This window comes from Myxocyprinus asiaticus, chromosome 16 (genome assembly GCF_019703515.2).
Source record: "Myxocyprinus asiaticus isolate MX2 ecotype Aquarium Trade chromosome 16, UBuf_Myxa_2, whole genome shotgun sequence".
Lineage (NCBI taxonomy): Eukaryota > Metazoa > Chordata > Actinopteri > Cypriniformes > Catostomidae > Myxocyprinus > Myxocyprinus asiaticus.
The window spans coordinates 41,691,065-41,955,112 of NC_059359.1; the positions used below are offsets into that span (position 1 = coordinate 41,691,065).

The window sequence follows — 264,048 nt, forward strand, 5'->3', positions numbered from 1 at the left end:
TGCCCCACCCAAATTATATTTCTAAAGAATAAACATATTAAAAACTGACCACATTTGAATGATTTACATTTTAAACAGCAGTATGTTAAATTGTTGTTGTTTCATCATTATGTCGAGTTATCATTTAGAAAATTAAAATATTTTACGTTTTTTAATTTTGTGTAAAAATAATTGCCTGTTATTCCAAATTATGATCAAATCAAAAAACATGTATTAAAACTTGCAACTGATATTACTTACAGTTCATCACAGTAGAGAGTACTGCATTGGGGGATAAAGTTTACTGCGCAGTGTGCTCTGTTCTACACTGTACATTGTTTAATGAAGTAGATGATCAACGCATAGTTCAGAAATACTCAGTTGTATTTTAGCACTCCTATGGTATTCTGCCATTTTTTACTGAAATAAATGTTCCTCATTTAATAAAAATGCTGTACAAAACTTAGTGACTTTTTCTCCATTTGCCATCTGAACATAAAAAAAGAAAATAAAAAAATGTCTAAGTGGTCGTAAAAATAATAATAAAAATAAATAAAATAAATAAATAAGTAAATAAACGACACCTTTGGAATTTGAAAATGAATGGGACAGACCAAAAAACAGAGCAATTTTTTATCCGTCAGACTCAAATGCAATCAATAAAACAATGCAGAAAAAACAGACATAAATTGCAAAGTGAGACTCTAAAACACCCTCAGTGAAAAATATACACACCCACTCACACGCAAATACCCATAACCACACACAAAAATGAACTGGTGAGACTATAACACAGAGCTTTTTATTTTTTTACATTTATCAAAAAAAAAAAAAAAACACAAAATCAATCACAATGACAAACACACACACACAGAAATCAAGGGGTGAGAAGGTAACACACACACACACAATGCAGAACACAGACACAGACACACACACACACACACACACACACACACACAGAACCAGGGCATCAATAAGTTGAGCTCTACAGCCATCTTTTGGTCATTGTTGGCATTACAAGTCATCTGTTGTTTTCCAGATGATGACAGCAATGACACACACACACACACACACACACACACACACACATACACACACACACATGTTGCAAATAACATTTTTATTATAGAAAGTTTGAAATTGCAAAATGTTTACTCTGATTCTTCTGTATTATACTCATAATTGAATTTTCTGAATTTTGCGGTTAATTTCTGTTTCTTGATGTTCATTTTCTTGACATTATTAAGCATTTACTTTGAGTTTTAAAATTTTAATGTGTGAAATAAATTATTGGAAGTAAAATCATGCATATTGTGTCTTCTCTTTGTAACACCATGGTCAGGTTTGATTGCAAGCATAATGACATTAACTGCAAAACATGACACTTCAAATCAAATGTAAAATGATATACTTTGACATAATAGTCAAAATAATAAGAGTTTGATAATGTCTAAATATATATCCAAATACACATCTTGTGATAAAATATAAAATTAGGTTACAACAAGCTATCAGACTACACAGTAGGTGGCTACAGACATCTACTGGCGGTTACTGGCATGATGTGGTTTTCAAGTCATGTTATTTATATTTCGTTCACCAGATGGCAGCAATTTGCCTCCAATTTATGTCACATTCTCATATTTTCTTCAACTTTCAACTTATAGAAGTGTAGGTTCTGAATTTTATTTTATACTTATTTTTTTCAAAAATGTGCTTATTTGTATATGCAAATTAATGGTAAAATTGAGAAATTTACATGTAAATAAGAGCAAAATAGCATAAAATCCCAAAAGAAATGCATAATTTTATTGTTCTTCAGGGAAGAAGAAATGGTTTCATTATCATCATAAAAAAAAAAAAAAAAAGGTTACACATCTGAACTTTCCGGAATGCTAATACTAAAGGGAGGTGCCATAGCCTTTGACTAAAACAATGTGTTCCTTTCCCTCTTGTATTGGACAATACATTTAAAGTTAACAATTCCTCAGTTCATAAAAAGCATTAAGTACTTTGACCAGAGAAAAATGATTCTTATAAAGTTATAATTTACCATTTTTCTTTTTTGTGGTTAATATTATTGTGATTATGGATGATGAATAAATGATAAACCTCTGAAAAACTGGAAATGATCTTTCTAAAATATATTTATTTACACTTGAATATAGTGTTATCCTTAAAAACGTATTCTCTTTTACCAGTATCTCTCTCTCAGTCTCTAAAAACCAGTTAATATTTAGTATTTCATACATCTTTTACTTATATAATCTTTCGTATATTGGTAATAATTAAAACCTATTCTTCATCTTTTTAGAACACTATATAGCAAGTTAGTAAAACATGCAAAAAAATATTTTACATATACAACATAAAAAAAGTCAAGTACTTTTAAAAAACAGGACAATACAAAAAAAGTAAAGAAATGAAAATTAGGCAACATATGACAAATCCCAAAATGCAGTTTTGGCACAGAAAATTAAAAAATTAAAGAGAAAATGAAACTGCCATACACTAAATGAACCTAAATACATTGTCAATGATGCAATCTGTATTCATATGTATAATTAAAAACAAAAAGTGTAATCTTTAGAAGCAATGTAATACAAGGGGTATCTATTTCTAATGCATTATGTTTCTTATATAAAAACACCATCATTTAGGGGATGGAAATAATATGGGAAGTAGAACATAGGTATTCTACATAAAATGTCCACATTAAGGTCAATTTAATGGATCCAATTCATTTGATGTTTTGAATTATTTGCTGTGTGCATGTTAAGTCCCACGTCCAACTCCCAGTTGATGTGAATGACAAAATAGGAGCAATCCACCAAAGTGGTAGTTCCTGGTATGATATCCAAGGCAAACTTCAAGGTAGCCCTAGCCTCTAGTGTCATCATGCAAATGGCAGATACAATAGAAGAAAGGAGGAAAGCCACAGTGAAGATCTATAAACAACAAAAAATACACTATGAAGCAACAAAAGAGAAAAAAGCCAACATAACAGTGAATGAAGGGAAACAAAAATATACTTGGTATCAAACATAAATGTGTAAAATTAAAAAAATATATATATCAGAGAAGTCACAAATGTGAATGTATATTACACCACCTGAATGTCTGAGGATGCCAGCTGCTGATGAGCATCATTCATGTCATAATCAAACACCAAATGTGCAGCATCATCAAGTTGTCCACAACTAATATCTGATGACCTCTGTCGAAAAATATGAGACATTGAACAAACTATAAATGTCACAAGCACAAATATTATATGGCTTAAAGGTGCACTCAATAATATTTTGTCAATGTTTCGATGGCCAATAGGGCAGTCATCTTGGACTTATCTAGCGGTGGTGTAGATGCAGCATCACACAAAGACAAAAATGTTTAGTTAATGGTGACATTGTAGCAATGAACTTTTTGCAGTTAGCCATGATTAATTTCTTAATCATGTGAAAAGTGTCTGATAAACGTTTGTTTGGGGGGTTGAATGCAGTTTACATGACATCTCTGAAAAAAAAAAAAAAAAAAAAACTGGAATAAAGTGTTTTCTTAAGTGCATGTAAACGGGGTCAGTAACTATTCATATGTGTAAAACTTTTTAATAGAGCAAAAATACTGTGTGCACCTTTAAAGCTGTTTAAAAATTGAAATATTACAGTCAGCTCATTAAAACTGAATACATTTCTTCCTGATATTCCAAAAGGCACAGTTGTAAAACAGTGTAGAAAAAGATGAGGCAATAAAGAGGACCTTGAAAAAGAAAACAGGAAACAGCGGCAATAAATGTAAATTTAGTTAAACTTACAAGTACTACAAGTTATCCAGATCTGTCCAGAAGGTATGAGAGAGGGACACCTGAGACATCCAAAATCTTCTTTGGACAACACACCAGTTGGGGACTGACAGTTAATATGGGCTTCAAGAACTCTTTACAGGGCAGTCAGGAGCAATGAGTGGTTTTGCGAAGGACGTGGGAGATATATTGGATCCAGTAAATGACAAATTAACTTATGTAACAGAAGCTCCAGTTTCAGGGGACATATGTATTGGCTGGTTACACTAGTTGTTCTTTCCTCCTTTAGTGTTTGTGTATAAGTTTAGTGTTTTGTTTTACATTCTATAAAACCAGCCGCAACTATGCTATGATGACTAACAGTCTCTTAATACGCTTGTCTGTCAAATCTATACAAATATGCAAAAATAAAACCATACATCTGCACTCTGTTAATCTAATAAACATTTTTTGTCGAACTGGGTATTTTTTTTCTGGTACATTAACTTGAAACCCAATTATAAAAAGAATTTTCTAAAATAATATGTAGAAATATGTAGAATAGGCTTTAATTAATATTTAATACAATCTAGTCAGTATTTGATAAAAAAAATAAAAAATAAAAATAAAAAAAATCCAAAATGCTGAATGTAACTAGCAGTATTCTAGATTTTCCTGTAATCAGATGTTGTACTCAAGTATAAAAATAAGAAAAGAAAAAGTTCACTCTCAAAATACACAAAACATCTATATGAACTAAAACAACCTAAATTAGATAACTAAGGCTAACCAGGTAATTTATCATTCTTAAGCATCCAAACTACATAAAATGGGAAAGTAACTTGTCCCCAGAAAAAGACACTGGTAGTTTTTGGAATGCATTTTCCTATAGTAAAAACATGCAAAGCAGAATAAAGTAATTATATTTTCTCTAATTAATATACTGTATTTTGTAACTGTAGTGGGTAGAGTCAGGGCTGATATGAAAGCCCTTTGTTTGAAATCTGTTGGACCACATGTGGCAGGTCCATTTTGGGGTCCAGCTTTAAAATCTACGGCTGTAACTGGAGGAAGTGTAGGAGGATGAGGAGACGTTCATGGTCAATCCAGAACCAGTGGCATCAATGCTACCTCTTCTTGATCCTGACCTAGAGCCTGTCCTGGACCCAGACCTTGAGCCAGATGCAGATGCAGCACCACTGACATTGTAGGGACTGTAGAGACCTTTACTGGACATTGATGAAGCTTCTAGAAGTCTAAGGCCAGTTCCTTCCTCAACCATACTTCTATCCATGGCATCTTTGTAGGATATCTTCAGTTTGGTTTTAGGACAGGTAAGGTATTTAGTGTAAGCACTTACATCTCTTAGCTTTTGGGCTGTACGGCCATCAATAGTAGCTTTCCTGATTGCCTCCTCTAGAGAGATTCGTCCCTCAGCCTCTGGCTCAATAAGACCACCAGTGAGGTACTGCACCTCCAAGAAACGCTGCCCTGCCTCATAATAAAGCCAGCCTTTCTTGAGGGCCTGGGCAGCAGACATTTTCACTTTAGTTCGAGGATCATCAAATCCATGGAAAGCTTTTTGGGCTAAGTTCAGTCTGTCTACCATTATCTTATCCACAAGCCCTTTCTCAGTTGCTTCAGCAACTGAGAATTTCTCTCCAGTAGTTGGGTCTATTATGCCACCAGTGCAAGCCTGTGCTTCTAACAGTCTCTGGCCACTTATGGAATCCACTAAGTTCCTATGCATGGCTTCTGTGATTGAAACTTTTTCTAGGCTGTCTGTATCAAGGATTCCAGCCACAGGACCAGTCTCCTCAGTTGGATCATTCCATACAGTTGCAGGAGTTTTGATCGAAGGTATAGGGCTCATTGGATAAGAGGAGGTGGATCCAAAGGAAGAGGATCGAGAACGGAAACCACCCATGTTTCCAGATAACATATCAGCAAATTCTGTGATGGCAAGGGTGCCAGAGCGGTACTGGTCAAGTGCAGTCTGGTCAATAAGGCCTCTCGAAATAGCATCATCAATGTCATACTGTCGACCTGATCTTCTGTCAATGATAATGGACTTTTCTACTTCATCTGCTAATGTCATTGTGATTTCTTCCCATTCGCACTCTTGCTCTGAAAGTTCAAGGTATGTCTGATGGTCAATTAGCCCTTTGCGGTAGGCTTCATACACAGACATCTCTTTACCTGAATCAGGATCTACGATGACAACCCTGCGTTTGCGGACAGAGGATTTGGAGGAAGTCTTTTTCTCACGCTTCTTCTCCTTAAGAAGCAAGAGCACAAGACCTGTGTCTGGGTCTACAATGCACCTCTCCATCAGTTGCAGGTAGGTAAGATTCTCCTCTGTGTTTGGGTCAAAAAATCCCTTGGTGTCATCTGATGGGTCACTGAGGATCTCATTCATCTCCTCATCGAAAAATCCTCGGTTGTAGGCCACTTCAACTGGCAAACGGTGACTTTCCTCTGGGTCAATGATTCCTCCAGTGGCAATCTGAGCCTCAAGAAGACGAATTCCATGGTCTCTCAAAATAAGGCCCTTTTTCATAGCCTGGAACAGCGAGATTGTTTTGCCTGTATAAGGATCCCTGTAGCCAGTCACAGCCCTCTCGGCAGACAGGAGCTTGTCTTTGAACTCTGGGCCAACAATTCCCATCCTAACAGCTTCGTATACAGTTAACTTGAGGTTTTTGATAGGGTCAATGATATAACCTGTGGCTGCTTGAGCTTCCAGCAATTCAAAAGCAGTACCTGGCCTGATCATGTTCTTTTTCATAGCTTGGTAGATGGAAAGACGGTCTTTTGTAGACTCTACATACACCCCAGCAATACAGCTTGAGCCCTCAATATATTTCTGCAATCTACTGCTCACTTCCTCCACTGTTAATAGTCCTTCTTTCAGTAGATTGACTGTTTGTTCATCAATGATTTTTGAGCGGAACAACTCTTCCAAAGTAATTTCTTTTCTTAGACCTTTGAACAGCAGCCTTCTGTCTCCTAGAGACAACAGATATAGTCCATCTTTGTCAATCTTGCATCTTTTAAGAAGCTGAGCATATGAGACCATCTCATCAGTTAGTGGGTCGACATATCCTTTAACCTCATCCAACAGCTTTTCATTTGCCTCTTTGTTAATGTATCCACGTTGTGTGGCAGTGTCTATTGGCAGGTGGAAGTTAAATTCTGGATCAATAATACCACCTGTAGCTGCTTGAGCTTCTAGTAGCCTTAAGGCATAGTCCTCAGGGACAAGGTCCTTTTTCATTGCCTGGAAAAGGGAGATAACTTTTCCACTGTATGGATCCTTCAATCCAGTGACTGCTCTCTCTGCTGACAGAAGCTTATCATGAATTTCTGGGCCGACCACACCTTTACGCACTGCTTCATCCACTGTGAGCATCTCATTCTTAATGGGATCAATGATGAATCCAGTGGCTGCTTGGGCCTCTAGGAGACCAGTTGCAATGTCTGGCTTCATTAACCCTCTCTTCATTGCTTGATAAATGCTGATCTTGGAATTTGAATCAGTCAACACTCCAGAAACACTGCCAGTTCCATACAAGTATTTCTTAACACTCTGCATCTCCATAACATCACGCATAGTCTTTTTCTCTTTCTTCAACAGATTGTAGGTCTCAAGGTCAATGATGCGGGCATTATATAGATCTTCTATTGTGATTAGGCGTCTTCTTATGCTGTCACTCTGGATGTTTCCCTCTTTTACAATTTCTATCTGCTCTAGAATCTCAATTATAATAATTATCATGCGTTCCTTTGTTATATTTCCAGAGCGATATTCATCTAGAAGCTGAGTCCTTTGCTCCTCAGGTAGCAGATTTGAGTTCATGACATCCCAGAGGGACATAGAGCCATGACCTTCAATGGGTAGATCCACCTGGGTAGTGGATAGATCACTTTGGGTTTGTTCTTCACTGTAAAGGTAAGTCTTCTCCACAACTGTTGGGGCCTGTGGTTTAGAGAGTTTTAACAGATGTAATCCTGTATCAGGGTCTGTCATACACTTGTCTTTCAACAGTTTGTATGATATGTTCTCATCACTTGCAGGGTCAGAGAAGTACTTGCTTTCAGCAATACTGCTGGCCAGCTGTTTGCTAAAATATCCCAGCTGAATTGCAGTATCAACAGGAATGCGATGACTGTTTACTGGATCAATAATTCCACCTGTTGCCAACTGTGCCTCTAAGAGTGGCATGGCATGTTCCTTGAGGATAAGGTCTTTCTCCATGGCTTGGTATAATGAGATCTTATTACCTGTGAATGGGTCCTTGTATCCAGTGACAGCTTTTTCAGCAGAGAGAAGTTTCTCATGAAGCTCCGGACCAACGAGGCCTGCTTTAACAGCATCATCCACAGTTAGAAACTCCTTTCTTGATGGATCCACAATGAAACCTGTGGCAGCTTGAATTTCAAGCAAGGCAGTACCTGTGTTTTGTTGGAGGAATTTCTTTCTCATTGCTTGGTAGATGCTAACTTTCTCTTTTGTAGGTTCAAGGTAAACTCCAGCAATGCTTTCAGAGCCTTGGAGATACTTGTTGATGGAGATGTTTTTGCTGACCTCTTTTGGAGTTGTTTTACCTTGTTCCAGCAAATCATATGTAGATTTGTCAATTATTTTAGAGTCAAACAATGACTTGGCTGGAACGGGAGCCCTGAGCCCCTTAAAGCAATGCTCTTCTTGTTTCTTGGCTTCTTTCTCATAGACAGTTGTAATCAAAATCTTTGTAATCTTCTCAATTGTTGTTTTCCCAGATCTGTATCGCCTTATTAAGTCAAGCCTCTGCTCCTCAGTGAGGTAGTCAGAGTTGATGAGCTCCCATATGGTAACTTTTCTCCCTTTGAAAGGTCCACTCTGAAGTTCAACAGTTGCCTGAGTCATTGTATCTTTGGTTTGAGCCTCAGTGTACTTCAGCTCCTCCTTGGCATTGATGGCTTGCTCAGACAAAGGCAAAAGCTGAAGGCCCGTCTTTTTGTCAGTAACACATATTTTATAAAGCTGCAGATAAGTGACATATTCCTGTGAATTAGGGTCAAAGTATCCTTTAACATCATCACTTAAACTGGTCAAAGTTTTGTGTGTTACATCATCAAAACAGCCCCTCATGCAGGCAATGTCATGTGGAATACGATGGCTTTGAACAGGATCAATGATGCCTCCTGTTGCCAGCTGTGCATCAAGGAGTCGAATCCCCTGGTCTTTTGTGATCAGATCCTTCTTCATTGCCTCAAACAGAGAAATAGTTTTTGCAGTGTAAGGATCTTTGTAGCCTGTGACGGCTCTCTCTGCAGATAGTAGTTTTTCATGAAGCTCTGGACCAACAACACCTGCTTTGACAGCCTCATCTACTGTAAGTTTTTGGTTTTTGACAGGATCTACAACATATCCTGTGGCAGCTTGTGCTTCCAAGAGATTAAGAGCAGGCCCAGGTCTCATCATGTCCCTTTTCATGGCATCATAAAAGGACATTGTTTGTTGGGTTGAGTCAATAATTACTCCTGCAATACAGTTATTGCCCTTCAAAGCTTTGTGCACATTCTCCATCTCAGCCACTTCCTTTATGGCCAGCTGTCCTCTTTGCAACTTGTTATAGACATCTTTGTCAATAACTCTGCATTCAAGTAGTTTTGTGGCTGGAACAGGGGCTCTCAAGCCATCAAAGGCAAGTTCGTTCTTTTTCTCTTTTTCTTCTGCCACAGTTAGAACAATTCTGATGATTTTTTCAACTGTAATATTTCCTGTTTTGTACTGACGGATAAGATCTTTTCTCTGGTTCTCAGTGAAGTACTCAGAGTTTATTATCTCCCAGATGGTAACAGTCTTTCCTTTAAACCTGCCAAATGGCACAGATACTGTTGTCTTGTCAAACACTTCCTTTGTTTCCTCATCAGTGAATGTTCTGGCATTTAGAGCAGCCTCCTCTGAGATGGGCAAAAGAAGTATCCCTGTTTCTGGATCAGTGGTGCACCTTTCCATTAACTGGTGGTATGTGAGATTTTCTTGGGTGTTTGGATCATAGAAGCCCTTTACATCTTCAGAAGGTTTTTGTAGAATTGTATTGGTGGCTGCATCAAACTGACCCTGCTTATAGGCTGTTTCAACTGGCACACGATGACTGTTGACTGGATCGATAATGCCACCTGTTGCTATCTGAGCCTCAAGCAATCTGATGGCATGATCCTCCCCAATGAGACCCTTCTTCATGGCTTCAAAGAGGGAGATCTTTGCTTCTGTGTATGGATCCTTGAATCCAGTGACAGCTCTCTCTGCAGACAGCATTTTGTTGTGAAGTTCAGGCCCAATTAGACCCTCTTTAACTGCTTCATTGACAGATAGTTTCTTATTTTTAATAGGGTCAATTATGTATCCAGAGGCTGCCTGTGCTTCCAGCAGCACTTGGCCTGTCCCAGGAGCAATCTTTTTCTCCTTGACGGCTTGATAGATAGGCATTTTTTTATTTGGATGAACAAGCAAGCCACCAATGCAGTTCTTGCCTTTAAGAATCATTTTAAGTTTTTCTATCTTGCTGAGTTCTTGGACTGTGGTGTCACCTCTCTGGAGCTTATCATAATCCATTTTGCTTAAAAGTCCTATGTCAAAAAGTCTGCTTGCAGGCACCTTCTCACGAATGCCATCAAAAGATAATGCAGGGACACCAGGTTTACTGTCAACATCATCACAAATACTCTGACCATTGAGGACTTTGTTGCATTCAGTCTTGATCTGAATCTCCAGTTTTTGAGCAACCTCCAGCTGCTGAAGTTTCTCACGCAGTCTTTGGTTTTCCTCTGCAAGCATTCTCTCTTGTTCAAGCTTTTTCCTCTCAAGGTCTTGCATCTCTTTTTGTTTGTTGAGCATCTCTTGTTCAGCCTCTTTTTGTTTCTTCAGAGCGACATCCATAGTGGCCTGAAGTTTCAACTTTTCATCCTCCATCTGTTTTCTTTGATGCTCCTGCTCATCTTTTAAGGCTTTTGACTTTTTGACCTCCTCTTCAAATTGGCTCTCTAACCTTTTCTTTTCATCCTCAATTTGTTTTTCTTTCTTCAACAGCATCTCTTTTTCTGACATGAATGTCTGCTGGAGAATTGTTTTCTCCTGTTTAATTTGCTCTTGCTGAGCATTCACCATCTATAAAAAAAGAGAGTTAAAACAATGCTGATGAAAATAAACACATTCAGACAAACCATTTTCAATGACACAAGTAAATATCTCATTTAAAATGAATGAGAGTGGAGACTGATTTGAAATTAATAGTACAAAAGGAATTAACAGATATATTTCAAAAGAATCTGAAAGTGGCAAGTGAAGGGTTTTCTTGACAAGGTAATTAAAGCAATGTTAGTTTTCAGAAAGGAGGTTAACAATAAAATAAGCAGCAAATGTATACCATCTTTGACACAATACCTCTTTGGACTTTTTCTGTAACTCTTCAGCCTCTTTTTTCAATTTTGCCTTCTCATTCTCAAGATCAGCAATGGCTTTGCGTAAATCATCTGCCTCTTTGTTACTGCTCAACCTCTGTATTTCCAAATTTTCAACAACTTTCATTTTCTCTTTGGTGGAAAGCTCAGTCTCATGAAGCCGGGCACAAATCTCAACTGCCTGCTTCTTGAATTTCTTGGCTTCCTCTTCAGCTCTGGACTGGGCATCACTGAGCTGGGACACCTGAAGTCTAAGTTTCTCTGCCTCAGCTGTTATCTCCAACTGTCTCCTGCGCTCAGCCTCTAATGATTTTTGGAAGCCCTCAGTTTCCTCTTCAAGCCGTTGCTGCATCAGTTGTTTGTCTTCAAGCAGCTTTTGAGCTTGCTCTTGAGCAAGGTCTTTTTGTCTCTGTAGCATTTCTGCCTCTGCTCTAAGCTTAGATGCCTCCTGAATAGCTTGCATCTTTTCTTTAAGCATCTTTTCAGCAAGTGCTCTTTGTTCAGCAAGGTCAGTCTCTGCAATATGCCTCAAGCGAGCAGCCTCCTGGGACTCAATGCTGAGTCTGGCAGCCTCTTCAGCTAGCTTTTTCATGTTCTCAGCCTCCTCAGCTAAGAACTTTTGAGTATTATCCTTGTCCTTCTGAATAAGACGCTGGTTTTCCTTTTCAATTCTGAGTTTGAGTTTAAGAAGCTCCTCCATTTGAATCTTGACTTTGAACAATTCATCCTCTACTTGGGCCTTCTGTTTAACAGCGTCACTGACCTCATCCTTCAGGCGATAGAGCTCCTCATCCAGGAGAGTCTTCTGTTTGTCTGTCTCATCTAAGCGCAGTTTCACTTTAGCAAGCTCTTGCTCAACCTGAGATTTCTGCTTAAGTGTCTGCTCTGCAAGTTTCTTGTGTCTAGCCATCTCATCATCAGCCAGCTGTTTCTGTTTCAGTGCCGCTGCCTCAGCTTGGGCTCGTTTTTCTGCCTCTAGCTCTGCCTCTTTTCTGAGCCTCTCAGCATCCTCCTGGGCTCTGGCCTGATTGGCTGCCTCAAATTCGGCAGCCTGTCGCTGACGCTCTGCATCTTCTGCTTGTTGGCGTAGTAGGGCAGCTTCACTCTCTGCTTTTTTTTTGGCCTTTTCTGCTTCTTGTGCAAGCTTTTTAGCTTTCTCAAATTCCTCCTTGAGCTTTTTGTGCACAAAGCTATCCTCTTTCTGCTGAAAAAGAACGCTTTGTACTTGCTGCTCAGCTGTAATCGCTTTCTCAGCAGCCTCTTTGGCAACAAGTATTTGCCTCTCAGCCTCTTTATCAGCATCTTCTTTCTGCTTTCTGGCCTCATCGGCTTTCTTTTTTAGACGCTCCACTTCTTCTTGAGCAGCCTGGCACTGTCGAGCTGCTTCCTGTTCTGCGGCAGTAATCTTTTTCAATTTTTCTTCAGCCTCCCTTCTCCTGTTCTCTTCCTCAAGGGCAAGCTTGCGGAGCTTCTCAGCTTCCTCCTCAGCTTGTAGTTTGCTTTGTTGGGTTTCCTCAGCAATATTTTTAAGTTTATTCAGTTCAAGCTCCAAATCAAGTTTGCCAGATGAAGCCTTCTCGAAGTTAAGTTTCAAGATACGAATCTCCTCTTCAACTATTCGTTTCTGTTTCAGAGAATCATCAACAATTGATTTCTGTCTTTCTAATTCCATTTCGGAGGTCTTCTTGAGTTGGTCTATCTTCTGCTCAATGTCTTGCTTGTGCTGGCTTGCCTGATCTTCAAGAGCTTTTCTCTGGTAAGCTTCATCCTCAGCATTCCTTCGAAGGCGTTCGTTTTCTGCCTCTTTTGCTTTAAGTGCTATTTCTGCTTCGGTTTTCAAGCGAGTAGCCTCATTGATGGCAGCGAGTTTCTCTTTGAGAATTCTCTCTGCTTCTGTTCTCTGTCTCGTAGCTTCCTCCTCAGCCACTTGCCTCTGCCTTTTTGCCTCTTCAGCAATGGCACGGAGCTTAGCTGCTTCATCAGCAAGATCCCTCAGTTTAGCAGCTTCAGCTTCCATGAGTTGTTTACTCTTTTCAGTGTTAGACATGCTATCCTTTTCGGCCTTAGATTTCAGTTGCAAAAGTATGTCCATTTCACTTCTAACTTTAGAAAGCTCATCTTCAAGCTGCTTCCGCTGTTGCTCTGCAGCACTGACCTCATTCTTAAGACGGTACAGTTCATCATCAAGCAGGGATCTCTGCTGCTCTGCATGTTCAAAATCAGCTCTTAAGCGGATCAGCTCATGTTCTGCAGAAAGCTTCTGTTGTGCTGTGCTCTCTGCCAGCTTCCTCTGCCGCTCTAGCTCTTGTTCAGCCATGTCTTTCTGTTTTAGGGCAGACTCCTCAGCTTTTGCCCGTTTTTTGGTCTCACGCTCAGCATCTTCTTTCTGTTTTTCAGCCTCTTCCTGTGCAAGAGACTTTCTGTGGGCCTCTTCCTCTGCCTGTAGCCTCAGACGAAGGGCTTCATTTGCTTTTTGCCTCCATTTTTCAAGCTCTTTCTCAGCCTCCTCCCTTGCCTTGTCTGCTTGTTCCTGTTGTTTTTTTAGCCGTTCTGCCTCCTCCTGCAGTTGAATGACAGTACCGTGCTTCTCTCGAAGTGACTCCTCAAGTTTGGATGTCTTCTCAACAAAGGAAATACGCTTGCTCTGCAGCTCAGCCGAGGCACTTTTCTGAGCTGCATCTTGAGCAAGCTTGATTTGCCTGTCTTTCTCAATCTCTGCCTGTTTCATGTGTCTTTCTGCCTCCTCTGCCTGCATCTTAACTTTCTCAAGGTCATCCAGGGCTTTTTGCTTCAGCCTAGCAGCCTCTCTCTCTGCTTCAGACTTAAGCTTTAACTCCTCTTCTGCCATCCGCTTCTTCTGGGTCTCCTCGTGAACCTGCTTGCGGAGTTTTTCGGCCTCCTCCTGAGCAGCTTTGCGAAGTCTCTCTGCTTCTGCAGCTTTGTCCCTAAGCTGCCTCAGCTCTTCCTCCGCAGTTGACTTCTGCTTCACTGTGGTTTCCAACTGAAGTCTGATAATGCGGATCTCCTCCTCTATTTTGGTCCGGCTTTGCAGAGCCTCCTCCACTTGATGACTCTTTGATTTGATCTGTTGTTCCGAGAGGTTTTTGAGCTCATGTAGCTCCTGCTTGATATTGTGTTTCTGCCTTTCAGCATCCACTGCAACAATCTCTCGTTTGCTAACCTCCTCTTGCATCATGAGTTTGAGTTCCTGGGCCTCTTGCTCTGCTTTGGCAATGGCCTTGGCATGAGCTTCAGCTAGCTGCTTCTGTTTCTCTAACTCTGCCTGCATCTCAGCCATTTTTTTCCTCTCTTCCTCTTTATGTTTCTCAGCAGCTTTCTGTATTAGTGGAAGTAAATGGTAAAGAAAATTATGATTAGGATCAAGCATGACAGGCTGTTAAGTGTTATGGTTATTGTTTAGCTTAAAGAAAGACAGGTTTAGATGCATACATAACAGATGGTGTTAAGATATATTAATAGTAAAACCTTCCAAAGTAAAATATCCAATTATTTGGGTTATGGTCACATGATATAATTAATGTATCAAGACAAAAGACATCGCTTCAAAACACAACACTCCATAGTCTCACTACATGCGATGGAGTAGTTCCATCATGAAAAACATTTGCTGCATTCCAATTAGAAAAAACTATTCCAATGTTGCTCAGATAGCAAGACAAATACAGTATATTAGCCTGATAGTATACAATCAAAATGATGTTGCTATAAACTAACAATTAAAGGTGATCTGTGTTTTTTTAGATGGCAAGATTCATGTGCGGAGACAACTATAAGTAAGCCATTCATAGGCTGAGTCCCCAGAAAAGTGTAAACACTGCGGTTCTTTTGCGCAATCAGAATATTAGGCATCATTCACTAACCGTGCGTGTGCACATATTTGTGTGTGAAATCAGCGTACGAATGTTTTCACAAATATATCATGATTCATCAAGAAGTTAGCACTAAAATGTATTCAAAATGTATCAAAAAAATTAGGACCAACGGAAACTACACGTTCGAAAAAAATCACATACTCCCGGTGTCCTTATAAACATGGAATAAACATGTAATTATTGAAATTATTCACACTATATATACAGTATATATATATATATATATATACAGTATATATATATATATATATATATATATATATATATATATATATATATATATATATATATATATATATATTTATTTATATGCTGTATACTGTATATACATACACACACAAACACAGACACACGTTCAAATTAGTATTATTATATATACTATAGTCTTATTTCAAAGTAACAAAAATAATGTGTGTTATAGCTCAAGCTGGGTTCTACTTAGTAACACAAACGCTCTCATTAAAATGCTGTTGGAAGTGCTTGGACACACACAGTCTAAACCTGTGAACAATGAGGCACAGATAAATGGTCCTGAACAAACAGCGCCCCAAGCACGTCTTCAGTTCATCCAACATCTACAGTATTTGGTACATGTTATAAAATCATTCTAAATTGTAATGCAGTACTGCGCAATTATAGTGTGATGTTTTTTGGCCATTTGCTTTGGTGGCATCTTTCACTACACATTTACAACTGTACAAATACAGTGGTGCTGAAAGCCCTTATATGGAGATGGTTTGGGCGTGTTTTATGCAAATTACTAACATTGTGCATGCGCTACTTCATTTAGAATTATTTGGATTGATAAACATTAGAACCAGGGTAAGAACACATTTATATGTGTACACACCTGCTGTGAATCAGGCGTAATTGTTTTGTGAAAACTTGTCCTGTGCGTATAAGTATGCAAAATCCATGCAATTATTATTGAATGAGGCCCATTGATTTGTGAGCATCTTGATCAGCCCTACACAGGAACATTGGCTCAACCACTGGCACGAGTTTGATGTGGGACTACCTGACTACCTCTTTAGACCAATGGAAGACGGTGACAGTGTTTGGAAAACCAGTTTAATAATTTCTGTTTGGTGATTCTAGTGGCACAGAAATCACACACTTCACCTTTAATACAAACTTTAAGTGTATTAAAAAATCACTTCATTCTAAGGATATGCCATTGTTAAGAGAGAACAACAGTCATTTATTTGGTGGCCTGACCAAACAGTGAGAAGAACAAGAATGAAATAGCAATAGTACAAGCAAATACTCAACAGTTAGTTATGGAAAGTAAGCAGTAATAATAGTCAGTTATGGAAAATAAGCTGTAGTTTAAAGCAATGATTCAGGTAGACAAGCCTCCACCACGATCAAAGTAAGAGGTGAGGTTGCAAATAACTTAATTTATATAGATAGATAGACAGACAGACAGACAGACAGACAGACAGACAGACAGATAGATAGATAGATAGATAGATAGATAGATAGATAGTGCATTCAGGAAGTATTCAGACCCATTCATTTTTTTCACATTTTGTTATGTTGCAGCCTTATGCTAAAATGCTTTTAAATTATAAATTTTTTCACATTAATCTACACTCTATACCCCATAATGACAAAGCAAAAACCAGATTTTTGATAACTTTGCAAATGTATTAAAAATAAAAAACTGAAATATCACATTGACATAAGTATTCAGACCCTTAACTCAGTACTAAGTTGAAGCACTTTTGGCAGTGATTACAGCCTCAAGTCTTTTTGGGTATGATGCGACAAGCTTTCCAAACCTGGATTTGGGGATTTTCTGCCATTCTTTTCTGCAGATCCTCTCGAGCTCTGTCAGGTTGAATGGGGACTGTCAGTGGACAGCCATTTTCAGGTCTCTCCAGAGATGTTCGATTGGGTTCAAGTCCGGCCTCTGACTGGGCCACTCAAGGACATTCACAGAGTTGTCCCTAAGCCACTCTTGCGTTGTCTTGGCTGTGTACTTAGGGTCATTGTCCTGTTGGAAGGTGAACCTTTGGCCCTATTTGAGGTTCTGAGTGCTCTGGACAAGGTATTCATTAAGGATATCTTTGTATTTTGCTGTGCTCAGCTTTCCTTAAAACCTGACCAATCCCCCAGTCCCTGACGCTGAAAAACACCCCCACAGCATGATGCTGCCACCACCATGCTTCATCCTTGGGATAGTATTGCTGATGATGAGCGGTGCCTGGTTTCCTCCAGACATGACGATTGAAATTGAGGCCAAACAGTTCAATCTTTGTTTCAGACCAGATAATCTTGTTTCTCACAGTCTGAGAGTCCTTTAGGTGCTTTTTTGTGTCTTGCACTGAGGAGATACTTCAGTCTGGCTACTCTGCCATAAAGCCCAGATCGGTGGAGTGTTGCAGTGATGGTTGTCCTTCTGCAAGTTTCTCCCATCTCCACACATGATCTCTGGAGCTCAACCAGAGTGACCATCGGGTTCTTGGTCACCTCTCTTACCAAGGCCCTTCTCCCCCGATTGTTTTGTTTGGCTGGGCGGACAGCTCTAGGAAGAGTCTTGGTTGTTCCAAACTTCTTCCATTTAAGAATTATGGAGGCCACTGTGCTCTTGGGAAACTTCAATGCAGCCAAAAATTATTTGTATGTGATTTGACACAATCCTGTCTCTGAGCTCTGCAGGCATTTCCTTGGACCTCATGGCTTGGTTTTTGCTCTGATATGCATTTTCAGCTGTGAGACCTTATATAGACAGGTGTGTGTCTTTCCAAATCATGTCCAATCAATTGAATTTGCCACATGTGGACTCCAATCAAAGTGTAGAAACATCTCAAAGATGATCCAGAGAAATGGGATGCACCTGAGCTAAATTTCAAGTGTCATAGCAAAGTGTCTGAATACTTATGTCAATGTGATATTTCAGTTTTTTTCTCTTTAATACATTTTCAAAGTTATCAAAAAAATCTTTTTTTGCTTTATCATTATGTGGTATGGAGTGTAGATTGATGTGAATTTTTTTTTAAAGCATTTTAGCATAAGGCTGCAACATTACTAAATGAAATGCGGGTTGGTGCTGTTTTGGTGGTACGAGGGGGACCTACACAATATTAGGCAGGTGGTTTTAATGTTGTGGCTGATCAGTGTATATAAGCAGTAGGAGTCTGATTCTCAAAGATTTGCACACACATATACTGAATATCCTGTATATATTAAAATAATGATCATGAATTATGTAATTATGTAATGTCAATCTTATATATTAAAATAAACTCAAATTTTATCTTTGCTTTACATAATTCAGTGATGTAACGTAAAATTAATTAATTAAAAATAAATTTCTACTACTCCAATATAAAACTAAAACAACTTTAACCTTATGTAGTATGGAGACAATTTAAGTTCAGCAGTCAAAGAAGTCAATTAAGTAAATCGGTTGTCATTAGCTATGAGAATCAGAAAACTACAGAGAACAAAGCTACAATCACATTTAAGGAGAAAGACTAAATCATATAAGTTTGAAGATGAGGGGAAATGCAGAATATTAATGGAGACCGATACTGGAATATGGATATGGAAATACTAGATCACAGTGAAAAGTTTTACCTCTTTAGAGCCCAAATAGTTCAAGCAATCATCAAGACAAAGCACTGGCAAGCAGTTAAGAGAAGCAAAGAAATCAAGGGTTAGGGTTTGATAGACATATGAGAGAAGTATATAGGTAAAGTGAGCCTCATTCAAATTGCTTTCCCCAATGTGTATTGGACACTTCCTGATTTAATATGTTCTGCTCTGTTAATATACTTCTAAATCCTGTACCTCAACCAAAAAAGTTGCTGGTATATTCTTTCAACGAATGTTGGCTATTAAATTAGTGTTTAATATAGTGTATATATATATCAATTCAAATAATTTATCTGCATATTAAACATTAAAAGCGGTTTAATTACAGATTTGTTAAATAAATTAATTTGTGTGGAAAATGACATTTTAGAATTTCATACTATAAATTTAAAAAAAGAATTTAAAACAAATGGCTATTTCTAAATGTGCAATATAAAAACGAATTCTTACGAATTTAAAATGGTTACCTATGATGATTGCATATATTTGTATTTAATTTATGTTTTATTCAAGACAATTAGGCAAGGGCATTAAATAATATTTGATCAAAGTGTTTCCACTTTTCCAAGTAGGAAAATTCTGTCAAGCTCCTCTTGTTACCTAGTTTTTAAATGCTTGCAGCTTGTTTCAAAATTGCAGTAATTGAGTAAATGTCTTGTCAACCATACATTAGTATATGTGAGTAAATGTTTATTTGATAAGTGGTGGGTTGGTTAATGTTAGTGTGTTGGATTAGTTTGGTATGATTAGGGACCCTTGATGATGTTACGCACCTCCTCGTTCTCTAGGCGACCCTGTGTGTCAGTGATGAACTTGATGTATTGACTGGTCAGGGTCATTAGTTCACTATAACGAGTTCTCAGAGTTACATACTAGGAGGAAAAAACACAACATTTTCACTTTGAAAGATTATCATTCAAATGATATCAGCTTCTAGATTCAATGGATAGGATTTACTGTTTTACAAAAAAAAAAAAACTTGTGGATTTCAAATTATAAAAAAGGAAAGGTATGAAAATGACATACTATAAGTGTAAATTATTAAATAATGTACTTGTAAAAAATACTGCTGGAATGATCTAAGATCTATGACAATTTTATAACCTCCTGAATGATGTTGTCTGAGGCAGACTCCATCTTCGTTTTCTTCAAAGGAGATGTCAAAGGTTCTACCTGAGCTTTATAGGCAACCAACTGCAGTTCATAATCCTGGAAAAAAATAAAGACTGATCAAAACAAAGACTGATCAAAACAAAACAAAACCACAAATGTATGCAACTCTGTGAAACGGTCAGTCTTACCTTAATGGAATCAATGTAAGCTTTGGCATATTTCTGACACTCATCAACTTTCTCTTTGTTTTTCTCAATCTCTTCTAGAAGTTTCTGTGGAAAAAGAAAAAGGAAAAAGCATGTTATACTTCATTCATACTTCTTACTTCTATTTCAAGGAATGAAAAATGTATAATATTGAAGTCCTTCAGTACTTTTTCCTGAGCTAATTGTTCTTTCAGTGTCTTGCTGTCAAAAATCGGCACTGCCTGGATCTTCTCCTGCCGCTGTTTGGCATCTGCGATCCAGCGGATAAGCCAGTCGTAGCTCTCACAGTAGTAGCCTTGGTGACGGCCCAACTGCTCCAGCTCACGTTGACGCAGGTTGATCTGAGCGAAGACTCCACGCCAGCGGTCCTGCAGGCTGCCCAGCAGCTGTCTGTAGTGGTCCAGTTCAGCATCCCTCTCAGTGTGAATCTGAGCCATACGCTGGCTGACAGCTGTGGCCATGGCCAGCTCTCTCTCCATACCATCAAACCTTGGCTGCTGGGTTTCTGCCTCAGCTCGCATTTTCTATAAAGGAGAAGGAAATAAACAAGTTTGCTGTTGAATCCCAAAATAAATTGAATTGAATATAAAACTACATAATAAACACAGGAATATAATTTTAAAACTAAATTCTGCAGTTTAAAGGAGGCTATATGGTCATCGCTGACAGTTACATATTGAATGCAGAACATCCCATCAATGTCAAATTTCAATTCAACAATTTTTTAAATTTTAACTATATTTCCTACAAAGAAAAATGTTTACACAAAACAAAAATAGTTAGCACATCAAAGGCCTACATTTTTAAAAGTTTGAAAGACATCTGTACCAAAGCTGTTGTCTCTGAGTTAATTATTTAGGTTACATACTTACTTAATTTAGAATAAACCCTAACCAGAATGTTTGAGGAATATCAGTCCAGTGCTGCCATGCAAGCACTCTAAATATCTGTGATCAAATGTCCTAAAACATGCAAAGCCTCTGCCAAAGTATTTTCAATAAATGGAAAATCAAATATGCTGGGCCATAACCAGCATAGACAATGAGAGTGACATGCCCAACCAATATTAAGATCAGAAGTTAGTCTGTATGGGTTTTTCAATGGCAGATTCTTAAACTTTACAATTTGGTCACCCCCAATGCTAGGTTAATTCTTTTTTTTATGACATAAAAAGTAAAAAACAAAGTAAAATAATCAAAAAAAATGAATGATTGTATTGTAAGAAAAGTATGTGACCCTTTGGAATTAGCTGGTTTTCTGCATTCATTGGATACAAAATGTGCATCTCATCTTCCTCAAAGTCACAATTAAAGACAATAATAATCTTTCATGTCTTTATTGAACACATCCTATTAAACATTCACAGTGCTGTGGAAAATGTAAGTGAACCCTTGGATTTAATAACTGGTCAATCCACCTTTGGCAGCAATAACCTCAACCAAGCCTTTCCAGGTGGCTGCGGATTAGACCTGAAGAGCATTCAGAAGGAATTTGCCGTATTCTTAGGATGTCTGGTGTGAACGGCTCTCTTGAGGTCATTCCACAGCATCTCTATTGGGTTAATGTCTGGGCTCTGACTGGGCCAATCCAAAAGGTGGATTTTCTTTTTTTGAAGCCATTCTGTAGTGGATTTCCTTCGATGTTTAGGGTCATTGTCCTGCTGCATCACCCAACTTCTACTGAGCTTCAGCTGGCACACAGCCACCCTGACATTATCCTGTAGGATATCTTGTTAAACTTGGGAATTCATTTTTCTCTCGATGATGGCAAGCGGTCCAGGCCCGAAAGCAGCCCTAAATCATGATGCTCCCTCCATCGTACTTCACCGTTGGGATGATGTTTTCATGTTGGTATGTGGTGCCCTTTTTACACCATCCGTAGTGCTGCGTAATCTTCCCAAAAAATTAAACCTTAGTTTCATCAGTCCACAAAACATTTTCCCAGTAGCATTGTGAAGTGTCAAGGTGGTCTTTGGCAACTTCAGGTGTGCAGCAATTTTTCTTTGGAAAGCAGCGGCTTCCTCCCTGGTGTCCTGCCATAGACACCATGCCTGTTTAATGTTTTCTGTATAGTAGACTCATGAACAGAGATGTTAACCAGTTCCAATGATTCCTACAAGTCTTTAGCTGTCACTCTAGGGTTCCTTTTTACCTCACTGAGCATTCTGCGGTTTGCCCTTTGAGTTACAGTATCTTGGCTGAACGGCTACTTCTAGGGAGAGTAGTCACAGTACTAAATCATCTCCATTTATAGACTATCTGTCAAAATATATAAAAAGCAACAATTCTTGATCGTAGGTCTTCTGAGATCTCTTTTTTGCAAGGCATGGTCCACATCATATTCTTTTTATAATTCAAAGTAGCTTACACCCACACCTCCAATCTCGTTTCATTAATTGGATGCCAGGTTTGCCAAGTCCCGACTCTAATTAGCGTTTGTTGATGTCATTAGCCTAGGGGTTTACATACTTTTGAATACTACTCTGTGAATGTTTGAATGATGTATTCACTATGTACAAGAACAATACAATAATTTGTGTGTTATTAGTTAAAATAGATTGTGTTTGTTCATTATTGTAACTTAGATAAAGGTCAAACCGGATTTTAAGACAAATTTATACATACATGCAGGTAATTCCAAAGGGTTCACATACTTTTTCTTGCCACTGTAACTATTTACCCAGTGAACACTAAATATTACATCCCAAATTACCTTGAGCTCAGAACAGTAGTTCTCGACATCCTGGACATTTGTAGGAACCGTGTGAACATCACGCAGGCGATTCTCATATTTCTTCAGAACCTCTTCTGCCCCTTGTGTGTTCTGGATCACAACTTCTATTGTCTTAAGCCTACAAAGGACACAAATTCTTGATCTGATCTTAGGTCTAATTAAAGTTTATTTGTAGAGGATAAATCAAACACAAAACATAAATGAAAAGTAGTGTCCTTGACACTGCCATTCTGAATAGTTTATCTGTTATGCTAAAGACACAAAAACAGCATGGATGAAATTGAGCTTTACTTCTCGAGATACACAGAGGACAAGTTGTAGGTTTGGTCCATCTTCTGCAGGGTGATGTCCAGCTCTGAACGCAGGACTGGAGTACTGGACTGCTCTGGAGAGGCCATGAGCTCCTCAGCTTTCTGAGACACTTTATTTACATTCTTCTTGATTCCTTCAAGCTCTATGTGAACTTTCTGTTGGAAACAGCAACACACACTCTCAGAAGCTCTGATAAATTTGAGTGAATCTCATGAAGAACATTTCTGATTTCAGTCCAAAGTTTTAAGTAAATAAATACATTGTATATTTCTTAATTTTTTCTTTTGATTTTGGGGTGAAATTACTTGGTTATGTTATTGACAGGCTTTGTGAAATATCACAAATATGATTTTAAAACATTATTTCAGCTGCGCAATATTTATTATTAAGTGGATAAGACAAATACATATAAAAAAGGGGGAGGGAAGATAGTGAGTTTTCAGTCGTACCTTCTGTTCAGCAGTCTTCTGGATGCAGTCTTTGAGTGGATCTTTTTCCACAGGTTGTCGGATACGGGCCACTGTGCGAGACTCACAGTCTTCTATCTGCAGACGCAAGTCTCTGATCTGAGTGATGTATGTCTTACATATCGACTCATCCTGTTCACCTGTGAAAAGAAGAGAATTGTTACTACCAATTTTTCTCAACAATACAAGAGGGAAGCAACAGTTTATCACTGCCGAAGGGAGCCGTCCATTTATCTGTGCGCTGCAGCCAACATTCATGTCACTTTGGTCACACACACACACACACAATCCATTAAGTGATAGTGGGTGAATCTCATGAAAACATGGCCAGGTCACATGTCCCCACAAAATCAAAGGAGAAAAATAAGAAATGCTATTTTGCATAATAAAAATTAATCCTTGCTTTAAGAACATTAACCCTGACCATATTACTGTAATGCGACTCAACATTTAATTTTTGAGTTGTAATTTCTATTATTTTCAATGGTGATTCTCATTACAGTAATACAGTAAGTTTAAAGTTAATAAAATTCAAAGCAATGATTTTCTTTATTTAATTAGCATAAATTTAAGGCAGTAAAAAATACTAACATGATGTAGAAATACTTTACAATTTAAACATATTACTTTTTTCACATTATAGTAATGCAAATTAGATTTTTTGGGGTTTACAGTAATGACTGAAAAAAGGCTTCATTTTCTTTAAGCAAAATATATTTTCTTATAATTTATTTTGTTCTTGGGGTAAAATATGACAGATTCTCCCTAGTAGCACATATGATACATCAAAACTACATATAAACATTCCACACTGACACCAGAGTCTAAATTACATCAGCAGTCGACTCAGGATGTGTGTTTTTCCTCGGTATTGTTGAGAGGTATACCAAAAATCAGGCACAAAAGATAAATGAAAAATCTCTTAAAAATGATGATAGATGTAATAAAAACATTACAAAGGCTACTAATAAACATAAATAAACAAAAGAAAAAAACGTGCACATTCTGCAGAGATGAGTAGTTAGCTAAAGCGCAGAAAACAAACGTCGACCTAAGCAGACAAAGTGAGCTAAAGTTTTTCCTTTTTTAAAGCAGCTCATCCATGATGACAAATTTTTGCTCATCACCACCTGCAGAGCATCACTTTATGACTCACCCTGTGTTCTGAAAACTGCTCCTGTAATGTGAATTAAACAGTTACCCAACATCTGTTAAAATATCAGCCTCGATTTTAAAAGGCTTTCATGCTACCTGGTATGAACAATGGGCTTCGTCGGGGTTGGGCGTATATGTGTTGCAGGGGTAAAGCCTGTACCTTTCTCCAGAGTGCGGAGCAGGTTGTCAAAATGCTGTGTGGTCTCCTTGTAGTCCCTCTCGATCTGCATGTGATAGTTTGAATCAAAGAGTTTTGAGTCTTTACTGTCTTTGAGGAAGTCTTGATAATGAAGCTGCAGGTTCCTCAAAATCAGTTTGTACTCGTCCATTTTCATCGTCTTGAACTGAAACGTAATTGTATCAAATACAAATCATGAACAATCAGGACAAACATACAAGTCTTGCATTGATGTTCATTATTTTTATATTTGCATCTTCAAATATAAAACTTCAAACTTTCATCTTCAAACTTAATCTTCAAAATTGTTCCAAGTCAAATAATTTCCACACTTTAATGTGGGCCCTTGAGGGACCTGTTATTCAATCAAACAACTGTTTTATGTACTGTTTGAAGTGACTGTTTCCTATATATAACTTAGCCATTGCAAACTTACAAGAACGTTATTGAGGTATGCTTATTAAGCAGTATTAAAGGAGTTCCCATGTATGCAGGACACTTGCTTTCCCTTCACTGTCTTGTCAAACTCATCCATTAAAAATAATAATAATAAATATAGCTGCAAGCAGCAATAACAGGGCCAAGCACACCAATGGCAAATATTTTGATTGAATTTTAAATTTTGGTGATAATTTGAAGCAGAGTTGTAAAAAAAAACATTAGTTTAATGACTTATAGTGTAATACAAATGCTTTTAATTTTTGACCAATAGGTGATTTGTTATTGTGATGGCTTGGTCACAATGCCACATATGAAGTTTCATGTCAATACACCAAAGCGTTTATGAGATACAGCCTCAGATCCTTATTGGCATCTTGCTATATAACTAATTTATGCATTATACAAGAACAGTTTGGTCAATAAATAAAAAATTATTACTTTTTGTCATAAGTGTCCCTATATGATACACTGCAAATTTTGTGCAAATTGGATGTACAGCCTAAGAGGAGTTTCAAAAAGTAGGTTTCCATTGAAATTTGAAATGGTGTACAGGAAGTATAGCCAACTATGGCAAATTGGGTATCATTCGACTGCATATGCCCCAAGCATAAAGCAACCAGTCTCGTGATTTTAGGCCAAACTATTCAGAAGTTATAAACAAAAAATAGCAATTTTTCATGTTTCTTCACCACAAGGTGGCACTGTACCCTCACATCATGCTTGTGATAACAGAACATTTTGTGTGAATCAGACATACGGTCTAGGAGGAGTTTTAAAAAAACATTTGTTTTTTGGGAACATTTAAAATGGTGGGAAATCTAGTGGGCAGAGCTTAAAAAATGTAACTAATTGGGACTAGGCATGACCTAAGGAATCGGAGGGAAAAAATATGTTTCTAGGACTTACGGTTCAAAAGTTATAGGCAAAAACATAAATTATACTTTGACTGTTGGTGGCGCTAGAGGGTTTAAGTTACAGACCCCAAATCAGACCCCTATCAGTGTGCCACATTTCACCATTTTCCTACATACGGTTCCTTGTGCTGCCTAGACTTCAAAAGTGGAAGCAGAATAACAAGAAAACTAACAGAAACAATAAATGCCTCAGCACCTTTGGTGCTTGGCCCCTAATTAATAAAATGTTAGTTTTGTAATGAAATTCATATGTAGGCACAATTGATATTTGTTTACAAAACTAATACACAAGCATAAGCCTTTAGATCAAAAGGTTTTAAGATCATGAGAAACATAAATTCAGTCAAGTGTGTCCAATCATTTGACTGGTATTTCACAAGCAAATACATTTTAATTATCAATTTGTTAAATTGATGGCTCAATCATTCACTCTCAGATGTATCTAATTATGTAATGAATCAGGCAGGGAATGTACCATAGTGATGTTCCATGAGCGGATGAGCTGGATGTCTTTCATCAGGTATTGCCAGGACAGTAGACTTCTCAAGTCAGTGTGCAGTCTCTGCCATAGAAGCAGTATCTGCTGATGACCTGCCTCCAGACTGTGAAAAACATCAACATTCAATGCATTTTAGGTCATATTATCACTACTGGATAAAAATAAATACCTTAAGGAAATAGAAATATCCTTAAACATGTATGACTTTTTTCCAAACCCTAGTGAGCTGCCTAACTAAAAACATCATTTTAAGGCATTATCATCATTGCTCCCAGTCACAATGCAAAGACTGTTCCAAAAGTAAGTATCAAAATGATGCTGCCTTTTAAGATACCTTATTTTTATGGATTGCTCTTCTTTTTTATTGCTATTTTGTCAATGGTCTGGCTACGTGAGACTTTCATTTACCTGGACACACTCTCGACAGCCTCTTTGTTGACGGGTGGCACCAGGAAGCAGACAGACGGTACTGTGGCCTCATTACCTGAACGGTTTAGAACCTTCCACATATACGGCTGAGAGTTATTGATGAGCGCACACTCATCACCCTTGTGCATCGTGATCTATTATGAGATAAAGATTATAAGCATACAGCACAAAGCTTAGGGTACCTGAGTGATTAACAGTGAACATGGCTGTGTCTACCTCCATCTGTTTGAAGTCGCACACTGCCTGGATGGGCAGTTTGCCTTTGAAGGGGGTAGTGGGGTCCCGTGGCTTCAGCTGGATGATGGTTTTGGCTCTCTTGTTTAGGCCAGCGATATGAGTCTTAACCTCGTTCAGCTGCTCTCTCTCCTCCTGTGAGAAAACAGTTTGGTAAACTAAAAGCTAATCTCAGCATCAGGCAGCACACCTACAAAGTGCTTGATGAGAGTTTTCTTAGAATGAAAAGTTCCAATCAGATTGTCTGGCTTTATGCAGTTTCAGGGAGTTAGGATGAACCGGATTTACCAGTGTGCTGAAAACACAAAATCGTGTTTACGCTCAGTTCAAAACATCTGATAAAGAGCGCATCATCTGGAAAGCATCTTGTTTTAAATATTGTGTACAAACATCTGATATACATCTTAGATTCACATCTGGCTTGCACATTCAGATTAACATCCAACTGGGAAAGTTTATGGGCAAACACTCTAAAAATACATCTTCCAGATGAAAACGAACACATCAAAAAAGAGTTCTTGTTGACATTTGTGAGGCTTCTGGCATTGAATCTTAAAAATGGCAAAGTTCAGGCATGAAACTCTGAATAGCACAAGCTGATAGGTTCTTTGAACTTGTTATCTGTTAGCCAATCAGCTTGCTCACATATGATATGTCAAGCCAGTTGGCTCACACGTTGTAAGATGTTAGGCCATTTGATGTGTAAATGGTTAGCCAATCAACTTGCGTATTCTCTCTTTGCCTAACATTTAAATTTTCTCAGTTAGCAAGTAAGCTGGTTTCACTGCTGTGCGCTGCGAGAGTTTTCTCTGAAACCCTTCTCCTCCTTAAATCCACTTGTCTTAGGGTTATTACTTATATCAGATTTTATATTTAACTGCCTCAAAACATCCACCTCTTATATAAGTGAATGGTTCTTGGCTAGAATAACCTTCTGTGTGGACTTTATGCTGACTCAGGTACCTTCAGGGCATAAAACCAATTACACATACCAAGTTTTGTACTGATGCATCAATGCATTTGTAAAATACAGCATTTTATGACAAAATCCAAACAAATTCTGGCGCCATACATGGGGTGTCATTCGAATCTCTATACATCAAGGAATCTAAAGAGACCAGCCTCAGTATTTTAGGTATTGAGCTTTAGTACTCTAAAGTCATGGTTGTGATAATATACACCAAGTTTTGTTTCAATATGCCAAAGCGTAGCCAAGACATAGCTTCACAACATCTTTGGCATGCTGACCGTCGTCACCTTTCGTTGAAGAATTATATGAGAATGGTTTGGTCTATCAAAAAGCTTTTTATATATATATATATATATATATATATATATATATATATATATATATATATTTTTTTTTTTTTTTGTGTGTGTGTCCATAGATTACACAAGCAAAATTATATGCAATTTGGACATACGGCCTAGGAGGAGTTTGAAAAAGTATGTTCAAAATGGCAGACAATCTGGAAAGAAATTAAATCCACTCTGCATTACGCAGGCGAGGGAGACAAGCCGGTGCCCTGGTCAAACTCTGACGGCACGGATTTCGAACAGCGCTGCAGAGTATTCACTTAGCAAATCTCCGCTCTCTTCCTAACAAAACGGATGAACTACATCTCCTCACCTGCACAAACAAGGACTTTTCAACCTCTGCTGCCTTGTGCTTCACAGAAACCTGGCTGAGTGAAGCCACTCCGGACAGTGCGTTACATCTGCCGGGCTTTCAGCTGTTCAGAGCGGATCGCATCGCGGAGTTAACAGGGAAAACGAGAGGCGGTGGAACATGCTTTTATATCAGTGAAAGTTGGTGTACAGATGTAACAACATTAAAGAGGATGTGCTGTCCTAATCTGGAAGCACTCTTTATTAACTGTAAGCCTTTCTACTCACCGCAGGAGTTTTCCTCGTTTATTCTGGTGAGTGTGTATATCGCGCCAAACGCGTGTTTGAATGCCGCGCTGCAACAGCTGGCTGATCAAATCACAGACATGGAACAACAATACCCGGACTCAGTTATTATTATTCTTGGGGATTTTAACAAAGCAAATCTCACACGTGAACTGCCCAAATACAAACAGCACATCACATGCCCCACCAGAGACAGGAACATACTGGATCACTGCTACACAACAATAAAGGGTGCATATTGCTCTGTCCCTAGAGCAGCTTTGGGACTCTCTGATCACTGTCTGGTTCATCTTCTTCCAACCTACAGGCAGAAATTAAAATCAACCAAGCCAGTAGTAAGGACTGTAAAGAGATGGACCAATGAAGCAGAGCGGGAATTACAAGCCTGCTTCGATTGCACAGATTGGAGTGTTTTTGAGGCTGCAGCCACAGACCTGGACGAGCTCACAGATACTGTTACATCATATACCAGTTTCTGTGAGGATATGTGCATTCCTACTAGGACTTATTTAAAGTTCAACAATGACAAACCGTGGTTTACAGCAGAGCTCAGGCAGCTTCGTCAGGCCAAAGAGGATGCTTACAGGGGTGGGATTAAAGTCCTGTACAATCAGGCCAGGAACACACTGAACAGGGAAATCAGAGTGACTAAAAGAAGATACTCTGAGAAGCTGAAAAACAAGTTTTCAGCTAACGACTCTGCATCAGTGTGGAGTGAAATGAAACAACTCACAAATTACAAGACTCCTACCCCCAACCCTGTGGTGGACCAACAACTGGCTGACGACCTGAATGTGTTCTACTGCAGATTTGAAAGGCCCAATCTCACACCCCACACCCACTCTGACCTTCACTTCACACAAACACCAACACCTCCTGCAACCCCCCTCCTCCCCCTCCTGCTACTCAAGCTGCACTTAAGATCTGTGAAGATGATGTGAGCCGCGTCTTTCGGAAACAAAATACGAGGAAGGCTTCAGGCCCAGATGGCATCTCACCAGCGTGTCTTCAATCCTGTGCTAACCAGCTGGCCCCCATCTTCACACAGATCTTCAATAGATCACTGGAGCAGTGTGAAGTCCCATGCTGCTTCAAATGCTCAATCATTATTCCTGTTCCAAAGAAACCAAAAATCACAGGACTTAATGACTACAGACCTGTCGCCCTGAAGTCTGTGGTCATGAAATCATTTGAGAGACTGGTGTTGGCCCACCTGAAGGACATCACTGGACCCTTTCTAGATCCCCTTCAATTTGCTTACCGAGCAAACAGGTCTGTGGATGATGCAGTCAACATAGGATTGCATCATATCTTGCAACATCTGGACAGTCCAGGGCATATGCAAGGATCCTTTTTGTGGACTTCAGTTTGGCTTTCATCCCAGCTATACTCCAGAATAAATTACACCAACTTTCTGTTCCCATGTCTATCTGTCAGTGGATTACCAGCTTTCTGACGGACAGGCAGCAGCTTGTGAGACAGGGGAAACTCATTTGTAGCACCTGTACAATCAGCACTGGTGCCCCCCAGGGATGTGTGCTCTCCCCACTACTCTTTTCCCTCTACACCAATGACTGCATCGCCAAGGACCCCTCTGTCAAGCTCCTGAAGTTTGCAGATGACACCTCTGTCATTGGCCTCATCTGAGATGATGATGAGTCTGCATACAGAAGGGAGATTGAACAGCTGACTGTCTGGTGCAGTCAAAACAACCTTGAGCTGAACACGCTCAAAACGGTGGAGATCATGGTGGACTTTAGGAGAAACACCCCAACACTGACCTCCCTCACCATTCTAAACAGCACTGTGGCAGCAGTGGAGTCATTCAGGTTCCTGGGCACTACCATCACACAGGACCTGAAGTGGGAGACCCACATTGACTCCATTGTGAAAAAGGCCCAGCAGAGGTTGTACTTCCTTCGCCAACTGAGGAAATTCAACTTGCCACAGGCGCTGCTGATACAGTTTTACTCAGCAGTCATTGAATCTGTCCTCTGCACTTCAATAACTGTCTGGTTTGTTTCAGCTACGAAATCAGACATCAGAAGACTACGAAGGACAGTTCGGACTGCTGAGAGGATTATTGGTTGCCCCCTGCACCCCCTTCAAGAACAATACACTTCCAGAGTGAGGAAAAAGGCTGGAAAAATCACTCTGGACCCCAGTCACCCTGCCCACTACCTTTTTGAACTGTTGCCTTCTGGCCGACGCTTCAGAGCTCTGAGCACCAGAACCATCAGGCACAGGAATTTCGGCGCATCTGGACTCAAGATGCCGCCGAGTATGGCTGCTGCGTTGCGAGCTCCGACACAACATGGTAGTGTTTTGTTTGTTTTGTTTACAATTCTTATGTTTTTTGTCTTGGATGTTGTCTGCCTTATTGTCTATGACAGACAAACACTTTTGGACATTGGATCAGCAATTACACACCGTAAACCGGACTTCAAATTCCTCAATGCCAACCCGCTGTTTACAAACACACCAGTGGAGCCCTTTGTCTGGGCTGCCCGGCCGCAGAAACGCAAAAGGAAAAGGGAAAAAGCCAGCGTTCTCATCAGAGTAAGACGCCGCGCAAATCGACCCCCGCTACCCAGTATTCTACCGGCAAATGTTCAGTCTCTGGATAACAAGCTCTGCGAGCTGAAAGCACGGATCTCTTTCCAACGAGGGACGAGGGACTGCTGCATTATCTGCCTAACAGAAATTCAGACTCAGCCATTGAACCCGCGGGGTTCTCCGTGTGCTGAGCGGACAGAGTGAAAGACCTCTCAGGTAAAAGCAGAGGTGGTGGTGTATGTTTTATGATCAACAAATCCTGGTGTGATCAGAGGAACGTACATTCTATCAAGTCTTTCTGCTCTCCTGATCTGGAATTTCTCACGCTTCTGTGTCGACCATTCTGGCTACCGAGGGAATTCACAGCGGTCATTATCACTGCTGTGTACATCCCGCCACAAGCCGACACAGACCGGGCACTCAAGGTACTGTACGGGATTATAAGCAAACAGGAAACCACGCACCCTGAGGCCGCGTTCATTGTGACCGGGGACTTTAACAATGCCAGTTTCAAATCAGTCGCACCAAAATACCACCAACACATCAGTTTCAACACACGAGGGGACCGGGTTTTGGACCATTGCTACTCTCCCTTCCGGGATGGCTACAAATCCCTCCCCCGCCCACCATTTGGCAAATCGGACCACTCTTCCATTCTGCTTTTGCCCGCTTACAGGCAGAAACTGAAACAGGAAGCACCCACCCTCAGAACAATCCAGTGCTGGTCGGACCAATCAGACTCTACGCTACAAGACTGTTTTGATCACGCGGACTGGGAGATGTTCCGGTCCGCCTCTGATGACGACATCAAGCTTTACGCTGATAGCGTAACGTGTTTCATCAGAAAGTGCGTAGAGGATGTCATTCCGACCAAAACAATACGGATCTATCTGAACCAGAAGCCATGGATTAATAGCGATGTTTGCGCGGCACTTAATGTGCGGACCTCCGCTTTTAATTCTGGGAATGCGGAGGAGCATAAACAAGCCAGTTATGCTGTTATCAGAACAGCAAAACATCAGTACAGGAACAAGATTGGAGGACAGTTTAACACCACCAACTCTAGAAGCATGTGGCAGGGAATTAATATCATCACAGACTTCAACGTGAATAAAAACTCTGCCGTGAACACTGCTGCCTCTCTCCCGGATCAGCTAAATACTTTTTATGCTCGTTTTGAGGGAAATAACACCGCCCTCGCGGAGAGAGCTCTCCCGGCCGAAGCTACAGAGGTTAGTTCACTCTCTGTCTCTGTAGCGTATGTAACCCGGTCCTTCCGACGGGTGAATATCCGCAAAGCCACGGGTCCAGACGGCATTCCGGGCCGCGTCATCAGAGCGTGTGCGAACCAACTGGCTGGTGTTTTTGTATACATTTTCAACCTTCCCTCTCTTTGTCTGTAGACCCCCACATGCTTCAAAACATCCACCATTGTGCCTGTTCCAAAGCAATCCAAAATCACTTGCTTAAATGACTGGCTGAATTTGTATTTGCACTGTACATAACAGATTGTATTAGATGTGCACTTCCCATGTGTATGTGTGTATGTATGTATGCGTGTGTCTGTACGTATGTGTATAATTAGTTTTTATTTTTTATTTGAAAAAATAAACAGCTTGCTGCTGTTTTTGTATTGTTTTTGTATTGTTGTACACTGGAAGCTCCTGTCACCAAGACAAATTCCTTGTATGTGTAAGAATACTTGGCAATAAAGCTGATTCTGATTCTGATTCATTAGCCATGGGATCAGAAGAAAAATGAATTTTGTTTCTAGGCTTTACGGTTCAAAACATATCAGCATAAACATGAGTGCAACTTTGAACTGTTGGTGACACTAGAGAGTTAGAGATAGAGACCCCAAATTTGCTATGGAATATTTTCAGACTGTCCTCCATCAGTGCGCCAAATTTCTTAATCTGGTTCCACTAGACTTCACTTACGACAGTGTCCTGGAGCAAGTCCTCCAATCGTGTGGCAGTGGTGGTGCGGTCACACATGTACTTCTTCTTCATGGTGTCCTGCATCTTCTTCATCCTCTCCTCAGCCTCTTTCACATCATTAAAGAACTATGAGTGAAACAGATGAGGAACAGTTAAAATAGTGAAAATGATCTGAAAACTGCTTATACTTCAAGGCTATGCAGTACCTGGAAGTATGCAGTGTTCTCCCTGAGATGCGTTTCGACACAACAGCATACTTGGAGGATCCAGCTCCACTGGGTCTGCAGAGCTGCCATGAAGGCCTGAGGAACATAGATACAAGATGTATTTAACATATACAACATGTCTATGATATCTTAATAAAGTAATGGAACCAGTGCAGTTCAGTCTGTACCTCAACAGTCTTCTTGCCTGGATGGCCGTCTTTGATGAGTCTGTCTCCAGTGGCCTGGATGTCGCTGACTTTTTTCTCCCGAAACTCCAGCTCTCTCATGAGTCCCTGAGGAATTAATTAGATCATGAAGAACACTCCAGTGCTCTTTGTGTGAAGCTGTAAAACATTCTCCATTTACATCTTGATCCAACTGAAATGACTAGACACGCATCTCACAACATTATTCAACCATGTTAGCCAAGTAGAACATGTTCCTCAATCAACATTCTTTGTTGGTCCTTGATGAAACATGTCAAATCATATCCCTAACCCTTACCATAATCTACACCAAAAATCAGAGGGTAATTAGAGAATGTTTGAGACACTTTTTGAAAACAGTCATTATTTTTGCAACTCCATTTTGTAATGCTAGTGGCACAGCGATTCTAGTTCCAATTCCTCTTAACGATTCCGGTTCCTTAATGGTTCCGTTAACAATTCTTTTAGTAATTTTGAGGAATAAATATTTGGAAATAACAAATGCAAATCTTGAGTAGATTCAAAAGAACCAACTCATAAGAGTAATTTGTTCGGAAATGGGCTGCACTGGTCGCGCTGTATTGTATGTTTCACTCTTTAAAATCAAAAGAACTGACTCATAAGTCACCAAGACCACTATACTATCAATATGTCATACCCACATTAACATGCAAAATCTTTCAGAGAGTTATCATGTCTAAAATATATTGAAGAGTTTTGTTTGAGACACTGTATATCCCAATTTGATCTTAGGGTTATATCAGATTTGTTGGGTCAGACATCCTGTTGGGTCAGACATCCTCCTCTTATATAAGTGGGTGGTTCTTGGCCAGAATAAGCTGCAATGTGGACTTTATGCTGACTTGGGTACCTTACGGGCATGAAGACGATGACACATAACAAGTTTCGTATTGATGCATCATGCGTTTTTAAAATACAGCATTTTATGACAAAATTCAAAATGGCTGATGACATGATTTACATGGGGTATCATTCGAACCTCTATACCTCAAGGAATGTAAAGAGATCAGCCTCATATATTTAGGTATTGAGCGTTGGTACTCTAAGAGCATGGTTGTAATAATACACATCAAGATTTGTTTCAACATGCCACAATGTAGCATTTTACGGCAAAACTCAAAATGGCTGACACCATGCATGGGGTATCATATGATTCTGTATGCCTCAAGGAATCACTGATTGTGCAGTATGTTTTGCCATGTAGATTCAAAAGAACCGGCTCATAAAAGCCAGTTCAGGAATCAGGCTACTCTGGTTGAGCTGTATGCTTCGCTTTGTAGATTCATCTGAATAAGAACCGGTTTACGGTTCCCAACCCTACTAATCATGAGAGTGAACAACAGTGATGCCACACTTACCGAGTAGTTCTCTTTCTTTGCAGTCATGTTGGTGTTGCGTTCACTCCAGTCGTAATTGACTTCCTCTTCCTCTTTGTCATTAAGCCACATCAGTTCTTTAGTGGCAGTATTGACAAAGGTGTACAGCTGGTCGAGATGTCTCAAACGTGACTTGGAAGAGTTCTAAAGTGTAACGAAACAAATGCTGAAACTCTCCACTTCTACAGACTTCATGATTGTTAAGAGTTACTGATTCTAACATTTACCAGCAGTTTGGTGTAATACAGGTCCAGTTTGCCCAGATATTCTCTGTATGTGCCTTTACTAACATGTGAGAGCTGATTCTGAAATACAGACAAACATAGAGACATCACAACACAGCAATCATTTTATTATATATAGTGACAGAGCAATTTTAAAAGGTATTTGCTCATTTCGAGATTAACACATTGGCCATATTAAATATTAAATAACTGTGCACATATTCTTTTTTTCTTTTAGATATGTACAATATGTGCAAATATTCTATAGTGAATTTGGCCACAACAAGCATTTGGATACTTAAAAATCTATGACTTTCATAGCATTAGATTACAAAATATCAAACAAGTGTCATCTGCAAACAAATGCTGCTTGAGCTTTTCTTAACATTTTGGCAGTGATTTTTAGTGGATGTGTGAAGTCAGTTCCCCTCTAGTTCACACAGGTGTCCTTTCAGAGTAACCACATGTGTAGTTCATCATATTAACTACGGACATGTTCCACTGACGTCTGACAACCACAAAGTGTCCAAATATTTTTTCAACTTCACTTTGAACAGTACATCCATTGTTTTATCATGTCAAACTTAACACACTTTTTAGTGAAATGTTGCATGAAAAGTGTGCTTGGGCTACCTTTCCTTAAAATATCATGTATCTAATACAATGACATCCATACATTTTATATGAGGCTTCAGTGTCCAAATACATTTTGGTGCCACTATCCTGAATCTTGGAATTATTTCTAAGAAATATAATTTTTTTTCGTATTTGACCTCATCTGCTCGTGCTCGTTCAATCTTAGCCTTGAAGTCCTCAATGGTTTGGTGAAGACCTCTGTGACTGCCCAGCTGAGACTCTACAGAAGGAAGGTCAATGCCCCACTCTGCTGTCTCAATCCTACGCTGGTTCTCCTCCACCCAAGCTAACAGGTCCTGTGCATAGCGGAGAGTGACCTCATCCAGCTCGGGCCGTACATGCTGCGCAGGCTTCTGGGAGACTTGTGTGATGGAGATCTGAGTAGCTGCAGTGGCACTGGGCTTGAGCCTCAGATTGTACTCAGTGCGCAAGTTCACCAAACGCTCATGCAAACGGTAAACCCTAAGGGAAAGAAGGTCAAGAGTCATTCTGCTGCCTTTATTTAAAGATGTTAGCTCTTTAAACAATTAGTTTGCTTCAGAACTTTTCCAAAGACAACAAATCAGGAGGACGTTTTCCACCCCTGCTGAAAAGACCAGCATACATTGTCATCAGTATAGTCTGTGTTTGTGCTTCAGATCTCCAGCATTACCTCATCCAGTTTTTGGTGTTATTCCTCTACCTCTTTAGTACTCCTCAACTTTTCTCTTATAATTAATGTAACAAAAAGAAAATTCAAAAACAAAACAAATTCTCATCATTTACTCACCCTAATGCCATCCCAGGTGTGTATGACTTTCTTTCTTCAGCAGAACACATTTGAAGAAAAATAGAAAAATATCATAGCTCAGAAGATCCTTAAAATGCAATTGGATGGTGATCTGACCTTTGAAGCTCCAAAAAGAACAGGCAGTCAGCATAACCTTCATCCATACGACTTCTAAAGTGAAACGATCCCTTTTGCTGTGAAAATGATCATCATTTAAGTACTTTTTAACTATAAATCATCGCTTCCGGTCAACAGAAGTACACGCATGTGACGTAATCGCGTTGGCATGCTCACGCGAGATCAGATACATGTGCGACACACCCAGAAGAGCAGCGCTGTTGAGTAGGAGGAATGCTGTACAGAAGCTCTGTTGGTGTTGGTTTAGATCTGTATTTGTTTGTTTACTCACAATGGTGCATTTGTGTGCTCATCCTGGATGTCTCAACCGAGAGACAATCGTGAGATTACATCCGAACATGCCAACGCGAATACGTCACATGAGAGACCATGTGAACTCCTCCCTCTTGTGAATGCGTATACTGAAGCGATGATTTATAGTTAAAAAGTGCTTAAATATTGATCTTTTTCACAGCAAAAGTGATCGTTTTGCTTTAAAAGACATTCATTTAACCAGTGGAGTCATATGGATAAAATTTATGCTGACTGTCTTTTCTTTTTGGAGCTTCAAATGTCAGATCACCATCCACTTGCATTTTAAGGACCTACTGAGCTAAGATATTTTTCTATTTTTCTTTAAATGTGTTCTGATGAAGAAAGAAAGTCATACACACCTGTGATATCGTGAGGGTGAGTAAATGATGAGAGAATTTGAATTTTTAGGTGAACTATCCCTTTGATTACCAAAAGTGTATAGGGTCGTTAGTGACCCGAGATTTGTATTAGTGTCACAAAATAAATTTGCGCTACCATAAATCATATTTTTATGATTATTTCATATCTGTAAGTTTACTCTCACAGGATATCTATTTCTTTGTTTATTACAAGACAAATGAGTCCTATATTCATACAAATTAGTACTATATCGTGTAGATTTTCTGTGCAGCAACGGTGAATTATCAGTATCCCATATGTATGTTCATATACATATTATACATGCTATTTGTTACTGAAAGTTGTTGAGCAGTCTATTTACATTTGACATTGCTATTTGAAGAAGAAGCAATGTGGAAGTAACTATAGCAAGTGTAACACATGAACAGTATGATATGGCTATTGACATTTGGGTTTACTACTGAAATTCTGTAAGTTGTACATCTGTTTAGACTCAAAAAAGTACCTGAGAAAATACAGATGTGTATTTATGTGGAGCTTATGTGTTATGTGTATCTCAATATGTGTTTGACAGATGTTACGGCTCATAAAATTTCAGCGTGGAAGCAACGAATCCTGTTTTATAATTTGTTGCATTATCTCTTTGATAAATTAAAAATAATTTGTGATAGATATATACATCCTGGGCCGCTAAAGACCCAAGGTATGTAAAAATGTCTGGTGAAACACCCATGCATTTCATGGTTAACCAGCTTCACCAGTGTGTGAAGTTTTGCTGGTCTCACCTGCGATACATCTGCTCTGCCTGCAGGTGTCGCCCATCCTTGAGAAGCTGAACATCATTAAAGAGGAGACGGATCATTCCATCTGCTTTATCCAGATCCCTTTCCACCTCAACTGTGTGCTGGGCTGGTTTCCTGGCAGTCAGGAGTCGAATGTCCTGCAACAAGAGCGACAACACCATTCACAATGTTTAACAAACACAGTTGTGTTGGTCTACACAGGCTTGATCACATTTGATGTAAAAAGGCAAGAGGTTATCACCGTCTGCAGCAGGGTCTCAACCTGGTTGAGCTGTTTCTCACACGTGCCTGAATCCATCTGCACTTTACTCACAATCTGCTGGAGACATTGTAACCTGGAAGAGATTGGAGCAAAATACACCGAATAAAAACAGTCGGTCAATGTTGAGGTTTCAATGGACATTTGTATCACTGTTGCTCATGAGAAGTTTATAATAATTTAAACTTAAACTGAGATATTGTTAGCAATAAATTACATTTCAATGATAATAAAACCATGTACATTTAAAAACAATGTTTTTGTGTTCCCTGAATCAAACCCACGGCATTGACATTGTTAGCACCATGCCCTATCAGCTAAGCTACATTAGCATTAAACTAAAAACACTCTGGCTCTACAATTAAAGACATTATTGCATGGCTCTATGGAAACGTGATTCTGGTCAATTGTGACATACTGTGGACAGATATTTTTGTATAATTAAACTGTATAATTGACTGTATAAAGCAGAATAATGTGCAGTCAGATAGACATTTTTGCAATTTAAACAGAAACAAACATCTGACACAAACCGGAGGTGGAATTCAGTCATTTCTGGAGACTCTGTGGTCTCTTTCTTCAAACATAACAACGCAATTTCAACTCAAATTATTTTTTTCCATTTAATTCCATGTAACAAGCATACAATGTTCAGTCAGATGGTCATTCTCGCAAAATAAACCCTGTCACAATAATACAATGACCACTCTTTCTGGGTTTATTTTGCAATAATGACTGCTGACTGTAGATTATCCCTAACAGAACCATTTTTGAGAAAAATCATAGCCTAACACAAATTGAGAGAAAAATTATGAGACAAATATCTTGAAAAGCAACACAAGCCAATATGTGGCAAGAAACTCACAATTCTCCAGGATGAAGCAAATACTCTAAACGATAGGGGTCTGTTACAAAAGCCATTATTTAGAGTCCAACAGCACTTAAATCTTTCCCCAACATGTAGATTAAAACATGTTTTTTCTGTTATAATCCTACCACTGGACTTGGACAGAACAAACCACATCCAGGAAAAAGCCAAGTTGTTGTGGCACTTGGTCAGCCATTCCACAGTGCTGTCCATAAAAAGAAACTGTGTGCTGCAAATTACTCCAGAATGAGGACAACATTGTCTTGTGACAGGGGATGTGCCCTGTCCTCAACAACTCTACACAAACATTTATGATAACTGTTTTGGTTTATTTTATCTTCTTCAAAACATAATCATGTCATTAATTCACATCCCTCATTTCATTGTGTATTTTTCCCCACTACAGTCCACCTATAAAGTTTGTCAAAGTAATTTAGTTTTTTATGACCACTTTCCATTCTGGCGGAAATTTCCATTTCTATTTTCCATTTTTGTGGAGGCTTTTATTTTGAAGCCCTTTCCGTTTCTGTATGTTTTTGATGGTAGCTTCACACTTCAGGAAAAGCAAGTTGCTGCGTGACCCAGTGTGATTATTAAACTGCAAAAGACTGCTATTTCATTAAATAAACATGTAGTCTGTATGTGCTGCGTGCTATATAGTGAATTAGCACTCTGCTCGCTGTCATCTGTTACAAACAGGGCATGCAATGCTCATGATGGTGTTTTAGAGCTCCTTGGTATGAGTAGCCGGCTTCACATTTACATTCAAACATTCTTAAAACAAGATATATTTACGTTGAAGCTTGCAGCAAATACAAACTATAAACAGAATTTATCTCATTTTATTGCAGCCTGAGTGTGAACTTGAGGGGAAATGACTTCATATATCCACTAAAAATCACCTTGACACCAGTTAGTTAAAAGTTATTACAGAAATGGCTCAGAAAATTGAAACTAGTTCTGACAAAAGCTCTAGCATCATTTCTTTGCAGATGCCACTTGGTTTGATATTTTGTTACCTGATGCAAAGACACTGAGAGGACTGAAAAAGGCAGACAATTGTCATTCTCAGGCAACTCTCAGTAGTCTCGAATGTCCTATGTAAACTCTTCGTTATGTGTTAAGGGGTTGAGGTAATGTCAGGTTTCAGACTGGTAAAGATAACTGAGTGTTCTATTCTAGTAAGGCCATGTAATTTCATTACACGCTCATTCTATTCTCAACATCTTACTGACAACAAAGTGAGAGGGTTCCTCTTCGAGCTAAAGGCCTGTGTTTTTAGGTGTGCTATGGTCTTAAAAACAACTAAATCTCATACCTCTCAAACTCTATTCTGAGAAGTCTCTCCCTCTCTAGAATGGCCACATGGAGTCGCCCCCATTCCTTCTCAACATCAATGGGGTGGTAACTAGGAGGCACCTTAATCTGACCAGCATGAACTGCACTCTGTGGAGAAATTTAGTGTTAGAAACACATTTAAGACAAAAAACCATATTATGGCACAAGTGATATTTTAATTATATAAAATCAGTTTGGTGAATTTGAATGATTTACCGCTCATGTCTCAAGTTGTTTACAAGATCAAACAGATGAATTGTGACATCAAATCTTGTGTACAAACCTCAAAGGACTGGTAGAGGTGTTTGGAGCGGACCTTATCTGACTCTTTGGGGGGCAGCTCTGTCTCTTTGAACTTTAGAAACTGATGCCACAGAATCTACAACATAAAAGACAGTAAATAAGTAAATAAACACACATACATAGATATCTAACATGATGTTAAGGCTGAAACATACTCTATGCAAATGTGTCAGATCACATTTCATAACACAACACAACTACGTGTTACATTCTCAACGTTGCCACAAGGGGTGCTTTAGCAAAATTTGTGTGAACTGTCCGCTTCTGCGGTGAGTTTTCTTTAGACTCAACTACTGTCATGGTGGAGCAACAGTTTGAAGAGAATATTGCTGAGCAAGTACTGTAAGTTAAAGTCAATATATTTATGGCAACTTACCAAAATAATAACACATCCAGTTTAATGGCACAGATATTTGTTGGTAACTCTATTGCCCCCTTGAGTACTGAGGATTTTTACCACCACAGTAATGCAAGGATGCACGTTAAGTATGTTCAAACAGACTGCATTGGCACACCACAGAACCAAGAGCTCTCAAACTATGTGTGAAACTATGTGCGTCCTGTTATATATATATATATGTGTCTGTTGGGTTTAAAGTACTAAACATTTCAGTGGCAGAGAACAATTTAACCTTTCTCTCTGAAGCGTGTTCTTTAAAACAGTTCAGAAAGCACTGCGAACATTCATTGTGTACCTAACAACTTTATTATCCATCTAGCAAAGAGTGGCATGACTGTGGATTCTTTTCCAAAGCAGGTAAAATAAATACCTGTCCTCAGACCAAGATGATTTTCCTATATCTGCCCCACCCTGAAGGGACAGAGCCATACAAACTCAAACAAAGAAGTTCAAAGACAGAAAGCCTGAACTTTCTGTTGTGGTGTCATATGACATGACTCATCCAATCCAAAGAATAATTTCTTCCAGTAACATGCGATCAGATCAGTAGGATATATGTTATTCACAGTGTTGGGGAAGCTACTTTGAAACTGTAATCTGCAAAGCTAAAAGCTACTCCAGCTATGCTTTTTTAAAAAGTAGTTAGCTACACTACAAAACAAAGTATCTAACTACATTTTAATTATACAACTATCATATGATATGATTTATTTCTGCAATCAGAGCAGTATTTATGGCAAAAAATACAAAAAATAAAAGTGACAGCAATAAACTTGAACGGATAAATCTAATAAAAGTAGAAGCCACCTGCCTAATATTGTGTAGGTCCCCTTCGTGCCACCCAAACAGCACCAACCTGCATCTCAGAATAGCATTCTGGGATACTATTCTTCTCACCACAATTGTACAGAGCGGTTATCTGAGTTACCATAGACTTTGTCAGTTCGAACCAGTCTGGTCATTCTCTGTTGACCTCTCTCATCAACAAGGTGTTTCCATCCACCGAACTGCCGCTCACTGGATGTTTTTTGTTTTTGTCACCATTCTGAGTAAATTCTAGAGACTGTTGTGTGTGAAAATCCCAGGAGATCAGCAGTTACAGAAATACTCAAACCAGCCCATCTGGCACATTAATCATCCATGCGATTATCTAATAAGCCAATCGTGTGGCAGCATTGCGGTGCATAAAATCATGCTGATACGGGTCAGGAGCTTCAGTTAATGTTCACATCAACCATCAGAATGGGGAAAAAATGTGATCTCAATGATTTGGACCGTGGCATGATTGTTGGTGCCAGATGGGCTGTTTTAATGTTGTGGCTGATCAATGTATAAATGACTCCAAAATGTAGTGATGAATAAGAGCATGGACCGAGAGAGGACCGTTTAGGAGAGTGTGTTTAACTATTTCCCGTTTGCTTAGCTGTAAAGCTCCGTGTGCAATACAATGTGACATAGAAAACAGTATTTTGTGATGCTACACTGCTATTTGTTGGAAAAAGTAGCTTGGTTCTGGAAAAGATACACTATTCTGACAAAAGCTAAGCTACTGTAACGCTAGCGTCACTCTATTTTAGTTACTCTCTCTTTACATGACTGTAAACAAGTTACCCACCCTCATGTAAAGATCAGCTTAGACCAGCATTCATTTCCATGCTGTTTCAGGACAGTTTATATGTTTGTTACTGGTCTAGATGCTGGTGGGGACACCAACACACTAGCATCTCATTCCAAAACACAACATACTGTATACTGGTGACCATATATTCTGGTCTTTTTAGAAAGGCAGAAAATTCTAGACAATGTGCATCTTACAGCACAACAGACAATAAGAATGCATTTCATTCAATAACTGGATACAAAAGGTGTTACTACTAGCAACCCATATAACAACACAACACAACAGCAGACTTCAGATTAGCTTTCCTCACCTCAATCTCCTCATAGCTGCCGGGAAACTTCCTCTCCTCAAAGATGATGACATGATGTCTAATCCACTGCAGTAGAATGGTGATCAGATTGTAGTATTCCTGCCAGCGCAGTTCCAGCTCCTACAGTCCGAGAGCACAAACAACATCTCAGAGAAGAAAAGGAGAACTCTTTTGCCCCTGTGCTAACTCACTAAGTCACTTACCACACTCACTCAATTAGGTGTCGACAAACTTGCTTTGTCTGATAAGAACACATGAAGGGAATGAGAAAGGTAAGGAGTCCAAATACAAGAACAGCAAATGTAGGAGTGGCTATAATTATTTTTTAGCATTTAGTTTATTGCACAGCTCATATAGATTACATAGTTCTCTTTCAAGGTATTGAGACATAATAGATGCTGATGGTGTGAACGACAAAAGTGATAAAATACATCTGACAACAGCTGGATTAAGTTACGTAAAGGTTTTTGGCAGCTGTTGTCTGGTGAGATTCAGATCACACGAAATCTATTACTTCTCAAGTTTATATTAAGCATCCTTCTAAAGAGCGTAAACATGGAGGTGAAATAAAAGCTTTAATCTGTCCTGACACTATCCTGTAACCAGGATGAGGGTCAAAGAAAGTCTTAAATGTACCATATTTGAATGCACATGAACACAAATGAGATTTGAGAGGTATGGGAATTTTCACGGAATTTGACAAGTCTTATGATAAGTTGTAATAATTAGTATGAGATGGCAAAATCGTAAGAAATCATACAAATTGACTCGTACAAAAACGGATGACTTCTACTCACAGAAAAAATAAATGAACCAAACAATGTTATTACCATTTTTTCTAAATTTAACCCCAAATCTAACCCTGACCCCTAACCTAACCCCTAATCTAACCCTCACCTAACAATGATTTTAATAGAAAAATTACAGAAGAATGACCGTGTACCACGGAAGAAAGAAAACACTGGGGTTTGGAATGCAACAAGGGAAGCACATTAAAGGCTACTGACATATATCAGTATAGTGATTTGTATTGCATAAATAAATATGGAACGAGTAACCAAATTTGTTCACTGACATTTCCTTTTCTAAAACTAAAGTGTTGGACAGGAGATTAGCTAAAATTTGATGCCTGTTTTGTATCACTTTAAAATTCTGTTTGGTTGGTCTCTATGGGAATAAAAGTCATACTTTTTCGTACAAGCCAGAATATCTTTCGATTTTCGATCTCATACACATTGTTTTGAGTTGTCATTAGACTATTTAGGAATATCCATAAAAATTCTGGTCTGTGTTTTAGAGTTTGTTGTGAATGTCAAGCTTGTGTGCTACAGTATATTCCAAGTCATTGCTAAAAATCTTCCCATCTGCCATAGCTCTCAAATGTCAGTTGCATTTCTGCAAATTCAAATTTGCCGCATAATGGACGCTACGAAACATGCAACCCAATTGCATTTGCTATTAGTGATGTAAAACCAGACACAATGCATCTTGGCATGCTGTATCTGATCGAGCATGAAAGCACATGCATGCAGAAGTGTGGAAGACATTTAATTAATAACTTAAATACCGGTCTGCTCCTGGAACAGCGCTACTGTATGGCTTCAGATGACTTGAAATATAGCGCACGAGTCACATGGACTACTTTTATGGAGCTTGACAGTCTCAGTCCCCATTCACTTTTATTGTATGAAAAAGAGGAGCATGAACATTCTGTTTTTCCTTTAGTGTTCCACAAAAGAAAGAAAGCCATACAGGTTGTGAATGATATGAGGGTAAATGATGACAGAATTTTCATATTTGGGTGAACTATCCCTTTAAGATATCTTTGTTTGCAAGAGTTCAGCGAAAAGGGCATGAAAACAGTGCCAAGTGAAGACACATTGTTATTGTCAGAAAGAATGGATGATGCTATTTAGCAATGGTGTGGGAATGGGATAAGTCAATACGGAAAGTCTAAAGGAGACTCATTCATTAGAAATGCTTCATTCATTTTATTAGATTTTGTTCTAAGCCTTATTGACCGACATATGAAGTGCTGACTGCCTGAGTGGGTAACTGGACTAAAGAGTGGCGTGTGAAGAAATGCATCATGCTCATTTTAATAAAATGATGAGGGAAAAACTCACATTGGCTTTGACACCATCCTGGACATCAGGAACACGTGGCATAGCATCATAAAGGGAGGACACATATGTGATAATTGACTTCTCGTCAGGGTGAGGCACGTCCACATCTGAAAGCATATGATATGAACATTAATCAGCATTCATGAATAGTTGTTTACATGAAGAACATCCATAACAAAGTATGAGCTGGTCAATAGAGTATAACAGTACCCGCCCACTTTTTTAGTGGCTTTGGCTCCGGAAGTATTATTTCCAATTCATTTTCTCCATAGGGATTTAAAATGTCTTTTTTTTCCAATAAACAGATCTAAGCTATGAACCAACCCAACCAGCTCCAAGATAAATCATAACATTACAAATGTTGATTTGAAGAAAAAACTATTTACAAATCAATACATTTTATTTTTTTACTTTTTTTGCAAAACTGTGTTCTTAAATTATTTTATGAGGTCATGAACCCATCATTCATCCGATTAAGGATGCTGATTGGCATAATTAAATAAGAAACGTTGGAGCAATCTAAAACTATTGACTTATAGTAATTGATAATAAGTATTAATTACCATATATTTAAAGCCAATTGCAAAATATTCAAATATAAAGAAATATATAAGTTGTTTGAGAGTGTAGGGAGACTGTCTTTATTGCGTCATTCACAATGCTTTATTGGAGCGGGCGGTCAATTTACCGCCATTTTCCATTTCCATGGTAATCGTGACTTTTCAGGAATATGGGTAGTGTAGTTTAAAAAAAAAACCTCAGAGCTAGCTAAAGTTCACCTGACAGAGCTTTACTCAGTCTTACCTTCTGGATCAAGCAGTCGTGTGACTCCAAGTTCTTGCTCTGCTACAGTAAACGCCTGCTCCAGGTTCTCCAGGTTGGTCTGGTGGTACACCTTTGTCATGTCGATGAGCCTGGGCCTGAGGAAACAGAAAAACAATGTTATGAGGGCCGGTTAGTATGAAAAAAATGCAAGAGAAAGAGTGTACAACACTTGATCACTCAACCCAATCCATTGATGTATACTGATTCTGTATTTTATTTCTTGTACTATGAAATAAAATCATAAAATCAAATGAATCATGGAATTACTGTATGACAGATTAAACAAATGGTGGCTCATGACAGTCAACTGATTCAAAATGTACAGGATAAAATAAGTACAGTCATAGTTCAATATTAGAATGAGGGTCAAAATTAGTTCAGAGGCCCAAGTACTGTATACAACAATAAATACTTTTCTTAATCAGTGTTTTTGTCTTGTTTTCAAATAAAAAAAAATCTAAACATCCTTAAAACAAGACATATTTTAGCAAGTTTTAAATATTAAGCAAAACTGTGTAAGATAAGACTTATTTTCAGAGAATCTTTACTCATACATCATACATCATTGATAAATGGTTTTAAGCATAAAGTGCACTAAATTGTGTTAGATTTATGATTAAAACAAGGATACAATTTACCAGTTGGGTTAGAAAAATAAACTGGTAACACTTGTCACAACATGGTTCTATTCATTAACATTAGTTAATGCATTAGCTATCATGAACTAATAATACTTTTTACAACATTTAATCATCTTGGTTTATGTTAATTTATCAAAATACTAGTTCACTATTGCATTAACTTATGTTAACAAATACTGTACAACCTACCAATAAGCTTAATTGAAGATATATTTTCTGAAAACAGAAAACTTGCTTCTCAAGTAAATTTATCTTGTTTTAAAGATATTTATACTGGAAAACAAGACAAACATATTGATTAAGAAAATTATATTTTTACAGGGTAAAGTGACCACCTGCTCCATAAATCCCAAATAACATCTGTGTCCTCAGGGATGAAGTTATAACTGACATGCCATGAATACTTAGAGAAAGGAGGGACGGTGAACGTCATAACGCGAATCACCTCTACACACGTATACAGTACCAAATAGATCCTATAATTTCCAAACCTTTAGATTCTACAGAACTACATCTACAGAGTGTTAGAAATGAACTTGAGCAAGCACACCCTGTCAGCTCATTGACATGTATTGTAGAAGGTATGACAAAGTATTCTCCAGTGTAGTATGGAGAATCTGCCATCATGGTCAGATCTTCTGTCCTGAATTCTTCATGGAACTGCCTTAGATCTCTCTCTGGTAAATAGTTAGCCGAGCTCCAGCCTGTCCCATTTCCTGTCTGAAAGTCCTCAATGGAGTGAGCACCTGCACTATAGGAGCCCCTGCCAGAGTCCAGAGAGCTTTCGGATGGGATATCCTCACAAAGCATGACCACCCGGTCCTCCATATCACTCACAGAACCCACAGTATTGCTAGAACCCCTCCGACGCTTCTTGAAGGACAAACGTCTCTTCATATTGAGTAGCATTGTGCCTGATGGCAGTTTACCTTTAAAATACTGCTTCCACAATACAATATTTGTTGAATTCTCAAATATCAATATCTCCTTTCCATGGAAGTTTTGATATTAGTTACTCTTCTCCTGTTTATCAAATCCATTTTGTCCAGGGGAGCGCCAAAAAGTACGTTAAACTTGAGTTGAAGTTGTCATTCAGTGTTGTGCATGTGGTGCTTGCAAAAGCCTCTTCGCCTTTTCTGAAAGGCAGAAACTCTGACAACTCCTATGGATGTTCCAGGCTGACAAAAGCATCTAACTCTCCCACTGGAGCTTAGCAGGGTCAGTGGGGCGTTCCCAAGCTTTGCAGGTACATGTCAGTGTTTCAGGAAATGTGCCCTGCGGTGAGGTGAGTCTCTCAGCTCATAATGACACGCCTCACTGTGTTTCTTTTCGACTCATGCTGTAAAATGACCTTCATTGAATGCTTCTTTTTAAAACTTATTTCTTACTCAAAACCTTCCAGCCCTCTTTTGTGCAAGCCTCTGTATATGTGGCACACCCTCATTGCAGGTAAACTGCTTTCATTTGGCATAGATCTGTGTGGCATGAGAAGACAGTTGTTTCCCTTTTTTTTTTTTCTTCTTTTTTTTTCAGTTCATTTGTTCCATTGAATAATTGTTTTTTCAACAGTATGCCAATGTTCAAATTCACTTCCTGTACATATTATTACAATTCTTGTTGTTTCAAACACATATATCTTTCAATTTGTTCTTCAGTGCAATACAAAAAGACATTTTGCAGAATTTACAAGCTGCTCTTGTCCATACAATGAACCTGCAGTGACCACATGCTGTAAAGGCCCCGATATACCTCATACAAAATCGAAGAATGAATGGGTGTGATGTCATTTAGAACTAAATCTGGCTAAAAGGAAGGTGTTTTTGTGTTCGTTTCGGTGGTTCGTAACAGCTCGCCTAGGCAAACATTTAGGAAAACTTCTTACCGGTTGCTAAACATTTTCTTACTGCCATTGGTCCACGTCATCGGTAGGTGTGACCTGGAGCTCCACCTACCTTGAGGCCGACAACTTATTCTGTTTATGTTGTTCAGTTAGTTAAGATCAGTCAACATGAAAACACCGCCGTGAAGTTATTAGCGAGCTGGTGCATATTTACCAACATTTGTACAATCGTTTGCATAGAAACATTTTCCAAGACCATGTCATGCAATATTTTTTGTTTAATTAGTCTACAAAATGAATCAAATCTACTCAAATACTCTTAAGTGCCCATTCACTCTTTTGTTTTATGAGCTGCCTCACTCATATGCCATCTGCAGTGAAAGCCATTCACACATCTGCCCAAAGTACCGGTTAGCCTATCATCATTCTTTTGTCTATATTCTGAACACTCTTTTATTCACCAATCTTTGCAGTTGTATCAGTGTCATCATAAATTACAATAACAGCATGTAACTGGCACATACTATGGCCACGTATAGCGTGTTAGCGCATTAGCGTCATGAATTTTGAATGTAAACAAGGCAAATTGTGCATTTTCCACTGCATATATATTCCTTAAAATCATCACCGAGTGGATTAAAAAAAGCATCTTTTACTGATCTAGTGTGAATTCTACTCAAAGAATGAGGCATAAAGCCACTGGTAACACATTTTAATGTCACATTAGTTAAGGTTTAACGTAGTGTTCCCATATTTAAATGTACTTCTAAACACCTCCCACAGCGTTGTGGCGGGTGTCTGAATGTTTACGAACAGTACACCATTGCTCGGCTCTTTCGAACTTCTTTTTACCCCTGAATGAAGAATGAAAAATAACTTCTCTGGAAGTCTATCGAGGCCTTAAAGTTGCAAAATGGACAAACAGCACCATAGGAGGGGTCCATATGGCTTGTGCTTTATGTGTGGAACAGATCAGAAATAAAGTCGAAATAAAGCTACAGTGGAGGGGACGATTTTCAGTAAATCAACTATAAGCAATATAGCCCTCAAGTCATAAATACTACATTTATGACACTTTTAATATGATTTGTCAGCTTTTGGTCACTTTATGCTTTCACTATATGGAAAACAGCAGCTTAGAATTTCTTAATAAGTTATCTTTTTTTGTTCCACAGTAGAAAGCAAGTCATATTGTATGAGTTTGGAGCAACATGAGGGTGAGTAAATGATGTCAGAAAATTTCATTTTTGACTGAACTATTCCTTTAGACTGATCATACATTTTGTAACTCAAGGCTGATGAGATTCTAGAAGACTTTAAGTGAGATGCCAGTAAAAACTGTCAGTTATGTGCACAACTCTGATTTGATAAGCGCTCAGGGCAATTATCTCTGCGAAAATATGTTCTGAATTCAGGTAAGAACTTTTTACTCCTTGGCATCAAAGACAAGTTTGATCAAGAGTGAAGCTCAAAGTTGAGACAGATAAGTCCCTTGTTAACAAATTGCTATATTTCAACGTCATCTGATACCTTTCAAATGAGCAGTCATTGTGAGTGACTGTAGGACCCTATGAATGGTCACTTAAACTTCAAGAAACAAATCCTGCAAAAAATATTCATTATTAGATTATTTACCATAGTTTCAAAATTGTTTGGATACTTAAGCCACACTTACAATGTGTGCATGTCTTTGCATTATAAAACAAAATATCAAAACAAATGCCACTTATTAGAATAAGTCACAATCAAAGCACTTAAGAGCATCTTGTGTACTTTACAAGCAGCCTTGTTAACAGTTTACTTACTTGTGTTTGTGTATAACAGCGTTGAAGAGTTTTCCGTCCCTCCAGCTAGTGGTGAAGTTATCACAGCGGATGCCATGGTAACCATCCACCATTCGCTGAGACCAGAGGAGCAGCTTTTCCTTTGCCGACATGTCATCTGACTGACCGTTCACCTGGATATCTGAAATCTGTCAGAGTTTATGGATTTAGTGACATGTAATAGAAGTGTAGACAGATTCAGCGTTTTTTATGGTATCAAATCAATAAATAATGGGAGGGGTTAATTTCTCATGCATGCATTTAAGAGATGGTCTTTGAAAAGAAATTCCAGGCATGCACTACAGTACAAGCATATCAAAATGTTCCACCGAATCCCATTCACCTCCTGGCTCTGAGACCCTTCATTCCACACAACTGCTTTTTGAGAATATAGGTAGGGAAACATGGCACTGCATGGAAGGGGTTTACCACTAGTGTTGGGAAAGTTATACTTTGAAACTGTAGCTAAATGTAAGTAGTTAAACTACAGTAAAACTATTCTTTCAATTACACGATTTAATTTAATTAAACAATCAACAGTATTTATCTGACACAACAGTGACAATTTCAGTTAGGATGACTGCATCACACTTGAAAACATCCATCTTTCTTTACCTTAAATATAACAAATAAAGCAAGAAAAGACCCTAATTTTTAGTATTTACCTAAATTTGTATTTTGCACAAAACAATCTGACATACTGTAAAAAATAGCAATGCAGTACTTTGTACTGCTACTTTTTTAGAAAGAAAACAAAAATACTAAACTATTTTGAAAACGAATGTCACGCTAATGATAAATGCAGTGAAGTTAGTAGTGCCGCTACTTTTAGTTACTCTGCAACATGTTTTAAAACTGATATTTAAAATGACATAAATATGATATATAGACCATCTAACAATCATTTAATAATGTTTAATGTTAAAGGGATAGTTCACCCAAAAATGAGAATTCTCTCATCATTTACTCACCTTCATGCCATCCCAGATGTGTATGACTTTCTTTCTTCAGCAGAACACAAATGAAGATTTTTAGAAGAATATCTCAGCTCTGTAGGTCCATACAATGCAAGTGAATGGTGGACAGAACTTTGAAGGTCCAAAAAGCACATATAGGAAGTATTAAATTTATCCATAAGACTCCAGTGGTTTAATACATATCTTCAGAAGCGATATGATAGATGTGGATCAGAAACAGATCAATATTTAAGTCTTTTTTTATTATAAATTCTCCTTCCTGCCAAGTAGGTGGCGATAAGCATGAAAATGTGAATTGCCAAAAATAAAAGAAGAATGTGAAAGTGAAAGTGGAGAGTTATAGTAAAAAAGGACTTAAATATATATCTGTTTCTCACCCACACTTATCATATCGCTTCTGAAGACATGTATTAAACCACTGGAGTCTTATGGATTACTTTTATACTTCCTATATGTGCTTTCTGGAGCTTCAAAGTTCTGGCCACCATTCACTTGCATTGTATGGACCTACAGAGCTGAGATATTCTTCTAAAAATCTTCATTTGTGTTCTGCTGAAGAAAGAAAGTCATACACATCTGGGATGGCATGAAGGTGAGTAAATGATGAGAGAATTCTCATTTTTGGGTGAACTATCCCTTTAATCAGGCTAAAAGAGGTTGCAAAACCTTAAGAATCTTAAAGTAAGGGGTTGGCAACATCTTAACGCTGAAACATACTCTACGCAAATATGTAAACGCAGATGCATTTACAAAATGTACAAAATGTGTCAGACCACAATTCGTAACACAACGCAAGTATGCATTGAATTCTCAACGTTGCCACAAGGGGTGCTATAGCGTGATTAGTGTGAACTGTCCGCTTTCTAGTCAACAACTGTCATGGCGGAGCAACAGTTTGAAGAGAATATTGCTGAGCAAGTAAATTAAAGTCAATAGATATAACAATTTACCAGAATAATAGCACATCCAGTTATATAGAAGCAGCATAATGGTTGAATTTGTGTCCGTCTCATAGCAAAACTGTAGTAGCAGCTGTAATGTACTGTATTGTGCAAAGAATTTTTGTTTGTCTATTTAATTGTTTGTCATGTCTTAAGCTTTTGAAGTGGAATAAATCAGGGTGTGGTTTTAACTGAACACCTTGGAAAACAGATTCACGTAAATTAGGTCTTAAGAAATTAGTCTGGACATTAGATTATGAAATTAGATTACATCAGAGAATCTAAATTCTTCATGGTGCCAAAGACATTGAACAGATCCGTTTTCTTAGAATCAAACAAGCTGTCTGCTTCATTTGAAGGTACTAAGACCATTGTGGTTTGTTGAATCTTGATGAATTTTCAGAATTACACCAATGATTGATTGAGCCAGGTTGCCAAATATAATTGGTAACACTTTACAATAAGGTTCCAATTGTTAACATTAGTTAATGCATTAGGTATCATGTACAAACAATTAACAATATATTTTTCATCATTTATTAATCTTTGTTAATGTTAGTTAATAAAAATATGTTAGTTCATAGTGCATTAACTAATGTTAACTAATACAACTTTTGATTTTAAAAATGTATATGTTGAAATTAACATGAACTAAGATTAATAAATGCTTATTAAGTACTGTTCATTGTTAGTTCATGTTAACTAATGCTAACAAATGGAACCTTATTGTAAAGTGTTACCATATAATTTGTTAAATGACAAACACGTTTGATTGCACAAGGCACATGATGGTTTGAAGAAAAACAAAAAAGCTAATCTTCGACCCCATTGGTGTTTGATTGTAAGGTACAGTGGTCCCAAAAAGTATCTTTTTAATGACACTTTTTGACACTTCAGCCACACTTAAAATGTATGAATGTCACTGCAGTCAGTACAAAATATCAAACCACTTGGTTTGATGTACTGTATAATGTAAAGAAACATACATTTTAAGTGAGGCTGAAGTGTCTAAATATTGTTTGAGGACACTGAATATAATCGATATGACCCAAGACACCCAAAGACAGAAATGATTGGCCAGACTGATTTGGAGTCCAGGAGAAGGAGGTAAATGGTAAACTGGGAACTCGACACTGACAGAATGGGAGACCTGGAAGTGGAGAATGATGGTCCATATTAGACCCAGTGTCAGCTTGGGGTTTCCATCTGCAATGTCATCATTCCTGATATTCACCAGCTTGACCTGTGAAAAGCAGAGAGGAACAACATGCCATATTTGGTGATTTTTTGTTTTTATTTGGGGAGATTGTCTCATAAAACATCTTGCTATAAAAATGACTTTTTCAGTCTTCGAAGGAATAGATCACCTAAAATTCAAATTCAAATTAAATCCAAACCTGCATGACTTTTTCTTTTTCCATGAAACACAAAAGGAATAATGTTGAACAATGGGCGCTCTTTCCATACAATGAAAGTGAATGGGGACTCTGGCTGTCGAGTGCCAAAATAACAAAAAAGCACAATAAATGTATCAGAAAAGTAGCCCATGTGACGTGCACTTTATTCCAAGTCTTCTGAAGCCATACAATGTTTTGTGTGAGGAACAGACTGAAATGGTAGTTGTTATTCACTTTTAACCTTCCCCTCCGCCGAAGCTCTGAAGAAGACTACAATGGTCACATGGACAACAAAATGGTGCATTGACGCCAGACGCCACTGGTTCTCACGTGTCTTATAACCAAACGTTATAACCAAAAGGGATTTTTTTTCAGTTAAAAATGAATTTTCGGTCTGTTCCTCACACAAAGCACACATAACATAAATCTTCAGAAGATTTGGAATATAGCACACGAGTCATACGGACTACTTTTTTGGTGTTTTTTTTTTTTTCTTCCATTTTTTAGCTTGACAGCCCCAGTCCCCATTCATTTTCATTATAAGCAAAAGAGTAACCAGAATATTTTTCAAAAATTCACCTTTTGAGTTGCACGTCAATGCATAGAGAGCATTTTTGTGTCTTACCTGCCGGTGTCTGAGGAAGTCCAGTGCTATCTGTACATTCTGAAGTTTATGAAATCGCATGCGTCCTCTCTCACGAGGCTGTGGAGAGACACAGAGGGACATTAAGACATGTATTAGGTAAAGAAGGACACATTGAGGTGAGCCCTTGAGTGCCCAGAGAAGGTGGTAGTGAAGGAAGACATAAACAACAAAAGTAACGTGGAGGACATATGGAGCTAATATAAATGACTATCATAAGCATTGATATCATGAAGACATTAAGTCTAAATGACGGACATAAAAGTGATGATCTTTTGGTCTCAGGGATGTCATCTGGTTTAACATTGTGGATAAATGCTAACAGACTACCGACTGTATGTTCTGTATTACGGAGATCAACCCAACTGTTTAGATGGGTAGAACTGTTAGAACCGAACACTTTATAGATCTAAACATTTCACTCACCAATGACACAGCAAGAGTTTTCAAATGCAGTCTTGAACTGAATAGGTATAGCTTGCACAAACATTTCCGTACAGCCCCAATAACCCATTGTAGACATACTGCTCCAAACTAAATTTATATTACATTTATATGACAGTCAGTGTAGTTACGGCACATCCGAAGGAATCCGTTTCTAGACACCATTTGCCATATTGCTCACACACCCAAAATATGATCACAAGGTTCAGATAGAAGATGTTATAAATAGAAACAGCATCAAAGTCATGCCCAAGCTAAACTGATTAAGTGGTCAATGAAAGAGCTCGGCTACTTGATATTCATTCATTATGTTATTCTTAATAGTAAAACGGCAAAATAACAGTCCCTAACTTTAAAAAATAAGCATGCATTTATTAACTAATTTCAGAGAAGACAGCCATAGTTTTATATAAGAACAGAACTCTTAAATCATATGTGTCTCATAAAATTAACCTGCCAAATTGCTCAGTAATATTTTTGTTTATTTCATCAGCTGAGATAACACACATTGCCCTTGACTCCTAGCATTATATAGTCCTTCTTCAAGGAATAGTTCACCCAAAAATGAAAATTCTGTCATTATTTAGTCACCCTCATGTCATTTCAAATGTGTATGAACACAACAGGAGAATTTTGAAGAATCTCCACACGGCACTGTTCCATATGTCAACAGTTCATAGTGACCATGTATGTCAAGCTCCAAAAAAGAACAAAAAACACCATAAAAAAAATATGACTATTTCCTATATATTCAAAGTCTTCTGAAGCCATACGAGAGCTTTGTGTGAGGAAAAGGCCAACATTTTTCTTGATATTCCCTGAAAATATACCCTTAAATTCAGCTCTCAGATTCATTATCCATTTTACATATTAGAACTGGAGCATCGTATTTGGTCATGACATGTGTGCGAACCAGTTTTGCCATCAAAACCACTTTTGAAACATGAACATGTCTGCACATAAGATTTCAAAGCAGAGAGGGGAGGATTATCAGTGAATAACAACTTAATTTTTAATAGTAACAATTTTTTCCTCACACATAGCTATCGTATGACTTCAGAAGACTTGGAATATACTTTTTTTTTTTTCTTTTCAGAGCTTGACAGCTCCTTCAATCTCACCTTATGTATACCAAAAAATAAAAAATAAAATATTAACAGCATATTGGTTTGGAATGACATGAAGGCGAGTAAACAATGACAGAGTTCTAACTTTTGTGGTTAACTATTCTTTAAAATCACTGAAACTTATACAGCACTCTTTGAGTAGGAAGCAAATGAAAAACAAGGCTGCGACAAGACCGGCGGAAGTGACATCATGCACAGGCCAGCCACAGTGAGTGACTCATGCCAATGAAGCATCTACATGTGAAACCCACTCACCAACCGTACACTCCGCACAATGGCCTTCTCCCTCGGCTTGACCCAGAAAGAGAAGCGCAAAAAGAGCAGACACAATTCAAAGGGCAAAGGTCAGCAAAGAGATGATGGGTCAGGTTCAAAGGAATATGGAATGATAGCGGGGTTCCCACACCTTGTTTTGACCAAAATATTTCAATGACTTTACCATTAACTTTATCAAGTAATCACATCGGAATGGTAAAGACTTTTAAACATCATGTTATAGAAATTGCCCTCACAAAGAGCAATTTCTAGCCAATTAAATATTGTAGAGCTTAGCATAACTAGAAAAAATTTAGAATGGGAACCGTGGGAACCCTGTGATAGGCAGAAGGAAGATGCCACACAGTTTCAAGCGAAAAATTCAAGTTATGAGGTTAATGTCTCAGAAATATCATGGGATGATGTCAGGGTAGAGTTGCCTGGAAAATCTAAACCCAGTGTTTTGGGTGTGATTCAACAAAAACAAGTTTATATAGTTGTTATAATTCAAATCTTTTGACTCTGAAGAAGTATCCCAAGGCATTAACCATGAATATGGCTGGGTGTACAGGACTCTGTTGACCTGGAGGTCTAAATGAAAACTTTGGATTTGTTTGAAGGCTATGGGGAAGGTTGAACGTTGGAAGGTGGAGTTGGAGAGGTTGGAATCAGAATGGGATTAGTGATATGTCTTCTTTTGATTGGCCGTTTTGGCTGTGCTTTTTAGTGGAAGCAAGGTACTGTACAAAGAAGTCAGTAAGAGACTGTCAGTGAAACTCACCAGCGTCTCTCCGGAGAGCACCTCCAGCAGGGAGATCAGGTTATGTCCATCTCGGAGATCTTCATACAGGTCATTCACATGACGCTGAGTCTGAGGGTGAAGAGAAAACAAGGGTACATTTTTGATAACTATCACTTCAAAAATCACATCATCCCCTCTGGAAAATCAACCAAGCTGGTTCAGCCTGTGACCAGCTTTTAAGACCAGTTGAAACTTATTGCTGGTAACCAGTATAAGGAATGTTTTGGGAAATTTCATGCTAGTTTTGGCTGGAAACTCATAATTTTTACACTTGTCAAGCTGGACATAAGGGTAAAGTATGGTCACTGAATCCTGCCATAGAATAAACAAATAAAAGAGGTAATTCTGACTTTATATTTCACAGTTATGTTTGCAACTATAGTTTATATCATGCGATTGCGACTTTATTTCTCACAGTTGCGAATTTATATCTCGGAATTGCAAATTAATTTGAAATAATGTTGAAGCAAAGATATAAACTCAATATTACAACTTTATTTCTCACAGTTGCAACTTTACTTTTCCAAATTGCAATTTTATATCTCGCATTTGCAAAATAACATTGCAATAAAAATATAAACTCACAATTGCAACTTTTTTCTCAGAATTGCTACTTTATATCTCATAATTGCGAAATAATGTTGAAATAAAGACATAAACTCAAAACCGCAACTATTTCACCCAATTGCGAGTTTATATCATGCGATTGCGACTTAACTGTATATATCAAGCAATTGCGACTTTTGTATCTTGGAATTGCAATATACTGTGGTTATTTTAAAGTGAAGTTTAAATAAAAATATGAACTCAAAAATTGCAATTTGTAACTTTGTATCTCGCAATTGCTAAATAAAGTTATTTATTTCCAAATAAAGTTGAAATAAAGATATATACTAAAAGTTGCAACTTTATTTCTCACATTTGCTACTTTATATCTCATAATTGTAAAATAATGTTGAAATGAAGATATAAACTCACAACTGCGACTATTTCTCAAAATTTCGAGTTTATATCATGCGATTGTGACTTTATATCATTCACGCACATCCGATAAAGTTACAATTGTAAGAAATAAAGTCAGAATTGTGAGAATTAAAATCTGAATTACTTTTTTACATTGTTTTATTCCCTAGCGGGATCAAGGCACCATACTGTAGGCAAGTATTTAATGAAAGAAATGTTTAATTATTGGACATCTTGGAATATAGGTTGGTCCAAACTGGACTAAGCTGTTTTTTGGAGGAGGGATACTACTTCTAAATACAAAGTACATTCATGTCTTCTTTAGGAGGGGAAACAACAATGAATTTAAAGTGATTAATTCCTGCTTTGCTTAGCGATAAGAGGACGGGGCAATGCAGTGCTCCAGGCAGAACAGCAGGCCACCTGCCCCACGTCAAAAAAAAATCTTTGACAGATGATTTACAGGCTGGAAGAGTCTAAATTACATTCTAAAGCTTTCTTTTGAATTCCATCAGATTATACAGTGCACTTACAGATACTGTATAAACATTCACTGGATCAGAAATATGCTTGAATAATAAAAATATACATATTTCTTTAGACTACAGACTGGGCTTACTCTGGTATTTACCATGCATTGATGCAAAAGAGTAAACTCTTTATAGCAATGCTTTTGGCTACTATTCCTCCACAAAGGAATAGGTTACACAAAAATGAAAACTCATTATTTACTCATTATCACCCTTGTTTCAAACACAAATGGTGTTTTATCCCCCTGTAGAACACCAAAGCAGAACTGTTGTTGTATAAAAAAGAGCTGTGACAAGAGTTTTCAGAAATTCTCCTTTTGTGTTCCATGGAAAAAAAAATAACAGGTAGCAAAGGGGTTTGGAATGACACAAGGGTGGGTAAATAATGATAGATTTTTCATTTCTGGGTGAACTATTCTAAGCAATACCTACTGTACCTTCTTCATTCTTCCAAATGTTAGCAATATTGCTTCATAAAATCACAAGTCACTTGATGTCATTGCTCATATGGGAGTGACAACTTGTGTGCCAAATACAGAACAGATGGTTGTGAGTGATTTGGATTTCTTTTGCTGCATTGCCGATTAAAACTAAATTGTAACAATAAACCATTTTCTAAGGCTCCAGTTGTGAGCATTAGTGCACATTCTTCACAATGACAGCGAAAGAAATGGTCAGGTATAATGCCTGAAGGAGCACATACAAGTGAGATAACAGGGTTTGCTTGGACATGTGGGCAGATGGAACCTACCTCCGCTCTCCAGTGCTGATGGACGAATGAGGGATGAGAGGAAAAGAGAGAGAGATCACAGCAATGGAAGACATGAAAGTGAGGAGAGAAGAGGAGAGAGATGAATGGAGTTATATTGATTAGAGATGAAAGAAAGAAGAGAATTGTTGAATAATGAAGGATGGCGTTAAGATTATTAAGATGATTTTAAAAATGTGCCACTTAAACTAACTTAGTTATTAGACATAAACATTTAAAGGGATAGTTCACCCAAAAATGAAAAATCTCTCATCATTTACTCACCCACATGCCATCCCAGATGTGTACGACTTTATTTCTTCAGCAGAACACAAACAAAGATTTTTAGAAAACTATCTCAGCTCTGTTGGTCCTTATAATGCAAGTGAATTGTGACCAGAACTTTGAAGCTCCAAAAGTCACATAAAGGAAACATAAAAGTAATCCATAAGACTGCAGTGGTTAAATCCATATATTCAGAAACAATATGAGGTGTGGGTGAGAAACAGATCAATATTTAAGTCCTTCTTTACTATAAATCTTCACTTTCAATTTCACATTCTGAAATTTTATTCCACAATTTTTAATTTTATAGTAAAAAAGATTTAAATATTGATCTGTTTCTCACGCAAAGTGGTTGCATCGTGGCAGAAGACATATATTAAACCACTGAAGTCGTATGGATTACTTTTAGGCTGCCTTTATGTGATTTTTGGAGCTTCAAAGTTCTGGCCACCATTCACTTGCATTATATGGACCTACAGAGCTGAGATATTCTTCTAAAAATCTTAATTTGTGTTCTGCAGAAAAAAGAATGTCATGGGTAAATGATGAGAGAATTTTCATTTCTGGGTGAACTATCCCTTAAACAAAGAATTTATTCTGCTTACATTTAACTTTTTCATCCTTCATGGAAATCTTATTTTAACTTAATTCAATTAATATTTGTAGTTAAAATTTAAACTTGCACTGAACATGAATAAAAATGTTCAAGATATCATACAAACCTGTAGTATTTTTAGAATTAAATTCAGAACTTTGTTAATTTGTTACTGTTAAATTTGTTAACTTAATTACAAAGCAACTGTAAACACAGTGTAACTGTTTTTATTTATTTATTTATTTATTATATATATATATATATATATATATATATATATATATATATATATATATATATATATATATATATATAGCTGCTGTTTGAAACAGAGGACAAGGAATGGGTTAAAGCTACTTCTGTTTAAATATGAGCCAAACTGGCTTTACTTCTGAAGTTCAGCACACTTTAATCAAATACAGCAGCAAACAAATGACTGAATAAAACCTCTTTTCTTTTAAACAAACATCTATTCATCATCCAACTTAAATGAAAGTGAAATGTCAAATTTAAGCGAGGCAAATAATCAGAGGTCATATTTCACCACTAGAGGTCACGGTTGATGCATAAAACTCCAGTTACTTTGAAAACCCTCTAATAACAGTACCTCAACACAAGTAAAAGTCAGTTTAGGGATTGCAATGAATTGTATCATAATGAATGTCATGTGTTGCAGAACACCAATACTGACCTAACCAATATTTGGGTGTATTTTATCATAATGTCTCATCTTTGATGCCCATATTTGGCCATTTGCCATCTTTTCCTCACAATAATCAGCTCAGTCGGCACAGAGCAATAGTGTTAAAGTCATGAGAGCTACTTAACAACTGATGACAGCTACAAATGCAACGCAAACTGAGTGCTCAGTGTTGTGTATGTTTTACCTTCTGTGACTGCTGGTCAAGGTTAAACTCATAAGGAGATTTGTTTGGATTAAATGTACACACTCGCCAGAGTAGGATGTAGTCAGATTCTTATAGAACATGAACTTATTTTTGAATAACTGAAAACACCACAATGTTTTTTCCTCAACTGAAATTTTAGTTTTCTTATACAGTAGTCCTTGAAAATAATAAACATATTTGGCTTGTTGACCGAAATAGATTGGGTTAGATGAATATGCTTATTCCCAGTGTTGGAAATAATCCAATTACTAAGTAATTAGTTACTTTAGTCAAAAAGTAGTGTAATGCATTACATTTTAAATTCTTGTAATCAGATTGCAGTTACTGACTTTCAATTAATTTAATTACTTTTAAGTACATTATAGGTAGGGATGTGCAGCAAAGCCATTATCTGTATCTGTATCTGTTACTATAACAAAATTATCTGTAACTGTATCTGTATTCGGATAGATTCAGATGTGGGTGTGGTTTAAACAGGAAGTGCATCAAAACTAATTTTAAGATGTAACTCTCTTACATTTAGGCTATAGCTTCTGTATATAAAGTATGCCTCAGATAAGCCTATTTAAATATAATTCTTATTCTTATTATATTTTTATTCTTATTCTTATTATTTAATTATAGTATTGATATTCTTTATTTTTTCTCACCAGATGAAGCTGAATATATAGGCTACATAAACTGTGGAATATGTTGTTAACTGTGTTTTCTCCTGGTATTTCAGACATTAATATCTGCTGAAACAACATTTTCCTTTATGTCTGTGCAGTGTGCAAGTAACAATGTTATTCTGGAGGCAGATAATTACCATAATGTGGATATAAATGTGGTCAACTTACAGTCAAACTCCACTATAAAATCCTCCCTTAATGGTTAGGAATTACATATCGTGCTCAGCAGGGCTGGAATAGTAATCTGACATACTGGGCATTTTCCCGGTGGGCCGACGCACTTTGGGGCCATCGGGAGAACCGGGACTAAGCTGAAATGAGCCGCCGCGTTATGCAGAACGGGCCACGAAACGGCGCTGCGATATGCCGAAGGGGGCAGCTCAACAATTTTTGGGCCAGTTTCTATGTAAAATCCCGGGCCGATTTCTCTTCCCAGTCCACCCCTGATGCTCAGGTTGGTTTATAAATCCTTACGTGTGAATTGTGTGAAATATTTGTTGTTAATGTGATCAGACATTTCAAACAGACATTTCAAGAAGTGGAAAATGTGTATGATATAATTAATACTCTTTACAAGCACACAATTAATGGAGACTGCAAATGAAGTCGAGAATGCGGTCATCCGATCTGAACTTAAAATCACCATGTGCATTTTCATTCATAAGGTTTACACTGTGGTAATAATGGCTTCACAGACTCATCATTGTTTTGTAATTTTCTATATGTTTATTTAAAATATTGCTTTATGCCTGTGCTCATTGGATGATCAGTCTTCCGAATATTTTTTCTGTTATTCGGATGAATCCGTTATTCATTTCGGAGTCATTATTCGTGCCTTTCCGAAAAAGGTATTCGGCTTCGGGCGCATCCCTAATTATAGGGTTATGCTTCGTCTAATATATTATTTATGTAGAAAACATTATTAATGGCCCCGTAATTAGTCATTTTGAAGAAGCAGATTTTATTACAGGTAAAATAAATAATAATTATAAATGAGATAAAGTAAATGTCAATACAAATAATTTTGTTTTATACTGAACTACAGCACTGCAGTTCAACCATTTCATGTATTTGTTCAACCATTTTTCCATGTGTTGTTTATTGTCCTATATTGTTATAAAAATGTTATATTACTATTTTTATAGTAGTTTACTTACTGTAATATTTTCTTTACCTGTAATAATATCTGCAAAATAAAGTCTGCTGCAGACATACACGTTTAGATGCTATCTCTCTTTTTATAAGTTCTGGATATTTTAATTATTATTATTATTATTATTAATTTATTTATTTGAGTGTTTTTCTTTTCCAAACAACAAAAATGATTGAATATTTCTTGCATTTTCCCCATTGAAATGACTGGGTAAATATGGTTACCAGGATTTGTTTTCATGCTAAGCCAGTTTTGTAGCCTACTAAACTGAGAAATATTTTCTTATTAATTTTCAGTTCTTTTTTATTTTTACTTGGAGAAGTTATCACCATTCTCAATGCCTCCCCTGATATGCTTGACTACACTTCAACTTTGGGACTAGCACAAGCTTCTCCATGATAACACTGGTTTTGTTTATGCATGTATCAAGGATAAAAGGTTTTAAAAAAAGGCCACAGCATTGAGCATAGGATGTCAGTAAATGTTAATGGTAGACTGCAGGTGAGCAGACATCTAACCACAGCCAAGCATCTGTGTTGCACATGTGCTGCAAAATTAATCAGATGTTCTTGGCATGCAGGTTTATCTTATATCATGTCTTTTGTATTGCCTATTTTTTTTTTTTTTTTGTGCCTCTCCCAGGGTAAACAAGCTTGATTGATTTGTAAGAGTGCAGATGTTAATAACCTTCAGTCTTGTTTGTTCTATGATACGTCTTTTTTTACTCCTGGGAGTGGTATGAGAAGAGTTTTTCATTTTTGTTCTCTAATGAGAAAGTCCAGACTGAATTATTTGTCTAAATACTGTCTTTTTAGACTAGACAATAATAAATGAGCTGTTTGAAGATGTCATTCTGAGGTGTGCGAGAAGAAAGGGTTTTTGAACTACTCACTGAGAGGATCATTTGATATGTTTTGGGGAAAGCACATTTAAATCTAAACAAACTGTTTAGCTGGTATTTGTTTTGTCTTGAGAGGGGACACAACATAAGCATTGAACCCTAACGCCTCATCCTAACTAGGCACAACATGTCAAGTTTCAAGCATCAAGTAATTTGTCTGTCCTTATGGCAAGTGAAATACTAAACGAAATGATGAAATCACAGCCAATAAGAACACATATACATGATCAGCCACAACATTAAAACAACCTGCCTAATATTGTGTAGGTCCCCCTCGTGCTGCTAAAACAGCGTCAACCTGCATCTCAGAATAGCATTCTGAGATTATATTCTTCTCACCACAATTGAACAGAGCGGTTATCTAATTTACCGTAGACTTTGTCAGTTTGAACCAGTCTGGCCATTTTCTGTTGACCTCTCTCATCAACAAGGCATTTCCATCCACAGAACTGCCACTCACTGGATGTGTTTTGTTTTTGGCATCATTCGGAGTAAATTCTAGAGACTGTTATGTGTGAAAATCAGTTACAGAAATACTCAAACCAGCCCATCTGGCACCAACAATCATGCCATGGTCCAAATCACTGAGATCAAATTTTTTCCCCATTCTGATGGTTGATGTGAACATTAACTGAAGCTCCTGACCCATATCTGCGTGATTTTATGCACTGCACTGCTGCCACACGATTGGCTGATTAGATAATCGCATGGATCATTGTTGGTGCAAGACGGGCTGGTTTGAGTATTTCTGTAACTGCTGATCTCCTGGGATTTTCACACAGAACAGTCTATATTAGAGTATCTATATAGAGTATGGTGCCAAAAAAACAAAACAAAACAAAAAAAAAACATCCAGTGAGGGGCAGTTCTGTAGATAGAAATGCCTTGTTGATGCGAGAGATCAACAGAGAATGTCCAGACTGGTTCGAACTGACATAGTCTATGGTAACTCAGATAACCACTCTGTACAATTGTGGTGAGAAGAATATAATCTCAGAATGCTATTCTGAGATGCAGGTTGACGCTGTTTTAGCAGCACGAGGGGGACCTACACAATATTAGGCAGGTGGTTTTAATGTTGTGGCTGATCGGTGTATATAGCTATGTGAAGTGAGATTTTGGACCAGTGAGATTTCACTGTGGGTGGAGCTACACAGCTCACTGCCACATAAATAGAAACCAAGTGACAGACAAAATGCACGACAGTGCTGACATGCACGATAGGTTAGGACAAAAACTCGTCATTATCATGGAGGAGGTGTGAATTATTGCTTGACACTTGTCGCATTGCACCTGGTCAGGCCACAATGTAAAACGTAAAAAATGATTACTGTTTGTTCTTTAGAAAGATATCCTAAATATTCATGTTATACATGGTATAAAAGCTGAGATGAAGTTCAGGACTTTTTCAAACAGAAGTAATGTTCAGCCCAGCAGCAGACAATGTCTCTTAAAGACCCTCAGTACTCTATTTTCTAAACTGGGTTGGCAACTGAAAGGTTGCATGTTCAAACCCTTTAAGTATAACTATAACTAATTCATGAACTACAACTATAACTAGTTGCAAAATGAAAACATCCAAAACACTTTGTCCCAAGTGATTCTGGGCCAATTAGAAGTGTGATTTAAGTTGTAAGGATTATTATTCAGAGGCATTAAATGATCATAAGGACATGTAATGGAGTAGCAGGATAAGAACACAAGCACTAGACATTTGAACGTGCAAAATTTATGATTTTTTAAACAAATAATCAAGATTTATTTACCTTTATTAGGTGTTTGTTCACCCATTTTGTAAAAGTCTTTTTCTGCACTCTGTCCCGTTCATCTGTGAAAGATAAAAAAAAAGAACATTTATACATTTCAACATGTTTTAAAACAACACATTTTTAAAACACTTTCTCCTATCCCAGCTTAATTTGCACAAGTAAGCCATTTTCAGATTTCAGGTTTAAAGCCTCCCTGAAAGGTGGCTCTGTGGCTTTCAAACCATTGCTCTGTTAGTTTGAGCATCCTGACCAGCCCGGCACAGCATCTAATAAGAAACCATGGTTTTGGAAACTTGTTTCAAAAATTATTTTTTCTATTCCATGTGGTAATGGCACAGAAATTACTCACTTCACCTTTTAAGTTTCACCCAAGGAAAACTGTCCATTTTTTCTCATTTGATATAACTTTAATCATAAACACAGTCATATAAAATCCCAATCGCTAATGCCGAATAAAGGAACAGCAAAACTACATATGATTGAGTTCTAGATTAGAACTTCAGGGCCCTGTCAGTTTATGCTCTCATTCAACCAGACTACAACATTTTGTGCCAAAAATCACAGTTCTTTGGGTAGTAATGCCTCCTTCCAAACTATTAACACAGAGCAACTCTGAGGCACACCCATCTGAGAAAGATGATCTCTTGGTAAAGATGGAGAATTATGACCGCAGGAGATGTCTAGACAGCTCCATTGTCAAACAAAGACTGAGCTCAGGTTTGGAGAGATGAAAACGTTATGTTAGTCATGCTGGCATGACTAATTTAATACTAAAGACACACCTGCAGCATGCAGACTCATGTTCCTTCAGCAGTCTCAAACACAGGAAATATTATCTCATACAAAATGTAGACAATGTGCATTTGTCATCAGTTTTACAATGACTGAACAACATTACATGTAAAACACTGCAATTTTATTGCGTTCAGAAAAAGGTTACAATTTGCAAAAATGTTAAATGTTCAAAGTACAAGAGTACAGACAATTTAGATATTTTTTACTAAATTAATAAAAAATAAAACTGTTGGCATTAACATTTTGTTGACACTTTCTTTAATAAAAAACAAAACAACAACTCTGTTCCCAAGTTGCACAATCACTTCATTAGGGTCAACCTACAGACAGCTCCACAGAATTTGAGTATACAGTATATACACTTATGTCTGACAGCATCTCTTTAAAGACTAAGGAATTGCATGATCTATACAGCTACAAAAAGTACTGCGCTATTAAGAGGTAGATTCTACGGTCTGTTGAGACCAAACCTGAACCTATAGTCATCGGGGCTAATAAGTGTCACTCTTATTTGTTATTGAAAACCAATACTGCCTTAAAGGTGCACTCAGTAACATTTGTCTTTGTGTTATCTTGGACTTACACTGACACCTAGCGGCTTGGATGCAGCATCATTTAAATTCAATAGTTTTCAATTTCAGATGTCATTGTAGAAATGTAGTATTCACAGTCAGTCATGATTACTTTAATCAATGAGTGAAAGTGTAATATAACAGGAAGGTTACTGAGATTAAGCGAGTAGTATTCGGCTGGTCATGTGATTCTAACATGGCAGCCCCCATGTGCGGACCCTCTCCATGTAGAATGAAACAGCTTTTATAAGGTTACTGAATATGACTGGAGTCTTCATTTTAATGTGAGTAGTCATGATTTCCTACATATATTGCAAAATTACAATTCATGTCTTTAGGAGTTAAACTTTTTTAATGAGGAACAATTACTGAGTGCACCTTTAACAAAGATTAATAAATGCTGTAAACAATATATGTCATATATGCAATATATGAATGTAAAGATGACGTCGTGAATTTGTACATTTGGAATTGATTGAATTCAATTTTGAGACTAAGTTGCAGTTACATTGCTAATAAGTCATGAAATTACCAAACTTTATGAATAAATTGCATAACTGGTCCATTCGGGTTTAGTTGAGAACATTAAGAGAACATTAAGCCAATGATGTGAATTAGTAGATATTGTCTCTTGGTATGTTTGGAATTGGAAGAAATTATGAGCCTGTGACATTGCATTTATGTTGCAAATTAGTAAGTCATGAAATTACATAAATGTACAAATAAATTGAGTAATGATATGCTGTTGTGAATTAGTAAATTTGGAACTGATTGAATTAAATTTTGTTTTTGAAATCTAGCAGGGAACATTAGGAGAATATAAAGATGTTGTTGTCAGTTGATCAAAAGTTTGGTTTTGATAAGTTGGTTTTGATCTCATTTGCTTTTATGACACTATCGATTAGGTTTAGGTTAAAGATTTAGGGGTAAGGAGGAAGGTTTTGTGGATTTAAAACTTGATAGAGCATTAACCTTAAAAACATCATCTGTTTAGGAGAAAATTCACTTTTAGCGTCACACAGTGGATATTTTACCTAGGAACATCCGCGATACGTGTAATGAACCACGAAATATCATTTGTAACTTTGTAAAAGATCTTTTCAAAAGTAACAATTTCCTTGAGGAATTAAAACCAGCATAATCCAATAAAATATGCTTCAGAGACAGTGGACTCTGGCATGCTGACTACCACCCCTGGAGTCATGAGTTTGAATCCAGGGTGTGTTGAGTGACTTCAGCCAGGTCTCCTAAGCAACCAAACTGGCCCAGTTGCTAGGGACAGTAGAGTCACATGAGTTAACCTCCTCGTGGTCATGATTAGTGGTTCTCGCTCTCAATGGGACACATGGTAAGTTGTGCGTGGATCGCGGACAGTAGCATGTAAAAGTATTTTTTGCAAAAATACATACATTTCACACATTTTGCAAGTTCCACATGTGGAGTCTCGGCGGTATCATGCACAACGAGCCACGTGATAAGATGCGTGGATTGACGGTCTCAGAAGCAGAGGCAACTGAGACTTGTCCTCTGCCAACTGGATTGAGGTGAGTAACCACACCACCACGAGGACCTACTAAGTAGTGGGAATTGGGCATTCCAAATTGGGAGAAAAGGGGATAAAAAAACAAAAACAAATGTGTTAGCCTGGAGTGGCCTATTAGGCAGCGAGTATAAATTATCTTGTCCCAGTGATCACTGAAGTGGGAAGATGTAGGAGTAAATCACATAACTGTTCTGTCATGTGTTCTGTCATAAATACCATCCCTACACTAAAGCATCATGTGTATCATGCTTTGAGGATGCTACTTTGCAACAAAGAACTGGACATTTTTAAAAGTAGAAGCCAAAATGGATGGAGATTAACCTCAAAACTTCCTGAAGAAAAACATGCTGCAAAGTCACATTTAAAATACACTTCATTATCAAACAGGAATATGACTCAAAACATCCAACAAAAGCCAAATTGGAATGGCTTAAACACTAAACACATAACATTCAGGAGTGTCCAACCAAAACCCAACACCTCAAACGTTAGTTGCATGACGTGTTCTCCAATGGTTCCAATTCAGATAGACAGTGAGCAATTTGGTCAAATACAAAGGAAAATGAAAGCATAATACTTTTAAATCCCTTTGTGAATGGATAAAAGCTTATTCAGCAGGTACTGCATATGATTGAAACATGTTTGTCGAACAATAGCAAGTAGAGTCCTTTAAAACACGCCCAGTGATTTACAGCAGAAGTGTTGAGTGTACAGCTGACTCAAGCCCGCAAAGACTCACCCGCAGGCCAGACTTCTCTTTCTCTGCTGGGTGGAGTAATATGTGAATGTTGTGAAATAATAACATTACCATGGCGATTATCCATGGTAAGATCCCTGGCAAACCTTAACTGCCACCGTTCAACATAAGACTTCTTTTTAAGTGGTTGAGAGGTTATTGTGGGTGATGATGAATTATCATGACCACATTTTTGTGGGTGTGCCCCTTTAAGACCCCAAACGGGCAATTGGAGTCATCAGCAGACCATGGCCCTTTGACCTCTGTTTATTGTCTTCTATCAGTATCATCTCACAGGTACTGTACAATGTTACAGTGCTCATGTTTAAACCAACTCCCTTGTGATTAATTGTACAAGGGTGATTCTCATGAAACCTGTTAAGAAAATGTCCTAGTCCTATTGTATTCCAAAATCAAAAGAATCAAATAAGACATTTTGTTATTTCATTTAGAAAATGAAGCTTATTTAAGGGCCACTAAGATTTTTACATTGTGACATTATTTTCTTGACAGTAGGCACATTATATATATATAAAGTCTTATGTTGAATGGTGGCAGTTAAGGTTTGCTGGGGATCTTACCATGGATAATCGCCACGGTAATGTTATTATTTCACAACATTACATATATATATATATATACACATACGTTACAGTTACCGTAACAGTAATTTTTTTATTTGCCAACATGAAAAGATGTCAATGAATTCAAAAATATACATTATTTAGCCACAAATGCATGTCTCTGGTTTGCTAATGTTTGCTCACCAAAGGCTCATGGTGACACATGGGCCAATCAGGTGAGATGGCTTAAAAGCTAGTATTTCTAAATCAAAATCCTGGAGCACAAGAGCTTTTATAGTGTAAATCACTGACAAGAAAAAAGGTTAGGTAGCCACTCTGAGAAAATTTTGATCAAAAAAAAAAAAAAAACACTATAGCGCAAAATAGATAGGAAACATTTAAGATAATGCACGATTTCTAGGTCACTAATCAAATGTAAGCAAATTTGTGCCTTTGTTGGCCTTGTTAACTTGCTTCCATTGAAGTACACAAGATGCTCTTTGAAACATTACACTGATCATCAGGTTTTGCACAAATTTGTGGAGCTTGAATACATGCTGTCCTTTAAGCAAAATAGGGAACATACCAAATACTAAGAAATGCATGTTGATTTTTCAATTCAACAATACACTTAAAGCTGGCTATATAATTTGCAATGTAACATTTTGTATAGTAAAAAATGCAAAACAAGCTTTTGAAGCTGAAGAACAAATAGGAACACATCTAGCCCATGAATCAATGACCATTCATTTTTTTTTAAACTGCATCTGTGAAGAAAAATATTCATTCACTAATAATACAGTAACTACAAATAGGACTGAATTCTGCAGAGAGGAAAATCTTGACACTAGTAGGTGTATTTGAGAACCCTCCAAAGTACCTTTCCTGCCATCCATGGCTTTGAGCATCCCCTGATAGAGCAAGTCATCTGATGGCAGTCTGTCTCTCTCCCAACTGTCTGTTGTGTACTCCCTCACTCTCTGTTGAGAAGTCATCTTACTTCTGTTATGCTTAAAGCAAAATATGAACTTCTGTCCTTAAACCAACACCAAACGATGTTCTTTACAAGTTCCTTTTCCTTACGTTGGTAGTCCTCACTTTTCCAAGAAGAAATATGTTCCAATTAAGACATAGGACCTAAGGGTTCTCTTTCTGTTTGTTCCTCTCTTTATTTCGGTTTAATTCCTGTTAACTTTCTGTACTCTACCTTCTGTAAATGTTGTCTGTATAGGCAACAGGTTCAGGACCTGTTCTAATGTTGTTCTGACTCAGTAAGACATGGTGGTTGGAGGACATTGTGGGCTGCGTTCGGCCCCGCCTCTTTCCCTGAATTGTCATGTTGGTGGAGGTGAGGCAGGAAGTGGGGGTGGAATCGGGGTAAGTGAGTGGGAAGGTGTGTCCGACAGCATGCCTGATCTAGAAACCCACACCCTCTCCAAATAGCCACACTAAACACATTTGACACATCTCAGTAGAATCAAGCCACAGGAAACGGAAAATGATGGAGTTGTGCAACTTCTTAGAGAAGTAAATGAGTGTGTGTACAATGTGTAACTGGTCTTAACGGCAAATAAAGGTCCAGGAGTTGCATATAACCACTGCATAATCACACTCTTAAACTGCTCATGCCAAAAACCAGTAAACCAAACACACACACATAAGCACACATCACTTTAATGATTAACCACCAGTAACATACCTGAGCAGTTGGCAAGTATGACTAACTGAGTGTCTGTGCTGCCAACAAGGTAGGGTGAGGCTATCTGAGGATGGGCCGCTCAGGTCTATGCACGCCTACAAGAATAACATTATCGAGTGTATACCAACCCCAGTAAAATACATAACCAGAGGCTTGCAAAATGAAGGACTAGAAAATTCCTTCATTTTACATGAAACATTTGTGTATTTGTTTGCATCTCTTCACGTGTATGTGTGTTATATCATTAAAGAGCATGGAGGTATGGGTCATTGTAAATTGTGAAAAACTTAAAGGAATATTCCGGGTTCAATCCAAGTTAAGCTCAATCAACAGCAGTTGGATAATGTTGGTAATGTTGAAAATAGTTTCAACTCATCCCTCGTTTAGTTAAAAAGAAGCAAAAATCTAGATTACAGTGTGGCAATGAAAGTGTATGGGGCCAGTCCATAAATATTAAAATAGTAATAATACAAATATTAAAAAATATAGCCACAAGATACCCCGGGGTCATCACTCTGACACACACAACAGTGATTCTGTGTCAAAGATCAAGTGATGGAGAGAGGACCTATTAATCATATTTTTGTAAAAAAACAAACCCACATGGGACGCTGGAGTGAAGCATCAGTGTCTCCCCGGCACTGTGTAGCCCTTCCGTCTCACCGGACAATTTGGATAAAGTATCATTTACGTGTTCAGTGCCAAGCAGCGTTAAAAGCAAACCATGGCATTCTATGCAAGCAAGCGCTTTCCATGTGGAGTTCAAAATGGCGCAAATCATGTCAGTGCAGCTTCAAGATTGCTGTAGTAAAGTGGATAACCATGATTAATATTGTGGAGGAGGAGATTTTAAGAGATTTATTGCCAATTGCAATGAATACTCAACCTATGGGACTTATTCTTTCAATTAGTCAACCTCCCACTTAGACTTTGGAAAACGTTTAATGTTACCTGAATAGGTGCTATTTTAGTGCATTTCTATCTTTATACTGTGGAATACTTTGTTAATAAAACATTATTGTTACATATTGTTTTCTTTTCTAAGAAGGAACTAAATGCATTTTGACAGGTAATGAAGTATATATAGTGTCAAATGTAAGTACTTTCAAAATCTGTGATTAATCGTGATTAACCATGAAAAATTATGCAATTATTTGCGATATAATATTTTAATCGACTGACAGCACTTGTGTTAACATAATTTTAGTGTAATGAAATGACTTACTAACCTTTCTTGTGTAAAGTAATATCCAATATTACAACTTCTTTGCCATGATGATAACACCGGTAAACCCTATAAACAATCATCATGTAGAACAGAGATTTTATTAAACTAAAATCATGTTCACATGATTAATATTTACATCTTGTGTCTATAATTTTGAAACAGTGTGTATTTAAATGTTTATGGACAATTATTTTATTTTATTTTTTTTTTTTTGGTAATCAACATTTTGCCACAAATGCTGTTGATTGAGCTTAACTTGTATTGAACTGTGAAAACATTCCTTTAACTGGATAACATTGAAAGTTTTTCTTTTAAAAATCAATTTGTCACACCGCAGGACCATATACAATAAAGTAGTAAAGGTAAAAAGCCAGTTAAAAATGGTGAAAAACCTAAGAAATAGCGACCATATAAGGCCCTCGGAATAATTCATACCAAATCGAAGAACCAACGGGTGTGACATCACAAATCTGGTCAAAACAAAGGTGTTTTGTGTTTGTTTCGGTTGTTCGTAACAGCTTGCCAGCACAAAATTTCAGGAAAACTTTGTAACGGCTGCTAAACACCTTCTTACTGCCACTGGTCCATGTCATTGGTAGGTGTGACCTGGAGCTCCACCTACTTTGAGGCAGACAACTAATTCCAGTTATGTTGTTAAGTCAAAATAAACATCACTGTGCAGGGTTATTAGTGAGCTGGTGCAAATTTTTCTACACATGTATAATCGTTTAGACGCATTTTTTTCACACCCAGACAAATTGATTGCACAATCTGATATCTGCTCTATGCAACTGCATTTGTTTTTGTTCCTGACTGGGCAACTGTCCACTGTCCATATGATTGTCGATATGATTGTTATGTTACTGTTCTTAATCGTGAAGCGTCCTTGAGCTCTGGAAAGGTGCTATATAAATTAAACATATTATTATTATTATTATTTAAGACCATGCCGTCTTTATTTATTAGTCTACAAAAGGAACCAAATCTACTTAAATACTCCCATTCACTCTGTTGTTTGACATGCTGCTTCACCAAAGACCCTTTCAAGGCAAGTCTGTCCACTCGGCAGCCATCTTGGGAATGCTCCCATGCAGCTAATTCTATGGATACAAACGGCATGAAAGTGTAGCTCATACAGTATCTACTTTAATAGGGAAAGACCGAAATCTCAAAAAGGTTGGTCAAGATTACGATCAAAGAACATATTTCAAATCAGCAGCAAACTCTGACAACAATGGCATCATAAAATGTGCTTCTTTAGCTTAATTCACGCTAAAGAAATGCTATTTTTCAGGCTGATTTAGCTAATGCGCATGCACGTTCTTGAGTTGACTAACAGGCAGCGTTGGGCAAGCTACTCATAAAATGTAGCTAGCTAAGCAACCAACTACGCAACAAAAAAATTAGTTAAGCTAAGTTGAAAGCTACACTTCAGAGAAAGTAGCAAGTTATACTACAAACTACATGCCAAAAGTAGCTTGCTACATTTAAGCTCCTAGTTTTTTTTTAACCAGATGCTCAGAACATACTGTCATAGACAAAGCAGCTAAAATACTTCCTCACATGATGTTTATCAAAGCCATGGTACAGCAAACAGCATAGTACAGTATAGTACAATACACTATACATGTATACAGTATAGTGCTATATAAAATGTATGTGCATGAAAAAGAAACATGTACACACATACAGTATTAATACATGCTACCCATACAAACCCATGTGTTCAATATGCAAAATTACTATTTTTACATTTTATTTTTAATATTTATACTACAAACTTATTTGAACATAATTTCCTTTGTACATTCCTGTATAAAAACTTGTACATATAAATTACTATTCATCTTATTCTGTAATTATGTGTTGAGCTGTTGTATTTCTGTATGTACTGGAAGCTTCTGTTCAGAGGCCAAATTCCTTGTGTGTTTGTGAGCACATCTGGGTAAAAACACTCTAATCTCTGATGGCATCAGATGGTAATACCATGGTACTTTAATAAACAACTACCATATTTATGTACTGTTCTGTATTTACATGCACGGTGCTTCAAAGTACTTCAAAACTTCGATCCATGATTACCATATTCACATATCATTTTATTTCCATGGTGTTTCAAAGTACTGCAAAGAACCAAAGTACATGAGATAAAGATGAACATGGAGATGAAAATATGGGTAAGCACAGGACTTTCGCAATCCTGCATCATAAACTTCAAAAAAGCTTTTCATTTGAAACTTGTTCAGGCTTGAAGGTGAGTACTGCAGTCTGAACTTGACAGCATCTCTTTGTATTTGACTGAGAGTTTATTTTACGATATCTAACACTTCCTCAGCAGATATAGAAGATAGAGCCTTAATACTTGTATGTCCCATGTTTGTGTTGATACAGGTAAAGGTATTAAGGCGTGGCAGAACAACTCCCAGCCATTTTTTTAAAGCTGAACCCAGTGAACACAGTCATGACATCTCAGAATAATTCGTACAAGATGGCAAAATCGTAAAATATCATATGACTTGCTCATACAAATAGGTTTAACTTTGTTAGACCAGCCAATCAACAAACAGCATTTCAAACTGATACAATACAGGCATAACATTTTTCGCTAGCCTCCTATCTAGCACTTCATTTTAAGAAAGGAAACATCAGTGAACAAATTTTGTTGCTCATTCCATATTTACTTATGCAATACAAATGACTGATGCATGTCAATAACCTAAGCTTCCCTCGTCATGGTCCAAACCCTGATGTTTTCTTTTTTCTGTGGGACATAAAAGTTATTTTCCTATTAAAATCATGGCTAGGTTTAGGTTTAGGTTTAGGTTAGGTTTAGGTTTAGGGCAAGGGGTACTTTTAGGGGGCTTTCACAATGGGCACGTTTGCTGCGGTCCGATTCCGAGTGCATTTGTTCCCGGTGCCCCCCGCAGCTTTGGTCTGGTTTCACACTCACTTGATTCTATCGAACTCCGGTCCATTTGCGTTCCTCTTACAACTATCTTTGGTGGAAGTTATCCAGTCCCTTGCCAGCATGCATCATGCTCAACATCAGGCCCTGCTTGAGCTCTGCCAGGACAAGGATTGCCGATTCCAGGAGGTGCCCCATGCTCAAGCAGAGGACCGGCAGGCAATCCGGAGCTTACGGCACTGGGAGAAAGCCCCGGCCATGACCCCGGATACAGCAGCCCCCATACCTCCAGTCGCCCTCATGAAAATAGGGGCAGAAGATGATCCGGAGGCATTCCTATACCTGTTCGAGAGGACGGCAGAGATCTGGAGCTGACCACACGCTCAGTGGCAAGTGGGTTCCCAGGAGGCGTGGAAATGTACCGCCGAAGCCGGCTCCCCATTTATGTGGGTTTTCCCTGCCGCCGGTGCCCTCGATGTCTCTTCGCTCTTCCCCTCAGGTGGTCGAACCCGCTGACACAGGTGCGGGTGTAATGCCTGGGCCGGCCTGCTGGAGTTGCAGAGAACCCGGGCATTTCCGGGACCAATGCCCAGTAATGGAGCTGGGAACATTGGTCCAGGTCCCCGACACTCCACGGGCTGCCCCCGATCAAGCCGGAGCATACAGAATACTGGTGAGTGTCAAGGGGAGTACACATAAAGCCTTGGTGGATACTGGCTGCAATCAGACCACTATACACAAATGTTTGGTTCAAGACGAGGCTTTGGGCAGAGGTAAAAAGATGAGGGTGAGGTGTGTGCATGGGGATATTCACAATTATCCTGTAGTGACACTCATTATTGAATTTCGGGGGCAAAAGCATAGAGTGGAGGCTGCAGTTAGTTCCCCTCACCCATCCACTAATTTTGGGAACTAATTGGCCAGAATTTCAAACCCTATTAAAGGGACTATGTGTGGATGGGTCCTGTGAGGAAATTATTAGATGTGAGATGTGTGATGCCTTGGCAGGGGAGGCAGTACCGGGGTGGTCTTCGTCAGCTCCATGTCAGGATGATGTAAGGGAGGGGGAGGCTTTGGACCCTCACGTCCTTAGAGGAATTCCCGAGGGTGATTACCCTCTGGAGCAGTTAAGAGATGAAACCCTTAGGCATGCCTTTGACCAAGTACGTTTTTGATGGTCTACAGCTCCAGCCAAACGCTGCACTTTCATATTTGTATTTTTCAATTGTCAAAGATCGGTTTTATCGAGTGACACAGGACACTCATACAAAATAGGATGCAACTCAATTGTTACTACAGCAGAGCCATCAGGAAATGTTTTTCCAGCGTCAAATCCTGTGGGAAGCTTGGCTGTAGGGAATTTCAGTACGTTCTTGATCTTGGAGCAAAACTCCATACTTTGGGTCAACTAAGCAATAATTTGCTCCAAGCTCAGGAACGTCAAAGCCAACTGTATGATAGGGGCACTCGACTACACGCATTTGCACCGGGAGACAAAGTGCTTGTATTACCCCCAACATCGAGCTCTAAATTACTCGCCAATTGGCAAGGGCCCTTCGAGGTCACACGGCGAGTGGGAGATCTCGATTATGAGGTAAAATGAACAGATCACATCAAATATACCACCTCAACCTCCTGAAATTATGGCGGGAGGCAGTCCTTGTGACATTGGCAACAGTGGTTCCAGAGAGGGTGGAGCTCAGACCGGAGGTGAACTTAAAAGCCAATCATGTCACCCTGGTCGCTTGTGGGGTCCACCTCTCACCGTCTCAAGTCACAGAGGTTGCCATATTGCAAAAAGAATTTGCAGACATGTTCTCGCCTCTGCCTGGTCGTACAAACCTCATACAGCACCACATCAAAACTACGCCTGGGGTAGTGGTACATAGCCATCCCTACCGGCTTCCCGAGCACAAGAAAAAAGTAGTTTGGGAAGAATTATATAGATATAATTATATATTAGATATATTATATAGATATAATGCTCGATATGGGAGTAATAGAAGAATCCCACAGTGATTGGTCCAGCCCAGTCGTTTTAGTCCCTAAGAGCAATGGGTCAGTACAGTTCTGTGTGGGTTATAGGAAAGTCAATGCAGTGTCTAAATTTGACACATACCCAATGCCTCATATTGATGAGTTGCTCGATTGGTTCGGCAACGCTCGCTTTTACTCAACAATGGATTTGACAATGAGTTACTGGCAGATCCCCTTAACACCAAAGTCTCGTGAAAAAACAAACTTATCCACACCGTTTGGCTTACACCAATTTGTGACACTTCCGTTCGGTTTGTTCGGGGCCACGGCTACGTTTCAGCACCTTATGGACCAAGTCCTCAGACCGCACTCATCTTACACCACTGCCTATCTGGATGACATTATTATTTACATTCACAATAGGCAGTGGCACATGCAGTATCTGAGGGCTGTTCTGAGGTCACTGCGATGAGTGGGACGAGTGGGACTCACGGCAAACCCCAAGAAGTGTGGGACATAATGTTTTAGAACATGGTACTGTAGCTGGTTTCTAGCTTGTCCAAGCTACCGATTAGCTGGTCCAAACTGGTCTTTAGCTGGTTCAAACTTGGAGACCATCTTGGACCAGCTACCAGCTGGTCATACCATCTGAAGGTGGTCCAGCTGGTTTTTGGAACATGGTAGCTGGTCGACCAGCTACGAATCAGCTTGAGCTAGCACATGACCTGTTTGGACCATCTCCCATGTTCCCAAACATAGATAACAGCTTAAGCTGAATTTTCCTGCAGGGGAATGTTATTGATTTTCGCTAGTTCTGCTCAGACGATATGGGTTAAAAGTCAGATATTTAATGAGCCCGCCAGCACAGGTCAACTGTGAAGTGAGATATGAGGTGTCTGACTACAGAACAGCGACTCTCTACAGGAGAAGTTCAAGGATGTGGAAACCTGACAGCCTTATAATACACTGTCAGAAAGTGAAATCAAATCAAAAACTCGACCAATATCAAAATTCACAAATGTATGAATTGCTGAAATATAACACACATAAACAACCAAAATCCCATTTGTAATACAGGCATAGCTAGGAATGCAGAGAAGTAATAAAATAATAATAATAATAATAAAATTGACAGATAAAGTTGAAGGTTGTGTACAAAGATAATGAGAGCGATGCTATAATATGGTAACGCCTCACATTCCTGGGCAAGGCGTAACCACACCACATTAACCATGAAAGAGCCTCCCAATCCCATCCACACAACTCTCTCCCTCTGGCCCTTTTTTCATGTGAGAGCGTGTAGAGTGATGACTGCCATGCACAAAGAGAGAGAGAGAGAGAGAGAGAGAGAGAGAGAGGGGGGGGTGGAGAGAGAGAGGGGAATGTGTCAGTAATTTAGAATCAGTAAGTCTGCTTTGATCGCACCTGAACTACAGCAGATCTCGACACACCCAGTCCTTCACAACATGAATAAACAGAGTTCTGTGTTCTAGCCAACCTGGTCTAATAGAACCAAGTTACTATACTTAAATTTTTCTAAACTGATTTTTACGTGGCTTGTTGTATGTATCGTGTCAGTCTCCTGGTGAAATGAACACTAGAGGTGCAACAAAAACAGTGACTTTTATTAACTTTCACACAACTCACGAGTAAAACGGTAGGTTGTCGGTTCATAAACACTTACTCTTCACCCTGTTCCTCACACAATGCTATCTTAAGACATCTAAACACTTTTACTATAGTTCATGACTTGTAGGGCCATACATTTTAACCTTTGCATTACATAATCAACTACATTTACAAGCTTGCTCAAGTGTGATCAAACTTTGCGGTAGCTCAACTGGTAGTGTTGCACTTGCGATGCAAAGGACCAGGGTATGAGTCCAAGCACGGGAGTCAACATGGATACAGTTGCTTCAGCAATTGGGTTCTTCATGTAACATTTGCTTTTCATGACACTATCAGTTAGGTTTAGGTTTAAGGTTTAGGGTAGGGAGGTCAGTTTTGTTAAAAACTCGATAGACCATTAACCTTAAAAACATAATCTTTTTGAGAGAACATTTATCACTACACAGTGGACATCAGACCTTCGAAATAACATAATATGTGTAATGAGCCACGTAACATTTTGCAACAATGTCGCCACAGTCACATCATTTTCATGAGATCGGGCTGATTTTTTTCCAATCATTTTCTTCATTGAGATTTGTAAAAATATATATTTACAAAAGACTTTTAAGCCATAAATCAAACCAGCCAGATCTGAGATAAATTACATTACAAACTTTGATTTGAAACAAAAAATTATTTGAAAATGAATTATGAGACTACTCATCCCATGAAGCATCATGAATGATGCAATAAATAAATAAATAAATAAATAAATAAATAAATAAATAAATAAATTCTTTGATTGTAAGAGCAAAATATATCACATTAATTGCAAAATATTCAGATTTATACAAATATATAAGTAGTTTGAGAGTGTAGGGAAAACAATTACATCGTTTGTAATGCTTCATGGGAGTGGGTGGTCACTGCTGAGCACTTTTGCTTCAATTTTCTTTTCTATTGTAACTGCAACTTCTCTGATTGGTGGATCTCTCTTCGGGATTATGGGTAGTGTGGTTCTTCACTCTGAATTCTGCTATTAAACAATAATGTTTTTTTAATGAAGCTGAAACCACCCTGATTTGTAACTTCTACAGAAGCCTATTTCATCGATTAACAACCCTGAGAGGTCACGGTAGGTCTATTCTGAAAGGTTTATACATTATCTGTAAGAATGTATTCCTCTATTGAGAAAGTGAATGGGATTTTTAACTTCAGAACCCAGTGGTTGTGTCCTATTGAATAGTGAGAAGACGTCATTGGGTTATGTTATGCGGTTTCCATTCTCATGATTTTGAGAGCCAGGGAATGCATCATCATGCATTAATATCCATGCTTACTATCTAAACCCAGGAATCAAGTTATGATGTGATAGTCAGCACTGGATTAGGGGAAATCTTAGTTTACCTTGAAATTCACAACAGAACATCAACAGCAGCAGCTGAGATCTAAAATAATGTATTAAACGGACAGCATGGAAAACACATTGACCTGCCAAGCAGTTCTGCCAACTCATTCGTAGGTCTTTCTTGAAGATGAAGACAAGCAAAGCAAAATGTAATAAATAAATGTCTCCCTCTTCTGGCCAAAAATCTAGTTTTGGCAAGTTCCACTACCTTTTCCTTACGTGTATACTGTATAATCAAGCATCCATACTATCTCCTTAGACAAACAGAACTCCCTATTAATTGCCAGTGGTTTTGGAATTAAATGTTCAATGGGCATGTTGTTCAAGGACATATTGTATGGGTGTGGTGTTTGGTGTCGTTGACATGATTTCTCATTTTGACTGCATTGCCTTAGTGACACAATAACATGATTACATCTGAGATGCTGATGGTACAGAGATCGGCTCTGGTAACGATGGAAATCTGAGATCAGTTGCCCAAACACACAGCAGCCATGGCAGCGAAAGAGAAGAACACACACTTACTCATGTCTGTATTTATAGTGTAAACGTAAGACTGACTCTCTGTCCACATGAGGACTTCCTGGTTATTATGACTTCTGATAGAGGGGAAGTTACTTCACAAAACCAAAGTCTACATACAGCGAGATTATCTCATTTCTAAATCCCCCCTCCAATCATGCACATTTTTGCACATTTTCACATGGATAATTACCTGTTTGCCATTACTAGTCTTATAAACTGGATACGTGTGTATATATGTGTGGCTATGTGAATTTCCTAAGCATTTTGTCATCAAATCCTTATTATATAATCTTTATTCTTTGTTGCTTTATTTTTTGAGAATACTGAAACAAATACCAAACTACAGTAGGTTATTATGCCAATTAAGCAGTATGTTTGGAGTCAGTGTTTTTGTGTCAAACATGAAACATCATTTTAACATTAGATGGCGACAAAACTCAATATCCATAAAGAAATGTGCTTAAATTGTAAATTGAAGATGCTGTTAGTACTGAAAAAGATGCCTTGAGAAGTAACAGCAAAGAAACAGCAGAAAAGCCAATTGGTCACACTTTACATGAATGTTCCCTTTGTTAAGGGTTTATAAAGAGACTCAATGACAAATGTGCCATTTACAATGCATTATAAATCACTGACATGTTGTTATAGCAACATTTAGAGACTTTCATGCAATAGTGAGCCAGTTTACCTCACATGTTATATATGTTTAATAACACTTTTCATTAGTGACCTATGAAAATTTACCTAAATGTAAAGTGACACTTATGAAGAATTTATTAAGGACTTGTCAACAAGCCTATGTACATAAAGTTCAGTATGGTTTAATAGTCATCAGGCTTTATTATATGGTATATGCTGTGAATAAGCATGAAGAGCTGAAAAGTGTTTTTGCAGAGGACTTTATGTAACTAGGACTAGGAAAGTTGGGACAGCACTCGGGGTGACAAGGAAAGTTACAACACCAGCGAACTGTAGCAGAATGACATAATCCCTCCATTTAATCTCAATATAATAGTCTATTTTGGTGCATTATGTCATAAATCATGAATTCATTAATCATGAATATAATCTTATGTTGTTTATTAATATAAATATGAATAAGTGTATTTATTAAGCATTCATAACATGTAAGTTAAAATGATGACTATTTGGCAAGTATTTAAGTCACCATTTTTATTCATGTTGCATGCATTTCAATGATTTATAATAAATTTGTAAATGACTTATTAGTCATTAATGAACCCCTTTATGAACTCTTTATAACAAATGGAACATTAAAGTGTTACTAGCCAATTTTTCTTTTAAAAAAATCAAAACACTAGAAACTAGATTCAGAATTTTTTCAGCGTCTGAATCGGCTTCTGTTTTCACAGATTTTTTCACAACTGCCAATTTATGTATGATTACATCACTACACAGTCATAAACTTTGCTGTAAAAGGCACAAAAAGTTAAACCATGTTTAAATACCAACTTAAAAAGCAATAAAAACTCACAAAGATTCAAAGCACCTCTTCAACACAAATTATTTGTGTGAACTCACAAGCACCATGGATACAGTACATTAATTTACAGTGCATTCAGAAAGTATTCAAACCCCTTAATTTTTTTCACATTTTGATATGTTGCAGCTTAATACTAAAATGCTTTAAATTCTTATTATTTTTTCACATCAATCTACACTCCATATCCCATAATGACAAAGCAAAAAACAAAACACATTTTTGATAACTTTGCAAATTTATTAAAAAGAAAAACTAAAATATCACATTTACATACATATTCAGACCCTTTGCTATGACACTTATAATTTAGCTCAGGTGCAACCCATTTCTCTGGACAATCTTTGAGATATTTCTACACTTTGATTGGAGTCCACCTGTGGCAAATTCAATTGATTGGACATGATTTGGAAAGACACACACCTGTCTATATAAGGTCTCGCAGATGAAAATGCATATCAGAGCAAATACCAAGCCATGAGGTCAAAGAAACTGCCTGCGGAGCTCAGAGACAGGATTGTTTCGATGCACAGATCTGGGGAAGGTTCCCAAGAGCACAGTGGCCTCTATAATTCTTAATGGAAGAAGTTTGGAACAACCAGGACTCTTCCTAGAGCTGTCCGCCCAGCCAAACTGAGCAATCAGGGTAGAAGGGCCTTGGTAAGAGAGGTGAACAAGAACCAATAGTCACTCTGGTTGAGCTCCAGAGATCATGTGTGGAGGTGGGAGAAACTTGCAGAAGGACAACCATCACTGCAACACTCCACCAATCTGGGCTTTATGGCAGAGTAGCCAGACAGAAGTATCTCCTCAGTGCAAGACACAAAAAAGCACCTAAAGGACTCTCAGACTGTGAGAAACAAGATTATCTGGTCTGAAACAAAGATTGAACTGTTTGGCCTCAATTTCAATCGTCATGTCTGGAGGAAACCAGGCACCACTCATCAAATCCAGGTGTGCAAAGCTTGTTGCATCATACACAAAAATATTTGAGGCTGTAATCACTGCCAAAGGTGCTTCAACTAAGTACTGAGTTAAGGGTCTGAATACTTATGTCAGTGTGATATTTCAGTTTTTTCTTTTTAATAAATTTGCAAAGTTATCAAAAATCTGGTTTTTGCTTTGTCATTATGGGGTATGGAGTGTAGATTGATGTGAATTTATTATTATTATTTTATTTTTTTAAAGCATGTTAGCACAAGGCTGCAACATAACAATATGTGAGAAAAAAAAGAAGGGGTCTGAACACTTTCTGAATGCACTGTATACATCCTTCCAGTCCAATATGTTAAATAATTGGTTATGATTAAATTTAAGTAAAACATGTGATTCTGCATATTTTAAGGTGTTGATGTGTGCAGTCAGAGCGCATATCATATTGCATAATTAACTTCTATTTGTTTTGATTTCATTTGCAATTCAAAGTTGTGAATTAAAGCCATGCTACAGCATTTAAAAGCCTTCTGATGTATTCACACATCCCTTGCTTCTTTAAAGGGTCCTGAAAGCCCAAAACAAATATTTTTGAGATGCGAACAGATAAGTACAAGTTGCACATCACTGTATACAATGATAGCAATCATTATGTTAATTGTCAAGGAGAAAGTGTTTTTTTTTGTTTTGTTTTTTTTTTTTTCATTTTACTGAGTCATTTCGTTATTCCGGTTTCAAATCGAAAGTTGAAGCAATGTCACAAAAATGAGGTATATGTGTAAACTCCGAGTTATGATTGTTAGGACATCACACATGTACTGGGCGTCACTAGATTCTGAGCATTTCTCCACATTATTTACGAGAAGGAACGCTTCCATCCAATTACAGTGCTGCCTCACGCATGAGCTGGCATTACAGCCACAGCAAAGAATTAAAACTCATGGACGTAACCGCTGTTCCGCAGCCATGAGACTTCAATAGCACTCGTGGAATAGACATGAGAGCGGACTTTTACACTAAACACTGTGATCAGATCGAAATCAATACACCAAACGCACTGCAGTCCGTAACCAGTGCAAGCATTTCTTGGCCTAGTCACACTCAAAACACACTGTTAATGAGGGAAGGCTATGAGCGCTGATTCTGTCACTTATTCTCCATGTGTCAGATAATGGACATCATAAGACTGAAATCAAATGTAAGAACTGTACACAGTCCATAACTGCACCGAAGCGAGCAAGTTTGTTGGCCGGCCGCTGTCAGGTTCCAAACATGAAGCAGTGGTGTATTCCAAGTGTATTTGGGGAGGCTTTTCTGCCAGTCATGTCTTCTCGCCATGTGTCTGTTCATAAACAGGATAACACAACGGCTTGTTCAAAAACAGAAGACAATGATGAAAACTGAAAACTCAAAGTTGTCAACTCTTTTTCAATCTTTTGATATACTGTATATATGTTTATTAATATTTGATAGGGCAACATAAATGCAGATGGACACACAAAGGGTACAGTTCATATACAAGTATGTTGGCTACTTCACAGAGAACAAGGTAGAGTAGGGTCTGGGGTTGCTACAATTGGTCAAGTGTAGGCTCAGCAATGTTATACTGCAATAAAATGAAGTCAGCTGAGTATCTGAATGTACTGAATGACCAGGTTATCCCATAATGGATTTTTTCTTCCCTGACGGCACAGGCATATTCCAGGAAGACAATGCCAAGATTCATCGGGCTAAAATTGTGAAAGAGTGGTTCAGGAGGGGGGCCTGGGTATCTCAGCGAGTATTGACGCTGACTACCACCCCTGGAGTCACAAGTTCGAATCCAGGGCATGCTGAGTGACTCTAGACAGGTCTCCTATGCAACCAAATTGGCCCGGTTGCTAGGGAGGGTAGAGTCACATGGGGTAACCTCCTTGTGGTCACTTTAATGTGTGTTTCTCGCTTTTGGTGGGGCACGTGGTGAGTTGTGCACGGATGACGCGGAGAATAGCGTGGGCCTCCACATGCTATGTCTCTGTGGTAATGCGCTCAACAAGCCACGTGATAAGATGCGCAGATTTACAGTCTCAGACGTGGAGGCAACTGAGATTGCTCGAAACAAAGCAAGCAAGTGCACGAAAGAGGAGGGGAAGAACTGTCATCCAGGGCAGTGTCACTGACAGAGGCCACCTGCCAACTGCTTACAGAGGTCAACTCTGTCACAAGAACATCATGGATCATTCCCAAGAACTGCTCCTTATTTACAGCCACTGTGAAACGGGACAGAAACACTCAGGCCTGAAAACCCCCTTTAAGTGACTCTTGACCCCATCTTGCCATGAATATATGCACCATTAAGAAGATTCAGGTTCAAAGAAGTGTCCAACTCCTTGTTCATACCTAAATACAAAGTGTTATTACAGTATTTTTATGGAGACATGAAAAGTGATGTAACAACTTGTATGCGAGCATCAGTTTGTTTGGAAATGTATCCATTTCCATCCAAACCTGTGAGCTAATCTGAGAGCTACAATACATTTTTCTACTGCATAAACACCTCTAACATTTTACTGGGTGAAAGATGTCATGCATAGCTCTAATCGGACATGTTTCAGAGGTGAGTATGAAGGTGTGAATGGAAGTATGCTTGAATGTGACCTTGCTAAATACTTCACAAGCCATCTTTCCATCAGTCACATTAACATTTGAGAGGTTGCAGACCTCTATAGCGAACAATAACAACAACAGGTCAGTCACTCCAAACATGCCACCCCAACTCTTTCAGTATCTCACTGTGAAACTGGAAACATGCTCTGGAATATAATTTTAATTGTTTTTAACTCTGAGAGACCCATTGTAGCAGACTTGCAACATTTGTTTACAGCAATTAAACACTAACTATTTAAAAAAAATTACAAATAGAATATATATTCTATATCTTATTCCCATCTTAGGCACCAGAACCACTGGTCTGGCCCAATCATTGTGGGATTCTTGTATTACCCCCATATCGAGCATGGCCTTTAATTCTCCCGTACTACCTGTTTCTTCTGTTCAGGTAAGCGGTAGGGATGACTACATACCACTACCCCTGGGGTTGTCTCAGTGTGGTGTTTTATGAGATTAGTGCGGTCAGGGAGAGGCAAGAACACGTAAAAGAAATTATTTTGCAACCTGACAAGAGAAGGTGGTCTCCACAAGGAACCGGGGTAAAGTGATTGGCTTTTAGATTCACCTCCGGTCCGAGCTCCTCCCTCTCCGGAACTACCGTCGCCAAGGATACGGGGACCACCTCTCTCCATGGTTTTAGTAGGTTGAGGTGGTAAATCTGACATGCCCCGCCCCTATCCGTATGCACTACCTCAAAGCCGACTTCCCCAACTCGCCGTGTGACCTCAAAGGGCCCTTGCCTTTTTGCGAGTAATTTCAAGCTCGATGTGGGGAGAAATACAAGTACTTTATCTCCCGGTGCAAATTCCCATAGTCAAGCTCCCCTGTTATACAGCTGTGACTGACATTCTTGTGCCTGTAGCAAATTCTCCTGTGATAATCACCCCAGTGTGTGGAGTTTTGCTCTCAGGTCAAGAATGTATTGAATTTCATTTTTGCTCTGTGAAGTTCCCTCCTCCCAATTTTCCTTCATGACGTCTAACACGCCACGGGGCTTACGCCCATATATCAATTCAAATGGGGAAAACCCCTGGGAGGCTTGCGGGACCTCTCGCACTGCAAATAACAGGGGTTCTAGCTACTTATCCCAGTTCTGAGCATCTTTGTGCACGAACTTACGAATCATATTTTTTAAGGTCTTATTAAATTGTTCAACCAAGCCATCTGTTTGTGAATGGTACATGCTTGTCTGAATCGATTTAATACCCAATAATTCATACAGCTTTCATAGTGTAGCAGTGCCCTGATCAGTGAGGATTTCTTTAGGAGTCCCCACTCGGGAGATTATTCTGAAGAGTGCCTCCGCAACACTATGTGCTGAGATGTTGCGCAGAGGTACTGCTTCTGGATATCAAGTTGTGTAATCCACCAGAACTAACACAAAGGGATGCCCATGTGCTGTCCATTCTAATTGCCCCATGAGGTCCATGCCCATTCGTTCAAAGGGGACCTCAATCAACGGGATGGGTCACAATGGCGCTTTTCGAGTGGCCGGCGGCTTCACCAGCTGATATTCATGGCATGCTGTATGCCACCGGTGAACATCCCCATGAATGCCTGACCAATAGGCTATGAGACGGCTTAGTGTTTTCCCCTGCCCCAAGTGACCTGCCATTGGATTATAATGAGCCACCTGGAATAACATTTCCTGATGGCTCTTTGGTACCAACAACTGGGTTGTATTTTAATTTTTCCTAGCATCTTGTGTCACTCTATACAACCAATCTTTTATCATTTAAAAATATGGGTATGCGAGTGCGATGCCTGCCTGAAGATGACATCAATCACTATCACCTGGTCAAATACGTGCTTCAGGGTTTCGTCTCGCAACTGCTCTAATGGGAAATCGTCTATCGGGAATTCCCTAAGGGCAGGAGAGGATGACACCTCCCCTTCCCCGGCATCAGCCTGATGTGGAGCAGAAGCAGACGGCCCAGGCCACGCCTCCCTAGCCATTTCAGACAGACTCACTTTGCAGGATGGACTTCTTCAACAACGCGTAGTCCAGGAGGTCAGCCGGTCAGCAGCAGCAGAAGATGCACCCCACTTGCAGCCCCATCTTTGTGAGCAACACGTGAGGGTTCGCTGCTGCTAGGGAAAGGGTGGCGGTCACCCCCTCCTGGAGTGCTAGGCTCCACAGTACCCGCCGGTCATCCTCCTGGGCCTGAAGGAGCACCTCAAAACGCTGCTGATGCTCCATGCATAGGTCCAGGAGGGCCTAGTGTTGGGCCTGGTGGATGCTGGCCAAGGAGCTGAAGACACTCTCCAGCGGCGACAACAGTGTATCCTTCTTCCTCAAATCCTGGGTTTCGGCACCAGTGCAACATTTCAATGGAATGAGGAAGCGGAAATTGTGACTCCAACTCAATAATGTATCTTTTTATTAATACACAAAACAATAAAAACGTTCGCATAAGGCGTAACGGATAAGCTTCAATCTATTGTTGTGGGCCGGGCAATCAACACACACACAGCATCTCACACTGCGAACACAGAAACAAGCAATTACCAGCAATTCATCTCAGGTGAGAACCCTTACCGCTTACTCTCTTTCCAGATGAACGCTCGACCAGGCCCTCGCCTCCACAACATACACTCACCAGCCACTTTATTAGGTACACCTTTACATCTACTTATTCATGCAATTATCTAATCAGCCAATCGTGTGGCAGCAGTGCAATGTATAAAATAATGCAGATATGGGTCAGGAGCTTTAGTTAATGTTAATGTGGCAGCGAGGGTGTGGTCAAGCATCTGTCCGGAGAGAGAGAAAGTGATAAGGGCGCTTGCACCTGAGCTAGATTAAGTGCAACAACTTCACAGCAGAAGGGAAGGAGAACACAGGGAAGCAGGTTTTCCAGGCTCAGGTAAGACTTTTAATTGGCCACTTCAGTGCTTTACAACTTCACAAACTCATCAGCTTTCACAGGCACGTAGTTACTTAAACACATCAGCTTCACAAATACAACAGAATGAACGTAACAGCTTCAGGAGCACTGTGGCCTTCCTTGTGCCAAACTCTCTCTGTCCTCTGCTGGTGGTGTGGCTGCTTATATGCCGCTCTCCCCATGCTCTCTGGAATTAGAGACAGGTGTTACACATAATCTAGCTCAGGTGCAAGCGCCCTTACCGCTTTCTCTCTCTCCGGACGGACGCTTGACCACGCCCCCGCTGCCATAGTTAACATCAACCATCAGAATAGGGAAAAAATTTGATCTCAGTGATTTCGACAGTGGCATAATAGTTGGTGCCAGACAGGCTGGTTTGAGCATTTCTGTAACTGCTGATCTCCTGGGTTTTCATGTGCAACAGTCTTAACTTCTTAGCTTACTTTTCATTTTTACATGTATTTATTTATTTGAGTGTGCAGAAATCACTGCAGCATTTGATAAATTTTTACTTTTAACTTTAATTTTGGTAGATGGAAATGTGATGCAATATAAATGGTATAAATATAAGAGGGTCAAATGTTATTTTGGAAATGTGATACAAGGGAAATCTTGTAAATATGGCAAGGTAAAAGGTTATTTTGGTTCTAAAAAAGAATAAACAAAGAAGAGGATGACTACTATACACTCAAAAAATAACTGTTTGGCTGAATTTGATTCAGTTATGGACAGTGGTTCCAAATGTTTGAAATTAGTTTCATGTAAAAATCTCAAATTAAACTATTTTAGCGATATGATAGCTAGTGACAGGAAATGTCAGCATGCTAAACACATGCTGGTGTGAAGCACTACTGAGTGCAACTTGGTCACGATGCTACTGTATGATTAGCACAGCAATTGCTCAATGGATAAAACAACATGTAAAATACTCAAAATATATTGGTCCTCAACCTAGGCTCAAGCTCCACTCTTCACCATGATGTTAACCCCCAAAACTCCAACATAACATAAATTCTTCTAAATGTCAACCTAACAGAACATTAAATGCAAACAAGTCTCTATTTTATATTCATCTTGCACAAAGACACATTAAATAACACTTAATTTAAGTTCCCTTGGTTACATGATTTTTGAGTAATATGAACATGGAATGAATGATTAAAACATTGATAGTGAAAGTTCATTTTTTGAGTGTATGATCAGCTAATTTGCAACTTACTAAGCAAAATAAATCAAATAACCACTTAATTCTGCCATATCTATTTCTATTTTGCACAAATGTATGACCTGCAATCACTGCTGCATGCTGTATCATTGTGCATTTGATCAATTAATATTGGCTTGGCTTGACCTCATTAAATAATTTTTGTAAACAGAATTGTGATGAAAGGGAAAGACATAAATATGGCCAGGTCAAATTCTGGTGCAAAACAAAGAATAAACAGATAAAAACATGAAATAATCAGCTCTATGCAACCTTACAAAAACATCATTAATCCACAAGCCACTGCCCTTTCTCATTATCTGACATACTCCATCAGGGGAATAAAAGGGTTAAATTCACTGCACCACAAAGGCAACACGAGTGTGTCCCGGAGATGGAGGGTAACTCCAGCCATTTAACAAAATATGCCCAGTGCAAGGTCTCACGACCAAACGTGAAGTTAAAGGGAAATTAACTCTCTTTACTTTCCTTTTGAAGAGAGTTTCCTCCACTATTTTATCTGGTTGTCATGTCTACATTCCTTCTTTATTCATTGTCACAACCCTTCCCATGTTCTCTTACCTGTTCTACAGCTGAATACAGACCTGCAGCAGACTAAACTGTAAAATCTCATAGTATTATAGTTGCAGCAAATTACTGATGCTTAATGGCATTTTTATGCCATGTTGCTCATAACAGTTGTCAGTTAATGGCGCTATTTTGCTGCAGTTGTTTTTGACAACCGCTTCTGCTCGGTGTCATTCTCAATAAAGTTCATTTGGTATCTTTGGAGTGCAGGGTTTTGGAAAGAGGGGGTGTGGCAAATCAATCGGCTCAGCTTGTGGAAAATCTAGAAAGGCTAACATCGCTTACAGCAAATTTAAATAGTGCAGTTAACTAAGGTAAATGAAAACAACCTTATAGTAAAGTGTAACCAATAAATTTGAAAATAGACAATTCATGATATATTCTCTAAGGCCACATCCACACTAATATGTTTTAGTTTGAAAAAGCATTAATTTAGCTTCTTTTTTTTTTACACCTCTCACTCACACTAGAACGGCATTGTCCTCCACTGTAACCAGAGCATTTTGAAAACACTCTTCATTACTTTAGAAAATGATAACTTCTGGAAACTGAAACGGATTAGTTGGAAGGTGGCCTAAAACAAGTCTTACTATCTTAAATTAGTTTCTCATGTAAATGTATCTTGTTTTAAGAATATGTAGATATATTTACTGTAAAACAAGACAATTATTTATTTATTTATTTTTTGCACATTTTCTGTTTCTGTCAATAATTGTTTTTCAACACAAAGTGAACAGGTTTAAATATGGCATAGAATTTCAATTAATTTGTATTAAACAGACAACCCCCTAAAACTATTTTCTTGAACATTTTACCATCTCTATCGAAGTCTGCAGCTTCTGTCTGGTTTGGAATTAAAAGACATAACCAGTTTCTAAAGAAAAACTAGTTAAGGGCAGATTAAAGACAGACAGGAATTTAATCAATCCAAAATAATGATGAATGTTATCATTAGCTCTTTAAAACCTTCATTTTCAAGACAATTTAAAGACAATGTGTCTTCAAACACACAAAAGTTCATATCTAATCCTGTGTTTAAAGAAATATTCTGGGTTCAGTTGAACAAAATTAAAAATTAACCATATTTACTTTCAGTATACATATTCCTAGTCTTATTGTGAAGGATTCACTGGTGCACGTTATTCCAAAGAAGAAAGTTTGTCTTCATACTATTTTATTACAAATTTAATAAATTGTCTGCCTCTGAATCAACTTTTCATTTTAGGTGACATCACCACTTTCTCTTATTTTTCTTGCCCTCCTCTCCAACGACTCCATTCTGGTATGTACATCCACTTGGGTTGTGAATGCCATTTTATGATGACTTTAAGCTCCATGGACAGCATCTGTTACATGCTGTTGAATACCACAGACAATAATTAAGACTAGTACAGTATGTTAACAAAAACAAAGAGCAAATTGGTGTTATGCGACATTTCCTCCAATGTACCGACAGCCACTTAAACACCAGACGCTTTCTGTTATAACAAAGCCAGAAAAGCCTGCTTCATGCCCGAAACAGGTGGGAGCATTTTTACCACTCTCATAAATAGCACAGATACGGGACACTTTACATTCCCAAAAAGACAGAGAGAATTTCCTTCCGAAACCCAACTCTCGTCCTCTTTTTCTACCCACCCACAAAGCTTTGTCATGATATAACCATCAGTCAGACCCCGTCAACGTTAACACCTCCAGGTATCTGGAGGATGAAGACTGGTAACACCACATCAAACGTGGGGCAACAAAAAATAAATACATAACCCAACATGCACCATGTATCACACTTAATTCAAGTGTGAACAGGTGTAGATATGGAATAGAATTTCAAACCTGTCTGAAAGTTGAAGCATCTGTGTACTGTATGCTAATACAAAGCTCTTCCCCTTTGACCTCGACCAAAACAACATTTCACATGCCAAACAAACACACAGAAAAAGACACACTCTTGCTTCGCTGACCTACCAGGTATGATCTTCATGAAGTTTGTGAAAAACAAAAGGTGGACAACCAGAGCAGGAACAGGGCAAATAAAGAAAAAGTGTCTGTTTGTTTGGTGAGCTCTGTCCCCTTCTTATTTTTGACGGCCCATGCCTACTGTTTGGATTTGTCAGCCCTGCTCCCCGGTGGCATTGCAATTAGGTGGGCGGAGACAGATGGGGGCCGGGGTGGGGATCGGGGTGGTGGGGTGAAAGGGAAGGGTACAGGAGTTTCTGTGGATATAAATATCAAGCAGGGCAAGCAGCTCATGCTGGCATAGTTAGAAACTGATGAAACTCTCATGGCCTCTTTCTGGCTTCAGAGGACCTGACTGTATGATCCTGGATGATGATATTGCATCACAGATCTCTCGGCTTTGTCTTGCCTCTCTGTTTGCCGTCCCTACTGCTGGCAGACACCAAAACGCCAGTTTATATGGAACTATTGGCATGAACTGGCAAAATGAAAACAATCAAATTCTTTTCATTTATATATGGAATGTGGTAGTGGGATGCCTAGCATGGCTATGAATCTCAGCCTCCCTCTTCTGCCATATCGTGAGTCTTTAGAGACCTCCCATGGAGCCAGACTTATGCTAAATATGGTATAGTTTTACATAGCAATGGATTGAAATTAGCACATGGCATTGCGAATTATGTGTTGACAGAGTGTCAATTTTATTTTTCCCCTCTTGTTTACAGCACTCATGGCTGTGCTTAATGGGATGTTTGAAGGCATCTAATTTGCAGCACTTGGCATGGTTCACAACTATGTTGAATATAAGATGAGCATTGACTGATCAGCACTAGTAATCAGTGCCAGTTTAATCTTACTTCAGCTAGGTTGTTAAATACATTATAAATAGGAGTACACAGCAATGGGTCAGCTTTCCTATTACATTACCAAACACTGAAATTAATAATCTCTATTTAACACTTAGCTATTTAGCAATTAAGTTTTCACACATGTGGGTCAAAAATGACCCAGCATCTAGTTTTTAAGACATAATTTTTTTTCTTTCTTTTTTTTTTTTCCCTCCCATTTTCTCCCCAATTTGTAATGCCCAATTCCCAATGCGCTCTAAGTCCTCATAGTGGTGTAGTGACTATCCGGGTGGCAGAGGATGGATCTCAGTTGCCTCTGTGTCAATCCACGCATCTTATCACGTGGCTTGTTGAGCATGTTACCGTGGAGACATAGCGCGTGTGGAGGATCCACGCTATTCTCCGCGGCATCCATGCACAACTCACCACGTGTCCCACTGAGAGCGAGATCTACATTATAGCGACCACGAGGAGGTTACCCCATGTGACTCTACCCTCCCTAGCAACCGTGCCAATTTGGTTGCTTAGGGGACCGGGCTGGAGTCACTCAGCACGCCCTGGATTTGAACTTGTGACTCCAGGGGTGGTAGTCAGCATCATTACTCACTGAGCTACCCAGGCCCCCAACATAATTTTTTACATGAATTTGATATTCTTATAAGTACATTACATTATACCCATTAGGGATTTTAATGATTCAATTAGTAATCAATTAATTATCGTTAATAATCCGATCAATTAAGCTTATCGATCATTAATTAATCAATTTCAGAAAAAAATGCATTTAGTAATTATGCCAGCAGACATTGAAAAAAAATTCTATACAGTCAGCTGTCGCTAGAGGGCGCACTGCCGCTTTCACGCCGCATATCACGTCTTGTCTGCAACACAGAAGAAAAACCTCACAGACCTCACATCCTCTCTTGTAAAGACAAAGTGGGCTCAATATAATCAGTGTTGGAGTGTTTCTCTATAATTGAACTTTCTGTTTTCTGATAGTGTGTTAAAGTACAACATGACAAAAAGCACTGCTGGTCTCATTGTTTCGTCCCAACCAAGCGGAGTTTCCATCGAAATGTTTAGCATTTTTTAAGCACATTTCTAAAAATTCAACAACAGAAAATTTTAATTATTGTAGATTTCCATCCACTATGTCATGCACATTATCTTAAGGGAACTGCCTTGTCATGATGGAGCAGCTTAATGATCTCTTTGCTTAGTCACATCAAGCTATCGCACACCCATAGCATGTACACAAATGGTGAAAACACGTCATCGTTTTGAGAATAACTGTTTCTATCACCTTAATCTGCATTTTAACTATTGTGAAACTCTAGAAAATCCACCTCCTCCTCCTAGCGTATAAAATTTTAAGCAGATTTTGAGAGTTTATTCGCATGCCAAGCGTTTCCATTCAGGATTTCATATGTGCAATTATTGTGTTTATTTTGCAATGACCGACTAACTGTACATTATCCCTTACATATTATTCACTGTTGCAAATGTATTCATGTATTTTCAAGATTTTAAAATTTGTTTGAGACAGCACATGATCAATGAGTGTATTTACATACACACCAATATGCTAATAACTACCAAAAATCAGTTTATATATAAAAATAAAAAAATCAAACAATGCAAGAAAACCAGGTTTACATGAGATTTAAAATCATCGGGTAATTCTCTGTTTTTGACGTCATAACACAGACATTCATGTGCACAACACTTGCGCACATTGGATAAGCCAGTAAAAATGCCATTAAAGGTGTGTACACACAATGTAAAATTAGGCTTTGGGCAAAAATGTATAGGTGTCGATTCTCTCTTGCTTAAACCATTCCCTGATAGCACATGTACATCACCTAGACATTTATTTGATATGTGTGCTTACATCTGGAAGGCATATTTTAGTAGATTGCTTGTTAATATAATATGTCTATAATATATTTCCTCTCAAATGTAAAAAAAGACATTCAGCAGATTTCTTTGAGACGTTTATAATTTAGAATGTTTGTAAATCTGCTCTTTTTAAGATGTTTAGCAGATGTTAATAATTAAAATGCAATGCTTTCCAGATGAAACGCTTTTAAACAGACATCTCGGAGATGTACTGTACGTGTGCTATCTGGATATACTCAAAAATCAAGAGTTCATGGCAAGTTTGTGGTAAATTTGTATCAGTACTGGCTATCTGGGTATAGCACACGTACATCTCCGAGATTTCTGTTTAAAAGCATTTAATCTGGAAAGCATCGCATTCTAATTATTAACATCTGCTAAACATCTTAAAAAGAGCAGATTTACAAACATTCTAAATTACAAACGTCTCAAAGAAATCTGCTGAATGTCTTTTTTACAACCAAGAGGAAACGTAATTATTTTAACATGCAAATGAGCTTTGTGGCAAATTTACAGCAAATTGTCCATTGTTGCCAAAGGTTTACTGTAGGTTCACCACTACTGGTGAAGAGCTGCAAAGTTCTGGCAAATATTTGCAGCCAATCACAAGCTCATTTGCATGTGAAAATAATCATGCAAATGTGCTCAATGTTTGCTGATGGCTACAGCTAGTGGTGTTCTGCTTATGAAAAAAAAAGTTTTTTTGAACGCATTTTTTTATGTGAACTAATCCTTTTTCACTTCCATTGATTTGGTCGTAAATTATTAATTTAAAAACATGACTGAAACAATGATATAATTACTCACTCATAAAACAGAATATTTATCTGGCATAAAGATAATCTGCAGAAATGGTTTTGAACGAATCAGTGAATAAATTTGCAAGAATATTTTTGGTGAATGGATTCAAAAGACTCAAATCACCAGGATTAATCAAAATCCACTAGCTCCCACTACATGGTTATAATCCTACCAGGTGTCAGAGTAGCTCAACTAGTCATGCCTGCTAAATGTAACGCAATACACACCAAACAATCAGACATATTTACCTCAAGATTTACCACTACAAAAAGTTTCCCTACATACATGTAGGAACTGAAGGAACAGTTACATAAGTATAGCATAAAACTACAGAAACCAAATTAACTGACTTCTTTGTTGGTTCATTTCTGTGAAGTCACAACACCAGCCATTGATACATTGTGTCGGACTAGACTTCTTAAAGGTCAGATTGATCTGGCTCTAAATTCGACACTAAATGACTCACACACTGCCCCACAATCATGTGGCATTGAAAACATCAGAGAGGCTCTGTCGCAACATCACAAACATGCAGGAATTTATGGAGGAGGATACAAAAAAACAAGAACAAAGAGCATACTGACACAACACACGTTTGACTGAACTGAATAAAATGCTACAAAACATCTCAAACTAAACCATTCCTAAACTATTGCATTCAGGGCATAACAGATGGAGAATAGGTTCCAGGCACCATAAATAATCTCATTCCTTGTGTGCTATTAAAAACAAAATTGACAGAGCACCTGTTGTTTCAGCTAAAGGTGATTTAAAGGCAGTGGCTCTTGTCATATAGGTAGCTCATTAAAGATACAGTAGGGGGCAGCAGAAAATTATGATGCATGCATCTCTCAAGCACAGCTGACTTGAGTTTGTGTGTTGTTGGAGTTTGTGACATCTAAGCATAATAAAATATAAAGTATGCTTCCTCTTTAAATCTGTTAGTGTTTGCATGGAATATGGGAATTGTGACTTACCAAAACAGAAAACACTAAAACAGAAGGCTAATTGTCTTAGGATATTTCCCATGTGAGACACCTAGTAAACACCCCAGTATGTGTCAAATTTGACTACTTCCTGGTACTACTTAAAACCCTCATGCCTCTCGTGACTACGCCAAATGTCTTATAATTTCGCCTGACAGGCTTTATTAGCAGATTCATTAGCAGATTGCTTTGATATACAAAATGCCAATGCAAATCAGTGCTAATCAGCATATATATTTACAGTAATTACATTTATTTGCCTCTTAAGCTTCACCAAACAAAACTGTAAAAATAATGATAAATAAACAGATTTCCTGAACACGTCCCACGTCTGCCATTTTGACAAATGGCACAAGCATGGCTGGTCGGGATGCTCAAACAAACAAAGCACAACAGATAGCACCAAAAGAGTGTTTACACCTTTCGAATCAACCTACAACTGGCTTACTTACAGTTGTTTCTACATATTAGACATGGGCTGCAGAAAGTTGTTTAAATTGAAAAAAATGACATACACCTTTTAACTTTTAGGTTCATACATTTATAAACTGCCATGACAGCTTTTTTATCACTTATCTTCAACTGAAAATGTATAGAATAGAGAATTGGAGCAAACTCTAGCTTTTTTGTAGCATGAGGGGTTGTGGGCAAAAATGCATGATTGTACACTTTGAAAATTCAATGTAATTAGCATACCATCCAGAAATTTTCCTCATACTGTTTCCAGCACACTGTGATTTGGGATACACTAAATATTATCTTGTATACTAAACAGTATGGATAGAATGTGAATTGGGATGCAGCCACTGAGTTCTTATATGATTCAGTATCTTTCTCATTTTGTATCTAATAACACCTGAAACACAATACACCTGAAATGCACACAAACAAACCAGCACGCATTCCAGAGCTTCATATTGCACAATCTGGTGGAGATTGAGTGAAGGGAGAAAGTGGTGGATTTTGGGATGAAAAACCTTATCTGTGTTATGCCCCATTACATATTACAAAAAGCAGACACACGACTAGCTAATAGCTGACCACTGGAAACCAGAGACAAGGGAGAACTAACCACAGGAAATAACCAAAAAACATGTGCTTCCTGCAACAGTGACACAGATTCATGATAGCACAGCACTAGTGTTGTTGTTTCATGAATCTCAAAGACTAAGAAGGTTTTTTCAACATAGAGAACAGGATTAGCATTTGGCTATGTTTGGCAGCAGGGAGGGAGAAACTGACTCCAAACATTGTTGTCCTGTCAGAAACGTGCTGCTTAACTGCCTATAACCACCAGTCTGGTATTCCCCTTCAAGACGAATAAAACCCCAAAATCACAAGCTAGCCAGTCACAATATGTTGAATAAAAAGTGTGGTTTTGAAACCTTCCACACATAATTTGATGGTATGGGTGTGGATCTGTTGTGAATCACACTAAGAAGTTAATTTCAAAAATGTTTGTGGAAAGAAACAGTTACAAACATGGCAATCTGAATAAATATCCATCCAAAAAACAATTTGATAGAGTTAAAAGTTAGTATTTCAGATGTGCATTACTGCATAGACAACAAATGTATTATGGAAAAAGTTCCATGAGTGTTTATACAGCTCACCTCTTTTTACTAGCTAATGTGAATTTAAACCACAACAATATCACTTGAATATGCTGCAGAGCATGCGAACTTCTCTTCACACTAACAACACTACTGCCTGTAAAATAAAAATAAAAAACCTATTTATTGAGTTTATGTCAGTAAATATAGAGCTCAGGCACATTGCATATAAAGTTACATGTCTCTCAAGCATGCCCAGTGCAGCTATTCTGACACCACAGCAGTCACCTTGAACCTCCCACACAGCAAGTAATGATGGTAACTGGAGTAGTACTACTGACTTCAAAAGCACACGAGCGAAAGAGAGTAAGATAGAACTGTAAAGCTCTTGTACCTTCAGTGAAGTTGGGGAAGGTCTTTGACTCTGGCTCTTGCAGTGAATGATCCCAACTTGTCTCTTCGTCAGTACCCTGCAGAAAGCCACGCTCTTTGGCCAATTCCTCCAAGACATCATAGTCTAAATCATCTCCTACAATCTCTGGCAGTGGGGATGCAACAGGTTGGCCTGCACCAGGACTGGCAATCTGTTGCACTTCAACCACTTCCTCCACCACAACAATCTTTTTCCGCATGGCGTCGTCGTTGGGCTGCTTTTGCACGTCGCAGGTGATCTCGTCAGCAGGAAGAGGGCCAGTGATGACAGGCTGTGCAGTGGCCTTGCTATCCGAGAGCCCTCTCTGCCTCTCTTTACTCTGCTGTGTATCAGCAGCGGCTGCGTGTTGTGCAATGCTGGGAGGTTCCCCTTGCTCAGGGAGGGGGCTGGACTGGGCTGAGGCTGCTGCTGCTGACACTGAAGCTGCTGGTGCTTCCCACCGTCTCTGTGTGAAGGAAGTTTTTCCTTGCGGAACCTCTCGTTTTTCAGCCAAAGGCTGAACAAGCTCCACCTCCCATTTGTGTGCTGGGGACTCACTCTGTACAGCTGTTGGTTGCATGCTTTCTGCAGTGTGCATTCCTTCAGGGAATGTCTTCGCAGAATCATGTGTTGCAGCTTGCTCGGGGGCTTTCACCTTAAGGAAGTCAACCTTAAAAGCATCCTGGGCAGCCATCTTTACCTCTGCTGCTTTTGCCTCAACCACAAGTGGAACTTGTTTTAAAACAGAAGTTTTGTTTGCAGATTTCTTTTTCATCTTTCCTTTTAAAGGCTTTGAGGCATCCTCTATATCTCTGTCCTTTTCAGTTTTCATCTCTGCAACAGGTTCCTCATTCAGTTTTGCTGATGATGGCTTTTGTTGAACAGAATCGATCAGTTTGTGTGTCGCTGTTGTAGACTCCAATTTCATTACAGCTAATTCAAATACTTCTGAAGTCTTCACAGTGTCAGCTGTGTTTATCTTTGCATCATAACCTGTAGATGGGGCTTGAGATACAATGGTGGGTTCAGGCTTGTGACCTTTAACCTCTGCCTTGACCTCAGCAGTAGAAATAGCATGAGTCTCCACCTTTTCATTAACTTTTAATGGCATAGTTTCATGATCCTTGGATGCTTTTTGAGCTCCCTCAGCCTTTTGGGAACCAGGTGCTCTCTGTTGCTCCTTAAAAATTTGAACAGAAGCAGGTACTGTGGGCAGTCTTGCTGTGGAGGCTGAATCACTGTACCTCTGCTTTACAGAAAGCTCAGGGGTGTGTTGTGACACATTAACCTCTGATTTCTTATCAATGTTTATTTCCAAATCTTTTTTCTTTGACAGAGGCAGCATTGATGATTCAAGAGACATCTGAGTGTTAATGGAGGTATTTGGCTCAGCTGCATGAATAGTTGGCTCATGTTTTGGTGAAATTGAGGTCTCTATTGTAATGGCTGCTTTTTCATTCTTGATTGGATGTTTGTGTACATTTTTGGTCATTGTGGTTTTCTTTTTTCTCCCCACGTTTGATTTTGTTGGAGAAGGATGAAGAGCATCCATATCGGTTTTGCTGTCACCTGTTACTGTAGATGTTGTTTCCTGAGAAACCTCGAAAAACACATCTTCCTTATGCTTTTCTTTGACAGATTCAGCTGAGCCAGAAAATACTGCAGTTGTCTCCATTGTTGATGAAACAGTTGGCATTTCCTGCACATTTTTTGTCACAAGGCTTTTCTGTGTTTTCTCCACCTTCGGTTTTGAGGAAGTAGGAAAAAGAGCATCCTTAGCCATTTTGCTATCGCCAGTCACTGTGGATGTGGTTTCCTCAGAGACCTTGATACACATATCTTCTACAACTTTGTCTTTAACTGCTTCAGTACTCACTGTTGACAAAACAGGTTGCACAGTTTCGGTCACAAAGGTTTTCTCCACCTTCAGTTTTGATGGAGTAGGACAAGGAACATCCTTAGCTGCTTTGCTATTACCTGTTACTGTGGATGTATTTTCCTGAGAGACCTTGATACATACATCTTTTGTGGCCTTTTCTTTGCCTGCTTCAGTTGGTACAGATGACACAGAGGATTCCACTACTATTGTTGCCACTGTTGATGAAAGAGTTGGCACATCCTGCAAATTTTTGGTCACAAGGTTTTTCTGTGTTTTCTCCACCTTCGGTTTAGAGGGAGTAGGATGAGCAGCATCCTTAGCCATTTTGGCAGTTACTGTGGATGTTGTTTCCAGAGAAGCTTTGATATGCACATCTTCTGTGACCTTATCCTTGGTCATTGCAGATTTTTGTGTTTTCTCCACTTTTTGTTTCGATGGAATTGGCTGAAAAGCATCCTTAGTCACTTTGCTACCACCTATTACTGCAGATGTTGTTTCCTGACAGACTTTGACAAACACATTTTCTATGGCCTTTCCCTTGGTCATTGTGGTTTTAGGTGTTTTCTCCACCTTTGGTGTTGAAGGAGTAGGACGATGAGCATCCTTAGCTATTTTGCTGTTGGCAGCGACTGTGGATGTGGTTGCCTGAGAGACCTCGACAAACACTTCTTCCTTGGGCTTTTCTTTAACTTCTTCATTAGGGACAGAGAACATGGAAGATTCCACTGCTATTGCCCTCTCTGTTGACGAACTGGTTGGCATATCCAAGCTGATGTTAACCTTTTTTGTTTTCTGAAGCAGTGTTGATGTGGTGCATTCCAAGGGTTCCATTTCTATAATTTGTTCCTGTTTAAATGGCTTAGCATGGTTAGTTTCAAAAGGAGACATATGAGAAACTGTATCCATAGCAAACTTCCTCCTAACAATCGATTCCATTCCTTTGGTGTAACCACGAGTATCTGAAAGCATGGGCTGTTCCTTTGATTCCCATGATTCTTTAGGTTTGACTTGACTGCTAGCCATTTGACGACCTCTAAATCGCGGTGTTCTCTCATTGGATTCAATAATTTCCGACTCATCAGTGCTCATCATTTTGCGGCGGTACCCCTGCCGATCCAGCAAAGCCTCTTGGTTTTCTGCACTCATCCTTCCTGGCTTGGGGACATAAGAAGTTGGACCCTGAATAGCTTGTACCTGGGCTGCCCTATGGGCGATGGCCAGAGTGGCAGCTGGGCGTCGCACTCTCTGTAGTGGAGTGGGCACGATCTCCGCTGGCAAATGCAGGTAATCACGCAAGTAAACAATCCCTGTGTTAGTAAGGTACCAGTAGAAGTGCCTCCATGTAAAGGTTTCCCTGACATATCCCTTGGACTTCAGTGATCCCATGGCTCTGATCACCTGCAGGTTGTCCACACCAGGAATCTCAGGATGCTTGGTTTGGGGCCGTTTATCTTTCTTGGCAACCATGACACCATCCCGAAAAAGATGCTCATAGATGGCCCTCAGGTTACCAAGGGGCATTACCATTCCAGCAACCATTATGCTTCCTTAGTGAGTCTTACAGCGTCTGAGTTAACAGGAACAGGTACTCCAAAGAAGAACACCGGATGACCTCACTCCTCAGGGTCCTGTGGCAGAGCCTGCTGCCACGAGCTACCAATTCAATCAAGAAGGAAGCTAAAAATAAATATAACCTACTATTTTATGCTTGTCCGCTGTTGTTTAGCTTATTTCCCTCCTAATCAAGAGAGTTACTTCTTTCTTCTCAAACTTTCTCAGAAGCAAAAGAAAAACTTAGAGAAGGAAAACTGCTCCCTTCTGTTCTCAGCCTTCCTCCTAAGTGAACATAGCAGACTGGCAGAGCTGCATTGAGAGGGGGTGTGTGTAAGAGGGAGAAAGAGATTGAGTACTGTGATCCAGGCAGCTCCTCCCACCTTAGTCAAGCAAGGAAGAAACTGTTAGAATCAAATAACCCAGTCGGCAGAGTCTAAACAGTTGTGACTGGATTGTAGGTCACGCTTGCAAAGATAATGACCAAAAGTACTGGAAGCCAAAAATAGGTCTCTAAAAATGTTACCAAGAATTGTCTGTTCAGCGCACCTATGTCACACTGAAGCATATGTACAGCAATGTCTATGAAGAACCAACAATAGCAGTGCCCATCACATATTACACACCTGTTGAACACAATCTTATCAGTGGAGAGAGCAAATTGGTCAATAAAAATATGGGTTTAGAAAAAGGAGACACCCTTCACATATGTCCTCCAATAGATGAAAGACACAGTTACTAACACCCACCTTAGGCAAGCAGAGTTTAAACATTTCATATTGTGTGACAAGACACACCTTTTGCCGTACAGGCACATGAATGCCTCAAATAATTCCTCAAAAATCTTTATTTCAGGAATGCTTTTTTACGTTTGGTTATTTAACCACATTCTACAGTACATGCAAACAGGAGTGACAGCAACCCATTTTGATTAGAGATCAACTTATTGGCATGGTACAGAAGATATGAACATGAATTACATATAACTGATAACTCAAAGCTGATACTGCAGAGAAAGAGATAACTTTGTGAAAGTGAAAAGATTTGACCGAAAAGAAGCATAGTGTCATCTCTTGATGTCAGTATTGTAATAATACAAACAAACATTCACATAGAAATATTCTCATAGCAATCATACTGTAGATATAAGAACTAAGAATAAGCAAGCAGAAAACATAAAGGTTAATGTTTAGCTTATACTGACCTGAGGCTAATTTAAAATACACTGAACTAGTGGCCAGTTCAGGTTTTGCATCCAATATGTGCAGATATCAATGTAATACACTTCTTTAACAGTAAGCGCAAACATGTGCAGAACCAATACAGCAGAACAAAAATATGAACATTAATGTTTTGCTCATGTAAAATGCACTGATTTACTAACTGGTTGTTGATACACTTCCTTGACAATTCAATTCATTTTTATTCTGGAAATGAGTCATTTGCAGAGGAAAAGAAGATAAAATACTGAGAGCATTACAGCAAGCACATTTTACAAGCACTGTTGGCAGTACAGTGACATGATGCAACAGTCTGAAAGAACCAATGTGGAATTCATTTAGGGCTCTATATTTCTCGATATAGCTGCTGAATTTTAGTTTCCTATGAGAGTGTCCACTAAATAAAGAAATGTGGTTTGCTGCTAACCTTTCAAGGGAACCAAGATCATGGTGTGTGTGATATAAGAGGGAGAGAAAGACAGGGACAGACACAGACAGATGCAGATACAGTGAGCAGAAACTGAGACGGGTAGAGTTCCACTAATTGTCTATGATCCCCTCTTCTGGAAAAACTGAGTAGATACTTTTTAATGCCCACTGCAATTACCAATTTTCAGAGTATACTGTATCTGTAGTGATAGGAAAAAGTAGTAGGCAATTTCATGTGCTCCATCTCAAACCTCAAACAGCCGTTTACAAATGTTTTTGTTTTTTTTAATCACCATGGAAACAGACAGTGTGTAAGTTCCGGGAACGTCAAATATCCTCTTTCACAGGGCTCCAACACCATGAAAATAACTTCTGGGCAGCTGTGCAGGACACCTCACATCTGTTATAATTTTTTTTGTTTGTTTTGTAATATACGTCATTGCTTGTAATAAATATTATCATAATACTTAATAATTTTAATAACGTGGATTCTTGCACTAGAAGTGGTATTGAGTCTCTTTAAATGAAGCAATAATGATTCTTTCTTTCTTTCTTTCTTTCTTTCTTTCTTTCTCTCTCTCTATATATATTGTATATGTATATACTAGTAGTATACATTTTTTATTACATTATATATATACTATATAATTAATATCTACTTTTTTATTATATCTACATTATTATATTTATATACTATAGACAATTAATTATACTATTTTATATCTATATACTGTATCTTTCTTTTTCTTTCTATCTCTTTCTTTCTTTCTTATATATAACTTATTATGTTTATATATATTAGTGGTATACATATTAAATATACTGTGTATATACTGTAGATCGTCCTTTATATATATGAAGTATTACATTTATACTGCACTGTATATTCTATTAGTATACAATATAATATTTTAGTGTACAATATCTTCTATCTTTTTCTTTGTGTTTTTATTATTTTCTTTTCTCTCTTCCCTTGATTTATTTGCTGGACAACACACCCCAGAGAGCCCACTTTCAGTCTGAAAGGTTCTGACCAAGCTTAACCAGAAAAAAAAAAAAAAAAAAAAAAAAAAAACGGTTTTAAAAACAATTCAGAGTACAAAAGGAAGGGTGGACTCATTGTATTACAACACAAAATGGTATGCATTTCTAATCTCCACAAGCCATGTATCCAGGTGTATGTACACAAAATGTTCAAATGAGTCACTTGATACTAAATGGAGTTACTTACAGGAAACAGGAAATACCTTGAGACATATTACACAAAATGTCTATTGTCTACATATGAAAAGTTAATAATATGAACAAAACACAGGGTAACTAAATCTGGAAAAAATAAACAGTAACCTATACTAAGATTTTCCAAGAAAAAGAAATTTCTTCATAATTATTAAGCTGAAATGATTCACTGATCATATTTGTTCACACAATTACAGTGATTTGTTCCTGAATTACTCTAATGTCAATCACTTAAGGTGCTTAGAGCTCACTTGTAACTAGCCCGTTGTAAAATGTGTAGCAACACAAAAAAGAACAAATAAGAGGTCATCTAATCTGATTTAGTCAAGAACCTAGCTCTTCATTTGGATAATTTCAGCTCTTTTTATGTGTGCCCAGTTTGCCCAGAATAGACGTTAAGGTTTGGACCTCTGCCCACTGTAAAGTGTTGCCTTCCCCCTTTAGACAGCTGACAAATGTCGACATGCTCTAGAGGTCAGTTTTGCATGTGTCCATGGCAACAGAGGGACTCCACCAGGTGGAATATAATTAAGGAGGATCTGGCTAGAACATACAGTACATAGATTAAATTTCATTCAAACCTCCACACGACTTCATCCAATTCACCATCAGGCCTCAGATGCAAATCTTTTTAAGATGCAAATTCTGGCGAGACCAAAAAACTAAATGGTATCACATATTAATGACAGTTGCGTAAAACAGATGAGTGCCACATGAGTATTTGTCACTCCAAAGCTTCAGATGTGTTGTCCTTGCTCCATGGATCTAAACTAGAACAAAGTGCAACAGATGCTTGTCTGTGATTCATATTCAGAACATTTGAGGAAATCCAAACTGTTTCATATATGCAAATCAGTGTGAGCACACAGAATGGGCCTCTACTGTTAAGGGTGCAGCCTCTCTAAAGTACACACTACACCCTATACATACTATACAGCTGTTCTGCCCATTATTTGCTAACATTTGAAAGCCACACATAGGCATTGTGTTAGCCTCTCTCAAAGTACAAGAAACATAATAATAGATGTCAAAACTATTGCAGCTCACGAGCCATGATGAGAAAGGACATTTTGTGGATCATCTGGTTTGCATTTGCAGCATCACGCTGAGTAGTCCCGCCCACTGTGAAATCTCATTGGTCCAGAAATATTTTCTGATTGGCTGACATTGTCTCATGTTTAGCAGCAGTTTTGCATTCAGTGTGCATGTATAATATGCTTGAAAAGTGTTGCATCATACCTAGTTAGGACATGGAGTTGTTAAAGTAAGGAATTTAGCTAGATGCTAACGCATACATGCAAAGCAACCTGATCTTATAGAATCTTGTTACTATACCAACATTTTTACAAAATAATTTTTACATGGCTTGTTGTATATATCGCAACAGTTTCACCAGAGAAGTATATTGTAGGGTGTAGTTGACATTTGCGGATTTTGATGGGATGCAGTCAATACATTCAGACTTTAAAACATTCAGGCTCTCACCTCATGGCTGGTGACTATGCTGACCCTTTATTTGGGGACAGAGCTTCAGCTGTCAGAAGCCCCAATATCACCTCTAGCCTACAGCACCTGTTCACACCGCGAGGAAACTGGATCTCCTGTTCTCAGTTGATCAGGATCCATATATGGATGGAATCAATGAGGTCTATTATACCTGGACAGAGCTATCCTTTAGTGTTCCTATTCATCTCAATGGCAATTGCTTGGCTGGCGCATTCAGTCCTGAACGTTCACAACTTGCTTGCTGCCATATGACTAATTACTCTGATTGACACCACAAGAATACACTTCACTAGCGACTATCCTGAGCTGTGACTTCAGTGGCAGCAGACAGGAAAAAATAAAAGTCCATGTCAAGGTTTTAACCTACCGATCCATCAAGCTGTTGCCAAAAATGTATTTAGTCAGAATACGAAAAATATGATAATTTATGATCTTAAGAGATCCAAAACTGACTTAAGTGAGGCAAAACTCTTATCTGGTTCTGCAGCTTATCACATGATCTTGAGGATGTAAACATCGCTGGCAACTCTCTCCACAAATGTGTTTGTGTTGAACCAACTCCAACATAATAAAACAACTGAGGTCAAGCAATCCTTATCGTGCAGTCTTTCAATTTCCTGTTATATTTATACTCCTAGTCTGTAACACCCAAAACAGCCAATCACACAGTCAATTGGTGCTAAATGAGGCTCATAGTACTGTAGATATACAGTATGTGTATTCAAGAGTCTCTAGTACCTGCTCTAATTGACATCCAAGTGACCAAAAGACCTCTTTCCATTTCAGATTTACCAGCATTACAGTGTTTACCATATTATAAGGTTTACCGCCGTTACATTGCCATGAACGACAAAGTTGTAATATATAGATATACCTTAACACAGATGAGGTTAAGTGATTTTATTACACTAAAATTATGTTTACGTCCTGTGGCTATACTTTTGAATCAGTGAGTATTTTAACACTGATGGACTGCATTTCCATTTTTAGTGCCTATAACCACGATTTTTACTTCTTTTTTAAATAAACGTGGGACAAGCCAAAATTATTATTATTATTTTTTTTTTTATTTTTTTTTTTGGTAATCCACATTATGCCACAAATCGAACTGTCTATTGAGCTTAATTTGTAATGAATCAGTGAATGAGAGAACAAAGAATAGTCTTGGTAATTTTTCACCCCAATATCAAAAAGAAGGAAAGAATTGATATTTTGCACCAAGACAAATATACTGTACCTGTTTTGTGACTGTTATGATTTTGTGAACTGTGGCATTATTTTCATGACAATTTCCACCAAACATACTCATTACTAAATTAGAAGAGAAAAAAAAAATCATTTGCATTATTGTAATATAGTAATGAAACTCATCCTGTCCAAGAAAAATTATTTGTCTTATTAAAATCAGAATACATTTAATTCAGTCCAACAATGCCAACTACTATTGTATACTTGATTGTACTTTAAAAATTGTACTGTTGTCATTTTCCTAATGCAAAACATAATTTCTTAATTTGTTCTTTTGGTGTTAAAATATGAACCTGAAATTTTGTGACTGATGTTTGTGTAAGATTTACACAAACATACTTTGTAACTACGCCTGTAACTACTGAAAATGTCCTTTTGTTAAAAGCATGTTTAACTAGCACCCAAGGCTTTGAGATGCAAGAGGGCGTGAGCAAATGTGATTAACCTCAGACTTAACCAAGAGATGATGCAGCAAAATCTAGCCATAACTGGACAAGGCTGCTCTAGGCATGCACAGCAAGTGGGCAAGCTTCTTTCTGAACAGCACAACGAAGCTAGTGCAAAGACAGGATCATTTTTTTCCAGCACAACAAAAAGAATGAAGAGCTCTGCACATTCCTGACATTATTTCTCAGATAAACAGATTATAATTGACATGAAAAATCAAGCCAGAAAGCTTTGAGAAATGTGAGCATAGCCTTCATACTCTTCGATAGAGAGGGCATGAGCCTACAGGACTATGAGCAAGGAGAAAGAACCAGTAAATGGGAGGAGTTCTAATCGATTTTCCTGCCAAATCAGAGCCAAGCCAGCAAAGAATCATTTCCAAGGTGTAGGTAATAAATATTTTTGAGATCTCAGGTCTCAAGCTTTTCACAAAACCATTGCTTATTCTGAAAAACTCTTTAGTTGAAACCTATTAAGCAAGACACTTTCTTAACAAAGTGAATGAATATATAGTATTAGCAAGCGTAGTCAAGTGCCTTTACAAGTCAGACTGTTCTCACTGTGAATTCGGCAACCGTACACAAATGTTTTGTTGCTGAAATCGATCTGTGCTTACCGAAATTCAAATCACTGCCACCTACTGTTGTTAAACATACAGTATGTCTTTTCTTGTGAGGGCAGAGCAAGGACGCAAGGAAAGGAAATGAGGATGCACAATTTTAGAAATGAGACACACCCCCAGTTTCCTGGTAGAAATGTCCATTGGGTGGTGGCAAAAGTTGTATTTGTAGTTGTAAATGATAGTAATACCGTGAACATGAATGATTATTTTATTAACTCTAGACCCTAATCCTAACCCCAACCCTAAACCTAACCGTCAATGGAGTAAAAACCTCTGAATTGTGTTTAACATTTTTTATGTGAATACGATTACTTCCTGGTTTCCATGGGACCAGAACCTGAGTCTCGGAAGTTGAATTAGTAGCGCTAGAAGGAAATGCGTTCAGACTTGATTGATGCAGGAATGTCTGATGGCTATGGCGCTCGTCACTAATTTGGCTGAATAGGGTTAATTTCACGGTACAAGAACTTACGGGGGGGAATTCACTAAGAATGAATTCTGCACAATAAATGCCCTATTTATTAGCATACGTGCTCTGCGCTGGTTTAGCGCCCCATTTACTAAAGGGATTATTCAGATCAGGAAAAGTGTGTGCAGAACGCAATTTGCACGGGCAAATCCATTTTGTGGCCCAATTCTAAGCACTATATAGCCGCAGACCACCAGATTTGACACACCCTGCCGGGACTGTGCACCATCACTGGGATTCAGGCACTTAAATCATATATTAAACATGCCAAATGTGCGCTTCTGGATATGTCAGGTCATAACAATCTTCTTTTAAATAATAGCACAATCTAAGGGTACGTTTACACAACAACGATGTACTAAAAACGGAAAAGTTTTCACGTACAGACGACAACATTTTCAAAACGATCCCCGTTCACACGGATCCGCAAAAATGACTAAAATGCTGTATTATGCATTCCAGGGCATTATTTGGTGATGTCACTTTGTAAAGAAACACTACGCGCCTGCGCACTTTAGCATTCTTCCACAAAGCGGTGAATACAACAATGAAGATGGCGATCGCAGGTCGTAGTAGTGATGCAGTAAATCTACACTTTGCTGGAGAAGCGTCAATAAACTCAAAATCTTGAGCAGCACAAACACAGTCCTGTAGTCCGCCATTGTAGTTTTGAATGTCTTGTGCGATGTTTACTCGCGCGCATGCCTATAGTCTGAACACGTAATACGTGTGTGCATGAAGTCATCGTTTTCAGAAATTCACGTTTTTGTATGATTACATGGAGATGATAACGGCATTGTTTTCAAAAACTTGCACTTTGAAACCTGTTTCCAAAAGTTTGCGTTTTCAGGCCCCAAAACGCTGTTGTCGTGTAAACGAACAGCCAAAACGCATAAAAAGTTTTCCGTTTTTAGTTGAAAACGTTGTTGTGTAAACAGCCCCTAAATTGCAGCAGGCAGTTTTTGTGAATAAAGTGCAATCTACAGTGAACCTAATGCACATAGAATTTAGGCGTGTTTCAATGCAAAGGAATGCATGACAATGACTTCGTTTAAATACTCAAGAGGCAGCACAATTTCAGTGCTGATTGCGAGTGCTCAGTGCAACTGTTTAGTGAATCTGCCCCTCGGAGTCAACATGTTGATTTCCTATGTGATAATGTTAGAATTTATTTCTGGCAGCTACCACCAACCAACTTTGAGAAAAAGTTTTGAAAAAGGTGAGGATTTCCAGAAGAAACCAGCATTTTGTACTTGAGGTATGTGAGGTGCACATTAAAAATAGCTCTGACATCAGAAGCAGCGTATGGTCTTGGGTTTTGTACAAGATTATGGCTGTTTCAAGTCTCTCAGTGGCTGCTTGTGTCTATGGAAAAGTAGTACATTATGTACCATGGGAAAAAATGACAAGTCTCCCTTGTGTTCTCCACAACATGAGTCATGCATCACCCTGGCTTGTCCATTTCCTCAGTGGAAAGAAATACAACATATCAGATTAGCCCTCACTGAGCACTGTCAGACGCCTGGCCACCACCCATGCCAAGCAGCGTGAGAGGGCAAGTCTAAAGACCAGTGTTATATTCATTAATGAAAACTAAAATGCAAGCTAAATGATTTTTTTCCGATAATTGACATAATAATAATCAAAATAAAAACATAACTAAATCTGAAACTAAAATACATTCTCATGATACAAAAACTAACTAAAATTAAATTAAATGACCACAAATTAATTGTTTTAGTTTTTCATACACCATATAACATTTAAAACCTTTACAACTTGCCTTCATCAACAAGTCAAGTCAAGATTTATTTCTAGAGCACATTTAAAAGAAACAGAGTTGCACCAAAGTGCTGTAGAGTAAAATATAAAACATATATAAAAAATTAAAAAAAAACAGGAGCAAATACGCAAGTGACAACATTAATAAACAACATGCGGCATACAAAATATATAGCGCAATAAACAGAATACAGTCTGTGTAACTAAACCATAAAACACTTAAGCTAAGGATTATCAAAAGATAGAGAATACAAATAAGATTTAAGAACAGATTTAAAACTAGCTAATGAAGGAGCAGACCTCACGTGAAAGGGCAGCGGAGCTGCAGCGGAGAAGGCCAGACCACCCTTAGTTTTGCAGCGACAACGAGGGACAGATAAGAGTTTCATTTTTCATAAAACAATTCACTTTTACTTACAATTAATTGCAAAAAATTATTTGCCATCGAACATTTAATATCCTCAATATATTAATATTTAATATTAATATTTAATATCTTAACAGTCACAGAGCACCTCAAAATGACAACCACTGTCGGTTTTAACCGGTAGTCATCAGCATAGCAATGGTAAGAAATCTTGTATTTCTGAAAAATAGCACCCAGGGGGAGCATGTATAGCGAAAAGAGAAGAGAGCCCAAAATGGACCCCTGAGGCACACCGCACGATAAGAGAGCTGACGAAGAAGAATACTTCCCAGTGCTCACTGAGAAAGTCCTGTCTTTGAGGTATGAGGCCAACCACTGCAGGACGACACCCCGAATGCCCACCACACTATCCAAACGATGTAACAGAATGTTATAATCAATTGTATCGAATGCAGCGCTGAGATCCAACAAGACAAGCACAACATGCGATCCAGTATCGAGTGCTTGTAACAGGTCATTACTGACCTTCAGCAGTGCAGTGTCAGTACTGTGCAAAGATCTGAAACCAGACTGAAATGTATCTAAAATATTAAACGCACTAAGATAAGAATTCAGCTGACAATACACAAAGCTTTGAGATAAAAGACAGTTTGGAAATAGATCTAAAATTACTAAGGACAGATGGGTCAAGATGAGGTTTCTTAAGCAGAGGGTGAACAACAGCATGTTTAGAACTGGCAGGACAACTCCATTTTCTAGAGAGCTGTTAATAATAGCTGTTAAAGCTGGGCTCATGGTTTCAAACACTTCCTTAACAAGATGAGCTGGAATAACGTCTGTCTCACAGCTGGAACATTTAGCCTTAGAAACAAGATCAGCTAGCTGGGCAGAGGTGACTGGTTGAAAAAAAGTTAACAAAGCAGTTGGTGAACATATCATAGGGGGATCAAATTTTGATGGCTTAATAGAAGCCTTGATCTCCAAGACTGTACTGTCAAAAAATTGTAGAAAGTTCTCAGAGGTTTCCTGAGAAGGAACAGGACAATCATAATCAAGCATAAAAATGCCACTAGACAGCAATAACACTAGACAGCCCATATTTAAAAGATAATTTTTTTTTTATTATATCATGTAACACACTAACTCTGGCAGCCCTAAAATAATTAAACTAAACTGAAAGTAAAAAAATAATGCCGAAACGTATTATGGCATTAGGTCAACAAACATTTAATTATTTCTGTTTGACCGAAATGCTAACTCAGAGCGATCTCATTCATTCATTTGTAAGGATGTCCATATAGATCCTCCATACAGCTACTGCAAGTGGTTTTGTGTAATAATTATTACACTGAAAGCAAGGTCCTCTATTCCATCACATCATTTTGTTCTCACATGCTTATACTCTATGGCCCTACAATGTAGGAAAGCAGGAAGTTCAGCACTTCTCAGAAGTCCAATGAAGATAACTGAGAAACAAGTGAGTAAACTATCGCAATGTATTACAGTTTTGAGTCACAATAAAAAAATAAAAGAGAATCATAATATTATTGCATTGTGACCCAGATATCAATCTAATGTCCTATCACCAGATCCCTGCTCATTCCCACACCTTAATGCAAACATCAACAGCGAGTCAGCAACCATATATTTATTGGTCATATATTCCATATATACATTTTCAACAATCTAATCTAATCCCTTGTTACATGTCTACTAATATAAGCCAGGTTTGGAGTTGGAACATGATCGCATGGAAGTAAAACACAAGAATACTTTGTGAGCAGTAAACAGCTCTAAAGGAAAAACTGTTGGGAGGTTGTTGGGAATTTGAAACAGCCCTGATTTGGGAGCACAGTAGGAGATGCAGCACTGTTCATGAGTCAAAGATCAGTGTGGGAGAGAAGCAGAGATTCAGCATCACTCCATCAAATCAGAAAAAGAGAACGTTCTGCTCTCAACTGCTGTCTGAATAGAGACCTCAAAACTACAGCGGCAAGAAAAAGTATGTGAAACCTATGGAATTACCTATATAAATTTGCCTTAAAATTTTGTTTGATCTACATCTAAGTTACTATATTGAACAAACACAATCTGTTTTAACTAATAACACACAAATTATTGTATTGTTCTTGTACATACTGAATACATCATTCAAACGTTCACAGTGTAGGTTGGAAAAAGTTTGTCAACCCCTATGCTAATGACGTCAACAAAAGCTAATTAGAGTCAGGAGTTGGAAAAGCTTGCATCCAATTAATGAAACGAGATTGGAGGTGTGGGTTGGAGCTACTTTGACTTATAAAAAGAACTCAAACATTTTGAGTTTTCTATTCACAAGAAGCATCTGCTGACGTGGACCATGCCTCGCAAAAAAAGAGATCTCAGAAGACCTACAATCAAGAATTGTTGCTTTGCATAAAGCTGGAAAGGGTTACAAAGTTATCTTGAAAAGCTTAGATATTCATCTGTCAACATTTTGACAAATCGTATATAAATGTAGACGATTTAGTACTGTGGCTACTCTTCCTAGAAGTGGCTGTCCAGCCAAAATGACTCCACAGAATGCTCAATGAGGTAAAAGTGAACCCTAGAGTGATAGCCAAAGACTTGAAGGAATCACTGGAACTGGTTAACATCTCTGTTCATGAGTCTACTTTATGGAAAACATTAAACAGGCATGGTGTCCATTGCACGACACCACGATGGAAGCCGCTGCTTTCCAACTGAAACATTGCTGTGCAACTGAAGTTTGCCAAAAATCACCATGACACTCCACAACGCTACTGGGAAAATGTTTTGTGGACTGATGAAACTAAGGTTGAATTGTTTGGGAAGAACATGCAGCACTATGTATGGCGTAAAAAGGGCACCGCATTCCAACATGAAAACATCATCCCAATGGTGAAGTATGGTGGAGAGAGCATCATGATTTGGGGATGCTTTGCTGCTTCAGGGCCTGGACCGCTTGTCATCATAGAGGTAAATATGCTTTCCAAGTTTAATGTTAGGGTGTCTGTGTGCCAGCTGAAGCAGGACAATGACCCTAAACAGCGAAGGAAATCCACTACAGAATGGCTTAAATAAAGAAGAATATCCACCTTTTGGAGTGGTCCAGTCAGAGCCCAGACCTTAACCCAATAGAGATGCTGTGGAATCACCTCAAGAGAGCTGTTCACACCAGACATCCTAAGAATATAGCTGAGCTGAACAGTTCTGTAAGGAAGAAAGGTCCAAAATTCCTTCTGAACGTTGTGCAGGTCTAATCTGCAGGTTATTGCTGCCAAAGGAGTATTGACCAGTCATTACATCCAAGGGTTCACTTAATTTTTCTTGCCACTGTATCTTAAACTTTAGTCTCAATGGTCTTTAACGTTTAACAGAAATCAACATCCCCTTCCTCCTGGGTAAAAACCAGAATAGCTGGTCACCAGTATGTATAGTGATTTGGATGCAGGTGTCCCCAGCAGACTAAATTACCAGAACCAACAAGAATTCTTTGGTCAACTAGCTGCATCAGAAATACCATGCTGTTCAACCATCTTCACCAGCAAAGTTTTTCTTTCTTTTTTTTTTTTTTTTTTTTTTTTTTGCAACTGTGATGAGAACTAGATTTCTGTTGAAAATAAAAGTATTGAGCCTATTCAGGTTATTTAACAGTTGCTGAAGTCTACTCAAGCTCACAGCTGATTGGACCATGTTTTCAGCACATAATATAGAATTTTCACTTTGACGCTTCCAGTGTAGGACAGCCATGCCACGCCTGGTTTAGACAGTGTGTTAGAGTTAGGGCTTTTTAGAAATGTGTTAAAAAAAAAATATGAGCAATAGACATATTGATGTAAGCTTTACCAAACAACACTAAAAACTGCTGTAATCAACATTGCAACATATGTTCACCTAAAATGCAATATAACAAATTGAATTTGTCATTTTTATTTATTTATTCTTTTCTTCATTTCTACAATACATAACAAAAACATGCAAAAGATGAATTTCTGCTAAGGACAAGGGCAGATGTTTGTATGTCAGCCCATCAGGATGGAATGCACATAATTACTATTAATCACTGAAGAATGCAGTGAACTCACCTCTGCCCTTTAACTCAACTACCCATTCTGGCTGATGATGTCAACTACCCGTAGAATACTCTATGGCCACCACCACCTACCTTTCTTGCTGCTCCGCCAGAACCGATCCCCCAGAATATCACCTATGTCCAGACTCATCTGATAATAAATGTTTCAGTGGGCCTGTGTGAGCAGTCTAACCACACCACCACTTCTTCTTCCCTATGTGGACTGCACCACCCCATCTGAAACCCATTTTCCCCATAGCGTGCAGGATGGGGGCAAGCGGAGTGGAAGGGTGCACATAGAGGAGAATGACAGGGGAATGCAGTCAAAGAAACAAGAGCTTCTTTTCATGTTCTGCCCATAAACACACAAAGTCATGGAGTCTATAAATCTGCCCCGTCCTGCCCCCTCCTCCAAAACTCCCATACATCTAATCCAATTCCAGCATTGTTCTAGGAACATTTCGTTCAGGCACAAACACTGGCTTGTCCTGCCATACTCACAAATTTAGCTTGTAGTTACTGAGAACAAGTTTATTGAGCTGTTGTGAAAGAGCGAGCAGGCACTTGGGTTTGGGGATTTCAGAGGTTATGACCCAATTTGGCAGCTCAACCAAATAAAACTTTGGTTTTTAAGAGATGGGACTGATCTGCACTAACTTAAATGGGATTGGGATAATCTAAACCATCACATAATGGAGGATAAGACCAATTAATGGTCATTTTTTGGGTCACTTAACTTTTCAAGTGTTTGGTATAACAGGTTAGGTAAGAGTGTTTAGGACTGTAGATATGCATCATTGAATAGACAAGGTCTTACCGGCATGATTGTCTTCCCCATAGCGACCACACACCCAGACAGCTGATTTACCACTGCCTGAGTCTTTTGTGTCAATTTAAGTGTCTTGCCTTCTCATCAAGGAGAGGCTTATTTTACAAATTTTCCCATGAAAATATGGGATGTAAAAAATATTTGTTTGGCATCTTTATGCATATTGCTGTTCTTCAAGTGTTTATAATGCTAAGTAGAGTAAGTAAAACATAAGGTAAGGTAACATAAGGTAATTTATGGTAATTTATCCAAGGGGTCTAGCTTTGGTTGGTTGCATGACATGCGACAGTCACTGAACTCACGTACATACCTACATTTTTGCAAGATGATTTTTACATGGCTTGTTGTACATATCGGCACCAATTCCTGATGAAATTAACACAAGAGGCGCTACAACAACAATGATTTTAATTAACTTTCACACAAATCACGAGTAAAACTGCAGATTATAAATTCATAAACAAGTCATTTTCACTCTGTTCCTCCCACAATGCTATTTTATGACATCTAAACACTTTTACTATAGGTCTTCACTTGTAAGGCGATACATTTTAACATTTGCATTACATAACAGACTACAAAATAAGCTTGTTCAAGTGCAGTTAAATTGCATAATAGCTCAACTGATGGTGGTGCAAAGGACCGGGGTATGAGTCCTGAAGAGCACACGGGTTGACAAGTGAGCCAAAACTGTTACAAAAGCACCATAAACTGACGTGGCTGCCTCAGCAATGGAATTTTTCAGGTCACATTTGCTTTTCATGACCCTATCAGTTAGGTTTAGGTTTAAGGTAGTGAGGTAGGTTTTGTTGATTTAAAACTCCACAGAACATCAACCTTAAAAACCTCATCTGTTTGGGAGAGTTTTTAGTGGCACTTAATGGACATTTCACCTAAGAACTGCCGCGAAACGTGTAAGGAGGCACATAATATAATTTTGCAAAAAACAGTCACGTAATTTTTGGGCAAAGTCAGACTATCATTTCTATTGCAATTAAGGTCTAAACCATGTATTATTTCACAACATTGCATTATTTAACAATTCCTAAAAAACAGTTTTATTTACTCACCAAAGCTAATATTTATATGCATTTAGTGCTTGCCGAGTGTGGGCCCCAATAATTTCCGAGAAGTGGAAAGCACGGATGGAATCACGGAGTCAAGTCATAAAAACGGAATTAACTTTAAAATGCAGAATGCACGTACAATCAAACTGGTGTGATTACACTAGTCTGGGCTCAGACACGTTCGATCAAACTGGTGCGATCTGCCTTCGTGGTGCTGTTTACCAGTAAAACAGGGACTGAAGCGGTTGTCATAATGAACCAGCTGCTCAAATATTCTTTTCAACATCAATTTCTTTATTTTTATATGTTACAAACATTTAAACAATCACTAAATAAAAGTTTAAAGCCGTTACCGTCAGAGCGCACTGTTTTGATGCAGCGCTGTGGCCATGTTTTCTGACGTCAAACAAAGAATATACAAACTAGTTTGTCTACTCGAGCCTTCTCCCATTCCATTGGTCACCCATTCTCACCACTTCCGGTGTTGGGAAAGTGGAAGGGCTAGGCTTTCAGAACCTTATGCTGCATTGCATGTAAACAATATGGTGGCGTGCATAGCTGGCAAGCACATTCACGATCACATCTTATCTATCATAATCAATCATTATAAGCATATAAAGACCACATTGTCGGGCTTTACCAGTTGTTTAGATCAGTGTTACTATCAGAAATAATTAATAATTATTTCTTTAGTTATTAATTAATATATAAATTAATCAATTGAATCTAACTCATTAAAACCTCATATGGGGCTCCAGTAAATGTAGTGTGCTACGTTTAGGAGCAAGTTTGGTTATTAGCAATAATTAATAATTATCAAAGATAATTACTAATTATTAAAATCAATAGAACATTGATGAGAATCAATGTTAGCTTTTTTAATCTTTTAAAATCAACAATTATCAAAGATAATCGTTAATTGTTAACATCGATGAAACATTAATTAAAATTAACACTAGCTTATTGATCATTCAAATTCAACAATCAATAGAATATTAATAAGGATTATCATTAACGGGGCACCACCCTGGAATTAGGGACTAATAACCAAATAGTAAAACAGTCTCAATATTAGATTGTTTTCTTAGGAAAATCGGCATCCGAAGAATATCGATTTTCGGGAAAAAAAACAATGAATGAAGGTTTGAATCTGAGCACTGACATCCCATCAGCATGACACAGGCATATGCAAAATCAAAACATTTCCCTTTGTAATATAAACAAAGTTTATTTATGCAGTAATATCAATTAATAATTAATACAATGCAGTCAATAAACTTCCGACTTACAACTACAAACTAAACAGTGATATGATTAGATATGGAAATAAAAATAATCCTATAACACATAAGGTGTGTGTGTGTGACAGTGTGTGTGTGTGTGTGATTAGTAAGAGAGAGAGAGAGAGAGAGAGAGAGAGAGAGAGAGAGAGAGAGAGAGAGAGAGAGAGAGAGAGAGATGATTAAGTGACAGCCCTAAAGCTGATTTCGCGATAGCGGGAGAGAAAGCAGCTGTGTTCATCACTCAGAGGCGCGGTTTTACGAGCGGGGCTCGTAAAAGTCCCTTGTTATTTGACTCTTTAATGGATGAACTCAGTTTCTGTCTCACCCGCGATGGCGAAATTGCACAATCCAATTTGGTTGGACCATAATACAGCAAAACAAATTTGTGATAATTAATACCCTGAGTATTAATAATGAGCGGACATGGCGGTCCGTAAACTGTACAAGCAAAAACCTTGAAACACAAGAATAACACGCTATAATATTCTATCTCTGCCCAGACATAAACCTCTTACTTGTATCGCATGAGGACACAGGTAGAATGTGTTTTCCTCCGTCCTTTAACTTTGACCCGGTTCCTTGAGGCTCGTGTGATGACGGAAGGCCGTTTCCTCGCTCTGTCGGCGGGCGGTACGGCTGTTGATTGTCAGCGGGCGGTACGGCTGTTGATTCTCGGTGGGCTGGCAGAGAACTCAGAAATGTTGACTTGATTGAAGATGGAAGAGAAATCTTTAATCTCTTCACTTCTGTAGGCCAACGGATGAAGATGCGAATTGCTCGGTGGTCTCCTTCGGATCCGTTAGAGTTTTTTGGTTGAACACAGAGTAATCTCAACTCGTCCAGCGAGATGGAGATTGTATGGCTACAGTTTCAAGTCGGACATTACTTCCTTATGCCACGAGGTTGCACCGGAGAGCAGCAAAAGCTACGTCTATATTCGGTGAACGAAGTCGCTGGAAGTGAATTCTGGAAGCATTTCAGAATTATTTCAACTCCTGATGATGTCATGTTTGAGGGACGTTCTGTTGTGTGCCTCATCCAATAGGAGTTGAGTTCGATCCTTTAGTGAGCAAGGCTTCATGGATTTGTAGTCTGTTTTGGACTCCCTTTGTTTGATTTTGGCGCAATTTTTATCAGTAAAATTTACGACTTGGAAGGTGGGGCTTGAGTTATGTTTTTATGACTGTTAGGCCTGCCTTTGTCTTCTATCTGAATACATGAGGCCCAACAACATTATATGTTTGATAATATATAATCTGAACTTCAGTGCACCTGCTGTTTTATAATCTGCCCTCCAGTGCATCTGCTGTGAAGTGTAAGGTAAGATTTTTTTAAATTACAGCGCACATTAAAGAAATCACGCTGGGGGATCCGTCAGTATAGGAGAAACTCACGCGCGAAAAGGTTAATAAAATTTAAATTTTGATATATCCTAGTGTAGTATAGTATTATAAGCAGACTGTATATTTATTATACATTATACGACTGCTCATACACTAAACACATCTTCTTATTAGCATAACGCACACTCTGTGTGTGCAGTAGATAACAGAGCAGAGTGCTCAGTAATATTAAAACATGCAGCAAATGCAGACTAAACATTTATATAATTAAATCACAATCTTTTAAGGTTTAATAAGCACATTAGGCCATGTAGCAATCTGCTTATACAGAAGTGAGAAGTTATTGTCATAAACAAACAGAAACTGAAAGGCCTTCACTCCACCAAAATAAAAGCTCGATTTAACTAAAACCGTGAAATTGGAGAAACTGCGACAGAAGTATATTGCTACTCTATAGTGAAATGTTATATATCCAATGTAATAATAGTAATTAAAATATATCAATAATATTGACATTATATTTAAACAATATCTCACAAACAAGTGCATTTGTACTGAATAAAATCAATGTTTCATCAGTGTTTTTATTTGTACTGTGATGCTCTGCTGTGGGTACTGTCTTCTTCTTTCGGCTACTCCCGTTATGGGTCGCCACAGCAGAAATGTTTATCCCTGCCAACAGTGTTTAAAGAGTAAAAACAAATTGTGCACTGGCATTTTTTTTATTTTTATTTTTTTTTAAGCTTAGCTAATAATGGGTTGTAAATTATTCTACCATTGAATTGAAACGTGAGGTGCTGCAATTCAGTTTCGCCAGTAAAAACACATAAACATTTGGCAAGTCTTTCACCACAACACTATCTGAAATGCATTAGATTCCTGTCTGCACATGATGTATTGTGAAATCAAATATCAAGCCATTGCAAGCCTTCTGAAAAAGATTTATTGTGCACTCTGACTAACAAGGCCACATGTCAAGGTCTGGGTAAATTAGATGGTAAATGAACAATCAGTTCTCGTAGTCAGTGTGTTGAATGGAGAAGAAATGGGCAGGAGTAAAGACCTGAACGACTTTGACAAGGGCCAAATTGTTATGGCCAGATGACTGGGTCAGAGCATCTCTGAATCACCAAGGCTTGTGGGGTGCTCCCAGTCAGCAGTGGTGAGTACCTACTGACAGTGGTCCGAGGAGGGACAAACAACAAACTGGCGACAGGGTGTTGGGCGTCCAAGGCTCATAGATGCACGAGGGTAACAAAAGCTATCCCGTCTGGTCTGAATTGACAGAAGGTCTATTATAACACAAGTCACAGAAAATGTTAATGATGGTTACAGGAGGAATGTGTCACAACACACAGTGCATCGCACCCCACTGCGTATGTGCCCATGATGACCCCTATCCAGCGTCGAAAGCGCCTACAATGGGCACATGAACATCGGAACTCGACCTTGGAGAAGAGGAAGAAAGTTGCCTGGTCCGATGAGTCCCGTTTTCTTTTATATCACGTGGACGACTGTGTACATGGTTTATCTGGGGAAGTGATGGCACCAGGATGCACTGTGGGAAGACGACAAGCCGGTGTAGGGAGTGTGATGTTCTGGGCAATGTTCTGCTGGGAAACCCTGGGTCCGACCGTTCATGTGGATGTCAATTTGACACGTGCCACCTACCTAAACATCGTTGCAGACCAGGTACATCCCTTTCATGGTAATGGTATTCCCTGATGGCAGTGGCCTCTTTCAGCAGGATAATGCACCCTGCCATACTGTGCACATTGTTCAGGAATGGTTTGAGGAACATGATGAAGAGCTCAAGCTGTTGCCCTGGCCTCCAAATTCCCCAGATCTCAATCTGATTTAGCATTTGTGAGATGTGCTTGACCAACAAGTCCGATCCACGGCAGCTCCACCTTGCAACTTACAGGACTTGAAGGATCTGCTGCTAATGTCTTGGTGCCAGATACCACAGGACACTTTCAGGGGTCTAGAAGAGTCCATTCCGTGGCAGGTCGACGCTGTTTTTGCAGCACACGGAGGACCAACAGCATATTAGGCAGGTGGTCATACTGTTTTGGCTCATCTGTGTATATACTGTATTTGTAGGTATATGTACTGTATATGATATATACACTATGATGTAGTTATCTAACCATGCTATAAAAGGGGACACTTGCACTAGGGAAAATACTGTCAATACAAAAAACTGAAAAGTGTTTTGTGAAGAAGTATATGAAAATATCTGAGAAGACAAAGTGAAACAAGACTACATATTCATCATGTGAGTCAGCAAGAACAGTCTTACACCACATTAGGGTGTGGTCAGCCAGGTCCTGTGGTTGCTATGGGAACATGAGTCACAGACATGCCATCGGTTGGGTAAATACGCTGCCTGTACTGGACTTGAGTCAGAGGAACACTGTTGTTACCCCAGCAGCAAAACAGACACAGGAATACCATGCTTTAACTGACAGAGGCCTGTATATTTACATCCTAACCTGACCTTTATATACGGGCATCGTTTACAAATTCACAATCTGCAACAAATGCTCACAAGATACATAAACACATAATAAAACAAAGTATGCAGACCGCATTTGAACATGCATATCTTTCAGCAATATATGCATGCAAGCATGCATTAAAGTATGATTTATGAGGTATAATCTACTCATAAAAAAGGTTGTTTGCACTAGAAAACTAGAAAAAGGGGTGCATTAGCTGGGAAGCGAGGGGTGGGTGCCAATATGTTAGCCACCCCCTACCACTTACAATGGGATTTGAATGGGGCCAATTTAAAATACTAACTGTTTTAAAAGTATATAAACAAGATTTAAACAACATGTGTGTTCACATAATTTTCGTGTGACAAAATCAATTACAAACCTTTTCTTTTTAAAGTTATAGCCAATTTTACAACTTCATTGCCATGACGATGTAATGTCAACAAACCCTAAAATGACTGTAAAAATTACGATTTAAACAACTTTTCAATAATACATGAGTGCCTCACTGTAACCTGGATTTTTCCTTTTTTTTTTTTTTTTTTTTTCAAGAAAAGGGGGGATGGGTGAAACTATTTTTTGTGGTAATCAACATTATGCCACAAATTGAGATTAACTTGTACTGAACCCGGATTATTCCTTTAAATCTTCTAATACCACCGTAAAGTCCGAAGACACACCTGTTTTCAGTTTTCAGTCAGATCAAAACATCAGTCATCCCTGCCCTGAGTCCCATAAATCTTAACAGATAAGAAAATGATTAAATGTTTTGAAGTTACATTATGACAGTTTGCTGAGTCATACACACTTGATAATTGCAGATCTTTTCATTCCAGTTCTTGTGGATTTCTCCTTTTCAGAAAATATGTTTTTAAGATCATTGCAAATTTCCAGCACAATGGATCCTTTCTAGGCAAACTTTCCCAAATGGATCCATTTAAAACCCTTCCCATTTCAAAGAATGCTGAGTATTTCTATGATCTCAACATGAGCCAATGATTTCAGAAAGTTTTATTTTCATTAAAGTTGGTTTTGTTTTTGTTTCTCCTCTGGCCACATGCTGCATGCAAAGGATTCCCTCGAACACTCCAAGGAACGCTGAGAAATAATGCTCTCCCCCACATGTGTGGAGGACAAACACAACTATGGGTGTGTTTAACAGAGTTAAAGTGTCTGATTTCCACCGAACGCATGTGATCTAATCATAAACAAATAAAAACACATTTAATGACTGATATCTAATTTCAGGAGATCTGTGATCAGTCGTCCTGCAGTCTATTGACCTCCATTGTTGCAGGCTGCCAAATCATGCTTTCATACAAGTTACATCCAGCAGGATGTATTATTTCCTCAATATTCACAATGCCATTTGATATTTTGGCATTTTAAAGTCCAATTTTCATCTGGTGTCAATCAGGCATTTGTACTGAATATCAGCACAGCTGAGATTCGGCTGCAGATTTTCACAGCCATGCTGTGCCACAGCCAAAACAGCAGATTGAGAGTATGATTTTACTTTTATTCAACAAATGAATAAATAAAAGGTTAATATCAAGTAACTGACATTTCAGACACAATATGGCTAGTTATTTTGTTTACTTTTGCTCTACAATTGAAAATAATTCAATGTAGATTTAGATAATGAGTCTGGTGCAACTTCAACAAACAAGGTGCATGGAGTGAGCAAAGTACAAAAGGATAAGATAAATCCTTCAACACTTGTTAAAAGAGGACATTTATTTGAATAAAACATTTATGCATTTCGGTATGTGGGCCTTCATCAGGGTTAACAGAAGACAATTCCAAAAGAAGCTAATGGATGAAGTGCTGTGAATGCATTCAAGCGAAATGATACAAACAGTAAAAAGTTCCAGTGCTATTTATACTAAATATCAGTGTAGTCATGACAACTCTCTGAATAAATTTAAGGTGTTATAATTGATGTGACAAGTTGGTAGTTTTGGTCTTGGCGGACTTTATTTGCTTACGCTGCTGCTTCTGCTGCTGCACAATTAGATATACAGTACATGCATTCACCATAAATCAGCTTTAGACATTTGCTACTGGGGAGGAGGAGGGTTTTAGGAAAAAAACAATTGATAGTACTACTGAAGATGGGCGTCTATGGAACTCTTTCCTCTGTGTTATTTTTTATTTTTTTCAGGTAAATATCATATTTGCAATTGCTTAGAACATTTATAACCTAGCACACATTCCACAAAAATCCTTCATGTCCACAGCACAAACAAGTAGCCTGCTAAAGTGTAACACTTACTGTACAGTTAGAGCTTTGATTTTTTCCAAGTCAAGTCATTTTTATTTGAATAGCGCTTTTCACAATATACACCGTTTTAAAGCAGCTTTGAATTAGTTTATCCCTAATTCAAAATTAAGGACAAAATTAATAGTGATGTTTGCCTGGGCAACTACTACTAACAAATACTGCAGTGTAAATGTCACTAGCCGCGTTTCCACTATCGGGCCAAATAAGAGCATACTAGTGCATGTCATGGCCAGTTGCGTTCCCACTGTCACTTCCGGGGCTTCATCGTGTCTCCTCAGGGCTTTCTGGGGGCCAACGGCCAATGGCCTTTGGCCCGCCGATTACCCTTGGGCCAAACAAGACCAACTAGGAAGTGAAGCGCGGTCAATGTAGAAAGCGGAGTTTCGCCGAACTTGCCAGTTTGTGTATCCAGCGCACAACGATAGAGGTTAGAGAAAAATAAATGTACTGCGTGTACAGTACAAATCCGTTAAAACGCACAATGGACAAAGCAGTGCCCAAAGAAAGAACTTTCCATGGTTCAAGATCATAAATGTTGTGCTGGGATATCGTCACGCTGTTAGTGGAGAGACCACTTGGGATACCATGGCAGTTACAGTTGGTGAGTTGTCAGTGCTAACTTATCTGGCTAGTTAGCTAATGTTTACAAACAATATAATCTCGATATTCTAGATAACTAGATAACATGATACCTCAGCTTGAGCTTCCCTCTTGCTTATGAAATGGGCGGGGTGTGTGATGTTGGCACCAGGGTGCCGTGTTAAGGGTGGGTTTTAGGGCAACGCTTCAGGGCTATTGGCCCGATGGTGGGAACGCAGATTGATTTTGGTCCTAGCGGCTCAAAGTCCAACATTATCACACGGGAAGTCAGCATGCTGTTTCCGAAAGTTCCATTATCCTAGGATTGGCAACAGTATGCCGACTCACTGACATGCCCTATATCCCATCGGACATATTTGGTACGGCTCAACAATAATTATTTTCCCTCGTGGCTCGACTGGTAGCATGTTGCGTCAGTTGCATGGGAGACCACAGTTCAATCCCCAATCAAATGAGGAAGTAATCACGTTTGTATAAATAATAACGAGCATGATAAGGAGGTTGCATTTTTGTCCCTAACGTTGCATTTTGTCTTTGGGTTTTGGTTGGGGGGGTAGATTAAATTAAATAAGCATTTCTCTTCACTGTTTCAGCTGAAAACATTTATTTTTACAACTGGCTTCTGGCAACCTCTCCTGGACATAAATGGATGTCACACTTGTTTATATGCTCTGAAACACTTACCGCTTTAGCCTCTGGAGGCAGTGTTTTCAATTTCGGTCAACGTATCCCGATTTCAGCTAAAGAAAAATTAGCACACATATGCCGATTTTTATGTGAGATCAGGCTGCAAAGTCCAAGACTATTGGCCCCGGCTGGCCAGTTGATAGCCCTGGCTCACACTGACCCTATAGGGGAAAAGCAGCTAGTGAGACAGTATGGCAATGGTGACCATCTTTTCTGTTATCCAATGACTGGACAGCACATAAAACATTTCTAGTAGGTTGCTCATGTAAGAAATCATGATAGCTTTGTTCATGTCCTGCAGGTAAAATTACACGGGCATAATCAAAATATGATGTTACACAGTGAACAAAGTGTGCTTGTATGTGCCAGCTTCTCTGGTTACAATATAGAGGGTGTAAAGAAGTTTCGGTTTCTTTACAGAACAATGAAAAACTCCACCCTGACCAGTGAAAGGCAGATAAGCTGATGGCACAATAAAGCTTGGCCGCTCTTCATACACTGTAATCTTACAGTACACCGAGAGATGAGACATTTATAAGCAGGTTTTCAAAGACAGCTGTGCAACCAAAGGCCTTGAATCAAACATCCATTTCTAGAAAAGAAATGTGCCACACCCACACTTTGCTATGTCAACTCATTTCCACCCATTAGTACCATTTCATAATAGCTGACTTTAATAGTCTTTATTATAGCAGACTATTATAGTATATATTATTATATAAATTTATTGAACTGTGAACTGTCTCTTAAAGTCAGCACTTTTGTCAACTTGTCCGATCAGACAATCAATATCACAAAGAAAATATAAAGAAATGATGATGGATGTTGTGGATGGATGTTGTGTAGTACTTATGTGAGTTGTGGAGTGCAATACAGTACTTGTGGTCGAGACATCTGCAGCTCTGCAGCATGTTATAACAGTACTTCAGGATAGAAAGTTGTGAGAAAAACTGCAACTTACCTGCAAAAGACAAATAAACATTTACATTAGTTCACAGTCAGTGATATATTGCATCTGAAAATGTTCAACTTATTTGAATAGAGCAAACATTATACACTGAGATCAGTGCAGGATCCATGCGCCTAATCAAACATTATGCAGATGGGTTAACTCGTATGCAAGCATTAGACACACATGAAAAATTCATATGTACCTGTAAGCATTAGAAGATTTCTACTTGAGATTTACCTATGCAAAGGGTGTGGTACTTCACATGATAGTATGTAATAACTAAAGTCTTTCACTTCTGACTAAATATATTTCCCAACACTGCCACCTAATGTTATATGTTATTGACCCAGTAAGAAGATTCTCAGAGTAATATAACAATACACATATCCAGATACAGGATTGTTTAACACATTGACACATTTATTACCTTAACAAAAAACTAAAAAAAAAGTACTGTGATTGTACCATGTTACTTTGATATACAGTGGCCCCAAAAAGTATTTGGACACTTGAGGCACACTTAAAAATGTTTGACTGTCATTGCATTAGATAAACATCACAGCAGGTGTCATTTATTTTAATAAAGGATATAGCATAAGAACACTTTTCAAACACAACATGGCAAAAAGAAGTCTTTTTTAAATGATAAAACAGATATAGTACTCTATAACAGATATAGAAATACTTCACTTTTCCATTTTTGCAAGTACTTTTAACAAACTGGTCTCAATGTGATTTTTAGTGGCTGTATAAAGTCATTTCATATATCAAATATCTCTCAATATAAAAAGGGATTGAGATGAGCCCCAGAGGGTTCACAAACCAGCAGAGAGAGATCATATATCGACACATATACTGTGGGACAGCAGTACATGAACATTTGGGCAGCAACTGACATTACAAATAATCATTTAACTGCATTTTATATTCAACCATATGTGAAAGTTCTGATTAGCTGAACTGAGAAAGTAAACGAAGAAAGCATAACTGCATAAAAAGTCATATGTGTCAGGGTTCAGCCACTCCTGTTGGTTTTGTTTATATTTTTTGTTGCTGAATTCTGACACTCATGTTTTGTGACATGTTATGTGAACACATGGCTTTGTTTGGTTTTCATTGCAATGTGTTCTTATGTCTTGTCATTTGTTGTGTGAGTGCACTTGGCTTTGTGTTTTCTCATTGTAATGTGCACTCGTGTCAGTTCAGTCTTGAGTGATACTCCACCCCCTTTGTTACCTTTTAATCAGTTAATTTGCCTCACCTGCCTTGCCTATTTAACGTCTCTGTGTTCTCTGTCCTGTGCCAGTTCGTTGTTTTATGTTCACATGGACGGTCTACCTATCCAAGCTGCAGGTTCTGGAGAATCCTGTTTTTGTTTATTTTTTAAAGCTTAATAAAGCCCATTGTAACACTGCATTTGAGTCGTTGCCACTCTACATCGTAGCGTGGCAATATGTGTCTATTAAAATTACATAAAATAGTTGGTGTGTTTTGGTAACACTTTACAATAAGGTTCCATTTTTTAATATTAGTTAACAACATTAGTTAACATAAACTAAAAATGAACAATAATTTTACAGCATTTATTAATTTTAGTTGGTTAATTTGAACATACAGCAAAAATAAATAAATAAATAAAATAAATAAATTACAGCAAAAGTTGTATTTGTTAACATTAGTTAATGCACTATGAACTAACAATGAACATTATTAACTAACATTAACAAAGATTAATAAATGCTGTAAACAATGTATTGTTAATTGTTTCTCCATGATACCTAATGCATTAACTAATGTTAACGAATGGAACCTTTTTGTAAAGTGTTACCAGTGTTTTTATAAAAGTGTTCATTAATGACTAATAAGTTATTTACAAATGCATTATAAATCATCAAGATGCAGTTATAACAACACATTAAAAGGGTGATTTTCATGCAATACTTGCCAAATAGTGATCATTTTTTAACTTACATGTAATAAATGCTTAATAACACTTATTCATACTTCCATTTATCAAAAACACAAATGTCCTAATTTATGATTTATGTCACAGTGCAGCAAAAATAGATTATTATAGTGAGATTAAAAGGAGTGAGGTAAAATGGCTCACTATTTTGAAGATATTGCATTAAAGTCACCCACATATCAATTATTTTTAAAGCATTTGTAAAAAAACAAAAAAAAACAAAAGACTAGTCATTAATGAACCTGAAAGTGTTACCAAACTGTATACACAGTATTACAAATATTAAATGCTAATTTAAATTATACCATGGCAAAAAAATAAATAAAAAGCCTGATGCTTTTTCTGTACATCATATAAGAAAATAAGGACCTACTTATTATGCCTCTCTCAGGAATACTTTATTCTGATTGGTCAATCACAGCATGTAGCGGTCAATTATTTCTGCATAAAGGTACACTCAGTATTTTTTTTTTCTCTCATTTAAAAAGTTTTACTTATAAAGAAATTAATGTTGATTTTGAAACCAATGTCTAAAATCATGAGCACTCACATGAGATGAAGAGTCATATCATTAACCTGATGAAAGCTGTTTTATTCTACATGGAGAGGGTCCACACATGGGGGCTGCCATGTTATAATTACATGACCAGCCGAATACTACTCGCTTAATCTCAGTAACCATACTGTTATTGGACACTTTCACTCAGGGATTTAATTAATCCTGACTGGCTGTGAATAGTGAATTTCTACAATGACATTGGTAACTAAAAACAATTGCGTTTGAATGATGCTGCATCCACACCACTAGGTGTCAGTGTAAGTCCAAGACAACGTCAACAAAAATGTACTGAGTGCACCTTTAACAGATTTCCTATATAGCTGTGCTAGTTTTATATCACTCTGCACTCTTTATTCTCACATTATAAAGCTCAAACCTTGATTTAACTTGATAACTCTAATTTAACAGTCTAATTCAGGGGTCAGGAACCTATGGCTCGCGAGCCACAAGTGGTTCTTTGTTAAAAATCAAGTGGCTTGCCAGGTGTCTCACCATTCACCAACACATGATCGTTTAAAAATTTCTAGAGATAATTTTCCTACAGAAAGTGTGGGTGCGACTGCAAAGCTTGAAGTCAATGACACTGTTTTGATTTCCTTTCTCCCGAATTTGTCGTACACCCTACTACTGGTGAACAAGGTTTGAAATGAACACCCACCAAATGCAGATTTTTCATGCGGAGTATTTTGCTGATGTACCAGCCACTGTGGAAGGTGACCTGTAAGACATCTCGGAGTGATTTTTGACAAGAAATTAGACACAAAGACGCGTGTTTGACGAAACGTGTGATTATATTTTGAAGAACAGATGAAAGAAAAGCCACCAATGCGCATCTGATTTGATGTGTGCGCAGTGAGCTCTGCTGTTCACGAGTGCAAAGAAAGTGCTTCTCCAAGACATGCACATTCATAGAGTTCTGGGCCTCTTTCCCAATAACTATTGATCTTAGCTGTTAAGAGCATTTTCTACGAGCGATTTTATGAACGTTCGTTATTTTTTATGTGCACCCAGGGTGTGATATAGCACCTGCCACCCACAAAATGCGACAAGGCTCAATACAGTTCACGAGCTCCTCGTCCAAATGTATTTCATGCACGAGTAATTTTGCTCATCTACCCGCAACAGGTGGGTGACATGTAAGACGTCTCGGAGTGACAAATGACATGAAATGCTGTTAGTCACAAAGACATGCACTTGAAGAAACACAGTTTATTATATTTTTAAGAACAGGAAAAAAACAAGATGTCAATGTTCATGTCTGATTCACTGTTTGTTCAGAGACGTGCAACAGGACCCTGTCTCGTGAGCAAGCGCATGTAAAGAGTTATCACTCCTTTTTCTGCTTCATTCATCTGAAAACTGTTTGCAAGAATAATGTAATCTATGAGAATACAAAAGGCAAATGATCGCCGATCATCTCGTGAGGTACTGTGAGTCTCGCTTTATTTCCATGGAGCAGTTCGCTCTTACACATTGTGAACGCAACTCTGCAGGTTCAGTAATATATACAGGCATCTTTGTATTAAAGAATCAAAGACAAAAGTGATTAAATCATAAAGTAATACAAAACACGTTCACCCTGAACCTAAAATTGAGTTCTATTTTATTTTCTTTAGGCAGCATAATTTGTATTACCAAAACGCAATACAAACACATTCAATAAAAACACACATTTGGCAGCATAATTTTGGGAACACAAGGGAATTTATTAGGCTTATTTATTATGATGATTATTATAATTATCTTTACATTTATAATTGTCTTTAGTTCTTCATATAGGCTATTAGTAATTTTTCACCTGATGTGAATTGACAGATACTTGCATGATGGCAAATGGGGCCGTTGGAGATGGTAAATGTTTGGATTTGGGAAGGTGATTATACATAAGATTTTTTAATCACTTCATTATTTTAATTGCTTTTTTTCGTTTAGTTTCAATTGCAATTTGAATTTATAAATGTCTACACCCATTCCAGCAAAAGATGACAAACTTAGATGCACTAAGGGTCTTTTACTTGAATCTTTGTTAGATTCACAATAATCAACAGTGTACTTGTAAGAAAGCTACAAAATTAATACTTACCACTATGAAACGTCCTGCTCAAGTCGTGCTTGCGAAGGTGGTTCGGGTCGATAAGCTTGTTCTTCCAAACATTCATTATTGGACTCAAACTGGTATGGCAAAAACCGACTGGTATTGCAACCGACCTTAGCAAGCACAACTTGAGCAGGACGTTTCACAGTGTTAAGTTTTCATTTTGTAGCTTTCTTACAAGTACACTGTTGATTATTGTGAATCTAACAAAGATTCAAGTAAAAGACCCTTAGTGCAAGTTAGTCATTTTTTGCTGGAATGGGTGTAGCCAAACTTTTTTCACCCAAGCTATGAACAGAGAACAGAGGCTTGCTGCTGGTTGGACATTACCGGGGATATCAGAGAGTTAGTGAGCAAGTTAGCCGTGGACTACCATGGATAGTGGATGTAACATTACACCTTGTAATTATATAATTATATAAGACTCTTGAGATCGACCATTTTGTTACATAGTTTTAGGTAAAAGCTCGCCCACAGCTGAATAGTAAACTTTTACCAAAACAATAACATTACATAGCAAGTTAGCCGAGCACTACTGTGGATTGCAGACATAAAAAAAAATTACCGTTTGTAAAAATAAATCCATCTCCACACTTGATCACTATTCATGATAGTAAGAACGACAAACAATCTGCATAATTCTACACAATAGTAGGTAAAAGTGGAACTGCAGCAGATTAACAAAACTATTTCAACACAATAACATTAGCTAGCAGGTTAGCAGAGGCCTACAGTTGTGCACTGGGTGTACACTGTAGCTACAACACAAAACTCTACATTTGAGCTCTCGGTAGCAGATAAATCCACAAATAATCAAGCATACAGGTTGTGATCCTAAAGCACCAGAATGTTCCAACAAAGTGGGAACTGCACCATCCAGCACTGGTTGTACTGCTAAATAATTAAAATACATTTTAACCACTGATTCTTCAATTCGTCTGCCTTTGAAAGTCCAAACAAAGAGGTTTTGCTTTTGCAGTGAAGAAAACAGAGTCTTCTCGACATAGCGACAACACTAACCCAACTCATCCTGGCCTCAGCTATAACTACGTTCGTTTGAGGGCAGGTCAAAGTAGCCCTTAGGCAGGCATTATGCAAATGTTTTACATAGTGACATAGATACTTTACGGAAGAAATGGCTGGACTACAAACCAGCCATTTCGTGTAGTTCTTGAGCAGTGTTGTCTGTGGGAGAGAATAACTCACTTTTGCGTGGACTTTGTGCTTTGTAACTTTGCAGACCTTTTACATGCACAAACAGCTATATTACACACTAAAGGAAAGGTAAAATCCCAAAAACATAATAGGGCCTCTTTAAACAACCTTCTCTCCCCAATAACACACAGGGCCATAGACAAGCAGCTAACAGATATGTACGGTCATAGAGGGACACACTCCCTATCTCTGTGTGTGTGAGATGTTTTAATGGTGAGCTGGCATTGACAGTAAGCACAGAGACCTTTCATCTGAATATTTCCATAAGCTCTAAGAGCTCTACGTGACATCTAGTAAATGCCATGGAAGTCTGGGCACAGAATGAGACACCAGTCATTTACCACTTCAGAGGACACATAGAGAACTTCACTCAGTATTAATGGCTAATGGCCTCTTATTGTTGTGAGTGACAGTTGATTTGAGACTCAGATTGAAGTACTGTTCAGTGCATGACTTATTTGGACGGCCAATGAGTTATTTGGTGACCGATTCATTTTAGAAATGCCGTACAACCACAAAACACAGAGTTCTGTTGAAAATAATTCTGGTCATTAAGTTATAAAGTGAAGTCAGTCTATTGATACTTCACCTTTAATCACACTTAACCACACACACACACACACACACACACACACACAAACAAACAAACAGCTGGTGTGCTATACTTCACTTTCCAGTGAACACACTGAATGCCTCACACCTGCAGTCTAAGGTTGCACCCTCTCTGTCTCACAATAATCACAATAATCTCCTACCTTGACTTGAGTAGTACAAATCCATTGTGCGGTGCGGTGAGAAGGAACAGCCGAAAAGTGTTTTTATTTATTGTTTCTTTTCAATCTTAGTCAAATGCTCAGTTTTCTTTCTCACCTCTTTCTCTCTCTCACTTTCTAACACATCTCATTTTCCAGATCTACAGGTTGAAATTGTGCCCCCTCCCACTCAGGTGAGAGCAAATCTTCCCACACTTCCAGTGGCTGAGATTTTCTGCGTAAATATGGAGATTGTGTATTAGCAGGACAGCATAAATTTGTGGTTTAAAGGTGCACTTAGTAATTTTTTACTCATTAAAAAAAGTTTTACTCTTAAAGAAATGAATTGCAATTTTGCAACATATGTATTAAATCATGAACACTCACATGAGATGAAGATTCCAGTTATAGAATTTTTAATGGGAGACCCCTGTCCCATCCAATGAACACCAGTAAACAAGTGGACACAATGAAAAAGGTGTGAAAACAGACCTCGGCCCTGCTAGAGCTGTTCAAACTAACTAGTTTAAGAACTTCACCATTTTCCATGTAGCCCATCTTTTAGAACTTACAGTGAACGCCGCAGAATGTAATAGTAGCATTTAATTATGGTACTTAAGCCTAAATAACAATTATAGATGGCTATAATCTAAGTATTACATCATTCAGGAATGTGTTTACTCTGGATTACTCTCAGTAAACAGCTGAATGATTCTAGAGCATTACTGCTGATATGACTAACAACAAAGGTGATGTTTTGTTGTGTCTATATATCAGTAAAATTGTTCAGAGATCACACTAACAATGAATTGAAATAGTGGGTTTTCAGACAACAGATATTTCAAGTGTTTGGAGCAAAGGGGGTGCAAGTAGTTTCAGCCCTTTTTGGCTCCAAACCCTTTATTCAAAAATAAATTTTTATCATAATAAATAATTGAAATTCAAGATAACAAAAATTACAATTCTGTCATCATTTTTTCACACTTATACTGTTCCAAACCTGAAGGACTTTCCTTCTTTCATAAAACACAAAAGAAGTTGTAGATGGATGGAGACAGACAATGTGTCAAAGCTCAATAAATGATAAAAAAGCATTATAAATGTTCAAGCTGCTCTTTTCCACACAAGAAAAGCAGACAGTGACCAGGGATGGTCAAACTCAGAAAACAAATGGACCGAAATGTAAGTCATTTTTCACTGATAATCTTGCCCTCCAATCTCAAATCTCACTGGCACTTGCACACATTCAAACTTGGCACCTCAAGACGCATTGTGCCAGGTTTGCCAACAATGGCCATTGTTTCTTGCATACATTGTGAATTATTGTGACGTGCCATGTTTGAACGCACTCAAGCATGAAATTTGAGAACTAAGGCGGAGGGCAAGATTTTCATTGAATAACAAATTACATTTTCGTCTGTATCTCACACAAAGCTATCGTATGATTCCAGAAGACTCAAAATATAGCGTGTGAGAATTGACTACTTTTAAGATTATTTATGGCATATATTGTACTTTTTGGAGTTTGACAGCCCCAGGTCACTGTCTGCTTTCGTTGTATGGAAACAAGCAGTGTGAACATTCTTTTATGGTGTTTTTTATTATTTTTGGAGCTTGACAGCTCCAGTTCCCATTTATTTTCATTGTATGGAAAACGTCATGGTTACTTTCGTTACCTACGTTCCCTGATGGAGGGAAGGAGATGTTGTGTCGATGTAGTGACACTAGGGGTCACTCTTGGGAGCCCCAAACACCTCTGCTTTTTTGAAAAAAGGCCAATGAGAATTGCAGAGTGGAATTTGCATGCCACTCCCCCGGACATATGGGTATAAAAGGAGCTGGTATGCAACCACTCATTCAGGTTTTGTGCTAAGGAGCCGAGACCAGGTCCCGGCCATTTCAGCAGGTAGTTCAGCGTTGTGGCAAGAGGGACACAACGTCTCGTTCCCTCCATCAGGGAACGGAGGTTACGAAAGTAACCATGACATTCCCTATCTGTCACTCACTCGACATTGTGTCGATGTAGTAACACTAGGGGTCCCTATACAAAATGCCACAGCTCTCTGAACTGTGGCACGTGAACTGGTGGTGTGTGATGGGCAGACCACTGTGTGCCTCATAGCCAGCACACCAGGCCATCACGTAACCTCCCCCAACGCTCTTATGAGCATCGAATGGTCCTACAGGAACAAGTCGACAGCCCAACCATAGAGACAGGCTAGCCCAGCCGAGGCTTCTTTTCCTCTCTTTTCTCCCCAAAAAGAGTGGAATTTGTTAACCGACTGGGAGCCATAAGTGTCTACGTCGGGGGGTGTCCCTCCCAAGGGGAAGACACAGCGGAGACCACACCCCACCCAAAAGGGGGGGGTATTTTGAGTGGAATACGTCACATGGTCTTACCGGGTCTTGTCGGAAGTATGTCATGTGGAGAGGTCCCATGGTAGGTCCTACCCGACTCCAAGGGCTCAAAGGGAGCTCCCTGTAGACCCCGAAGGACTACAGAGAGGTCCCACGAGGGAACGAGGCGTGGTCTGGACGGATTCAACCTCCTAGCGCCTCTCAGGAACCTGATGATCAATTCGTGCTTCCCTAAGTACTTACCATCTACTGCATCGCTACATACACCTTCAGGGTGGAGGGGGACAGCCGCCCCTCCAGCCTCTCCTGCAGGCAGGAAAGCACCGATCCGACTGCACATCTCTGGTGGTCTTCGCGTCGGGAAGAACGCCACTTAGCGAACAGACGCCACTTCAAGGCATACAGGCGCCTCGTAGAGGGCACCCTAGCCTGAGTGATCGTGTCTACCACCGCAGATGGTGCCCTGTCCCTGAGAAATTCCCTTCCCTTCCTCAGGGGAATTCGCCAGGGGGGGATGTTGCTAGGAGCGTGAGATCAGAGAACCACGTCTGGGTGGGCCAGTAGGTTGCTACTAGGATGACCTGCTCCTCGTCCTCCCTGACCTTGCACAGGGTCTGTGCAAGTAGGCTCACTGGGGGAAATGCATATTTGCGTAGTCCGGGGGGCCAGCTGTGTGCCAGCACATCTATACCGAGGGGTGCCTCGGTCAGGGCGTACCGAAGCCGGCAGTGGGAGGATTCCCGGGAAGCAAACAGGTCTACCTGTGCTCGACCGAATCGACTCCAAATCAGCTGGACCACCTGAGGGTGGAGTCTCCACTCTCCCCTGAGGGTAACCTGACGTGACGAGGTCACCCGGGATGTGAGTAGCTCGTAGCGACTTGAGGTGCTGCTGACTCCAGAGAAGGAGACGTGAGTTGTGACATGCAACGGGAGCATAGACCGCCTCGACGGTTGATGTACGCTACCATCGCTGTGTTGTCCATCCGGATCAACACGTGCTTGCCCTGGATCAATGGCCAGAACCTCCGCAGGGCGAGCAGTACTGCAAACAACTCTAGGCAGTTGATGTGCCAATGCAGCCACGGGCCAGTCCAGGAGCCGGAGCACCATACCTGCCAAAATGGGATGGTGGACATGACGACGGCCGTGCGCACCGGACATGTGACCCAGGAGATGAGGAAACCATTCTTTTGTCAGGCTTTTGGGTGCCGCAGCCTCCTGGGCAAGCCTCCGGAGAGCAATGTCGGTTCGCCGAGTGCAGTTCCTGCATCAATCCCGGGTCAGAACTACCCTCGTACATTTCTTTTAACGCCTGTCTTGGTGTACTTGCAGGAGAGCCATGGCGTGCAGGGCGGAAGCGGCTTGTCCAGCGGCACCGCAGGCCACAGTCATCAGGGACGACGTAAACCTACAGGCCCTGGACGGGAGCTTCGGGCGCCCGCGCCAGGTGGCAGTGCTCTGCGGACACAAGTGCACCGCGAGCACTTTATCCACCTGGGGGATCACCGAATACCCCCTGGCCTCTCCACCATCGAGGGCAGTGAGAGTGGGGGAGCTGAAAGACCGGGACCGGTCTTTGATCTTGTCAGCTTGATCTTGTCAGCTCCTCATGCACTTCCGGAAAGAAAGGGCCCGGGGCCAATTCTCATTGGCCTTTTTTCAAAAAAGCAGAGGTGTTTGGGGCTCCCAAGATTGACCCCTAGTGTCACTACTTCGACACAACCTCGAGTGACAGATAGGGAACAGCACTGTAAAACTGGGCAAAACATGATGATGACAACATTTTAATTTTTGGGTTAACTATTGTATTCCTTTAAACATGGCCTTTAAACATTAGGTTTAAATCAATTACAAACCTAAGGAAGTAATTAGGTTTGTTTAAATTTAAACAATGGCTGATTAGTGTTAGAAGGAAAAACATTTCTGGTAACAGTAAAAGTCTGACAGCAGTATATTTTATACTTCCTCTTCCATATTATGCCTGACTATACTGGAAAATATACACTATAAGAGAACCCCAAGTGAACCCAGTAAAACCATAAAGGTACGGGAGTACAATCACTACTGACAATGCAAACACAACAGTTGGCCTTTCATCTCTACAGAACAGATTCCACACAATTAAACACATCTCTAAATCTTCAAATTCTCCCTATGCTGTGGGTCTTCCTGGCTTTGTTCTAAACCTCTTTGAGTTCAGACTCAACAGAGCAGACACACACACACGCGCGTGCGTGAGCATATGCTGACACACACATATGAATGCATACCTATTAGAGTTTTAACCTTTACATTTTCTCTTCTATTTTTAGCATTGGTCTCTGCAGTCTCCACTGCTTCTGAGGCTGCTAGGAATCTGAAGAGGCATGCAGGGTTTGAGCAGAAGGGGGCATTCTTTTCCCCAAACAAGCGTTATACAGTAAGAATTTTGAATGTTCAATTTAGTTTTTATTTCTGTTCTAATTTCAATTTCTCCTTTCATTTTAGTTTAGTTTTTGTTAGTTGTCACTCTATGAGTTTTATTTTTAGTTTAGTTGTGTGTGTATGTGTGTGTGTGTGTCTCTTTGTGTGTGTCTGTGTGTCTCTGTGTGTGAGTCTGTGTGTTTACAATGTTTTTTATTAGGGCCCTAGCACTGAAAGTGCGGAGGCCCTATTGTTCTTCTAAGGATTATTATTATTATTATTATTATTATTATTATTATTATTATTATTATTATTTTCAAAGTTTTTGGTATTTTGGGGTACTTAACGTGTGAAAACTCTTGAAAATTTGCAAACACATCAGAGTCGTCGGCCATTAGGCTGGGAAAAGTTGCAGGGGGGGCTCTGTAGCACTCCCTTGAAAATGGGCATGTAAGGGGGGCTCTGTGGCACCCCCATTTTCACCTACAGTCACCAAAATTGGTACATATATAGTTCTCATCAAGCTGGATAACTTTCATAATTATAGTTATTAGCTCCGCCCAACAGGAAGTCAGCCATTTTAAATTTTTTTAATATTGCAGTCTCTGAACTTTTAAATACTCCTCCTAGGGGATTCAGGAGACTGTCACCACATTTAGACAACATTATGCCAAGACATTGAATATGCTAAATTGTGAACATATTTTTGATATATCGAATGGTGTTGCCATGGTGAGGCATTAAATTAGTGGTGAAAAATGGGAAACAGGAAGTGTCTCATATCTTGTGTGTGCAATGTGTGATTTAGATCAAAATTATAGATCATAGATTATAGAAAATATAGTATGTTTAGTCTTGGGGGACTATTGGATGTGACTATTCTGGGTCAAAGTCATAGCGCCACCACCTGGCAGCAGGAAGTGTGGCTTTTATAACAGACTTTAAAATAGTCCCTCTTATATTTAACCAAATTGCTTAAATTTTTTTTAGAATAATGTCAAATGCCAAATACATGTGTCCACTTTCCATTGTTTTCTGAAAGCCACTGGGTGGAAATGGACCCATGGTGCTTGGACCCCTCATAGCTGCTTGCAGTTATATTTTTTAGTTGTAGTATTTTAGGGCTGCCAAAGTCATGCAAATTCATATCATTTAAATGTGATTAACAGTGTTACATTTCTCAGGGTGGTCTAGTGTTGTCATAATGTAGTGAGATTTTCCCATTTATTGAATGCAGGTTGTAATGGTTTCTAATTTTAAATCTATACTGGGTAACACTTTACAATGTGTTTGTATTTGTTAACATTAGTTAACTGCATAAGTTAACATGAACTAACAATAAACAACACATTTACAGCAGTATTAAAAGTTGTTTATGTTAACATTAGTTAATACAATATGACTAACAACAATGAACATTTGCATTTTCATAAGTTAGCATTAACCAAGTTTAATAAATGCTGTTGTGACGAGGAGGGGGGCGTTCCCGGGCCATGATGACGCATGCCTGGCGCTGAGTTGACTAATTAGCGGGAGAGAGATGGGGGGGATATGCCAGTTTGAGAGAGAGAGATGCACGAAGCTGAGTGTGCGCGTATTTGTTTGTTTTGCAGTTTGTGTTATGTTTGAGTTCAGTTTATTATTAAAGTTTTACGTTGTCTGTTCAGCTGGTTCCTGCCTTCTCCTTTCCCATCTTAAGAACCTTGTTACAGCTGTTAAAATATATTGTTAATGGTTAATTAGTGATACCTTATGCATTAACTATTAATGAGTAGAACTTTCTCAAAAAAATACAATTATATAAAAAATGCCATTTTTATTTTATTTTAGTGAATTTGAGTCTTTGCACTGTTAATGCTATAAATAATCACTGTAAATAATTGCTTACTCAACTTAAGCTTAATTTATTTTATTATTCTTACAAGTTTTAATTAAGTTACCGTTACTCTCTAAATCCTAAAGTTGTCATTAAAAAAAAAAACTTTTAAGTGGTCCTAATTAAACTTCAAATGTCAAATTTTGGAATCATAACTCTAATATATACATTCTTTAAACTTTGGCTTTGAGTACTACTAAAGTGATCTAGTATAAAACTATGGCTGTCATTCCAAACTTGTGTGACTTTCTTTCTAGGAACACAGAAGGAGATATTTAGCAGAATATCTAAGCTGTTCTGTCCCTGATCAGCATGATCACACTGGAAATCAACATCTTGCTGTGGGAACCATAAGTAATTGTGTTCACATAAATAATGGTGAGTGCAATTCGGAGGTTGCCTTTTTGCACTAAAGTTAAATTTTTACTCCACTGATGGTTAGGTTTATGGTTGGGGTTTGTGTTACGGGGTAGGATTAATAAAATATGCATTCCTGTTGACTGCATTACATGATTTACAACTCGCTTTTGGCACCACTCTGTGGACATTTCATTCCGAAACTGGAGCTCACAAGTGCCCATACGTTGAACAACAATTCCAGCTTCGGCCACTGGGGCAGTGATTTTAATTTTAGTAAGCACAGACCAATTTCAGCTGAAGAACTTTCCACCTACTGTTGCCAAACTTACAGTAATATCAGTCTGCCCTGGTCACCATTCACTTTCATTGTCATTCTTTTCCATACAATAAAATTGAATGGTGACCACAACAAAGAGATTTGGTCACCTGATTAGAACACTGAGTTATGAGGAAACAATACTTGTTCTCAGAGCTATGGAATAAATGTAATCAGTTATTGAGATCATGAGCACTCTAAAGTTCCTTTTGGTGATTCTGTGAGAATAAAGAGTTTTCAGCAATAACAAGTTGTGAAGGAGGTCATCACTGCAAGAGTCTGTGCCAAAGTAAAAACAACCAAGGAAACTAAAAGTCAGGAAAACTAGGTAACTGAACAAGAGAACAAATAAAGACTTAAAAGTCAAAATGTCAGTTTGGTTGCCATTTGAAACTAGAAACAGCAGTACCAAAATAGCGCCCTCAATTGACAACTGTTATGAAAATCTACATAAAAATGGCAATAAGCCTCAATAATTTGCTGCAAATAAAATACTTTGAGAACGTGCAAAATGATTGAAAGGCAGAAAGTGTCAGAGGCCACGGCTGCGCACACATTTTTGTTTGTTGTTCACAGAGTCTACAGCTGTCACAGAGACTGGTGAGATATCTCATGACACTTATTTCATTAATATCTTTCAGGGAGTAGGAAATTTTTTTGCATATCTTTCCATGAAAAAAAAATCGCTTACAGCACCTTTAAGTTTCCTGCTTTTCAGATTTTACACCTGAGAAAAAGACCCCAGTAATCTCACATGTGTCTGAGATTTTAACAATGTTTCAAACTGTGCTCAGATTTTCCAAAATAATAAAGTCGGCAATCAACAGTTAAAGATTTAAATCTGAACTTAATGAGTTAGCTTAACTGGTAGCACATGGTGTTAGCAATTCCAAGAGGAACATACATACTGATACAATTTGTAAATATAAATGTAAACATTCCTCATCATATTTTTCAGAGAGCTGGTATTGGCATTAATTTTATACTCTATATACTTACTGTGTGTCAACAATTGCCTCATTTGTCTATTTTTATTTCCTAATTTTTGGACAAAGTTGATACCAAAATGAAACACAACTGAGACTTCATTAAGAGTTCTCAGAAGCTATGAAAGAGCAGCCACTGAGCAATAAAACTTTCCTTTGGGTGAGCCTGACTGCTGTGGAAAACAAGGCTGGGTTCAGACTATGAATCATGCAGCTCAGGGGATACACGGACAGGAAGTGGAAGAATGTGAATGTCCTAACATATACGTACAGGAAAGCCCTGGGATTCCCTCCTAGTCTAAAAGCCACTGCTGTGTCTGGCAGTGTGCGTCACAGCTGTATAATGACGAGAGGGAAAAACAGTGTGCGTATGTGGTGCAACAAACTGCAACACCCAATGTAATCGTTACATACATCACTGTAAATGAATAATCTCAAGAGATCAAAAACTATGGAAACAAAATAGAAGACAAAGGGCATCAAGATATCTATTAATATCTTCAGCTCAGTGTCCATAGGGAGCTATATGCTTTTCTTCTGTAATACTGCAGCTTCCTCCTGGTTTGTCTGATGTCTAAACATTTAGAATAGATTAGACTCTTACTAAACTGCAATGCAGTTTGTTAATAAATGAGAAAGTCAGTTTTTTAATCTTATTCATTTGACCAAATTAGTCTATTAGCTTAAACTATCTTAAAATGGTTCATTTGTCTGCTTTGATGAGGTTTTGGGCACTTTTCAGATGTTCAATCTGGGAGACCAGCTGGTCAACTGGCTAAACACCAGCTCAGCCAGGCTGGAAGACCACCTAGACCATCTTTAACCAGCTAAGACAAGCAAAATCCTAAATCTAGTTTAAGATTATTATTTTATTAAGCAATTAAGTATAAGAAAGTAGTATAGTGTAGTCTATTATTATTAAGCTATCTTCTTAGCATCCTAACTTAACCCTCCTATGGTATTGAAAAATGGAACCTCCCTTTGGTCTTCACAGTCATTTTTGACCCGAAGGGTCAGATGTGTATCCATTTTTTTTTTTTTTTTTTTTTTTGTGATGATGATAATGATACCATTTCTTCTTCCCTGAAGTAAGAACAATACAATTATGCATTTCTTTTGGGATTTTTTGCTATTTTGATCTTATATACATGTACATATCTAAATTTTACTATTTATTTGCATATACAAATAAGCACAAACAACAACAGAAAAAAAAAAAAAAAAAAAAGAACCTACATTTCTATAAGTTGAAACATGAAGAAAATATGAGAATGTGACATAAATTGGAGGCAGATTGCTGCCATCTGGTGAACAAAATATAAATAACATGACTTGAAAACCACATCATGCCAGTTACAGCCAGTAGATGTCTGTAGCCACCTACTGTGTAGTCTGATAGCTTGTTGTAACCTAATTTTATATTTTATCACAAGATATACATTTGGATATATATTTAGACATCATCAAACTATTATTTGTCAAAGTTTAGCATTTTAAAACAGATTTGAAATGTCAGTTTTTCAAGTTAATGTCATTATGCTTGCAATCAAACCTGACCATGTTGTTACAAAGAGAAGACACAGATTAAGCATTTTCTACCAATAATTTATTTCAAATATAAAAATGTAATAACTCAAAGTAAATGTATAATAATGTCAAGAAATTGAATATCAAGAAATAGAAATTAACAACAAAATCATGAAAATTTAATTAGAGTATAAAACAGAAGAATCAGAGTAAACATATTGCAATTTCAAACATTCTATAGTAAAACTTTATTTTGCAAACGTGTATGTGTGTGTGTTTAAGTGTGTCAGATTGTTGTCATCAGCTGGAAAACAACAGATGACAAAAAGATGGCTGTAGAGCTCCATTTATTGATGCCCTGGTTCTGTGTGTGTGTGTTCTGCATTGTGAGTGTGTTTCAACCCTTCATTTCTGAATGTGTGTCTTTAGCATTGTGGCTGATTTATTTAAAAAAAAAAACATTTTTGACAAATGCTTAAAAAAAAAATGCTCTGTGTTATCATCTCACCAGTTCATTTGTGTGCGTGTGTGTGTTTGTGTGTGTTTGTGTGTGAGCGGGTGTGTATATTTTACTCTGAGTCTCACCCTGTAATTTCTGTCTGTTTTTTGCTTTTTTTTTTTTTTTGGCATTGTGGCTGATTTATTGATTGTATTTGACAGATAAAAAAAAACAAATAGCTTTGTTATTTGGTCTTTCCCATTCATTTTCAAACCACTTAGACTTTACAATTTTTTGTTTAGTTTTTTGTATGTTCAGATGGCGAATGGAGGAAAAGTCACCAAGACTCCGATAAAGGAAACTGTTTTTATTAATTGAGGAAAATTTATTTTGGTCAAAAATGACCGAATACCATAGGAGGGTTAAATAGCACCTCATCAGTGACTTTTTTTGAGTGCTCTACATAGGCAGCAACTCCGTGTGCAACAAACATTTAGTGCTTCTCCCATAAAGCACACAGGAGACTCGACTAACAATTGATTTAAATAGAATTTGACGTTAGCTTGTTGCTAACTTAACAGATACTCTAATAAACCTGTCAAGAACAGGTCCAGGTCAAATTTCACACCAAAAATAATAAATAAATACGAAACTGTATTTACGAAGACCATTTTAGAACCTTTAATATTATTTCCATTTTGTCTTTAATAATTAAATTAAATGTAATCTTTTTATTTAACGACAGTTTTTGCTCATTTATTTGACTAAATATGACTAATTTATTTTTACACAGAGATACTGTCTATTACTAAAATCCTTTGACTTCAGCACCCTTTGTTGCATTATATGCCAATGTTGTTCTAAAATGGGAAAAGAAAAACACTTTTTTTGCATTGTTTTTCCAAAGTTGGAGTGCCCAGGAATCCCGATGTATTATAGATACCTTAATATCCTTAATTTTTCTCGTCCAACAAAACAAAGGCCTGATAATGAATGACACAAGAACATCAGCACAGATGAAAAATGCACATAATTGATGGCAAGACATGTAGAATGTGTCGTGATAGTTAAACTTAGCACTATGATGTGACTTAATATGTAAGAAGACTTTCACAGTGAGGCTAGAGTATTTACAGACGGTCTATAATGAATGTCTGTTGAGAGAAGACTGTAAGTTTAACTATGACATGGTGGTTTCACACAGCGTGATTCTGAGCATGGTCTGAGAGGGTCAAATGGAGGAAAAGAAACCAAATGGGTAATGAATCTTTTTCACATAAGCTTGAGGAATGAGATGAGTAGTGTGAAAATCCTTACACACTCAAAGGAAAGGTAAAATTTCAACATTTATCAGATGAGCTGACCCCAAGGCCTACATACTTCTGACTGGACATTTAAAGTGCAATGTAAACCATTACAATGCTGCAACAGAACCGTATTAGACCATCTAATCCTCATAAATATGCCATTTTAATGAAATTTCCCAATTCAGTTCTTTTAAATACCCTTATGAGCAGGCATATCACTACCAGGCTATGTTTGCATAAACCCTTATGGTGTGATTAAAGCAGTGCTACAATTAAGTTGGAGCTTATGTCTAAACAGACTGCTGCAAGCATGTCATTTTGTTAATGAAATTATGCTCATAATTAGAGTAACCGCAGTGAATTACATACTTTAATGTTATTGCATTTCCTCCACTCTGACCAAAGTGTGCATGTGCTGTAGATGGATGACTTGTTACACTCTTCTGGGGAACTCAGGAAACAGACTTTATGCTTTAATCACAAATTAATTACATTTTATTAATTAAACTTAAATTGACAAATACATTTGATTTAATCATTTAATTGTATATAGAAGTCAATAGCGACTTAATGGTGATAAAAACAACCACTTTTTCTGGTGAATAATGGAAGTAATGGCAAATAGCATGTAAACAGGATTGCAGAGGTTTGCCCACGTTATGTAAACATCTTAATCTGATTATTCCTTACTCTTATCTTTGGCAATAATCAGACTATTGGTGTACATGTAACATAGCCACTTGTCCCGTGATCCACTAGAGTTTTGTATGCTAACATACACAAAAAAAATTCACTGAAATCAAATATAGTAAAAACCTCTAAAAATAAGCCGCTAAAATATAATTTGACTCTCGATGGATGCACTGTTACATCGTCTTCAACAGCTAAGAACTTAGGTTTTATATTTGATACCAATCTGTCCTTTGAAAATCAAATTACCAATGTTTGTAGAACAGCATTCTTCCACCTAAGAAATATTGCTAAATTATGACACATGCTCTCTGTTGCTGATGCCGAAAAACTAATTCATGTGTTCATGACCTCAAGACTAGATTATTGTAATGCATTACTGGGAAGATGTCCAGCAAGATCAATAAATAAACTTCAATTGGTTCAAAATGCAGCAGCCAGAGTGCTGACTAGAACCAAGAAATATGATCATATTAGCCCCATTTTATCATCATTACATTGGCTACCTGTAAATTTCGTATTCATTTTACAATTCTGTTAACTACCTACAAAGCTTTGAATGGTCTAGCTCCACAGTACTTAAATGACCTTCTGTCACTCTATATTCCATCACATTCATTATGATCACACAATTCTGGCCTGTTAATAGTTCCTAGAATATCAAAATCCACAAAAGTAGGTAGATCCTTTTCATATTTGGCTCCTAAACTATGCAATAGTTTCCCTAACACTGTTCGAGATGCAGACACACTGACTCAGTTTAAGTCTAGACTAAAGACTTATCTATTTAGCCAGGCATACACCTAATTTATTCTTCACCACACAGTTAGGCTGCTTTTTCTGCCGGAACCTGAAACATTGATCATGTTCTATAACTCTGCAAAAAATTGAATGGCATCTACGCTAATATTAGTCTATTTGTTTCCATGTCTCAATCTCGGGACTCCTATACTGAGGTCACCAGAACAAGCTGGATCCAGATCCATTCCTGCTTGGTTTCGGACTCCACTGCTACATGTCTCTGAGTGATGTCGACAAAATGCAGCTGGTGCCAGCCAGACATCACTTCAGTCTATTACGATGGACCCCAGAGGATGAACTGATGCCAACACCAACCATAAGACATGGGATACTTCATATGCCATTGCCTGAACCCTGGATTTAGGTTAGACCTCACTGAAATTACCGACCTCACTGATTTCGGCCTGCATCACCTTGGTATAATGATGGACTACACTCTTAAAATGGAATACATAGACTATCAATATATTGCCAACAAAAGCCTTCATCAGCCAGCTAACAAGGACAATGCATCTATGTGAACTTCTGCAGTTAATCCAGGATGAACTTCAAACACATTAGTCATTAATCTTACAGTTCAATTAACACTTACTTAGTTTACTCATTTTAAACCATGACTTGCACTGCACATAAATAACTAATATTGGCATTATATTCATGCTGTTTAGCCAGAGGGGAACTGGCCCCCACAGTGAGTTGTGTGTTCCTTGCCACAGTCGCCTTCGGCTTGCTCACTGGGTTTCTAAATACAATTATTATTTAATTACTGATTTTTATACACACTTCATAATCGTATTTAATCAAACTTCACAATGATGACTCTACGACATTTTAGATAGTACAGTTTCATTTTCTGTTAATGCATGATTTTCTGTAAAACTGCTCTGAAACGATGTGTGTTGTGAAAAGTGCTATACAAATAAAAATGACTTGACTTGACTTGAAATATGTTGTTAATACTACAACAAAGTACATAGGCATTTTACCACCTTGGGTTGTGCATTCATTTTTAATAATTCAATGGTCCGTCATCCATAATAACTTTTGAAACACTTGACTGAAATGTTTCTCATGATCTTAAAAATCTTTTGATCTGAAGGTGTATGCTTAAATGTTTGAAATTAGTTTTGTAGACAAAAATATAATTGTGCCACCATATTAATTTATTTCATTATAAATCTAAAATGTAATAAAAAAAAAGTTTTTGAAATTGATGACTTGGACCAAATAATAAAGAAAAGCAGCCAATAAGTGCCCAACATAGATGGGAACTCCTTCAATACTGTTTAAAAAGCATCCCAGGGTGATACCTCAAGAAGTTGGTTGAGAAAATGTCAAGAGTACATGTCTGCAAATTCTAGGCAAAGGGTGACTACTTTGAAGATGCTAAAATATAACACAGTTTTGATTTATTTTGGATTTTGTTTAGTCACAACACAATTCCCATAGTTCCATTTATGTTATTCCATAGTTTTGATCACTTTACTATTATTCTAAAATGTGAAAAAAAATGATAATAAAGAATGAGTAAGTGTTTCAAAACTTTTGACCGGTAGTGTATATATATATATATATATATATAGCCTATTAGGGATGTCCCAATGTCGATACTGGTATCGGAATCGGGTCTGATACCGCGCTCATGTACTCGTAAAAATGCTCTGATACCATCTGATGTATGAATGTCATTACATAAACATTCAGGGCACAAATTTAAATCACGCTATGTCCTAGTGAGCCAGCCATCGAAACATCATGAGCATAGCAGATGACAGCGTGCAGAGCACTAATTCACTTTGTAGTGCAAGGCACATACTACATATTTATTTAATTAAATAGCAGCCTTTTGTGGTTTCATAATTACAGTGAGTCACATAGCAACCAGCTTTTCTGGAAGTGAGAGGCTACGGTCAAAAACACAAAGAAACAGAAAAGGGCTTCAAAATAAAAGCTTTTGCAGAAATAAAAGCTCATTTTAAATGGAAAAAAGACCTAAAACTGTATAGTTATGCAATTTGCACTGTAATTCTACTACTAAAAATAATAATAATTATAAATAAATAGTAATTGTATAATATTTAAGCAATATTTCAAATCTGTGATGCTCTGTTATGCAGCAATTTATTTGAAAAAATAACTCTAATGTTGTATTTTAGATTGTGCTGTGAGGTTCTGTGTAAAAGCACTACATTTGATAAAAATAATACAATATTAGGTTCTGTTTTTGTCTTACAAAATTTTGAATAATTCATTTATTTAAACACCATTTTGATGATAAAACTGAAATAAACTGTTGATATGGAATAAAAAAATAAATTAAAAAAAGGCATCGGTATCGGTGAGTACCAAAAAGGCAAATCATTATCAGTACTCGTAATAGTTCTAAAAAAAAAATGGTATCGGGACATCCCTAATATTGCAGTAGATTTTAGTTAATGAATAACACGAAAACAGCAAATCTGGCACAATAATTGGTGTCAGCACATATGTAGACCAGTGAAAAAATAGAAGCAAATAAACATGTCTCAAACAAGCACCATCAGAGAAACAAACACACACTCACACAAAACTAAAAAAAGTTTGCCTGAACTTCCGGCTGCTCTAAAAACAATGCCAGACCTGGACACCCCTCCCCTGCCCAGCCAAAACAATGACAAATTGTTTCCTTTAAGTCCTATTCTCTCGCTTATCTTTCATAGCGTTACACAGAAACATTCTGCAGTGTACCTGAAATTAAATCAAGGGTTCAAATGAACGAAATCTCTAAATGAAACCTCCAAACCTTAAGAATGAAGAGTTTAAGACAGCTGATTAAAGTGGAGTGGCTGTACCTTTCAGAGTTGTGATCTCTTGCTGAATGGATCTGGACATGACTGGATGATGAATGTCTTCAGGAAGCTCTCAGTCAGGTACGTGTCATCAAGCACCTGTCTCACTGTATGTCTCCAGTACTGCCCGTCTTGCCTTCAGTGTGCTGGCTTCTGGTCATGCATTTCTCCTCTTCCTCACACAAATATGCTTGCACGCCCACTCTCACACTATGCTGGAATCTGTCCATGTGCTGCTCCCCATCCCTTCCACTCAACTCACCCCTGACCTCAACAGAGCATCCTGTCTGAACCAATCCCAGCATTCATATTCATAAAAGCCCAGCCAGTCCCTTTACTGCTGCATGCATATATTACTGATCAAAGCTATGAGCTACAGGCTCTATGGACAAAAAATAATTAAGAATTAAGAAAAACATTATACAGTATTTTCCCTCTCACCTTGGCCATGTCATGGTATTTGCATATAACATTTAAACTGTGATTTTTATCTTTAAGTCCTGCATTTAACCAACTAACTAACAAACAAACTAACTAACTAAATAAATAAATAATTTCTACATTAAAAAAATAAATAAAATAAAAATTGTAATCCCCTTATGCAGTCTTGCATTAAAATAGTATTTAAAAAATAAAAATATTACATCTATGAAAAACATTACAAACTTACTGAATTTGTATTGCCTTTATGCAGATTTGCACTTACATTTTTACAGAAAATATACATACATTTTATAATTTAATTTATATATGTAATCTCCTTTATGGAGTCTTGCTGTCAGGTGTATTTTGTTGATTCATGTCTTTTATTTTGAAAAGTTTAGTTCCTGTTCCCTTGTCATATGATTTCATGTCTTCCCTCCATGTTCATGTGTCATGTTTTCATTGGTTTATTGTTTAATTAGCTTGTTATCAGTTTTGTTTGTTCATTGGTTTATGTTCTCCCATGTCTTGTATTTAACCCCTCATGTTTGCATTGTGTAGTTGTCTTGTCTTGTCTTGTCTTGTCTTGTCTTGTCTTGTCTTGTCTTGTCTTGTCTTGTCTTGTCTTGTCTTGTCTTGTCTTGTCTTGTCTTGTCTTGTCTTGTCTTGTCTTGTCTTGTCTTGTCTTGTCTTGTCTTGTCTTGTCTTGTCTTGTCAACTGCACTTGGGTTCTTCATCTTCATGTCTTCATCACTGCCAGCAGCTACATCATTACAGAATACTTGACCAACTACGAACCCAGCAGTTTGTCTCGTACGGCTACGTCAGGGGAATCGTCCCCTGGAGGGTTATGTTGAGTAGTTCTGCGATTTGGCCAGCCAAGTGAACTTTGAGGGCGACCTCATTAAAGACATTTTTTTGCTTTGGTCTGAGTTAGTCGATCTCCTCCTCGATGCCTGGCGGTCGCAGTTCCCTCAGCCTGGCTCAATATATCGACCTCGCCCTACGGATCATTGGTTCCACGTTCACTGTGGGGGAGGCGGATGCGGAGCCAGAGTTCCACGACGTGGCCGCGGCCGAGCCAGAGTTCCACGACGTGGCCGCCGAGCTAGCGCCATCTTTTGCTCCATGCCACGTCACAGCCACACCTGAGCAGTTGGACCTGGAGATGGTTCCCACCCTTAGTTCTCCTGAGCAGGCAAGGGGAACTTTCGGTCCTCTGACCCCGCCTGGACCCTCCGAGCCCTGGACTTTGCCTTGGCCTGTCGGTCCCTCGACATTGCCTCAGCTCGGCGTTCCCTCGGCTCCACTGCAGTCCTTCAGCCTGTCGGCTTTGCCGGGGTCCCTCCGGCAGTTTTGTTTGTTCATTGGTTTGTTCTCCCATGTCTTTAAGCCTTCATGTTTGTGTTGTCTAGTGGTCAAGTATTGAATGTATGTGGATGTTTTGTTCTAGTCAAGCCATGTTATGTTTAAGTTTTAAGTCTAGTCATAGTCAAGTTCATGTTTGTTTCACGTTTGTAGTTAGGGTTACTGGTTATCACGTTTGTAAATAAACTGCACTTGGGTTCTTCATCTTCACGTCTTCGTCTTTGCCATTGCAGCAGCCAACTACGTTACACTTGCATTACATTTTAAAATAATTTCTTACACAAAATTCTTTAAATCTATAAAATGTATGTGTACTTTCTTAATGCACTCTTGAATAAAAAAAACTATTTAACATTTAAAAATGAATAAAAATTTATTAATTTGTACTCATGCAGTCTTGCATTAAAATAATCTTTTAAAGTAAGTTGATTAAATTCATTAAACTGCAAACTTACTGAATTTGTACCTTTTTACAAGAGAACATTAAATCTTTTAAAAACTGTAAACTAAATATATAAAAAGCTTATTAAAGTTTTTTAAAGAGAATACATAAAATACAAATATTTAACTATAATAAATGTAGTCTTTTATGCAGGCTTGCATTAAAATCTTTTAAATTCAATTTAAATCTATTAAATTTACTGAACTTACTACATTTGTACTTTAAAAATGGTAAATGCAAGACTGCATAAAATATATAAAATTCAAATATTAAACAAAATATATTTATTTGTAATCTATGCAGTCTAACATTAATATTTAAAGAAATTAATTTATACAATTGATTAAAAATGTTAAACTTACTAAACTTGTACTTAAAAAATTGTAAATGCAAAACTAAACAGAAAATATCAAATATAAATATTAAATTATAAAATATATTTATTTGTAATCTTTTATGCAGTCTTGCATTTAAAGAAAATGGTTCACAAAATTCAATAAATCTATCAAAATATATTTGTATGCTCCTTATGCACTCTTGCATTAAAAATAAGAACAAAACATATAAAAAAATAAAATTTATGCAGTCTTTAACTTTCCTATTAGCTGTTTCACAAAGCAAATTTTCCCCAACAGACTGAACAAAAGCAGATAAGTGAAAACATTTCTCAGCTGTTCAGCTTCCTAGGGCAAAATCAGAGCATATCTCTGAAGACTGCTCCCTTGGACATTGTAAAAATAAACATCCCGCAGAGAGAGCAGACAAACACATTCTTAGCATAGTTCACTTCAAACTCAATAAAAACAATATTATTGACCAATAACAAAAGTATTCAATGTGTACTGGAATGTGCACTCATAGTACAGAAGGATTTGTCACAATGACAAAGTCTGTTCTGTTTTTTTCAAACATGCCTTTAATGTTGTTGTTTTTTTAATAAAATGTATCATCTACTGAGTATGTGAAGGCAGAGACTGCTACTGCATGACGTCCATTTCTCAAATAAAGCATGGACACAGGAAGTTAATGTCAGGTTTGCAGGCGTTGTTAACTTTCTCTCTTGTCCAGGATGAATGAACTGGAAAGGTGCCAACCCTTACTGACAATGAGTCTGGCCAGCTCTGATCTTCCTGTGCTCAGCAGATTGAACCACAAGCAGAAACAGCATGTACTATTGTACAAATGTGTACAACATGTACTATCAGTAATACAACATACAACAGGTACTGCTACATACAGTCGGCCCAGAAAGTGCAATAAAAATCTTATTGTGTTACATAATAAAATATCAAATCAGGTGGTTTCTGCAAACAAATTATGCTGGAGCTTTTCTCAAAACTAACTTTTTTATTTATTTATTTATTTAAAACAGTTGGTCCTAATGTGCTGAGAAGAATAACCACAGGTCTGGTTCATCACATAAACTGTAAACAAGTTCCACTATGTTTGATAACTAGAAAGTGTCCATTTAAAACAATAAATCTATTGTTTTATATAAGCACTTGCATGCTTTGTCAATATTGTTATTATGTACAGTCCTGCTAATACCGCTTAGTTCACTCTGACTCTAAACTACATATCCCAGCATGCTTCCACTGTAATGGGTGGCATTGGACAATTGGCAGATACAGCAATTACCACTGAACTTTATGTTCAGGTATTCCTCACCATCGGACACAACTGAATTCTGGTATGGGCAGGTTCAGCAGATATGCTCATTAATAATTTGTCTTTTGGGAAAACATCAGCTGCAGCATTTTACAGAAAGAAAATGCATATAGATTTGAAACAGTATTGGCAAGCTTGCAGACCAGAATTGTCCTCCACATTGCTTTGCTGAGACAGCACATTCATGAATCTGGTACCACTTAATCTCATGGTGCTATTCTGGAGCTATTTACCCCAAGTAAACATGGGGAAATATGATCTATGGTACCATGTTAACACAGCCACTCTCAATTATAAGCAAACATGACCCTAAAGAGATGTCCGCCCAAGTGTAAAAAGCACTCTGTACTGTAGTGAAATACAGCCATTCAAAACAATAGCATCACTCCCTTAATTTCCAATGCTGTCTCCACCCATATATTTACAAACATAAAGCAATTGTGTGGACAATAATGCAGGATATTACCTTAACATACCTGTGTGTTAAAGCTCTGAGCATAAAAACATTACTGTATAATTAGTATATCAGCATACCAGATAAGCTCCTATCTCTGCACAATGTACAACAAGCAGCCTATTACATACACTGCCTGGCCAAAAAAAAGTTGCCATTTGGATTTAAATAAACAGATACTTATTTTCTTATGACTGGATCATTATTACAGTGATTCATATTTTTCAGCTGGCAACAGTTCTTTAAACCCTAACTGATGCAGTGTGTTGCTTCTCATTTCTTAAACAACCATGTCGGAAGACGTATCCCGTGGTCATGGAAAAGATGTTACTGTGTTTCAGAAGGGGAACGTCTAATTGCTGAAATAACTTGAATTGGGTTAAGAACTGTCTAACGCATTATTAAAACATGGAAGGATAGTGGTGAACCGTCAGCTCTGCGGAAGAAATGTGGTCGGACATTTTTTTTTTAATGATCGTGATCAGAGATCACTAAAACACTTGGTGAAGTCACATCATAAAAAATCGACAGCAGAACTCATGGCTATGTTTAATAGTGAAAGTAAGAGCATTTACACATGCACAATGCGACAAGAACTTACAGGATTGGGACTAAACAGCCATGTGGCCACAAGTAATCCACTTGTTAGTGAGGCTAATTGGAAAAAACAACTTTAGTATGCTCAGGAGCATAAAGATTGGACTGTGGAGCAATGAAAAAGGTAATGTGGTCTGATGAGTCCAGATTTACTCTATTCCAAAGTGATGGGCACGTCAGGGTAAGAAGGGAAGCGCATGAAGCGATGCACCCGTCATGCATAGTGCCCACTGTACAAGCCTCTGGAGGCAGTGTTAAGATCTGGGGTTGCTTCAGTTGGTCAGTTCTATGCTCAGCAACATTATGCGGCAATAAAATGAAGTCAGATGACTACCTGAATGTACTGAATGACCAGGTTATCCTATCAATGGATTTTTTTTCTTCCCTGACGGCACAGGCATATTCCAGGACAACAATGCCAAGATTCATCGGGCTCAAATTGTGAAAGAGTGGTTCAGGGAGCATGAGGAATCATTTTCACACATGAATTGGGATATTAACCCCATTTAAAGTCTTTGGGATGTGCTGAAGAATACTTTACAGAGTGGTTCGACTCTCCTGTCATCAATACAAGATCTCGGCAAAAAATTAATGCAACTCTGGATGGAAATAAATGTTGTAATGTTGCATAAGGTTGTCGAAAAACAATGCCACGATGAATGCGCACCGTAAGCAAAGCTAAATGCAGTCCAATTAAATATTAGAATATGCAACCTCTTTTTTGGCCAGGCAGTGTATGCTCCAATAAACAGACTGCCAGAGAAAACTAGATAAGCATTTCTAGAAGGAACTACCAGCGCTTACATGGTAGCAAAAGAATAGTGTTAATCTTAATAGGGTTTGGTTCTATGTAAAAATATAACACAGCTTCTGTCCCATCTTTGCAGTATAAAAGGTGCCTGAAGAGGGTTAAATAGATGTAAGAAATAAAAGACAAAATTGAGTGTGCAAATACATGCAAGAAAGAAGAACAACAATGTAAAGCTATTTAAAATGGTGAAACATGTAAATTTTAAAACTTTAATCAAACTATAAACAAAATTTTTGCATGAAATCTGAACTTTCAGTGGTTCAAGCTGAAATATATGCATAAAAAGGAAAGGAAGTTGGTGGAGAAGGATTAGAAAAAGAAGGATAAACAGTAGGAGGAGAAAGGAGAAGGAGGAGTAAAAGGATAAGAAGAAGGGGAAGGCAGAGAATGAGTAGAAGAAACATTTGTGAAATTGTGCATCCTCATTTCCTTTCCTTGCTTCCTTTCCTCATTTCCTAGCTCCCCCCTCATAGGAAACGAGGAAAGGATGTGAGGAAAGGAAACGAGGATGGAGGAACTGAAGCAATATGTATTTGTATTTGACTTGTACTTGCTCACTTGAGCATTGCTTAAAAGCACCATCTCTGCACAGCTCATTACTTCGGATCGCTTTCCGTTATGTTGTTGAAACTTGATTAATTGATATTTTCACTATAAAACCTAATAATTAAAAATGCACTGTTAAAGTCTATGAAAATTATGTGTCAGATGTGAAGGGGGAGGAGAATTTATGTGTGAATCAGGTGCTTCAGCCAAAAAGTCTTCCGCATAGGATGCTCCTGTGCTTCCTTGCTCAAGCAACCTCTTTAAGCTTCCTCCTCACAGTGCATTTAGACAATTGATATGTTCATCATGATGCCGGACAGGCTGGAAGACAGAGGATCAAGGAAATGAGGATGCACAATTTAAGAAATGAAAAGCATGCAAGGAGAAGAAGGACAGGAAGGAGAAAGATGTGGATATTAACCCCATTGAAAGACTTTGGGATGTGCTGGAGAAGACTTTACAGAGGAGTAGAAGTAAGAGGAATAACAGTAGAGAGAGGAGGAACATATTGAGGAGTAGATGGGGAGGAGGAGAGAAAGGAGGATGAAAAGGAGGAGAAAAAGGAGAAAGAGGATGAGGTGGAGAAAAGGGTGTAGAATGAGAAAAAGGATGAAGGGGAGAGGAAGGAGGTTTAAATGGAGGAGGAGAAGAAGAATGGGAAAGAGGAGGAGGTAGAGAAGGAGAAGAAGGAGTAGGAGGAGAAAAGGGGTAAAACAAGGAGAAGAAGCAGAAGGAGAGAAAGGAGGAGGAAAAAGAGGGATGAGGATAAGGAGGTGGAGCAGGAGGAGGAGGAGGAGGAGGAAAATTAAAAAGAGGAAGGAGGGTGAAAAGGAGGAGGAGAAAGAGAAGGAGGAAGATTAGGAAAAGGGGGAGAAGGAGAAGGAGGAGAAAGAGTAGAAGGAGGAGTAAAAGGAGATGGATGAGAAGAAGTAGAAAGAGACAGAGGAGGAGAAGGAGAAGAAGGAGAAGGAGTAAGGGGAGGTGGACAAGAAGAAGTAGGAGGAGAAGGAGGAGGAGGAAAAAAGAATGGAAAGGAGGAAGTGTAGGAGAAGACGTAGTAGAAGGAGGGGAAGGAGGAAAAGAATGAGTAGAAGGAGTAGTAGGAGAAAAGGAAGGAGGAGCAAGAGGAGAAAGAGAGGAGGGAGGATGAAAAGGAAGAGGCACAGTAGAAGGATGAGAAAAAGGAGGCAAAGAAGGAGTAGACGAAACAGTGAAAGGAGGAGGAGGATAAGGAGGAGAAAAGGAAAAGAAGAAGGAAAAAAGGAGGAGAATAAGGAGGAAGATGAAATGAGGATAATGAGGAGAAGTGGGAGGAGGAGGAAGAGGGGGAGAAGGAGAAGTAGAAGGAGCAGAGGGAGTAAAATGTGAAAGAGAATAGGAGGAGAGGAAGGAGGATGAAAGGGAATAGAAGGATTTAAGAGGAGGTGGACAAGAATCAGTAGAAAGAGATGGATGATAAAAGGAGAAGGAGTGAAAGGAGGAGAGGAGGAAGGATGAAAAGGAGTAGAAGGAGTAAGATAAGGTGGACAAGAAGTAGGGGGAGAAGGAGGAGAAGGAAAAAAGGAGGAGGAAGAGTAGGCTTAGTAGAAGGAGGAGAAGGAGGAAAAGAATGAGTAGAAGGAGGAGTAGGTGGAAAAGGAGGTGTAGTAGAAGGACAATAAAAAGAGGCAAAGGAGTAGGAGTAGTGGAAGAAGGAAGAGGAGGAGAAGAAAAAGGAGAAGCAGCAGAAGAAAAAGGAAAAGGAGGAGGAGGAGAAGGAGAACAAGGAGAAAGAGAAAAATGAGGATAAGGAGGATAAGTGGGAGAAGGAAAAGGAAGAGGGAGAAGAGACAACAAAGCAGAAGGAGACGAAGGAAAAGGATGAAAAGAACTAGAAGGAGGGGTAGATGAAGGGGGAGGAGGAGGAGATGGGGAGGAGTAGGAGAATGGGATGGGGAGGAAGTAATAATAGTAGCAATTCCATTACAGTGCTGCGTTGTAACTCTTTAATTATTCCACATCATCCACAGACATGACATTAATGGGCATCACTAGCAGGAAGCCATTTTTGCTCATATCAAGCATTTCCATTCATGTTTTCTTTAGCACAAATGTAGAATTTGCATAAAAATAGTTGGATGGAAACCCAGCAATTGTGTAGTTTATATAGGGGAATTATCAATACTGTCTGTGATAAGTAGTCTGCATGGTCTGCACTGCTTACAGTCAAATAAACACCAGATGAAAGAATTACTGTTAGTCCTCTTTAAACTCTGCAGTTCCTTCACTATCCAGTGCTGCTTTATAACAGTATGATTATAAAAATAATATATAGCTGCAAGCAGCAATGACGGGCCCAAGTACAATGGGACCATTTCCACCCGGTGGCTTTCGGAAGAAAATGCAAGGTGGACATATGCATTTGGCATTTGACATTATTCTAAACAATGCTGAAGCAATTTGGGTAAATATAAGAGGACTATATTAAAGACTGTTGTAAGAGCCACATTTCTTGCTGTCAGGTGGTGGCCCTATGACCGTGACCCAAAATAGTCACATCCATGTGATTAGCCCCCAAGACTAAACATACGTCACAATTTTGATCTAAATCACACATTGCACACAGGAGATATGAAACACTTCCTGTTTCCCATTTTTCGCCATTAATTGAATGCCTCACCATGGCAACAACGTACGATATATCAAAAATCTGTTCACATTTTAGTATCTTCAATGTCTTGGCATAATGTTGTCTAAATGTGTTGACAGTCTCATGAATCCCCTAGGAGGAGTATTTAAAAGTTCAGAGACTGCCATATTCAAATAATCCAAAATGGCCAACTTCCTATTGGGTAGAGCTAATAACTATAATTATGAAAGTTGTCCGGCTTGATGAGATCTATATATGTACCAATTTTGGTGACTGTAGGTGAAAATGGGGGTGCTACAGAGGCCGTCTTACATGCCCATTTTAAAGGGGACGCTACAGAGCCCCCCTAAATGGTGATGCGTGAACTTTTCCCAGTACTAATGGCCAATGAGTCTGATGTGTGTGCAAAATTTAATGACATTTTAAGGATGCCAAGTGCCTCAAAAACACCCAAATATTGGAAGAAAGGAATAATAACAATCAATGGCAACACTATTTAAGATATCAAATATCCCTAAACAACTTTACATCAACGGTGTCTTGACATTATTCTAAAGAATTTTGAAGCAATTCATGTAAACATAAGAGGGCTATTTCAAAGTCTTTTTAAAGTATAATACCATTTCTACAGAGGAGGAGGGGAGCTACAGAGAAGACCCCCCCCCCCCCCCCCAACACAACTTTGCCCAGCCCTAATGGCTGACAACTCTGATGTGTGTGCAAAATTTCAAGAGTTTTCACACGTTATGTACCCCAAAAGTACCGAAAACCTTGAAAAGAATAATAATAGGGCTGCAACTAACGATTATTTTGATAATCGATTAATCTTCGATTATTTCTACGATTAATCGATTAAAAATTACATTTTATTTCCTGTATTTTATTAAAAATGATTTTTCAGAAAACTGTAATGATAAAGGGCGTAAGGATTTGGTTTGCTTTACTGAATTAACGATTCTATACTCTCATAAAACTTTGAACAAAGACTGAATCATCAGAAGTTAAGTTTAAATTTATTATTATTATTATTACCTTTAGGACATATGCAAAACAGTTCCTTTACTTGTAAAACTTAATGAAAAATGCTCATCACTAAAGAGTAAAATGATTCATCAGGGATGGAGTGGGATAAACAATCAGCCCAGCAGAGGGCAATAGTGACACAAGAATAGAAATGTTAATAACATGCATTCATAACATGTTTACATTATAAAACATAGAAAATAGCAGTAAAATGAAAGTGATGTGCTGGAAAGAAACAACTCGCGCGCTTCAAACAGCACAAGCACTCTGTAAATGCACCTGACGCAGCAACCGCTCCACATTAAATTGTAGGCTTTGTTTTCCAAATGAGATTCATAATGCAACACATTTTTAACTGGGCTGTGAATTGACGTCACTGACGGGGCTTCTCCATGCTTACTGCAAATATCCAACTTATCAATAATGAAATTCATTGTTCCATTATCGATAATTAGCGATTTTATCGATTAGTTGTTGCAGCCCTAAATAATAATAATTATAATAATAATCCTTAGAAGAACAATAAGGCCTCCGCACTTTCAGTGCTTGGGCCATAATAATCCTTAGAAGACCAATTGGGCCTCCGCACTTTCAGTGCTTGGGCCCTAAATATAGCTGCAAGCAGCAATTACAGGGCCAAGCACCGAAATGCCAAGCATTGCACAACATTAACCACAACTCAAAGATCACATATGACATGAAGCACAAACACACAAAACATAACACAGTGCTTTAGGATGGATTTTAACCTACAGCTGTCCATTCTACAGGTAAATGCACAGTCCACTGCACCATAGAGCATCAACAAAGAGACATACCAAACACAGAGCAATCACAGCAAATCATCACAGTCACCACAATCAACTTCTTTTGCATTTAACTTTGCAACAAAATCAAAATCAAAATTTGATTCTAGAAAAGCCCAGCCATAGCAAGGACAATGCAAAGATCTCCGTAACAACATAACATTTAACTGTATGATTTGGGGAGGTGGTGATTTGAACCCACAACCTCAGAGGTTTGACCAGATATTCACACAGTGCAAGTCAGTTGACATGTCAAGATGATGGTAAAGAGACATGGCAAGGTTAGAGTTAGCACAAAGTGTGGATTATCTTTTGAACTTTAGGTGGCACTGTCTCAAAACTGATGTAGATGGTGCGTTCCAATTTTCTTTTAAATCTGACAATCCTTTCAAAAGATAGATCACTTTTTAATCAAAATAAATATGGAATATTGAAGCAGGAATTATGCAGTGAAGTACAGTCTAAATTGCATAAGCACAACATGAAGACTCAGAGGTCAACAGTAGTAAAAATGTTAAAAACACTTTTTACTGGATTCAAACTCACAACCTTTTGAACATCATGTCAATGCTTAAACCACTGGGCCATTCAGCAGACATAGTTTTGCATTGCCAAAGAGACTGTCCAAGTGAAGGATAGGAAATCATTGTAGAGAATTTGTTTTTTTTTTTGTTTTGTTTTTTACAGCCAAGTAGATTTAAATTCAAGCAGGAATTATGCAACATAGTCTAGCCTGCAGTAGTATTAAGCACAACAGGAAGACTAAGAGGTCAACAGAAGCACAATTTTTAAAAGTACACTTTGTTGGATTCAAACTCTCAACCTTTTCATCCATAACCCAACGCTTTGGTCCCATTGATGCCAAAGACACATTCCAAGCTGAGAGTACAAACCGATAGCTGAGAATATCTGGATTATAATGCTATGTGTTTATGAATTCAAGCACAAATCATTCAGTGTAATACAGCCTATGTAGTATCAAGCTCAACCTGAAGACTCTTGCTGGATATGAATGCTCAACCTTTTGAGCTGTAGTCCAATGCTCTAACCACTGTACCACTCAGTTGACACATCGCAGTCATGGCAAAGAGACATGCTGAGTTTAGAGTCAGCACACAAGTGTGGAAACTAATCTTTTGAACTATACGTGGTGCTGTCTCAAAACTGATCAGGTATCCTCAGGCTGATGTATACCAATTTTCCTTTAAATCTGACAATGCTTTTAAAAAATATATAACTTTTTAATAAAATTAAATATGGTGCAAAGACAGTATGGCTGACATGGGAAATCATTGAAATCCTCATGACCCAAGGAGTCCAAAGACACCAATGATTGTAGGACATACGGTTCAAAAGCTACAGGCAAAAATTGAAATTTTTCACATCTTTTGACCCATAGGTGAAGTAGTCTCCAAATTTGCATGTACCCTCAGATTACCACATTTCGTTTTGATAGGACAATGTATTGCTGAGATACAGCCTCAAATCTATTTTCACATTGACCTCATTAACTTTGCGATGCCTTAACTTTTAAACCAAGGTGAAAATCAAAATTCTGTATTATTATTTCTGTGCGGCTTGGTCTGGAAAATATGTCAAGGCATTGTTTGGACAAACCAGACAAAGTTTGAAGGAAGTGAAACTTTTTAACTGTAAACATCATCATCCAAAATGGCAGCCACTGTAATGGGAAGAGTTTTAATGTAAGGGGAATAATCAAGAGGAGAGTAATCAGACAAAAAATAATGGTGTCTCTAAGACAAACGGTTCAAATGATACACAAAAGAAAAGTGAATTTTTGAACTGTTAGTAGTGCTATGGATTTTCTCCTAGAGGTCCTAAATTTGCTATGGGGTCTTTTCATGACGACTCCAATCAGTGTGCCAAATTTCATCATTTTCCTACAAATGGTTCTATGGCCTGCCATAGACTCCCATTGGGAGGAATAATAATAATAATAATAATAATACTAACGGAAACAATAGGTGCTTCGGTGCTTGGCCCCTACTGAATGTAAAAGTGTAGTTATGGAGACAGACAACAGAGACTCTTTCTGTGTCATTGGTCAGTGTCGCCCATATCTGAACGACGAATGTCTAGACAAACATTCCATTTATCTGAGGTCACCAAATCCCGTAAAACACACACAAACACTCTGCTGATTTGGTTGATTGTGTTAAAAGATGTGCTCGATTATGAATCTCTACCTTTGGTACTACACCCCAAAAAAATAAGTAGATTAAAGTGGTACTCTAAATGAGTAGAGAAATGTGATATATGTTAGAACAATGACCTTGCACACAAGGCTAAGCGTGAGTGTGAAATGTGTGAGTGTGTGTGTGTGTGTGTGTGTGTGTATGTGTGTGGGCAGGTTTGGGTGGTTTACGAGGACATTTTATCATGTTACAAACTGGTAATTACAAGGGTATTATGCTGTAAATGTGGTTTATGTGGACATTTCTAGTATCCCCATAATTCAGATCGCTTAAAAAACATACTAAACTATGTTTTTTTGAAAATGTAAAAATGAAATACAAATTTTGTGAGGGTTAGGTTTAGGGGTAGGTTAGGGAATACAATCTATAGTTTGTAGAGTATAAAAATCATTGTGTCTATGGAGAGCCCTCATAAGGGTAGCCGCACCAACGTGTGTCTCAGGATCTCCTCTAATCACTTCTCATTGTTTTGGCCCATTGTTACTGTTCCAAATTTGAGGCAGCAGTTGTCTCCATTCACTTGACAGGATTTTCATGTGTTTTCTCTTTCAATACTCATTTTTGGTATATAAATTCTGTTAAAACTACTGTTTCATAAACTTACTTTTGCAAAAATAAAAACCCTGTAAAGTATATAAAGTGTATAACAGTAAACTTTTTTATGTTTAGAATTTAAATAATAATAATAATAATAATAATAATAATAAACATTTAACAGTACTTCATGAATCAATTATCCATATAAGGATATCCCCAAATGACCCCAAGGGAGATTTTGTCAGATTTAGCTAACTTCTACTACTATGTAAATAAATACACACACACTCCAGCTGTCATGCATTAGTGTATTGGACACAGAGGGCATGGGCAGTGACAGGGAAACCCGGGCCTCTTCAGACCATTCCTTCCTGTTGAGGAATGCTGTGAAAGAAGGAAAGCACAAGATGTTGCTATGTTTTGCATCTCACATTGTAGCGTGTCAGTGCCTCAAAACACTAACACACTAAAAGACAAGGTCAAGGGCGAGTACTCATATAAACAGGGAGCTTCATTAGCTCAAACAATGATGCACAAAGACATCTGGAAACCATGTATATATTTTTTACCATTTCTCAGTAATGTAGACTCAGTTTTATTGCTGTTATGGAGAAAGTAGTCCACCAGGGGCTGTGCTTGGTTTTCTTTCAGTCTGAAAGAGGTGGTTAACCTCCTTTGTAATGAAAAAAAAAAAAAAAGACAATACAAGGAAATAAGAGAAGATGTCAGTGGTATTACTGACATCACCAAAATGGACATAGCTGATTGTGGATAACTAAATAAAGTTCAAGAGTGCGTTCATGTAATCCTGCCAACCACAATGCAAGAGAAACAGCTGCTTATCTAATTTCTTCAACAATTCTTCTGGCATTGGTCCAGTCTACACGAAAGCATCAGCCACAATGGAGCTCAAGTTCTTAGCCACTGAGGATAAATTACTCAATGCACCTGAATTGACACTTTCAGTGACATGACCAAGCATTCACCCACAAAACCAAATTCAATTCATAATCTATCAAAATCATTCACTCATTTCTTCTGAACGTCACAACATTCGCTTCAATAGCAAATGTCCTCCTGAATTAAGTATGAGGGCATCTCCCCACTGAGGCCTTCTCCCCAAGATTTCACTAACTTGGATAAACTTTACAGATAATTCTTTACAGATTTCAAATTGTTTTAGATGCACTATGAAAAATATCTCTGATAAAGTAATCAGAGCTACTCTACCAATATAACACAGTGAGACTCTCAGAAAAAAAGGGTACCATTTAAGGTACAAGGCTGTCACTGGGGTAGTACCCTTGATTTTGGTACATATTTGAGACAAAAAGTAAAAAAAATTGTTCCAAGATGAACAAACATATAGGTCCTTAGGGTACAATTATGCACCCAAAGCGAGCAATACATTTTAACTATAGGTACAAAAAAAAGTCTCCTTGAGGATACCCCAATGACAACCCTTGTACCTTAAACAGAACCTTTTTTTCAGAGACGTTGCTGTATCTCTAACCCCAAATATACTTTATATTTTTCCAAATTACAAATTACTACTGTTGACAAACTTTTTTAAAAAATTGAAGTGTTCCAGAAAATGCACATTGCTTTTATTATTTCATAACAGTAAAATCTATAGTGGCTACTGAAACCATGTAAGTTACTGTATGATTGTCCAGATTTTTGCTTGGAGTACACGAGCATGACAACACATGGAACTGTTTTTGAAAACATTTTGAACTCGCCAGACATAAAAAAATTCAGTAGGGTTAACAAAAGCCATGGGACAAAATAAATAAGGCTGAAATTTCCAGCCTTGCCAAGGTTACTGTATGTAGTACAGGGCATGAGCCTTTCTGTGCACTTACCCATGTTGTGTTGGGCAGCTCTCCAAAACTGCAGAGAACTACTGACACATAATATACACTGGACTAAGAAAGCTTCAGAAAGAAATTAGTCTTGAGTGTATTTATGTGCAAAAAGCCCACAGTCTGTTAACAGACCCAGTCCAACAGTGCTAACACAATTTCACACTGTTAGCAGTGTTGGGAGGATTACTTTTGAAATGTATTCCACTACAGATTACAGAATACATGCTGTAAAATGTAATTTGTAACATATTCTGTTAGATTACTCAAGGTCAGTAACGTATTCTAAATACTTTGGATAACTTCTTCATTCAAATTGATCTTGTTTTAAGGATTTTTAGATATTTTTACAGGAAAACAATACAAAAATTATTATTAAGAATATGATTTTTGCCTAAATATCAAAGGTCTTACTAGAAAAAAGAAATTATGATCCAACGTGAATTTTCTTGATAAAAAAATCTGATCGTGCCTGGTAATGTAAATGTGCATGTAAAATGGCTAGAAATAGCATTTTAGCTTAGCGTAAAGCTGACAGTCTACACAAGGTTTATTTCTATTTCTTCTGCTCCAAACTTACTTCAGACTTACTTCTCTGTCTGCTCGTATGAATGTAACACATCATAAGAAAGTGTTTCACCGCTGTTCAAATGCACTTTTGATCGCATCATTTATATGTATAAATGTTTTCCATCTGAAAGGACTAAATATTAAATGAAACAAATGACAATAAAGTGCAGAGTAATCTCTTCATTAATCAAAATACTTTTTCAATGTAACTGTATTCTAATTACCAATAATTAAAATTGTAACTGTAGTGGAATACAGTTACTTATATTTTGTATTTTATAATACGTAATCCCGTTACATGAATTCCGTTACTCCACAGCCCTGACTGTTAGCTATCTCATGTTCAGACCAATGCAACTGCAAAAGTTTATTTTTCTTTGAAAAAGTTATTTCACACTTGCAGTTGTGGTGTTGTTCCATATATCCGCATGTTTTTAGAGTGTTTGAATTAATTAATGTGAATCACTTTAATTGTTTTGGTGGTGAATGACTCTCAGTTCAGTCAATGAGACTCATAACATAAAAGACGCTCATGTTTCACCACCTACTGGTGTAATTATGCAATCTCCAGAAATGGTCACTGAACGAATAAGGGGGAAAAACTGAATGATTTAAAATTTCCACCAAAATTTGAAAAGCCACGAACACGGAGAAGCGGAGTGATACAAATAGTGAAACGTGCCCCTGCTATTGGACTATATATCAACACTTTTGAAATGCCTCTCGTCCAATCAGATTTGAGGACCAAAACTAACTGTTGTATAACAATAAACAAAACCAGATTTTGAAGAAAATGTAAGTTGTTTTTGTCTGTGCAAAAGTACAACACCAATTCCGAAAAAGTTGGGATGGTATGAAAATGACAAATTGAGTGATTGTAAATTATATTCACCCTTTGCTATATTGAAAGCACTACAACTAAACATTATATGATGTTTTACCTTGTGAATTTCTTTGTTGTTTTTTTTTATGTACAAATCAGAAGATTGCAACACACTCCAAAAAAGTTGAGACAGTTGAGTGTTTACCACTGTGAAACATCACCATTTCTGTAATAACACTTATTAAGCATTTAGGCACTGAAGACATAAGTTTGTTAGTTTAAAAAGTGGACATAAGTTTCCCCCATTCATCCATTATGTAGGACTTTAGCTGCACAACTGTACGGGGTCTTCATTATCATCTAATGTGCTTCATAATGCTCCACACATTCTCAATTGGAGATGGTCAGGACTGTAGGCAGGCCAATCTAGCACACACGCTCTCTGCTTATTTGGCCAGTATGTGGTTTGAAGTTGTCCTGCTGAAAGTTCCAGGATGTCCCTGGAAAATACGGTGCTGGATGGCAGTATATGCTGCTCCAAAATTTGACATATCTGTCAGCATTAATGCCCTCACAGATGTGCAAGTTACTCATGCCATGGGCACTGACACACCCCTGGCCCCTACAGACACTGGCTTTTGGACCTGACACTGATAAAAGTTTGGATGGTCCTTTTCCTCTTTGGCCCGGAGAACACAATGGCTGTGTTTTTCAAAAACTATTTGAAATGTGGACTTGTCAGACCACAAAGCACAGTTCCACTGTTCTACTTTCCATCTAAGATGAGACCGAGCCCAGAGAAGTCGGCAGCGCTTCTGGACAGTGTTGATGTATGGCTTCTGCTTTGTATAGTAAAGTCTTAACTTGCATCTGCGTATGCAGCGGCAAATGGTGTTGACTAACAAAGGTTACTAAAGTAATCCCAAGCCCATGTTCATGATATCTATTACAGATTAATAATTTTTTTTTAAGACAGTGATGTCTGAGGGATCAGAGATCACACGCATTCAGAAGTGGTTTTCGTCTTGCCCTTTACGTACTGAGATTTGACCAGATTCCTTGAATCTTTTAACTATATTGTGCACTGTAGAGGGTGAAATGCCCAAAATCCTTCCAATTTGTCTATGGGGAACATTGTTCTCAAAGTGCTGGATTATTTGCTGAAGCATATGTTGGCAAACTGACATGAGTCTCGAATGATCCTTGCTCTTGAAGGACTAGGCTGTTTTTGGAGGCTCCTTATACAGTATACAGTACAATGAACAATTGTCTCACCAGTTTAACATTTCCTGTTTCACATCGCCTTGTTATTTCAACTCGTCAAATTGTTATTAGTCTTAAATTGCCCCTGTCTCAACTTTTTTGGAGCGTGTTGCAATCATCTGGTTTGAAATTACTAGTTCATAAACTAAACTATGAAATTCACAAGGTAAAACATCATATAATATTTAGTTGTAGTGCTTTCAATATAGCAAAGGGTGAATATAATTTACAAATCATTCCTTTTTGTTTTTATTAGCATTTTTCATACTGTCCCAACTTTTTCGGAATTGAGGTTGTAAATTCCACAATGCTAGGGTGTTCTGGGTGGTTACCAGGGTGTTGCAATGTAGTTGCTTATAGGCCCAAGTTAAAAGGGCCCAGCCTCTATGATTTTTCTGTAGGAATGCTCCAATCAGGATTTTTAAAGCCGATAGCGATTACTGATTTTTGTGTCATCTGATTTGAACTGTGTCAGCCAATACCGATCCCAAACCTGATCATTTAACAGGAGCTCTATACTCAAAAGAGACTAAGAAGCCTGTGGACAAATATCAAGACCGTTTCACAGGACTCACCAACAGTGAATCCGTTTTGTAGACAAGCAGTTCACAATATGGTAGATATGCTTTGTTGTCATTTGTGTGGAAATGCTTATGATGCTTAAACACTTTGCAGTGCTGAAGTATCTTCGTAGATTTGTAGACACGCAAATTTTAATAAAGGATAATTAAACTTGTTCTGGTCCTGAATGACTCATGTGCTTTTGGTTAAATGCAATTACTCGTTCAAAACTCGTTCAAAAAGTAAAAGAAAGTCATTTGTCACCATCTACTAGTGCAAAGGTGTAAATTGCAGAAATTGTCAATGAATGAGTCAATGAACAAATCAAATGAATCTTTTTAGTGAATGGATTCAAAAGACTTGAATCACTGGGATGAACAAAAATCCTCACCATGATGTCACACTGCATCAGATTTGTTGTTGTACAACATTCAGCCATGTGTTCCTCACACTCCCATGATGACATGACAGTGATGCTGAAGTCTTAAAGCAGCTGTCCGTCTTTTGTGAGTTTAGAGACCAGTTTATTTATCGGCCAAATTATGAGACCAAAGATTGTGTCTTAGGAAGTGAATCTCACTAATATTCTGGTCTATAGATACTGTATGACTCTAGCCTCTCCTTCCTTCCTTTTTTTTTTTTTTTTTTGCATGTTTAGCACAAACAGTGCAAGCAAGTTACGCACCGAAGTTTAATACTAAAGGTTTAGGGGTTTGTTCAAAGGCTTAGCAAACAACACTAAATAGACATTTCCAACAACATCTTTGGCTTCGTTTAGAACAATTTTCATTAGCTTTTCAAAAATAGACAAATTAACTGGCCATACTGTGTCTAAAATTTGGTACTAAAATGAATGTCTTGTAAATAGAATTACTGTTTAGAAGAAATATCACAAGCTGTTACACTAAATGTATAAGCACTCTTGCTCGTGTGATATAATTTATGGACTGCCTGCTAGAAGACATGACATTTAACAAACAAGGATTGTGCATGAAACAAGAGAGCAACACGGCTATTATATTTTCCAATTCCTTTTATGACACTGAAAACTGGTTGACCTTGTGTTGCTGATGTATAAATGGCCCTTCTGCTATGGAAACAACCAGAAATAATAATGGCACTGTAATCAGGCTTACACTCACTAATTACAGATTTCAGGCGAGAGCTGGCCATCTTTTCCTGCTGACCTCACCCATGATGCTTTGCCTCTGAAGCTCTGCCAAGATGGGCCCCAAATAAACTACTACAGGAAGACTCAAATTGTGCATTCTTCAAGCACCCTGTTAAAGAAACAAACATTAGGCTTTCCAAACTATCAACAACTCTTAAATAGGGAAGAGAGAGGCATTATGTCAATCATGGGAAAGGGGAAAACCCTTTTAGGGTGGTGAACATGTATTGAACAGCATTTGGGATCTGAGATCATTACATTAGTTCAGTCGTGACATCTCTCAGAAAGATTTTGCATGTTAATGTGGGTATGACATATTGATAGGATTTTGGTCTTGGCAGACTAGATCTACTAGGCTGCAGAGAATGTATGGAGACTTGCTACCGCTAGAACATACAGTACACAGACATATTGAGTTAAGCATGTGGGCATACTGCTGCTGCTGCACAATTAAACAAAATGCAAGACATGCTGCATCAAGCATGTATGACAAGCTACTGCACAATTAGACATAAATACAATCCCCCATGCCAGATCTAGACAGGGGAGGTGGAGGGTTAAACTCTCGCCGCACGCAACATTGAAAACGGCTTTCTTAAAAGCTGAGCTAATTTGAATGTTAGGCAAAGAGAGAATATGCAAGTTGATTGGTTACCTGATTACACATCAAAGGGTCTATCAGCTTACAACATGTGAGCTGATTGGCTTGACATGTAACATGTTGGTGATCTGATTGGCTCACAGATAACAAATAAATTCAAAGAACCTATCAGCTTGTGCCATTCGGAGTTTCATGCCTGAGCTTAGTCATTTATTATTAGTGGTGGACATTTATTATTATAAGGACATATCATGGAAAACAAAGCTTTCTTTTCTCTTTTGAAACATTCAGAGTGCAAAACTTCCTCCTCAGTCCATGCAGACCATTTTAAACTAAACTGCAAAAACAGGTCTTTCTGAAATGTTCATGGTACTGATGTCACATCCATAAGCGCATTTACAAATGACCGCTTATGTTAATATATCAACACCTATTCAGTATTAAGCAGCTTGGCCTGCCCTAACTCTACCCACAAAAGAACAATATTTATTCAGTTTATTCATGTTAACATTCACATTAAAAGTTTGATTTCAGTTAGACTAAAACAATAATTTCTTCGGTGTGATTGAAACAGATCAAAATGCTTTAGTCAGATTTTTGCATAGTCAGATTAAAATACCTAAATAATGCGACTGTAGCTCAACTTCGTCCAGCATGTATAAATCGGACCACAATTGGCCTCTGCATTGTGTGCATGGCCTGAAAGTCCAAGTTGACACACAACGTGTATTTAACCTGGCCTATTTGACATCCATTCTTCAAATATTCGATTACGCATTGTGTTATGTATACTTGGACAAACAGATGAAAACTGTAGTTTGACTACAAAAAAACTGCTGCAGCTTGATTATAACTATGCATGTACTGTAAATGTTCTGACTGCTGACTGATAATCTTTCCCTCCACCAAAGCTCTGAAAGCTACAAAAAAAAGTTGAACTACAAAAATGGTACATCCACAACAAGCGTAGGATCCTCCATGTCCTCCTTACCTGGCCTGGTTGCCCAGTTAGGTCCTCTGTCGTCGAATGTACAAGATCATGTGAGAAGCCTTTTAGAAGAGTGATTTTAGACTCCTCGTTACTTTTCAATAAGCAGATCAGTGCTGTTGTCAAGGGTAGCTTTTTCCACCCGAGATCTATCGCTAAAATAAAACATTTTCTTTCCCATAAGGACATAAAGGAAATTGTGATCCACTCATTTATTACATCAAGGTTAGACTATTGTAACTCATTGTACATTGGTCTGCCCCAAACTGCGTTATCCCGCCTATACTGTAGCTAGTTCAAAACGTGACAGCTAGGCTTTTAACAGGGTCAAGAAAGAGGGATCACATTTCCCTGGTTTTAGCGTCTCTACACTGGCTTCCTGTGAAATTCAGAATCGATTTTAAAATTCGGATTTTTGTCTACAAGGCATTATCTGGTCTCGCACCCCAATATATCAGTGAACTTCTACACCCGTACTCCCCCACCAGAGCACTCAGGTCTTCTGATCAACTTTTATTGAGGGTTCCACATTGCCGCTATACATCTAAGGGTGACCGTGCCTTTTCTGTGATAGGTCCTAATCCCTGGAACAGTCTCCCTTTCCACGTGAGGTCAGCTTCATCATTAGCCATTTTTAAATCTTCTTTAAAAACATATTTTTATTCTGTAGCTTTTGAATAGATCTTGAATAGTCTAAAAGAGATAAATACATGATGTTGTATTTAAATGTTTTTATTTAATTTATTATGTTTTATATTTAACTTTAAATCAATCTGTTTTTAAATGTGCTCTATAAATAAAGGTTGACTTGACATAATGTGATGCAGTGTGTGTCAAAAATCAAATCTTGTCTACATGAACAAGCCTTAAAACATGCCCTTGTTTGAATATTTTAATTATATATCAGTAACTGCATGAGAATGGATGACTGGGTGAGACAGCTGTCGGGTGACCAGCAATGACATTCCTGCACCTCATAGAGTCACGCAAGTTTGAGTTGCTTCACATGCCACTGTGCTGCAGTAAGCTGCTTGTTTCGGTCTCTTTGTAAATGTTACAAATGTGTCATATGAAATCAATCCATGAAATGACTCAAGTTTAAAGAAAGCAATGGTAAAAAATAAAAAAATACAAATAAAAAGAAGGAAGAAAGAGTTAGGGTGTTGCATGAAGGAGTGCCTTTACATTGCAAAAATATTTTCTTAATCAATATTTTAAACTTGTTTTCTATTAACAATATCTAAACATATTTAAAACATGATACACTTACTTCAGAAGCAATAATTGCATATATTATTGAGAACTGTTTTCAGAAAATACATCTTGAATCAAACTGTTTTCTTGTTTTAAGCATAAATCTTTTTATCTTCAAAATGTATTGAGGTTCATGTGGTTAATATATGTTTGTGTGTATATATTCTCTAAAACAAGTCTTATCTCAATTTTGCTTCTTAAGTTAATGTATCATGTTTTTAAGATGTTTGAATATTTTACTAGGAAACAAGACAAAAATACAAATTTTTTGCAGTGTACTCTTCTCACTCACTAAAGAATATCACTGCAGCTTCTTCCAGTCTCAAGGGTGGAAACAATTTCCACTCCCCTCAGTATGGTTGGACACTCCTCAGAGTGCTTAAAAATAAAACAGCCAGCTATTGGTTCCTGTTCTGCCATGATACAGGACTCTTTATTCAAAAGAGACATTCTGGTTTTAGAATGATTATGTACAGATTGCCTGCTTGATATGCATGTTTGTCTCCATCTAAGGAGGACAGACTCATGCTCTAGTTGCCGGACAATTATATTCCAAATAAAGCAATAGGCAACTTTAATATCTGTGCGAGTTTGAAATGACTCACATGCACAGTCCCACTTGACCTGTGACAGTCACTGATAAAACTTCCTGCAGCACTTGTGACTCATGCATGAAGATATATCTCTTAGCAAACACAAGACAACAATATCTTTCCTTTACACACTTAACACATAAATCATACTGTACGAGCAACATAACCATATGTGCATACACACACAGGATATGTGTGAGGGCAGAGATGGGAAATGAGGGGGAGAGAATGTTCTCGGAGAGACAGAGGTGATGACTCTACTAGAACAGTCCATTCCTTCCATATCCCAGCACCCAGAGTGTGTGTGTATGTGTTTATACTAATACTACCAAATGTCCCCACAAGGATAGTAAAACCTAAGATTACCTACCTTGTGGGGCACAGCCAGCAGTCCCCATGAGGGAAATGGCTTATAAACACACTAAACAATGTAAAAATGCAAAAAGGCTTCTGTGAGGGTTAGGTTTAGGGGTAGGGTTAGGGTTAGGCTAGGGTTAAGCTAACACTTAACCCTAGTAAGGTACAAATACATTACTATTGACATATAAAGGGACAGTGTGTGTACCTTTGAGGATACTGCACCAGTGACTAGCTGTTGAACCTCTAGAGGTACAGTTTTTCAAAAAACCAAAACAAAATTCTGACAGTACATGCACAGAAATGTATTCAGTCTGTCTCTTTGTCTACACACACACACACACATACACACACACACACACACACACACACACACACACACACACACACACACACACACACACACACACACAAACACAAACTTGTTTTTATATCCAAATCAGAATCAGAATCAGAATTAGCTTTATTGCCAAGTATTCTTACACATACAAGGAATTTGTCTTGGTGACAGGAGCTTCCAGTACACAACAATACAACAACAGCAGCAAGACATAGATAATAATAAAAAATAAAAAAAAATTGTTATACACATACATATATACACACACAAACACATACATACATACATACACACATACACATACGTAGTGCAATCTAATACAAATCTGTTATCTGTTATCTGTTATGTACAGTGCAAATACAAATCTGTTATGTACAGTTTTTCTTTTTTTTTTTCTCAGAGGAATGAAATGGCAGAAGAGGTTGGATGTGTTGGATAAATATAAGAAAGAATAAACTGTGTATTGCACATAGTTATTGCTCAATGGGGCAATTTAACTGTTCATGAGATAGATAGCCTGAGGGAAAAAACTGTTCCTGTGCCTGACAGTTCTGGTGCTCAGAGCTCTGAAGCGTCGGCCATAAGGCAACAGTTCAAAAGGGTAGTGGGTAGGGTGAGTGGGGTCCAGAGTGTTTTTTTGATCATTGTGGGGACTCTCCATAGATTTTCATGCATTTTATGGATTTTATACAGATCTAACGATAATTTCTATCCCCTAACCCTAACAAATGATATTAACCTTCTGGGGTCTGAGGGTGTTTTGGGCCCTGGGGAAGTTTTGACATGCCTTGACATTTGTGCTTTTTTCAGTTGCTTAGAAACATATTAAATGGCTAAAGTCTGATAACACTGTATTCAGCACAAACTGGGCTACAATAATATGTGAACAACATGTATGTACACGTTTGTATTTTTGAGAAACAATTTTTTTTATGCGCCGTCGCGTGGTCCTCGATCACTACTCCACCCTCTCAGGCGGAATGCAGCCGCTCCTCCCCGGGCAGACCGGAGTCAGACCTCCGACCCCCAGCGGACAGAACGCCCCTCCGCGTTCCCGGCGTCCCGTGGGGACACTCCTCCGCCCCTGGCAGTGGCCCTACCACTCCAGGCGGTCGGGGAGTCGCTTCCCTCCTCCCCCCGCAGACGGCGGTCTTCTCTCGACCCCACCGCATTCCCGGGGGATGGCAGGGCACTCCTCCGCCCCCGGCAGCGGCTCCCTCGCTCCAGGCAGTCGGGGAGTCCTGTCCCCATTCACCTCGCGGACGGCGGCTGTTCCCCACGTCCGGGTGGTCGGGCTACTCCGTCCCCTGTCGGACGGCAGCGGCGCTCCCCTGTCGGACAGCAGCGGCGCTCCCCTGGGTGGACGGCAGTGTCGAGGACTCTGCGACGGGAATCCCTCCTCCTTCCCGGGTTTCGGCACCAGTGTAAGGGGGTTTAGTGGAAAGGAGGAGGCGAGAACCGGCTTGACAACTTAAATAATAATTTAATAAACAATTTAAACAAAACACACAACCAAAAACACACAGTACAGCTACCTGTAATTCTCTCTCTCGAACTGTCATCCCCGGCCGCCTTTATCCCTCGCGCGCCCCATCAGGCTGATTGGGGACCGGGTGTGTCTCATTCCAGCCCGGCCCTGCCCTCCTCGGCTCTACACTGACTATACATTTTCTTTACATAAAGACTTTACTTAAAAACTTTAGACCTACGCTACCGTTTAAAAGTTTTTAGATACGTAAGATTTTTAATGTTTTTAAAAGAAGTCTCTTCTGCTCACCAAGGCTGCATTTATCTGATCCAAAATACAGCAAAAACAGTGATATTGTGAAATATTTTTACTATTTAAAATAACTGTTTTCTATTTGAATATATTGTAAAATGCAATTTATTCCTGTGATCAAAGCTGAATTTTCAGCATCATTACTGCAGTCTTCCGTGTCACATGATCCTTCAGAAATCATTCTAATATGCTGATTTTCTAATATGGGCATATTTACAGCACATTTGACACATTTACACCCGAACAGATATTTGCAAGCACAAGCTTCATTGATGATAATGAGGCAGCATAAACACTAGTTAAAATATAATCTAAACATTCATATTATTTTTTATATCATATTACATATCATATTTATATCATACAGCATACAATTTAAATACCTGCTTTAGCCAAAACAACATTTCAGTGTAACTAAAACTTGCCTATTAGGACATATTTCAAATTTCAATACTCTGAATCCTGGCTGGCAAGTCTGGAAATAGTCCAGCTAGTAAAATATGTCCATGTTTATATAAAATAGCATGTCAACTAATATGTAAGTAAAACTAAATGACTTACTCATCCGAAATTGTATCCTCGGCTGGATCAAGTCGCTCTTCAAACGTTCATCATCGGATTTCCGCTCTTCTTCTGAGGAAAATGTGAACTCTTCCTCACCTGTGTAGCATGCCATCTTCCAAACGCGCAGAAAAGTGAATGAACTTGATGCTTTTTAAGGCATTGTTGGGGGCGTTTACCATTTGCATTGATCGCCTCAGCATATTACCGTATGAATAGCGCCCTCTGCTGGTGGGTGTGATCACATTAGGGATAATTAGTTGAGCCAGGAGAAACTGTACATCGCTTTGTTTCATACAGATTACATTGCAGGAGAATATTTGTTTTAAATTTGATTTATTTTATTTAGACATTTTAAGCTTTCTTTAGACATATGTTTCATGTTTGTGTGATAAATATTTGCGGAGTTTCACTTCATTTTTGTGACGTGTTTCAGAAAGATGCTTGCGGAGACAGAGACGGCTGAAAGCGCACCCTGTTTATTTTCTTTATTTTACAAAAGAACAAGATTTTGTTGTCATTGTGAGTGTACACAAATAAAAGTAGACCCTTTACAGTCTCTAATGATGTCTTACACTTATCTGTATGCCCAAAAATGAGTATTTTAAGTTGTTTCCGCTGTTATGAGGAAAAATCCAGCAGGACGCGCCAGTGCATCCGTCGACCCCAGAGGGTTAATCCATTATTATTGAGGATGTCATAAAATATTGATATATCGATACTGATCGGCATGTTGTTTTATCTATACATTTTTGAGGCACTGATATATTAACATCAGCTAACATTTAAAATAGAAGCTTAATTTGTGCTTTCAATTCACTGCCAGTTGCACTCCATTCAATGTAGTCTGACGTAATAGCTTTGGGAGACCACAAGGGGGCAACATAACATTTATTAAAGCCAGTCGCGGCATGGAAAAGGGACAGATATCACACACACATTATGAGCTGATGACAGTCCAATGTTACAAAGGTTTTTGTACTTCAAGAATTAACAATGTGACTTTGATGAGTTTGCAGGTTAGGGTATATAGCTGGTGTGGCTGCGCAAACTGAACTATTAGAAATGGCAACGTATATTATGCAATTTCCCTGTATGTAGCATTACATAGGTCTTTCATTCAAGCTGTCAAACCACAAAAAGACATACTTGTAACTGAAAATACATTGTGTAGGCTCCATGAAAAATACTTGAAAATGAAAGATATAGCCATATGTATAGATATGTACTGAGGCCGATCTGTGCTGGATGGTGTGGCATAGTGGTTAAAAATCTGGCCTGAAAACCAAAAGGTTCAAAGCTCTTCAAACCACCATCTTTAATGCACTCAAGGCCAGGGAGAGGGAGAGAAAGGGCTTCAACCACCAGAACAGTCCTCATCACACAGAAGCTCTTTGTGTTGTCAGATATTACCTATGTGCACCACAGACACTTACTCACACAGTCATTTATAGACTGACCCCTGAACAGCTCTATGGAAACTGCTACCATGATTTCCATTTGGCACAAAGAGAGTAGTGTGGTGAAAGCCAAGAAGAATCATTCACGTCAAGGGTAATCCCACTCAATGGCAAATTTAGTACATGCCTTGCAACCGTATTGCATAACAGAAACCATTAAGTGCAAGTATCACTGTGGAAAAAATGAAGTCAGACCGAGACCCAGTTCATACTGTCAATGATTTAAACTGGAACTTGGCAGCATAAATTATGAAGGAAATGCATATTACTGTATATTATGAATCATGGATGTGATATTTCGAACCACCTTCCTTCTTCATTTCCAAGATATCTTTTTATTAAAGGAAAAAAGAAGTTTATATAGGGGGTCATATGCTTTTGTAGCATTTTTTACCCTCCCCAGTTATAACGTTCGTCAACCAGTTTAGTTTTTTATAGCCATTTTCCATCCTCTCTCCGACCCTTAAAGGAATATTCCGGGTTCAATACAAGTTAAGCTCAAACGACAACATTTGTGGCATAATGTTGATTACAACAAAAACTTATGGTTAGTTGACAATACATTGTCATGGCAACAAAGTTGTAAAATTGGCTATAACTTTACACACAAAAAAAAAAAAAAGGTTAGTAAGCAATTTTATCACACTAAAATCATGTTAATAAGCATATTGTTTATGTCTTGTGGCTATACTTTTGAAACAGTGAGTATTTTAATGTTTACAGATTGGCCCTATTCACTTCCATTGTAAGTACCTCAATGTAGCCGAGATTTTTGCTTTTTTTAAAAGAAAAGGAGGGGCAAGTCAAAATAAATTTTTGTGGTAATCAATATTATGCCACAAATGCTGTCAACTGAGCTTAACTTGTATTGAACCCGGAACATTCCTTTAAGTAAGTGAGCTGTGATAGACCAGAATTAATCGGTCAACATATAGCCATTTTGAGATTATTGACAGATGATATCTGTGTCCGCTTGGCCTATACTACCAGAAGTATTAAACCATGGAAGAACTCTTTCCTCCTGAACTACGTAAAGCATACTAGGGCAAAAAAACTGTTGTTTCGGTACCCTTCAATCGGCCACATTATGCCGACTCACTGACAAGCGCCATCTCCTATCATATATTTTTGCATCTGCTCCATTGTGTTTATCTTCCCTTGTGGCATGGCTGAAAGCGTGCTGCATCAGCAGCGTGGGAGACCTAAGTTCGGGTCATGCATTGAAACTAGGAAGTAATCATGTTCGCACAATCAGTGACAAGCCTGTTTGCAAGGTTGCATTTTTACCCTCTAACATTACATTTTTACTCCACTGATGGTTAGGTTTAGGTTTGGGGTTTGGGTTGGGGGGTACAGTTTATAAAGCATGTATTAATCTCTCCTGTGTATTATATCCAGTACAGCTGAATACAACTTGCTTCACAACTCGCTTTTGGCGCCCCTCTGTGGACATTTCAGCCGAAAAATGGAGCTTACACATGCCCATACCCCCAATAACACTTACTGCTTTGGTTAATGGGAGCACTGTTTTGAAATTTCGGTAAGCACAGACCAATTATAGTAAAAGAAAAGCCAACCAACAGTTTCTGATTTCACTGTGAGATCGTTACTAGGCTGTGTGTATACTATGTGCAGCGTCATTTTAAAATGAGTTAGTTGAGGAAATTAACTAAATAAATAACTTCATGTCCAGATTACACCGCTAATTAATTTGAACTATTCATCAAGTGTAGTTCTCATATGTCAAGAATTTCATGGATGTGCGTGAACAGGAGAAATACCGCCAAATGAACACGTAGCAGGCCAAAACCATGGGTGCATTTCATCACTTTTAAGATGAACTAAACAAAGTCTGTTTGCCCAGTAAGTATAAAATAGTCTTTAGTTCCCACCTTTTCCTCAGTTCTAAAACTCTTTGTCAGCCTCGACAATGGATAACAAACAATCTTTTTTAAATTTTTTGTGACTTGAGTAAATATTGTGAGTAAATACAGCAATTTAGAGCAGGCTAAATTGCTGAAAAAACTGAATAGGCGTTCATGCGCAGATGTTGGCAGACATATGTTCATGTGTTCATTGTTGTGACATCAATACATGTCAATTTCTGAATTACCCATTTCTGAAACTTAGTTTCAATAAATGATCTTGGAGGATTCAAGATGTGTTTGAAGTTTTGCCTAATGGTGTCACTCATCCACAACAAAGACATGTTCAAACAATGAAGAGGACAAAAAACAAAAAACAAACACACACACACACACACACACACAAACAGACACACACAGACCATTAGAAAATATGTGTGTGTGTGTGTGTGTGTGTGTGTGTGTGTGTGTGTGTGTGTGTGTGTGTTAGAGAGCCTGGAACAACTCTTTTAGGGCATTTTAGGGTCCACAAATAACAGGCCTCAACATTCAGTGGACACACAATGACACATACATAAACTGACACAAAAATGCAACCACTTACTGTAATCGACTAACCATGATCCGAAAGAGAAAATATCTACTAATCAGAGAATCACAGCCAACAAAGTGCTATTCTTCAACTTTTATATTTTTATAAAGTATATACTTTTCTTCAACTTTTACTGTCTTATAAAATAAGACCTGCTTTCTTGACATCTGTGGTGAAAACGGTTATGGTAAGTGCCTTTGTAAATTTGTAGACATGCAAATTCCATTTGTGTTGCTTGTCCTGCATTTAAAGACTGACTACAGTGCGAGTCAATAGCATTTGAGTGCTGGCTGTGATGGAGCATATCATCGGTTTGACCCACTGAACAAATACGGCACTTCACTGAACTGGTAGTTGGTCATTTGAGTCTGAACGAGATGAGATATTTTGTTCATGAACAAACTGAATGCACCGGTACACTCGTTCGTGAACAAAATGAATGAATCACTCAGTCATCTCATTCATGAATGAGGATCTGCTGACTGGCTGAACGAGTGGAGGAGGCAAATCGTTTGATCAGTTCGGCAATCTCTTTCAACAAGAAAAGGATGAATTATGAACAAAAGTGAGTGATAACTTAACAATGACATATGGATGTTATTGAAACTCCATTTTTTTTAGACTAGTACTGCTGCCTTTTTATATAGCTTGATAAAAGGTTGTGCTCAGCAGTTCACAATATGATAGATATGCTTTGTTGTCATTTGTGGGGAAACGCTTATGATGTTTAAACACTCTGCAGTGCTGAAGTATCTTCGCAGGTTTGTAGACATGCAAATTATAATAAAGGATAATTAGACTTTTTCTGGTCATGAATGACTCAAGTAAAAGACAGTCATTTGTTGCCATCTACTGGCTCAAAGGTGTAATTTGCAGAAAATGTCAGTGAACAAATCTTTTTGGTGAACGGATTCAAAAGACTCACTGGGATGAATCAAAATCCCCACCACAATTACTAACCATTAACAAATAAAATATAAATAATTCAGACTGATAATTACATGCAACAACTGACTCTAAGTGCAAATTCACAAACAGAAAGAAAGCATTGTGTTTTATAATGCACATTTTTTATTTATTTCTTTTGTGCCAAAAATATATTGGCATTTAAATTGCCCCTTTGCTTAACAATCAAGTCTGCCAAAGACGCAAAAATAGATCTTTAATTGGAGGTCATGCAAGGCGGGGTCAATATGCAGTGATATTTTAAGCCTTTTGGGGGATTAAACAGGATTGCATGGGGCAAGCTTTTAGAGAGAGAGAGAGAGAGAGAAAGAGAGAGAGAGAAAGAGAGGGTGTATGTGAGTGGAAGCTGGGGTAATGATCCCCCCCCCTCTGTGGCGGCAGTGACGCCTCACCACCAGCTGCTGCAAATTGCATTAGAGGATGCATGAAAAACAAGCAACTTCATACTCTCCCAGCTAAGGATAAACAGTCAGCTAAAAACTTACAGTCAGCAAAAAGACTGTTCATATAACAATATTAAATTCATTCATATGTGTCAGCATGATTTTACTATGGAACAAGCTGGCACATTGACTGTTAGATTCAATCAAGTTACCACAAGCAAATCAGATGTTATTGTATGTCGTTTGTTTTCAGCCCCTCAGAACATGTCATTTCAGAGAAGTTGTAATAAAGTTATAGTTAAAGCTGAAGTGTGTATAATTATTTCTGTGTTAAATACTTTCTCCTATCCTAGCTCAATATGGAAAGACAACTATAAGTAAGCCATTTGTAGATAAAACATTTCTTTCCCGAAAACTGTAAACTGTGTCTCTGTGGCGCTATAAAAATTCCTCTTTCTGTTTTAAACAACCTGTCCTGTCTGACAAAGCAACATTCACTCGAACAGTGGCATGAGTTGGGGGCCAGATCATCTGTTTGTTCGATCAACAGAAGACAGGGGGTGGATTCGCTAGATTGCTTGAAAACAAACGTTTATTTTTGCAATTCCGTTTGGTGGTGCTAGTGGTAAAGAAATTCCACACTTCAGAGCTGTTTCTAAAGGTAATCCCCAGCAGCCTAAGTCCCATGACAGTCTCATTCGCTGTTACTAAGGCTAGGTTTAGGATTAGATTTAGTGGCAGGGTTAAGGTTAGGGCTAGGTTTAGGGGTGGGTAGGTGTAGGGTTTCTGTAGGTCTCTAAATAAATGCAAAAAATCAGTTTGAACATTCAATACGGCTCTCGAATTTAGGTAACCTGGGGGTTACCTTCTAGACACGACCACACTTCAGCTTTAAAGGTGCACTCAGTAACGTTTTTGTTTTTGTCATTTTGGACACTGACACCTAGCGGCTTGGATGCAGCATCATTCAAAATCAATAGTGTTTAGTTGTAGATACCATTGTAAAAATGCATTATTCACAGTCAGCCATGATTAATTTAATCTATGAATGGAAGTGTTCAATAGCAGGGTGGTTACTGAGATTAAGCCAGTAGTATTTGACTGGTCATGTGATTCAAACATGGCAGCCCCCATGAGCCGGACTCTCTCCATTTAGAATAAAACAGCTTTCATAAGGTTACTGATATGACTGAGTCTTCATCTCATGTGAGTGGTCATGATTTTATACATATGTTTCAAAATAACAATTAATTTCTTAAAGAGTAAAGCTTTTTTTAATGAGGAAAAAATTACTGAGTGCACATTTAAATAACTAAGAAAATGGTTTCACATAGCCAGTCTTTTTAATAAACAGCATAAGGTCTGGTCCACATTGCAGATTATTCTGGTCAAGTATTGCTCACTTAGACAGGAAAAGACCATCTGAGTGACATGTACAGTAAACGATTGTACAGAAAACATCAAAAAGAAAATATGGAAAATGTGTGTAGATTTTGTGATCAGAATGTCTGTCCATCCATAAGTACTGGGGGTCTGCTTGCCGGCGCTTCAAGCCGGGTTCAGATCAGTTTTTCAAGAATAACTTTGGGTTAGGGTCAGGTTCGGGTTTGTAATTAGTGAAAAAATAAACAAATAATGTAATATTTTTATAAATCTTTTGATAATGAAATATTTTGATCAAATATATATAAATTGATGAGCCAAAACATTATGACCACCTGCCTAATATGCTGTTGGTCCTCCACGTGCCACCAAAACAGCGCTGACCCGCCAAGGCATGGATTCTACAAGACCCCTGAAGGTGTTCTGTGGTATCTGGCACCAAGACATTAGTACACGGCTGTTCACGTGATGTAAAAGAAAACGGGACTCATCGGACCAGGCGACTTTCTTTCACTTCTTCAACGTCCATTTCGACACTCGTGTGCCCATTGTAGGCGCTTAAGATGGTGGACAGGGGTCATCATGGGCACTCTGACCGGTCTGCGGCGTTCTGAAGAAGTTCAGGCTAGAAAATACTTATGTGACTTTTACACTGTTACACATGATTCCAGATTCTTCTTTACCCAGCAAAGTTTCAGCACTTGATAAATGAATATACAGTATAAACTCAGCAAAAAAAGAAACATTCCTTTTTCAAGACACTGTATTTTAAAGATAATTTTGTAAAAATCCAAATAACTTTACAGATCTTTATTGTAAAGGGTTTAAACAATGTTTTCCATGCTCGTTCATTGAACCATAAACAATGAATGAACATGCACCTGTGGAACGGTCATTAAGACACTAACAGCTTACAGACGGTAGGCAATTAAGGTCACAGTTATAAAAACTTAGGACACTAAAGAGACCTTTCTACTGAAAACACCAAAATAAATATGCCCAGAGTCCCTGCTCATCTGCGTGAATGTGCCTTAGGCATACTGCATGGAGGCATGAGGACTGCAGATGTGGCCAGGGCAATAAACTACAATGTCCGTACTGTGAGACACCTAAGACAGCGCTACAGGGAGACAGGAAGGACAGCTGATCGTCCTCGCAGTGGCAGACCATGTGTAACAACACCTGCACAGAATCGGTACATCCGAATATTACACCTGCAGGACAGGTACAGGATGGCAACAACAACTGCCCGAGTTACACCAGGAACACACAATCCGTCCATCAGTGCTCAGACTGTCCACAATATGTTGAGAGAGGCTGGACTGAGGGCTTGTAGGCCTGTTGTAAGGCAGATCCTTACCAGACATCACTGGCAACAACATCGCCTATGGGCACAAACCCACCTTTGCTGGACCAGACAGGACTGGCAAAAATTGCTCTTCACTGACGAGTCGTGGTTTTGTCTCATCAGGGGTGATGGTCGGACTCTCGTTTATCATCGAAGGAATGAGCGTTACACCGAGGCCTGTACTCTGGAGCGGGATTAATTTGGATGTGGAGGGTCCGTCATGGTCTGGGGTGGTGTGTCACAGCATCATCGGGCTGAGCTTGTTGTCATTGCAGGCAATCTCAACGCTGTGCATAACAGGGAAGACATCCTCCTCCCTCATGTGGTACCCTTCCTGCAGGCTCATCCTGACATGACCCTCCAGCATGACAATGCCACCAGCCATACTGCTCGTTCTGTGCACGATTTCCTGCAAGACAGGAATGTCAGTGTTCTGCCATGGCCAGTGAAGAGCCCGTCTGGGACCTGTTGGATCGGAGGGTGAGTGCTAGGGCCATTCCCCCCAGAAATGTCCAGGAACTTGCAAGTGCCTTGGTGGAAGAGTGGGGTAACATCTCACAGCATGAACTGGCAAATCTGGTGCAGTCCATGAGGAGGAGATGCACTGCAGTACTTAATGCAGCTGGTGGCCATACCAGATACTGACTGTTACTTTTGATTTTGATGCTTTTGATTTTTGATTTTATCAAACAAACTGAGTTTATTTGAAATATTTGATTATTAGTTATTATTCTTCCTCAAAAGTATTTAGTGTATCAGTGTGGTCCCTTGTAAATATGACTTTGTTTCCAGGCAGACTCTGTGTGCCCTTACTGCCATAAGCTGCATTAAGTCATCCAATCAGATCAAAGCTTGCCAGATTGTGAAAGTTTTGTGTGGAATATGCATCAGACAGTCAGCAAATGAACTATTGGTTTCAATCAGTCAAAGAAGCATGATATGTTATATATATTATAACATGATATCATAGTGTGGATTATTTTTGTGATAATAGCGAGCATATAATGAGATAGATAGAGAGTACTGAAGTCTTTCTAGCCATATACCCTCTCATAAACTCTCAACTCTGGTCTTAAATGCAATGTCCTTATGGTATGCAACCATGGCAAGGCAACCATTCCTCCTAAAAGCAGGAAGTACTTACACAGTTCTGGGGTCCCTGCAGTGTGCATAAACAATAAGCCATAATGAACTACTGGCTTGGGTGTGACATTACCATTAAACCAGAATGAACCTCATGAGAGAGACTGCTGACTCTGACCACAAGGTCACAGATGAATTACAGGCAGTAAAAAAAGTTTACAGAACAAATACTTTCCACTGTCAGACATCAGTAGCACACAAAGCCAAGTAAACACTACAATGTTTAACATCATTAAGAGATAAGTCACTGAAAATTTTACTATACACTGCACTCATTTGGCTGAACTTAACCTGCAACAGACAGGAAGCAGAAACTTCTCCCAAACAAATTTCTGTAATTCTGGCATGGCTGTATTTGTGAACCTATAGAGAAGGACTGTGGGCTCTTTGGGCTATGTCTAAGTCAGGTCAGTGTTATTAGCTTATGCACTCAAAAAATTTCCAATACTGTGAATTTAGAGGCATTAGCTGAGGAGCCCTGCTCCTGTACACCTGAGAGGGTGAACCATTTTTCTCAAGGAAAATGAAGCTTTTTGATTTGATTTTAATGACAATTAAGCACATTGTCCCCTCATTCTCATTTCTGTAATGCAAAAATGTCAGGTTCCCGACACTCTGGTGAAGTGTTTATTCAGTGTCGGGACCATATCACCTATTTTTGTGTTTTGGTTTTCCTGTCTCGCACATGGCTTTTGTTCATTTCTTATCACCATGTGCGCGGTCTTGTTTCTGGACCCCGCCCCCTCGTTTGTCTCATTATTGATTCATCTGTTTCACCTGTTCTCCTTGTTTGCCCTGCTGATTTTCCTCCCTATATATTTTGTCTGTTCCCTATTGTGGTTGTCAGTTCCTTTTGTCAATACTCATGTGGATTTTCCATTTGGTTTCTAGAGTTTGTGGCTTATTCCTTTGGTCTGTGGTTGTTCTTGTCCTTGCCTGTTTTTTTTTTTCCCTGTCTGCATTTCCAGCAGCCAATATTTTGGTTTGGATTTTTATGTTTTCTGATTATTGATCTGTTTGGACTTGATTTTTGTAATAAACCTTATTTTGACCTGTTCCTGTCTGCAATTGAGTCCTATTCCTCTCCTGAACCCTGACAAAAAACACTATTATATAATATTTAAACTGTAAAAAGTACATGCGGGTAGTATTTGTTGTACTGCCTGTATTGCAAGTTGAGTCATTGTTATTTGTGTAGTGCTTTTCACAACACAATTTCAAAGCAGCTTTACAGAAAATAATACTTCAACAGGAAAATGTGTAATATAGTAATGTCTACGAGTCTTAATAGTGCAGTTTAAAAATATAGACATGATTGTAAATTGTGCCTTAAAATAAATAATAAAAAATAATTATATTTAGACCCCCAGTGAGCAAGCCGAAGGCGACTGTTGCACGGGACACAACTCCATAAGATGTTGGTTAATGGAGAAAAATAACCTTGGGAGAAACCAGGCTCACTGTGGGGGCCAGTTCCCCTCTGGCTGAACAGCATGAATATAATGCCAATATTAGTTATTTATGTGCAGTGCAAGTTAAGATATAAATATACTATACTTAACTGTAATATTAATGACTAGAGTCTTAGAATTTACATTCTTATTTAACTGTGGAAGTGCAAACAGTTGGATTGTATTTTGTTATTTGGCTGATGAAGGCTGCAATTAATTTATTGTCTACATATTCCATTTTAAGAGTATAGTCCATCCTTTGACCAAGGTGATGCAGGCAAAGGTCAGTAAGGTGCACTGCAGTTTGACTGTAAGCTTATGGCAATGTATTCCAGTAATTTTGTTTACAGTAAACAAATTAAAGCCGTATATTAGAAGAGGGTTACTCGCAACCTACTGGACAGGGAGGAGACAGAAAAAAAGGGAGGGAGAAAGGAAAGTAAAACATAAATTATATTTGCACAACAGCCCAGTAGGTGGCGATATGCATGAGTAATGCGAATCGCCAATATGCTAATGACGAAGTCCTCTAATGAACGCGCATAGGAGGGCTGGTAGAACGTGGAGATTTATAGTAAAAAAGGACTTAAATATTGATCTGTTTCTCACCCACACCTATCATATTGCTTCTGAAGATATAGATTTAACCACTGGAGTCTTGTGGATTACTTTTATGCTGCCTTTATGTGCTTTTTAGAGCTTCAGAGTTTTGGTCACAATTCACTTTGTGAGGACCTACAGAGCTGAAATATTCTTTCAAAAATCTTCATTTGTGTTCTGCTGATGAAAGAAATTCATACACCTCTGGGATGGCATGAGGGTGAGTAAATGATGAGAGAATTTACATTTCTGGGTGAACTATCCTTTTAATGAGAATTACCATTAAGAATATCGGCATTGAGAATTTAGTGAGAAATGTGCTTAATTTTAATGAAAATGTTTTTCGCAAGATTCACTCAAGAATAAATCAAAGAAACACAAATTGCAGGAAACTGAGATGAAGCGATGGTATAGGAAAGGAGAAAGAGGAGGATAATCAGAGAGTGAAGGACGAGACAAAAAAAAAGTGATAGAAATGCTGATAAAGACAAAACAATGAAAAGAATGAGAAGGAACTCATAGAGATACGATATAAAAATAAAAGATGCAATCAAGATGAGTAAGAGAGGAGAGAGAGAGTGACAGTCAGAGATGGCATGTGTATAATATGCCCCTCAACGTGCCTTAATAAGGAGATTACACAGAGTACCTGGCAGAGGAAGAGGAGAAAAGAGAAATGAGACCAAGAAAAGAATGCATCTTCTGTAAACTCCCAATTTACATGTCCCAAACACAGATACACACACACAACCAGAGTATGTGAGTGGAGTGGCAGTGATTTCCATTCCCCGCTCAAAGCATTCTGCAGTCACTCCATTCCAACTTCAGTCCGGGTTTTCCATTTCCTCTCTCACTGGTGAGAAACACCACTCAGAATTTACTACATGGGATAAATTTGCTCCCAGTTACTGATCCATTGAAAAGTTCTTTAATTTTGTATTATTATTAATATGAATGTTTGGATGAAACACGTTGTGGAGGCGAGGGCGTGGTCGAGCGTTCGTCTGGGGAGAGAGGAAGCGGTTAGGGTATTCACTTGAGATGAATGATATCACTATAGCAGCTTCAATTCCTTCTTCCTTTACTGATTACTTGGTCGGGACAATTTTGCCATTAAGAACTGGACCAGGCAATTGAAGAGAATTATCATCATTGTTATAAGCTTCAAAGTATTGCACATACTAGCTATTTATGTTATAAAGTTATATTGTTATGTATTTTAAACAGGTTCTGAATGTGGCATGGGATTGTATTGAAAGTTTGGCCTTCATAATACTGGAATTCCCGCACAAACTATAACATGTTGGTGAAAAGTAGTCAAATTAATCCCCATAGATGAACAAATAAAATCAGTAATTTTATCTTTAATTAGTGTGTTGTGTATATCACCATCCCCTCTCCCTCCCTCCTGCACTGGTAATATTCATACACTGACTAAAGGAAGCGCCTTCTCACATATTTACTCATTTGTTGTATTAACGTATACCCGAAATAAATTGTAAATAAGAATATGACATTAATTACATGGAAAAATCAAAATGTATAATAAAATATCTGCAAAGAAATGTACAGTTAGTCAGTACATTACAGCATAGATTACATTCTTCATCATATTCCATGAAATGATGAAGATGCTCAAAGGTTAGGACCCCTGTGCAGTGGAGACAGCTGCAATAGTTCCTCATTGTTTATACATGTTTGTTTAGTTCACTTTTATTCCACAATGTCATCTGTACAGCAAAGAAAAGAATGAACTCACTGAAGATGAAATAGAAGAGCACTCAAAATGATCAACTTTACCTCTGTGTTTGAATTTCATTGAGACATAGGCTGGTATTCAATAGAGCATAATATACCACACAGTACAAAAATATTTCCATGATTTGTTAACATTAAATTTTTGCCAGATCAACTTAGATTTACCAATTTGTTCAGATAACATAATAATCTGTGCTTTTATTGAGTAAACTAATAGCAAAATGGCAATGCACTGATATAATGTAAAAAAAAAAGTAAAAAAGAAAAATAGTTAATTCCACCAGACCTTTTTATTCAAATTATTACTTATTTATTTTATAATCAAATTTTATTTTAAATGAACTAAATATTTTAAGGCAACCAGGTTACTTACCTTTTTAAGTTTAACCAAAATAATTTCTTACAGTGCATAGTTCAGCACATTACCACATTCACCATGGTCAAAATACATAAAATCCTATTTGTTCCCTTTTTTAATAAGTAACATGAAATTTCAGTGACCTATTGAACACTGAACTTGAAATGTCCCTGTTTTTCATTTCAGAAATCTGGTCACCTTAATGTAGGGATGTTAATGATTAATTTATAATCAATTAATTGACGTTAATAATTTGATTGATTAAGCTTATCGATCGTCTATTAATGAATTTCAGGACAAATGCGTTCAGTGATCATGCCAGCAGACGTTGATCAAATCATCCGCCGCTAGAGGGAGCTTGCGTGCTGCATGTCATGTCTTGTCCGAATCACAGAAGAACTACATGCACATCCTTCTTTTCCTCTCATGTAATGATGCAGATGGCTCAATGTAATCAGTGTTGGAGCATTTCACTATAAATTAACAATATGTGTTCTGCATACACTGTGATAGTGTGTTAAAGTACAACATGACAACGAGCACTACTGATCCGCTGGTCTCCCTATTTCATCCCAACCTGCAATTACGTCAGTGATTGCCGGGAAAGCACGAATGCACATTCAGCTGACATCTCATCATCACAAAAGAAACTATATGTTATGTACTTTGTATACGCAGCATGTTATGATTTGACTTACAGTAATTTCAAATCATAAAATAATACAAGTCCAATGGTCTGAAATATCACGATCCACAATGTTTAGTTTTAATGAACTCAAATATGTATCTTGTATACAAGTTATTATTATCAGTAATTCACAAACAGTAATTAAATCATTCACAAATTCGTACTAGACCTAGCTTAAATGTATTAAAATACACTGAACTAAGAATATTTGGTAACACTTTAGAATTATGTTCCATTTGTTAACATTAGTTAACTACATTAGTTACAATGAATAATATTTTTACAGCATTTATTAATCTTAGTTGATGTTAATTTCAACATATACTAATACATTTTTTAAAATCAACAAGTTGTATTTGTTAACCCTCTCCGTCATTAATTTTCATAACAAATGTGATATTTTTTAACCTGGTTCAGGGGCGTTGTGAGGGGAAGGCTTAGGGTGCTTAAGCCCCTGATCTTATTTAAAGATTCACACACGTTTCACATCACAAATGACTGTCAGCTGGGTTATAAAGCCCTGTTGAACACTACCTGTTCCAGTCAGTAGGTGGGACTGCCAGCACTCGGAAGGTTTCAAGAAAACTATCATTGCTTCAAAGAACTAATGAGGTTATATGTATGTGTAACCAGGTACTATCCACTGATTTGCGATATTGAGATCTTATATCTAATTCTATGCAAAATAATTGTTCAGAGTTTACAATGTGGCCTGGTAAGTTTATAGTGTATATTAGATAATATTTTATCTAGATTTGATATAAGCCAGCTGGGTAACTGTCTGTTAACATCAGGTACTTTCCTTAGCTAACGTTGGGCAAATCAGTTGCTTTTACTAGAGCTCAGCAAGCTAGCTAGCTAACTTATTCATAAAACCGTAGCCTAGTTAAACCAGAGATTAGTTGGCTAGCTTGCTGCACCTCAGTTAATTAACCATGTTGCCCAAATTAATATGCTTGTAGCCTTGTGTACATCAGAAATCTTATTTTCAGATGTGAAGACATCATAAAATAACTAAATTTTTAGGAAACAGACAGACACTGTCTGTCAGGGGGAGATAGGCATAATCCATGACAGACTAGTAAATGAGAAGTAGATTGATTTATGCAGACAATTATTTTTTAAAGAACTAGACTTCTTATAGGCTATATTTCAGGATTTTTTAAAAGTTAATACATTGAAAAGTCATCCATACAATGTAAATACTACATTAGAGTTGGTCATTCACCTTTGGGGACTAAGCCCCTTATCTCTTCCAACCCAAGCAACACCCCTGACCTGGTCTCATAGAATCACGTTACTATACCTAAATTTTTCCATAATTATTTTTATGTCGCTAGTTGTACATATCGCGACAGTTTCTTGGTGAAATGAATACTAGAAGCACTAACACAACAATGATTTTTATTCACTTTCACACAAATCACAAGAAAAAGAGCAGATTATCAGTTCATAAACACTTATTTTTCCTTAAATGTATTTTTAATTTAAAGTCTGCAACATATAACCAACTACATTTACAAACTTGTACCAGCATGATCAAATTGTGCAGTAACTCAACTGACAGAGAGTTGCACTTGCTATGCGAAGGACCGGGATACAAGTCCAGAAGAAGGACTTTTTAGCACATGGTGAACTCTTGCTGACATCCAACTGCATTATACACTTACGCGTTATTTTTGTGATGGAGTGGTGATCTTGGAGTGAAAGTGTACACAGACACTCCATGCTACTTGCTCTCTGCTCCTCATCCACTCTGCACCGTTCACAGTCCAGCATGTAGAAGATGAGACATTGATTCAGCACAGAGCTTTCTTTCTCAGTCTGGACTCAGAGACAAAAGTGGCGCGATATTTATAGAGGTTGCATCCACATTATGTCTTCCCCACATTCAGGTGCTCTGCCCTTAAGACAGCAGAGGAAGAAACAAGCAGGTGGAAACATAACAACAGAATGTGGGTGATGTTGCTTAGTGGTTAAAGATCTGAACTTGTAATTGAAAGGCCGTGGGTTTGAACAAAAAATGGGTTAATCGATGAATTATCACCAATGTGAACGTGATCAAGACAACTTCAGATGTCTAGATGACCAGGTGGAGGATCGGTGATGATCTGGGGGTGCTTCATTCAGCAAGGCTGATTCGGGCAGATTTGTCTTCGTGAAGGACGCATGAATCAAGCCACGTACAAGGTTATCCTGGAAAAAAACTTGCTTCCTTCTGCTCTGACAATGTTCCCCAACTCTGAGGATTGGTTTTTCCAGCAGGACAATGCTCCATGCCACACAGCCAGGCCAATCAAGGTGTGGATAGAGGACCACCGGATTAAGACCCTGTCATGGCCAGCCCAATCTCCAGACCTGAACCCCATTGAGAACCTCTGGAATGTGATTAAGAGGAAGATGGATGGCCACAAGCCATCAAACAAAGCCGAGTTTCTTGAATTTTTGCGGCAGAAGTGGTATAAAGTCACCCAACAGCAATGTGAAAGACTGGTAGAGAGCATGCCAAGACCCATGAAAGCTGTGATTGAAAATCAGGTTTATTCCACCAAATATTGATTTCTGAACTCTTCCTAAGTTAAAACATTAGTATTGTGTTGTTTAAAAATGAATATGAACTTGTGTTCTTAGCATTATTCGAGGTCTGAAAACACTGTATATTTTTGGTTATTTTGACAAGCTGTAATTTTCTGCAAATAAATGCTCTAAATGACTATATTTTTATTTGGAATTTGGGAGAAATGTTGTCAGTATTTTATAGAATAAAACAAAAATGTTCATTTTATTCAAACACATACCTATAAATAGTAAATCCAGAGAAACTGATAATTTTGCAGTGGTCTCTTAATTTTTTCCAGAGCTGTATATATATAATGAAAAATAATATTCAGATAATTTAAATGCATTACATTATTGTGGCAAAGGAGTTAAGCATTGATAAGACAATACAAAAAGTATTGTTTATTTGCATATTAGTGAACCAATCATTGGCCTACAGTTCACAGCAATCCATTTTGCAAAATCAGTCTGAGATTTACTATAAGAACTTGTCTAAGGACATGTCAATATACACCTGCGTCAGACGGACGCTTTTGGAGCGTCTTACTTTGGTTGCATCGAGTCATAAACGTACAAGTTTTAGGTTGCTGCTTCAAGTTAAACGTAGTTTAATACTTAGGGTGTGTTCATACTTGTAGTTCGGTTCTCTTGGTTCTCTTGGTCCAGACCAAAAAAGAAAATGATACATTTAGTCCTGGATCGCTTAGCGTTCACACTGGCATTTTTAACACCGAACCTATCGATACAACACAAAACGCAACAGGAAAAATTACAACCTGATTGGACAGCTTTTATGACATATATGTTTTGACGGAACTTGCCGAACATCCAAAACAATGCTGGCTGCTGGGCTAAATGCGCTCGTTGGATTTATATATGTATATATGGTGGTATTTTTACCAGCTGAGAACAAACGAAGAGCTAATAAAATGTGTAAAGGAGTCAAAATAGTGCCAGGAATTCCTCCGTTGCACACACAAATGAAGATAAGCTGCAAGGACGGCTGATGGTGGTTCCGACTCCTGTACCGGACTGTAATGGGCAACATAACTCCTATGATGAGAAGAACCAGGTATGTTTGAGGTCAGTATTAGGCAGATTATTTGCTGTTTTTGGTCCGTTTAGATGTCTTTGGTCCATGTTGCATTCATATATCAGTCGAACAGCACCAGAGTTCATTTGGAAGCGGACAGAGACCCGCTATTCAGGCTGTCTCGGTCCACTTGTTTGGTGCGCACCAAGGTTCGGGTGGCAGCGTTCACGCTTGTTCAAATGAACCGCACTAACAGAGCAATCGCACTAGAGTCCTTTTTAATCAAACCAAACCTGCCAAGTGTGAACACACACTTAGAAAATCACGTCTTGAGATCCCTAAGTTCGGATTTGAAATCCATCAAGCTGTGTTCTGAACACAAGAACATGTTGTGCTGTCTGTTGAAGGGTTGGTTTATTCTCTGTATAAGCTGCTTGTTGCCTATACATCTGAAGTTTCACTTACTGCCCCTGGAGAAAACAGGTGATACTTTAAGCTTGAATTGCTCAGGAATATTCCTTATTATGGTCCAGGGACATGATTAATTGTGTTAATTTTTTAAAAGCGTTATTTTTTATATAATTAATCGCACTGAATTAACACGTTAAATCCACAGCCCTAATATATATATATATATATATATATATATATATATATATATATATATATATATATATATATATATATATATATATATATATAGCATCAACTTAATTACTTGCTAGTAAAGGATATAGCCCTCACCTGAAGAACTAAAACAAACTGCAAATCTGCATTTCCTAAAATAAATAAATACCTGTTCTTGCAATCAGCAAATGCATTGTGTTATAGTTGTTAAAGTTTAGTCTTTAGTTCTAAAGGAAATGCTGCTTTGCTGTTGTCATGACACACATATTTTGATTTCTGCCAGATGTGCACACATAACACAAGACTATCTGGATTTCCATCCACGTTTTTTGGTGCAAATTTTGGGATATTGCATAAAAAATGCTGGATAGAATCACCAAGAAATCTCCAAAATGTGTAGAAACAACTTTTATGTTTATTGAGATCAATAATTTATGTGCATAAACTAAGATGGAAACACATTTACTGAATATATCACTAAATAATTTATATAGGAATATAGATGTACATCAGAAAAGTCATGTGATGTTGCCTCAACAAGCCATTTGAATACATAATTCACTCAATTTATTCTGAAATGCCAAACTGATTGTCTACTATTACCTCCTAGAACTGTCTGACATGCTTTTGCTCCCACACATAAGACACCCGCTGCTCAACGCTTGCAAACATGAAGTTCATCAGAGCGTTCTTCCTGCGCGCTCTAAACCACAAGAAATGTATTACATTTAAAGGTGCACTCAACTTTTGTCTTTGTGTCATCTGGACTTACACTGACACCTAGTGGCTTGGATGCAGCATCATTTAAAATTGATGATTCATTTAAAAGAGTTTTCAGTTACTGATACCATTGTAGAAATTTAGTATTCACAGTCAGCCATGATTACTTTAATCAATGAGTGAAGGTGTCAAATAACAGGACGGTTACTGAGATTAAGCGAGTAGTATTCGACTGGTCATGTGATTCTAACATGGCAACCCCCATGTGTGGACCCTCTCCATGTAGAATAAAACAGCTTTTATAAGGTTACTGATATGACTGCAGTCTTCATTTTAATGTGAGTGCTCATGATTTCCTACATATATTGCAAAATTACAATTCATGTCTTTAGGAGTTCAACTTTTTAATGAGAAAAAAATGACTGAGTGCACCTTTAATAAAAGAGCCAATGTTGCTTCAACTTCCAATTTTATTTATATTTCTATTTCATGCCAGTTTCCCCAGAAGTGACTATTTTGTTCTCTTTAACACATGGGATGAAAATGCTGCTTTATTTGTAAACAGCGTTTGCGATATTCCCATCGCAAACATGGAAATATGGAAATATGGAAATATGACTACTGTCTTTGCTGGGTAGAAGTGCCAGCATATGATTAAATGGATGGAAAAAGAAAAGAAAAGAACAATTACAATTCAGTAAAATGCCTTAAAAAAGAAGACCAGAAGACCTTACAAGGAAGAAGCGCAATTCATTTCATAATTTTTTTTCCAATGATGGCATTGTTGTCTGTTTACATTTTAAATATTTAACATTAGTGCCCTACCGATATATCGGTCGGCCGATATTAGCCTTTCACCGATATATCGGTATCAGCGTATATGTTTACCGATATGCGCCAATATGAAAACTTTTTTTCAGAATATTTAATGCAGAAAACAATGCTTAAGAATTGGTGTCATGATGTAGTTTGTCCAGCAGAGCGTGCTCCGACTCCATTGTTTACAGAGCTGACTCTGAGCTGATGGTGGCTCTGCAGACAGGGCGGAGCTGAGCTGTGTCTCTTCATGGTAACTTGCTAACTAGTTTGTGAAATACATACTGGAAAGTTAATAAACAATGACCCCATCATTTTCCCTTTTCAATATAACTAATATAACATTAATCTTGTCCCTGACAACCATGTCACTCATGTCTGTTTGCTGTTAGCCAGCTATAGTTTGTCAGTGCAGTCAGTAATGTAGCAGATTGAAAGGTAAAGATCAGAGCATCTTTTTGCAGCTCAGCAGACAATGGTGCGGTGGTGAATTGTGTCTGTTGAGTATTGATTTCACTCTATGTTGTTACCTAATTGGTGAAACACAATGCTGGAAAGTAAATAAAGTCCATCTTATAGCTAACTAGCTAACCACGTAGCTACTTTCATTGTTGTCAGCTGAGTGGAAGCTAATGTGTAAACATGTATTCACCAAACTGTTTTGTTCAGGATTCACAGTTTGGTACCCCCTTTCAACCGAACAATTCCAGTCGTTGCATTTATAAAATGTAATATTTAAAAGTCTGGTTTTCCATCGTTGAAAGTTTCCCCTGAACTTGAATAGCAGAATACGGTGTAACACCGCTGCCGCTTTAATCTAGGGTGACCATACGTCCTCTTTTTCCCGGACATGTCCTCTTTTTCAGACCTTAAAATAACGTCCGGCGGGATTTCTAAATTTGCGAAAATGTCCGGGATTCGGCTTTAGTTGCATTATGATGTGTATCTGGTCTAATACTTCATTGTGCTCGCGCATATTTGCATTGCTTTAACCCCTCTTTGTAAGTCCCGCCTTCTTGCACACCAATTGGTCGATTATAAGAGGCTTGCAGCAACTATTGGCCAAATCCCTGCCTGTCAGTCTCTCCGCGAATGTACGAAGCGCTGCTGTGTTCAGCATCAAACAGTTGCTTGACAGTAGCAGCAAATGCAGCTGAGTGGAATCAATGCCCAAATGAAAGTGCAAATTTACAGAAGATACAGTACTGATGTTTATTTAGCTATTTATTGTATTTGTATTTATTCTTTATTTTAATGGTCAGCAATTGACTGATACTAAACAGTACTGATGTTTATTTAGCTATTTATTTTATTTTATTTATTCTTTATTTTAATGGTCAGCATTTGACTGATACTAAACATACAGTACTGATGTTTATTTAGCTATTTATTGTATTTTTATTTATTCTTTATTTAAATGGTCAGCATTTGACTGATACTAAACAGTACTGATGTTTATTTAGCTATTTATTGTATTTTTATTTATTCTTTATTTAAACTGTCAGCATTTGACTGATACTAAACAGTACTGATGTTTATTTAGCTATTTATTGTATTTTTATTTATTCTTTATTTTAATGGTCAGCAATTGACTTATACTAAACAGTACTGATGTTTATTTAGCTATTTATTTTATTTTTATTTATTCTTTATTTTAATGGTCAGCAATTGACTGATACTAAACAGTACTGATGTTTATTTAGCTATTTATTTTATTTTTATTTATTCTTTATTTTAATGGTCAGCATTTGACTGATACTAAACAGTACTGATGTTTATTTAGCTATTTATTGTATTTTTATTTATTCTTTATTTTAATGGTCAGCAATTGACATACTAAACAGTACTGATGTTTATTTAACTATTTATTATATTTTTATGTATTCTTTATTTAAACAGCCAGCAATTGACATACTAAACAGTACTGATGTTTATTTAGCTATTTATTGTATTTTTATTTATTCTTTATTTTAATGGTCAGCAATTGACTTATACTAAACAGTACTGATGTTTATTTAGCTATTTATTGTATTTTTATTTATTCTTTATTTTAATGGTCAGCAATTGACATACTAAACAGTAATGATATTTATTTAGCTATTTATTGTATTTTTATTTATTCTTTATTTTAATGGTCAGCAATTGACTGATACTAAACATTACTGATGTTTATTAAGCTATTTATTGTATTTGTATTTATTCTTTATTTTCTCAGTGTTCATTTCTAGAATTTGTTGACAATGTATAATAATAATGTTAAATATACTTTGATAAAAATATTTGTTTAAGAAAGCAGCCTTCTGAGTACCTTTGCATAGTCATATCGGTGCAAAATCCACATAGAAAAGGTCTGTTTTCATTCTAGCTCAAAAATTAAATATATCGGCCACCATATCGGTAATCGGTGAATTTTCCCTCTCTAAAATCGGTATCAGTATCAGTCTCAAAAATCCCATATCGGTCGGGCTCTATTTAACATCTAATTTAAAAGATCAAAACACATAGCACACCTAAGCAGGGCAGTTTCTGAGCATATGGGGGCCCTAAGTAAAATCCTACTTCGAGCCAGTAGGGATGATCAGAGCAAGAAATCGAGAATCAACTCTAAAAAGGTGATTCAACTTGGCATCACAACCTAAAACCACTGACATGAAAAATTAAAAAGCAAGATATATTACGTCTGAATGAATGAATGAATTAATTGATTAATCAATCAATCATAACATAATATGTATGAAATGCCAAATGATGTGCTAGATATGTGATATGTGAATGACAACATCCCGACAGCATCATGTATAGAATGCATGGGCTGCTTTTGTAGTTCACAGCTTTCATGAATTAAATATGAACATTTAAATTAAGATAAAAATGCACAGCTTCTTAGGTACAAAGCATGTCTCAATTTTTTAGTATCCGCTCTTTTTCAGAGAAATGTTTGCTGCAGTTTTATGGAGGTCAGAACTGGTGCTGGTATAGAGATTGTTCGCATGTCTCCGCAAATCCACTCTTTTGCCAACCTCAAGAGACAGACTGACAGACAGCATGTGTGCAGATCAATAAACACTCAGCACACAGCAGCTGAAACTCGGCTGCACGTGGCCCCGGTACTCACACACACACACACACACACACACACACACACACAGATACATGTTATCACTTTCCGTACTGCGTTTTCCATTGTGTTGTACCTTTGTATTTTTCTCGGACGTTCTCGTATGCTTGAACAAAGTCCTGTTCGTCTGCATTGGGCGGCAGGCAGAAGGGCTCGTACATGGCCATTGTCGAGTCACTCACTGGCTCTGTCCTTCTGCGTCTTCCTTCTCTCTTTCAGCCGTTAGAGGATGTTCACCTGTGTGTCAGTGTGTTTGAGTTTGTGTGGCAGTGCTGTGCTCTCAATCTCTGTCCTACTCTAAACTTCATTCCAAAGGCAGCACCAGCCACACCCCCTACCCCCACCCCCTCCCCCTTTCCTGACTGGGAAACACCAGCAGTCAGCAAGGAGCCTGCCTCTTAAAGACACAAAACACTCATCTGATTAAGCACAAAAAACACCTGAATAAGTCTTTGACACACACCTCTTACCATTAGCATCATTTATGGGTGGGACGGGTGGGACATGTCCCTATCACTTTTGAACTGTAGCCATTAACAGCTATATCAGCACATAAAATCCAATGAATATCCAGTCATTCCTGACAAAAGTTTAAAGAAATATTTTGAAAGAAATCTGATTTCGTCATTATCTTTTGAATGATAATGTAGTTTAAATATTAATAATAAAGTATTGGGAAGGGGAAGTTTTTGAATAAAAACTCTTTAAAATAATGTTTTGGTATTTTGTACAAGGTCAAAGCTGCCAACATATTCCATGACATAAGTGATTCATACTGTTTTTCTTCCTGAGCTTTGCAAGTCACATCCCAAAACTCCCAAAAGTAAACAGAAATATGACCATAATTAAGTTTGTGGCTGAGGTTCCTATAAAGTGTCTTGACATTTCACCACATGGTGACTAAACTAAGAGACCCAGAGTTCACTCCAATGGAACAGTGCATTTCTGATTAAACATCACATTTCTCACTAATGCAGCTAATATCCCTCAGATAGTGAGAAGAGATCGGCTACAGAAGTAGTAAACAGAATCTTTCCCTGTTGGAAAAAAAACCCTGCATGTATTTTGATGCTGGTCCAGGCTGGGTTGGGCCACATCCACACTAATACGTTTTCGTTTGAAAATGCATTAATTTCTCTACATTTCGGCCTTCTGTCCACACTGAGACACCGTTTATGTCCAGCGAAAACTGAGTATTTAGAAAATGCTCTCCCAAGTGGATAAATTAAAAAAACGCCAACTTCGCATTGCAGTGTGGACAGGAAGGAGATATTCGAAAACTATGGTGTATTTGCTGTCATTTGACGCAGTCATGTGATCCATTCAACCCAAAACAATCAAGATGGCGGTTCATGTCATAGCGGTGTTGTTGTACCTGCTATCCATTTTGACAGCGTTGTTAAAGATAAATGTTACTTTGTACAACCTTCAAATTCAATTCTTTCACAGGTGACGGGAAGTTTACTTGGAATTGCTGTCCAGTGGCGAAACACAAGGACAATTGTGTTTAAGATCTGTAACAGATAAACGGACGGGCAAGGAGGAGGCGGGAACCGGCTGAACGGTCAACATAAAGGTTTAATGACATAAATGAATTTAAAACAACATAAATCACAAACGAACAGACACACATGCAACACAGCTGCGTGCGTCTCTCTCTTTCCGGACTGGCATCTCCAGCTCCCCCTTATCTCACTCTCCCAATGATCAGCTAATTCAGCAGTGGCCGTGCTCCATCATGGCCCGGCCACGCCCTCCTCCTCGTCACACTCCTCCCCCGCCTGATTCAGGCCGGGGCACCACCTGTCTGACTAACTCAAAATGTAAAATGTATTACATCATTTCATAGAGATTTCACGCACAAATAGCAACCTAACCAATGAAATACAGCAGAGCAGAGCATAACTACACAAATATATATTTATTACACAGCTCTCTGGAATGCTCGATTCTGATTGGTCAGTCGCACCATCTAGTGGTCTGATATTTCTGAATAACAAATGAACAACAGTGATATCAGGGTATTACCAGTCATCTTTCCTACTTAATCACTCTGCCATCTCTAAAAATAAGCTAAAAAAAAATAAAAAATTAACTATTAAACTATAACTATATAAAAAATTTAAAAAAATAACAATGTTTCATGTCCATTTATTTAATACTTCATCAAGTACTCTTGTAATATGTGGGAAAATGAGCATTCAGATGGTCATTATCACTAAATAAATCCCTTCAGGGTGATAAAAGGCATGATCACCCTGTCTGTGTCTATTTTGTGATAACGACCGGCTGACTGAACATTATTCCTTACATCATGGATATAACAAGTTAGTAGGTTTGGTCTTGGTGGACTAGATATGCTTGCACTACTGCAGAGCAAGTACAAAGACTTGCTACAGCTAAAACATACACAAGACATTCTGCATCAAGCATGCAAGATACTCTGGACAATTAGATGTACAGTCTCTGTGATGCAGCTCTAGACCAGTGGTGCTGGGGAGGAGGAGGGTTTTAGAGAGAAAACTGCAGTGCAGCTTACCTGCAATTTAAAAGTTATTCAAAAACAGAGTAAGCAAGTTGACTGGATAAAAGAATACATATCAAAGGACCATCAGCTTGCACCATGTAGAGTTTTATGACTGAATTTAAAGTAATCTGAGTGTGTGTTTAAGGGACATATGCATGTCTCCAACAACCTGAGCCATTCCTTCAGGAGTGAAGCACTTAACCCAAAAACAGGTGTCAACTCCGGTGTGAGGATATTACTGTAGGACTGAGTTACACAGGAGTGAGTGTGTGTGGTCTCTGCAGTGTGTGAGGGCATGCTGGCAACATCTGAGTATTTAACAGCCCCATGCAATCATAAGGAAAGCCGACATGAGGGTGAAATTAAATATGTCCGAATTGCTCAAGGAACGATTTCATTCTATGTGAGCACGTTAACACCATTCACACCTACCTATAATAGAACACAGCTGTCACGACCTTTCACCCCCACACTTATGACATCAGGTAATATCCCAGCAAACTGTGAGTAACTGTACCTGCTCTATTCTGCCTGCTGCAGTATGGAGATAATTGCTTGATCTACATCAGGACTTTAACCTGAATACATTTACATGCACATAGTTTTTATCATGCTTATGTTTTGCACTATGAAAATGACACCCACCACACAAGATAGAGATGTTTTTCTATTTCTGAGAGAGAACTAGAATTCCATGTTAACACAGAGGATATCATCTTATTTTAAAAAAAATAAAAATAAAAACATCACAGCAACCCAATCTCATGCACAATCAAATTAATTTTGTTAACAAATCTCCAGACCAGAGAAAACAAAATAATGCTATCTTCACTGAGTCTGACAAATATATTCTTTAGCTCCTCCCACTTTGAAAATAAATAAATAAATAAACTGTAACTAATGTCTAACCGTAAAAAGTCTAAATTTCCATTTGCAGAAACAGTTCTAATGCTTGTTAGAGACTTTAACCTACTGACATCTTGTGGATATAAATGGTAGTGCAGTTACTTTTACATTTACATTGAGTGAAGCTAATGTGAATATAGAAGTACTTATTGGGTATTAGACATGACATGTGAAGCTGTCCTACAGTGTGACATGCTATACTTCATCTAAAACTAATTTATTGATAATTTATCATTATTACGCATGCATTTTTATGACCTCGTAGAGAATTATTTTGTCACATTGCAGGACTATAACAGTGAATGCCAAAAAAGTTCAAAGGTGATTAAAAATGGGGGAAGACTCAATGAAAATGGTGAACACATACAGCACCTAAAATATACACTTTCCCTTATACATATTCAATCAGTGGGCTCCAAATGTCTGAGACTACATTGAAAGTCTGGCATTTAATATCCATTTAAAGCTGGAAATGATTGGAATTTTATGGAATTTAAATCAAAGAAAATTTGTAATGATGTAAAATGATGTAATAAATATAAGAAAATTATATAAAACAAACAAAAGATTTTGCACTATTTGTAAATCACTAATCAAGTTTAGCCTAAAACAACTTTGTGCACAACTTGTGGAGTCCCTACAGAGGGCATGCTGTCATTAAAGTAAAAGGTGACATACTAAATAAAAAGAAATTCTGACACATATGTCCACTTTTCAATTCAGCGTTTCAAACAAAATTGTTATGCTGATAATATAACTTATAATGAAAAAATTTATTAAATTAGAAAAATGTTACATTTAATCTGACTTTTAGAACCCAATTAATGTATATTAATTTTAATCTAAAATCTTGATGTTAAAAAAGTTATATTATTTGACAACTACTTAAAGCTGAAGTATGTAATTTCTGTGACACTAGCGCCACCAAAGGGAATTGCAAAAATAATCTTTTTTTTTTCAAAACAGCTTTCTGAATTACATTGGTCAATAAAAGAGGTAGTCCCACCCCAACTCCCACCATTGGTCGAGTCAATGTTACTGTCTCTCTTGAGACGGGATGCTCAAAACAATCAGAGCAATTTTCATAGCGCCACAGAAACACAGTGTTTACAGTTTTCGAGAAAATTAACCTATGAATGGCTTACTCATAGTTGTCTCTGTGTATTAAGCTGGGATAGAAGAAAGTATTTTAACATTTAAAAAAAAAGTTACATACTTCAGCTTTAATATTGTATGTATTGTAATAAAAAGACAAAAAAGCTCTATAGTATGCTCTATATATGCCAAAAACAGTATGCCAATTGAGTAGTATGTCTGAATCCTCAATAGTCATGAAGCAGTAAGTAAGAAATACCCAGATGATCCACAATTTATTTGAGATTCTGAAGTGCAGATCGAATGGACACTTTATGATCCCATAATCCCTTGGGAGCTGAATAGACATCACGTTCAAAACGTATATATATATATATATATATATATATATATATATATATATATATATATATATATATATATATATATACCAAGAAAGTTCCTTGTGCTTAAAAGGATAGTTTACCCAAAAGAAGCGGTCAAATCTCCACATTCACTTTTACTTTCAAAATGTGAACAGTGAAAGTGGAGATTTATAGTAAAAACTTAAATATTGATTAGTTTCCCACCCACACCTATCATATCACTTCAGCAAACATATATTTAAACACTGGAGTGTTATGGATTACTTTTATGTTGCCTTTATGTGATTTTTGGACCTTCAAAGTTCTGGTCACCATTTACTTGCATTGTATGAATCTACAGAGCTGAAATATTCTTCTAAAAATCTTCATTTGTGTTCTGCAGAAGAAAGAAAGTTATACACATCTGGGATGGCATGAAGGTGAGTAAATGATGAGAGAATTCTCATTTTTGGGTGAACTATCCTTTAAATGGTGCTTGTTAACAAAATCAGAGTAAATGTTTCTTGCGGTTGTTATCACGTTATATATTCGGGTCACCGGTCAATACCCACGTCCCTGGATGAATATATTTCCAGAATATATTCATCCTACTCGCCTGCTTACCTAAAGAAGGTACTATTTTACCAGCCAAGAAGTGCGTCCTTCATCAAATACAGCACATACTGTGACAATACGCGATTTTGGACGCAGCTATAAATATTATTTTGTGATTGTATTTTAATTCAAGGGCAAAATGTCCGACATCTAGCCAGATTTGGGTCTGTTTTGGGTTGAATTATTCTGTTTTCTGGTCCAGATATGCTTGAGTTTGCCGGTTTATAGACTATTATTTAAAAATAAAACCTCTTTCTGTAGTCCCTCTGCTTTAATGCACACACACACACACACACACACACACACACATACACACACACACACACCTGCACAGATGAGAACAAATGGAAAACAGAGGGGAGAGCACTGCGGTTCCCAGGGTCAATGTTCACTTACACTGGATTCATGAAACGTGTGGATGTCAACAAAAATACCCACCCTGACTCAGCGTTTGTGAGGGCTGTAGTAAAAAAAAAAAAAAAAAAGCCACCTAATACTTCTAATCCATCTTTGTCAAAGGCGATGCTGCTATTTAAACGTGAACATTTAAACCTGAAGTGTGTATTTTGTGAGCCACTCAACAAAAAAAGATAAAAAATAATAGAAAGAAAACTCCCCCCATCTTCCAGTGCTTGAACAAACAGACTGACAGTCTCACCCCAAACTCACACCATTGGTTGACATTGCTGTGTCGGGCTGGACAGCTGCCTAAACAAACAGAGCAATGTTTTGATAGAGCCACGGAGCCAAAGTGTTACAATTTTAGATGAAATCAACCTACTAATGGCTTACTTACATTTGACTCTGCCTATTCAGATGAGATACAAGTATTTTAACATCAAAAAAGTTACATGCTTCTCCCTTAAATAAGTCTCATTTCAGGCCACGACGGCAATAAAACCACTTCCAAGCAAAGTATATAATAATAATACAGTATCAATACACGCCACATGAAGCATTATCACAAACATTATTTTACATGTTGGCAACACCCACCTGCACATGTGTATTTGAGATATTTGTACATTTATTCTCACATTACAGCCCATGCTATCACTATCAAATTACCTATAAAAGAGCCCATCCTTTACAGAAACAACTCTCAAACCATATTCCTTACAACAGAAATGCACTAAAAGCAAAGCTATTTAAGAGCTTGTCAGCAGGAACTCTCGCTGTTTGTACACGCGCGTGTGTGTGTGTGTTTGCTGACTCAGGATCTGACTGAGGTGAGAGCTAGTCCTGCTAGATGCTGATTTGTCTCATTGTATGCCAAAGATTAAAGTTTTTCTGTAGTTTTTATGAGGACACCTCACATGTCAAATCAAACACACACTCTGCCCTTCACGAAAACTGTTTCGCTGCCTCTAGCATTTGTGAGAAATGCTTGTCTTCTGTCCTGACTATAGACGGTTGGCACCTGTGACGCATGGATGTCTGGGTGCAAAGAAACTTGATGTTGTTTGCTAGTGCAAAAACGTTTTTATTGTCAGCTAGGTGAGAATGGCAAGCCTAGCACAAATGGTTAAACAAAGAATTTAACACTTGGAGTCAGGGGTTGTTCAAAACCAATTCATTTCATTTTTGTGCGATCTATCCCTCGACAAACATATTTTGAAAACTGAGCATTAGCATATCTTTCTGAGTAAATTTGCTCTTTAGCAAAGTCAACATTACATTTACTCCACCTTGAATCCACCGCTGGACGCTATCCAAACATTACTATGAGCCACCTCGACTGACATTACGAAGTAACAATAAATGTGTCATATCCTGCTTAGATAGGTCGAATTGTGATCAGATTAGTTGACAACTGCTTGAGGAGCTGTCGGGTGGAATTATCAGGGGTGCAACTACCGCTTTACAGGGATGTATGCAATATCCCATATCCCCTTTGTGTGGCGCCCTTATGTATATATATAGTTTTTGTGCCTCTGGGAATTATAATGACACACCTGCGATGCGGATGACAGCCCTCTCTGCCGGGTCCAGCACCTCCGCTGAAGCAGACTTAGAGCGTTTGACCCGCTGGTGTTTGGGGAGGTTCCAGGGGAGTGTGTCTCCTGAGGACAGCGAGCTGCTCCGCTCACTTGTGCTCTGCTCCACTGGAGGAAGTTCTCTCAGCCTGTCCCTGCGGCCAGCAGCCATCACCTACAACATTTACAGCCAAGGAGGTCAAAATGCAGTCAATAAATATACAATATATGCACACACAGAATCAATACAGAATCAATCTATGATTTAATTATGCTTGCAATGCAGCACGAGACCCGAGCGTGATTGCTGTGTGTATTTTCCATTCCCCTTTTTGATTTGTAACTAGTAGTACCTAATAAACATGCAAAAGAAATATTCTAATAATAATAATTCTAGAGCCATTTTAAATAATACCAAGCAATAGAAAGTAAGATTTTTTCATCAAATTGTTTATGTTTCCAGGAGTGTTGGTTATTCATGTTTTTTAGATGTTACCATCATTACATCAGAAATTAGCATAATTAATTCTGATTTAAAGTAATGGCCAGCATCAGCCAATCACTGCCAACCATGTTAAAATAAAATGAGAAATGATAAATTCTGAATCTATGTACTGATTACCATTGTCTCATGTCTGCTAAATATGTTGAGTGGTCCAAACATCATCTGCAGCCTGAAACTGAACTTTAAATAGGAAGTTTGTATTGAATGCACTTAGCTGCATAGAGAGCATATATGATGCTCCCTTGCTTCCTATTTAGTGAATGACTTAACCTCCAGTGTGCTGTCTGTTTGCACTGGTCTCAGAATAGTTTGAAATGCACCTTATTTTCATCCTCACTCCATATAAAGCCTCTGAAAGCAAAATTTTTCAGCTTTTACATGAAGCCATTGATTCTCAATGTGATAATGCATTGTAAATATAGGATTTCTAAGGAAAAAATGTGCTAAAGTACACATTAGTGTACTTTGTGTTTAGCAGCGTGGCGTTTCACGATAAATCGCTCAAATTTTTTAAATAGCATATCGGATGAAACTAGAGACTCCAATCTTTTGACTCAAACAGATTTCAATGTAAAAACTTAGGTTTCTTATCAGATACAGTTTTGTTGGCTTTTCTCCCTAAGATAAACTCCACTGTGATCGGTGCCATGTGGTTTTGTCACATAACTCCGTATATTGAAATGTAACCCTTTACTGACAGCACAGAGTCTCCTGAACTCACATCAGTCAGTTTAAATCTATTTAAATTATGCATTGCATTTAGCAAAGCCAATATACAACGTCCACACATGTGTACGTGGGGTCGCACAAGATTAATAAATAAAAACACTGTTGAAACCATTGACATTACTCAGCTGCCTAACTTAGAGTAAATGATTAACCACAGCACTGCCCTGGCCTGCCTGAATTATCTCATTATATTTTCATATTACCTGCATTATAATATAGAATTATGTAAAGCTACTGTGAGATTGAGGGTTGATCGACAATAAGCAAATTCAATGTTTCAGTTGCATACCTATAACTGACTACTGTCAATCGACTTACTGTCAATTATCATATAAAGCTTTATCCATGTCATGCAAATAGCGTCAGTTCAAAGACACAGGGATAACATTGACTGCACTGGGCTCAACATTCACTTAGAATAAGCAAAACTTTATAAAAACAGACATTTCTGGAGCTAATTTAGTGCTTCAGTCAAGCTTTCAGCATTTAGGGTGTAGCTATCATATATGATACGCTCAAGTCATAATGATCGTATTTAGTTGAATGCACATGAGCGCCACTAAAAATTTTAATTACCACTGGGGAACTCTAAATCTTTTTAAAGATCCTATAATTTCAAAATCAGTTTTGTAGTCCATAGCCACATTTCTGCTATCGGGCCAAATGAGGGTGTGCTAGTGCGTGCCAGGGCCAGTTGTGTTCCCACTGTCACTTCTGGGGCTTCATCATACCTCCTCTGTGCTTTCTCGGGGCTAACAGCCAATGGCCTCTGGCCCGCCAATTACCCTTGAGCCAAACAAGGCCAACCGGAGATTAAGGCTGGTTTAATGTCAAAGATGGAGTTTCGCCAAACTTCCCAGGTTGTGTATCCAGTGCACAACGGTACAGGTTCAGGGGAAAAACAAACAAATGCGGGCACAGTACAAATCCGTTAAAATGCCCAATGGACAAAGCGGTGCCCAAAGGAAGAACTTTCCATGGTTTGGTTGAACTTTCATAGACGGTGTGCTGGGACATCTTCCCACTGGAAGTGGAGAGACCACTCGGGACACCATGGCAGTTTCAGTCGGTGAGTTGTCAACACTAACTTATATAACTTAGATAACTGGATAGCATGATACCTCAGCTTGAGCTTCCCTTATGCTTGTGAAATGGGTGGGTGTGTGATGTTGGCATCACAGTGGTGTATTAAGGGCGTGTTTTTGGGCAACGCTGTGGAATTATTGTCCCAATGGTGGGAATGCAAATCGATTTTGGTCTAGCGGCTCATGGTCCGAGGCTACTGGCCCCGGCTGGCCAGTTGCTAGCCCTGGCCTGATAGTGGAAAAGCGGATCATCTATTATTAGTCGGGATGTCCTGTATTTTGGCCAAAATGAAGACGTCCCGTACCATCTTTATGCTAGTTCATACCTTATCGTTAACCAAATTCCTTTTTTTGCCAATATGCATTTAAAATGCAGTTTTTCTTCTCCTGGGAATACGGACTAAAAATATAGATGCTGCACTACACAGATTTTTTTCCAATCAAATGCTCTTTATAATGAGAATGTCCCTTCTTCTGGGCAATTGATGATTCATGGCTGTGAAAAAACAAAAGCCTTCGATATGTCCCACCCAAACTTTGTTTCAGTAGGAAATACGTCAACACAAGACAGACAACTGAGCTCTCAAGGGCCTTCAAGCCTAGACTTTCCGAGTTTGGGACATGTCAAAGAATTATTGTGGAAGAAAATTGTTTTTGGTCATGATAAATTGTAATTGTTAATACTGATGGTACAATGTGTACATTTTGTGTACTGTTCATGTAGAATCGTAAAATAATAATCACAATAATAAGCTAGCCAAAAAATGCTAATCATTTAGCTAGTTTAGGTCATGAGCTTTCCAAAACGACATTTATTTTGTTGCATTATGTGACGAGACAGCAGAGGAATGAGGATCTAAATGCAGCCTTTTTTTAATTAAACAAAAGTAAACCAGGTAACTCAGAACATAATGAAACAAAACACAGGGAACAAAGCACAGCATAATACAGATGAAGACTGACAAAAAAAAACAAAAAAAACAGGGAAAACAAGGGCTTAAATACACAAGGGAAAACAAGGGAACGAGGAACACCTGGGGAAACAATCAGGGGAAAACCAATCATGAAAAGAAACTACAACGGACAACAAAACTAACAGAAAACAGGAACAGGGAACTAAACCAGAATTTCAACATAAAATTCAAAACAAACAACAGGGAATATGTGACACATTACAGCTAAAAATCTTCCTGTCTTTGTCAGTAGGTGCAAAAAAAGAGAAATATGATATCGCCAGAGTCCATTTTATTTTGACCAAAATCACTTGAACGCACATCACAACATTAATACAACTTCCAAGCTTATAAGTAGGAACTTCTCATAAGGACTTGAATGCAGTGATAGACCTGTCATTGTTATAAGATTAAGTTGGATAAGGAAATGAGATGTAAATGAACTCTGGTAACCTATTACCCTGAAAACAGAATTCACACCAGAACTCCAACAATGAACATTAACTTTACTGCGAGGCCCTGAATATCCACATTGACTGTCAAAATGAAGTGTTGTGAGGAGAATGAACTCATAAAAAGCCATTTTTGTTATGAAACAATCAAATATGTTGACATAACAACAAACAATTGTTGTGAGACTTGCAAAAGATGGTGCAGAGAACACTGAAAACTCTAATAAGTTGACTTTACTCAAATTATTGAGTAAACTCGTTGCCCTCAATTCAACTGAGTTATGGCATTTCCTTAACTTGTGTAATGAAGTTCACTTAACTTGGTGATCATATAGAATGAACTCAACTATTTATGTTAAGGTAACTAGATGCAAGTAGACTCAAATAAGATTTGCTATATAAAAACTGTTGTTTCTACTTAATAATTTTAATTGAATGGACTCAAATATAGGTCATACAATAACACAGCTTAAATAAAGAAGATTATAACTGATTCTAGGTGAATCAGAAAATAACCTTAATTCTCTATAGACATTCTTCCATTGCACATGCACAGAAGAGCTGAGATTGCGGGTCTAATTTGACAAAGGGGACACAGATCACCCTAATGGTGACATCACATGAAACAACTTTTTGCAACAAAAAAACACAAATAATACTACAACAGGGCTGAAATGATTAGTTGATGTTATCGACAACGTCGACAATAAAAAATTGTCGACAAAAATAATAGTCGAATAGTCGTTTGATCTCATTTAACGTATGCGTGATGATGCACGAGAGCAGCACTGTAGCTCGCGCCTGAATGAGGAGAGGAAGAATTACACAGCTCACGGTCCAGATGCACTCTAAACTTTCACAGCTTCAGGTGATGTAGATCACAAAGTATGAGGGAATTATACAAAAATACCAAATAAGTAAATACAGAAGCACTGTTGTTGAGGAATAAGAGGAGCCGGAGCTCTTTAAAGGAAACACCCTGGCGTTACATCTTTAATGCAGTTATATTTAATGAGTTATTGCTTTATTAAAGTTCATAACACAGAAGCAGATCATGTAAATAACTACAAACTCCCAAACTGGCATTTCTCTGTGCGGTCAGCACAGCTAGATTATAACATGATGGCTCGCGACTTACTGAATCATAATATATGTGTCACTGTGCATTTCTTATCCTGAAGAAAATTGGCAATGTGCAGCTTTATTAATAAGAGAGAGTTTGTTTTTTTGTGAGCTAAAGATGGATGGAAGTGAACAGAAAGGTGAGAGAGTGTAGTCTTTACCCCATTAAACACTGCAACAAAATATGTTTTTGATTTGTTTTTGTTTTGGCTTGTTTTTCAATATAAATATCTAAAACTCATTTAAAACAATGTACATTTTCTTTAGCAGCTATACTGCAGAAGAAATGTTTTTTTTTTTATCTGAGAATGTTGAATATAATATTAAAATAAAAATATTTCAAAATATCTAAAAATCCTTTAAAAAAAGATTAATTCACCTGAGAAGCATCATATAAGATATTTAGACTTGCTTTTAGAGAATAGATCTTGAATATAAATATATTTTGTCTTCACTGCACTCGCAGAAGTATAACCAAGTGAAAAAAATACACTTATATACAAAATACACTTATTTAAGATACATTCTCTTAAAGAAAGTCTAAATATCTTATATGTTACTTCTCAAGTAAATGCATCTTGTTTTAAGGATTTTTATACAATTTTAAATGGAAAAAAATGACAAAAACACTTGATAACAATAGGATTTTTTGCAGTGAATTTCTTTACTGAATTAAACTTAATGAAAATATTTTTTTTCCATTTAATTCAGTGAATGTCATTTAGAGGTATTTTTAAAAGATGATTTTGTCCTTTTTACTGTTAGTAAGAACGTTTAATACAACATTTTAAGTCGGGGCACAAGCTGAATTTAAGAGCTACTGATTAATCGTCGCAATAATTGCTGAATAGTCGAATAATCACTCTAATAATCGTTAGATTAATCGATTATCAAAATATTCATTAGTTGCAGCCCTATACTACAAACAAGCTAAAACCTATATGAATTCTTAATAACATTTTAAATACCCCCAATAAGTTATCTTTGACTAAGGGGACATGATTACATAATTCAAGCGCAAGGGATTATGGGTGTTCCCCATAGGCTCAATTTTGTACTCAATAGTTTGAGTTATTGACACTTACAATCTTAAATAATCTTAAAGTCTATGGATTTTTTAAGATAAATAAATTCAAGGAGCATAGATATTTGAGTTATAAGCACAAAACTAGACTTTCCAAGTAATATTTAATTAAATCCACTTTATTTGTCCAGTAATGACAACATTAGTGTTTAGAGTGAAGCATCTGTTAATGGGAGATGAACAGATAAACGTAAACTAATAAATGTACATTTAATAAAAAAAACTTAAATTCATAGTGAGAGACTCTTCTCATGAATTCTTGTAAACACACTTCTCTCCTCCGGACACTTTAAGAAAGAACTTACTGTACCACTGTCAACATGACATGCAAACAAAGCTAACATGGTAAATGATATTTCTGGCAGAAAGATAGGTCATACTAATTATAGTTAAGGTAGCAGTCCAAGGCTCACAGATGTACAGTATATCTGATATAGAGCAGGCACACTTTTCCTTCTAGTTTCCCATTGGATGGATGTTAACGGAGTCATCAGAAGTGTCTTATAATCTCTGTTATGACAGTTCAGTCATCTGTGCTCAGCAGATAGCTACTGTGATGCATGGCTTACTGTAAACCTGATAGAGGATGACAGAAGTACTGAGCTGGGTTTAAGAAGCAAAACAGTTCTATATCTACCCTCACACCGCATGCCATAACAAATAAGATTATCTTAATTAGTTAAGAATTGAATGGCAAAAACATTACTGTAAACATTACAACGAAACACCTTTTTCTCTTGTATAGCACTGTAAAGTATACAAGTTGATGGTACATTTAAAGGGATAGTTCACCCAAAAATGAAAATTCTCTCATCATTTACTCACCCTCATGCCATCCCAGATGTGTATGACTTTCTTTCTTCTGCAGAACACAAATGAAGATTTTTAGAAGAATATCTCAGCTCTGTAGGTCCATACAATGCAAGTGAATGGTGAGCAGAACTCCAAAAGCTCCAAAAATCACATACAGGCAGCATAAAAGTAATCCATAATACTCCACGGTTAAAACAGTCTTCTGGAGCAATGCAATCGCTTTGGATGAGAAACAGATCAATATTTAAATCCTTTTTTACTATAAATCTCCACTTTCACTTTCAGAATGTGAAAGTGGAGATTTACAGTTAGAAGGACTCAAAAATGTATCTGTTTCTCACCCAAACCTATCACATCGCTAACCACTAGAGTCATATGGATTACTTTCATGCTGCCTTTATGTGATTTTTGTAGCTTCAAAGTTCTGGTCAACATTCACTTGCATTAAAAGGACCAACAGGGGGCCTGGGTAGTTCAGTGGTAAAAGACGCTGGCTACCACCCCTGGAGTTCGCTAGTTCGCTAGTTTGAATCCCAGGGTGTGCTGAGTGACTCCATCCAGGTCTCCTAAGCAACCAAATTGGCCTGGTTGCTAGGGAGGGTAGAGTCACATGGAGTAAACTCCTCGTGGTCACTATAATGTGGTTCGTTCTCGGTGGGGCGCGTGGTGAGTTGAGTGTGGATGCCGCGGTGGATGGCGTGAAGCCTCCACACGTGCTATGTCTCCGTGGCAACACGCTCAACAAGCCACGTGATAAGATGTGTGGGTTGATGGTCTCAGACGCGGAGGCAACTGGGATTCGTCCTCCGCCACCCGGATTGAGGCGAATCACTACACCACCACTAGGACTTAAAAGCGCACTGGGAATTGGGCATTCCAAATGGGTGAAAAAAAAAAAAAAGGACCAACAAAGCTGAAATATTCTACAAATTTTCATATGTGTTCAGCAGAAGAAAGAAAGTCATACACATCTGGGATGGTGTGAGGGTGAGTAAATGATGAGAGCATTTTCATTTTTGGGTGAACTACCCCTTTAAATTACCAGGATTAAACCATTGTTTTTATTTTTTATACAAAGATTTAGTCTTGCATTTGATATTAGTCAGAGTGTCAAAAGTAGGATGTGTTTGGGGGGCCTGTGTAGCTCAGTGGTAAAGACGCTTCACTAGTTCAAATCCCAGGGCGTGCTGAGTGACTCCAGCCAGGTCTCCTAAGCAACCAAATTGGCCTGGTTGCTAGGGAGGGTAGAGTCACATGGGGTAACCTCCTCGTGGTCGCTATAATGTGGCTCGTTCTCGGTGGGGCGCATGGGGAGTTGAGCTTGGATGCCGCGGTGGATGGTGTGAAGCCTCCACACGTGCTATGGCTGTGTCTCGTTTGGAAGGATGCGTCCTCCGGAGGTCGCATTTGTCGGCCGCATACGTCATCGACGCTGTCTCCTTTCAGAAAAGCGAGCAGGACACTTCGAATGCGACCTTCTTTCACAGGAATTCAGAGGATGCTTGAGGTGTATCTTTCGTGGGAACTCACAACCCACAATTCTTTGCTTCAACAGAAATGTCTAAACAAAATGACACCAATTTTCCCGTAAATATGATGTTCAAATGCAAGGAATGTTAATTCCCAAGTTGAAGTACCTCAGAAGATGGGTGTAGAGTATATAATATGTATAATTATATGAATATATAGTTAAAATAAAGTATTAGACTAAAAATACACCTGTAAAATCTATTTTCTTTTCTCTTTACATCATTATAACTCTCCTAAATTTTACCTCATACATTCACTTCCAGAGGGACTTTGTTCCCTTCTCACTCAAAGCGCTCGCGCTTGTTAAAGAGTGGCGTGCTGTCATAGCAACCATGTTACGTTCCGTTTGTCCTGCAAAGGCCGTCTGGTTTAAACAAGGCTTTTTTAAAGGAGGACACTCGGTATACTGCAGCCTTCAAAGGACGCGACCTCCGGAGCACACATCCTTCCAAAGGAGACACAACCAATGTCTCCGTGGCAACGCGCTCAACAAGCCACGTGATAAGATGCGCGGTCTCAGGAGGCAGCTGGGATTCGTCCTCCGCCACCTGGATTGAGGCAAGTCACTACGCGACCACGAGGACTCAAAAGCACATTGGGAATTGGGCATTCCAAATTGGAAGGAAAAAAAAAATATAGGATGTGTTTAAGGGAGTTTAATTTCTAAAAGTCCACAGGCCCAAAACAGCTTTCCCTATAATTAAAGAAACACCCTTTGACGTGCACTTGTGGTAAAGAATGAAGCTAAACATATGAAAGAGTGAAAACTTAATACAAACATACTGTTTCAATATAATAATTTCACAATATAAACTGACGAATGCCTCTGACTGGTGAGAACTGAAGAATAACGTAAGCCTTATTCATTCACAGGTTACTTCAGTAATGAAGGCTAATTCAAACACAGTACATTTCTACTCATGATTCTTTAGGGGGGGAAACTGGACAGTTATATTTCAGCCAATGGTTGTTGTAATTCAAGTCATTAATAACTTTATGAATGGCTCTGTGTAAACGGTGTATCATTGCACACTATCCATCATCTGAATAACCCACTGCAAAACAGACTGAAACCCTCAGAGTAATATCCATGAAAGAACATCTCTCTCTCCCTGCAACAGACACTACACTTGTTTTTCCCCAAAATGTGATATCAAATAAATAACACTGAAAATAAAACATAAACTGAGGCCTTTGTAAAGATATCTCGTTCTCCCTTACCGTATGTGCAGCTGTCAGAGCAGCATTCAGGCGCTTCCGCAGCTGGACTGATTATTTCATTCACTGTGAATGATCAGCACCAATAACACTCAGCCCTGAGGTCCATGCATGTAAATATATAATAATCCCTTTGTGTATCGTTGACTGACGGTGCGGACACTATCGCAAAGCCTGACACAGACAGAAGAGCTGAAATGCAGACTCTGCAGTGCTGTTCCCCACACACGCTGAGAATAACGTCGGCGATCAATGATTAACCCGAACACATGTCCTAGTACAAACAGCGATACACTGCGCCGAATAAAGGCGATGGATACCGTTCACTCTGCAGTGGAGTCGTGTTACAAAAACTCTCACTGATCCAACACAACATACATTTGAGGCATTGCAGAGTTCTAGAGCTGATGGGGGTTTAAATCGAGAAAATGGTTAAATTAAAAAGACATGCAGGTGTATGAACGATGAAGTAAGCCAAAGAATTTAAGAACATATCTAGAGCAGGCCATGTACTTTATATAAATGTAAGTATTTGTTCACTCATTTGTTCAGAATATTCAAAGACAGGTAGACAGGCAGGCAGACAGGCAGACAGACAGACAGACAGACAGACAGATAGATAGATAGATAGATAGATAGACAGACAGAGATAGATAGATAGACAGACAGACAGACAGACAGACAGACAGATAGATAGATAGATAGATAGATAGATAGATAGATAGATAGATAGATAGATAGATAGATAGATAGAAAGACAGACAGACAGACAGAGAGATAGACAGAGAGACAGACAGACAGACAGACAGACAGAGAGATAGATAGATGGATAGATAGAAAGACAGACAGACAGAGAGATAGATAGACTGACAGATAGATAAATAGATAGACAGACAGATAGATAAATAGACAGACAGACAGACAGATAGATAGACAGACAGATGACAGACAGACAGACAGATAGATAGATAGATAGATGGATAGATAGAAAGACAGACAAATAGATAGACAGACAGACAGACAGATAGATAGATAGTTAGACAGACAGACAGACAGATAGATAGATGGATAGATAGAAAGACAGACAGACAGAGAGATAGACAGACAGACAGACAGATTGATAGATAGATAGATAGATAGATAGATAGATAGATAGATAGATAGATAGATAGATAGATAGATAGATAGATAGACAATCAGACAGACAGACAGATAGATAAACAGACAGACAGGTAGATAGATAGATAGATAGATAGATAGATAGATAGATAGATAGATAGATAGACAGATAGATAGACAGATAGATAGATATGTGAGCCGTGTTCAGAGCTGTTGTATAATGACTACAATCATGTTGCAGGTAATTGAGTCATAGATGTCCCAGTGTTCAGTGGATCAACACCCTTGCCAAAGCCCAAATTAATGTTTACGATATACTGATTCAAGACATAGGGAGCTAGAGAGCTGACTGGGATGCACCCTATTATTGCGGTTGACCATCATCTGGGTACTTGTAATACCCTGGTTTTAATGTTGTGGCTGATTGGTGTATGTGTACATGCATATAAAAATACAGATAATTCACTGTTGCACAGAAAATCAACGTGATATAGTAGTAATTTGTATGAATATAGAACTCATTTCTCTTGTAATAAACAAATAAATATTTATCATGTGATAGTAAACTTACTGTATATAGATATGAGATAATCATAAAAATATTATTTAACCGGGAGGCCTGGGTAGCTCAGCGAGTATTGATGCTGACTACCACCCCTGAAAATGGACTCTAATTCAACCAACTCCAAAAAATGGATAAGGTACAGGGTGTGGAAAGAGGTCCCGTGTCACTAAAGACATAAGGTATGCATATAATCCAAATAACTTTTCAGATCTTTATTGTAAAGGGTTTAAACAATGTTTTCCATGCTTGTTCAATGAACCATAAACAATTAATGAACATGCACCTGTGGAACGGTCATTAAGACACTAACAGCTTACAGACGGTAGGCAATTATGGTCACAGTTATAAAAACTTAGGACACTAAATAGACCTTTCTACTGACTCTGAAAAACACCAAAAGAAAGATGCCCAGGGTCCCTGCTCATCTGCGTGAACATGCCTTAGGCATGCTGCATGGAGGCATGAGGACTGCAGATGTGGCCAGGGCAATAAATTGCAATGTCTATACTGTGAGACGCCTAAGACAGCGCTACACGGAGACAGGAAGGACAGCTGATCGTCCTCGCAGTGGCAGACCATGTGTAACAACACCTGCACAGAATCGGGACATCCGAATATCACACCTGCAGGACAGGTACAGGATGGCAACAACAACTGCTCGAGTTACACCAGGAACACACAATCCCTCCATCAGTGCTCAGACTGTCCATAATAAGCTGAGAGAGGCTGGACTGAGGGCTTGTAGGCCTGTTGTAAGGCAGATCCTTACCAGACATCACCGGCAACAACGTCGCCTATGGGCACAAACCCACCTTCGCTGGACCAGACAGGACTGGCAAAAAGTGCTCTTCACTGATGAGTCACGGTTTTGTCTCACCAGGGGAGATGGTCAGACTCTCGTTTATCATCGAAGGAATGAGCGTTACACTGAGGCCTGTACTCTGGAGCGGGATCGATTTGGAGGTGGAGGGTCCATCATGGTCTGGGGTGGTGTGCCACAGCATCATCGGACTGAGCTTGTTGTCATTGCATGCAATCTCAACGCTGTGCTTTACAGGGAAGACATCCTCCTCCCTCATGTGGTACCCTTCCTGCAGGCTCATCCTGACATGACCCTCCAGCATGACAATGCCACCAGCCATACTGCTCCTTCTGTGCATGATTTCCTGCAAGACATGAATGTCAGTGTTCTGTCATGGCCAGCGAAGAGCCCGGATCTCAATCCCATTGAGCACGTCTGGGACCTGTTGGATCGGAGGGTGAGGGCAAGGGCCATTCCCCCCAGAAATGTCCGGGAACTTGCAAGTGCCTTGGTGGAAGAGTGGGGTAACATCTCACAGCAAGAACTGGCAAATCTGGTGCAGTCCATGAGGAGTACTGATGCACTGCAGTACTTAATGCAGCTGGTGGCCACATCAGATACTGACTGTTACTTTGTTCAGGGACACATTATTCCATTTCTGTTAGTCACATGTCTGTGAAACTTGTTCAGTTTATGTCTTAGTTGTTGAATCTTTTTATGTTCATACAAATATTTACACATGTTAAGTTTGCTGAAAATAAAAGCAGTTGAAAGTGAGAGGACGTTTCTTTTTTAGCTGAGTTTATATTAAAAAATACAGAGAGCACATTTAAGTCATTAGGCTATTATATTACAGTTCTGAATATTAATGACCACAACATTCAGTATTAATGACTACAACATATTAATTACTACATTCATAACATTGTTGTAATATAAAATTAAATAAAGTGAAATTAGTTTTCTATAGAAAGTGGGAGAAACGATCACAGTGGTGGAAGCAGCAGAGATAAGTGAGAAATGAAAGACTGAGAGAGAAAATACAAGAAGTGACAAGAAAAGGATACATGAGAGATGAGGGAGAAAGGTGTGATCAGAGATAAAGGAGATGTGTAAGTCAATAATATTTGCAAAAAACAAACAAACAGAAGAGAACTGCTGAAAATAGTGCTTGATATAATAAATGAATGTTCAAGTACTGTAAAGCAAAAGAATGTTAGTGTATTGGCTGCTTGATGATTTATTCACTGTTATACACTGTTTTATTCAGTGCTCATTTTATTCATTCCACCCAGACCAAATCCTGTATTCAGCGCTGTTTCTGGACCTTAGGAAAAAGCTAAGTATTTTGAGTTGGAGACAGTACTAGCTGGGCTGGCCTCTTCTCTCCAGTGGGGCCTCTAGCTGCCCCAGTCCAGGAGATGCAGACTTCTGTGTGGAAGACTCTAGTTTTGGCTTGTTATCTAGAGCCATCAATGTATGATGTAAGAAGATAGGTATAAGAAGAAATAGTTTGAGAGAGAAAAAAACCCATTGTATTTTGTTTAAAAACAAAAAGAGTTTTGTGTTAAAATCTGTGATGTGTGATTAACTGCACTTTAGGAATTTATTTCCTTCTTGCTTACACTCCTAGAATTCTTTTAAATAAGTCCAAAGAATCAAATTCACACATTAGATAGCAGTAGTCTAATGTAATTTAATTACTACCTTAGTCTTGCAAAGACAGCACAATTATTACCATGTTATTACATCATTACACCTGCATACTACATGTACACCACTTGAGTAGTGGGAAAGAACAGGCTACAAAACTGAAAAAAATGAAATGCTATGTATCAAATTATTATTTAGAATTTATTAATTGGGTACTAATCTATGTTTGGGTCTTTTGTGACCTTGTTGTTCACAAAAGTTTAATATGTATTTTAATATCTATGAAGTACTGCATTATGGTCAGTGGACAGGTGGTTGGTTATAGGAGTAGTTAGTGATAATGTTATGTCATGTTTGTGAGAAAACACACTCTTGACTTGAGCATTACAAGGCTTTTTATATTCACATGAAACATTAAGGACAGGACTATAATACTCTATAAACCTGTAAGGAGAAGATGGGTGAGCTGAGAAGCCTGACCTGCTTTCACAATGACAGATACTAGAGGGACCAGATCACTGTTCATTTTTGACATAATCTCCTCTTTGATGTCTTTGCCACCCTGGTCGGGGTCTCAGATGTAGATCTTAGAGGACATTAAGCAGATACATCATTAACTAATCAGCATCTTTGACCTCTTCCTATTTAGTATTACTCAAGCCTTTAAATATACATATAATACTCAAATACAGCTTTTCCCACAAAAAAATTATTTATGTATTATGACGATAAAACATGACAAAATACATATTGCTAGTAAGAACCTAGATTATTCAGAACAAGTTTAAAGAGGTTTGTGCACATTCAACTTTTTTCTCTCCCGCTTAGCAGGTCTACACTCTACGATGGATGGAGATGGTGTTATTATGGTCGGCACTGGATAACAGGGGAGTTTTGCTGCTGTGCACAAACCATAAAGCAGAATATGTTCCATATTAAAAGGATAGTAGTTCACTCATAAATGACAAAAGGGTTTTAATATCTAGCAGAATGTCATTGATCATGTTAACACCTTTGTGCAAAAGGTAAATTGTGATCCTGATCATGAAATTTGTATTGAAAAATGCTGTATTAATTTACATGTAGAATGCAGAATAGAAGTGTTTTCACTAGTGGTATCTGACATTAAGACCCCACAGATTTACATTCACAACTAACTTTGCTGAATAAAAAGAAAACTGTTGTTAATGTTATTATAGTTATGAATGCAACTTTCACGTGCCTAGTTGAGGTAAAAAAAAATAAATATTGCTTTTATTTTAGATTTATTATGTGGCAAACATAAAGTGGCTATCCATTAAAACAACCTTTCTGTTCACTATTTTATCCACCAGCTATATACACAGATGAGCCAAAATATTATGACAACCTGCCTTATACGCTGTTGGTCATCAGTGTGCTGCCAAAACTGCGCCGACCCCTCTGAAGGTGTCCTGTGCACCGGATCCTTCAAGTCCTGTAAGATGCTCAATCGGATTGAGATCTGGGGAATTTGGAGGCCAGGGCAACACCTTGAACTCTTCATCATGAAAGAGGCCACTGCCATAATGGAATACCATTGACATGAAGGGGTATACCTGGTCTGCAACAATGTTTAGGTAGGTGGCACATGTCAAATTGGCATCCACATGAATGGCAGGACCCAGGGTTTCCCAGCAGAACATTGCTCAGAGCATCACACTCCCTCCACCAGCTTATCGTCTTCCCACAGTACATCCTGGTGCCATCACTTCCCCAGGTACACGGCGCACATGTACATGGCTGTCCACATGATGTAAAAGAAAACGGGACACATCGGACCAGGAGACCTTCTTCCACTGCTCCAAGGTCCAGTTCCGATGCTCGTGTGCCCTTTGTAGGCACTTTCGTTGGTGGACAGGGGTCATCATGGGCACTCTGACTGGTCTGCGGCTACGTAGCCCCATACACAGCAGGATGCGATGCACTGTGTGTTGTGACACATTCCTCCCGTAACCATCATTACAATTTTCTGTGAGTTATGCCACAGTAGACCTTCAGTCAGTTCGGACCAGATGGGATAGCCTTTGTTGCCCTCATGCATCGATGAGCCTTGGGTGCCCAACACACTGTCGCAAGTTTGTGGTTTGTCCCTCCTCAGACCACTGTCAGTAGGTACTCACCATTGCTGACTGGGAGCATCCCAGAAGCCTTGCTGTTTCAGCGATATTCTGACCCAGTCTTCTGGCCATAACAATTTAGCCCTTGTCAAAGGTCTTTCCTCAGGTCTTTCCTCATGCCCATTTCTCCTGCATTCAACACATTGACTACGAGAACTGATTGTTCATTTACCATCTAATCTACCTAGACCTTGACATGTGGCCTTGTTAGGAGATGATCAAAGTTATTCGCTTAACCTGTGAGTGGTCATAATGTTTTGGCTCATTTGTGGATACAGTATTTATCCATATATATATATATATATATATATATATATATATATATATATATATATATATATATATATATACAGGTGCATCTCAATAAATTAGAATGTCGTGGAAAAGTTCATTTATTTCAGTAATTCAACTCAAATTGTGAAACTTGTGTATTAAATTCAATGCACACAGACTGAAGTAGTTTAAGTATTTGGTTCTTTTAATTGTGATGATTTTGGCTCACATTTAACAAAAACCCACCAATTCACTATCTCAAAAAATTAGAATACATCATAAGACCAATAAAAAAAACATTTTTAGTGAATTGTTGGCCTTCTGGAAAGTATGTTCATTTACTGTATATGTACTCAATACTTGGTAGGGGCTCCTTTTGCTTTAATTACTGCCTCAATTCGGCATGGCATGGAGGTGATCAGTTTGTGGCACTGCTGAGGTGGTATGGAAGCCCAGGTTTCTTTGACAGTGGCCTTCAGCTCATCTGCATTTTTTGGTCTCTTGTTTCTCATTTTCCTCTTGACAATACCCCACAGATTCTCTATGGGGTTCAGGTCTGGTGAGTTTGCTGGCCAGTCAAGCACACCAACACCATGGTCATTTAACCAACTTTTGGTGCTTTTGGCAGTGTGGGCAGGTGCCAAATCCTGCTGGAAAAGGAAATCAGCATCTTTAAAAAGCTGGTCAGCAGAAGGAAGCATGAAGTGCTCCAAAATTTCTTGGTAAACGGGTGCAGTGACTTTGGTTTTCAAAAAACACAATGGACCAACACCAGCAGATGACATTGCACCCCAAATCATCACAGACTGTGGAAACTTAACACTGGACTTCAAGCAACTTGGGCTATGAGCTTCTCCACCCTTCCTCCAGACTCTAGGACCTTGGTTTCCAAATGAAATACAAAACTTGCTCTCATCTGAAAAGAGGACTTTGGAACACTGGGCAACAGTCCAGTTCTTCTTCTCCTTAGCCCAGGTAAGACGCCTCTGACATTGTCTGTGGTTCAGGAGTGGCTTAACAAGAGGAATACGACAACTGTAGCCAAATTCCTTGACATGTCTGTGTGTGGTGGCTCTTGATGCCTTGACCCCAGCCTCAGTCCATTCCTTGTGAAGTTTACCCAAATTCTTGAATCGATTTTGCTTGACAATCCTCATAAGGCTGCGGTTCTCTCAGTTGGTTGTGCATCTTTTTCTTCAACACTTTTTCCTTCCACTCAACTATACAGCACTCTGTGAACAGCCAGCTTCTTTGGCAATGAATGTTTGTGGCTTACCCTCCTTGTGAAGGGTGTCAATGATTGTCTTCTGGACAACTGTCAGATCAGCAGTCTTCCCCATGATTGTGTAGCCTAGTGAACCAAACTGAGAGACCATTTTGAAGGCTCAGGAAACCTTTGCAGTTGTTTTGAGTTGATTAGCTGATTGGCATGTCAAAATATTCTAATTTTTTGAGATAGTGAATTGGTGGGTTTTTGTTAAATGTGAGCCAAAATCATCACAATTAAAAGAACCAAATACTTAAACTACTTCAGTCTGTGTGCATTGAATTTATTTAATACACGAGTTTCACAATTTGAGTTGAATTACTGAAATAAATGAACTTTTCCACGACATTCTAATTTATTGAGATGCACCTGTATATATATATATATATATATATATATATATATATATATATATATATATATATATAATTTTTCACATTTTACATAAAGGTGCACTCAGTAATTCTTTCCTCATTTAAAAAGTTTTTTTACTTCAACAGAAATTAATTGTAATTTTAATACATATCTGAAATCATGACTTTTTCTACATGGAGAGTGTCCATACATGGTGGCTGCCGTGTTAGAATCACATGACCAGCCGAATACTACTCACTTAATCTCAGTAAACACCTTGTTATTGGACACTTTCACTCAGGGATTTAATTAATCCTGACTGGCTGTGAATAGTGAATTTCTACAATGACATTGGTAACTGAAAACTACTGCGTTTGAATGATGCTGCAGCCACGCCACTAGGTGTCAGTGTAAGTCCAAGACAACGTCAACAAAAATGTACTGAGTGCACCTTTAATATATCTCAGGATGTAAATAAGCTACAGTAGGTCCAAAAAACAACTTTTGTGTTGTTCCCCAACATGTCAATTGAACCTGGGTAAAATTTTGTGCTGATCTGATTTCAAAGAAATCAAAAGTTACAGCATTAAGCAAAGCGTACTGTTTATTTTTCATGAATAAGCAAAAATGTGACAAAAAGCCACATCTGTTTATTATATAATTGTGTATTTGTGAGGACTTTACATACTTATACTCTCTGTTTTGTCTCTGAGTGATACAAATATGTGTGTTGTATTCTACTTATGGAGACCTTTCCAGTGATATATAACACATGGCTATCTGATCTTTTTGATGTTTTTAAAGATTCTGAACACTGTAAAGACTGATAAAGATTGTTATGATCACAAATTTGCAAATTATGAAAAAATGGAACAGTTTTAGTTTGTCGGTTAATTAAAAAGCTATGTATAAGGAAATAGTAAGAAAAGTAAGGTAGTATGCCATTCCAAACACGGCCAACGTCTTGTTGTGCTTTAAGCGCTGGCACTGACATCCACAAAATGATTCTTCATTCGAATTGTACTGTAATCATTAGCTGATGCTTGGAAAGGTCAGCGGCAAAGAGTTCAAACTTTAAATTATATTAACTTTGAAGAGGCCTGCACTCAATATATGACATTTTTTGCAGGAGCGAGACAGTATCTCGCAGGACAGAATCTCACAGGAGCGGGTCTGACAAATTCATCCTGCGCAGCTCCAACAAGCTGAGAAGTGTTACCTCATCAGTGCCATGTATTGTCTTTGGATTTAGCTGATAGTTTTATTTATTTATTTGTTTGTTTTTATCGCCTTTTCTCCCAATTTGGAATGCCCAATTCCCACTACTTAGTAGGTCCTCGTGGTGGCACGGTTACTCACCTCAATCCGGGTGGCGGAGGACAAGTCTCACCTTATCATGTGGCTTGCTGTGCATGACACTGCGGAGAGTCACAACATGTGGAGGCTCATGCTACTCTCCACGATCCACACACAACTTACCACACGTCCCATTGAGAGCGAGAACCCCTAATCGTGACCACGAGGAGGTTACCCCATGTGACTCTACCCTCCCTAGCAGCTGGCCAATTTGGTTGCTTAGGAGGCCAGGCTGGAGTCACTCAGCACGCCCTGGATTCAAACTCGCGACTCCAGGGGTGGTAGTCAGCGTCAATACTTGCTGAGCTACCCAGGCCCCGGATTTAGTAACAAGCCCCATCTGGGTTTTGTTTTTTTGTAAGGGCTCCTTTCTCCATTACTTGATCACTGTTGACAAACACACAGAATCGCTGTTGTGTGCGTTTGTGGTGTGTCCACAGTGTAATGTTCCCTGACATATCGCAAATGTTCTGCCATACTCCAACCAGTGTTGAGAACTCACACAGAGCTGAGTAAAATATCAGAATCTAAAGTGAAAATTGGTAAATGCATTCAAAATTTTAAATGAATTACATGCATTAATTTTGACAACTCTATGTTGTTTTGGATCCTGCCTGGACACCTTGCTTCTCTGGAAGTCTATGGGTCTTCTGGGAGCAAAATTGCATACACCATATTAATAATAATAAAGATATCAGTATCATTGATAAGTGATCTGTGCTTGAAAAGGGGCTCGAGGGTTTTGGGAGGCACTTCAACCACTGTGCCCCACCAGCTAAAATGTTACATTTGACAATACTATTACATCTTTCCCATGTATTTTTGGTTTCATTTTTCTTCTTCTTTTTTTGTTTTTTTGTTTTTTGTTTTTTGGAGCCCCACGATGTGCAAATCCACTATGAAATGAATTAATAAATAAAGCATTGCTGTATGTAAGCCTGCAAGTAAGCATTGTTCATTTAAGATGTGAAGAGGTTAGCCAATCATAACAGAGCGTAAATAAATGTCAGCAGCAAAAAAGAGCCCATTTAATGGGAAGGGGTCAGAGAAAATGTGGAAAACGGTCATGTAGAACTAAATTACTACTGTTTTTGGTGCAAGAAACCTTGACCAACAGGGAAAAAGAAGAAAATGTAGTTGTTGTTTTTCTTAAATGTATGAAATAACCTTTTTAATAACATTTACTTTGTAAGACATTGGATTTAGGAATGCTGGGAATGATCTGGATGCCTCTTGCTATGGAAACCAACAGACAAGTGTGACATTTTAATACGTGATGCACAACAAATAAAATAAAAAATAAAAAACTCCAGGACCTTACATCTACCAGATATCTTTTCTATCTCCTCTTTGCAGAAACCCTCACATTTGCCTCTAAGCAATGAGACCGATTTTCTTACATCATCAAAAGAGATGAGAGAACTGACGGTGATGCTGTCCAAGTCAATAGATTCTGGAGGGACAGATGGAGACTGGAAACTCTACAGACACACAAAGACAAACAGCAGAATCATGAAATAAAGATACATACAGTGTACTTGCAGAAAAACATCAAAGTAGATCTCTGATACCTGGAGGAAATGGATCCTCTGTGTGTAAAAGCAGCTGCAGCTCAGCGTCTCTCCTCCTCAGATCAGCAATCTCCTGCTCCAGTCGCTCCACGAGTCCTTCAGCTCAACTCACTTCAGCCTTTTCCCGATCTCTTATCAGCTGTGTCACCTCAGAGCGGTTTATCTCAATGGAGTGCATCAGCTCAGTAAAGGTCCTCTCACTGTCCTCCACTGCTGTCTGTGCAGAGCGCTGTTAAACACACATTACAATCACACACCCTGTGAGCCACAGTGGGCTTCAGTGGGACTGACAGAGCTCCAACACTGGAAGAGAGTCTTAACGGAGTAATTCGTTTTCAGTTTTGTAACGAAATCGTTTTCCAAAGTATACGGTAATCAAGCGCATTTGCGAAATAAATGCAGCCTCTCTCAGCTCCTGAACATCTTTCTTTCCTGGATTCTCTGCTTGAATTGTCTCTGTGCCCCTTTCAGCTGTTTCTGTAGAACAAACAACAATGAACTTCAGAAACGTTCTTTAATGGACTCTTACAGTAATACAGTAACAGTTCAGCTAAAAATAATAATTCTCTCATAATTTACTCAACCTCACCCATCAAACCGTTTGTCGCCCGTATGACTTTCTTTACGGAACACAAAGGAAGAAATTTTGGAAGTATGAGGTGTTTTTGTTCATACCCCAAGTCAAAGGGGTCCACATATGTCAAGCTATAAAAAGGACATAAAGGCAGCATAAAAGCAATCCATGTCTTCTGAAGCTATATGATAGATTTGGGTGAGAAATAAAGCAAAAAATCAGTCCTTATACACCAAAAATCTTCACTTCAGCCCAGCTCTCCTATGCACGTTCATGAGAGAAGCTTGTTCACACGTCCTCGTGTTTGCGTGTTCAAGCGAGAACTTCTGGTTGTATGGATTACTTTTATGCTACCTTTATATCATTTTTGGAGCTGAAACGTTTTGGAAAACTACACTATTTGTGGTAAAACCATAATAACCACAAAAAATTTGATTTTTCTAAAACAAATTTATGACAAGACCAAGACCATGAAAATATGGTCTTGGACTCCAATCTCGAGTACTAAAACACTAAGTTGAGACAAGCCATGTTATTTTGGCTACTTATTTATAAACATAATTCTCCCCATCAATGCCTAATTTGGAACAATAGAGATATCAAATGCAAGACTAAATCTTTGCATAAAAAACAAAAACAATGGTTTAATCCTGGTAATTTAAAGGGATAGTTCACCCAAAAATGAAAATGCTCTCATCATTTACTCACCCTCATGCCATCCCAGATGTGTATAACTTTCTTTCTTCTGCAGAACACAAATGAAGATTTTTAGAAGAATATTTCAGTTCTGTAGGTCCATACAATGAATGGTGACCAGAAATCTGAAGTTCCAAAAAGCAGCATAGACGTTATCCACAAGACTCCAGTGGTTTAATCCATGTCTTCAGAAGCAATATAAGTGTGGGTGAGAAACACATCAATATTTAAGTACTTTTTTACTATAAATCTCCACTTTCACTTTCACATCTGGAATTATAATATTTCACTAGTATACAGATTGACTCATTTAGCCTGCTTTTTAAATCGTCAGCATTCTTTCCATTGTGAATTTACTGTCAAACAAACTACATTTTTAAGAAGGAAAGACTTGGATTATTGTAGCCTAATTGTTGTTATTACTGCATATCAGTTCTTGTTTAATAAAATATATTGCCTCCCCATCATTACTGAATCCTCATTCTTTGTTTTAACTTTACAGTTTATTGTGGCCTGCTTTTACCTTCCAATGTTTACTTCCATTGTTTCGATGAGGCTGAAAAACGTAATATAAAAATAAGGGTCTTCCATTAAACATATATAACCCATATTTACATTGTCTTACCTCTTAAATTTAGGCTATTATGGGTACAATTTGTCCGGAGTGTGCTTTTTAACATTAATGTGTGGTTGATAAAACACTTGAATAATTATGTTAAAATAAATAAATAAAAGGGTTGATGATAAACAAAGGACGCAATATCTCAGTAAAAAATTTTTTATTGCAATCTAATAAAATATTAACTTGAAAATAGCATGACCCCGGAGACTACCCTGGCGATTCTGCTCCCATTCAGCCAGTAGAGAGTGCACAAACACTATTTCTGAAACCATTTCCTATTCTCTATATAGTACACTTTATACTGCCACTTTGTGGACACTTTTCAAGAATAGGGTAAAAAATATATATATATATTTTTTCTTCAACAAGTGGTCAGGGGGGAAAAAATATAATATTCTAAATTTTCAGAAAATGTAACAGAATTTTATATGGGCTTTTTTTATTTTTTTATTCATTTTATTCAACCTTTTGTTATAATAATGTGGGACATAGTATCTAAATCATTTAAAACCCTTATTTCTGTGCTTTTGTCATTTCCTAGCAAGAAACACTACATAAACATAACAAATACATATGCACAATGTATAAAATTAATCAATTCAAAAAGTTAAGTAAAAAAAATTATAAAATAAGATAAAAACCTGCCACAATAAAAGGGTTGCAAATTTAGCCTAAACAACTATCATGCATTAGGGGCTCTATAATTCTCAAAAAATAAATATAAATAGTTGTTTTATCATTTTGTTCTCAAAATAACTTGGGTAACAGGGTTGCATGATGACAATCAACAATATTTGTTACTATGCAGTTCGTTATGCATTCTTAGCAAACTTATTGTAAGTCCCATCTTTATCAACATAGTTCAACAATTTGGTGTTTACCGAAACCATAGTTCCATTGTACATTCGTAAACATGTTCAGTTTAATTACTTATCCTTTGAATCAGGGCTGGCGCGTGGGTTTGTGGGGCCCTATGCGAAATCATGACGATGGGCACCACCGGTGTAAAAACTGTCATAACTTTAAAACATCTACAGTACCACTGCAAATGTGATGAGTGCAATTTAAGAGAAAGCACTAAAAATAAGCACTTTATAGCTCAGACAAATAACATGTCCTAGAACTCTTTTTTTCCCAGCATGCAGATATTAGGATAAAATGTACTTGAAAGTACAAGAGAAAGTGTGTATTTTGGGCGCTGTGACAAGTCAGAATTCCTTCACTATTTTCTTCAAGTTTTGAAAGATTTTAATCACCTTTCCACTTTTTCTAGAAGAGCAAATAAACTAGCGTCTGAGGTCATGGAAACGACAAGTATAATAATTACAGCTATACAAGATCAGAAAATGCTGTTAGATGTAGAAAGTATGTCACCCAGGGGTGTAGATTCCTGGGAGGATGGGTGGGAAGTAACCAAATAAAATTTTGCAATCAAAATAAGCAAGTACAACCCCTATATTATTTATGATCAATGGAAACATCGGTAAATGCCTTGATGTCACCACAGGACACTGCTGATAATGCTTGAAATATCAATGAAATCAATGAAAACAAAAAGTTGGACAGGATATGTGCAAAAGTTAGCATTAAAACACTAGTTAAAATTACATAGCACATGGCTATATATAAAAGTAAAATCCTCTCACTTTCAACTGCTTTTATTTTCAGCAAACATAACATGTTTAAATATTTGTATGAACATAAAATGATTCTACAACTAAGACATAAACTGAACAAGTTTCACAGACATGTGACTAACAGAAATTTAATGTGTCCCTGAACAAAGGGGTGGGGGGGTTCAAAAGTAACAGTATCTGGTGTAGCCACCAGCTGCATTAAGTACTGCAGTGCATCTCCTCCTCATGGACTGCACCAGATTTGCCAGTTCTTGCTGTGAGATGTTACCCCACTCTTCCACCAAGGCACTTGCAAGTTCCCGGACATTTCTGGGGGGAATGGCCCTTGCCCTCACCCTCCGATCCAACAGGTTCCAGACGTGCTCAATGGGATTGAGATCTGGGCTCTTCTCTGGCCATGACAGAACACTGACATTCATGTCTTGCAGGAAATCACGCACAGAAGGAGCAGTATGGCTGGTGGCATTGTCATGCTGGAGGGTCATGTCAGAATGAGCCTGCAGGAAGGGTACCACATGAGGGAGGAGGATGTCTTCCGTGTAACACACAGCGTTGAGATTGCCTGCAATGACAACAAGCTCAGTCCGATGATGCTGTGACACACCACCCCAGACCATGACGGACCCTCCACCTCCAAATCGATCCCGCTCCAGAGTACAGGCCTCGGTGTAACGCTCATTCCTTCGACGATAAACGAGAATCCAACCATCACCCCTGGTGAGACAAAACCGTGATACGTCAGTGAAGAGCACTTTTTGCCAGTCCTGTCTGGTCCAGCGAAGGTGGGTTTGTGCCCACAGGCGACATTGTTACCGGTGATGTCTGGTAAGGACCTGCCTTACAACAGGCCTACAAGCCCTCAGTCCAGCCTCTCTCAGCCTATTGCGGACAGTCTGAGCACTGATGGAGGGACTGTGCGTTCCTGGTGAAACTCGGGCAGTTGTTGTTGCCATCCTGTACCTGTCCCGCAGGTGTGATATTCGGATGTACCGATCCTGTGCAGGTGTTGTTACACGTGGTCTGCCACTGCGAGGACGATCAGCTGCCCTTCCTGTCTCCCTGTAGTGCTGTCTTAGGCGTCTCACAGTACGGACATTGCAATTTAATGCCCTGGCCACATCTGCAGTCCTCATGCCTCCATGCAGCATGCCTAAGGCATGTTCACGCAGATGAGCAGGGACCCTGGGCATATTTGTTTTGGTGTTTTTCAGAGTCAGTAGAAAGGTCTCTTTAGTGTCCTAAGTTTTTATAACTGTGACCTTAATTGCCTACCGTCTGTAAGCTGTTAGTGTCTTGACGACTGTTCCACAGGTGCATGTTCATTAATTGTTTATGGTTCAGTGAACAAGCATGGAAAACATAGTTTAAACCCTTTACAATAAAGATCTGTGAAGTTATTTGGATTTTTACAAAATTATCTTTAAAATACAGTGTCCTGAAAAAAGGACTTTTCTTTTTTTGCTGAGTTTTTTTATAATCATACCTCTTAAATAACATATCTCTCCAGATATAGTTTGGTTGTTTAGCAGATTAATTGCTCATATTTTCACTCTATGTGAGTTTGTTGTGTCTTTATATCGGCATTGTCTGAATTACTTCTCCAGATTATTCTTGAGAAAATGTGATAAGCACTATATGATTTGACAAGCGCTGTGTCTAATAGTAATGTTTCGTTCTTTTTAAACAAATCATTCTCGTTCCCCTCCATACACTGACTCAAATCTCTCGTTCACTGATATCTCTCCCTTTCGAAGCTAGTGAGTTCTAGTTTGAAGAAAAATACAGCTTTGGTAGCATTTCATGCCTGTAAAGACTGACTTTAGTGCAAGCCAATTGCATTCGAGTGCAGGCTGTGAAGGAATACTGTATATCATTGGTTTTATCTGCTGAACAAATACACTGCTTCACTGAACCAATCGAGTCGGCCATTTGAGTTTGAACAGGATGAGACGTCTCATTCATGAACTAACTGAAAGTACTGGTATACTCGTTTGCGAAACAAATGAATGAATCACTCACTCATTCATCTCGTTCATGAATAAGGATCTGCTGACTAACTGAACGAGAGAAGGCATGTTGTTCGTTCAGTTCGGCATGTGAGTCAATTGCATTCAACAAGGAGAGAAAGAGGTGTAATGCACTAAGACAAGTTTATAGGTATAATAAAACATAATCCCCAATTTATGAATGTGTGAAAATGTCTGAAAACCATACAGTTAAAATGACATGAATTACGAATGGAAATGCTGTGCTTTGGTGCACAGAGTAACATTTTCTGTATCTTGGTAAAAGTGAAACCCAGCATTTGACAAAATATAGGAAAAATAAGAGCAAATTGGACAACAATTTGTTCAAATGAGTAACTAGGTTAACTTAGAAACTTTTCCCACATGAAAAGCAGTGGTATGGTTTCTCTCTAGTATGAACTCATGTCTTTTCATGTTTCTGACTGAGTGACATTCTTTCTGCAGTATATGCACTTGTGTGGTTTCTCTCCTGTATGAATTCTTTGGTGCTGTTTTAAGTAGTTGACTTTAGTAAAGGTCTTCCTACACACTTAACACATAAGAGCCCCCACTCAGTTCGTTTCTCAAAGGAATTTCTCAGTGTGGAGCATAAAACAGCTCTACCACCTCCTGGAATCAGTGGCTGTTGGGCCATTTCAGCGCAACCTTATCGCTGTTTCCTTGTCTTCCCATATCTTGCACAATACATAATGTAGCAAGCGGGCGAGCAGAATTGTTTTGCTGGTCGTCTGTGAGCTGAGGCATTCCAGCCTAGTGGAGTTCGTGTCATGGGGTACCAGAGGCGACAACGGTGGTCTCCGGGTAGGCAAACAGGTCCACCTTGGCTGCCCTGAATACCTTCCCAAATCCTCTGAACTGACTGAGGTTGGAGTCTTCATTCCCTTTCCTGACACCCTGACTCGAGAATAAATCTGCTCACCAGGTTTAGCATTGGGTATTATTGCACTCAATTGCCGTGCTGTCAGAACGGATCAGAACGTTAGACCCATGCACATCTGATCGAAAGGCTTTCAGAGTCAAGAGGACTGCTAGCAGTTCCAGTGCCAAAGTGCAGGCCTTACCCAACAATTTAGATGTGAGCTTACATATCTTGGATGGATGCACTGGCTTAGATTTCCACAGCAGTGCAGAAGAGGAGGGGCAACTTCCTCTTTACTGTGGGAAGCTATGAATAGCCTCTAAGCTTGGCGCGATCCACAGATGTAAAGGCCGCTGTAACTCCCCAACCGCCCGGCCGAGAACTCCGATCAGCTCAGTCTCTGAGGCAGAAATGCCATTGTTTTCAACTGATCGAGGGAAAATACAAACACCCTCCTCATCAACCGATTGTGACCAGGTCTCAGCATCAGAGGCCTGCAGCAATACAGCATCTTCCTTAATGTCATCACCGCCAAACGTGATAGAACCAAGGTCATCACGGGCGAACCGAATGGGTGAAGAAGTGCGCCATTTGTGCCAGCCACAAATCCTCCTCATAGCCTCCAAAATCTATACTCAGTCTTCGCGTTCCTCCTTCATTTGGTCCCTCAAAATGTCCTCTTTGAAACCCATTAAAACTGCAATATTTGATCGCAGTGCCATTAAAGCATAAAATTATGAATTCTATGATAGTATGCTTTCATTCTGGAGCCCTGGCTTCAAAGTTGAATTTATTTTATATTTTCCACAGATAGCGGCATTTTTCTCACGTTTAGCTTATGGACCAAATATATACTTTTTTCCTATTTTCTGTTTGCTGTATTATAGAGCACTGCAGGCCAATTGAATAAATGATGCAGCTAAAATTGTGTGGATATGGATGTCAGAGTGTGTTTTGTGTGTGTGTGTGTGTGTGTGTGTGTGTGTGTGTGTGTGTGTGTGTGTGTGTGTGTGTGTGTGTGAAAAACAACAGTGGCATTATGTAAACAATCTGGCATTTAAAGGGTTAAAATCCTGAAAATGAATGAATATTTGGTAGTTATGATCAGGACTGATGTTGGTTAAAAAAAGTAACTCACTGAAAGTGGAATATAATATTAGTATACTGTATAATATTATGGCAGTTTTTTGACGTGGACATTTTTGTCCTGCAAGGGTTAAGTTATAAAAAAATCTAATGGACTACAACTTTGGCGTGTCAATACTGTTCCTCACACAATGCTATAACATGATTTCAGAAGACTTGGAATATGGCAAACGAGTCATATAAATGACTTTTGGGAGGGCCGGATCTAGTGAAGTGCTTATTAAGCCCATCTTTGACAAAGTGTGAAGTCTAGTGTGTTGGTGCCTTTAGACGGTCCCTTCTAAATGCTTTACTCATAGACAGTCACAGGTTATTAAAATGGAGAGCTGTTAACTTCAAATTTCAAAGCATCTTATTTACATACAAAGCACAAAATAAACATGTTATGGACATTCAAGAGAAAAGGAGACAAAATGGCAGCACTTTCTGATTTGTGTGGACAACTGTTCAGGCCAAGTCAGATCTACAATTCTACATTGAGCTTTTCATGGATTTTCTAGAAATAAAAAAAAATAAAAACATGTCAAGGGTGTTTGTGACATGAAATTTTATAATTACAATTTTTTTTTAGAAGTTTGAGGCTTTCTGCATGAAAAATCTCAAAGCGAGTTCTTCCAGGGTTCCAGATGTATCTGAAAATGCCAGATTCCTGTCTTAAAGGGTAGTTCACCCAAATGTGTTGGGCAGAAAGAGCACTTTTCCAATCAACAAAAGTGAATGGTGATTTATACTGCCAAGCCCCAAAAATGACCAAAAAGCACATTAAAGGTATTATAAAAGTAGTCCATATGACTAATTGTCGTTACAACATGCACAAGTTGTGTGGACTACTTTCAATTGGTCTAATTGTATCGCCACTAACCCTAACCCAATGCGATAGATGATGAGCTCAGTGGTAAACCAATATCAAAAAGCACAAGAAAAGCAACATTCAGATGGATTATATTCAATTACTAGTGTGTTTAGTGCAGACAACATTGACTCCACAAAGCAATCCAGGTACTTTTCAATTACTCTCATTTTATCATGTGATCTGAGTAAATCCTCCAAGCACTGAGTAATAGTTTTAAGATTAAGCAATAATGATGATATTTTCAATCACTTATGTTTTGTTTTCAAAGCCAGTGCCTCAAGATTGGCTGGTCCACCCCATACTGTCCCAAACACATTTCTCTCAGTTTTAAGGGCTTCATCAAATGGAAGCTCTCTTCCTGAGATGACAACTTTCTTCACGGCTCTGATCACTGGAGCCGGCCCTTTAATGAACTGGTTCAGCCACTGCTCTGCATGAGCTCGAGTATTGCGCTCATCAGAGGAGCAGTGAAGCACCTCATCAACCAGTCCAATCTGTTTTCCAAAGTCTGGATCAACCTTCTTAGCCCCGCCAAGCAGTTTCAGGGCATTCTGGCTGCCAACAATACGAACTAGTCTTGCAGCTCCACCCCATCCAGGTACTAAACCCATATGCTTATGAACAAACTGGATAACACCATCTGATGTCATTAACCTGGAAATGGAAATAAAATGTGACATTCTACTTGACAGGATATATATTTAAACAATGAAATAAAGTATGTCAAAATATGGGTGCCTTTTTACCTAAAGTCACAGGCTGTGGTGAGTTCTGCTCCACCACCCAACGCTCTTCCCTCCACCAGTGCCACGGAGATGAGTGGCAACCTACCTAAAAGAACAGGAGTTTAGCTTTGACTGTGAAAGGTGAACTGATGAAACGTTGTCTAATAAGTGGCCCCAAAAAGTATTTGGAGACTTCAACCATACTTAAAATGTATGATTGTTTTTGCATTACATGACAAAATATCAAACCAAATGACAACTTTGCAAAAGTCAACAGCAGTGTTTTAGTCAAGTCACTATATATCAAGTCGAGTCCGAATCCAACTCACAAATATTGCGTCAGAGTCAAGTCGCCAATAACTGCATACAAGTCTGAGTTACGAGTCCTTGTCTATGTCATAAGCAAAAAAAAAAATCACAAACACACACACATTCAACCTTTCAAAGTGTATTATACAAGAAACCATACACACAACAACAATCCCATCTCTGTTAAGCACTTTAAGCACAGTTTTCTTCATTTGTTTCTTTGTCTTGAATAATTACTTGAGAACTTAATAAAATTCTATCTATCGATCTATCACAATGTTGTATATAGGCCTATCAAATAATCAAGGAAATAAAAAATGAGATCTCAGATATTGTCTTCTAGTGTTATATTATCAAAATTCATTATAATTCAGGCGTTGGAACAATTCACATGATTTTTCATGGATGGATGTTTGTCCTTTTAACAATGGGATTACTTGACTGTTTCAGCCTACATTTGTGATAAACTCACATCACACGAGCCAGTCTCTGTCTCTACGTAAAATTGCACCTGTCATAAATGCATGAACACACGTCAACATGATCTTATGTTCCCATAATAATGATAACTCGTAATAATGATTTATGATTTTGTTCCACCTATTTTTGCATTTTCTACGCATGTGCCGCCACATAGATTCAGAAAAATCCTTTATGCGTTCTAGACAAACTTGTGCAGGTGATTTTTCTACTGAGGTGAAAGTTTTGAGAGGACTTGAGTCCCAACGTGTACTTTGTTAACAGTTTCTGTCATTTGATTTGCATTTGCCAACCAAATGGCGAGTTGATTCATCAAACTATGAACTATGAGGTATTCTCCTTCGCTATACCACGTCTACAGAGGCAGAATATTTGTATGAATAAACAGAAGCAGAGTTATTTTGCATTATAATAGATTTGAGAGTACACATGACATGTGTCTCTGAACAAGAGCAGTGAGATCTGAGAGTGCGTGTCCAGTTTTGAGTGAAAGCAAAGGAAATCTGCGTGCGAGAGCAGAGATTCATGCTCGCGCAACCGGTACATGGCATAACATGCATGTGATCTCAAGTCATAAAATGGCAGAATGCAAAAGTTAACGGTTGTAACCATGATGCTCGAGTCCAAGTCCAAGTCTGAGTCATTAGTGTTCAAGTCCGAGACAAGTCACGAGACAACAATATCGAGTCCTGGACTCGAGTACTACAACACTGGTCAACAGTCACAAGAGAGAAAGGCACAACATTTACTGTAACTCCCTCAGCAGCTGTATTGACAATTTTTTTTTTTTTTTTTCAACTAATGCCAGGGTATTATAATACAAGAAATAAAAAAGTTAAATTAAATTTAAACTAAATAAAAAACAATTGTTTTGAAAATATAAAAAAGTTTGCTGGATTTACATTGCTAAATGAGGCAGAAATGTAATATTTGTATGGGTTATATAGTCTATAACCCTCATTTATTTAAAAAAAGTGGTTGCAGTTGGGCACTTACAATGGAAGTGAATGGGGCCAATCCATAAACATTAAAATACACACGGTTTTGAAAGTATAGCCACAAGATGTAAACATTATATATGCCAACTTGATTTTAGTGTGATTAAATTGCTTACTAACCTTTTCTGTGGAAAGTTATATCCAACACTGGGATTATAAGGCTTTGTTGTCATGTCAAGTTGTAAAAATGGATATAACTAAGTTATTATGTTAATATGCATATTTTTTACATCTTATGGCCCAATTAAATTCCACTGCAAGTAACTCGCTCTTACCCAAATTGATGCTTTTTTCAAAGAACAGGAGGGACAAGGGGCCTGAATCCAGAGTGTGCTGAGTGACTCCAGCCAGGTCTCCTAAGCAACCAAATTGGCCCGATTGCTAGGGAGGGTAGAGTCACATGGCATAACCTCCTCGTGGTTGCGATTAAGTGGTTCTCACTCTCAATGAGGCACGTGGTAAGTTGTGCGTGGATCGCGGAGAGTGACATGAGCCTCCACATGCTGTGAGTCTCCGCGGTGTCATGCCCAACGAGTCATGTGATAAGATGCGCGGATTGACTGTCTCAGAAGCGGAGGCAACTGAGACATGTCCTCCGCCACCCGGATTGAGGTGAGTAACCGCGCCACCACAGGACCTACTAAGTAGTGGGAATTGAGCATTTCAAAATTGGGTAGAAAAGGGGATAAAATGTATAAAAATAAATAAATACAAATAAAAAAAAGAACAGGAGGGACAAGTCGGAAATATGTTTTGTGGTAATCAACATTATGCCACAAATTCTGCCGACTGGACTGAACTTGTATTGAACCCGGAATATTCTTTTAAGACAAAATGCAAAGTGTTCTCATGCAAAATGATGTAATCTTGATGTGGCAAAGATTCTTTAAATTATTTTTATTTTGCTTGAAAAATATTGGCGCCTTGATTGATCTAATCTGATTAAAAGATAAAAGATTGAAAAGATGTTTCTTCAGACAGACAAACCTGAGGAGTCGTGTCAGAGTGCTCTGCATAAACTCACACATCTTCATGCCATCCTGGAAAACAGAACATTGAAACATTATCAGCCAGAAACAGACAGAACACTGCAACTGCCACTGGAAATAGTACTCTAGAATTACTCATCAGATATTGTGGCAACATTAAATGGGTCATATACATTTTGTCTTGTTTAATTTTGACCTAAAGTTCAAAAATTTCTGTTTTGTTTTGGGTGTTTTTAACCAAAAACAATCATAATTTCATTTTCTATGGTCATCTTCTACACACTCTCTCTGATCCTTCAAATTAAACAGTCAGTTTTTTGCTGCTGTGCCTTTTTTAGACTTCAATGTAAACATCCTCTTTGCATGTGGAATGAGATGCAGTCATGTGTTCACATGTATTCATCCGTCTAATGTCAGGAAGTTGGGAAAATTCAGAACGAGCCATTTTTGAAGCTTAGTTTCAATAAGTGATCTTTTTTTACTGGGGAGGACATTTTCAGTTCTGAAAGTTACAGTATGTTTACAGTAAGTTGTTCAGTACAATAAGCTCTTCTCTCAAAAGAATAAGGAAAATTGGACTCCTAATATGACTCCTTTAACTGATAATGGGAATACAACAGATTAGGCTGAGATTCACACATGTGGGTTTGCTATAGCTCTGACTGCATTCAGATCAGATCCAGAGCAGAAGGTCCCAGCAGCTCCCTGCACAATGACACCTTTCCCTTCTGACCAGGTCTCAAGTTCATGCACCCGCTCCTCCAGTTCAAGCATCATGCTGCCTGCAAGAAAGCGCATAAAAGCAGATTGTTGCCCAACACCAAACTCATCTCAACTATTTAAAATATTCACTAAAATATTTAGCTTCTTCAACTAAGAGCACTTTTGTTTCCCAGGGGATGATTAACCAACAAATCTCCACTTTTTATTTTTGTTATAAGGCCACAAACTGCTTTGAAAGTGTTTTACCATGCCTTCATTGTGTATTTTGGCTATGAATTAAATGCCTTTAAAGGGATGGTTTACTGAAAAATCGACAATCGGCCACACGGTGGCACTATAATTAGCTAATTTGTGTTTATGCTAATATCTCCGGAAACGAATAGGCTACAATAAAATTCTAAAGCTTTTCTGAATCCATCAGTGCCCCTAAATCATACGGTTACTTGAATTTCCATTTCCGCAACAAACGTTTTCTACCTTTTCGAACTCGTCCTAGGTCATTTGTCCGATTCGCACGAAACTTGGTATACATCATCTACAGACCCTCCTGACAAAAAGTAGTTCAAAGAATTCTGATATGTCTAATCATTCCAAAGGTATAAACAAATATGTTTGGGGGTGTGGCATGTGATGACTAATTAGCCTGTATCATGTGACTGCAATTTTCAAACTTAAAACTGAACCAGAGAACATTCTGACGTAACATGCCACGTTTTGTTCATTTTGTATGCTAGGGGGCGCTGTAATCCTCATTTTTCAACTGTGCTCAAAGCAATTGAAACGTCACATCAAAATAGCTGTGTCCACAGCATTCACTGGATCTTTTCTGTCAAACTGGATTATTTTGGTAATCTCGCCTAGTGGTTGGAAGACTGGATGATTTTACTGACTTGAATCTTTGAGTCTCGTTAAGCAAAATCAGCAAATCTTTTTTCAAGTCATTTAGTTCATTTCGTTCATTTGAGCAGAACTAAATTAAAATGTTACGTTTTCAATAGCCAAATCCCCCCAACACGTCTACTTACGCAAACTTTGATTATAGTCCCAATAAGGAAAAATGTATAATGCAGCCAAGGACAAATTATGAGAAACAGAAAGATTAGTTCACCTCTGGATTGAATCTTCGTTTTTTGTCACGTGACAGCCGTATGTGCATAGCGTATACGGCTGTCACGTGACAAAAGAACGAACAACTGGGGCCTGAATAATCGATAGGTGAACTAATCATTTCTGTTTTCTGTACAGCGCCTATGCGGTTTTCACGTAACAAACGAACGGAGGTTGCGCAATGCACATGCGCGGTCAACAGAAAATGAACGAATCACTCTCTGAGACTACTCGTTCTTCTGAGTCACAGAAAAGGCTCGTTCAAAATGTACGAATCGTTCATGAACGACCCATCACTGATTTCGCCATATGTGCTTGGCCCCCTACAATTGCCGCTTGCGGCTATATTTATTATTATTACGGTTCAGAAAATCATAAGTTACAAAAATCTCCTATGATGCATATATAATTCATTGTAGACATATTTAGTAGACAAATTAAAACTAGTGAGAGTGTAAGACGTGTGTCCACTGGCCCAAAAGTGCCAATAGAAGCAGAAACACCATAAACCTCAACTAAATCTCAATACCTGTGAAGGCATTCATGCGTGCTGGATTGTTGACAGTGAGCACTGCAATGCCTGACTCTTGTTTCTGAAGCTCTATGGAACCTCCTGTGAAAGCCCGGAGTTTTTCTCTGATGTCCCCAGCAGATCCATCAGTGTGGCTGCAGACAGTTCGGTTCTGTTGAAGGACTCTCACTGCACTGCGTGTCTGGATCAACCAGAACCGAGCAGCGCCGCACACATTCATTATGTTGCGTTGTCTTTAAAGATGTAGACTTTGCTATCAATTCAGGGGCATGACAGATTTACGTCCAAAAATAAAACACGTGCAATTATAGCCTTCTACTTTGTTTTGCGTTAAGGGGTTAATATATCCCGTCAAGGGTGAACGACAGCTGAGTTGAATGGGCAGATATGCATAACATTAGTTCACGCAAACACATTCAACAAAGCTAACCGTTTTGTCTCTGTTATCAGGATATACTGTTCTATTTAACTTAATATCGGCCTATTAATTCACTTTCTAAATGTTGCCCTGGGTCGCGCTGTCGGAGTAACTCTAAAAACAGTCCTGAAAGAATCAAAGTGTTAATATATGGATCCCATCTTATTTAGAGATCATCGTGAACAGTAATTTCTAAAGAAAGCCACCAAGCTACAATAGAGTGCTTTTAATATGCACTAAAAATGTTGAGGAGACTTGAAAGCAAACGAAATACCAGAAATACTGTTTATGACTGCTTTGATTGTTGGTTACTGTTAATTTACTGACTGTCGCTTTTTCGTCGATGTTTCAATTGTCCACAAGAATGAGCTGTTGACAAAAACACTGCACGGCAAATCATTACATGACCTGTACAGACACAAAACAGCACGAAAAATGAAGAGGGCAGGAACATTATTTGGGTCATACATGGGATTCGGTAATATTTCAGTGCATTAAGTCAAATGTCTTTCTATCGTAAACCAAGCATTGTGTCATGTTCCTGAGGCACTTCACTGAATTTGTTTCAAGAAAGAAAGAAAAAATGATAAAATGTGCACACTGTCTATAATTTCTGTCATTAGTGTACACATTTATTTGTGTTCCTCTGCTGAGAAGGATATTTGACCAAAACAATGCATGAATGTTATAAAGACCAGGCTATAAAATGTTGTCCCTCAGTCTGAGCTCAATCCTGTCACACCAACCATTTTAAGCGCATAAAAATGTTGGTTCCACCCATGTGTGACATTATTAACTAGAAGTGATATCATTCTGCTTTCTTCAACAGCGTGGTGCTGAAACACGTAGGAAATGTCTTGATTTGAATTATAGTCGGATGGGTCTCATCAAGCTCAACAACTCAACACCATCACATGGAATTATAATATTAAATCAGTACTTTTCAAAATTATAATTTAATCTATATATATATATATATATATAGGGTGCAACGGGGCAAAAGGCTCAGCAGGGTAAAAGGCTCCTTTGATTTTATTTTCTCCCAAAACACTAAATAGCATCAAAAATTACCACTGTACTTTCCTAAATACCTGTTTGTCACTACGAACTGCAATTTTTTCCTTCATCAGATTATTGTGTGTGGTGTCTAAAGGTTGATTTTGAGGTAATCTGATGTAATATTTAATATTATTTTAAATGTTATACATTTATTAATTATCTCATTTATTTTGAGACAAAATACTTATTTGTCAATTTCAATTTTGTTCAAGGTGATTATATAAAAAAACATTCAATAACTCTCCAGTAGTGAAAGGATAGCATTTGGGGTAAAAAGCCCCCCTGTTGCAGGGGCTGAAGGACCATATTAAACTCATTGTTTTTCTTAAGTGGGGTGAATAGATTTGATATGAAACATTTTCAAAGTGGGCTCAGATTGACTGATCCAATCACAATTGAGATTAATTTGTTTATAGAATACTTGAGATGTTATAAAATGCCAAATGTGATTGAAATTAACAAGAAGTTATGCACCCTTTTCTGAAGTGGTTATTTTGAGTAAGCATTATCTTAATTTGTTCCTAAAAAAAGCATCTTTTTGTCCCAAAAGTGTTTGCATAAGTTGACAAATTGTGCACAATATTGACTATTGTGCCATTTTGAGCACACACACACATACACACACAAAAACACAACTCTGTCACGCACAACGCTGCCACAGTTCATCATTGTAAACCTGTGACGGGGTTGAGTTATTCACTACATTTATAAATATTGTAACAAAAATATGGAATAGTCAATATATTATGCATTACAAATTCTATATATTTACTTCAATGAACATGGTGTTAAAAATAAGTAGGCAAGTAAAGACACTGACTACCACACCTGGAGTCACAAGTTCGAATCCAGGGCATGCTGAATGACTCCAGTCAGGCTTCCTAAGAAACAAATTGGCCCGTTGCTAGGGTGGGTAGAGTCACGTTGGGTTAACCTCCTCGTAGTTGCTATAATGTGGTTCTCGCTCTCGGTGGGGCACGTGGTGAGTTGTGCATGGATGCTGCGGAGAATAGTGCGAAGACTCCACATATGCTAGGTCTCCGCGGTAACACGCTCAACAAGCTATGTGATAAGATGCGCGGATTAAAGGTCTCAGACGCGGAGGCAACTGAGAGTCACTACGCCACCACGAGGACTTAGAGCACATTGGGAATTGGCCATTCCAAATTGGGGAGAAAAGGGGAGAAAAATCAAAAATCAAATAAGTAGCCTAGTGGTGGGAGAGTTGTGACGGGGTTGAGACAAGAGTGATAATAGCCTATTTGATCATAAAAATGGGAACACAATTAAAAATCAATGTTTTGTTTGCTTCCTGATATTTCAAGGGCTAGCACAAAAACAAATTGGGGGGTTAATTAAAAACCTAAATTTAATTAAATAAAAAATTAATTTAACATTTTTTATTGATTCGAAGATATATAACAAAGAAAAACACAATATATATACATTGAATCAACATTTAACCCCCACTATTAACCCTCCCCAATCACCAACCCCACCCTGACCCCCAACGAACACCCCCGTGGTCACATATAAGAATACACACACACACACACACACACACAAAAATAAAAAAAATAAAAAATAAATTTAAATATAATAATCATACATAATTAAAACTAACCTTCTCTCTCCAAAGCCCCTCCCCAAGAGTCCCCCAAAAATGCTAAATAATTGCCCCATTTTCTATCAAACAAATCCCAAAACCCCAGCCTTCTACTTGACCCCTCCTCGAAAGCTGCCACCCTCCCCATCTCCGCACACCACTCTGGAAATGAGGGCGCTCCATCCGACTTCCATCTCCTTAAAATAACCTGCCTACCAATCATCACACTGGTCAGAACCCAATTTTTTATGTGTTTATCATTCATATTGATGACCGCCCCATCGCCCAAAATACGGAGTCTGGGGCAAAATGAAATTTGAGTGCCCAATCCATCACATATAAAACTCTGAACCTTCAACCAAAATTCTTGGGATCTTAACACACCACCAAAAAACATGGGTTGTGTCTCTATCTTCTGTTTGGCATTGCCAGCAGGTGGAGGTGTCTTTAGGACCAAGCCTATACAATCTAGAGGGGGTCCAATAAAATCTATGTAAAATCTTGAATTGCATAAGGCACACCCTTGCATCTCTAGATGCAGACTTGATGTTATTTAGAATCCTAGCCCACACTCCCTCCTCCAGTACCAAGTTTAAATCTTTCTCCCCTAATCTCTTGATATAATTTAAAACTTCATCCCCCAGACTCTGAAATAGCAGGGAGTAATGCACTGATGCCTCATTACCTTTTCCAAAAGCAGTAATCACCTCTCCCAGAGTATCTGCCACTTTAGGGGGGGTTTAAACTACTCCCAAAAACAGTACAGAGCAGGCATGGCATAGCTGTAAATACCTGTAGAACTGAGATCTGGGAATCCCAAAATGTTTAACCAAATTTTCAATGGATCTCAACACTCCACTCTCATATAGGTCACCGAGTGTAGTAACCCCCCTCACAATCCACTCTGACCAGCAGAAAGGGGACTTATTAATACATAATTTGGGGTTCAGCCATATGCTCAAGGCAACATTTAAATAAATGTCAGAATTAAATACTCTGGACACTTTTGTCCATACCGAGTGCAATGCAAGATAATGGGGTGTAACTTAACTTCTCAGATTAGTTTTATAAAAAGGCTCTGCAATGGCAAAAGAACTACAGGCAAGAACTTCCTGTTCAATACATACCGGGGCAGTGGTAGCTCAGTGGTTAAGGCTCTGGGTTACTGCTCAGAATGGTGGGGGTTCAAACCCCAGCACTGCCAAGATGCCACTATTGGGCCCTTGAGCAAGGCCCTTGACCCTATCTGCTCCAGGGGTGCTGTATCATGGCTGACCCTGCACTCTGACCCCAGCCTAGCTGGGATATGTGGGAAAAAAAAAAAAAAAAGAATTTCACTGTATATGTGCAAATGTGTGATAAATAAAAAAAAAAAACAGGGAGGGGCTCTCTCAGGTGGAATTGACCAATGAGCCAAATGTCTGGGACTGAATGCATAATAATAAAATAAAATCTTGGGTAGGCCTAGCCCACCTTTATCAATTGGCCTATGTAACTTATTAAAATGTAATCTGGGACGCTTACCATTCCAAATGAAGGACTTTGCTATGCTATCAAATTGCTTGAAATAAGAGAGGGGACATCTACAGGGAGAGATTGTAGCAGGTAGTTAAATTTTGAAATACAATTCATATTAATTACATTAACCTTCCCATTCATAGATAAATGTAATGAAGCCCACCTGCCCAAATCACTCGAAAATCTTTTTATTAAGTGGTCAAAATTAACTCTAACTAAATTAGACAAATTTGCTGGGAATAAAATCCCCAAATACTTAATGCCCTGCTTGGGCCACTGGAAGGCCACCGGCTGAAAAGCCGTTACCGGACACTATGCTATCAGAGCCAAAGCTTCGGATTTAAACCAATTGACTTTGTATCCTGAGAACTTAGAAAAGGAATTAATAATTCTGTGGAGGCAAAGCATAGATCTGATGGGGTCAGAGAAGAATAATAAAATATCATCAGCGTAAAGCAAACGCTTATGCGCCATACCTCCCGCCATCACCCCTGGAAAATCATCTTCCCTTCGTATCACGGCTGCTAATAGTTCCAGGGCAAGACAGAACAATAATGGGGAAAGAGGGTAACCCTGCCGGGTGCCCATATCCAGAGTAAAATAATCTGAAATTAATCCATTTGTTTGTACCGCTGCTACAGAGTGTCTATAAAGTAACTTAATCCATCCAATAAATGTACTCCCGAACCCGTATATTTCCAAAATCTTAAAAAGATAATCCCATTCTACCATATCAAATGCCAGTCAGTTTAGGGAGTTCTAATGGTTCCACAAAGTTACTAATATCTTCATCGGTAGACGAAGATATGGAACAATAGAAATCAAGATAGAATTCTTTAAAAGCGTTATTAATATTAATGGCAGAGGTAAAAATTTCACCACCAGCAGATTTCAATGAGAGAATGGTAGAAAAAGACTCTCTCTGCTTTATATATCTAGCCAAAAGCTTCCCTGCTTTGTCACCCGACTCAAATAATGACTGTCTTGCCCTGAATAGCCAAAACTACACCTTCCACGACAAAATTGTATTATATCTGTATTTCAATCGGGTCAATACTCTGAGGCCATCAGATAACATTCTGTGCTTCAGCTCTGCCTCAGCACTTTTAATATTCCCTTCCAACTCCACGAGTTCTCGTGCATTGGATTTTTTGGTGAATGAGGCATACTGTATGATCTAACCCCTAAGAACCGCCTTAAGTGCCTCCAAAGCCACACCCACAGAGGATACTGAGGATCAGTTGGTCTCCATATAAACACTGATTTCAGCCTTTAACATTTGTTGAAATTGAGGATTTTGCAAAAGGGATACATTAAAGCACCAGCTATATGATTTCTTTTTCTCCGTATGTGGCAACACCTCTAAACTCACCAGGGTGTGATCTGAGACTAAAATGTTTCCAATTGAGCAATCAACAACAGATTAAATGAGGGACTTAGATATATATATAAAAAAAATCTATTCTAGAATAAATCTTATGGACTGATGAAAAAAAATTATAGTCCCCTACCGGATGGGTTCAAAAGTCTCCAAATATCTGTAAGACCAAGATTTTTACACATCCTGTGAAGCGTCAATGTTGCTCTAGAGGGCTTTCACACTTTTTCTTCACTATGATCAAGGACTGAGTCCATCAAAAGATTAAAGTCTCTTCCCAATATTATATCATGAGGGGTGCCAGCGGCTTGCAACATCCCTTCAAGATCTATAAAAAAGCCCTGATCATCAACGTTAGGTGCGTAAATATTAGCCAAAATCAACATTTACCCCTGAATTTCTGCTAAAACAATAATGACTCTTCCTAATTTATCATTAATCTCTTTGAGACATCTGAATTGTAGATGCTTACTTATCACTGTAATGACTCCCCTGCTCTTATTTAAGCCAGCACTAAAGAAAACATGTCCACCCCATATCTTCCCAAATTTTTCAGCTTCCTGCGGGGAAAGATGTGTTTCTTAAAGAAACACTATATCTTATTTCTTACGTTTACGAAGAGAAATAACTTTCCTTCTTTTTATGGGGTGCCCCAACCCATTCACATTCCACATGGAGAGAGACAATCCACTCATACTAACATTTGACATTTTGACATATTAGGAAAAATAGATTGTGTGTCAAAAATAAAATGATAAAGACCACTTTCCACATTAGTGCAACAATCAAACCCCAAACTTCCCCCCAAAACAAACAAACCATATTTGTCCATGTACGCCTACGAGAGCCCCCGCGGCAACTTTGCCGTCAGATTGCTCAAGTCCGGTGTTTCTATACAAATTTTGTGAAACAGAATTACACAACAGAAGATAATCTATAAAACTCCAGCCAATAGGTGGGATAAACACAAAGAACATGTAGATTAATCCACATAACTGTCCCAAAGGTGTGTTTCTCCACAAAACAAACTCCAGCCTCTAGCAGACCCAGCAAAAAAAAAAAAAAAAAAAGGCTGTTCAGTTTCCTCGGACAGTCAAACAAATATTCAGTAAGGCAGCCCATTCAACTGCTACATGAGCGCAACAAATTACCCAATCACTCCAGTGTCCTGCAAGAAATATTCCACAAAACAAACTCCAACCAATAGGAGTCATAAGCACAAGGAACGTGCAGATTCATCCACAACACTGTCCCGAAGGAGTGTTACTTCACAAAACAATCTCCAGCACAAAAAGAAACAAAAAAGGCACTCAGTGTCCTCGGATGGTCAAGTGAATGTTCATTGAGTCAGGCTCACTTGGCTGCAACGTGAGTATCACCAAATGACTTACTCATTCCATTGACTTTATGAAGGACAATGCTTGCTGTGGGCATGTAAATGTTTTGCGGCCATCCTTAGCATCTATTCTCAATTTGGCTGGGAACATCAGAGCAAAAGCGACTTCCATTGATGTAAGAGTTTCTTGCATTCCTTGAATTGATCACGTTTCTCTCTTGTCAAATTCGCAATGTCTGGGAACAAGAAAATGCCGTGGTTCTTTCAAGAAAGACTTCCTTTACTCCTCGCCTCAAGTAACACAGATCTTTATCAGATGATCTCAGAAATTTGGCCAGAATTGATTGGGGCCTGTCTCCCTCCGCGGATCTCCGCACTGGAACCCTGTGAGATCGCTCGATTTCCAGCTTATGGCCTGTTATGTCGAGCAGACTTGGAAAGAGCCCATCCAGAAATTTCACCATATTTCGACCTTCTTCATCTTCAGGAATTCCAACAATTGGACGTTATTTCGCCGGTTCTGATTCTCCAAGTCTTCCAACTTTACCCAGACATGCTCCAAATTGGCGTCAGCTTGAGCACGTAAGTGTCTTTTAATGTTTCCAGAGCCCGAGGATTTTGAATTCTTTGACATTTTGTCTTCCTAGAACAGTTAAGGATCAGGGTGGATCGAATCTCACTGGTTTATGACATGAAAAGTATTAAAACTAGCAAAGTGCGCAGAGCTCACCGTTCACATGTCCGAACCTCGCATGGCGTCACGTGACTCCCCCAATTTAATACATTTTTAACAAAAATAATGAGACCACAAACACACAATTTGACTTTTTGTAGTTTCATCACATAAAAATGAGAAAACTGTCAAGATGTTGTATTTGTTGTCATTAAATTGGGACACATGAGCAGTAGATCAATATTTTGTGTAGAATCATTTTCAATCCACTTCCATTTTGTCTGTAACAGAGTTGAAAACAAAAGGTGTCCAAATTAGAAAAATAAAATAGGAAATAATAAAAGGGCTTTAATGATTAATGTGGGAAAATATTATTTTTTGGAGGTTTAATCTGGTATGTGCCTAATGTTGAGTATTCAGACAATTAATCAAATGTAGTTGAAAAAAGTTGAAATATTTTGGCAATTTCAAGCATTGTATAGCCTTCATTCCTCAAAACAATGATTGACTGACAAGTTTCTAGAGTTTCTTTTTTGTCATTTTTGTCCTAATATTGACCTTAAGACATGCCAGTCTATTGCATACTGTGGCAACTCAAAAACAAACACAGACAATGTTAAGCTTCATTTAACGAAACAAATAGCTTTCAGCAGTGTTTGATATAATGGCAAGTGATTTTTTTAGTACCAAATTAGCAATTTAGCATAATTACTCAAGGATAAGGTGTTGGAGTGATGGCTGCTGGAAATGGGGCCTGTCTAAATTTGATCAAAAATTACTTTTTTCAAATAGTGATGGTGCTGTTTTTTACCTCAGTAATGTCCTGACTATACTTTGTGATCAGTTAAATGCCACTTTGGTGAATTTATAACCTACAGTTGAATATGAATCCCATAAGAAATAAAAGAAATGTGTTTGCCTGCTCATTTATGTTTTCTTTAAAAATGGTACATATATTACCAATTCTCCAAGGGTATGCAAACTTTTAAGCACAACTATATACACTGGTGGCCAAAAGTTTGGAATAATGTACAGATTTTGCTGTTTCGGAAGGAAATTGGTACAAAAAACATAGCAACAAAGAAAAAATGAAATGACCCCTGTTCAAAAGTCTGCATACCCTTAGTTCTTAATACTGTGTATTGCCCCCTTTAGCATCAATGCCAGGGTGCAGTCTTTTGTAATAGTTGTCTATGAGGGCCCAAATTCTTGCAGGTGGTATATCTGCCCATTCATCTTGGCAAAATGCCTCCAGGTCATGCAAAGTCTTTGGTCGTCTTGCATGAACCGTACGTTTGAGATCTCCCCAGAGTGGCTTGATGATATTAAGGTCAGGAGACTGTGATGGCCACTCCAGAACCTTCACCTTATTCTGCTGTAACCACTGGAGGGTCAACTTGGCCTTGTGCTTAGGGTCATTGTCGTGCTGGAAAGTCCAGGAGTGTCTCATGCGCAGCTTTCGTGCAGAAAAATGCAAATTGTCTGCCAGTATTTTCTGATAACATGCTGCATTCATCTTGCCATCAATTTTCACAAGATTCCCCGTGCCTTTAGAGGTCACACACTCCCAAAACATCAGTGAGCCACCAACATGCTTCACAGTGGGGATGGTATTCTTTTCACTATAGGCCTTGTTGACCCTTCTCCAAACATAGCGCTTATGGTTGTGACCATGAAGCTCTATTTTGGTCTCGTCACTCCAAATTAAAGTGTGCCAGAAGCTGTGAGGCATGTCAAGGTGTTGTCGGGCATATTGTAATCGGGCTTTTTTGTGGCATTTTGTAAGGCTTCTCGAACATGCAGCCCATTGTTGTTCAAGTATCGTCATATTGTACTCCTTGAAACAACCACACTGTCTTTTTCCAGAGCAGCCTGTATTTCCCCTGAGGTTACCTGTGGGTTTTTCTTTGTATCCCGAATAATTCTTCTGGCAGTTGTGGCTGAAATCTTTCTTGGTCTACGTGACCTTGGCTTGGTATGAAGAGATCCCCGATTTTTCTACTTCTTAATAAGTGATTGAACAGCACTGACTGGCATTTTCAAGGCTTTGGATATCTTTTTATATCCTTTTCCATCTTTATAACGTTCCATTACCTTGTTACGCAGGTCTTTTGACAGTTCTTTTCTGCTCCCCATGGCTCAGTATCTAGCCTGCTCAGTGCATCCATGTGAGAGCTAACAAACTCATTGACTATTTATACACAGACACTAAGAGCAATTTAAAAAGCCACGGGTATGGGAAATTAACCTTTAATTGCCATTTAAACCTGTGTGTGTCACCTTGTGTGTCTGTAACCAAACATTCAAGGTTATGTAAACTTTTGATCAGGGTCATTTGGGCGATTTCTGTTATCATTATGATTTAAAAAGGAGCCAAACAACTATGTGATAATAAATGGCTTCATGTGATCACTATCCTTAAATAAAAGATTTTTTCATATTTTCAAAATCAATGCCAAAATTTCACAATTTCTGCCAGGTATGCAAACTTTTGAGCACAACTGTTTATATGTAATTTTCGGTCCAAGTGACGTAAAACACTATAAAAGGGCCGCTTGTGTGTACACGTCTTTTTAAAGATGTCGTATCGCAAGTGTTCCTGTGAGCGACACATCGCTCATCAGACCAACATGAGAGCTGTGTTCGCTGCTTGGGCAGCACCCATGCCGAAACAGCTCTCATGGGGACAGACTGCCCTCACTGTGAGGACATGAGTCTCAAGACACTTCGCTCTAGGGTCGCCCTTGTTCTGAGGGACGATTCTGTCTCCCACGCCCTCTGGACTGCTTCCTCTGTGTTAAGTCACGAGGGACCACATGAGGAAGCACGGCAGGGCCGCGAGGTAGAGATGGAAGAACCCGAGGACGGCAGGGCCCCTCGGTCTTCCCATGCAGCATCTTTGCCAGTGACGACTTATGCATGTGAAGACCTCCGGCCCTCTATAAATGAGCACAGTGTTGTCGTATTTGGTGGGTCTGATGATGATAATGATGCCATGTCCCTTGCAGCATCGGACATGGGAGAATGGTCCATGGTGGATGTTGCTGCCCTTTCCCCCAGCGAGGGTGAGGAGTGTGCACTTGAGTGGTCTCCTCTGTCGAGCCGGAAAATTCTCATCTGAATGAATGATTCCTGCACACGTCAGCCGTCAAAAGACCGTGGTTCAGAAAGCTGTGTCGTTCTTCCCTGAGGTTCACACGGAGCTTACCGGGACCTGGCATGTCCCCTTCTCTGTGTGCTCCCAGATCGAAGGGGCTGCTGTCCTCAGGCATATTTTAGCATCTTTGTACTGTGACGTTAGTCCCCAGTGGGAAGAATACCCCTGGAAGTATAGCATTTATCGGAATCTAGAGCTCATGCCTTTTCTATTATGTTTCGACTCGCCCTTCCCTGCTATTCTCGCCAGTAATGAGTTTTTATTGCAACGCTTCCTTGTATTGCTTGAATATCGCGCGTACCTCGTAGTGGCTGTTCGGCGCGCACTGAAGGCTGCAACCAAACTCACTCACCGTGATAACCACGGATGCGTGACATGCTCTGAGTGAGAAGCTCCATTCTGATAAGCGGCAGCTATCTGTGCCCGTTATCCACGGCCACTTGCAAAACTCGACGCCCACCCGCGCATTACGGTGTCATGTGGCGCACGTTACCGAGCATTTCTCAGTGTGTTAAAAAAATGGTAGTGTGCAGTTAAACATTCCGGTTCACAATGCGGCCGTGTCGCTTCAACAGCATTCTATCCTCCACGTTACAGTGAAGGGCATACCCATTCTGCACTCCAAGGTAGTAAATCTCCTTGTGAGAGACATAATGGAGTCGTTCCCCATACGGTGCACAGAGAGAGTATCACAGCCGTTATTTTCTCATCAAAATGCAGAAAGACGGTGGCCTCCAGCCCATCTGCACCTGTGACATTTGGATTGAGCCGTCTTTGGGTTCTGATCATTATGATCACATACTAACAATTCTCTCTCTTATGTTTGCACACTCATAAACCACACTCATAAACCAGCCTCACTTCAACTGCATTTTGTCTTCAGTGGTTCCATCACGGGACATGCCTGTATTACGTGCAGAATCAGAAACAGATCTTATCGCACATCCTCCCACAGGACTGGTTTGCGTCAATAGATCTAAAGAACACGTACTTTCGTATCCGAATTTTACTGCATCACAGGCTGTTCTTGAGATTTGCGTTCAAGGGAACGACATATCAATTCAAAGTCCTCCCCTTCGGATTGTCTCTGGCCCCGCGCATGTTCACAAAATGCGTCGATGAACGGCGTGTGCATTCTGAATTACCTCTACGATTGTCTATTACTGGCCCGATCAGAGGCTCTGCTATGCAAGCACAGTGACTTGATACTTCACCATTTGAACAGCCTAGGTCTCAATGTCAACTGGGCGAAAAGCACACTTTCTTCCAGCTAATAAATCTCCTTTTTGGGGGTTTGACTCGACTCCATGAGCATGCGTGCGCACCTCACGAGCGAGCGCGTTTGGACCATTCATCAGTGTCTCTCAGTTCAAACTGGGAAAAGCATTTCCACTGAAGTCTTTTCAGAAAATGCTGGGTTTAATGGTGGCAGCAGCCACCGTCATACCATTAGGTCTTTTACACATGAGACCTCTCCAGTGCTGGCTCAAACACCACGTACTGCACCACGCCTGGTGCCGGGGGTACGTGCGCATCACTGTGACTCGCGGCTGTCTGGCTGCTCTAGCACCATGGACAGCTCCAAACCTTTATCAGCAGGGTGTTATGCTGGGTCAGGTTTTCAGATGGAAAGTGGTGACCACAGATGCGTCCAACATGGGTTGGGGCAAACTGTGCGATGGACGCCCGGCTTTCAAAATCACAAAATCAACTGCTTGGAAATGGTAGCCATCTTCTTAGCTATGAAGGCTTTCCATTCCAACATAGTGAGTCATCACATTGTGATTCGGTCAGACAATATGTCTGTGGTAGCGTACATAAATTGCACTCGATCGCTACCAATGATGAGCCTTGCGCAACGCCTCCTCGTGTGAAGCACATGTCATATCCTCTCCCTGTGCGCGTCATATGTTCCAGGCCATCTGAACTGCGGCGTGGACATGCTGTCACGCCAGGGACCAATGCCGGGGGAATGGAGACTTCAGACCCAGATGGTTCTGAGGATTTGGGAAGTGTTTGGCAAAGCGTAAGTCGACATATTCGCCTCCACAGAGACAGCCCACTGCCCTCTTTGGTACTCCATGTCCCAAGCCCCACTGGGGGTGGATGCCTTGGCCCACAAGTGGTCGACGAAACGCAAATATGCATTTCCCCCGGTACGTCCTTATTCTGTCTTCAGAATAGTCTGAGAGGACAAGGAAACGGTTCTGCTGGTTGCGCCAAAATGGCCCAACCAGCCATGGTTTCCGGAAATGATGGAGATATTAGACTGCCCCCCATGGGAAATACAGCTGGGAAGGGATCTGCTCTCTCAAGCGCAGGGCATGATTTGGCATCTCCAGCGAGAGCTGTGGAACCTACACGAATGGCCCCTGAATGGAGCACAGCAAACAAGCCTGAATTGGCTCAGTCTGTAATAAAACCTCCATCCTTACCTCTGGTTATAAAGGGGTTAAATTGTTCTGTCTGTATTAAATACTCATATAGATCCTCAGACTGAGATTAACGTCCTGTCTGGTTTTCACCATGTGGGGTTATTCATACACACTTGAAGACATATTATAATAAGTCACCGCCCGACAGGCCATGACCTCATATACATATTCTTCTAAGTGTTTATACCCTGGTGCATCTTAGGGTATGACGCTACGTAGTGCGGCGTGATGGGATTCCATTCCCCAAGCATTTCACTGCAATGTCCAGTGAATTGAATCGATAGGGAACGTCACCGGTTACACATGCAACATCATTTGGAGTCAGAAAATTCTGAAGAAATGGTGATTGAGCGCCCGCTTATATAGGGCAAATGCGTGCCTTAAAGGGCGGGGCTCAAATACCATTGCCAATCATAAGATTGCCGTTATAATACAAGAGCTTCAACTTGGTTGTGGAAAAGGAATTCCCCAAAGTTTTTCACTGCAATGTCTCATTCCCTTCATCTCAGGGAACCGAGGTTACATGTGTAACTGAGACGTTCACCTACAAATTAACGTCACGGCTGAACAGCTCTATGAGGCATAACTGACCCTTTGACCTGATGACCCAGTTTTCCTACAAATGCATTTATTTATCTACAGCATCACTTAAAATGTTCATACATTTCCATCAGAAATATATAGAAATTATATAGGTACAGAAACTATAATACCTTTATAATATGATAGTAGGCATATTATGCTAATGTACTGTAATAATTGCTATTTTATATATCTCATTCTGTGTCAATGAATTATTGAATTATTCATTAGTTAATATTTATAGGCACGGTCTTTAGTGAAGGTTTTAGGTTACACCTGCACAGCAGAACAGATTTCGGCAGTCTGAGCGCGTATTTTTATCTGGCGCCAAACAGACATTTGTGAATGGCTGGAGGGGGTAACCATAGCAACAGCTCGAGCATTTTCTGGCATCGGTAGTGGGCGGTCCATCTGTACTGTCATTATTTATCACTTTATTAGACATGTCACAACGAAAATTTTAAGAGTTTTTGTTTTAAAGATGCTTTAAATTTAGTTTTATTCAGAGTTGTCATTAATGTGGTTGTGGCAAATCTCCACAGATCGTTTACATTTATGAGTGAAAAATTCCTTCAGTTATTTGAATCTGTTACATATAAATGTGTTTTCAGGATTCTATAATATGACATCATGTAGTTATATAACCAAAAACTACAATGGTACAATAAATTACTTAAACTAATCTCAACTAAATGTCTGCACACACAAACACAGTTTACACAGAGTTTTTCGATCAATGTCTATTTCAGGTTTGGAGAGTTACAGGTTGACAGATTCTGTCAGAGACTGCTGTGGGCCCCTGGCTTCCTGTTGGGAAAGATGTTTGAGTGAAGTGGAATAAACGTGGACATGGGTTAGATGATTTGTGAATGCGAAAGATGATCTTTGTCCCAGCTTGTCAGCTAAGGTTTTCTGACAGGATGCTACAGCTGCAAAAACAATTCTTTCTGACCTATTTCAGCATGAGCACTTGGTTAAAATTAAAGACAGATGGACTTTTGAGAACAAGGTTGATGTATAAATGTCTACACTAAAAGTTAACTATAGAACAGAGATGTTGGGTCCATGAGCGTGTGGTACAATAGACATGTAGTAAGACTATTAAAAAGTACTGGTGTACAAAGCCAAAATGCAGTAACTACGCTAACAATGAAACTGAGAAAAAAGGCTTCAAAGTGTTTTCATTTACAAAGGACACAGGACAGATCATAGCCTAAGAGATTTAATTTCATAACTCTGTTTTGACTAAATGTGTAGTTACTGCGTTTTGCCTTTGCACTGCAGTTGTACATTGGACATCACATTCAAAGTGAAACTGTTCTCACAGCGAAATCCGAAATGGTTGACTTTTCTTCAGCTAAAATCGAAACACTGCCCTCAGTGGCCAGAGCGGTAACTGTTGTTAGGTGTAGGGGCATATGTGAGCTCCATTTTCTTTTGTGAAATGTCCATGGAGGGGTGCCAAAAGCAAGTTGTGAAGCAAGTTGTTTTCAGCTGTACAGGATGTAATACAGTGAAGAGGAATGCATATTTTATTAACGAACTGTGTTTTGGTGATAGTTAAGACTTGGCATGCTTCTGTGGTAATTAAAATGTACCTTACATAGGCTGAAAAACCTGATTTCTATCACAAGTCCCATCTGGGCTTGTTTTGTACATCAAATAGCGTTAATAGGTCCTTTCACCATCATTTATCACTGACAGGGAGTGAGCTAGGATCAGCCAGTAGTCAAAACAATTGAGAATCGAATGCCCTTCTCTCTCAGCGGGGCCAGGGCAGCATCTGTGACCATGGTAAAGATGCGAGGAGACAGGGACAGACCGAAAAGGAGGACCTTGTATTGGTATGCTCGTCCCTCGAAGGTAAACCGATGAAAGGGTCTGTGTCGAGGAAGGATCAATACATGAAAGTACGCGTCCTTCACGTCGATGGCCGTACAGATCTCGTACAGTTCAAGGCATGCAGATCCAGGATTGGGCGCAATCCCCACACCCTCTCTTGGGCACAATAAAATAATGGTGGTAAAAGCCCTTGTGCGACAAGGCTAAGAGGGCGGGTTCTATTGCTCCCTTCGCCAGAAGGGTGGCGACCTCCACCCAAAGGACCGAGGCATCCTCGCCTTGCACAGCGGTGGAGAGGACGCCACTGAACCTGGGCGGCCGTCTGGTGACTTGATCGCGTAGCCGAGCCAGATCGTCCTGATAAGCCATCGTGACGGGCTGGAAAGCGTTAACCAGGCTTCCAGCCTTTGCGCTAATGGCATCAGGGGGACGATTGTATTTATCATGCCCGGGGTGGGTGGTTCGCGGCAGGGCAGAGCAGATGCCCCACTGAGAGGATTGTCCAGGGAAGGGAAAGCATGCTGCTCCGCGAGCCCGCAACGGTGACCGGTGGCTGGGGCGGGCGAGCGAGCGGCCCCAAGAACCACCGTACTTACCTGTTTGCCGACTTTCTTTTGATGGAAAACAAGGGAACATGAGATACTCATATCCCGCTCGCTAACCAGAAAGACTATCAGCGCCTGCAGGTGCGAGGGCTGGAGGGGCTGAGCATTGGAGAATGACCCAGGGAATGAGGAAACTGCTCTTTTATTGACAATTTGTGTGCTGGAGCCCAGAAGGCATCCGGTGATGTTTGGATACCCACCTCATGCTGACCCAAGGGTGGGAGTGGGGCCCGTGCGCACACCTGGGTCAGAGTCGTCAATGAGTGCTGCCTCATCCCTGGGTCACCCATTTCAGGACCGCCTCAAAGCCCGTCCAGGGATCTTGGCGGTGCCGCCTTCCTGCGGCAGGATCTTCTTCTCAAAGACCAGCATACGGGCTCCGATGACGGGGGAGCTGGGGCCCTGGCGGCCCTGGTGAGAGGCAGATGGGGCATGGGACCTTCAGAGGCCTATAGGCAGCCAAGCCGCACTGTGGCAGGATGTGTTTGATGGCCTCCATCTGCTTCTTCACCATCGAGAACTGGTGGGCGAAATCCTAGACAGTGTCGCCAAAGAGCTCCCATGGGTTATAGGTGCATTGAGAAAGCGGACTTTCTCAGCGTCATGCATCGCCGCAAGGTTGAGCCACAGGTGCCGCTCTTGGACCACCAAGGTGGACATCGTCTGGCTCAGGGTGCGCACCGTGACTTTCGTCGCCTGTAGAGCAAGGTCGGTCGCGGTGCGCAGTTCCTGCATAAACCCTGGGTCGGTCCTAGCCTCATGCAGATCCGTGCAAGCACGGCTGCCAACTCAGCATCCACCTCATCCTGAGCTCTACCGCCCGAGAGCGGGAGCTCAGAAGATTCGTCTGCTTCCGAAAGCAGAAGCCCACCCTCCGATGCTGCAAACGATAACGCATCCTCGTTGTGAGCCCCAAACGAGATATTAAATCCGCCCTGAGGCGGACCGCCTACCTCGCTCGTGAACTTTACCGGGCAGAACGAGCGTGCTGGGGGCTGGGAGGTCTGCGGGGATTGAGCCAGCAGAAATGCTCCCATATCCACATCCAGATCGCCCGCAGCGCTCGCCGATGCAGCCGCCTGAGTTTCAATGCAGGATGGACCGGGTCGGGAAGAAGCCGCGATGGCTCTCTGCCTCACAAAGAAGGAAAAAAGCCGCGACTGCAACGTTCTCATGGGCATGTTCTCGCAATGAGAACATGACCCCTCCATGAAAGCTGCCTCGGCATGCTGGTGACCCAAGCACTCGAGACAGATCTCATGGCCATCCGGTGGGGAGAGATAACAGCCGCACCCAGTAGCACAAAGGCGAAAGGACATCTTTAAAAAGACGTCAATCATTTGTGCGAGCTCTTTTAGAGAAAATATACTCTTTTGGAATATACTCTTTTATCACCTGTGGACTCAGCCGCCGAAGCGCCCAGGGCGACCGTGCAAAAGAGGAAGTACAATTGTCTACAATTTGCATACATGGCTTGCTGATCAAAACTGATGAGTTGATTCTCAGTGAAATTGTCATACTCTTCACAACTTCTAAACATTCTTTCATTCAAATGTTTAAAAAGGTTTAAAAGCTTTTAAAGATGTGCCTGGCTATTGAGACACCTGAGCATCAGCAATGCAACATTTCAAACTAAACATTCACCAGCAAATATAAAAGTATAAAACAAACATGAACAAATTAGAAAAAGTTAAAAACATGAAAAAGTTAAAGGCATACTTTTTCACAAATTATCAGAGAAAGTATGATGAACATATGATACAGTACATGCAGTGCACAGTACAGTACATGATCTCTATACTACAGTACTGTAATGTAAAGAACACCCATCATTGGCAATGTTGTTTAAAATATTTAATTGCATGATTTATTTATAGTTAATCACAGATTTTGAAAATGCTGGAATATGACTCTATTTACACTGTATACATCTTATTTCTCAAGATGTATATTAATGTGCATATGTAGAAATGTTGGAAATTATTCACATTAATATAGTTATATTCTCGCTCCACCACACTGAGTGGGAGCTCTTACGTAGAAGAAAAATAGAAAAAAAGAGGTTGCGCTACTGTATGTAGAGAGTGTGTGTGTGTGTGTGTGTGTGTTTGATTGTATGCTGGAGAGAGAGAGAGAGAGAGTGTGCGCATCTAATGATGCGCTCTCATCTCAGCGCAAGAGAAACGAAAGCTTGAGCAAAGTACTCCGTGTTCACACTATTAACATTTTAACATTATTCCAAATATATTTGATTGGCCAACTAGTGTTAGATAGTTCTCACAGAATAGATTAATAGATTACATTAATCACGTTAAAAAAAATTAACATTGTGTCAAACATTGTAAATTAATTGCTTGCGTTAATTTCGACAGCCCAAGTGGTGCAGGCTGATCCAGCAGATGGAAAATAACTCCAATAATTCAAATGACTTGTAGAAGGAATAATTGGTCAAATTTAATTAATGAAATAAAATCAATTATAATGAACACTGAATAAATGCAAAATAAGAAATACAATTTTAATATTGAGTAAACAGGTCTTAAAGATATAACTCCTAAACTGTGTCTATAGTATGTTGTCTCATCTAATGAACTAAGTAAAAGAAAGTATTAAGATAGACTGAGGCCTCAGAGATGTAGTCAATACAGAGAGCAAGGAGAGAAGAGCAGAAAAGATGTTTGTCTGAACCTGGTTTATCTCATTGTTTTTGTTCTGACAGAGAGAACAATACATTCAGCCTGATTCTCAAAGACATGCATGGCCTTAAACTGCATAAGCAGTATTATTTAAGACATAATGGTTTTTATCATAACCTTAACTAATTCTAGCACTTAGGTAGGTATCATGAGTAATAAAAAACATTGTCACTGAACATTGAATAAGAAATGAAATACTTAATATCCCTGCATACATTTTGAGTATTATCAAGTACATTGATGACATGACTGTATACATAAATGATTACATTGATGTGAATATTGAATATGACTTCATAGCTGATTATAATTGATTCCAAGCATAATATCATATAAGCAAAGTATAAAATTAAGAAAACCATCTATCCACATGCATCACCTAGTTTAGATGCTTTAGAACTGCAGTTTTGTTCAGTTTGAAAACTGATCTCCATTTATACCGCTGTACAGCTGTTTAACTGCACTGAACTGCAGGTGAACTACACAAACTACAGCTGTACTGCATTGATTGGAAATTATACTTCATTGAACTGCTTTTGTTTAGCAATGTACTGCAGTTATACCAGAGTGGAATGCAGGTATACTTCACTGACCCGCAATTGTAGTGTAGTGCACTATATCAGTACTGCAGTTAAAAGGCATTGTAAGTGCTGTACAGTTTGTCATTCAGCAGTGCAACATCATTGTACTACACAAAACTGCACATTTTACTACATAGATTGCAGTGATAAAGCAATCAGACTGCAGTTTAACAGCAGTTCATTTTACTACAAAATAAACATGGTTACTGCAATATTACTTTTCATACATATTAGTTCAAATAAATTAACCTTGATGAGTATTTAGAACTTTCTCTTTCTTTTGAGTTCATGAAACTGACACCTTTTAAGTAACCTGATTTACCTGGTTACCATTCTGGTGAACAGTGGAGCTTGAGCTTAGGTTGAGGACAGGTACAAATTACAAATTATCTATATTTCTTTACTCATTAAGCAATTGTTTTGCTAATCAAAGTGTAGTTTACCAATTAGCATACATTCAGCATACTAGCATTAACTGTTCTATTAGTTTAAACTTTGGAGTTTATTAACTTAAAATATTTAACTGATTGCCTCACATTTTTTTTTAGTTCTGCTTACTTATTAGGGTTTACAATGTGGTTTTAATGCAGTTAACCATGGTGTTACTAATGTGGTGTTAATATAGTAACCATGTTTAATTTTGTGGTTACTATGATTTTACTCTAGAATACGAAGGTGATACTATGGTTACTGTAAGAAAACCATGGTTAATTTTTGTAAGGGTAGGTTAGGGTTAGGTGTAGGGGTAGGGGTTGGTGTAAGGTGTCTGTGGGACTCTAAATAAACACAATTTTACCCCTATACTGTATGTCAGTATTTAATTCGAGGTGTAAATAGTATCTGCCATTATTTGAACTGCGTTGTAAATAGCATCTATCGCTAACTGCACTTAATGTAAATAGACTCTGCCTTTTTTTACCCAGTTAATTTTGATGTATCCTCATGAAGCACATTTTTTAGGTTAATTTTTTTTTTTTTTTTTTCTTTTTACAGTGCAGAATCACATGGGAATAAGGGGAATTGTTTATGTTCAACATTCAGAAAAGGTGTGAAATATGTTTCACCATTAGAATAGGATTTCTGGCACCAAACACTGTAAGACTGGCTATTTCAATCAAGGGGTATTATTGCATGATAGCCAGGGGTCTTACTGTCCATGCCATTCATTCCTCAGGATCAAAATACTTCCAGACAGGATGACAAATGATGCCCTGAGCATAACGCCAAGAACCCTTCTAAGTACCATGTAACTGATTTGACTGTGTGCTGTCATTATAAAATGTCATTATAGCAACATTTCAGATATAACTGATGATGTTGACTAATTGACATACTAATACTAGACATCTAACTTTAGACATGAAAAGATACATTACCTTTTTACTCCAGACAATACTAGATTTTCATACTGAATTTTTATCCATGCATGGTACGGTGTAGCCATATGGCAACAATTTGATTTATTTCATGTCCTCACCTTTCAGAAAAAAGCTAAAGCATAACGCATTGTTGGAAATAAAAGGGCAGTCTTTGAAGTGACCAATAATATGCTGTTTTTAAGCCACATGTCATTTTATTTTGTCCCCAAGACTGTATTTCCTGGTGTCAACCTTATGGGGGAAGACATCTGCTGATGTGCTCTGTTAAACACATTTCTGTATGTTTTGTATTTATGCTTTTTTTTTCTTCTTCTTCTTTTTTTACAAGTTAATAAGATGATGTTAACTGATCAACTTTATATAACAGTTTTACAAAAAATTTAGAAAAATATTAATGTTGCCATACG

At 38.4% G+C, this 264,048-nt stretch overlaps 2 protein-coding genes across 5 annotated transcripts; both read right to left on the reverse strand.

Moving 5' to 3' along the window:
- Positions 1–598: 598 nt before the first annotated feature.
- Positions 599–200,314, reverse strand: LOC127454368 (plectin-like). 4 transcript variants are annotated; one of them, XM_051721514.1, is made up of 34 exons: positions 200,124–200,314; positions 66,290–66,351; positions 57,749–57,838; positions 55,124–55,201; positions 54,252–54,344; positions 51,166–51,332; positions 46,859–46,974; positions 46,055–46,161; positions 43,929–44,048; positions 41,578–41,673; positions 41,275–41,402; positions 39,071–39,164; positions 38,812–38,966; positions 36,603–36,927; positions 35,833–35,910; positions 35,588–35,749; positions 34,191–34,295; positions 34,003–34,098; positions 33,797–33,922; positions 27,369–27,521; positions 27,132–27,286; positions 26,700–26,826; positions 24,852–25,035; positions 23,519–23,676; positions 23,049–23,224; positions 22,737–22,875; positions 20,192–20,548; positions 20,007–20,090; positions 19,810–19,914; positions 19,479–19,577; positions 11,193–14,546; positions 3,794–10,916; positions 3,095–3,199; positions 599–2,930 (listed from the first exon to the last, which is right to left on the reverse strand). In XM_051721514.1, exons 1-32 carry the CDS (start codon positions 200,212–200,214, stop codon positions 4,806–4,808), a joined length of 13,491 nt encoding a protein of 4,496 aa, XP_051577474.1. In that variant the 5' UTR covers positions 200,215–200,314; the 3' UTR covers positions 599–2,930; positions 3,095–3,199; positions 3,794–4,805. The 4 variants fall into 4 exon arrangements, with proteins under 4 accessions (XP_051577474.1, XP_051577475.1, XP_051577473.1 ...); XM_051721515.1 differs by lacking the exon at positions 200,124–200,314 and adding an exon at positions 150,936–150,990; XM_051721513.1 differs by lacking the exon at positions 200,124–200,314 and adding an exon at positions 71,382–71,822.
- Positions 200,315–236,596: 36,282 nt separating this feature from the next.
- echdc1 (enoyl CoA hydratase domain containing 1) lies at positions 236,597–242,894 on the reverse strand. Its single transcript, XM_051721608.1, has 5 exons — positions 242,374–242,894; positions 240,654–240,796; positions 240,013–240,065; positions 237,260–237,340; positions 236,597–237,167 (listed from the first exon to the last, which is right to left on the reverse strand). The coding sequence occupies exons 1-5, from the start codon at positions 242,594–242,596 to the stop codon at positions 236,759–236,761; spliced, it is 909 nt and encodes a 302-aa protein (XP_051577568.1). The 5' UTR covers positions 242,597–242,894; the 3' UTR covers positions 236,597–236,758.
- Positions 242,895–264,048: the final 21,154 nt, after the last annotated feature.

Coding starts and splice junctions, on each gene's coding strand:
- LOC127454368 (XM_051721513.1), bottom strand. CDS start 71,496: ATGACTTCTCAACAGAGAGTGAGGGAGTACACAACAGACAGTTGGGAG. Junction 44,049..46,054: donor AGGATGGTGTCAAAGCCAAT/GTGAGTTTTTCC, acceptor CTCGGACTGTAG/GAGCTGGAACTGCGCTGGCA. Junction 25,036..26,699: donor GCTCATGGAACATCACTATG/GTACATTCCCTG, acceptor ATTACGTTTCAG/TTCAAGACGATGAAAATGGA.
- echdc1 (XM_051721608.1), bottom strand. CDS start 242,596: ATGAATGTGTGCGGCGCTGCTCGGTTCTGGTTGATCCAGACACGCAGT. Junction 237,341..240,012: donor ACTCTGACACGACTCCTCAG/GTTTGTCTGTCT, acceptor TCTTTTAGGTAG/GTTGCCACTCATCTCCGTGG. Junction 237,168..237,259: donor ACCACAGCCTGTGACTTTAG/GTAAAAAGGCAC, acceptor TTCCATTTCCAG/GTTAATGACATCAGATGGTG.